At 51.8% G+C, this 288,358-nt stretch overlaps 1 protein-coding gene across 1 annotated transcript; it reads right to left on the reverse strand.

The window, feature by feature from the left end:
- Positions 1 to 31,073: 31,073 nt before the first annotated feature.
- Positions 31,074 to 38,894, reverse strand: LOC115331057. Its single transcript, XM_029993117.4, has 5 exons — positions 38,781 to 38,894; positions 38,243 to 38,400; positions 37,363 to 37,436; positions 33,643 to 33,720; positions 31,074 to 31,204 (listed from the first exon to the last, which is right to left on the reverse strand). The coding sequence occupies exons 1-5, from the start codon at positions 38,892 to 38,894 to the stop codon at positions 31,074 to 31,076; spliced, it is 555 nt and encodes a 184-aa protein (XP_029848977.2).
- Between the last annotated feature and the right edge of the window lie 249,464 nt (positions 38,895 to 288,358).

Raw genomic sequence — 288,358 nt, forward strand, 5'->3', positions numbered from 1 at the left:
CATAATGAGCCGTGCTCCCTGCTGCGCATGCGCGAGGAGCAGTAACGTGACACGGTGCAGAGCTGGCACGCCGGAGCCGACGCCGCCGCGCGCTCCGCCGCCGCCGCGGCCGCCTCGCCGGTCTGTGCATTCCACAGGAGGGACGTCACAGACGTGTCAGACGCACTGTGGTCACCGCGTGCCCAGCTGTGCGCCTCCGTTGCGCAGTAAGCAAGTCTGACGCTGCACCGGAGCCGCTTGATAGCGCCTCTCATTTTGAGCCCATAAGCTCACGCTGCGCATATCCTGGCATAGCCGAGCTAAGCCACCGCAATTTTTTCAAACAGTTTTGCTCATTTTGACGCCCAAGTTTGCTGGTGATATCGTCGACAATAAATAATTCAATCGCACGGCAATGTACTGTCGTTAGTTGTTAAAAGAAAAAAAAAAAGAAAGTGTGTGCGGCAACCGTGTGTTTAACCCATGCTGCAGTGTAAAGCCACAGCATTGAGCCTGCGGCATGTTACTGCTTCACCGGTTTCCACTCGATGAAGGCCTTCATCGGAAATAATCTGTGAATTTAACTCATAACGTACAACTTCTCGCCTGCATGCTCCAGCCGCGTGTTTCCATGAGATTTTATTCACGGCGATGAACCCCGCAGAATCGGTGCCCATGGTATACACTTTGAACACGCAAGACAATCAAAGTCATCTTATCTTACCGGTTCTGTCAATGCATCTGTAACCGACGCATCTCCCGCTTTTTTTTTTTTGGGGGGGGGGGGGGGGGGAAGGGTACGTTTTACGCTTAGGTGGTAATTACGAAACGGCGAGTACTACGGAACCTCACCGGGGCCGCCACATACCAGGCAGTTCATAACTTTAACCTATGGATATCTTTTTCCAAATAACTTTTCCTCTTTCCCTGATACTTCAAAAAAGGCCAGACAACGCAGCCAACATCGACGCGAAGGCATCCCCTCTAACTACCCAATCTCTTCAGAGATTAGTGTAGTTAATTAGTAGTGACTACTGCTAACTTTGTTTTTAGCAATCACACAACAGAAGCAGCACTCGGGACAATGACTTGAGTGCGGTCCCGTCGCCGCAAGCGTGCGTTTTTTTTATTGGTTCTCCACCAGCTTTTAAATAATGCCATGCAATGTCCAACCCTTTTCCTTTATGTAGTGTTTTGTTTTCATAAAACGCTACCTATTACAGCCTTTTTACATGCGTGCTGTTTTGTCGCTGGTCTGTTTTGACGCCGTGCTGTTTTGGCACGTGCTCTTCTGTCGCTGTGCCGTTTTGACGCCGTGCTGTCTTGTCGCGTGCTGTTTTGTCGCGTGCTGTTTTGTCGTGAGCTATTCTGTCGCGTTCCCAGCTATAGTATCAAGTAGACTTCGCAATGTATTCCATCCGCGTATGCTCATTATTCAACAACCTGCACACATCACTTTTATGGCATGATCATCATATAAACATTGTCGGTCAACCGGAAATTTTTATCGGCAACATCTTAGTATCGATTAAACATGCCTAAATGAGAGGGTACCAATAATATGCACGAATTCGGAACCGCGCTGTTCGTCTTTTATGTGATGTCTTTCTTTATGAACACTAGTGCAAATGCATAGTCTGGTAAAATCGGCAAGTATTTTTGGAGGAAGCTAGAAAGCTCAGAGTGCGTACCTCTCATTCTCGAGCAATAGTTTTGAAATTACTAACACCATTCCTAGTTGCGAAACAAAAGGAGAGAGTAAAAAGAAGATAAACAACACTAGTTCAGATTAGGCTAACAGGTTTATTTAAAATAAAAACAAGGTTCATAGCAAGTAACCGGAGGCGCCAAAAATAATTTCTAGCTATATATACATTCTTCTTTTGCAACCGAATGGCTGTCAGCAATTTCACCACTCTGGTGAAACTTTATCATGGAGGGCAGCAGGAAGTCGGTAAAAATGTTTTATTATAATTTCTCTCGGCCATGTGTTGAAATCTATGTATATATATAATCTATAACGCTGAAGACATAGGCAACAATTCCGCATATGAATTAACAATCAACTACAGGGAAAAGGAGTGAAAGCCTGTGAAATTTCCAGCAAAGCCGGGTCGTCTGGTTGACGAAAGTTACTACCGGTAAAATTCCAGCGAATTCTGGTAACTGAGAGTAGCTGCCGGCAAATCTTCCAGCAAAAACTGGTCAACTGCGCTGGTTTCGGATGAAAACGGGTGAAACTTGATCAGTTTTCACCGGAGGTCACTGGAAGTTTTTGGCGGATTTTTGAATAATGTACACACTGACTAATTCGTGGAAGCCAAAGACCAACCAAACCAAACCCACATCTTTCACTTTCACCCGCATGCCAAATTCTCCAACAAAAACACAACAAATTACAAAACAAAAGGTCTCAGTTGCAAAGAAGTCCTCATTTGTTTGTTCAATACCATAGAAAGAACATTAACATATTTTCTGTGCATTTGATTCTAATTGTCTTCTTCACTACGCGTTCGAACGGGTTCCATTTTTCGGAGACAATGACTCTTAAGGTCCACTCGGGAAAACAATTGTCGCATTCATCCAGATGGTTCACAATTTCTGAGTTATGCGCCCTTACAACACTACCCTTTTGTTTTTACTATTATCTTCTTGGCTCAACTGCCAGTCTGCCCGATATACAAAAAAAAAAAAAAAAAACACTATCCAGGGCAATGTCATAAAGAACGCCTTTTTGGCAATTAACGGCCGGATTTCTGCTTTTTTGCCAGATTCCTCATTTACTCCCGTTAATGGTGACGGACAGCGGAACTTAAAGTAATTTTTGAGAACTACTCTTACGCCATACCTCGCCGCCAAGCCCTTCATATTGAGAGATCATAAAAAAAAAAAAAAAATTATGCATGCCCAATTTTCTGTTTTTTTCTTTCCTTCCCTCATGCCCAGGCTGACCAATAGTTGCTTTGCTACACTTACCAGAACTTACGTGGGGTAACTCAATCAAATTAACCAATAAAACTGGTATAAAAACGCGTCACTTGAGAAATGTCTGCAGGGCTAATCTAATGCGTTTTGAAGGGGAGACAGCACCGCAGCTCTTTGACCACCTTCGATGTGGTGAGACCGGTTTTGGCGAGTCTTTCCCATAGCGCCAGCGCAGCCATACTTCTGAAAAAAAAAAGAAAAAAACCCCTTCAAATCGAGACAGGATTGAGAACCACTCGCAGTCTTCTTATCAATAAAGGAAAGTTGGGGAGTTTTGCCTTTTATGAAAGCAACCCACCGATCAAAATATACCCCCTCAAGTACACAGATGAAAAGGTCTTCAAAATACCTTCATATGACCGCGCACCCAGGCAACATTAGGGAGTTTTAGAATAACGTACGCAATTTAGCAAATAATCTATTAAGGACCTTGTGAATGATCTCAAATAGTGGACTTTTATAATGGGCCAGCGGCGCGGCGTACCCCTAAATAGAAAGTTTAAGTAGATCGTTCTGATACCTGCGATAGCGTTACCCGATAGGATTACAATCGATTCTTAAAGCAGTGGATATAGTAGCGGATGCCGCTGTCTTCCCTGGTTCAATGCCTCTCGAGCGCCCGTCAACAGCAGCAAGAAGATATTGTAAAGGAGCAAGAAACTTGCTCATGTCGGAGTATAGCAGAAAGCTTTTTTCGATTTTCTTCGCTTTTAAAATAATACTCAAGGAGCATGGGCGTACCAACCGAAAGGGGGGGGGGGGGGGGTGCAAGGAGGTCACTTGCCCCCCCCCCCCCCCCCTCTAGTTCTCAGAGTGCGGGGGGGTAAGGGCATGTGTTCTCACCCCGTTCAGTCCTAAACTGACAGTGTTGTGGAAGCTACGTGCTCCTTCACTCTTAAAAAAAGAAGGAGTTCAAAGGGAGTCACTACTTCCATGACTCTCTTCGCTGCCTCGATGACTCCCTTTGACACCTCACGACCCTCTAACGCGCAGACGGCGTAGCGAGTTTTTCTACACGTGAAAACGCGACGCGCTATGAACGCTCGCGCGGAAGCTGACGCGGGGGCACCCGCATGCAGACATAGCCAAGCACCGCCGGCCGCGCGTTATCAGCGTTGCCGGATAACAGAATTCTCAGCACGCGATCTAAATGTTGACGGAAATACTACAAAATGAGAATTAAATGAACAAATAAGTAAATAAAACGGGTTTGTGTGTCAAAAGAAACACCTTTTGAATTTTTATATGGAAAATAAAAATGCTTTTGAACACTTTGAAATGTACTGAATAAGAAACAGCGTACTGTGCAGGATCACGTGATAGTTCGACCGACCCTCATTGGGCGAGAGCCGCTTCGACGCCTCGGCGCGCGCGTCTTGTTCTGGGTCGGCTAGAAACCAACGCTCCCGCGAAAACGGGCGCCCGCGCGCAGGAAATGACGTCCGTTTGACGCCGACGCGCCTGAATCGCGAGCAAAAACGCGCCATGCGGTCTGCGCTTTAGAGAGTCAATGATTCGTGTGACTTTGTTTTGACTCTTCCACTTCTCAACGGGAGTCACAGGTCAGCAGCATTTGGCGCATAGTATTCGTTTTCTAATTTATTTTCCAGATATTCAATGGCTAATAAATTCTGTAAATAGATCGTTCCACTAAGTAGCCATCAACACGTACACGCCCAACTAATGCTACCCAATTTCTATATTTTATTTCTAAAATTGTCACTTACATTTAGCAATTAGTGGGCGAATATAAATACTACGAGCAAAGCACGAAAAGGCTAGTGAATATTATAGTAGTGCATAGAAACCAGATGTCACAAAAAATAAAAAAAGCCATAAGGTATCATATCAGTAATACCTTTACTTTCACCGGGTAGTTTTGGTTTGGCCGGAATCTGGATCAGTCGTCGGCCATCGTCTCCGCGCAGCCATTGCTCAAGTCGTCGTCGTAAATTGCTCCACGCTTGCGTACCATGCAGTGATTACCCTTTTCTTCTGGTGGCTACTTATCGGACACAACTGATAACGAAAGAGCTAAGATTTTGATGGCACAGGAAGTGAACGAAAAAGCCGCCCCTACGAAGTCAAGTGAACGCAGGTCGACGTACGCCGAACGCCTCGCAAGATCAATGCGTGCATTTGTTTGTAAGCTGCAGAACAGCCACTAAGACTAGTACTCAAAATTTATAAAACCATTTCGTCGCCGTTCGCTATTTTCAATGAGGCTAACGCGGTACATGACAACCCTCGCTGTCCGAGAAGGCGTTCAGGCGCAAACATGCACCTCTTGCTACGGCGCTGTGACTAAATTGACCAAGGGAACGAGGGTGTTATAGAAGTGCAGTACTATTAGTGTAAATAGTTGTTCTAGCTAGAGGTTGCGAACTAGTGCACGCAGTGAGCTGGCACGGCGTTCGGCGTACGTCGACCTGCGTTCACTTCGCCTCTGCTGGGTTTTTGCCCGTTCCCCTGACAGCAAAATCGCGATGATTAGTTTAAAAAGAAAAATTTTGATAACTTACTGAAAGCAGTAAGTTATTCTGATCTCAATATACAGCCCAAAAGGGAGCAAAAAAGACTGGTGGAGCCATCTAAAAAAAAAAAAAAAAAAAAACAAACAAATTACGTCAATGAAAAAAAAAAATTGACGCAGTTAATATTATTGTTTTTTTGAGTGCTTTCTCCATGATCAAAATATATCGTCTGCTATTTACCGCCATCACTGCTAGGGGTGTCGCGAACCGGCCGAGGTTCGAGTTCGACCTGGTTCGACTTTTTCGAACTTTTCTTGGAAATTTCGACGAACCTTGTATTGAGGTTCGACTGGTGTGCGCATGCGCGACAGGCTGGCCAGTTGGCTTCGGATTGGATGGTAATGGCTAATGGATGAATTCAGGGCACCGCTGGTTGGTTATTTTAGTTAATACAGTACAAAAAAAAATTAAGTTATTAACGTCTTTAGTGATTAGAAGTGGTTTCTTTTAATTCCAACTGTTCATAAAATAAAAAAAAACATTTGCATAAAAATAAATTCTCCAAACCTAGATATGCGTTTATTAAGGTCTGGCCACACTGTCCGCAAAGTCGAACCGGTCGAATCTGGTGAGAAGTTTCGAAGGTTCGTCGAACCGGTTCGACCCAGTCGAATCCCGAAAGTTCGACCCAGTCGAATCCCGAAAGTTCGACCTAAAAATCCGGTTCGACAAAAGTTCGCGACACCCCTAATCACTGCTATGTTTTCTTTGTGCCGTAGCCCAAGACAAAGCCAATCTGCATAGTCTGCAGGCCCCTCCAAAATCGAGTACTGGGTACACGAATACTTTTCACTCCGTTTACTCGCGATTTCAAGTGGTATTTTCCGCGCACGTAGGAGGCATGTTACTCGGGTAAGATCTGGAACATAGCCTAAGGGTATTATGCTTGACTAATAACCTCATATAGATATGGCAAATCTCGCTTGACGAGAAAAAGTGGTATCTTGCAGCATACCCATGACCGCCACGACTATCAGGAGGGTTGAGTTTTAGCGCCGCCTGGTGAGAGGCGCACGGACTACACCGGGAGAAGGAGCTCGCACATGGAACGCTCATATGACGTGTTCGTTAGGAAAGAGGGGGTCGTGCTCCCGTCCTTCGTCGTGTTCGTCGTGTGCGTCGTTGGCGTGTGCCAGGGAAAAGGTTCCGTTTCAAAGTTGTTTTCATGGTCTCAGACGTGCTTCAGATGGAAGAGGAACTCACCAAGTCACAAGCCATAAGCCCAGTGGAACGTATAAAGGTACGTTGAAGCAGTTAGCAAGACTGTCTATAATATGTGCGTTTTCTCGTCCTAGTATACTTTCTGTTCGCGCGTGTTCTCTACGCTCTTGTATGCGCCCGCATTGACCTCTTCGGCCTTCGACAACTTTTTTGCGCCATGAGTGCTTATTTTGTTCTATTGCGTAGGTGGCGTGAGCTTCGCCCTCGTGCAGTATACATCTCTAGGCAGTTGCGTTGCCCAGACGCCCTTCGTTTGCAGACGGCCGCTGTAAGTAGTGAATTGACGCTGTTATTTTGTTACTCCATTTTTTAAAGGCTGTCTACGGCACTCCACTCGCGCCTTCAAGTGCCGTCCGAAAGAAAGTCGGATGGCGCCTGTATCACTGGGCGACAGTGATGTACCGACCAGACGGAAGAGAGACTAGCCACTGAAGCGGCGTGCAGCATAAACGAGTTCATCCATATGCTCCACCCTTGATTCATTTCCGGAGTGCCAACGTCAAATGTCCGTGTGTTATTTTTAATGTAGTGTTCTTGAAGTCAAATACGCTTGTCCCAGCAATACTATAGCATTTCTACTGCTTCCTGGAAAAAAAGTTTCTCGACCCTCTGCAAACAACGCATCTGCAGGCCTCTATTACCTCACCATATACCGATAAAAAATCTCCCATGCAGGTGTTCCTTTGTTTTTGTTGTTGAAGAGTTTGTAGTCAATGGAAGTAAGATACAGTAAATAGGGTCATATCATTTCCAGCTTTTTTAGGAATGGCAAGCTCTTTTAGGAATGCCAACCATTGTGATCCAAGACCTGAGGCCGCGGGTGCTTTGTCGTAATGAAGGAGCACTCCCTGTCTCAACGTTCAAAGGCGTTTTGTCCTTGACTGCGGCGAATCATTTAGTAATTGGGTTTACATAGTCATAACCTGGTATTGCTGCTCCACCTCATAAATAATGGCAAGAATAAAAAGCACCCTTGGCATCACAAAATAGTTGACCGAGAGGTTGTTATTGTTAGTCGAACTTCGACGAAAAGAAACAATCCTTTCTGCTCAGGCTTTGGGACGGGGCCCAACAAGGCTTGCTGTCGTTCCCACTGTACTGAACTCTACAGGGCCTGCTATCGTTCCGTCTGGACAGAACTCTAGTGCACATGTTATCAGTCCGTTTATACAAAACTCTAGATACTTTTTTTTTAACTTGGAGTGTTTTGAGTTTTGTTGGTCTCTTTCAACGCTTTGTAACAACGCGGAGTTAGTAAAGTGGTGTTACACAGATGTTTACCGCTATGGGACAACCAGAGGGGCCGAGATTTTTTTTTCTTTTAAAGTGAGAGCGTATTAACCACCCGACGACTGGTCCAAGGAGATGTAACAGGTGCAGGAGGCATGCAAGTACCTCGGCAAGCCCGCTTGCTATTGCTCTATATTGTTTCATATAAGTAAAAAGAAACCAAAATTTTGTTTCTTATTTCTTTGAAATTGTACATGTTCAAGACCAGCTAAGTCGAAGTTTACATGAAAACAAAATCATTTACAACAAAAATAAACAATAGCGTGATTTAAAAATAATCAAACAACGATATAACAAATGTGGGTGGTGCATACAGGGGCGACGACACTGTGCACTTAGGACCCGGTGACGTCGTGAGACGACTACGTGTCAAGAAGGGCTTGGCAGGCCGAAAGATTGAACCGCAGTATGTGTGCGTCCAGAGGTTTCCAAAGTCAACGGCAGAAGCTTCCGAGTGTGTCCCAAGCATGCACCAGCAACTTCGGGAGGATACATGGGCACTGCTATCTTGGAAGCACTTTCCGAGATTCAAAGCAAATGAACACAGTTGGCAAAAACTTGAGTCTTAAGGCCCGTTCACACTCTTGCAACCGAGTACGACCGAGAGAGACGAGATCTGTTAAAACTTTTAAAAATTCTTAGGACGATTGAACACACTGGCATTCTGGCGCCATCTATGCGGTGACCCTGGAACTGCATTTCACAAGAGCGAAGGTTTCGCTGGATTTCCGAGGTCAAACGTGCGTAATACCTTTAGGAAAGGCTCGTTTATAACATTGAGAAAAGTTTTTCAAGCCAAGAAAGAAAGGATAATGCGCAAGAGAAATAGTAAATATGCCGGACCGCCAAGTTTGCACTACTACCCAATAGATGGCGCCAGAGTGTCCTCTCGTAAGAGGTTTTAAGGAACTCAGTTTTAAGAGGTTGCAAGAGTGTGAACGGGCTTTTACAGAACCATGCAGTGAACGGAAAACTTAACAGTTTATGTGTTCTTGGCATTCAATACACTGCTCATCAGGTTGTCGGCGGGCCTCTTCACGATATATAATTCGTGCATTACTTTGGTATTTGTTGATTTTTGTGGAAACGGGCCAGCAGGTACGGGCATAGACAATAATAATTATATTCGTGCATTGGCACAACGTTTTTTGTTACTTTATTTTAAAGCTTGCAATTTAATTTTGAAAGAACTTTGTGGTTCCCATGGCGAAGTTGCAAACATTATATTGGTGCGCTCAAAACCAGTCCAAAGTCAGAACTAGTGCCAAGGCATCTAAAAAAACAAGTAATGTGACCAGAAACAATGTCATTTATTATGTTGTCAAGCTAGGCCCTGCAAATGTTAGCCGAATCGGGTCCACTAATACTCACCCATGCAGGAGGTTGTCTTTAGCGCCCATGATTCTTGTTTAATTAGACCTTGAACATGATTCATTACTACAGAGGACTTGCATTACGAATGAGTTTTCTAGTTAACAGTGGTGTTCCTGTTAACAAACCACTGTATTAGGTGGGTAGAAATTAAGAGTGAAGAAATGAACTTTGGTCTTTAATGGCAAGTATATAGGCTCATATGGAATCATTTTTGCTTCAGTGGAGGCTCAAGTATGATCGACACTGAATGGATTCTCCTTTCAGCTGACGGAGACAAGGGTACCACACGAGCCAGTGAGGAAAAGGGAACGGGACCTCTTGGTGTCAACGCCCTGCCGCCTTCGTGGCTGTGCCCCGAACCGTGCAGTTTTTGCCGACGTAAACAATTGGGCCATTTGAAAGTTTTGCGGATAAAAAAAACATGACTCACTTGCATGCCTTGCTGTAAACAATCCAATGCAGCACTGAAGTTTGCGAGTTGCAGATAATGTCACAGGTAGGATAGATGACCTCTACTTTCTCAGAGTTCTGTGGACTAAGGGGCTGTCCAAAGATTACACAGCTGGATGGCGCCCCGCTACAGAGCACCAGCATATGTCGTACCATATCCATCTTTATACTGACAAAGCCCGGCAGATTGCCACGAGAAGCGGTCGCCGAAATAGAAAAGATGGAGTGGCATACAACGCAGAAGTGCCTCGCCGCAGCGGACGCGAAACATGAAAGAAGTATGTTTCGGGTCCTCGCCACCGCAGAAGCTGTGCGCTGACGTCCAGGTTCCCTGAGGAATGGCTCTTTGATGCTCTGTGCTACCAAATCCTCACGCTGCAAATCTGTGACCAGGCAGTCTATGTCTCCGTCGTCGAACTGGCAGGCTTTGTAAGTAGAGAGGTGCTATGGTCATACACTAATCCACTTTACCCTTTTTTTTTTGCAGGGGGAAAGCATATTTTTGTTTGCATTCTTAAAAAAAGAGGGTTGGACTGTTATGATTAAATTAGTGCGGACAACCGCTAAAGCTCTGTTTGCTGTCGTTGAGGCCTATGCTGTTCTTATGGATGCCGATCTTCGCAAAAGAAAACAAGGTGGGGAAAGGGACAAGAGCGGAAAAAAGCCGTGCCGCTTGCGTGGTCGATGTAACTACTCATGTTAAAGATAAATCACGTGTAACTATGGTTGTTTAAGATAAATCAGTTTGAAAGGGTGTCTTCGCTATGCCAATCTGTAAACGTATTTTTTTTAAAGCTGGAGACCAAGTGAGATAAGTACAATCCGCGGTCTTCTCAACTGGTTATTTCAATATTTTATTAGGAGTACTTGGCCATGACTTAAAACAAACCAAAGACCAGATTCGGGCTCATATTCGAAGGCGGTTCATTTCCTGCCAAACTTCAGTAACATTTATCTAAGCAAAGATGATAAAAATATTACTATTAGTTATAGTGTCCCGCCATTTCTGCTTGCAAAAGATGCCTATATCGGTAGAGCACACGAAAAGTTATAGGATACTTTGTAATGCAAAGACGCATTATTTTGTTACTCAGATGAAAAATTGTGATGATCACTACCTTGTAGTAGGCCTTGTATATGAAGCGTTCCCTCACATGCACACAGATGTTAAAGCAAGCTTTTAGCCCTTTCTAAATACTATCGTGGCTTGCTTTCGTTACAACTAAAAAGGGAGCACAATAAGACGGGGACGAGAAAGGAGGAAACAAGTGCTCACTACCAACTAGTTTATTCAGAAAAAAACGTCTTTCCTTCCTTCCTTGTCCCTGTCTTAATGCACTCTTTTTCCATTGCAGCCACGAAGCAGCTTTTCCAGTAAAGAATTTTATAATGCTTTCTTTGACTGTACAAGACACTCTCAGTAGATAAGCCCCAGTCTTGCCTAGCACTTAGCTTATGCAGGGTGCTGCAGAGCAGGTAGAGCTAAACTTTGTACCCTCCCGTGTTTCCTCAGTAAGGACCGTGCCCCTTATGCTTCAAGTGCTCTCAGTGCACTTACTGATGTACTACTTACGTTTCCTATGAGCCTTAAATTTATATTATTTTAAAAGAAAAAGTAGACAATAGCAGCAGCAGCCTCCCCCGCCCCTCCGCTTTCTGTCTCTCTCCATGGGAATATTTTAGATTCCTCCTGATGGCTAAAATAATTTTGACCGCAATGGCCTGCATTTTGTGGTCTCCATCTGTAACCTGATACAACATCAGGGTGTCTAACAACCTGAAATTCTCAGGGAAATCGTCAAAAAGTTGGCTTCATCAGGAAAAATGACCAGTGAAAGTGGAACGGCTATGCGGAACAAGGCTTGACGGTTGCGCATGGGCACGACTATTCTGAATAACGTTTCCAAAATATGATCCTTCGACCCAGAAGTGCTCAGGAAGCTTTTATCAAAATAGTCAAGGGAAATTCTAGAAAAGTCAGGGAATTTGAAATCAGTAATTTGGTAGACACCTTGATGCACTGGTTCCACCGTACGAAACACTTCACAATCACGTGAGAATTGGGGAAAGCGAAATATAGAAATGCAGCAACGGGCGTCTGCCTCACTTGTCTTCACTCTGCGGCATGGGCTTTCCATCTATGACACTGTGAGCACTTAACACGTCCTCGACAATTTTACTTTGCTCACCTACAACTTCGTCTGACTTCCAGAACTTATTTCTTATCATTGGCTTTTTTTCCCAGGGCCCAGGAAATACTTTCGGGAACCCGACGTTACTTTTCACTGGAAAGCACCCATGGAAGTCTGGCAGCATGTGCGTTGTCTGCGATGACCTAAGAATCGACGTCCTGGACTTTTCATCAGGAATCTCTCTGGTATTAGCCATGTACTGAGCGTAGAAAGGTCAGTATATGGGGGGAATCGACGAAGCACACGTTTTGTGCTTGAGCACCCTCATGGGTAAAAAAATACAAAGAAAGATCAACTTGAGCACAAGTATGGCTTTTTTTCTGACCCCGTTGAAGCGTCATCAGAAAGGGAATGGGCGTCAGAGGTTAAGAAGAAAGTCCGTGACAACGAGACCCAACAACGGCTCCGATACGCACAAACAAAGTCGACGCTCCAAGTGTACCTGACCCACAAAACAACCATCGCATCGGAAGCACTGCTGTACGACAACAGCCTGGGCAGCCGTTTGTTGTCTGAGGCGCGCGCCGGGCCCTCCGGACACTAGTTTACAGACGCCGGTTTGATGCTACGGTGACCTCGAGCGCATGTCGGGTCTGCGGAGGCTACGATGAAACGGCGGAGCACGCTGTGCTAGATTGTGCGGGACTTCAGCCGTCCCGGTGCCCACGCCTGCAGAGCCCTTTAGTGCTCGCTGAGGCGTTGGGCTTCACAATAACTGACATCGGGCGCAACCAAGCAGACTCCTCTGATGCACAAAGCTCTGCAGCTACGCAGATAAAGGGGCCTTCTAGCGGCCTGCACAGGCTTGTAATGGCCACTAAACGTAGACTTGAAGATTGGTGGAATAAGATCCATCTCAGGGGGATTAAGATCTCCTCGCTCTCAGGCTTGGGCACTAACTTAGTTCCCGCTCGCCCGTTTCAAAGGGAACAAGCCGCATCCTCCTCATCATCATCATCATAAGAGCTGTGAAAGTTCTGACAGCACTCGGAGCACATTCCTAGCAACAGGAAAAAAGAATAACCAATAACGGTTACTGTTTTAATGTTTCCATATGTATTTGTTGAATATTCCAGCTATAATACAAAGGTTTGTTCTATTGTGTATCCAAACTTCTGCTAGATTTTTTTTTGTGCATCTGTTGATCTGAGGATTCAAACCATAAAAGAAGAAACCGCAGAAAGAAAACAAAGCTTTGAAAAAACAGCAAGTAGGCAAACCAAGTCTTTAGGAAACTTATTAAATTTATTTTTACTCTAATTTAATCCTGCAACACCAAGCAGGCAAAGCAAGCCTTCACAAAACTTGTCATTGTAATTTATTTTCATTCTTGTCTAATAATAAACCATTTTTGTGTATTAGTATTATTTCTTATGATGTTATTTGTTTAGTTATTTTGATAAAACACCTGTGATAAGCCGAAGCAGGCTTTTGAGCCAATATGCATCACATTAGTTTCTAATAAAGTAATTGTTTTAAATACTTGTGGTTTGTTTTGCAGTACCTGCATGGTAGGACTCATGAAGTTCCATGTGCACAATTGGCAGTGATATGAGCTGAGACAAAACAGCTATGTTTATTGTTAAATATGAATATTTCTGCAATTTATTGCCACCCACCTGTCCACTCAAAGCAGGCATGAAGCAACAGAACATGCTCGTTCACACCAGCTCTTGCCAATAGTCCAGACTTGTGATAAAAAAGATATACAACCTATTGTGAATGTCAAATGTAATCAAATCTGCCGATTAAAAAAAAACTTTCACGTTTTTTTGTTGTGTGCAAATTCCAATGTAACAATAATGCTGTCCTGAAAGCTTCTGTTGTGTTCCATGACAAATTTTAGAGCAGCATTCAGTTCAGTATTGTTAAGACCATCATCATTCATTTTTTCATGTTTCATTAAAGGAAATTGCAGCATATTAGTCCCGCATTTCGACGTTTACACTTGCAGACAATTGATGTTACCACGTCTTTTAGGTGTAATAGAAGTTTCCATTTCAACTTTTATACTTTCACACAGTTGATGTCACTACTCTTTTTTTAGGAAAATTCAAGTTGAACCTCGCAGGTGGCAAGAAGTCTCCTAACGATCACAATGCCTCCCTTTGTTCAACAAACTGACACTTGACTAGGGCTGCTATACTCCAGACAAAGTGAGAGTCAGCACTGACTATCATTCGGAGAGTCGCTCATACACTTACATGACTCTTTTGAGATAGGATTCGGGGGACTCTTCATAAAAGGATTGTCCTCACAACTCTTGTTACAGTGTCACGGGGATTACCAGGAAGTGCCTTGTGACTCTTTTTCTCCGTTGTATAAGAGTCGTTAAAGAGTCGTAGTTGACTGCGTCACCTGGAGTCGCCCATACACTACCATGACTCCAGTGTGATGAGAGTCGTAGGACTCTTTTTAAATAAGAGTCAAGTGACTCTACAAACTGGAGTCGTGGAGGATATATGTAGCGCGCAAATACCCCCCAAAGGGTGTCATAGTGACTTTTTTTTAAGAGTGTTGGGCCAGCCACACGCTCGTCACCCCACGGGTCGAACGGCTCGGTTGTAACGCGCTGACGCTATTGACACCACCACAACGCTGACAACCCCACCAAGGGCAAAGCTCATAACCACGCCAGCCTTGCTACGTCACGAGTGCGGGGAATCTTTTCTTGCTGTTTTTGTTTGCGCCGGATATCCCATGACGCATCGCGCTCGCCATTCGCTTCTCTTCGAGCGCTTGCTTGAGTGCACCGTTTGGAACGAAAAATATAGCCAGTCGTTCAAAATACAAACGTGCGATTATCATTTACGGTTATTATTTGTCATGCTTGACTGATTTCTGAACGAAATTTCAATATTTAAATTTTTGTTTCCGTACCCCTTTAAGGTTTACATAATTTTTTCTTTTATATGTTTGCGGATCTTTTCCGCGTAGGGGAAAGATAGTTTAAAAAGGTCGTGGAAGCTACACTTGCGCAAGTGAGTTATACGCCCAGGGGCACGTAATATAGGGGCGTAATCGTAACGATCGGTCGGATAGTTAAATACGATTTGTTAATTAACTTCTTAATTAGTAAAAATGAACATATGGTTTCAATTAAAAACTTGCTGAGAGTCATCAGAAACTACTAAATCAACTCTTTTTAGAAGGATATAACGCAGGGGTAGCATTTTACGCGTTCTGTAAAAACGCTTCATTTGGATGCGTTTCTAGGTTTCGGTTCCTTATCGGAGCGCATCTCTGCACGCATGGTCCTGTTCCCTAGGGGCTTACACGCGCAACACACGCGCACCCTACTTCCCTCCATCCTGCGAGGAGGGCGAAGGGGTGGCTTCGCACCGCAGCCACCGGGCAGCAGGATCGCAGGCGCAAACATGCTCTCTGATGAGAAACCGAAGTCTGGAAACGCGTACAAATTGTGAATTTTTTTTAGAGCGCCGTAAAATGCTGCTTCTGTGTTATATCTTCACAAAGAAGTTGATTTAGCGTTTTTCGATGATGCTTAGCAAGTTTCTAATTGGAACCATGGGTCTGCTTCACTAGTTAAAAATTTAAGGAACATATGATACTTAAAGGAAAGCTAAAGCGGTTTTGTATTCGAGGAAGCACATTTAAATCTTCTTCATTTGACCTCCATAATTTCAAATATCAAAATTATTTCGTAATTGGGTGAATCGAGGCTGCTTAGAATCATTTTCAAAGTACCGCTGAAGGCACTCTTTCTCGTAGAGTGACGTCACAAAAGGAGCTTTTGAAATCTCCGCTCACGCATCTTCAGCGCCTCTCATAGCTATGCTCGCACACGCTATTTTTAAAAAGGGGAGAAAAAGACGTGATTGGACGCACGGCCTTCAAGCGACACACGCTTGGCAGCTGAAAGATCTTCCTACGACGTCACTACTGGTCGGATGTTTTTTTTGTGTTTTTTTTCTCGCATTTAGTGATATCTTTGTAAAAAAACGAACGTGGTATTCAGATACACGGGATAAAACGACGCTAGAATCAACCTCCATCTAGTCTTTTGAAAGAAGTCCTGCACTTCCCTTTAATAAGCCGGCTCATCATTACAATTAGCCCTTTATACCATGCCCCCCTGGCCATATAACAACTAACGTGCACAGACCGCGTAAGTGTAGCTTTTACGGCTCTTTTACAAAAATCTGTAAAGCATACACAAAGTACCATGTAGAATGTCCCCTGATATGATATGATTGTATGGTTCCTTCCCTGCTTGCATCGTTGGGCAGAGACTCGTAGACATCCAGCGTTCCATTCGAATGCTGGATGTCAGCGAGTCTCTATAGATCAGCGATTGCTTTGAAAGAAGCATGATGTTTGTACACGAATAATTTATTGTGCGAGGTCCCCGAAGAGCACTACTAGCAGTGACGAAATGTAGTGACGTGGTAAATTTGGTAGCAAGTACTTATTTCTAAAACAATTGCATGCAGCAAAGCTTAACTTTGCTCAAAAGATGATAATTATAAATTCAATACTAAACAAAGGTGTCCCTTGAGCTGTCAAACCAAACTCCCACTCTTGCCGCTCAGGAGTTCCTAACTTGTCCGTAGAGGATCAGCACAACCCAGGTTTGTGCTGCGAGCGCACCTGCGATATAAAAATTTAATAAATATGAGATAAGAAATGAAAGACGTTTACAATTCTCTGTAATGCGAAATTAGAGCGCAGCTCTCGAGGAGGAGGATCAGAGGATATGGAGGGGAGGGCATACCGCTCCTCCTTGTCCTTTCCTCCTCTTCTGCTCCCTCCCATTTAGCGGGAAATTCCCTCAATTTAGCAGGAACCTTTCCCCACTAAATTTAGCGGGGAAATTGATGTCACGTGACCTCAACACCAATTCAGTTTTCACGCTAAATGTAGTTGGGAAAATGACGTCACATGAATTTGTGTCACATCATCCATAAACAAATTCAGTTTCTCCACTACATTTAGCGGAAAAATTAATGACACATGACTTCAACATTAACTCAATTTTCTGCCAAGTTTAGCGGGGCAGTTATGCCAACGATGCCGCCGCGAAACGGGCACCTAAGAGCTGCGCTCTAAAAACTAAATTTCTCACATGAAATAAAGTGAAAATAAGAGGTAAGACAAAGAAAAGAGAATCTAAGATACCGCTTTAATCTCATTCCTTTTGTCTGTTCTCAAATATTTTGATTTCAACAAATGTTTATAACTTTATTCATACTCGGAGAACCCCTCCCAGTTTCAGCATGAATGCAATAAACCAGTGCAGGCTAGATCTTGTAAACCATACATGAAAAAGAATGTTTGCCACATAGTCATGCATGAGTCGGTGGCTCAAATCTCTGAATATATTTGTAGTGAGGAACGGTCTTGAACAAAACTTTTAGGCTTGGAATTCGACAGTTTAAACATCCATAAGGAACACTGCATGCCACTGATATTTTGTGACATATCAGAAATTGTGCAGCACTGTCATCCTTGCATACCTAAAAGATTTTGCATTTTTTTAGCATGGCAGGTGCTATTCTGATGCCCATACAGACCTGTTTAACAAAATTTCCTCTATAGAGCTTTTTCTTGGTTCTTTACTCACACGACAGATTCGGTACCGTGAATTCTCACTCGGCTTTAACACTTTTATACATTGATGTAATAGTAAAATACAAGATGTCTGGGCTTGATTACGGCTCAACAAGCACAGATGTGACGAAAAGTACTGCCGAAAACTCAAATGTCAAAATAGAAATTATTGGGCAGGATGCGGATACAATTATGAATATTCTCATGGATACAGTTAGGCCATTCAATATGAAAAAATATCTGTTAGACGCACACTCAAAAAAACCTGTTGCATCCACGTTCATGCAAATTTCTTCGGAGAACCAAGCGCTGCAGTCTCGGGAAGGAGTTAAGTGAATGTGTCTACCGAAAATGTGCAGACAGAAAAAACAGTTTGATCTGCAACAATGCGCATTACATAAGCAAGTAACATGTCATTATTACTGTTGCAGTGCCGAGTGTTTCTTATAGATTGAAACAAACTGTCAGCCGCGTCATTCGGTGAGTTCCCTCTGTACATTAAAGGGTTCGGCTCTCTTGAATCCTTTACGAAAAAGTTGATAAACTGAAAATATTTAGCTTATTTCTAGGAAAACTATTTCCAGAATCTTATCTCAGCATCGTGAAGAATATCAGAAGTTTCTAGAGACAATTTTAGTGCAGGAGTGCTGTATATTTGCAGGAAAATCTGTAAATTTACAAGAACTATTAAGACTACTGGTAAAAAAGAGAAATGGCAAAACCAACAATCGAATTTGCTTGCTCTCCAGTAGCACGGCGTCTATGACACGCAGATTTGCAGAATTAGCAAGCAGTCTAAAAACAGGGTATGTCCTATGTATATATATTTTTTCGTGCTGCAGAGCAAGTGCTGCAAGGAGGTTTCACGGCATCTATTTTTCACAACCAAATTTCTTGCAATCAGTTGAGAACAAGTTTGAGCAATGCACTTGTCCTCGCCACTGGCATAACGGTTTAGTGCTGCGCGTGGAGACTCAAATAAAATTTTAAATATAAGCAAGGAAGACCAACCTTCATAAAAGCATTTGTAACTTTGGCAAAGAAAAGTTACCTTGACAAAAATATGTGGGATACAGTTTTACAGCGTCTATCCATGCGCTTAACCAATTTTGAAGCAAATCGGCGACATTGAAAAGCAAACGCCTGAGTACGATTAAGGGAAAGACAGATAGAATGCATACCTACAACAGAAAATATTTGAACGACCGAGAGCCTCACCAGGAAACTCTGGTTAGGCTCTCGGAGTGACTTCCTGGAATGGGCCTGCGCAGGCCACAGAACAAGATCCGGTCAGAGCTTGAAAACATAATCTGCTTCATACCATAAAGTTCCAGAAGCAGCTGCAATTGGAAGCCAAGTGCATTTAATATCTCTGCAGACAGGAGAGTTTAATAGCTAGCATGCATTCATTAGGTGATACTGTCATGAATGCGCCGACTTTTGAATGCACCACTATATCACCGAATTGTTAACCGTGCCGGACAACACTAAAACCAGAAGCATTATTCCAAACTATCTCAGCTTAAAGTTAATCACGGAAGAAGTTTAAAGCTATCCTTGCGAATTCAGTGCGGAAAGCAAGCCACGTGACCTTGTAGTTAAACGCCATGGTACGTCAAGCTTATAATCACGTGTCACGCTATTTTTGCTGCAATGGCTTGTTGTGTCAAAAGTGGTCCAGCTTAAAGAGGTAAAGTATAGACGTTTGTGATTGGGGCACTGGCCTAGTCTTCAGCTACATTGCGAGATAGACGTTCCAACCGGAATGTTTGCTGCCTGTAACCACACGACCAGCTTGTGCCCAGCAATTGTTTGAGCTGAGTACATGACCTCGACAGTGCCTTATTTGACAAGCAGTTTTATGAATGTTAAAAATGACTGACTTACAGAGAGACTGCTTCTCAACCTCTAGTGTCTTGGGATACCTAACTGAATTCTGATATATTAACAAAATGCAAAACAATTATCTTGCAGGCATTATATTTTTCAACAGGCTGGGTCGATTCCTCATTTAGTCGAACGAGTCTATGCGTAATAGGAAAATACAAGCAAAAATATGAAGGTGAACATTTCGGCAGACGTCTGCCTGGTTGTCGAGGTGATCCTTGTTTGTAAATAACCAACTTTGAAGAAAATGAAGGTACCGCACCTGGTTTGAAAACTAACCGCCGTAAAAAACTAGGTTACTGCCCTACATTCACCGCAGAAGAAAAGAAAGAAGCTGCTTCTGTTTTAAATAGCCCCCCTGAAGAAGGTGCCGAGCCGGCACCGAAACGTTGGGAGCCTACGATATTTTACGAATTGGTTGGCGTTCGCCCTTTATTTATAAAACAAAAATATGTCTTAAAACACCTTTCGCACCCGCCTATAATGTGTTGTTGAAGGCAAGACACAATGTACTTGATTTAGAAAGTGCCTCAGCTGTACAAATGCATACGCAGTAAGGGCACTCGCCAAGCCTATTATCCTCAGCTCTGCCCAGGTTAAGCCTAGTTAGAGTATGGAAGTACACGCTCACTGACAGAATGAGAAAGGCACGGAGAAGTGTCAGTTGTTCCGCCACCAGCCCGCTTACTACCTTCGATGACGCATCAGCGTCTCAGGAGCATGGAATGAGCACATCAGTCCAAAGCGAGGTGAAAAGTACAAGCGCGTGCTGGAGGACGCCCAGCCATTCTCTTTTTGTCGTCGGCTATACTACATATTTTCAGTAGGACATCTTTTTAAGTAAGAAAAAAATATATTCAAAATATGCAGTCCACCTCTGACCCTAATACAGAATTCTGATAAAGATAACAATGTATGCATATTGCCATCCACCATCTTCCAAATAAGTGCTCCCGCCTATCTGAACATGTACACATGTGGTGCGTGAGTGGGTTCAGAACTGAAAGGCTAGAAAGCAAAGCGCTCACAAGGCTTGTCTGGCCCTTTCAACCATGTGGTTACATTCGCCGCAAATCCGTGATTTCTAGCAAACATTTTTTAGAATGAACAAATCTTGTCCACGCTCGTGGTAAACCACTGAATTGTGATTCCCCCATATTGTGCGAATCCTCCTTCAAACTGGGGCAAAATCTGAAAATGAACTCTGTTGTGCTGCGGCACGCGTCCATGATGCCTGCTTCAGAGGAAAACCACTGTTTGTGTTGAAGACGACATCCTACAACGTACAGGCACTAACCTTTAACGGACAACTAAAATAAAGTTCCTATCATTTAATAGACACAGATAGGCTCACAAAGTGACGACACCATGACTGTTGTTTGTTTTACTCTTGCATACGAACAAAAAAGACCGCTTTTCTCCGATGTACAGTAAAACCCCTTATTTTCGTGGCCCCTATTTCTTCTCGCATTGGTCACAGAGTACATAATCACGGCCACTAAATTATGCAAAATTAAAGGCCCGCAAGAATTTAGGGCTCGCCAACATTAAGGTGTTTACAGTGCTTCTGTTTGTCACATGATGCTAACATTTTAAAGAGGCTGAAGGTATTGGTTTAAAAGAAAAAAAATTGGCGTATGCAAAAAAAAAAAAAACAAAAAAAAAACAAGAAAAAACAAAGAAACGCCATTCTCCAGGTTAGGCACGCGAGGTACTTTTGCACTGCTTATATGGTGGCAGATTTGTTTCGACAGAGCTTTTGCTAAAACGTTGTAGTGTTGCATAAAATTTCACTGGTCTAGAGGAACTAGCGCTGACGCGTTGGAGCACTCCGGAATAATAACACGCCAACTATAGACGCACTGAGAGATGTGCACATGCGAACTGTGCATTTCTTAAAAGAAGTGGATTCGAGCAAAGGTAAAGACAATATGTGTACTCACGGCGGCCATACTTGCCATATTTGCCTTTCTCTAGCATGATCATTTGTCCCTCGGTAGTACCAGCCAGTAAGAAGCACCAGCCACACGCCCATGAGGCACCGCCCACTCCAGGATTGAATGACGACCCGCCTCAGGTCTTGGAAGGAGATCCGAAACACTACTTTAGGCCAGATGTTGTATCGGCGGGGCAAGGTGCTATAAAAAGGAATTAACAAATTTATCTGAAGCGATACATTCATATAGCATAAACTCTTGGATAGCAGGATTTCTTAGGTCAGTGATGTGTTTTAATTAAAAACAGAAATTGTTGGTCTATATGATACACCAGCAGCCCCCGTTTTGCATAAATGTAATCGATACGGTGGAAACTATCGCTAGTATGCGTTGGTCAAGAGAACGCTCGCTGTGTATAAAAGCTTCGTTCAATTTACATGCACCTCCTTCACCGGTGGAAAAAGTGTAGTGCGGTGTACCTCATGTAAGCGATTTGGCGAGTGCCGAGAAAGCGAAAGCGACGAAGGACCCGCTGTCGCTCCGTCAGCCGCGCGACGAGAGACAACTTATGAAAGCGATTGGTGCAAGCGACCAAGTCGATGAGCGACGTTTTATAGAAACCTTAAAACCGAGCGACGCAAGCATCGACAGTGAGAAATCTTCGTCGCTCGTCGCCGTCGCTCGTCTCGTTGATCGCTATATTGCTTACATGCGGTTCAGAAAGACGCTCTAAGTGCTTACCATTGCATTGGGACCAGCCTCGCATCCAGCTTTAACCAGTTTCTTTTCTTCTTTTTTTTTTTTAAGCCGCCCAAGTAGAAGTTAATATCGTACATCGTTTTCAAGCATGGCTCATGGGCTCATTTACATTTTCGGTAAATGGAAAACCACGATCAAGCACAATTGTTCTAGCTCAAAATTGTCACGAACACTTGGCACATATGTTTACACTGAAGCGCACCTGACATGATTTAAAAGTAGAACAAAAAGGGGGCGACATTCGCTTACGGCCCTGTCACACTGAGGCAACACGACGGCAACAGCAACACTACAGGTTGTCCAACAGTCGGGCAACTTGTTGCTCGCACCCCATGTTGTGCGAAAAACCTGTCACATCGCGGCAACAGCACGACAGCATGGAAGACAACTAAAATGTTGCCTCGGTATGACAGCTTTCGGCGACCAAAACAGCAGCAACTTGTGCTGGACAACGTGTGTTGCCCTGATCGCTGGCTGAGCGAATTTCAGGCCGGCAACAAGACAACACAGACAGCTTCGATGGTAGAGCGAGTCCACTATCAGTAACGTCTTACTCAAATAAAGGCTTGGAACACGCGTGCTATTTAACAATATTTAGGGCTGGCGTGCAGCTAAGATATTTGCGATTAATGTTTTTGCTGCGTAGTTACGGAAAGCAATTTTCGAAATGGTCACAGCTACGGTCGTGAACGTTCAGACTAGTTTTGAAATTAGAACTTCCGAGAGATCAGCCCACATCACTGATAGTAAAATAAAATGCCATGCCTACTGACCCGCTGATGAAGTATGATAAAAATAATCCAGAAAGCCAAAAGTTCAAAAATCGAAGCATTAAAACGACCATTCTGATCATGATTGTTGATGCTTGGAACTTGGAACAGCCACTACCAGACACCTGATTTGTTTTCAAAATACCCAAAATGTTTTGGGGTGTGAAGCGATCATATACCAGGCGGTAGGCAAGTAGACAGCGTTGAGAAATACTTATTCCGCCGATTGTTATGAAGGCCGATCGTGTCGGTGTCACAGTTTTGAAGCACTGTCAGTTCAGCTCAACACCACGCTACAAAGGACGCTTTGGGGTACTGCCGGTGCTAACTCAATTTTACAGTTGACATAGGAATTGCATGAAAGAACCGGACAGAAACACCTCATACGGTGGCGTAAATCCCGAAAATATATCAGCGATGTCACTTTCCTCGGTTAGGGCTATCTGCTTTGTCAACGAATGAAGAACATTTCGATAAAATAAAGAGCGGAAAATACTCCCCATGTCAAGTCTTCTCATTGCAGTCACTGGTTGATGTCCTACCGTGGTAATTCCCGGCCCTTCGAACGCACTAGCACTTTGTAGAGTCACATTTCCAGCGATTCCGCGCCGCACACGAACGAAGGTAAACAATCAAGGCCGCGGAGTGTTCCCCGTGTTGTCCTCACCGTCAGCGCGGTGTGACAGGGTTGTCGGACAACAAATCCGGCAACACGGCTGCCGGGCGGCAGCAACATGTTGCCCGACTGTTGTTGTTGCCGCGATGTGACAGGGTCGCCGGCAACACGACTTTCTCGTGTTGCCGGATAGAGTTGTCCAACTGTTGCCTCAGTGTGACAGGGCCTTTATCGCTTCACGGAAAGACAGACTTCGGATCCTAGTCCTAACGGCCGAACTGGCCGAACTTCGAAGTTGTCGGCGGTCCGGCGATTGGACAAGGCAAGCCGGCCGCGCTGCGCTGACCTAGGCTGAGCACGCCTGGTTGAACTATGAGAAGCGCCGACCAGTTGAGAGCCAAAGTCGCAGTAAACCAGACTTCCAAACATCCGTCCCGTAAAACGTAGAAAGAGCCGACGACACCCATGCCGCTCGCTACGTCTCCGCCATCTCCGCGACGACGGAAAGCGGGGAACAGTGTTGCCAAATCAAAAATTGAAAACCCGCTGTCGGAATCCCGAAAACCGCTAAATATAAAACACAGCACAAAAATGACTTTTCCATTTTTCTGCTTTTATTTTTGTTTCAAGGTTTAATAAGAGTATAGATCATATCAATGTCATCTGAAAGTATCTGTCACGTCATGCCACTGTTCGCCCAGATGATCCAAAGCCGAAACTGCGGAGTGAGCACATACCAACACAGCAAGGGACCCTCCAGCAGTGCGTGACTGGTCAGACTTCCGTTCAACTCGTGGTGTCGTCTGCCTGCTAGAGGAGAATGGTGCAGCGGCCGAAACATGCTTCTTCGTTGCAGTGTGGGCGACCGAATCCACCTGCTTGGCAGATAGTTCCGTTCTGCAATAAGTAGTATTCATTTGGCGCCATATTTGTGGGTGCTGTTTAGAGCGCATGCTCAGAACGAGCCCACATTAATAGGCTGCTAAGAGCGGAAATCTTTAGGGTGCGGAATGCACGTTGCAAAAGAACTCCGGAAGCTCGCCATCAGCACGCGCTCAACAGTCGCACATACAGCTATGGCCGCCAGTGAATACTTCCTATAGCGGCACCTGGCTCGTCTGCTATCACCAGGAACCTCCAGCAGCCAGTCTCGAAAATTGGAGTCTTGTAGCCAGTCTTTTCTAAACTTTTGAGCCTACTTCACCGGGCCGATTTCACAAAGCAGTGTCAAAAACGCTAAAAGAACATTGGAACATTCATGCTGTTGAAACGTACGCTCACAAACCAGGAAGGCATCTTACGATATTCGACGCCTCAATGTTTTAATGGCTCACAGGCGTTACTCTCACAAACCAGAACATTACTGAGAGTAAGTAAAGACGACTGTGGCTGATTATGGATATGACAGGTGCATAGTTGAGAGTAAATTGATAGAAAACTTCTGTAAAAACTTTCACTAAGATTTCATAAAACCGCAAAACAATAATTTATTCCGCTAAATAAAACCAAAAACAGCTACGTTTAGCGGAAAAACCGCTAAATTCGCAACACTGGCGAGGAAGCCGGTAAGGAGCCGGGGAGGCGCGGCGGAAGTCACTTAGCAGAAGCTTTATGATTCGCTTTTCGCCGACGCAGGCTATGGGTTGCGGGGTGTTAGGTTTGCGGCTGGTTGCGACGACGAAAAGACGCCGAGTTGGCCCAGTACGAGTGTGTGGCTCAGGGTACGAGCAACGGGCCGTTGGCCGCTGTCTACCGGTGATGAGGTATCCTCGGCTTGGTGTCACGATCGGTTTGTTGCCGTGCACATTGGCTTTGCTATGCGGTATGGCTAGTGCGGCTGTCGAATACTTGTGGTGCACATTATTCGAGACAGTCGCCCCAAGAAGTCGCCGTGAATAGTTGACCGAGGAATTTGTGCGAGCTCAACGTCGGTCTATGTTCCGTTTCGACATGTATGGTAAATGTAACGATACCGGTAGTAAATGATGCACGTTTTTTTTGGAAGATGGCGGTCGCCTTGCTGCGTGTATGATTTGGTGATACCGGCAGTTCTGTGGTATAAACGTTTGGTTGGAAAAATAACGGTCGCCTCCGGCGTCGGATGCAAAATCATACCAGCCACTTTTTTTTTTTTTTTTCAATGAGAAAATGGAGCCCATTTTTGCCCGTTTTTGGTTTCAGGTGTCATAGAGCCCCATGTATTCGAAAACTCCGTCGGCCGTCATTTTCCCATTGAAATTTTTAGAAAATCACTTATAACTAGGGTTCGGAGTTTTCGGTTTAAACCGATAAAAACCGATAAAGGTACGCCGAATCCATTTTCGTAAATTCGGTTTTAACCGAAAAAGCTCAGTTTTTAGGTTCGGAATTTTCGGTTTAAACCGATAAAAGTATGTCGAATTCATTTTCCAAAATTCAGTTTTAAGCGGAAAAGGTCACTTAGACCTTCCCGTCGTACCGCAGAGCCGCGGCGAAAAAGTGGAACGACAGTGTCTATCGAATCGTGTCCGAATGTATGGGATACACGGGTGCCATCACGACGTTTTGGTTTAATGCGATCATCGATCGGACCGTGAAGTCCGAAATGCCCCATTACTTCGCCATGTACGAGCGTGTTTTCGAACTCGTTGTAAGGAAGGCTGACTTGGTGGAAGCACTGCATGTTGTGTTGTGCTTCAAAACGTCGCAGCGTGTCTCTTTTGGCGGTCACAGTTGGTTTATTGGCCGATTTTTGCTCAAGCAGCGCTTCATCTCCTCAGCCTGCCAGTGTCCAGTGTTAGCGTTGAGAGGGCATTCTCGAAGCTCAGGGTCATATTAACAGGAAAGAAACAGTGCGGATCAACGAGGAGAACCTGGAAAAGTACATATGTGTGCACTATAATAAGATCACATAATCTTGATGCACAGAAGGTGAAGTTCCATGTTTTTTCGGCTTAGGCTTCGTATCTGACTTGTTCGTGCTTTTGAGTTTTTTGTTTCTTTTTTTTTTTCTTGTTTCTTTTACAGTTGCACACATTTTTCAAATAAAGTATCCATTTATTTTTCGGTGTATCTGTGCCGTTATTCTTTGAGTGATCACAAATATCAGAGCTAGAAGGATCTATATCTGATCCAGTGTCCGTTGGTGTTTATTTTATATTCACCGAAAAAAGCCGATAAACTTTTGTGGGCATAAATATACGCCGAAAAAAACCGAAAATTGATTTTTGAAATAAACACCGAAAAAAGTACGCCGAATTTTGAAAAATAGAAACCGAAAACGCGGAACCCTACTTATAACTTTTGATTAAGGTATCGGATCGGGCTGAAACTTTGCATCTGGTTGTGACCTCTAGCGCTGGGCGGAGAATGAGCGTTAGGCGGTGCCTAGTTTATTTTTCCGGTTAAAAAAAACTTCTAAATTTTATTTTGGGACACCCTGTACACCATTTTTTTCGCAAAGCCAATGAAGTTGTGTCGTTTACGAGAACGTTTTAATGCGAAATCACTCATTATCCTAACATCTTCGGAATTGAGCGGAGTTTCCCTTTAACAAACATATAGGGTGGTCCAAGTCACCAGGCCCGATCTAAAACGGACCGTAAAAATCGACGCCTGCACTTAGCAACCTAAACTTTTCGTCAAAGGTGTATTTCACAGGTCATTTTTTTTTGTAAAATTACAAAGTATAGCTCTCTGTCTGTAAAAAATAAGGCCAAGAAACTTGCCAGGGTCCACGGCGGGCGACGACCCAGATGCCCAAGTCCAGTAGCGGGGTGTGCTTGGCGTTCGCATTGATAGATGGCGTCGGAAGTAGCGTCCGAAGGTGCAGCCGACCAGCGAAAGAGAGCAGACGACACGCAGACGAAATCCATTGGCAGCAAAAGCGCCGCAAATATGCAGACGTGTTTTTTTATCTTTATTTTTGTTTTTATTTTCCGCATTTATTTTTTTTAACCGAAGGTACAGTCGTCCTTAATATGAGCGTGAACACGCCGCCGTCGACCGATTGGTACTGCCAGCTCCAGCTAGCGGCGCTTCCACGAGTTAATGTGAGAATAAGCGCCTGCGCAGAAAGGACGGATCGGCTGTTACGAGAACGCATGCCAGCCCCTTTTGTATATTAGTTTGGATAAGGCAGTGAGTGCTGCTTTATATATTTATAAAAATTGCGCGGTCAGTGTAGATGCGACCTTCCAAGCGCGCTCCGTTTTTCTGATCTCGCTTCGTGCGCTATCTTTTGTTAACGCGCAACTGATTTTTTTTTTCTAAGGAGGCGCGCACGTATTTTGTTTTTGTGAACTCACGAATTGTTTTGATCGGTCTTTCAAGAACGACACCATTTCAAAGGAATATGTTTATTTCTTTTGAAAGAGCTTTTTTCAAAAAAGAAGAACAAACAACCATGCTGATTCTTGTTAATAATGACCTAGTTTTAAGACATTTAGCACTTAACTTTCTAGATTGTCTTTTGTGCGTCTTAGCAGCGGGTCATGCAACCGTGCGCCCTGAGGACGCACGCTATTCTCGAAGGCAGAGACTGAAAAAGCGCTTCGACGATATCGGTGCGTCCCCTCAGTCGGTTCCACTCGGCTTCCACGGCATTCCAGAGGTCGTCGGTGCGTGCACTGTGGAGGGATTGCTTCGCCAGGTTCCGCTTCATAAGCCCCCAGATGTGCTCGATAATGTTCATATCAGCACCTTTTGGAGGCCAAGACAGCTGTCTGACTTAACGCTCCTCCAGGAGCGTCCGCACTTTGCCGGCGGTGTGGACTGGGGAGAGGTCTTGCTGGATAAAAAAATCCCCGTCAGGAAATGGGCCACCGAGAACATAGGGAAGCATGACGTCGCCCAAGATGTTGCAGTAGTTCTCAGAGGTCAGCCTTCCTTCAAATCTGTGCAGTGGTCCAAGCCCTTGGTAGGAGACAGCTCCCCAGACGTTCACAACCGACCGACCACTTGCTGCCACTTCCTGCAGGAACTCGGGGTCATATCTGGAGCATTCCGGCCGCCATACGCGTCGCTTTTGATCCCAACGAGTCGTAAATGTGGACTCATCAGAAAAAATGACGCTCCTCCAGTCTTCCAGTCTGCAATGGTCCAAGAGCTGTGGTCTCTGGCGAATGCCAACCGCTGCCTCTTGTTGTCTTCGCTGAGCCGAGGCTTTTGGTCAGCTATCCGGCTTTTGAGCCCAGCCTCCGAAAACCTTCTGTAAATTGTCGATGTGCTCGCCTGAAGGTTGCAGGCACTGCGGACATCTGGGGCCGACAGAAACGGGTCGACTGCCACGGCCGCCACAATCGTCTGATCCTGGTCGGCTGTTGTCACACGTGGACGTCGATTGTGTGGCGCGTCCGCAATGCGGCCTTCGCTCTTGTATGCTTGTATTATGTGATTAACGGTTTGTCAATGGGCGCTGCACCAAATCGGCGATGGCTCTTTGGCTATACTCCTTAAAGCACAGGTCTATAATGCGGCGACGCTCATCTTCGGGTACGCGCGACATCTCAACATCAGCTTTCATAATGAATAAATTTCGCGTAGGCGCCCCGTTTTGTGGAATTCAAACACGCCTGCATTTTTAAAACGATAACAATACCTATTTCATCATACTACGTGTCAGCCGGCGCTACAAGCTATTCGGTCCAATCAAACAGCGCCAAAACGCCAATCACTGGGTCTTTTTCTGTGTGCGATTGGTTCAGCAATCATAAAACCCGCACAAAACGTGACGAACAAGCATGATGGCGCATTTTGGACGCTGTCTCATTGGTACGATTAGCTCGTAGCATCGGCTGCGTCTGAATTTAAGGTGAAACAAAGTATAGATAAAACGTCTTCACTGATGCCAACTTCAAGACCCAATCATAACGCCCCCGATTCCTACTTTCTTGTCAAACAGATTTGTTTTATACCATCAAGAGTGACTATCGACTATACCGACACGCGCAAGCGACACAGCAGGATTTATCGTTTAAAAAGCGCAGTCCGTGGCCGATTGCTTATCACAATCAGCGCTTCCAACTATCAGTAAACCAAAACAGACTGGCCGCGGGTGGTTTTCAGATTCCAGAACAAGGGTGATACACGCTATCGCAACAGCGCATCCGTCCCTTCTGCGCAGGCGCTTATTCTCGTAGTGACTCGTGGAAGCGCCGCTAGCTGGAGCTGGCAGCAACAATCGGTCAACGGCGGCGTGTTCACGCTCATATTGAGGACGACTGTACTTTTCAAAGATTATGTTAATTTTAATAAACCACGGTGGTCGCGAGCCGTCGCGATAAGGAGGGAGCGCCATCTATCAATACGAACGCCAAGCACACCCCTGTCGTCTGCGTCGCCGCCCGCCGTAGACCCTGGCAAGTTTCTTGGCCTTATTACTTACAGGAAGAGAGCTACGCTTTGTAAATTTACAAGAAAAAAACGACCTTTGAAGTACACCTTTGACGAAAAATTTAGATTGCTATGTGCTCGTGTCAATTTTTACAGCCCATTTTAAATCGAGCCTGGTGACTTGGACCACCTTATATTAAAAAAAAATGTGCCGGAAAACTCTCTTTTCATACTTATTTTTACTCTCGCAACTTGGTACCATTTCCGCGCGATGGCTGAAGATGATAAGGGCAAGACAGTTGCGGGTAAACAAATCACGCCACAATTTATTCGGTTCTGGTATTTGTTCGGTGTTAAAAATTAAAAAAATAAATAAAAAAAGAGAAGGTCTGGTATTTTTAGAGAGCGTGCGCAACAATTACAAAAATTTGCTCTTGCATCGTAGCTAGTGTGTGTTGATAAATACGATGCATTGCCTAAACAGATGTCTCGAAGGTTCAGGACGCTAGCAACTCCAGTCTTTGCGCTGCCTTATTTGCAGTGGGAATATTTATTCAGTTGCTTATCATTGAGGCGAAAGATTAGATAACCTCCGCCGATAAGTGTTTTCACCTGCGTAGGTAACACAAAAAGTCAGCGAAGCAATAACAAGCACTTTATAATCGTTTAAACATGAACTTCGTGTCGCGGGAATCATAGCTTGATTCCTATGACTGTGATATTCTAAGGACATTCATGCTGTGTGAGATTCTAAAATATAACGTTTCTCTATTTAAATGTCTTCATGAGATGCTCCACAACCTTGCTAATTGTTTTAGTGTCGCTGAAACAGTAATAAATATATTTATTTTGACGTGTTTAAACACCAATACTAGGCCTTTGTGTGGAATACAACAAACATCAAACCACTCTAATAAGAAACACAAATACATCTACGCATGTGAGATATATCGAAATCACGGCTAAATATTGTTCCGTATTTTTTACTTCAGACGCAAAGTGTTTGAAGACCAAGGACAAAATAAGTCGAAATGGTCTTCCAATTGGGCCCTACCGCCTGATAACAGTGCGCAGCAAAAAAAAAAAAAAAAGGAGAAAAAAATATTGTTCTTTAACATCCAATGCACGTGAGATACCTTTAGCCATTTCAAACTTTATAAAGCTTATAAGCATTTTTACATGGACCAATATTTTCTTTAATCTTCATTTTGACAACTGGCGTCAGAAGTTTGATACTTCTTGGGACCACACAGCAGGTCGTAAACGAAATCGCAGGTTGTACTTTGCCCAAGTTGACTCTTCGGAGCGACGACGGTGCAGGCATCTTCTGCATTGTTTTAAGATTTGCGTTAGACAATGTCCATACATGTGCCTAAGAGCTGGGCATTGTATATTCGCGTACTTTCTCATATATACCATATCTTTCCCTTCCGTCGTATTGCCTTTAAAGTCCAGTTCTATTCCGAAGAAATCAAAGTTGTAATAAACAATCATTATATATGCAGTGTTATCACAGAGCTCTTGGACGTCTGCATTGTCTGCTGCCCATTTATGCATCCAAGCGAACAAGCGCCTGCTCAGATAGTACAAACCTCTGGGACAAAATGTGCCTCTTCTCTGGGAGTTTAGGGCTTTAAGAACCCCGAAGAAGTCAAAGTTCGTAATGCAAAATGTGACCTTTTTTTTTGCTAAGAGTCGGCATATCTTTCCCTTAATTCGACAAAAAAATGTCTGAGTTAGGCTTCTCTGTCGGGTTTTTTAGCTTTCATCTGGCATCTTTTGGGTGAAAATCGCCAAATAAGTGTCAAAGTTAGGCTTTCTGCCTGCTTGTTCGGCTGCAATTTGGGATCTTTGACACCAAATCGCCAAATAAGTGCCATAGTTAGGCTTCACTTCCTGATAGTTAGCCTGACATCTGGCATCTTTGGGCACTAATCGCCGCATAAGAGCCAGACTTAGGCTTAGTGCTTGGAAGTTCGTCTGTCATTTGACTTTTTTTGGATATCGATCGTCAAAGAAGTGCCTAAGTAAGGCTCCTATTCCTGCAAGTTCGGCTGTCATCGAGCATATGTGGGCCTAAAGCGCTAACTTATGCCAGAGTTAGGCTTCGTGTCTTGAAATTCGGTGGAAGTCTAGCACCTTTGCTCCCAAACCGCCAAGCAATTCCTCGACATCCAAATCCTCAGTGACATCCTCTTTGCCCATTGAGCCGCTGTGAGCTAGACACGGCTCATTTAAACTTCGCCTTTGTCTACAATGTAGGATATCCTGGACCCCAAAATTGATAAAGGGAACCATTTTCCATTTTCCTTTTTGCTTGTACAGAGCGAAGAGAAAGACGTACAAAGTCGAGATACTCTCGAACTGATTTTTCTGAAATGCTAGAGTAATGCAATCAGGGTACTCCCGTTGGCACCGGCTCATTTATGTTTGGGGATAAAGGATCGATGAGTTACTGGTAAGGTGCGGGTGATTGCGTCTTGATTAAATATAGACTGAGTTGAATTCTGCTCCCAACTCTTTATTTTATTTTGGGTTTCTCGTGATTACCATAACTCTAAGGTGGTCGGAATGTATTGCCGCGGTGTGACGAGACAACGCTGATTTTGCAAACGCAGCAGCGGGTTTTTGTGCTCGCGGGTGGGTGCACACGCCAATGTCCGGTTCGAGGGTTACACATTTTTTAACCGAGGTGCCGTGAGATTGGTTCGACGTTATCGGAGCTGCTGATATCGAGATAGTGCTGCGCGGGACGGAATCCGCAGGTCTCCTCAACATATTTCATTATCAGCCGTGGTGTTGCAGACACGAGCGTAGCTGTGCGACTGTTTTGCATTTATCAAAGCTGAATGCTGGGCTAGTTGGTATTGGTCTTGGGGTGCCAAAGGCATGATAGCGCTTTTTTTGGACGAGGACTAAAGAAAGAAAGACAAGACAGACACGAGCGCTGTGATTGATTGTGATTGATGAGTGTTTAAGGCTGCCATTAGAAAAAACGAAACAACAATAAACAAACACGCGCTTGGGGCTTTGTAGTCTCGAAACGAAGTAGTGGCGGAAGTCCGGTTTCTCTGTCTTTTTTAATGCTAGCTTTCGTTTTTCGTTTGTGTGTGTGTGTGTGGGGGGGGGGGGGGGGGGGAGGGTCATTTGGCTATATCAACAAGGGTGACGACATTTAACAATCGCGCTTCGATCACTTCTTTTCTTTGTGTCCTGGAGCGAACGAAATAGCACTCTCGTGGAAAACCAGAGAAAAGCTAAACTTCGGCTCGCTTTGGAGCTTTCTTTGGCAATTTTGGCACATATCTGACAATCCAGTCGCTGACCAGAAAAATGCCAAACCTTGGCAAGCACCAGAATCGTTACGACATTACAATTTTTTTCGCAGTTATGACTCACGTATGGCGCTCACTTTGACACTCATGTGGTGGACCAGAGAAAACTAAACTTTGGCATGGACCAGGATCGCCAACTAACCAACTAACCAACAGTGCCAAGTACTTTGGCACTGACATGCGTTATGAATCAAAACCTAACTAAGGGTATGTTAAACCCCTACGTTTGTCACAGTTTTGCCCCTGAATTGTGAAATTATAAATAAATATTTTTTTATGTCATTCGTTTTATCGAACTATTTAACACTATATACCCTTCGAGGTGGTCTGTCAGCTTCATCATATTAGTTTTGGAACTCGTCATTTAGCACTAGAGCACTATTTGTTTAATATCACCAATCAAATTAATATGTTAAAAAGGTAGTCATACCCTTAACGTAGATGCTTCTGTAGACAGTGCATTTTCCAACATCCATAAACGACAAGTATAGGGGTAGTGAATCTTCTTCTGAAATGTAGCAAGTGTGGAAAACAGTGCGTACTGTAATATATTTTAAAACAAAGTAACATTTATGATGTGTGGGCCATCAGTCTGTTGTTCGAGAACTTTTATGGACACTTAAGGGTTGATGAACACATTGCAGTCTCAACGCCGACCTTAACTTTTTTCTGTACTGTATTGTTGTTATGAAAACTTTCGCAGACTAAGTACATGTCCAAAACAGTGTTTTAACAATGTTGCTGCTGGTGATTACGGCATAATAATATTAAGCAAAACATGATACGATTGCCCTGGTGCACCATCTGACTACTTTCACAACGAAGAGACTGTTCTGTAGGGACAGCTATGATGAAAGCATGTCCATGAACTTTGAAAGGGGTGCACTTATTGTTCTTAAGAGAGATCGTGCTTGCTGTCTCCTCATTTGACCTTGGATTTATAAAGGGTTCTGTCTGAATAGAAATACCTTATAATAAGTTCAGCTTGCTCATTGGCGTGATTGGTTTACCATCATACCTGGAGTTCACCAGGTTTTTGAAAAAAAATAAGCCTATTTTGTGATAAACTCGATCTTGCTAGGTACCGGAATCATTAGTCTTGGAGATTTTAATGTACGCCTATAAAATGTTATTTACAATAATTTTCATCGTGGTCTATTTGAATCACAAGTAGGACGAATGCTTTACTCAATTGTATTACCTCTATGGATTGAAGCAATATATAATTTTAAAAATCCAGCATGATATGTGTTTGATCCCGCGTTAGTAAACTTAAAGTTCACAGTCTCATCCAGACTTCCAACCCAGTAGTTACACCTGATGTTTGGCACATTTCGTTTTTAAGTTTATTGTGTTTCGTGTAAGAATACAAATGTTACAGGCTAAGACTCATTCGCTTTTAACAAGGGTGACTCTTAGCCTTTTCAAAACTTTAGACAGTGAGTAGCGCACGAAAATGTAAACCAACATACGTAACTCTAGGCTACTTGCTAAATTTAGCATATAAATGGGTTTCAATTGGAAACGAGCGTGTTGGTTAATAGATACAAAACTTGAAAGTATAAAATAGAGAGGACGAGGACGTCCTGTTCCCGTCCTCGTCCTCTCTATTTTATACTTTCAAGTTTTGTATAAATGGGTTTCGCGTAGACTATATACATCAATTTAGCTTCCCCGTTATATCTGACGGTGAATTTAAACTCACATACCTTGTACATCAATTCAGCTTCCCCTCTATATTGTCACGAATGACAATTGACAAGGCGACGAATGACTGAAGGAAACAAACGTTTAGTTGGGCGAACGTGCGCCAAGAATAAAAGAGTAGGCTAGCGTTGCAGGCGTCGATGGCGACGTAACAGCAGGACCCACAACTGGGGCGAGAGTGACTCCATATGGAGTGGCGCGGCTTCTTAGAGCCTAAGATATTATGCCTCGACCTGGACCTCGAACTATACATTCTCGACCTCAACCTCGAACTATACATCCTAAAAGTAAACATGCTGGCCAGTTGTTCAATCTTCCCGAATGTTCGATTTACATAAAAAGGGGTGAAAGATCATGCGATGCAGGATATCAAACCCGGGGCACCTCCATGTGATTCCAGCGCGCTGTCGTCTCGACTATCTAATCTCACGGCAATATGGTCACGGATCAAGGCGACGAGAGGGAGTACAATGGACTGAAAATAAAGGCTTAATCGGCGAAATTGTGCCAACACAATTAAGAACCAGCGTCGGGGCGGCAGGAAAACAGGCCGCGATTTGGCGGCCTGTGAAAGTTTGACTCAATGCTATTGGCTGCTGTAGTGGTCGCCATTTCGGACCCTCTTAAAGCTTTGAAGCTTTAAACGGGTCGTCAAAACAAGTTGCACCAAGATCACTATGGAGCATAATCGTACTGAAAGCGTTTCTCGGCCAAAAGGAGTGTCTTTGGCACTTTGCATGCAACGAAGGCATCACTCTTGCTTATTTCCCCGGATCTCGTATAATTATGTTGCTCTTCTTGCGTGCTTCAAGACGGTAAAATTATTTTTCAATGCCTCCAGCCATTGACGTTGCGTGTGATGGCGGTACAAAGATGTACGTCATCACACGCGGCGTCGGTGCTTGGCCGCATTGAAAATTAATTTTTACTGTTGAAACGCGCAAGAAGAGCCACATAATTATAAGAGATCTGGGGAAATAAGCATGAGTGATACGTTTATTGAATGCGTAGTGCCATGGACACTCCTATTAGCCGTGGAACGCTTCGAGTACGATGATGCTCTATAGCGGTTTTGGTGCGACTGGTTTAATGACCCTTTCGAAGCTTCAAAATTTTGAAAGGGTCCGAAATGGCGATCACCATGGAAACCAGCAGCGAAAAGCTAATCACTTCGAGAGGTCTTGTCGTCCGTATGTCGGTATTTGTTTGTGTTCGGCTAGCAGATGGGAAGGCGTTGGCGCTACTTTCCCAGATCCAGTGACTTTCATGCTGACGCGGTGCCTCAAACCACGACTTCGCTTTCCCACACATTATAGTCAGTTGAACTTCCGGCTGTTTTTTGCGACTAGGTTTATGTTCGGGCAACGGGGGAAAAATGCTGATCGTTGATCATATCGAGACCCGCTGTAGTTTCGAAAAGTGCTTGAATTAGTTTAGCTTCTAGTTATGGTTGGCTTTAAAGTTTTAAATGGTCCTATTTAACCACACCTGCTTTGGCTTTCGGATATAAGACACAGTATTCTTTAAATATCTTCTCACATGATTTACATAGCTTTTCATAAAATATCGCTCGCTCCTTATATTTATTTAATCTACAGTCACGTTATCATCCTATCTAGGATGATAACGTGCATATACATTTATAACGGCATTCATTTGACTCACAACATTTTCCTTAAAGCTCTGCGTGAGTTTAAGGCAACGTTACTAAAACACTCAGTTGGGAAACTCCCATAGAGACAGCTTTGAAAAACAGGACCCAATCTGTCTCCGAGCACCGAGCTAATGACGAACACAACGCCACCATTTCTCCCGCAGCGGTCACTCGAGGAACTGCACGTGACTTCTATTTTGGCTTTAAGAACAGATACAGCGGAAGAGGTTACAGGGGTGCCACCCCCGTCTCCTCGGCGGACGCGCCGCGTCGACCTACCGATGTTAAAATGCACCTAGGTCGGGACGCGCTACCTGAAAGCCCCGTTGAGGCATGGTTGTATAAAAACAATATTAATTGCGCCGCAAAACCCTGCAAACTAAAGATTTTAAAAACATAACGCGCCCCTCTTTTTGTACTAAACTCCAATAAATTTCATACAAAAAGAGTCTTTTCCGTCTGTTTTTGCACAAAAACAGGCTTTCAAAAAGCTCAAGGTGACTGCAGTACAAACAAACGATAAGGAGTGGCGCTGTTGTCGCATTTAGCTCGGTCTCGGTGGACGCCAGCGGCCCAGATTTCGACGGCGAGTTTCCCAACTGAGTGTTTTAGTAACGTTGGTTTAAGGCAATCATGCCCGGTGTATTAATTATTATGCGTATTGGCTGAAAGCGATTTATATCTACTGAAATATTAAAAATTACGTTTTTATTGTGAATGCAAAGAGTATCACATTTTGGTTTTACTTGAGGATACTGCAACCTTCTTAGTTAATAGAAGTATACTTACGGCCCTCAGGGACAAAGTTTAACTGATTCTTGGAAGTATATCCTTCAGTTGACGCAAGCGTGAATAGCGCATTCCTAGTGACCAAGATAAATAGGATTAGAGTATTATTATTTAAAGAAGCAGAACATTTAGGAGCAAAACAAGTAATTTATTTTAATAAACAGCAAATAGCTCCAGCAGTAAATATGTGCGTGTTCAGTAAATCTAATGTAAAAAAGGGACCTCGAAAGTGAAAGCTTAGGTAAATCTAAGATTTATCACTCTAACAAATTCATTTATCATAAAACAATACGATACGTATTACAATTATACAACTATCCCTCACTGCTGCTAGAGGTAGTTGATTTTTGTTTTAAGGTATGCATCACAGTAACTATACTCTTCATCTAGTGAGAGTTGGATATCTGCACTCTTACCTTCAATTCTTGCTTTATTGAGCGAGCGAAAGAGACATAGCCATCCCTTTGTTTTACCTTTTGCCGGACGAATTTACCCACAATATATTTCTTACGCTTTGCGGATGGATATTGAGAAATACAGGCATCCGAATTTCCCTCGCTGCTGAATTCACGAAAACGAATTAAGTCTTTGAATACCCATTGACCAAACTAATATTTGTATCTCTGTTCATTTGTGTTAAATTTACTCGTCCACCAAAGAAAAACACACATTCTAAAAAAATGAGAATGGAATTCTGTATTAGAAAACATGTGTAAGGTATTTAGTTAGATAAACCTAGATTTTGGTGTAAATAGGCTTTATGTGCGTAGCGTAATGCTATTATATTTCGACGAAATGCCATTTGTAATCAATAGGTTGATCGAATCATTCATAGTTTTCAAAGGTTTTCAGCGATTAATGCGTCTCAAGCTTTACTTACGCCGACTGTGGCTCCTCTCCATACTCAATTAAAATATGGTATCCACCCTCCTCTTCAGGTCCCACCTGGGAAAATCTTACGCATTTAGAAGTCCCGAAGTTTGGGTCTTCCTCGTAGTTTCTGTACAGCATGTACCAAGTCTCGGTAAGTGGGAACCCCTGCAGGCATTAATTCCGGAAAATTGAATTAATATCTGAGTACTAGTTATATTAGTTAAGGTATGTTAGAATTCGCTTTTTCTTGTGCTCGGATGTAACAAGATGATAGTGTCACGTACGCAAGCCACATTATGTTTTCGATTCTCTGAACTTGATTTTTTAAGATGACCGAGACCTAACCATATTTGGGCATGAGTAAATATGTCCATCAGAAACAGCAGCCTGTTAAATGAAGTGATCTGAAAATAATACACTTGACGATTTTAATTAAAAAGAAACAATCTGGTACGCGGAAATAAATATTACACAAGTTATATATCAGATAAATTGTATAAAATGATTTTTCGTTACTAATTTTAGACAGGTTGACCAGTAAATACCTTGGGTATATCCTGGTACATTTCAAGATCTGGATTGAGCTCGGGGTAATTCGAAGTTGATCCACCGCCATGAAGAATCAGGATAGTTGCAAATGTAATGACGGTCTTTGACATAGTTGGTGCGATTTATAGCTGAAGTATTTGAACACTTCACATTTACCTGTATAACGCGAATGCAGTAGTGTTTATGCGAGGTTTTATAGCTGATCTCGACAGGGATCGTGTACTCTAATTTGTACTTGGTTTCTTATCCGAAATGTACGAAGTCGCGGAACATGCGTCATTATAATTAAACCCACCCCTGAACAAATGCCAGTAAAGATGCAAGTGATTTATTTTTGACTTTTGCGTCCACCTAAAAATATAGTGAAATTAAAAGGTGGAGGCGTCGTTCCCCTAACTGCCTGAGTAGTTAGAAAAATACTTCAGCTATACATATTATTAAAACTCAAGTTTCCCTTAGTGGAAACGTTAAGAACAATAAACGGTGTAAAGAATATGCCACTTTTGTACATTGTGACGCTAATGATTACAAATGACTCAGTCTTAATGAGTTTTTAGCTTTTCCATTTTGTGCATACCGCATGTACATGCTCTATTTTGCCGTTAAGTGTCTTCATGCTACATTATTTACATTTAATGAGCGATGCCTCAGCCATGATAATTGTTGGAAATATTGCAGGATGTGCGGAGAACACCCATGGAACATGCATGACTGATGCGAAGAGATATACATTGGTCGTAGTTCACTTCTAGCTTGTTTAAGCTATATAGGGAAACATTTGTTTATAAACTTGTTTCTTTAGCTCAGCAGGTATATTTAACCTAAAGCTGAGGAATTATAGTTCATTTATTTTATGACCCTATTAAAAAAAAAAAAACAGCTTAAGCTGGTTTCAGCTTCAAGATCGCTTATTGCTCCAGCATGGCCAGATTGGCATGCTGGTTGATCTGGTCCCGGCATCAAGCTCGGTTATTGCTCCAGCATGCCCAGTTTATCATGCTGGTCATGGTGGTTGATCTGGTCCCAGCTTCACGCTGGGTTATTGCCCCAGCATGCCCAGTTTGGCATGCTGGTCATGCTAGTGGACTTCCCAACCAGTTTAACCTGTTTAAATTAATACACAAAATAAACAAGCCAAGTTCTTCAGAAAAGCCAAATCGGCCTCCAATTTATTATTTTCGTACTTGAGGCCTGCTCACAAAAGCTCAGATGCTACACATCCTCGGCGCTGACACAGTACATTCCCGACGCACAGACAGCAGTTTTCGGTGCAAAACAATGTTTTTTAAAACTAGACTGCTTATCTCTCAACACGAAAAATACTAGACACATGCTAAAATCAGGCAAGAACAATAAAAATACTACACGGATGAGAGAAGCGAACCTGGGCCGCGGCAGTGATGGGGGCGAAGCGGCGTCTTGCGTAGTCGGCAGAGGCGAGGAAATCCCTGTGGCTTGGATTGCATTGACGATACTCCTCGGCACCACCGTCATTCACGAGCGCGCACACGTTCGAAGACACGAAGCGACGCCTCAGTCGGGGCGTCCGACTTGTTCCCCTGCTGAACGGACTGCCGCTCGCTGTCTCCTCGATTGCCGCTTCGCTTGCACCGCCGTTCAAGTAGTCTCCAAACAACGCGCAGACAGCCGTCCCTTCGAAAATCTGCTCAAGACCCTTCGTGGGAAACATACTTGCGTGTGAAAGTGTCAAAAGAAACCAGTGACACTAAAATGGGGTTATTGCATTTAGAACAAAAAGACCCTGCAAAAAAAAAAAAGCGTGTGACGCCATTAGCGAGGGAGCCGGGGTCTGGTCATGAGGAGAGTGCAACAGTAGATGGCTCCGTTTTTTAGCTGGATGCACTAGCGACGGAAGCGCGCCGTGACGAAGCATTCCTTTTTTGAGCCAACACGCTGAGGAGGACCTGCAGTGGCGTACCAACTTGTTTTTGAGTGGGGGGGCAAACCAGACCCTCTCCCCCCCCCCCCCAAATCGAAAATTCGGCGCAACTTTTGTCCAACTTTTCTAAAGATTTGGCAATGATTCGGCAAAATTACAACGTATACCAGGCTTAACATTGATATTTTGTTTTTTCTCACGAAAAAAATTTTGCTTCTTCTTCTTAAAATAAATACAACTTGTAGTGCCTATTGAAAGAGTTATGACTAAATAAGGTGATATTCTAGAAGATAATTGTATCGATGTCGCTTTTGTGTGTTTACTTGTAATTTTGGTGTATGCTTCCAGAAAGTGGCGTGACAACGAGGTTGGGTAGTAGCCGGCACAGTCACGAATCACACTACGAGAGCTTTGATTTTGAGGCTTCATCAGCGCACGCCTGCAAGTGTGTTTACATTGTTAAAATAAAGGCAATCACTGCGTTCTTACTTTCTCTGGTAGTCGCCGTTTCGTGCGCGAAAACGGATGCAACGGTTGCTGAGCCTTCACCAGAAGAGATAACAATATTGTAAATATGCATGTTTTTCGATTTGAGTCACTTGACGTCAGCTTTGCATGAAAGTGCGCGTTCCATATTCGCAACGTGCCGCTTTTAACCTTTAAAATTCCGGTTTCTGGTGTTCGGACACACACGGACGTTTAGGAAGATGGGGAGAGTTAGGAATGGTCGGATGTGCAACGTCGACCATGATAGTTTTGTGTTTAACGAATATTTTTCATCAGTGTTTACTAACGAGTGCTTGGACTCCGTCCCCACTCTCCCTGAAGAGCTTTACGAGCGCATGCATCCTATTAACGTTAACTCCGCCGGTATTATAACATTGATTGATAAACTAAAACTTACTTCGTCCGCTGGAACCGATAACATCAACTCTAAAATTTAAAAGAAACACCAGTGTTATTTCGAGTGAGTATTTAAAACTTATCTTTATTCAGTCCTTATCTCAAAGGTGCCTTCCATCTGACCAAAAGGTGGGAAGGGTAATTCCCAGTCTTTAAACAGGGCAGCCGCTCTTCCGCATCTAATTATCGCCCTAATTCATTGACTTCAATTTCTTGCAAACTACTTGAGCATATCCTCTACTCCAATATCATGAGGCACCTATCATCCCATTTCTTTTCTTTAAACAGCAGCACGGTTTTCAAAAAGGTACACTCTCCGGCAATATGAAAGACCCACTGGGAGCGCGTGGCCGAGGCGGTGGCTGGCGGGGGCGCTGCGAGCCCTCCGGGCAATTCCATTCTGCTTCGAGGGGAGGACGCTCACTCGGGCTCAGATAAAGCGAAACGCGCTTATCAGTTTGTGCCGAGTGCCGAATGAGCGTCCTCCCCTCGAAGCAGAATGGAACTGCCCGGAGCGCTCGCAGCGCCCCCACCAGCCACCGCCTCGGCCACGCGCTCCCAGTGGGTCTTTCATATCGCCGGAGACTGTACTTTCCTGCGAAACACAACTCTGCGACTTCATCCATGACTTGCACACTAACCTTGAACCTTGAAATGAAAAAACTGACGCAGTTTTTTTTTTTTTTTCCAAAGCGTTCGGCCGTGTTTTTTATCAACGCCTTCTTTCTAAGCTATCATCTTTTTGCCTCGACCGAATAACCGTTTGCATAGATTCGTGACTTTCTCTTTTCCCGTGTACAGGTCACGTCCATGATGATCATGAATCTTCCTTAATAAATGTATCTCCCGGTGTTCCCCTGGGGTTCGTACTTGGGCCCTTACTCTTTTTAATATTTGTTAATGACATCCCCATTGGGATTTCTTCAAAAAACCACTTTTTCGCCGACGACTGCGTCATCCATAACAAAGTAACTTGTGTGCAAAATAATAACCAGCTTCAGGAAGATCTAGAGAAAATTAACAATTGGTGCAAAGAGTGGATTATGTCATTAAACAAGTATAAACGCAAACTAATCCACTTCACCAAGAAGAAAAACAAACACTGTCATTTAATTACTTCTTGTACTCCGATCTGATTGAGACCGCTACTGTGTATAAATACCTTGGTGTAAGACTAACATCTGACCTTCCCTAAAATAACCACATTGAAGTCATTACTGCCGATTCATCTGGAACTCTTGGACTAAGCAGACGTAACTTAAAAAGGGCTCCACCCTTTGCTCGTAAGCTAACCTTGGACACGTACGTCAGACCAAAAATAGAATATGCTTCAACCATCTGGAATACCCATCGACTGTACCTCATCAATACCCTGTAGAGGCAGTTCAGAACAGAGCTGCTCGCTTCATTTCATCTACTTATGACTTTTTTTTTCAGTGTCTCAGCGCTAAAAACTGAACTAACCATGTCCTCTTTGCAGCTTCGCAGAAAAGTCTCTCAGCTGTGCTTTATTCACAAAATCTACTACCACATTCCCGACCTCAAAACCACTTTGTTATTACCCCCCGACCGAACATCTTCTCGCCTCAACAACGTCTGCACCATCAAGCACATTTCTGACTCTACTAACGCTTTCAATTGGTCATTCCTTTCTCAAGCCATCAGCCACTGGAACAGTCCCCCATCCTCCATTGTCACCATCTTGGACCCTGCTGATTTCTCCTCTGCAGTAAAACTACACTTTTCTTGGCCCATGTGATGGTGTGCGGGGCTAGGCAGATAGGTGAAAACCCTTACGCAGAGCGCCTGCCGGGCCAGACTTGTACGTAGTTCAACTACTTTACTCAAGTTACTGTAGTTTAACTACTTTTCTGGGTAGTTTAGTAACTTTTAATTACATTTATATTCTAGTAATTCGTAGTTTACTTTAACTACTTTTCCGAGTGACTTCCACTCAAATTACAAATTACTTTCTAATTTTAGTGGTTGTTTTGCCTATCAACACAGACAAGATGTCGGAAGGTCAGCTGATATTTGCAGAGGGGGAAGCATGCGGAGTAGAAAAGGGGGGGATGGGAAGGAAGAAAGTGATTTAGATAGTCCAAAAAACCCAAAATTTTAACGAGCCCCCCCACTGCAACAAAACTGCTACGAGGCGCGGGGAGCGAACAAACACGACGCAAGAGAGGTCGAGTAACTGTGGGATTAGCTCCGAATAGTGGCGTTTCTTTGTATTCAGAAGCTCAAGGAGACTTGACGCATTTGAAGAAAGGGCTTGTCCCCGCTTCTCTCCAATGTAGGAATTCTTGCCCACTACAGGAGGTGCACACACTGCTCCTTTTACGGTGCAGGCGATAGAACCCCTAACAACGACGCTCACGCCGGATGGGCTGCGCGTGTATCACTCGAAGCGCGTTAACCCACCCCCGCGCCTGCGTTCACGCCGCTTCGCGGTGACGGTGTGCGGCTGCTAATTACAAATCTATTAACCCACCTAGCCCCCCCACCCCCCGTACACGCCGCTTTGCGGCGTCCGGTCGGCAACCCAAGCCCCGCTGCCCCCCATGCACTTCCATAAATAGAGTCCATACGATTTAGTTTAGCGATGTTTCGTCAACAACATTCGTTTTTTTAGTGTTAATGGTAAAAAAGAAATGTAAATATCGCCAAATGCCTCGACAAAACAAAATGTTCGAGAAAAAAAAATAAAAAGAAGTAAGCCGGCCCACACCATAAATAGAACCCGGGTCTGACACGTATGAGGCAGACATCTCACCACTAAGTTACGCTACCTCTTCGGAAACTCGCATTGCATCCGCTGCCTATGTTGACGGCGGCAGCGCCTATCTCCAAGCAAGCAAGCAAAACTTTATTTTGTGTAAGGGCCTACGTCCTCGTCTGGACGGCCCGTCCGGCCCATGTCTCGCGGATGGATTCCGTTAGGTTACCGTGTAGCCTTGTTCGTGGGGCAAGGCTCCACAAACCAGCCAATCCGGCGTGCGTGAGCACCGTTGCTAGGGTTTGTATCGCCTGCGCGTTAAAAATATGCCCGCGCGGGTCGGGGGGCAGTGCCCTTGGTATTCCTTGGGCGCCGCCGGCCTGTGTCTGCTCTGCCCAGTGGCGGCCGTTTCAGGGGGGGGGGGCAAAACGCATGCGTTGCCCCCCCACTCTGAGAACTGGGGGGGCAAGTGCCCCCCTTGCCCCCCCGGTTGGTACGCCCATGGGAGGACGTTGAGGTATGGGGCATAATATCAAAAGCTGATTCAACTGTTCTCCAATTTGTATATCTAACAAACACGGAATATTCTGTCAACCCCGACAAATCTTCCACCATAATGCAGACTGGCTTCTGGCGAGAAACATTCCCGACATCTGTACGTTTGAAACCGTACTTTTTTAGGAAACCATAAATATCAATACTAGCTTGAAATTAGTCTTCAAAGCATGCAATAATGCTCTGCAGCAATGTTGCCTTATTTTTGAACAAGAAACAATGCCGGTGCATGGTCTGTACTCCATTGACCCTTCAGCTGAGACTAGAAGCTCCGCCTACAACGCAAGCATTCCGCCCTTGATAACACAACTGTAAACGCGCAGGCATGCGTAACCAAAGCACTGCGGAAGCCACCGAGCTCGCGCTGAGGGCGGAGCTTCTAGTATCAGCTTAAGATGGTTTCGCAGCTGAATTAGAACTAAAACAGGGATCTTTTACGATTCCAGGAGGCACCACCGTTAGGACTCCGCGAGTTGCGAAAGACCGATGAAGAGATAAAGAAAACGACCCTGTCTTTTGCTCAATTCATCTTGAGACGCTTCACCTGGAAACAAAGGGGCTGGGTTTGGGGTTGTCCCGTTTTTTTTCGGATCAGGCAGAAAACAGGCGAACACTGCTGGAGGGGGAGGCATTGTGGGATATCGTCTGTTCTGTTTGTGTTTGCTGAGTTTGGGGAATGCTTGGAAACATAAATGTTGTCATAACACATGTTTTGAATGTCCCGCGCCCCGAAACTCCACGGAACGTATATTTTCCCAGCAAAGATTATACTTCGAAGTCAAATAAAATCAGATTTCAATTTATATTACCCAAAATGTATGATGTACGGAAAAACGAAAAGCCAAAAAGATATGGCGCTATTGTAAGAGCATATCATTTATAAAAAAAAAAAAAACCTTAGTTGCGTCATCTAAATTATTTCATATAGCACCGAAATTCTATTTTATTTCCACGTTCGACTACAGAGCAGATGATACAGCAAACGTGTCCTCAGTTAATCGCTGTTGCCTCAATATAAGTGGCTTCGAGCGCTGATTGAGGACATTTTCTCATATTACATCAGGGCGCATAAGCCAGAAATAGATTCAGTCTCGCACCATCATAACTAAAGTCAAATACCGATGGGGAATAAACGATACAAAAAACAATCCCTGACATAAGGAGCTTATAAGTGTAAGTACCTCTTCTTATGAGTGTACAACATTTTCTCGTTGTTGGGGACTAGTTGCACTTGCGATTTTCCTGCGTTCTCATTCTTCATTGAGTTCAGCAGTATCGCGACTGTATTTTTTGAATTGGGTATATTCGAATTTGTTTTGTTTTTTTACATCTCCTGAACGCTGAAGCGCTTTGCGAAAGATTTATTTTACCGTTGGCAGCAACACCCCACGTAAGCTGGATTTTTCCAGCTTCGTTATTAATTTTAGCTGCGACTGCGAGCTGCGTCGACCGTGGCAGGGTTAGCGACTTTTTTCAAATGCTGCGAGTCTGCACCAATTGCCACCGCATTTTAGTTGAGTGTCCGACAAAGCGTCATAAAGGCAGAAAGATCGCGCTCGAAGTGGAGCCTGTTTTCAGTTTCATAACTTTCGATGGCATTTGAGAAGTGAAGACTACGTGTGCACAACTTTGATGGGTGCTCAAGATGTACAACCGCACGGCCACCTAAAACTTTGACCACATACCCGAAGAAAGTTGTCTGCAAGTATGTGCGGTTACGCTACAGAGTAGCTTCATGGTGCTCAAACTCCACACGGCTGCAAGAGCGCGTGACGTGTTTTTTTGTGCCTCATCCGTAAGGGTATACGCCACTCTTGGCAAAGTAGAACCTACACACATTTTGTGTACAGCGGGAGCCAGTGTCGCCTTACAGGGGCAAACTGAGGTCGCACTCTGTAGACACTTGCATCTACTTTGAATCTTGCTCGCAGACCGCCGGTTGCTTTGCGTGCACACTGCGCGCCATTTTTAGCACGAACAAAGGTACCCGCAAATTTTCGGATTTTATTCCGAACGAGCAGTGAGAGGTGTTCATTTTCACCACTCGTGTAAGTCATCCAGAAGAGCACTTCACGTCGCACTAATAAGTTCTATTGAAAAAATATTTAATTAAAAAAAGGCAATCGTTTTTTGTTTTGTTTTTTCGCTAAGAGAGCAATGCTATGTACTCGGATTGAGTCACACCACCGGAACCTTTCTTCGAGCAAAACTGCAAAATCGCAAGACGGTCCTAAATCTTTGAACGCATTATAATGTAGTATTTGACCCAAAATACGGAAATATCGCACTAAAACAAATGCTGAAAAACTTAATGCGATGCGCGCTTGCGTGAGTGCTCGTTAAATGGTCGTTATCAGTGAAAGTTTTAGTCACGAATCCGGATGGCGTGGGAAATCGAAAGACTATTCTAACCTTTTTTTTTTCCTAAATATTAAACTCGTTGGCACCGATAATTTTGCGAGGCGAAGTGCATGAGTTTGTCAAAGATTACTACATTTTAATGTTGCCGAAACATTTCTATGTCCACGACTGGGTTTGCGCTGTAAATGCGGCGTGCTTGTGCAATCTCTTTTCTTATCTTTTTCTTTTTTTGAAAAACATTAATTCCTTGATTCTGCCAGCCAAGATAGGATCGTGTGAAAGATTACCGCCGTTCAATGTTCTCGGATAATTTCAAATTTCACGGCTGTTTTTGCACTGAAAATGTGTCGTACTTGTGGTGCGGTATATTTTTCATGATATATTTCGCTCGATTATTATTATTCTCGACAGTGTGGTGAACCGAGGTGACGCTTTCACACTGCGCTTTTTTCGACTCGAAAGGTGTTTCCACGCTGCTTGTTTTCTGAAGAATGCTCCAAGGTGACGCTAATCCCCTGCGCTTTGGCGAGGGCACCGTGGTGCTTGGAAACGTTTGCTAAGTCCCCCAAAAAGAAAATTCAAAGAGGGAAAGGAGGTTGACCGTGAAATGGGAAAGAGAGAAACTCTCATCTCTGGTTTCACTTTACGATGTAAAGTAGCGCACGCTACGAGCCATTTTAGCCAATCGAGTGATCCGGAGAGACAAGGGACTTCACGCTTCGCGCGTCGCTCCTCAAAACCGAAAGGGCACGTGACACACTCTGACCTTTGGATTGGCTGTGGTGGGTCGTAGAGTACGTTGCGGTCCATTGAATGGTTAAACGGAGTATAGCTCGCAGGCAAAGAACCCGCTCGTATTTGGGCGAGGATGTTACACTGTAGAAGCTGTTAGGCGTGGCCGCATATTAATGCGAAAGCATTAGCTGTCCCATGGAACGGAGCCGGCGGCGTCTGTAACCGCAAAATTAACCGCGAAAGAACGCGAAAGGAATTCCCAGGACTCGGCGGCGTGTGTAACCGCTGTAACCGCGAGAAGCATGAAAGTCCCACCAAAAGGGCTCCTAGACAGCCTTGGCTGGGAAGACACGTATAGTTCCAAGGAAGGCCAACCTACAGAGAAGCCCTCTTCCTGGCGCTCCGGCCCGCACGCCAGGAAAGCCTGGTGCGCGGGCCGGAGACCCGGGATAGCGTGCGGCCCTGAGATGAGAGCCGCCGCTCTCATGTAAGGCGTTGCCGGAAGGAGGGGGGGGGGGGGGGGGGGGGGAGCTGTGTCCGTTTCAGTTATTTCCGCCGCCGAGGAGCATGGCGGTGCCTGAGGGATGCATCTATATCGTCGGCGGCCGCAATCTCGGAATTAGCGAAGCGTGGCAGCCCACGCCAGTACACCGCAGACGAACTAAGGCAGCGGAAAAACGACATTCTCAAGCAGCACATATTTGGTCAATCATTGGCGAATGGCTGGCAATGGTCCTTTGGTAAATGGTCAAAAAGTGGCCAGCCATTGGCCGATGCCTGGCCTTTCTCTGGCCATTGGCCAGTGACCATCGGCCATCAGCCATCGGTCAAGCATTGGCCGATAAATCGCCACTCTTTGGCCATTTGCCGGAAGACCATCGCCAGCCGTTGGAAAATGCTTGGCCAAAATCCGTGCTGTTTGGACGGCAGGAAGTGGCGGAGTGGGCTAACGCGTCTCAGCTCGAAGCGTGGAGCGAAGGCTTGCGCTGGGAACCTTTTGGGTTCGATCCTCACCGCTCGCGCCCGTTTTGATCTGGATGAGTTTCGTCCCGGCACGCGTTCATGTGATCACTACTGCGTGGTTAAAGACCCCAGGTTAGCGGTTGTACTGCACTGGCCAAATTTCTCATCTACAGCTGAGAGACCGGTCACCCGTTGAGGCGTATCCCATCAAGGCTGTTTGAACATACAAAGCGAGCCATTTTTTGTGCTGCTTGGGTTCATGCATTTGCATTTACAAATAGTAAGTGCCTATGTGTCCTCGGAACTTTTTCACGTAGAGCGCAAGCGTCCGTTAAGACGGTACTGCATCGGCTGTCCTTGGACTATTTCTCTAGCTGACTGTGCGCTCGAGTGATATAACCTTGTGCGGAGAAGTGGACTACCCACAGGGACGGGTTCTTCAGGAGAAGTGTCTGCGATAAAGGCTGACATGGTGACGTGTCTCAGGTTTGTGAATTGATTTTGCTGGCAAAGTCTTTGTCATATTTAAGTATTCGCCTAATATGTTCCATCAAACTCTGTTTTTTTTTTCAATATTGTGATAATATAAATAAGGTTCGCTAGCAATTTATACTACACTCTAAGAAAAAAAGAAGGAGAAAGGTAGCAACAGCGACTGTTCCTCCTTGTTGCGGACAAGTTGCCCAGAGAAGGGAGGAACGGCAGTTCAGATGAATAGAGGAGGACGAGTTCCTCCTTGTTCAGTTGGCGCAGGGGTAAAACATCGCGCTACTGACCAAGTGGTCGTAAGTTCGATCCTCAAAAGAGCGGGTTTTTTTTTTTTCGTCAATTTTTTTTTAAATTTTTATTTACCAAAACACACATAAACAAGCCCAGACCGATGAAAGGAAAATTAAAGTCCTTATTATTCACCGAGACGTTTTCCTCCTTCTCCAGGCAGACCGGAGAAAGCTTTCGCCCTCCGGACTCATCTTCTTTCGGTTTCGTTTTTCGAGCACATCTCGCACGTTGTTTAATAAATTAATGTTGAGTTGATTGAGCTTCAGCGGCAGCGAAGGCCGCCTGTAATTCCGTCTTCTAGTCCAAACTTGCAGAACATTTCGGTTGCATTGACGTTTTTACCACTAATTTTATCAAACGAGCTAACGAAGCCGCTAGAAACAGCGAAGTTCCGGAGCAGTGCCAGCAGCGCTACATACACTGGGTAAGACGGCCGTCTCCGATTTGCGGGACACGCGCGGAACTACAGCAGCGAAACCACGAGGAACTGTGTCGACGTTTTCGACGTTATGGAAATCGCGGGAACTGCGTCCAAGGCAGGCAGGTTTTCCTGCCGGCTGCCTGGGTGCCTTCCGTGCTGAGTTCGGTTATGTTGTCCCGTGCCGAGTGCCAACCGGCATTCAACGTGATTCTGTATTTGTGCGTGTCAGCAACATCGTCAACGTGGTTCTGTATTTCTGCGTGTCAGCGACACCGTGATGGCAGTGTTGTGGGTTGTGAACAGAAGACTGGAATTATCGCCGATGTGACCGTGTGTTCGCGTATCAGTGGTGTAACAACAAGATGAGATGACGTAAACTGTCGGGCATTGATGCCGCTGGTCGGGCCGTGATCGGAGGGAGCGGGGTGTCGCAGGATGACATTCCGCTTTACATTAAAGAGTTTAAAACCACTTGAGGGATTAGGTGCAGTCGATCGACGTGTGGATAGTCATGTTGTAACGCTGGTCTGAACGGTAAGCTCCTATCGTACAGTGGCCAATGTGACTGTCGGTCCCCGAGAGCGATTGCGCTCTGGAGAAAAGACTACAGTACGAAAGTACCGTATTTTCCGGGCTATAGTCCCCGGACTATACATGTTTAAAAGTTGAAATTTCTGGCTGTGCGGACTATCTACGCGTGCGGACTATACAGGAATTATATTTTTCAATATCGTTGATTATGACGAGACGGGACGGATTTTGTGAATAAAAGAGTATGTTATTGATAATTTATGTATATTATAGACTTTTTTGTGAGCTAAGAAAACATACATATGTCAAGGTGTGCCGCGTATGAGAAGAATTTCGTGTCGACTTAGCACCAGGTGCGGACTATGCAGTGGGTGCGGACTATGCAGCGGGTGCGGACTATCTAAGCAAAAACTTTCATTTTTGACCCCAAATTTGCCTCTGCGGACTATACACCGGGTGCGGACTATAGTTCGGAAAATACGGTATGACGGAAAGTACGTATATTTACAATAAAAGTTTAGCATAAAAAAAAAGTAAAATCGAAAAAAAAGCTATCCTTTATTTTACTGTTTAAATATATTACGGTTCCTGTAGAAACTGCCCTCCAAGTGGCGTGCTGGGATGAGCGCTAGACGTTTTCGAGCTCGCAACGGCGTAGCTCGGTACACTTAACAGTTGCCGCAAGTCGCGGCTTTGACTGCATTCAAGTTGATCGAAGAGCGATTTCTCTGCCCGTGAAGCATCACTTCCAGCTGAGTGAATATCTGATCTACAAAGATTAATTCAAGACGGCAATTGCAGCCGTGCGCGAACAGCACAAATAGAAAAACAAGCACTACAATATAAATACTGGCTACGAAGGGCCGTGCGGGAAAACAAACTCATGGCTTTAAAACACATTGGAGCGGCTCGATTTATTGGCTTTCAAATAATTACGGCATGATCGAGCGTTTTCTTTTTAATAAGAGATTCATCCCCTGAGCCATTAAAAGTAGTCTCAGATGTATGGCATTGCTGGAAAAAAAGTAACATGTTCGGAATATTTTTTATTGCTTAGGGAGTCACCGAAAAATTCCGTACGTTCAAAACGACCAGTATAAAAGACGGAAACGCAGGGCTTGGGAGTAGTGATCGGTGTAGTGTGCTGTTGTATTTATGTTTGTATGTGCGATGCCTGTATATGCGATCAATATATGTTCACCTGATGCTTGTTGTGTGCGTAACGTGTCTACATGTGTTAGAGATTCCCGAAGAAAAGGAAGCGCAATTGTGGCGTAAGAAAATAAGAAAATTTTTTTTGTAAAACATGAATTGGGCGGTACCTAGCGCCACCTAGCCTAGCTACTCGCGATTACTCTGCTTGACCCTGCCATCTGGTGGCGAGCGATTTAACATCCTTTTACGCTACGCGGCTACGCCATAATTTCGTGTTACCGTGCTGAGATAAGCCAAGCGGTTGCTTCGGATTTGCTTTTTTTTTTTTGAGAGCGGCTTTCGGTTTTGCGGGCGAATGGTTTTCACTCCTCCGTGATGTGCGGTTGACGCTACGGTTGACGAAAGAATTGTGGCTCGAGGAAGAGCAAAGGTAAGACATAAAGTGCGCGAACTGGGTGCCGGTTGTCTCCGTTGAACATCGCAGTGCAGACGATGAGAAGACTGAGTGACTGCATGCATTCGAAACATAAGTTTCTTTACCTGCAGGGGTAAAGAAACTTCGGAAATAAATACAGTTCGCGGAAAGCTCGTGTTACGTTTTTATTTGGTGCTCACCTCGCTTCGTACAATAGACTTAGTGTTCTCGTTAAGCCTTATCGAGCTCGATTTGCTCGATGCGTGGCCGCCATAATGAGATGCAGTCGACGCAGGAACCTTTGCTCCACTGCTTAAAGGACGAAAGTTTCTCCCTTTCTGAAGGAACATATGTGTCAAGAGCGTTCCTCCCTTTAGGGAGGACTATACTGACCCTTTTTTCTAAGAGTGTAGTCTAGAAGTGTGCGCTTGTCAGCTCAAACCAAGCATTCGCGCTCGCGACATACGCGATCGCAATTACTTTGCCTTAAAAAATTTATAAATAAAAGAAGCGCCCAAAAACTGGTTAAAGGTCTCTTTAAAAAAATAATCGCTGAAGCAAAAATTGTGTATTTTTTTTGTTTTTATGAAAGTTAACAGGTGTTTAGGCATGCAAAACAAGACACACTGGATTCACAGTGCTTATACTCCCTCTCACGAAACTCTAGAACGCACAAGATGGCACGAGCCCGTGATCCTGTCGTATATTGAATATTTTTGTTGTACGGACACTTGCGCATGCATGCACGTGTTACTCTTTAGGACCGCGAACTCACGCGTGTGCTCAATCTGACGGTGACTAATTGTGGAGAAGGCGCCCTATAAATCAAGCTTTCGGTTGCACGTCAGAAGATTACCAGGTGTTCGAAATGCATCACTAGTCCTTGCCTAGGGCGTGCCAGATACCCCTCGTGGATTTGGCACGTAAAAACTTTGAAATTCAGTTTGACAGCTCTGTTTTAATTTTATCAGAATCCTCTAGGCGCTAATAACTAGAGACCGGATTTTAGGCAAATGCCTATTTTTTTCCTTGCATTCCTATCGCCCCATTTCGATATATGAGCACGAATTGGAGGTCAAGGATGGCTTTTACGGTGGTTTTATAGTGCCTATAAATGCCTATTTTGGGTGTTGGTGCCTAAACTCCGATAAATGCCTATAAATGCCTTTTTTTCTCAAATTGGCGCCTAAGTAAGCACTATGTAGCGTCAAGTTTCGCATTCGAGTGCAATTTGATACCTTTATTTATTCTACCTGGAAATATTTACTGTTCTGAATTCTATGGGTTTGAACCTGGTCCTCTTTTTAACACTCCCCCCCCCCCTCCCTTTGCGCCGGTGCAACCGGAGCGGCGGCTTCCCTATTGAAAATTCCATCAAGGTACGTAATTTGGGACACTGACTGCCAGTCAGCAGCCTTGGTGGAACGTGATGGACCATCAGACGTCATCTGATGGTCCATCAGATGACGTCTGACTGCCACTGCCAAGGGAATTTCATCAACAAGGGCAGCATTTATATAAGAGTAAAGCTATACGCACTCATAAATATCGCCAATTGCCTCAATAAAACAAAATGTTCGAAAAAAAAAAGAAAAAAAAAAAAAAAAAAGCAGGACCACCGAGGATCAAACCCGCGACCACTTGTGTACAAATCGGACACCGTAACCGCTATGCTACGCGGTTTCTTAGAGAACTCGATTTCACCATCCGTTTTATACGAGATGCTTCGGTTGCAAATGCAGTTAAGACTTCAGCATATTATGCAAAGCACTCGTACATCACTCGCCGTACGTCAGTTCTACTCACCTGCCATGTAGAGTACTTTCGTGCCGTAGAACGATCCTTTTGTTCGCGCGTCTCCGGCCCAGTAGACCCGGTACACCTTGTCGTCTTCAACTACACCGCTAAAGTCCCTTACATCGTCGCAACTCACAACAGGCTGGGTCTTGTCGAGTAGAAATTCTACTAAAACATAAAATACTGTAGAGCCCGGGCAGGATCGACAGGTTGGAGCAAGCGGGCAAACAAAACGAGTCGAGAGCGATCGTTCATGAAACCTCGGCGAAGCCTCTACGGGCGAACCGAAGTCAGCGAAGTGGCGTTTTCGGAGTTTCGGCGGGCTTCTGATCAAGGTTGTCGGTCGGCTGCGTGTCATATCTCTAACATCAGCGGTTTTATGGGCTCACGTCCCGAAATCGTTTTCTTGTGCATAGACTATTTTTCGTATTCATAGATTTGACGAAATAGTGGTATCCGAACGAACTTTACGTCCTTTGACCGTATGTCTGTCTGCACGTCAAAGCTTTTTGACGTACAGTCAGAGCCAATCGATGTACAATCAGAATCCCACCAAGACATCTTGATGGCATTTCGCGGCGGCCGACTGCCACCAGGAAACCATCAGAAAGCCGGCAAGTGGAGTCTGACTGGAGTTTGACTGTCGGTCAGAGTAACTTGTTTTCCAATCAGACATGTTTGACGTACAGTTAGGCACAGTCAGCGGTCCACTAGAAAACATTGACTGCCAAGCAGGGTTACATTGATGGATTTTTCCTTCGGGTTCTGCATGCTTTACGGGTGGCTTTCCCGCAGGACTTGGCGGTGGACGCACAACTCTACTCCCTAGGGTAACTATGATACCGTCAGGGGCAAAGAAAGTGATGGGGAAGAAAAAAAAAAAGAAAAAGAAAGTGATGGGGAAGACCAGGGGAGAAATTGGCTGTAGGCGATTGGACCCGACCAATAGGAGGCACCCTTCCCTTCTGGTCTGGTCTTTCAGCGTGCACGGTCTGACTTTCTCCGCTGCCCTTTTCAGCCACTTCGAAACGGAAGACGGCCAGAAGTGCGTTGATCTGACAGTGGACACTTAACTCACCATGTTACAGAATAGACGGAGTGACCGTGTTCTGCCAACCGTTCCCGAAGGACCCGTCGGCGAAAAGGCACGTGCGAAGCTGCAATCGGTCTTGGCCAAAAACAAGGGGTTTTCTGTCCTTAAAGAAGCTTCACAAGTCCTTGCTGGTGAGCACTGTAGGATCCCAGTGTCAACTAACCCATTGAATTTTCCCAAGTATAAGTACGCACCAATCACATCTGTCTACGTCGAGCGTTCGTTCTCCGCGTACAAACTCACTCTCAGCGACAAGAGGCACAACTTTGAACCCGAAAATCTGGAGATGCTGGTTGTTACCTATTGTTTCTATAATTTTCATAGTGATTCTTAAACTAGGTTCCGCGTTCTGTCCAAACACAATTCTTAATATTTATATTTCGAATGAGCGTATGTGTATTTGGCAGTGGTGAGAGGTCTTGCCTGTATAATTAAGGTACCTGTAGAAAATTGCTAAAGTTTGTACGTAAGTTCTCACGTAACAGCGTGTTAATTTCTTAACATACCTTGTCTATCTTGCAATTATTATTTTCTTGCTTTATTGTAATTTAACTGCGTCAGGCAAGCATAACTTTGCGCTTTTATAAATCAGTATTACCATATTTCAAGTATTGTTTCTCCTGCCTGTTTCACAATATGCGACGCTTAAGTGGCTTTCGCACCTGAACGTGTATGTAAGCAATGCGCTTGTGAAATTAAGCCAATTGATCGCCATTAGCCCAGAGGTATTACGGGGCAATTCCACGTCTAATGTCAATATATAGAACTTGTTATGAGATAAAAATAAAGAATTGAAGTGAATTGAATTGAACTGTTACTGCCATTGTGGCCTCAGAGCAATGACATTTTCGGATCTCCTGTCGTGTTTACAGTTCGCTCACGTCTTCACTTGCCTTATTAGCACTTGCCTTATTAGCATTCATCTAAAAATTTATTGCGCCCATTTTATTCCTTTTAGTGCCTAAAACGTTGTTTTTGCGGCGTATTTTTGGCGCCTAAAACGTGCTTTTTTAGTGCCTAAAAATCCGGCCTCTACTAATAACTTCCAAGTCGAACCCTTTCGAAATGGTGTGGTAGGAGTAGCGTCGGTTATCTTGTCTTGTTTTAGTTTGTTTTCGAACAAAAATCACGTGGCCACGCACTTGTGTACACATTTTTGTTACTTCGAATTTCTAAGGTTATTTGTGTTTTCTTCTAATCTCTTTAACTAATGATTGGCCACATATGTATGTTTTTGTCGGATCACATTATTGTCTTTTTGGCATATCCCTGACGGAACGAAATAAATAATTAAACACCGTCAAATATGTGGTGTTAATTTTAAAGATAAAAGACTTCTTAAAAAAGAAAACAGGGAATCATGTAAGTCATTTTAATTTGTGATTTATTGTCTATTAAATTCATATAATCTTCTCACACAACTTTGAATTGATTGTACGATATCTCGGCTAATACAAGCTGACGGTGTGCTAATTCGAAGAATAAAGCAGTGCTTCTCTATTGGCCAAAGTTAACTAATCAAGTATGCATTGAAATGTATAACTTATATACGAATGCGTATGATTGAGAAAAATTAATTCGCCTTTAATCAATCGTTATTGAACCGATACCCAGCCCGTCCTATTTCTTTTCCTGGAAGACTCGTGTCTTGTTTTTTTTTTTTTTTTCAGAAGTAAATTGAAGGCAATGAGCTGCCAGTTTCTAAGGTATTTTATCTCTGTAATGTCTGAAATGTTCGTTTGCCAAATGAAAAACAAGAATATTATTGCGTGAACCTATAATTTAATTGCCTGTTGTTTTCTTTGTTCACAGGACATGACATTCGCCGTGCGTCAACCACCTGCACAATCTAAATTGCTGAGAAAATCAAAGCAAGTACACCTGCTTGGTTTTAGCAGGTAATCACCTTTTCTTATTTTGTTTCACGTTTTTCAGATTGTATAAAACCTTTTCATAAATTTTGACGCAAGCTAAGGCGTTTAACTGTTTTTCGCAAATCTTTCATTTCGCGAATAAAAGACATCATCGAGCTGGGAATCCTGCTGAGACAGCTCACGTTTCGGTAACGAAGATATCTAAGGCAGCCATATATCTAAGAATCAGTGTTTATATTTAAATAAGTTTAATGTTGATGCTTCAAAGGGACACTAATTTGTCGTCCCTGTTACTTTGGCGGACTTGCAATTGACAAAAAGGGCCTGCATACAATAGTTTTTTGCACGGGCAGATGTCACAAGTACTATAAATGAGAAACAGTAAACCATTTGTTGTGTTTGTTGTATTTTAGTATAATGCGAACATAGATGACTTCACTTTCATTTTATCTGCATTGAACTGTCTTATAACCAAATACATATGATACGATAAAAATATATCTTATTGGTTGTCAATATTAGTGAAACTGGTCTGATACTGGATAACTACATTAAAGAAATTGGCTTGTGAATGGATTACAGTATTGACACTGCCGAAATATGATTGGTTCACATTGTTGCAGAAAAATCGCGTATCATTTGATACCAGTATCGAAAATCGTGGCAAAATACTGGATCAAAATATCGGAAATAGTGGCATAATATTGGATACCAATATCGGAAATCTCGGCCTGGCATTGGACGAAATATTTGAAATCCTGAAGTATAATAGGGAAACAATATTTGAAGTCATGACGAAATGCTGGTTAGCTATATGGTGTTAAATTAAAATGCCAATATTGGAATAATAATTGCAGTAGACCCGGATCACCATTGGTCCACTATCGGAAATATAATGGGTCCAACGTTGGAGCGGGTTGCGCTCCAACGTTACACCAATATTGTGCCAACGTCGGGCCAACACTGGTGAGCTGCTTGGGTTGTTCTTATGCTGTTCGCTACTCTGCGGTATTTGGCTCCATTTGTATATCCAATCTTCAAAACCTCTACTGCGTTTATTTCAAATTGTTGTGCTGTTTGTTTCATATATCTCTAGGTATAGCGAAGATGCCAACCATTATGTTTGTGCTTGTAACTCTCACTTGAATTCCTTTTTTTCATTTTGTACACATAATAGAGGGTTTTAGAATAGCGGACGCTAAAGCTTTGCGTCAACAAAGAATAGCGTCGTCGCCACTACGCATGCGTCGAACCCTAACCAACTCGGAAATTGCGTGCGTACGCAAAGAGTCTTTGCGCTCCTCCAGGAAGGATTCGTGACGAGAAGTTGGCTAAAGCCAAAACGAGCGCAGTTAAAAAATGTCGGCTCTGAGGACCATGTCTGCAATTGCTTTGACGGTATCGTGAGCGCGACGTCGGTGGCATCCTCGCGACTGCGATCTTCAATACGGGACGACGTTGCATTCGGTTTGGCAACGATTACCGGCAACTTGATGCTTGCGACGCGCGAACATTTCTCGGCGAAGGCAGCGAAGGTTAGTACACGAGACCTGTCTTGCCGAGGCGACGCAGGCGGACACGGCCAGTCGACCGCTGGCGTCGCATTCTCATGTTTAAAGAAATCTAGTTCGTTGAAAATAATTTCGTGCATTAAAATTAACTATTTTCCTTTTGGTGATATTACGCCTGAAAATATAAGCGACCTATTCGTCGAATAACTCATCGATTGCAGGGCGTCGATTAATCGCGTTAAAAAAATTAATAGACGCCCAGTCCTAATTTTGCCGTATGTGTAATTGTTCCTTATTAAGCTTCCACGACTCAACTAAATAAAGATTTGACAAGATTCGCCTATTAGTTCCCCGCTGTACGGTGTAAATAGGAAAACATCATAATAATGCCAGCGGCTTCAGTTATTTTTGTTGCATTTTAATGCCATTAATAATTCAGAAAAAATAGCGGACACTGCAAGTGAACTGTGCCGCGCCTTCAACCAGATATTATGCCAACACTGTGTTCAGTCTCAACGGCAGAGGTTGACGCTGACGACTGAGTTAACTGAGGCTCGTATTAGTTGCGCCATCTCCCAAAAGACGCTTGAAGCATGAGACTGTATTATCTGGTTTCAACCAAGTGCCTATTGGGCGGGGCAATTACAAATACAAACTTCAGTTATCACGGTCATCTTCGTCAACGCTAAAAATGTCACGAGTGTTTATAAAATGTTTCAAGTAAGCGAACCGGTGCTTTGAATTTCAGAAGAAAAATGCACCACTAATATGCACATGTGATTATGTTGTAACTACTCAATTTTCATATGAGGGAAGGCCGTAATTATCTCGCAAGCTTTCGGTTTAGCGGAGTTATTTATTTACTTCCGTTAGTTTGCAAACACCTCGGTGAACCTTTGTCGTCATTGCCCTCATTTTTATTATTTCACGTATACCTGATTTAGACACCTTTATGTTTTTACGTTGCTTAGAAGCGAATCCCAAGCAAGTGGTTCCCTGGACAACATGACCGATGTTTTTTTGTTTTTTTTCGATTGTTACCAGGATGTAGGTACAGCTAAACAAAACGCGGGATTCGCTTTTTTACGAATATAAAGCGAATTTACTGCTGAACGTCACTAGATTCTTTGTAGACTAATTTCAGGCTACCGTTGCTTTTTCCGATTTCGTAAAAATAGCACTGGTTTGACCGTACGTATATCGATAACGTTCCTAGCCATAAAACAGTCTGCATCAGGTTTGAATATTTATCGGGACTGACCGAAAATTTAGTTTAGTTCGTTAGATATAAAAAAAGAAACGAAAAGCTGTTGGATCAGTTTTCGGAGATCGTCCCCACAACTGACCGTCACCCTCATCGTGTCGGCTCAAAAAAAAAAAAAAAAAAATGTATCGTCCCGGCGTTTTTATTGCAAGTGCTGAACTCGCCTCATGGTCGGACTCCAGCTCCCTCGCCAGTGGCGCTAAGCGCGTTGTTTGCATCATCTTTTGTGATTACCAGAACGAGCCAATAATAGTGTCACGGTTTTATTTCGCATCATTATTACTTAAGAATGTTTCACACAAAGGGTCATAACATAAAGCAACGCTGCTACCTTAGCTCTGGATTAAATAAATTTGCTCAGCATTCGCACGAAAGGAACGTAGTTATAATAGGAACGCTTCTCAATATAGTGTGGGTTTCTGATTTAAAGGAGAGGGGGTACCATGTAAGAACACAAGTATGTCTGCGGGTCCGTATAACGATGTGTATATATATTGACTTCAATGTCAACACGTTTGGCTGAAGGTGCGAGATTACTGCGCTCCCTCTATTGGCAGGATCACCACTCAGAGTCTCGGTTGCCTCTACTTGCAGGATCACGGAAAGGGAAAGAGAGGGGGGGGGGGGGGCTTGCGAAAAGAAAGCAAGGCTCGGTCGAGGAGAGCAAACCCCGAGCAAGAGCTCTACGGCCGTTGTATTGGGCCGGCTTATATGGCCTCTGGGCATCGACTCGCACGGGATGTCGGAGGGAGGTTCGCTCCGCGGAGGGGCGGACGCGTCCATATATGCATGGTCCCGAAGGGTCTGCCGGTGGCAAGTCACCCGAGAAGGGCAAGGGAGAGCCACCCACAAAGAAATGCGGCATCGCCTCGCATCAGGGGTGCACTCCGACAGGGAGAGGCACCACGGCCTGCCTGAGATAGTCTAAGATTTGGATCCGTGGAACACGTGGTTGCCACCATAGCTAAAATGAGTTATACATGAACTTTGACCACTGTATATCAGTTCATATCGGTTATGCCCGTCCAATAGTTGTACTGCGCACATCCTGCGAAATCCAAAACACTATCATGGTTGACTTGCGACTCATTAAAAGTGACTAATGTGCCATTAAGACACTAAATACTATAATATAGCATGTACACACGGTAATTGCACCGCGAAAAATAAACACTCATTACACGCTGCCATACATTTGTAATTATTAGCGTAACAATATAAAAAAAAGTGAAAGCCGTTTTCAACTCCCTGTAACGCCGAATTGGAGCGCAGCTCTTGAGGAGGAGGAGGGAAGGGTACTGAGGAGAGGGTAGACCTCTCCTCCTCCTCCTCTCCTCATTCTTTAATATGCTCCGGGGGGTCACCTGACCTTGGGGGAGGGGGTCACGTGACCTCGGGGGGAGGGGGGTGTCGCGTGACTTCGGGGGGGGGGGAGGAGGGGGCCACGTGACCTCGGGGGGGTCACGTGGGGGGCACGTGACCTTGAGGTGACCTTGGAAGGGGTCACGTGACCTTGGGAGGGGTCACGTGACCTTGGTGTGACCTTGGGAAGGGTCACGTGACCTTGGGGTGACCTTGGGGGTCGCGTGACCTTGGGGTGACCTTGTTTAGGCGACGGCGACGGCGACGCCTCTCAAGCCGGGAACAGGCGCCTAAGAGCTGCGCTCTAAAACATCAAATCCGTGTCGTTTATTCTTATTACAAATTTCTACTTAAAGCGACTTATTTCACTTTTACTAGTTAACACCAAGCCATTGTTTAGCAACAACTCAGGTACAGTGTCACTACATTAGACGCAAGGACTGAAAGCAATACTAACTTGCGCAGTTCTTCACTCTAAGAAATAGGGGGAGTACAAGGGTACTCCCCTTGTCCCATATGTAACTCCCCAAAACCAAATTTCGTCGTCCTGTCCAGTGACGTCGAGCTAGCGATACCAAGTATTACGAGCGGCTTGATAGTCGCGCGATACCACTTATAAAATTACCTAATGTACTCATCAAAGCCTACATTAAGACAATCAAGGATTTTTCGGCCCTGCTGCAAAACCTCAGTAATTGTTTTTTGTAGTCTTCGATGCGCAGATTAGCTATTTAGTACGTTATATCCAACAGGTATCAAGCCGCTTGCAAAAGTTGGTATCGTCAGCTCGACGTCAGTGCACGGAACGACGAAATGTAGTTTTGGGGAGTTACATATGGAACAAGGGGAGTACCCCTGTATTCCCCTTATTTTTTAGAGTGTTGCTGCGTGTTTACGTGTTAAGGTTTTTGTATTTAATAGACGCACGAACTCCGATGTATGGAGCTACAAATGCTCCACAAGATACAAAACCGACAGCAAGTTATCTGAATAGATCACACATAAAAAAACTTGTGCAAGCGCTGATAAAAATAAGTTATGCATCTTATGGTGTATAACACGTTGACTGCTAATCAGAATAAGTATGTCGCAAGGCATCGTTGCGGTTTCCGAGCTCTCGATTTTTCAGGATTGCGGCGCAACTCTGAACTACACAGAGCTTATTCAAAGGCTTGAAATGCACCACGATATATCTCATGCCTGTTGTGGTCCAACGTGCACAAATCAGCTAGTCCAAATCAACACAATTTTAAAATCATAAGACAAATTGCAAGGCGAATTATCTCCATTTTAAGGATCGTAATTTTTGAATATTGATTGTCTATTTTTTATCCTTTACACCTCAAAATGAAGTAATTGCGTTTAAAAGGCTGTTTTGTTTAAGTTAATGTTTTTAGATATTTCAATAGTCTTTCGGTGTGATCATTTTCATAATAAGTTTTAAACATTGAGAAAATACTTATAATGCCTTTGACGTTGCGCCTTTGTTTCGGGAAACAAAACTCTAATGGCTCCTAACCAATCTACACCACGGAAATCGGAATTCTGACTCAATGGCATGTTTCTTGGAATGTATACCTTAGGGGCTACCACTGACAGAGCCGCGGTACGTTCCGTACAGGAACTACGAGGACGACCCAGTATTTATAACATCTCGGTACTTAATTTCCACCGAGGCAGCTGGAAATGGTAAAAACAAAATGTAAATATCCAACCTTGGCTCAATCCGTAGACGAAAGCATGTTCTTGTAAACGCAATCTCTAACTCAGAGGCTAATTCTCTAAACGTCGTTGACGAATACTGCCTCCTGACAACAAATCACATCGTATTTTCTTGTTGAATAGTTTTAGAATCTACTACTCTTTTTTATTTTTTTTATTTAGTCTTTTGGCAGCTGTCTTGAAGACTAAAGTTACAGCGCCATCTAGTGAAAAAAATCGCAAATAGATGAAGAAAAAAAAAAGTCTGGTGCGCAAATACGTTGCTACCGTGAACGGCGTTTCCCCAGATTTTCGCGCCAAAAATAAGGAAAAGTGTTTTTCTCATATCACTACTATTTTCCTATAGGTTACCATTTTCCTTTAGATTATCTTACGCGAAGTTATTATTTACATTCTAAGCAGATCTGTAGAGGTTTTGCAACACAGACACCTTCGGAATTTAGCCTGGTGTTGCCTCAGGCAACAAAGCCATAACGTGCAAGTTTAACTAATGATTTTTTTTTAAAATTTTAGCTCTCCCTGTTTTCATTTTGTTAAAAATTAATAGCTTAGAAATAAATGTTTTAAGCAATTTTTGTATCTCTCGTCAATAAAGGGTTACATAAGGTTGCCCAAAAATATTTATTGCACAAATAACGGAGCGATATTTTACTGTAACGAATTCATCTAGACCTTAGGGGAGATATACTTAAATGGACGTAACTCATATATTTGAATACAAAACTGTATTTCAATTTGGTTTGAAGTTGTTTTTATATCGACGAATTTAAAGAGAGTAGGAAAAATATACTAGACTAAATTCGTTAAATTGTGCTCTCGTTATCTTGTTGTATTCACCATAAATTATAAGTCGGAAGCTTCCAGTTTTATCGATGCAGCAACAACACGTCAGAGAACGACTATTTGTGCATATCCCGCAGCTTGTAATGCATATGGTTAACAACCTCTTACTCAATAGTTGAACACAGTAAAAAGTGAAGGTGGGAAAGCGAGAGATATATCTTTTATTCGATAGGGAATGTATTTATTCTAGTGCAGTCGTAAATTCGACCCAAACAATGGTTTTATATTCACATAACTGTATAGCACTTATAGAGGAAATAATAGTTTAGAGCCATACAGCTTTGTCCAAATGACAAGCGATTAAAATTGAGATACGCTATAATTATCGGTTACTAAGATTTACGTACCCAATACTTGAAATGCCCCGTTTCTAATGTTAATTTGCAGTATTGGCTAAGATTTATATTGTGGTATTTATTCACAAATGCATTCATCCAGGGGACTCAGACCGAATAACATAACGTTTTGGTTACGGTTACGGTTACCGTTTCCTGTTGATATCGGTTTTGTTTCGGTCTTTTACGGCTTTAATATTTACGGTTTCGGTTACCGGTTACACGTTCCTAAAAAGCGTTTTTTCTCGGTTTCTCTAATAATTTGTTTTATTGAAATGCTAATGCTAGACAGTCGTTTTATAATAAACGGTTTAAAGTAGACCGAGATATCCAAAGACGGGACATTCACGATAGCAAGAACTCAAAAACTTCTTTGTGCTTCTAATTGATCAAAGGTTGCACTCGTTTCTAGATCCGACACATGTTCACTACATCTATTTGCATTCATTCATTTATTCATTCATTCATTCATTTATTCATTCATTCATTTGTTAATTTTTTGTGATCATGGACAGCTTGAAGCCTTGATAACGATGCACAATTAACATACAGCAAAAAGAAGAATAATTCTACAAATTGACAATAGAAAACTTGAACGCTAGAAAATATGGTTATAGATTTGTAAGAGAAAACTTGAACGCTGCAAAAGATGGGTTAAAAATGTCAATGCAAGAATCATTGAAAGTATTATACAAGGTCTGAATACGTGTCATGGGGCAGGTTCGGAAGAATTCATTAACATAAAATGGAAGAGAAATTCGGAAAAATCTTCTCGGAACATTAATATTTATCGATGAAGTTAGGTGAGGGCAATCAATGACTCCGTGAAGGTATTTGAACAAAAATATGAAATCTCTGTCGCGTCGTCTGGCACTCAAAGTAGAACAATTGTATCGCTCTAAAAGTCTTCTATATTCAAAGTAAGCAGTGCAGCCAACATAGCGGTCGTAAAAAATTCGAATTCGAAAAAAACGTTTCTATTTCAATCGACTCTTGGTGCGTACGCCCAATAGAATTCCACACAACTGAGGAAACCTCTAGCTTAGACCTAATTAATGAAAAGTATAGCTGCATAATACAGGCCGACATGGAAAACTCACGTGTAATTCTGAATATGACACCTAACGTACGGAAAGACGCGTTGACATTGTTATTGACATGTGTATTAAATGACAGAGTCTATATAAACTACAAGATCACGAGTGCAATCCACCCTTTGCAATGGGGCATTGCCGAGTTGGTGACAGAAATGAAAAGGCTTTAGCTTCTTAGCTAATAACGTAACAACAGTCTTAGTGGGATTAAGTGTCAGCCTGTTGAGACTACACCAATTACTCACTGATTTTACATCATCCATTAGTTTCACACAGTCCTCTACAGATACTATCTGCCTAAATAACTTGATGTCATCGGCGTATTGCAGGATTTCTGAGTGTAGAACACATGAGCGAATTTCGTTTTCTGAAAACATTAAAAAGAATTGGCCCAAGAATGGACCCCTGCGGAACACCAGACAGGGTGACAAAAGGCCGGGAGAGATGACCGAGGATCCGTACAAAGTTCTGTCTATCGGACAAATTATTGTGAAGCAATGCGCATAGTGTAGTACTCATACCGTACGATTTCAGCATTTGTAAAAGTAGCGAGTGGTCAACCAAATCAAATGCCTTAGACATGTCAAAATATACAGCGTCAACCTGACCCCGCTGATACACAATAGGCGAAACGAAATTAAGAAAAGACACCAAGTTTGATTCCACTGATCTTCCGCGCACAAAACTATGTTGTGAGGGCAAATCTTTTGTTTAAAAAAGATCGAAATATGTTCCGAAAGTACTATTTTGTAAACCTTTGCAAATGGACATAATAATGAAATGGGTCTATAATTTTTTGGATCATCTGTTCTTCCTTTCTTATGTATCGGCACGATTATCGCGTATTTCCAAATCGAAGGAAAAGTGCAAGTCGATAATGAAAGGTTAAAAATATGCGTTAGAATGGGTGTGAAAATGGAAGAGCATCCTTTGACAATAAAACTCGGGATACCGTCAAATGCGACCGATAACTTAGGTTTTAGTTTTTGGATTGCAAGTTTAATGTCAGTGTTTTCAAATAATGGAGTTGATAGGCAATCGCTACTACTGTCACCAACGTCAGGCGCAGACAAACCATTCCGGCTGCAAGAATATACAGGGTGTCACAAATGAAAATTTACACGGTCTTTTTTACCGCAAAAATAAACTAGGCGTCGCCGAACGCTTATTCTCCGCCCATAGGCAGAGCTAGAGGTCACAACCAGATGCCAAAGTTTCAGCCCGATCCGATAACTTAATCAGAAGTTATAAGTGATTTTCTGAAATTTTCAATGGGAAAATGGCGGCCGACGGAGTTTTCACACACATGGGGCTCTATGGCACCAGAAACCGAAAACGGGCAAAAATGGGCTCCATTTTTCCATTAAAATTTTCAGAAAATCACTTATAACTTTTGATTGAGTTATCGGATCGGGCTGAAACTTTGGAATTTGGTTGTGACCTCTATACTCCGTTTCAAACATCGCGTGCAACGCTGGGAAAGCTACTGAAGTAGTGCGCATGAAAAAACACACAAAATTGTGTTACTCCGCGAGATTTCGTGGACGAGCGGTACAAGGCGCTGCTCTTGCGATGCCGACATCTCGGTGGCGGTGGTTCGAATCCCCTTAGGGCGCAAAGTTTTTTTTTTTTTTTTTTTTTTTTTTTCTTTCTCGACCGATTTTTTGTGCAAGATTGTGCGTATTGCGGAAGTGCATATTTCAATTCCTCTTTTCTTGTTGATTTTATTTATAAGAAGGTAGACTAGGGGCTGGTGTTCCGCTCGAACTTGCGCCGGCCTCGTCAAAACGGAAGAACGGTCGAGATCCAGGGCGTCTCTATTTAAAGCCGTTTATTTACATGGTAGCGTGAAAATCAGAGAGTACCTTGAGAGTGTGGTGGACGGTCCTTTATATAACGAATATTGTGATGAGGGGACCGCACTGCCATTGTTCAGACGGCTTGGCATTCCCTCACGTGATGTGACTTCATGGAAGTTTCCTTCAGAGTCAGAATACTCGCCGGTGTATGGAAGAAGTCATCCAGACGGCAGTATCTCGGTGCCCTGGTGCCGGCGCCCCCATGAACCGGGAGTGATTCACAATAGACGCGTACACAACACACGGCACTCGAGATCAGGATCGCGTGTTGTTTCCTTTTCGAGGAAAGCAGGGGCCTCGGAATACAGCCACGGTCATGTGCGTCGTTTACTTAGCCGACCAAGGTTAAGGTGCCTCAGGCAGACGGAGTCGACCATGGTTACGGTCCCGCAGGCAGAAGAACCCAGACGCTTCGGAATGCAATCACGGGCACCGCCTGCTGTAAGGTCCCCCAAGCAGACGGAGCCGTAGGCACGATTCATCACCGACACAGTTCCTTCTTGACGCTTGTTTCACTTTGAAGCCATAAGGCCGATTTCAACACCAGAAACAACAGGTGACAGTTCACAATACTGTCCGCGTGCTCGGAACTTTCACGTTGCGAGGTCTTCGCTTCGGGGCCGCCACCTTGCCAGACACTCCGGTGTCGTTACTGACCGTCTCCAGGACCTCACGGACCGACGTCTCCGGGAAACACGTTCTTGAACTCGCGTACACGTTGGCGATCACCTGCTTGCACTTTTGCGAGATCTTCACACAACGAATCTTCGAAAATATCTGAGCAGGAAAAGAAAGCTTCCCGCGTAAGACGCCATCTTCACGAAACCGGCGAGGCAGGGGCAGCCGCACAACCCGAAAACCCGAAGCGAGTGCGAGTGCCGCACGAACGAAAACGGAAAATAATTTGGAGTGGTTTACATTATCTTTTCCTTTTTATTGAAAAATAATCGGTGTTCCCTCGAAATCATAACGCCACTATTAGTTACCAGCTACAAAGATGTACACTTTTCGACTTTTTTTTTTTTTTTCAGGGGCCGCACTATTTTGTGGAGCGAACGTAGTCGCGGTCGGCTGTGCAAACCGGCGCGCTAGCTTTGACTACGTTGCACGCTATGTTTGAAACAGAGTATAGCTCTACCTTTGGGCGGAGAATGAGCGTTCGGCGATGCCTAGTTTATTTTTGCGGTGAAAAAGACCGCGTAAATTTTCTTTTGTGACACCCTCCACAGAGGCAAAATAGCTCGCAAAAACGTTCGCTACATCTTCGGGTTCACTTATCGGAATTCCAGATGAGTCAGCGATGTTTGTTGTCGATGAAGTTGTGGCTGTACGGTTCTTGACGTACCTCCAGAACTGCAATGGGTCACGATATAAACTGCGCTCTGCAGACTCATGGTGCACTCTCTTATCGCTCTGCAACAACGACTTTGTCTGCGCAAGTGATTCGGCAAATTTGGCGTACCAGAACGCTGAGTCAGAAGCCTTATATTTTCTATGATAATGCAATTTGGGTCTTAAAGCTGATCTCAGTGTGATACCCAAGAATACATGATACCCCCGCTACTCGGGAATCATCGCATTCTATATAATAAAATTAAAATAAACATCACTGTTTTGTTTCTTAGCAGTGTTTGTAAACAACCCTCAGAACGTCCCCACGTTGTGCTGGAAGAACCAGTCACACATTCTCGTCGCTATAGTTTGTTGCAACGTAAGACATGCAAAAGAAACTTCGCCCACACTGAAGAAAGAAGCAGAACAATAGCCCTCCTTTAGTAAAATACTGCTAAGTGGAAGAAAGTAACAAAATGGACAGCTGCACTAGCTGGTCAAGTCAAAGATAATGTAGATTCAACAGCGGAAAACAAGGAACACTAAGGAGAGGAACGAACAAAACAGCAATCTGCAAATATATGTCACGTGTTGTTCGTTCTTTTCCCTAGTCTTTGTTGTTATGCGCCGTTACACCCACGTCATGTTTTCTATATCCAAGCAAATGCACGGCAAGAAGATTCTGAAGCAGTCTGTTGACTTCGCAGTTTATAATACACGGTTTGCCCACTCTAGAATGAGACTGTTTTATTTGGAACACCTAGTGGTGAGGCTATATTCTAGATACATTTTATTTAACACAATTTTTACAATATAAAATTACTTGAAATAAACAAATTATACCCCTTTCTAGGTAAGAAAAGGAAAGGCTGGTTTTCTAGATTAAATATTTTATCACGTTATAGCAGGGACTCAAACCGAATAATATAACGTTTCGGCTACGGTTACGGTTACCGCTCCCTGTTGATAACGGTTTCGTTTCGGTTTTTTACGGTTTTAATTTTTACGGTGTCGGTTACCGGTTACACGTTCCTAAAAACCGGTTTATTTCGGTTTTTCCAATAATTTGTTTAATTGAAATGCTACACAGTTGTTTTATAATAAACTGTTTGTCGTTACCTCTTCTACCCGTCCCTCGTTTATTTTCGCGCTGTTCCCTTTCCATGATGTTTTAATTAGACCCAGATATCCAAAAACGTAAAATTCAAGGAAGTTAGAAACGTCTTAATACTTCTAATTGGTCAAAACTTGCATAGGTTTCTAGCTCCAACGCTTGTTCACTACACCTACTTACATCACATAGTTAGATACCCGAGCATGGATGTTATTTTCGCTACTCGGGGATCATCGCATCCTATATAATAACAATGAAAATAAACACTCCTACTTGTAGTTTGGCAGTGTTTGTAAACAACCCTTAGAAAATTCCCACTGGGAGCTGGAAGAATCATTCGCACCTTCTCGTCGCTATATTTTATTTCAATTTAATATATGCAAACGAGTCTTCGCCCACAATGAAGGAGCAAAACTATAGCCATCCTTTCGTAAAATACTGCTAAGTGCAATAAAGCAATTAAATTGAGAGCTGGGCCAGTTGGTGAAAGTCAAAGATAATGTAAATGCAATAGCCCAAAACAAGAAAGACTAAGGAGAGGAAAGAACAACACAGTAATAACAGAAAAAGTTGTCAAAATATGTAATGTGTTGTTCGTTCGTTTCCCTATAGTCTTCGTTGTTGTGCATTGTTACACCTACGTCACGTTTGCTGTCGCCAAGACATTGCCTATGGTTATCGAAGCGCACTTCTCTCGCTGGCAGATTCTGTGATGCTAGAAAAATGGTGTATTTATATATAATAAAAAATAAAAAAGGTGCGGACGCACAAAATGAAAATAAAGTGGGACGTGCCTTATATATACTAGGTGTTTCACGAAAGGTGGACAAATTCGGTATTGCGAAAACTACGCGTCGCAACAAACAAAGCCTTCTGTCGTTTTGGTCCTGGGCCAGGGGCCTATTCAGAAAAATTATTAAAGTCCGGGATAATTAGATTGTGAATTATTTTTGCGTAATTAACTTTTTTAACATTGGGTTTAAGGGCATGGTTTCAATTAGAAAATTGTTCAGTATCATGAAAAAGCCCAAATCAACAAATTATAGAACGATAGAAGGCACGTGAAGCATTTTACGGCTTTCTGAAAAACCGCGCAAATTCGACGGGTTTTTAAATTTAGGTTTCCTATCGGAGCACATCTCAGCCATCTCGGCCCCGGCGGCACCGCGCCCGGTGGAGAAATAGCACAACCAACCTCTGCTGCGCTGTCATCGCGTGACGCAGCAGAGGTTGGTTGCACTATTTCTCCATGGGGCGCGGTGCCGCCGGCGCCGAGATGCGCTCCGATTACAAACTAAACTTAAAAACCCGTAAAATTTGCGTGGTTTTTCAGAAAGCCGTAAAATGCTTCACGTGCCTCCAATCGTTCTGCAATTTGTTGGTTTAGGGTTGTTTAATGATGCTGAGCAATTTTCTAATTAAAACCATGCCCTTAAACCCAACAATAAAACAGTTAATTACGGAAAATAATTAATTATCCAAATATCCCAGACTTTAATCATTTTCCTAAATAGGCTCCTAGCCCAGGACCAAAACTACACAAGCTTTTTTTTTGTTGCGACGCGTAGTTTTCGCAATATAGAATTTGTCCACCTTTATAAAACACCCCCTATTAAAAATATTTTTTTACGGAATGTAATTTTTTCACTTCCAGTAAAGCCGTAGTTTACCGGAATGTAACCGGTTATTTCCAGTAAAGATATTTTTTTCTGGAATATGGGACTCTTTTCAGTTCCAGTAAAGCCATAATTTACCAATAGATCAGCAGATTGGTCGGAATTTACCGTGTTTTATCTTTCCTTTTTCGGACGTCAACGGAAGGCACTTAGAGGAAGTCTTTGAACCTTGGTTGATTATGTTTACCAGATGCTGGACGATTCGGTAACAATTAAAGTAGTTAGTCCATATAGACCTGAAGGTTCTATGTATTTATTTAACAGGGTTGATACCAGTGAAACCATTTCCACAGCTGTAGACAAAAGCAATCAGACCAAATAGGAACGGCCAAGTTCTTTGCCGCAAAAGATATCTTTCAAGGTACTCACAATGCCGCTGGGTAAATTCCTTGACGCACGGTAGTTCAACTAATAAAACCGCGCAGCTAGGTCACCACACGGACACACGCACGTATACTGTCAGCAGCACGTTTAGCGACAACCACGAACGCGCGGAGCGAACATCCGCCGCCGTTGAGAAATCCCGGGCACACGATGTCGTTCCTGATGCCGTCGCCACGGGTGCACCAGGCGTCAGTAGCACGCTTAGCGAAAACCACGAAAACGCGGAACGAACATCCGCCGCCGTTGAGAAATCCCGGGCACACTCACGATCTCGTCCCTGATGCCGTCGCCGCGGGTGCACCAGGCGTCACTAGCACGCTTAGCGAAAACCACGACCGCGCAGAGCGAAGATCCGCCACCGTTGAAAAATCACGGGCACACTCACGATATCGTTCTTGATGCCGTCGCCGCGGGTGCACCAGGTGACAGTAGCACGCTTAGCGAAAACCACGACCGCGCAGAGCGAACATCCGAAACCGTTGAAAAATCACGGGCACACTCACGATATCGTTCCTGATGCCGTCGCCGCGGGTGCACCAGGTGACAGTAGCACGCTTAGCGAAAACCACGACCGCGCAGAGCGAACATCTGCGCCGTTCAGAAATCCCGGGCACACGCACAATGTCGTTCCTGATGCCGTCGCCGCGGGTGCACCAGGCGTCAGTAGCACGCTTAGCGAAAACCACGACCACGCGGAACGAACATCCGCCGCCGTTGAGAAATCCCGGGCACACTCAGGATGTCGTTTCTGATGCCGTCGCCGCGGGTGCACCAGGCGTCAGTAGCAGGCTTAATGAAAACCGCGACCACGCAGAGCGAACATCCGCCGCCGTTGAGAAATCCCGGGCACACGATGTCGTTCCTGATGCCGTCGCCGCGGGTGCACCAGGCGTCAGTAGCACGCTTAGCGAAAACCACGACCACGCGGAACGAACATCCGCCGCCCTTGAGAAATCCCGGGCGCACTCAGGATGTCGTTTCTGATGCCGTCGCCGCGGGTGCACCAGGTGACAGTAGCACGCTTAGCGAAAACCACGACCGCGCAGAGCGAACATCCGCCACCGTTGAAAAATCACGGGCACACTCACGATATCGTTCCTGATGCCGTCGCCGCGGGTGCACCAGGTGACAGTAGCACGCTTAGCGAAAACCACGACCGCGCAGAGCGAACATCTGCGCCGTTCAGAAATCCCGGGCACACGCACAATGTCGTTCCTGATGCCGTCGCCGCGGGTGCACCAGGCGTCAGTAGCAGGCTTAATGAAAACCGCGACCACGCAGAGCGAACATCCGCCGCCGTTGAGAAATCCCGGGCACACGATGTCGTTCCTGATGCCGTCGCCGCGGGTGCACCAGGCGTCAGTAGCACGCTTAGCGAAAACCACGACCACGCGGAACGAACATCCGCCGCCCTTGAGAAATCCCGGGCACACTCAGGATGTCGTTTCTGATGCCGTCGCCGCGGGTGCACCAGGTGACAGTAGCACGCTTAGTGAGAACCACGACCGCGCCGAGCGAACATCCGCCGCCGTTGAGAAATCCCGGGCACACTCACGATGTCGTTTCTGATGCCGTCGCCGCGGGTGCACCAGGCGTCAGTAGCACGCTTAGCGAAAAAAACGACCACGCGGAACGAACATCCGCCGCCCTTGAGAGATCCCGGGCACACTCACGATGTCGTTCTTGATGCCGTCGCCGCGGGTGCACCAGGCGTCAGTAGCACGCTTAGTGAAAACCACGACCGCGCAGAGCGAACATCCGCCGCCGTTGAGAAATCCCGGGCACACTCACGATGTCGTTCTTGATGCCGTCGCCGCGGGTGCACCAGGCGTCAGTAGCACGCTTAGCGAAAACCACGACCACGCGGAACGAACATCCGCCGCCCTTGAGAGATCCCGGGCACACTCACGATGTCGTTCTTGATGCCTTCGCCGCGGGTGCACCAGGCGTCAGTAGCACGCTTAGCGAAAACCACGAAAACGCGGAACGAACATCCGCCGCCGTTGAGAAATCCCGGGCACACTCACGATCTCCTCCCTGATGCCGTCGCCGCGGGTGCACCAGGCGTCACTAGCACGCTTAGCGAAAACCACGACCCCGCAGAGCGAACATCCGCCGCCGTTGAGAAATCCCGGGCACACTCACGATGTCGTTTCTGATGCCGTCGCTGCGGGTGCACCAGGCGTCAGTAGCACGCTTAGCGAAAACCACGACCACGCGGAACGAACATCCGCCGCCCTTGAGAGATCCTGGGCACACTCAGGATGTCGTTTCTGATGCCGTCGCCGCGGGTGCACCAGGCGTCAGTAGCACGCTTAGTGAAAACCACGACCGCGCAGAGCGAACATCCGCCGCAGTTGAGAAATCCCAGGCACACTCACGATGTCGTTCTTGATGCCGTCGCCGCGGGTGCACCAGGCGTCAGTAGCACGCTTAGCGAAAACCACGACCACGCGGAACGAACATCCGCCGCCCTTGAGAGATCCCGGGCACACTCACGATGTCGTTCTTGATGCCGTCGCCGCGGGTACACCAGGCGTCAGTAGCACGCTTAGCGAAAACCACGACCACGCGGAACGAACATCCGCCGCCCTTGAGAGATCCCGGGCACACTCATGATGTCGTTCTTGATGCCGTCGCCGCGGGTGCACCAGGCGTCAGTAGCACGCTTAGCGAAAACCACGACCACGCGGAACGAACATCCGCCGCCCTTGAGAGATCCCGGGCACACTCACGATGTCGTTTCTGATGCCGTCGCCGCGGGTGCACCAGGCGTCAGTAGCACGCTTAGCGAAAACCACGACCACGCGGAACGAACATCCGCCGCCCTTGAGAGATCCCGGGCACACTCACGATGTCGTTTCTGATGCCGTCGCCGCGGGCGCACCAGGTGACAGTAGCACGCTTAGCGAAAACCACGACCACGCGGAACGAACATCCGCCGCCCTTGAGAGATCCCGGGCACACTCAGGATGTCGTTTCTGATGCCGTCGCCGCGGGTGCACCAGGCGTCAGTAGCACGCTTAGTGAAAACCACGACCACGCGGAACGAACATCCGCCGCCCTTGAGAGATCCCGGGCACACTCACGATGTCGTTTCTGATGCCGTCGCCGCGGGTGCACCAGGCGTCAGTAGCACGCTTAGCGAAAACCACGACCACGCGGAACGAACATCCGCCGCCCTTGAGAGATCCCGGGCACACTCACGATGTCGTTTCTGATGCCGTCGCCGCGGGTGCACCAGGCGTCAGTAGCACGCTTAGCGAAAACCACGACCACGCGGAACGAACATCCGCCGCAGTTGAGAAATCCCGGGTACACTCACGATGTCGTTTCTAATGCCGTCGCCGCGGGTGCACCAGGTGACAGTAGCACGCTTAGCGAAAACCACGACTGCGCGGAGCGAACATCCGCGCCGTTCAGAAATCCCGGGCACACGCACGATGTCGTTCCTGATGCCGTCGCCGCGGGTGCACCAGGCGTCAGTAGCACGCTTAGTGAAAACCACGACCACGCGGAACGAACATCCGCGCCGTTGAGAAATCCCGGGTACACTCACGATGTCGTTCCTGATGCCGTCGCCGCGGGTGCACCAGGTGACAGTAGCACGCTTAGCGACGACCGCGCAGAGCGAAAATCCGCGCCGTTCTGAAATCCCGGGCACACTCACGATGTCGTTCCTGATGCCGTCGCCGCGGGTGCACCAGGCGTCAGTATCACGCTTAGCGAAAACCACGACCACGCGGAACGAACATCCGCGCCGTTGAGAAATCCCGGGTACACTCACGATGTCGTTCCTGATGCCGTCGCCGCGGGTGCACCAGGTGTCAGTAGCACGCTTAGCGACGACCGCGCAGAGGGAAAATCCGCGCCGTTCTGAAATCCCGGGCACACTCACGATGTCGTTCCTGATGCCGTCGCCGCGGGTGCACCAGGCGTCAGCATCACGCTTAGCGAAAACCACGACCACGCGGAACGAACATCCGCCGCAGTTGAGAAATCCCGGGCACACTCACGATCTCGTCCCTGATGCCGTTGCCGCGGGTGCACCACGCGTCACTAGCGTGCTTAGCGAAAACCACGACCGCGCAGAGCGAACATCCGCCACCGCTGAGAAATCCCGGGCACACTCACGATATCGCTCCTGATGCCGTCGCCGCGGGTGCACCAGGTGACAGTAGCACGCTTAGCGAAAACCACGACCGCGCAGAGCGAACATCCGCGCCGTTCAGAAATCCCGGGCACACTCACGATGTCGTCCCTGATGCCGTCGCCGCGGGTGCATCAGGTGACAGTAGCTCGCTTAGTGAAAACCACGACCACGTGGAACGAACATCCGCCACCGTTGAGAAATCCGGGGCACACTCACGATGTCGTTCCTGATGCCGTCGCCGCGGGTGCACCAGGTGAGAGTAGCACGCTTAGCGAAAACCACGACCGCGCAGAGCGAACATCCGTGCCGTTTAGAAATCCCGGGCACACTCACGATGTCGTCCCTGATGATGTAGCCGCGGGTGCACCAGGTGACAGTAGCACGCTTAGCGAAAACCACGACCACGCGGAACGAACATCCGCCACCGTTGAGAAATCCGGGGCACACTCACGATGTCGTTCCTGATGCCGTCGCCGCGGGTGCACCAGGTGAGAGTAGCACGCTTAGCGAAAACCACGACCGCGCAGAGCGAACATCCGTGCCGTTCAGAAATCCCGGGCACACTCACGATGTCGTCCCTGATGATGTAGCCGCGGGTGCACCAGGTGACAGTAGCACGCTTAGCGAAAACCACGACCACGCGGAACGAACATCCGCCACCGTTGAGAAATCCCGGGCACACTCACGATGTCGTCCCTGATGCCGTCGCCGCGAGTGCGCCAGGTGACAGTAGCACGCTTAGCGAAAACCACGAGCGCGCAGAGCGAACATCCGCGCCGTTGAGAAATCCCGTGCACACTCACAATATCGTCCCTGATGCCGTCGCCGCGAGTGCGCCAGGTGACAGTAGCACGCTTAGTGAAAACCACGACCGCGCAGAGCGAACATCCGCGCCGTTCAGAAATCCCGGGCACACTCACGATGTCGTCCCTGATGCCGTCGCCGCGAGTGCGCCAGGTGACAGTAGCACGCTTAGCGAAAACCACGACCGCGCAGAGCGAACATCCGCGCCGTTCAGAAATCCCGGGCACACTCACGATGTCGTCCCTGATGCCGTCGCCGCGGGTGCACCAGGTGACAGTAGCTCGCTTAGTGAAAACCACGACCACGTGGAACGAACATCCGCCACCGTTGAGAAATCCGGGGCACACTCACGATGTCGTTCCTGATGCCGTCGCCGCGGGTGCACCAGGTGACAGTAGCACGCTTAGCGAAAACCACGACCGCGCAGAGCGAACATCCGCGCCGTTCAGAAATCCCGGGCACACTCACGATGTCGTCCCTGATGCCGTCGCCGCGGGTGCACCAGGTGACAGTAGCTCGCTTAGTGAAAACCACGACCACGTGGAACGAACATCCGCCACCGTTGAGAAATCCGGGGCACACTCACGATGTCGTTCCTGATGCCGTCGCCGCGGGTGCACCAGGTGAGAGTAGCACGCTTAGTGAAAACCACGACCGCGCAGAGCGAACATCCGTGCCGTTCAGAAATCCCGGGCACACTCACGATGTCGTCCCTGATGCCGTCGCCGCGGGTGCACCAGGTGACAGTAGCTCGCTTAGTGAAAACCACGACCACGTGGAACGAACATCCGCCACCGTTGAGAAATCCGGGGCACACTCACGATGTCGTTCCTGATGCCGTCGCCGCGGGTGCACCAGGTGAGAGTAGCACGCTTAGCGAAAACCACGACCGCGCAGAGCGAACATCCGTGCCGTTCAGAAATCCCGGGCACACTCACGATGTCGTTCCTGATGCCGTCGCCGCGGGTGCACCAGGTGACAGTAGCACGCTTAGTGAAAACCACGACCGCGCAGAGCGAACATCCGCGCCGTTGAGAAATCCCGTGCACACTCACAATGTCGTCCCTGATGCCGTCGCCGCGAGTGCGCCAGGTGACAGTAGCACGCTTAGTGAAAACCACGACCGCGCAGAGCGAACATCCGCGCCGTTGAGAAATCCCGTGCACACTCACAATGTCGTCCCTGATGCCGTCGCCGCGGGTGCACCAGGTGACAGTAGCACGCTTAGCGAAAACCACGACCGCGCAGAGCGAACATCCGCGCCGTTGAGAAATCCCGTGCACACTCACAATGTCGTCCCTGATGCCGTCGCCGCGAGTGCGCCAGGTGACAGTAGCACGCTTAGTGAAAACCACGACCGCGCAGAGCGAACATCCGCGCCGTTGAGAAATCCCGTGCACACTCACAATGTCGTCCCTGATGCCGTCGCCGCGGGTGCACCAGGTGACAGTAGCACGCTTAGCGAAAACCACGACCGCGCAGAGCGAACATCCGCGCCGTTGAGAAATCCCGTGCACACTCACAATGTCGTCCCTGATGCCGTCGCCGCGAGTGCGCCAGGTGACAGTAGCACGCTTAGTGAAAACCACGACCGCGCAGAGCGAACATCCGCGCCGTTCAGAAATCCCGTGCACACTCACAATGTCGTCCCTGATGCCGTCGCCGCGAGTGCACCAGGTGACAGTAGCACGCTTAGTGAAAACCACGACCGCGCAGAGCGAACATCCGCGCCGTTCAGAAATCCCGTGCACACTCACAATGTCGTCCCTGATGCCGTCGCCGCGAGTGCGCCAGGTGACAGTAGCACGCTTAGTGAAAACCACGACCGCGCAGAGCGAACATCCGCGCCGTTGAGAAATCCCGTGCACACTCACAATGTCGTCCCTGATGCCGTCGCCGCGGGTGCACCAGGTGACAGTAGCACGCTTAGCGAAAACCACGACCGCGCAGAGCGAACATCCGTGCCGTTGAGAAATCCCGTGCACACTCACAATGTCGTCCCTGATGCCGTCGCCGCGAGTGCACCAGGTGACAGTAGCACGCTTAGTGAAAACCACGACCGCGCAGAGCGAACATCCGCGCCGTTGAGAAATCCCGTGCACACTCACAATGTCGTCCCTGATGCCGTCGCCGCGAGTGCGCCAGGTGACAGTAGCACGCTTAGTGAAAACCACGACCGCGCAGAGCGAACATCCGCGCCGTTGAGAAATCCCGTGCACACTCACAATGTCGTCCCTGATGCCGTCGCCGCGAGTGCACCAGGTGACAGTAGCACGCTTAGCGAAAACCACGACCGCGCAGAGCGAACATCCGCGCCGTTCAGAAATCCCGTGCACACTCACAATGTCGTCCCTGATGCCGTCGCCGCGAGTGCGCCAGGTGACAGTAGCACGCTTAGTGAAAACCACGACCGCGCAGAGCGAACATCCGCGCCGTTGAGAAATCCCGTGCACACTCACAATGTCGTCCCTGATGCCGTCGCCGCGGGTGCACCAGGTGACAGTAGCACGCTTAGCGAAAACCACGACCGCGCAGAGCGAACATCCGTGCCGTTGAGAAATCCCGTGCACACTCACAATGTCGTCCCTGATGCCGTCGCCGCGAGTGCACCAGGTGACAGTAGCACGCTTAGTGAAAACCACGACCGCGCAGAGCGAACATCCGCGCCGTTGAGAAATCCCGTGCACACTCACAATGTCGTCCCTGATGCCGTCGCCGCGAGTGCGCCAGGTGACAGTAGCACGCTTAGTGAAAACCACGACCGCGCAGAGCGAACATCCGCGCCGTTGAGAAATCCCGTGCACACTCACAATGTCGTCCCTGATGCCGTCGCCGCGAGTGCACCAGGTGACAGTAGCACGCTTAGTGAAAACCACGACCGCGCAGAGCGAACATCCGCGCCGTTCAGAAATCCCGTGCACACTCACAATGTCGTCCCTGATGCCGTCGCCGCGAGTGCGCCAGGTGACAGTAGCACGCTTAGTGAAAACCACGACCGCGCAGAGCGAACATCCGCGCCGTTGAGAAATCCCGTGCACACTCACAATGTCGTCCCTGATGCCGTCGCCGCGAGTGCACCAGGTGACAGTAGCACGCTTAGCGAAAACCACGACCGCGCAGAGCGAACATCCGCGCCGTTGAGAAATCCCGTGCACACTCACAATGTCGTCCCTGATGCCGTCGCCGCGAGTGCGCCAGGTGACAGTAGCACGCTTAGTGAAAACCACGACCGCGCAGAGCGAACATCCGCGCCGTTGAGAAATCCCGTGCACACTCACAATGTCGTCCCTGATGCCGTCGCCGCGAGTGCACCAGGTGACAGTAGCACGCTTAGCGAAAACCACGACCGCGCAGAGCGAACATCCGTGCCGTTGAGAAATCCCGTGCACACTCACAATGTCGTCCCTGATGCCGTCGCCGCGAGTGCACCAGGTGACAGTAGCACGCTTAGTGAAAACCACGACCGCGCAGAGCGAACATCCGCGCCGTTCAGAAATCCCGGGCACACTCACGATGTCGTTCCTGATGCCGTCGCCGCGGGTGCACCAGGTGACAGTAGCACGCTTAGTGAAAACCACGACCGCGCAGAGCGAACATCCGCGCCGTTGAGAAATCCCGTGCACACTCACAATGTCGTCCCTGATGCCGTCGCCGCGAGTGCGCCAGGTGACAGTAGCACGCTTAGTGAAAACCACGACCGCGCAGAGCGAACATCCGCGCCGTTGAGAAATCCCGTGCACACTCACAATGTCGTCCCTGATGCCGTCGCCGCGGGTGCACCAGGTGACAGTAGCACGCTTAGCGAAAACCACGACCGCGCAGAGCGAACATCCGCGCCGTTGAGAAATCCCGTGCACACTCACAATGTCGTCCCTGATGCCGTCGCCGCGAGTGCGCCAGGTGACAGTAGCACGCTTAGTGAAAACCACGACCGCGCAGAGCGAACATCCGCGCCGTTGAGAAATCCCGTGCACACTCACAATGTCGTCCCTGATGCCGTCGCCGCGGGTGCACCAGGTGACAGTAGCACGCTTAGCGAAAACCACGACCGCGCAGAGCGAACATCCGCGCCGTTGAGAAATCCCGTGCACACTCACAATGTCGTCCCTGATGCCGTCGCCGCGAGTGCGCCAGGTGACAGTAGCACGCTTAGTGAAAACCACGACCGCGCAGAGCGAACATCCGCGCCGTTCAGAAATCCCGTGCACACTCACAATGTCGTCCCTGATGCCGTCGCCGCGAGTGCGCCAGGTGACAGTAGCACGCTTAGCGAAAACCACGACCGCGCAGAGCGAACATCCGTGCCGTTCAGAAATCCCGGGCACACTCACGATGTCGTCCCTGATGATGTAGCCGCGGGTGCACCAGGTGACAGTAGCACGCTTAGCGAAAACCACGACCACGCGGAACGAACATCCGCCACCGTTGAGAAATCCCGGGCACACTCACGATGTCGTCCCTGATGCCGTCGCCGCGGGTGCACCAGGTGAGAGTAGCACGCTTAGTGAAAACCACGGCCGCGCAGAGCGAACATCCGCCACCGTTGAGAAATCCCGGGCACACTCACGATGTCGTCCCTGATGCCGTCGCCGCGGGTGCGCCAGGTGACAGTAGCACGCTTAGCGAAAACCACGACCGCGCAGAGCGAACATACGCGCCGTTGAGAAATCCCGTGCACACTCACAATGTCGTCCCTGATGCCGTCGCCGCGAGTGCGCCAGGTGACAGTAGCACGCTTAGTGAAAACCACGACCGCGCAGAGCGAACATCCGCCACCGTTGTGAAATCCCGGGCACACTCACGATGTCGTTCCTGATGCCGTCGCCGCGGGTGCACCAGGTGACAGTAGCACGCTTAGTGAAAACCACGGCCGCGCAGAGCGAACATCCGCCACCGTTGAGAAATCCCGGGCACACTCACGATATCGTTCCTGATGCCGTCGCCGCGGGTGCACCAGGTGACAGTAGCACGCTTACTGAAAACCACGGCCGCGCAGAGCGAACATCCGCCACCGTTGAGAAATCCCGGGCATACTCACGATGTCGTCCCTGATGCCGTCGCCGCGGGTGCACCAGGTGACAGTAGCACGCTTAGTGAAAACCACGGCCGCGCAGAGCGAACATCCGCCACCGTTGAGAAATCCCGGGCACACTCACGATGTCGTCCCTGATGCCGTCGCCGCGGGTGCACCAGGTGACAGTAGCACGCTTAGTGAAAACCACGGCCGCGCAGAGCGAACATCCGCCACCGTTGAGAAATCCCGGGCACACTCACGATGTCGTCCCTGATGCCGTCGCCGCGGATGCACCAGGTGACAGTAGCACGCTTAGTGAAAACCACGACCGCGCAGAGCGAACATCCGCCACCGTTGAGAAATCCCGGGCACACTCACGATGTCGTCCCTGATGCCGTCGCCGCGGGTGCGCCAGGTGACAGTAGCACGCTTAGTGAAAACCACGACCGCGCAGAGCGAACATCCGCCACCGTTGAGAAATCCCGGGCACACTCACGATGTCGTCCCTGATGCCGTCGCCGCGGGTGCGCCAGGTGACAGTAGCACGCTTAGTGAAAACCACGGCCGCGCAGAGCGAACATCCGACACCGTTGTGAAATCCCGGGCACACTCACGATGTCGTCCCTGATGCCGTCGCCGCGGGTGCACCAGGTGACAGTAGCACGCTTAGTGAAAACCACGACAGCGCAGAGCGAACATCCGCCACCGTTGAGAAATCCCGGGCACACTCACGATGTCGTCCCTGATGCCGTCGCCGCGGGTGCGTTAGGTGACAGTAGCACGCTTAGTGAAAACCACGGCCGCGCAGAGCGAACATCCGCCACCGTTGAGAAATCCCGGGCACACTCACGATGTCGTCCCTGATGCCGTCGCCGCGGGTGCACCAGGTGACAGTAGCACGCTTAGTGAAAACCACGGCCGCGCAGAGCGAACATCCGCCACCGTTGAGAAATCCCGGGCACACTCACGATGTCGTCCCTGATGCCGTCGCCGCGGGTACGCCAGGTGACAGTAGCACGCTTAGTGAAAACCACGACCGCGCAGAGCGAACATCCGCCACCGTTGTGAAATCCCGGGCACACTCACGATGTCGTCCCTGATGCCGTCGCCGCGGGTGCGCCAGGTGACAGTAGCACGCTTAGTGAAAACCACGACCGCGCAGAGCGAACATCCGCCACCGTTGAGAAATCCCGGGCACACTCACGATGTCGTCCCTGATGCCGTCGCCGCGGGTGCGCCAGGTGACAGTAGCACGCTTAGTGAAAACCACGGCCGCGCAGAGCGAACATCCGACACCGTTGTGAAATCCCGGGCACACTCACGATGTCGTCCCTGATGCCGTCGCCGCGGGTGCGCCAGGTGACAGTAGTACGCTTAGTGAAAACCACGACCGCGCAGAGCGAACATCCGCCACCGTTGTGAAATCCCGGGCACACTCACGATGTCGTCCCTGATGCCGTCGCCGCGGGTGCACCAGGTGACAGTAGCACGCTTAGTGAAAACCACGACCGCGCAGAGCGAACATCCGCCACCAATGTGAAATCCCGGGCACACTCACGATGTCGTCCCTGATGCCGTCGCCGCGGGTGCGCCAGGTGACAGTAGCACGCTTAGTGAAAACCACGGCCGCGCAGAGCGAACATCCGCCACGGTTGTGAAATCCCGGGCACACTCACGATGTCGTCCCTGATGCCGTCGCCGCGGGTGCAGCAGGTGACAGTAGCACGCTTAGTGAAAACCACGACCGCGCAGAGCGAACATCCGCCACCGTTGAGAAATCCCGGGCACACTCACGATGTCGTCCCTGATGCCGTCGCCGCGGGTGCGCCAGGTGACAGTAGCACGCTTAGTGAAAACCACGACCGCGCAGAGCGAACATCCGCCACCGTTGAGAAATCCCGGGCACACTCACGATGTCGTCCCTGATGCCGTCGCCGCGGGTGCGCCAGGTGACAGTAGCACGCTTAGTGAAAACCACGACCGCGCAGAGCGAACATCCGCCACCGTTGAGAAATCCCGGGCACACTCACGATGTCGTTCCTGATGCCGGCGCCGCGGGTGCATCAGCTGACACTAGCACGCTTAGCGAAAACCACGACCACGCAGTACGAACATCCGCGACCGTTGTGAAATCCCGGGCACACTCACGATGTCGTCCCTGATGCCGTCGCCGCGGGTGCACCAGACGTCAGTAGCACGCCTAGCGAAAACCACCACCGCGCGGAACGAACATCCGCCGCCGTTGAGAAATCCCGGGCACACTCACGATGTCGTTCCTGATGCCGTCGCCGCGGGTGCACCAGGTGACAGTAGCACGCCTAGCAAAAACCACGACCGCACGGAACGAACATCCGCTGCCGTTGTGAAATCCCGGGCACACTCACGATGTCGTTCCTGATGCCGTCGCCGCGGGTGCACCAGGTGACAGTAGCACGCCTAGCAAAAACCACGACCGCACGGAACGAACATCCGCTGCCGTTGTGAAATCCCTTGCACACTCACGATGTCGTCCCTGATGCCGTCGCCGCGGGTGCACCAGGTGACAGTAGCACGCCTAGCAAAACCCACGACGCGCAGAGCGAACATCCGCCACCGTTGTGAAATCCCGGGCACACTCACGATGTCGTTCCTGATGCCGTCCCCGCGGGTGCACCAGGCATCAGTAGCACTCCTAGCAAAAACCACGACCGCACGGAACGAACATCCGCCGCCGTTGAGAAATCCCGGGCACACTCACGATGTCGTTCCTGATGCCGTCGCCGCGGGTGCACCAGACGTCAGTAGCACGCCTAGCGAAAACCACCACCGCGCGGAACGAACATCCGCCGCCGTTGAGAAATCCCGGGCACACTGACGATGTCGTTCCTGATGCCGTCGCCGCGGGTGCACCAGGTGACAGTAGCACGCTTAGCGAAAACCACGACCACGCGGAACAAACATCCACCACCGTTGAGAAATCCCGGGCACACTCACGATGTCGTCCCTGATGCCGTCGCCGCGGGTGCACCAGACGTCAGTAGCACGCCTAGCGAAAACCACCACCGCGCGGAACGAACATCCGCCGCCGTTGAGAAATCCCGGGCACACTCACGATGTCGTTCCTGATGCCGTCGCCGCGGGTGCACCAGGTGACAGTAGCACGCTTAGCGAAAACCACGACCACGCGGAACAAACATCCGCCACCGTTGAGAAATCCCGGGCACACTCACGATGTCGTCCCTGATGCCGTCGCCGCGGGTGCACCAGGTGACAGTAGCACGCTTAGCGAAAACCACGACCGCGCAGAGCGAACATCCGCGCTGTTGAGAAATCCCGGGCACACTCACGATGTTGTTCCTGATGCCGTCGCCGCGGGTGCACCAGGTGACAGTAGCACGCTTAGTGAAAACCACGACCGCGCAGAACGAACATCCGCCACCGTTGAGAAATCCCGGGCACACTCACGATGTCGTCCCTGATGCCGTCGCCGCGGGTGCACCAGGTGACAGTAGCACGCTTAGTGAAAACCACGACCGCGCAGAGCGAACATCCGCCACCGTTGACAAATCCCGGGCACACTCACGATGTCGTCCCTGATGCCGTCGCCGCGGGTGCACCAGGTGACAGTAGCACGCTTAGCGAAAACCACGACCACGCGGAACGAACATCCGCCACCGTTGATTAATTCCGGGCACACTCACGATGTCGTTCCTGATGCCGTCGCCGCGGGTGCAAGAGGCGTCAGTAGCACGCTGAGCGAAAACCACGACCGCGCGGAACGAACATCTGCCGCCGTTGAGAAATCCCGGGCACACTCACGATCTCGTCCCTGATGCCGTTGCCGCGGGTGCACCACGCGTCACTAGCACGCTTAGCGAAAACCACGACCGCGCGGAACGAACACCCGCTGCCGTTAAGAAATCCCGGGCACACTCCCGACGTCGTCCTTGATGCCGTCGCCGCGGGTACAACAGACATCAGTAGCACGCCTAGCGAAAACCACGACCGCGCGGAACGAACATCCGCTGCTGTTAAGAAATCCCGGGCACACTCACGATGTCGTCCCTGATGCCGTCGCCGCGGGTGCACCACACGTCAGTAGCACGCCTAGCGAAAACTACGACCGCGCGGAACGAACATCCGCTGCCGTTAAGATATCCCGGGCACACTCACGATGTCGTCCCTGATGCCGTCGCCGCGGGTGCACCACACGTCAGTAGCACGCCTAGCGAAAACTACGACCGCGCGGAACGAACATCCGCTGCCGTTAAGATATCCCGGGCACACTCACGATGTCGTCCCTGATGCCGTCGCCGCTGGTGCACCACGCGTCACTAGCACGCTTAGCGAAAACCACCACCGCGCAGAGCGAACATCCGGCGCCGTTGAGAAATCCCGGGCACACTCACGATGTCGTCCCTGATGCCGTCGCCGCGGGTGCACCAGACGCCAGTAGCACGGCTAGCGAAAACCACAACCGCGTGGAACGAACATCCGCTGCCGTTAAGAAATCTCGGGCACACTCACGATGTCGTCCCTGATGCCGTCGCCGCGGGTGCACCAGACGTCAGTAGCACGCTTAGCGAAAACTACGACCGCGCGGAACGAACATCCGCTGCCGTTAAGATATCCCGGGCACACTCACGATGTCGTCCCTGATGCCGTCGCCGCGGGTGCACCACTCGTCACTAGCACGCTTAGCGAAAACCACGACCGCACGGACCGAACATCCGCTGCCGTTGAGAAATCTCGGGCACACTCACGATGTCGTACCTGATGCCGTCGCCGCGGGTGCACCAGACGCCAGTAGCACGGCTAGCGAAAACCACAACCGCGTGGAACGAACATCCGCTGCCGTTAAGAAATCCCGGGCACACTCACGATGTCGTCCCTGATGCCGTCGCCGCGGGTGCACCAGGCATCAGTAGCACGCCTAGCAAAAACCACGACCGCGCAGCGAACATCCGCCGCCGTTAAGAAATCCCGGGCACTCTCACGATGTCCTTCCTGATGCCGTCGCGGCGGGTGCACCAGACGTCAGTAGCACGCCTATCGAAAACCACGACCGCGCGGAACGAACATCCGCTGCCGTTGAGAAATCCCGGGCACTCTCACGATGTCGTCCCTGATGCCGTCGCCGCGGGTGCACCAGACGTCAGTAGCACGCCTAGCGAAAACCACCACCGCGCGGAACGAACATCCGCCGCCGTTGAGAAATCCCGGGCACACTCACGATGTCGTCCTTGATGCCGTCGCCGCGGGTACACCAGGCATCAGTAGCACGCCTAGCAAAAACCACGACCGCGCGGAACGAACATCCGCTGCCGTTGAGAAATCCCGGGCACACTCACGATGTCGTCCCTGATGCCGTCGCCGCGGGTGCACCAGACGTCAGTAGCACGCTTAGCGAAAACTACGACCGCGCGGAACGAACATCCGCTGCCGTTAAGATATCCCGGGCACACTCACGATGTCGTCCCTGATGCCGTCGCCGCGGGTGCACCACACGTCACTAGCACGCTTAGCGAAAACCACGACCGCGCGGAACGAACATCCGCCGCCGTTGAGAAATCCCGGGCACACTCACGATGTCGTCCTTGATGCCGTCGCCGCGGGTGCACCAGGCATCAGTAGCACGCCTAGCAAAAACCACGACCGCGCAGCGAACATCCGCCGCCGTTGAGAAATCCCGGGCACTCTCACGATGTCCTTCCTGATGCCGTCGCCGCGGGTGCACCAGACGTCAGTAGCACGCCTATCGAAAACCACAACCGCGTGGAACGAACATCCGCTGCCGTTAAGAAATCCCGGGCACACTCACGATGTCGTCCCTGATGCCGTCGCCGCGGGTGCACCAGACGTCAGTAGCACGCCTAGCGAAAACCACCACCACGCGGAACGAACATCCGCCGCCGTTGAGAAATCCCGGGCACACTCAGGATGTCGTCCTTGATGCCGTCGCCGCGGGTGCACCAGACGTCAGTAGCACGGCTAGCGAAAACCACCACCGCGCGGAACGAACATCCGCCGCCGTTGAGAAATCCCGGGCACACTCACGATGTCGTCCTTGATGCCGTCGCCGCGGGTGCACCAGACGTCAGTAGCACGCTTAGCGAAAACTACGACCGCGCGGAACGAACATCCGCTGCCGTTAAGATATCCCGGGCACACTCACGATGTCGTCCCTGATGCCGTCGCCGCGGGTGCACCACACGTCACTAGCACGCTTAGCGAAAACCACGACCGCGCGGAACGAACATCCGCCGCCGTTGAGAAATCCCGGGCACACTCACGATGTCGTCCTTGATGCCGTCGCCGCGGGTGCACCAGGCATCAGTAGCACGCCTAGCAAAAACCACGACCGCGCAGCGAACATCCGCCGCCGTTGAGAAATCCCGGGCACTCTCACGATGTCCTTCCTGATGCCGTCGCCGCGGGTGCACCAGACGTCAGTAGCACGCCTAGCAAAAACCACGACCGCGCGGAACGAACATCCGCTGCCGTTGAGAAATCCCGGGCACACTCACGATGTCGTCCCTCATGCCGTCGCCGCGGGTGCACCAGGCATCAGTAGCACGCCTAGCAAGAACAACGACCGCGCAGCGAACATCCGCCGCCGTTGAGAAATCCCGGACACTCTCACGATGTCCTTCCTGATGCCGTCGCCGCGGGTGCACCAGACGTCAGTAGCACGCCTAGCAAAAACCACGACCGCGCGGAACGAACATCCGCTGCCGTTGAGAAATCCCGGGCACACTCACGATGTCGTCCCTGATGCCGTCGCCGCGGGTGCACCAGACGTCAGTAGCACGCCTAGCGAAAACCACCACCGCGCGGAACGAACATCCGCCGCCGTTGAGAAATCCCGGGCACACTCACGATGTCGTCCTTGATGCCGTCGCCGCGGGTGCACCAGGCATCAAAAGCACGCTTAGCGAAAACCACGACCGCGCGGAACGAACATCCGCTGCCGTTGAGAAATCTCGGGCACACTCACGATGTCGTCCCTGATGCCGTCGCCGCGGGTGCACCACGCGTCACTAGCACGCTTAGCGAAAACCACCACCGCGCAGCGAACATCCGCCGCCGTTGAGAAATCCCGGGCACTCTCACGACGTCCTTCCTGATGCCGTCGCCGCGGGTGCACCAGACGTCAGTAGCACGCCTAGCAAAAACCACGACCGCGCGGAACGAACATCCGCTGCCGTTGAGAAATCCCGGGCACACTCACGATGTCGTCCCTGATGCCGTCGCCGCGGGTGCACCAGGCATCAGTAGCACGCCTAGCAAAAACCACGACCGCGCAGCGAACATCCTCCGCCGTTGAGAAATCCCGGGCACTCTCACGATGTCGTTCCTGATGCCGTCGCCGCGGGTGCACCAGACGTCAGTAGCACGCCTAGCGAAAACCACCACCGCGCGGAGCGAACATCCGCCGCCGTTGAGAAATCCCGGGCACACTCACGATGTCGTTCCTGATGCCGTCGCCGCGGGTGCACCAGGTGACAGTAGCACGCTTAGCGAAAACCACGACCACGCGGAACAAACATCCGCCACCGTTGAGAAATCCCGGGCACACTCACGATGTCGTCCCTGATGCCGTCGCCGCGGGTGCACCAGACGTCAGTAGCACGCCTAGCGAAAACCACCACCGCGCGGAACGAACATCCGCCGCCGTTGAGAAATCCCGGGCACACTCACGATGTCGTTCCTGATGCCGTCGCCGCGGGTGCACCAGGTGACAGTAGCACGCTTAGCGAAAACCACGACCACGCGGAACAAACATCCGCCACCGTTGAGAAATCCCGGGCACACTCACGATGTCGTCCCTGATGCCGTCGCCGCGGGTGCACCAGGTGACAGTAGCACGCTTAGCGAAAACCACGACCGCGCAGAGCGAACATCCGCGCTGTTGAGAAATCCCGGGCACACTCACGATGTTGTTCCTGAGGCCGTCGCCGCGGGTGCACCAGGTGACAGTAGCACGCTTAGTGAAAACCACGACCGCGCAGAACGAACATCCGCCACCGTTGAGAAATCCCGGGCACACTCACGATGTCGTCCCTGATGCCGTCGCCGCGGGTGCACCAGGTGACAGTAGCACGCTTAGTGAAAACCACGATCGCGCGGAGCGAACATCCGCCACCGTTGACAAATCCCGGGCACACTCACGATGTCGTCCCTGATGCCGTCGCCGCGGGTGCACCAGGTGACAGTAGCACGCTTAGCGAAAACCACGACCACGCGGAACGAACATCCGCCACCGTTGATTAATTCCGGGCACACTCACGATGTCGTTCCTGATGCCGTCGCCGCGGGTGCAAGAGGCGTCAGTAGCACGCTGAGCGAAAACCACGACCGCGCGGAACGAACATCTGCCGCCGTTGAGAAATCCCGGGCACACTCACGATCTCGTCCCTGATGCCGTTGCCGCGGGTGCACCACGCGTCACTAGCACGCTTAGCGAAAACCACGACCGCGCGGAACGAACACCCGCTGCCGTTAAGAAATCCCGGGCACACTCCCGACGTCGTCCTTGATGCCGTCGCCGCGGGTACAACAGACATCAGTAGCACGCCTAGCGAAAACCACGACCGCGCGGAACGAACATCCGCTGCTGTTAAGAAATCCCGGGCACACTCACGATGTCGCCCCTGATGCCGTCGCCGCGGGTGCACCACACGTCAGTAGCACGCCTAGCGAAAACTACGACCGCGCGGAACGAACATCCGCTGCCGTTAAGATATCCCGGGCACACTCACGATGTCGTCCCTGATGCCGTCGCCGCGGGTGCACCACACGTCAGTAGCACGCCTAGCGAAAACTACGACCGCGCGGAACGAACATCCGCTGCCGTTAAGATATCCCGGGCACACTCACGATGTCGTCCCTGATGCCGTCGCCGCTGGTGCACCACGCGTCACTAGCACGCTTAGCGAAAACCACCACCGCGCAGAGCGAACATCCGGCGCCGTTGAGAAATCCCGGGCACACTCACGATGTCGTCCCTGATGCCGTCGCCGCGGGTGCACCAGACGCCAGTAGCACGGCTAGCGAAAACCACAACCGCGTGGAACGAACATCCGCTGCCGTTAAGAAATCCCGGGCACACTCACGATGTCGTCCCTGATGCCGTCGCCGCGGGTGCACCAGACGTCAGTAGCACGCTTAGCGAAAACTACGACCGCGCGGAACGAACATCCGCTGCCGTTAAGATATCCCGGGCACACTCACGATGTCGTCCCTGATGCCGTCGCCGCGGGTGCACCACGCGTCACTAGCACGCTTAGCGAAAACCACGACCGCACGGACCGAACATCCGCTGCCGTTGAGAAATCTCGGGCACACTCACGATGTCGTACCTGATGCCGTCGCCGCGGGTGCACCAGACGCCAGTAGCACGGCTAGCGAAAACCACAACCGCGTGGAACGAACATCCGCTGCCGTTAAGAAATCCCGGGCACACTCACGATGTCGTCCCTGATGCCGTCGCCGCGGGTGCACCAGGCATCAGTAGCACGCCTAGCAAAAACCACGACCGCGCAGCGAACATCCGCCGCCGTTGAGAAATCCCGGGCACTCTCACGATGTCCTTCCTGATGCCGTCGCCGCGGGTGCACCAGACGTCAGTAGCACGCCTATCGAAAACCACGACCGCGCGGAACGAACATCCGCTGCCGTTGAGAAATCCCGGGCACTCTCACGATGTCGTCCCTGATGCCGTCGCCGCGGGTGCACCAGACGTCAGTAGCACGCCTAGCGAAAACCACCACCGCGCGGAACGAACATCCGCCGCCGTTGAGAAATCCCGGGCACACTCACGATGTCGTCCTTGATGCCGTCGCCGCGGGTACACCAGGCATCAGTAGCACGCCTAGCAAAAACCACGACCGCGCGGAACGAACATCCGCTGCCGTTGAGAAATCCCGGGCACACTCACGATGTCGTCCCTGATGCCGTCGCCGCGGGTGCACCAGACGTCAGTAGCACGCCTAGCGAAAACCACCACCACGCGGAACGAACATCCGCCGCCGTTGAGAAATCCCGGGCACACTCACGATGTCGTCCTTGATGCCGTCGCCGCGGGTGCACCAGACGTCAGTAGCACGGCTAGCGAAAACCACCACCGCGCGGAACGAACATCCGCCGCCGTTGAGAAATCCCGGGCACACTCACGATGTCGTCCTTGATGCCGTCGCCGCGGGTGCACCAGACGTCAGTAGCACGCTTAGCGAAAACTACGACCGCGCGGAACGAACATCCGCTGCCGTTAAGATATCCCGGGCACACTCACGATGTCGTCCCTGATGCCGTCGCCGCGGGTGCACCACACGTCACTAGCACGCTTAGCGAAAACCACGACCGCGCGGAACGAACATCCGCCGCCGTTGAGAAATCCCGGGCACACTCACGATGTCGTCCTTGATGCCGTCGCCGCGGGTGCACCAGGCATCAGTAGCACGCCTAGCAAAAACCACGACCGCGCAGCGAACATCCGCCGCCGTTGAGAAATCCCGGGCACTCTCACGATGTCCTTCCTGATGCCGTCGCCGCGGGTGCACCAGACGTCAGTAGCACGCCTAGCAAAAACCACGACCGCGCGGAACGAACATCCGCTGCCGTTGAGAAATCCCGGGCACACTCACGATGTCGTCCCTGATGCCGTCGCCGTGGGTGCACCAGACGCCAGTAGCACGGCTAGCGAAAACCACAACCGCGTGGAACGAACATCCGCTGCCGTTAAGAAATCTCGGGCACACTCACGATGTCGTCCCTGATGCCGTCGCCGCGGGTGCACCAGACGTCAGTAGCACGCTTAGCGAAAACTACGACCGCGCGGAACGAACATCCGCTGCCGTTAAGATATCCCGGGCACACTCACGATGTCGTCCCTGATGCCGTCGCCGCGGGTGCACCACTCGTCACTAGCACGCTTAGCGAAAACCACGACCGCACGGACCGAACATCCGCTGCCGTTGAGAAATCTCGGGCACACTCACGGTGTCGTACCTGATGCCGTCGCCGCGGGTGCACCAGACGCCAGTAGCACGGCTAGCGAAAACCACAACCGCGTGGAACGAACATCCGCTGCCGTTAAGAAATCCCGGGCACACTCACGATGTCGTCCCTGATGCCGTCGCCGCGGGTGCACCAGGCATCAGTAGCACGCCTAGCAAAAACCACGACCGCGCAGCGAACATCCGCCGCCGTTAAGAAATCCCGGGCACTCTCACGATGTCCTTCCTGATGCCGTCGCGGCGGGTGCACCAGACGTCAGTAGCACGCCTATCGAAAACCACGACCGCGCGGAACGAACATCCGCTGCCGTTGAGAAATCCCGGGCACTCTCACGATGTCGTCCCTGATGCCGTCGCCGCGGGTGCACCAGACGTCAGTAGCACGCCTAGCGAAAACCACCACCGCGCGGAACGAACATCCGCCGCCGTTGAGAAATCCCGGGCACACTCACGATGTCGTCCTTGATGCCGTCGCCGCGGGTACACCAGGCATCAGTAGCACGCCTAGCAAAAACCACGACCGCGCGGAACGAACATCCGCTGCCGTTGAGAAATCCCGGGCACACTCACGATGTCGTCCCTGATGCCGTCGCCGCGGGTGCACCAGACGTCATAGCACGCTTAGCGAAAACTACGACCGCGCGGAACGAACATCCGCTGCCGTTAAGATATCCCGGGCACACTCACGATGTCGTCCCTGATGCCGTCGCCGCGGGTGCACCACACGTCACTAGCACGCTTAGCGAAAACCACGACCGCGCGGAACGAACATCCGCCGCCGTTGAGAAATCCCGGGCACACTCACGATGTCGTCCTTGATGCCGTCGCCGCGGGTGCACCAGGCATCAGTAGCACGCCTAGCAAAAACCACGACCGCGCAGCGAACATCCGCCGCCGTTGAGAAATCCCGGGCACTCTCACGATGTCCTTCCTGATGCCGTCGCCGCGGGTGCACCAGACGTCAGTAGCACGCCTATCGAAAACCACAACCGCGTGGAACGAACATCCGCTGCCGTTAAGAAATCCCGGGCACACTCACGATGTCGTCCCTGATGCCGTCGCCGCGGGTGCACCAGACGTCAGTAGCACGCCTAGCGAAAACCACCACCACGCGGAACGAACATCCGCCGCCGTTGAGAAATCCCGGGCACACTCAGGATGTCGTCCTTGATGCCGTCGCCGCGGGTGCACCAGACGTCAGTAGCACGGCTAGCGAAAACCACCACCGCGCGGAACGAACATCCGCCGCCGTTGAGAAATCCCGGGCACACTCACGATGTCGTCCTTGATGCCGTCGCCGCGGGTGCACCAGACGTCAGTAGCACGCTTAGCGAAAACTACGACCGCGCGGAACGAACATCCGCTGCCGTTAAGATATCCCGGGCACACTCACGATGTCGTCCCTGATGCCGTCGCCGCGGGTGCACCACACGTCACTAGCACGCTTAGCGAAAACCACGACCGCGCGGAACGAACATCCGCCGCCGTTGAGAAATCCCGGGCACACTCACGATGTCGTCCTTGATGCCGTCGCCGCGGGTGCACCAGGCATCAGTAGCACGCCTAGCAAAAACCACGACCGCGCAGCGAACATCCGCCGCCGTTGAGAAATCCCGGGCACTCTCACGATGTCCTTCCTGATGCCGTCGCCGCGGGTGCACCAGACGTCAGTAGCACGCCTAGCAAAAACCACGACCGCGCGGAACGAACATCCGCTGCCGTTGAGAAATCCCGGGCACACTCACGATGTCGTCCCTGATGCCGTCGCCGCGGGTGCACCAGACGTCAGTAGCACGCCTAGCGAAAACCACCACCGCGCGGAACGAACATCCGCCGCCGTTGAGAAATCCCGGGCACACTCACGATGTCGTCCTTGATGCCGTCGCCGCGGGTGCACCAGGCATCAAAAGCACGCTTAGCGAAAACCACGACCGCGCGGAACGAACATCCGCTGCCGTTGAGAAATCTCGGGCACACTCACGATGTCGTCCCTGATGCCGTCGCCGCGGGTGCACCACGCGTCACTAGCACGCTTAGCGAAAACCACCACCGCGCAGCGAACATCCGCCGCCGTTGAGAAATCCCGGGCACTCTCACGACGTCCTTCCTGATGCCGTCGCCGCGGGTGCACCAGACGTCAGTAGCACGCCTAGCAAAAACCACGACCGCGCGGAACGAACATCCGCTGCCGTTGAGAAATCCCGGGCACACTCACGATGTCGTCCCTGATGCCGTCGCCGCGGGTGCACCAGGCATCAGTAGCACGCCTAGCAAAAACCACGACCGCGCAGCGAACATCCTCCGCCGTTGAGAAATCCCGGGCACTCTCACGATGTCGTTCCTGATGCCGTCGCCGCGGGTGCACCAGACGTCAGTAGCACGCCTAGCGAAAACCACCACCGCGCGGAGCGAACATCCGCCGCCGTTGAGAAATCCCGGGCACACTCACGATGTCGTTCCTGATGCCGTCGCCGCGGGTGCACCAGGTGACAGTAGCACGCTTAGCGAAAACCACGACCACGCGGAACAAACATCCGCCACCGTTGAGAAATCCCGGGCACACTCACGATGTCGTCCCTGATGCCGTCGCCGCGGGTGCACCAGACGTCAGTAGCACGCCTAGCGAAAACCACCACCGCGCGGAACGAACATCCGCCGCCGTTGAGAAATCCCGGGCACACTCACGATGTCGTTCCTGATGCCGTCGCCGCGGGTGCACCAGGTGACAGTAGCACGCTTAGCGAAAACCACGACCACGCGGAACAAACATCCGCCACCGTTGAGAAATCCCGGGCACACTCACGATGTCGTCCCTGATGCCGTCGCCGCGGGTGCACCAGGTGACAGTAGCACGCTTAGCGAAAACCACGACCGCGCAGAGCGAACATCCGCGCTGTTGAGAAATCCCGGGCACACTCACGATGTTGTTCCTGATGCCGTCGCCGCGGGTGCACCAGGTGACAGTAGCACGCTTAGTGAAAACCACGACCGCGCAGAACGAACATCCGCCACCGTTGAGAAATCCCGGGCACACTCACGATGTCGTCCCTGATGCCGTCGCCGCGGGTGCACCAGGTGACAGTAGCACGCTTAGTGAAAACCACGACCGCGCGGAGCGAACATCCGCCACCGTTGACAAATCCCGGGCACACTCACGATGTCGTCCCTGATGCCGTCGCCGCGGGTGCACCAGGTGACAGTAGCACGCTTAGCGAAAACCACGACCACGCGGAACGAACATCCGCCACCGTTGATTAATTCCGGGCACACTCACGATGTCGTTCCTGATGCCGTCGCCGCGGGTGCAAGAGGCGTCAGTAGCACGCTGAGCGAAAACCACGACCGCGCGGAACGAACATCTGCCGCCGTTGAGAAATCCCGGGCACACTCACGATCTCGTCCCTGATGCCGTTGCCGCGGGTGCACCACGCGTCACTAGCACGCTTAGCGAAAACCACGACCGCGCGGAACGAACACCCGCTGCCGTTAAGAAATCCCGGGCACACTCCCGACGTCGTCCTTGATGCCGTCGCCGCGGGTACAACAGACATCAGTAGCACGCCTAGCGAAAACCACGACCGCGCGGAACGAACATCCGCTGCTGTTAAGAAATCCCGGGCACACTCACGATGTCGCCCCTGATGCCGTCGCCGCGGGTGCACCACACGTCAGTAGCACGCCTAGCGAAAACTACGACCGCGCGGAACGAACATCCGCTGCCGTTAAGATATCCCGGGCACACTCACGATGTCGTCCCTGATGCCGTCGCCGCGGGTGCACCACACGTCAGTAGCACGCCTAGCGAAAACTACGACCGCGCGGAACGAACATCCGCTGCCGTTAAGATATCCCGGGCACACTCACGATGTCGTCCCTGATGCCGTCGCCGCTGGTGCACCACGCGTCACTAGCACGCTTAGCGAAAACCACCACCGCGCAGAGCGAACATCCGGCGCCGTTGAGAAATCCCGGGCACACTCACGATGTCGTCCCTGATGCCGTCGCCGCGGGTGCACCAGACGCCAGTAGCACGGCTAGCGAAAACCACAACCGCGTGGAACGAACATCCGCTGCCGTTAAGAAATCCCGGGCACACTCACGATGTCGTCCCTGATGCCGTCGCCGCGGGTGCACCAGACGTCAGTAGCACGCTTAGCGAAAACTACGACCGCGCGGAACGAACATCCGCTGCCGTTAAGATATCCCGGGCACACTCACGATGTCGTCCCTGATGCCGTCGCCGCGGGTGCACCACGCGTCACTAGCACGCTTAGCGAAAACCACGACCGCACGGACCGAACATCCGCTGCCGTTGAGAAATCTCGGGCACACTCACGATGTCGTACCTGATGCCGTCGCCGCGGGTGCACCAGACGCCAGTAGCACGGCTAGCGAAAACCACAACCGCGTGGAACGAACATCCGCTGCCGTTAAGAAATCCCGGGCACACTCACGATGTCGTCCCTGATGCCGTCGCCGCGGGTGCACCAGGCATCAGTAGCACGCCTAGCAAAAACCACGACCGCGCAGCGAACATCCGCCGCCGTTGAGAAATCCCGGGCACTCTCACGATGTCCTTCCTGATGCCGTCGCCGCGGGTGCACCAGACGTCAGTAGCACGCCTATCGAAAACCACGACCGCGCGGAACGAACATCCGCTGCCGTTGAGAAATCCCGGGCACTCTCACGATGTCGTCCCTGATGCCGTCGCCGCGGGTGCACCAGACGTCAGTAGCACGCCTAGCGAAAACCACCACCGCGCGGAACGAACATCCGCCGCCGTTGAGAAATCCCGGGCACACTCACGATGTCGTCCTTGATGCCGTCGCCGCGGGTACACCAGGCATCAGTAGCACGCCTAGCAAAAACCACGACCGCGCGGAACGAACATCCGCTGCCGTTGAGAAATCCCGGGCACACTCACGATGTCGTCCCTGATGCCGTCGCCGCGGGTGCACCAGACGTCAGTAGCACGCCTAGCGAAAACCACCACCACGCGGAACGAACATCCGCCGCCGTTGAGAAATCCCGGGCACACTCACGATGTCGTCCTTGATGCCGTCGCCGCGGGTGCACCAGACGTCAGTAGGACGGCTAGCGAAAACCACCACCGCGCGGAACGAACATCCGCCGCCGTTGAGAAATCCCGGGCACACTCACGATGTCGTCCTTGATGCCGTCGCCGCGGGTGCACCAGACGTCAGTAGCACGCTTAGCGAAAACTACGACCGCGCGGAACGAACATCCGCTGCCGTTAAGATATCCCGGGCACACTCACGATGTCGTCCCTGATGCCGTCGCCGCGGGTGCACCACACGTCACTAGCACGCTTAGCGAAAACCACGACCGCGCGGAACGAACATCCGCCGCCGTTGAGAAATCCCGGGCACACTCACGATGTCGTCCTTGATGCCGTCGCCGCGGGTGCACCAGGCATCAGTAGCACGCCTAGCAAAAACCACGACCGCGCAGCGAACATCCGCCGCCGTTGAGAAATCCCGGGCACTCTCACGATGTCCTTCCTGATGCCGTCGCCGCGGGTGCACCAGACGTCAGTAGCACGCCTAGCAAAAACCACGACCGCGCGGAACGAACATCCGCTGCCGTTGAGAAATCCCGGGCACACTCACGATGTCGTCCCTCATGCCGTCGCCGCGGGTGCACCAGGCATCAGTAGCACGCCTAGCAAGAACAACGACCGCGCAGCGAACATCCGCCGCCGTTGAGAAATCCCGGACACTCTCACGATGTCCTTCCTGATGCCGTCGCCGCGGGTGCACCAGACGTCAGTAGCACGCCTAGCAAAAACCACGACCGCGCGGAACGAACATCCGCTGCCGTTGAGAAATCCCGGGCACACTCACGATGTCGTCCCTGATGCCGTCGCCGCGGGTGCACCAGACGTCAGTAGCACGCCTAGCGAAAACCACCACCGCGCGGAACGAACATCCGCCGCCGTTGAGAAATCCCGGGCACACTCACGATGTCGTCCTTGATGCCGTCGCCGCGGGTGCACCAGGCATCAAAAGCACGCTTAGCGAAAACCACGACCGCGCGGAACGAACATCCGCTGCCGTTGAGAAATCTCGGGCACACTCACGATGTCGTCCCTGATGCCGTCGCCGCGGGTGCACCACGCGTCACTAGCACGCTTAGCGAAAACCACCACCGCGCAGCGAACATCCGCCGCCGTTGAGAAATCCCGGGCACTCTCACGACGTCCTTCCTGATGCCGTCGCCGCGGGTGCACCAGACGTCAGTAGCACGCCTAGCAAAAACCACGACCGCGCGGAACGAACATCCGCTGCCGTTGAGAAATCCCGGGCACACTCACGATGTCGTCCCTGATGCCGTCGCCGCGGGTGCACCAGGCATCAGTAGCACGCCTAGCAAAAACCAGGACCGCGCAGCGAACATCCTCCGCCGTTGAGAAATCCCGGGCACTCTCACGATGTCCTTCCTGATGCCGTCGCCGCGGGTGCACCAGACGTCAGTAGCACGCCTAGCGAAAACCACCACCGCGCAGCGAACATCCGCCGCCGTTGAGAAATCCCGGGCACTCTCACGACGTCCTTCCTGATGCCGTCGCCGCGGGTGCACCAGATGTCAGTAGCACGCCTAGCGAAAACCACCACCGCGCGGAACGAACATCCGCCGCCGTTGAGAAATCCCGGGCACACTCACGATGTCGTCCCTGATGCCGTCGCCGCGGGTGCACCACGCGTCACTAGCACGCTTAGCGAAAACCACCACCGCGAAGCGAACATCCGCCGCCGTTGAGAAATCCCGGTCACTCTCACGACGTCCTTCCTGATGCCGTCGCGGCGGGTGCACCAGACGTCAGTAGCACGCCTAGCAAAAACCACGACCGCGCGGAACGAACATCCGCTGCCGTTTAGAAATCCCGGGCACACTCACGATGTCGTCCATGATGCCGTCGCCGCGGGTGCACCACGCGTCACTAGCACGCTTAGCGAAAACCACCACCGCGCAGCGAACATCCGCCGCCGTTGAGAAATCCCGGGCACTCTCACGACGTCCTTCCTGATGCCGTCGCCGCGGGTGCACCAGACGTCAGTAGCACGCCTAGCGAAAACCACCACCGCGCGGAACGAACATCCGCCGCCGTTGAGAAATCCCGGGCACTCTCACGATGTCCTTCCTGATGCCGTCGCCGCGGGTGCACCAGACGTCAGTAGCACGCCTAGCAAAAACCACGACCGCGCGGAACGAACATCCGCTGCCGTTGAGAAATCTCGGGCACACTCACGATGTCGTCCCTGATGCCGTCGCCGCGGGTGCACCACGCGTCACTAGCACGCTTAGCGAAAACCACCACCGCGCAGCGAACATCCGCCGCCGTTGAGAAATCCCGGGCACTCTCACGATGTCGTCCCTGATGCCGTCGCCGCGGGTGCACCAGACGTCAGTAGCACGCCTAGCAAAAACCACGACCGGCCGGAACGAACATCCGCTGCCGTTGAGAAATCCCGGACACACTCACGATGTCGTCCCTGATGCCGTCGCCGCTGGTGCACCACGCGTCACTAGCACGCTTAGCGAAAACCACCACCGCGCAGCGAACATCCGCCGCCGTTGAGAAATCCCGGGCTCTCTCACGATGTCGTCCCTGATGCCGTCGCGGCGGGTGCACCAGACGTCAGTAGCACGCCTAGCAAAAACCACGACCGCGCGGAACGAACATCCGCTGCCGTTGAGAAATCCCGGGCACACTCACGATGTCGTCCCTGATGCCGTCGCCGCTGGTGCACCACGCGTCACTAGCACGCTTAGCGAAAACCACCACCGCACAGCGAACATTTGCCGCCGTTGAGAAATCCCGGGCACTCTCACGACGTCCTTCCTGATGCCGTCGCCGCGGGTGCACCAGACGTCAGTAGCACGCCTAGCGAAAACCACCACCGCGCGGAACGAACATCCGCCGCCGTTGAGAAATCCCGGGCACACTCACGATGTCGTCCTTGATGCCGTCGCCGCGGGTGCACCAGGCATCAAAAGCACGCTTAGCGAAAACCACGACCGCGCGGAACGAACATCCGCTGCCGTTGAGAAATCTCGGGCACACTCACGATGTCGTCCCTGATGCCGTCGCCGCGGGTGCACCACGCGTCACTAGCACGCTTAGCGAAAACCACCACCGCGCAGCGAACATCCGCCGCCGTTGAGAAATCCCGGGCACTCTCACGACGTCCTTCCTGATGCCGTCGCCGCGGGTGCACCAGACGTCAGTAGCACGCCTAGCAAAAACCACGACCGCGCGGAACGAACATCCGCTGCCGTTGAGAAATCCCGGGCACACTCACGATGTCGTCCCTGATGCCGTCGCCGCGGGTGCACCAGGCATCAGTAGCACGCCTAGCAAAAACCAGGACCGCGCAGCGAACATCCTCCGCCGTTGAGAAATCCCGGGCACTCTCACGATGTCCTTCCTGATGCCGTCGCCGCGGGTGCACCAGACGTCAGTAGCACGCCTAGCGAAAACCACCACCGCGCAGCGAACATCCGCCGCCGTTGAGAAATCCCGGGCACTCTCACGACGTCCTTCCTGATGCCGTCGCCGCGGGTGCACCAGATGTCAGTAGCACGCCTAGCGAAAACCACCACCGCGCGGAACGAACATCCGCCGCCGTTGAGAAATCCCGGGCACACTCACGATGTCGTCCCTGATGCCGTCGCCGCGGGTGCACCACGCGTCACTAGCACGCTTAGCGAAAACCACCACCGCGAAGCGAACATCCGCCGCCGTTGAGAAATCCCGGTCACTCTCACGACGTCCTTCCTGATGCCGTCGCGGCGGGTGCACCAGACGTCAGTAGCACGCCTAGCAAAAACCACGACCGCGCGGAACGAACATCCGCTGCCGTTTAGAAATCCCGGGCACACTCACGATGTCGTCCATGATGCCGTCGCCGCGGGTGCACCACGCGTCACTAGCACGCTTAGCGAAAACCACCACCGCGCAGCGAACATCCGCCGCCGTTGAGAAATCCCGGGCACTCTCACGACGTCCTTCCTGATGCCGTCGCCGCGGGTGCACCAGACGTCAGTAGCACGCCTAGCGAAAACCACCACCGCGCGGAACGAACATCCGCCGCCGTTGAGAAATCCCGGGCACTCTCACGATGTCCTTCCTGATGCCGTCGCCGCGGGTGCACCAGACGTCAGTAGCACGCCTAGCAAAAACCACGACCGCGCGGAACGAACATCCGCTGCCGTTGAGAAATCTCGGGCACACTCACGATGTCGTCCCTGATGCCGTCGCCGCGGGTGCACCACGCGTCACTAGCACGCTTAGCGAAAACCACCACCGCGCAGCGAACATCCGCCGCCGTTGAGAAATCCCGGGCACTCTCACGATGTCGTCCCTGATGCCGTCGCCGCGGGTGCACCAGACGTCAGTAGCACGCCTAGCAAAAACCACGACCGGCCGGAACGAACATCCGCTGCCGTTGAGAAATCCCGGACACACTCACGATGTCGTCCCTGATGCCGTCGCCGCTGGTGCACCACGCGTCACTAGCACGCTTAGCGAAAACCACCACCGCGCAGCGAACATCCGCCGCCGTTGAGAAATCCCGGGCTCTCTCACGATGTCGTCCCTGATGCCGTCGCGGCGGGTGCACCAGACGTCAGTAGCACGCCTAGCAAAAACCACGACCGCGCGGAACGAACATCCGCTGCCGTTGAGAAATCCCGGGCACACTCACGATGTCGTCCCTGATGCCGTCGCCGCTGGTGCACCACGCGTCACTAGCACGCTTAGCGAAAACCACCACCGCACAGCGAACATTTGCCGCCGTTGAGAAATCCCGGGCACTCTCACGACGTCCTTCCTGATGCCGTCGCCGCGGGTGCACCAGACGTCAGTAGCACGCCTAGCGAAAACCACCACCGCGCGGAACGAACATCCGCCGCCGTTGAGAAATCCCGGGCACACTCACGATGTCGTCCTTGATGCCGTCGCCGCGGGTGCACCAGGCATCAAAAGCACGCTTAGCGAAAACCACGACCGCGCGGAACGAACATCCGCTGCCGTTGAGAAATCTCGGGCACACTCACGATGTCGTCCCTGATGCCGTCGCCGCGGGTGCACCACGCGTCACTAGCACGCTTAGCGAAAACCACCACCGCGCAGCGAACATCCGCCGCCGTTGAGACATCCCGGGCACTCTCATGACGTCCTTCCTGATGCCGTCGCCGCGGGTGCACCAGACGTCAGTAGCACGTCTAGCAAAAACCACGACCGCGCGGAACGAACATCCGCTGCCGTTGAGAAATCCCGGGCACACTCACGATGTCGTCCCTGATGCCGTCGCCGCGGGTGCACCAGGCATCAGTAGCACGCCTAGCAAAAACCACGACCGCGCAGCGAACATCCGCCGCCGTTGAGAAATCCCGGGCACTCTCACGATGTCCTTCCTGATGCCGTCGCCGCGGGTGCACCAGACGTCAGTAGCACGCCTAGCGAAAACCACCACCGCGCAGCGAACATCCGCCGCCGTTGAGAAATCCCGGGCACTCTCACGACGTCCTTCCTGATGCGTCGCCGCGGGTGCACCAGAGGTCAGTAGCACGCCTAGCGAAAACCACCACCGCGCGGAACGAACATCCGCCGCCGTTGAGAAATCCCGGGCACACTCACGATGTCGTCCCTGATGCCGTCGCCGCGGGTGCACCACGCGTCACTAGCACGCTTAGCGAAAACCACCACCGCGCAGCGAACATCCGCCGCCGTTGAGAAATCCCGGTCACTCTCACGACGTCCTTCCTGATGCCGTCGCGGCGGGTGCACCAGACGTCAGTAGCACGCCTAGCAAAAACCACGACCGCGCGGAACGAACATCCGCTGCCGTTGAGAAATCCCGGGCACACTCACGATGTCGTCCATGATGCCGTCGCCGCGGGTGCACCACGCGTCACTAGCACGCTTAGCGAAAACCACCACCGCGCAGCGAACATCCGCCGCCGTTGAGAAATCCCGGGCACTCTCACGACGTCCTTCCTGATGCCGTCGCCGCGGGTGCACCAGACGTCAGTAGCACGCCTAGCGAAAACCACCACCGCGCGGAACGAACATCCGCCGCCGTTGAGAAATCCCGGGCACTCTCACGACGTCCTTCCTGATGCCGTCGCCGCGGGTGCACCAGACGTCAGTAGCACGCTTAGCGAAAACCACCACCGCGCGGAACGAACATCCGCTGCCGTTGAGAAATCCCGGGCACACTCACGATGTCGTCCCTGATGCCGTCGCCGCGGGTGCACCAGACGTCAGTAGCACGCCTAGCGAAAACCACCACCGCGCGGAACGAACATCCGCCGCCGTTGAGAAATCCCGGGCACACTCACGATGTCGTCCTTGATGCCGTCGCCGCGGGTGCACCAGGCATCAAAAGCACGCTTAGCGAAAACCACGACCGCGCGGAACGAACATCCGCTGCCGTTGAGAAATCTCGGGCAAACTCACGATGTCGTCCCTGATGCCGTCGCCGCGGGTGCACCACGCGTCACTAGCACGCTTAGCGAAAACCACCACCGCGCAGCGAACATCCGCCGCCGTTGAGAAATCCCGGGCACTCTCACGACGTCCTTCCTGATGCCGTCGCGGCGGGTGCACCAGACGTCAGTAGCACGCCTAGCAAAAACCACGACCGCGCGGAACGAACATCCGCTGCCGTTGAGAAATCCCGGGCACACTCACGATGTCGTCCCTGATGCCGTCGCCGCGGGTGCACCACGCGTCACTAGCACGCTTAGCGAAAACCACCACCGCGCAGCGAACATCCGCCGCCGTTGAGAAATCCCGGGCACTCTCACGATGTCCTTCCTGATGCCGTCGCCGCGGGTGCACCAGACGTCAGTAGCACGCCTAGCAAAAACCACGACCGCGCGGAACGAACATCCGCTGGCGTTGAGAAATCTCGGGCACACTCACGATGTCGTCCCTGATGCCGTCGCCGCGGGTGCACCACGCGTCACTAGCACGCTTAGCGAAAACCACCACCGCGCAGCGAACATCCGCCGCCGTTGAGAAATCCCGGGCACTCTCACGATGTCGTCCCTGATGCCGTCGCCGCGGGTGCACCAGACGTCAGTAGCACGCCTAGCAAAAACCACGACCGGGCGGAACGAACATCCGCTGCCGTTGAGAAATCCCGGACACACTCACGATGTCGTCCCTGATGCCGTCGCCGCGGGTGCACCCGACGTAAGTAGCACGCCTAGCGAAAACCACGACCGCGCGGAACGAACATCCGCTGCCGTTGAGAAATCCCGGGCACACTCACGATGTCGTCCCTGATGCCGTCGCCGCGGGTGCACCACGCGTCACTAGCACGCTTAGCGAAAACCACCACCGCGCAGCGAACATCCGCCGCCGTTGAGAAATCCCGGGCACTCTCACGACGTCCTTCCTGATGCCGTCGCCGCGGGTGCACCAGACGTCAGTAGCACGCCTAGCAAAAACCACGACCGCGCGGAACGAACATCCGCTGCCGTTGAGAAATCCCGGGCACACTCACGATGTCGTCCCTGATGCCGTCGCCGCGGGTGCACCACGCCTCACTAGCACGCTTAGCGAAAACCACCACCGCGCAGCGAACATCCGCCGCCGTTGAAAAATCCCGGGCACTCTCACGACGTCCTTCCTGATGCCGTCGCCGCGGGTGCACCAGACGTCAGTAGCACGCCTAGCAAAAGCCACGACCGCGCGGAACGAACATCCGCTGCCGTTGAGAAATCTCGGGCACACTCACGATGTCGTCCCTGATGCCGTCGCCGCGGGTGCACCACGCGTCACTAGCACGCTTAGCGAAAACCACCACCGCGCAGCGAACATCCGCCGCCGTTGAGAAATCCCGGGCACTCTCACGATGTCGTCCCTGATGCCGTCGCCGCGGGTGCACCAGACGTCAGTAGCACGCCTAGCGAAAACCACGACCGCGCGGAACGAACATCCGCTGCCGTTGAGAAATCCCGGGCACACTCACGATGTCGTCCCTGATGCCGTCGCCGCGGGTGCACCAGACGTCAGTGGCACGCCTAGCGAAAACCACCACCGCGCAGAGCGAACATCTGCCGCCGTTGAGAAATCCCGGGCACACTCACGATGTCGTCCCTGATGCCGTCGCCGCGGGTGCACCACGCGTCACTAGCACGCTTAGCGAAAACCACCACCGCGCAGAGCGAACATCCGCCGCCGTTGAGAAATCCCGGGCACACTCACGATGTCGTCCCTGATGCCGTCGCCGCGGGTGCACCAGACGTCAGTGGCACGCCTAGCGAAAACCACCACCGCGCAGAGCGAACATCCGCCGCCGTTGAGAAATCCCGGGCACACTCACGATGTCGTCCTTGATGCCGTCGCCGCGGGTGCACAACGCGTCACTAGCACGCTTAGCGAAAACCACCACCGCGCAGAGCGAATATCCGCCGCCGTTGAGAAATCCCGGGCACACTCACGATATCGTCCCTGATGCCGTCGCCGCGGGTGCACCAGACGTCAGTAGCACGCCTAGCAAAAACCACGACCGCGCGGAACGAACATCCGCTGCCGTTGAGAAATCCCGGGCACACTCACGATGTCGTCCCTGATGCCGTCGCCGCGGGTGCACCACGCGTCACTAGCACGCTTAGCGAAAACCACCACCGCGCAGAGCGAACATCCGCCGCCGTTGAGAAATCTCGGGCACACTCACGATGTCGTCCCTGATGCCGTCGCCCCGGGTGCACCACGCGTCACTAGCACGCTTAGCGAAAACCACCACCGCGCAGAGCGAACATCCGCCGCCGTTGAGAAATCCCGGGCACACTCACGATGTCGTCCTTGATGCCGTCGCCGCGGGTGCACCACGCGTCACTAGCACGCTTAGCGAAAACCACCACCGCGCAGAGCGAACATCCGCCGCCGTTGAGAAATCCCGGGCACACTCACGATGTCGTCCTTGATGCCGTCGCCCCGGGTGCACCACGCGTCACTAGCACGCTTAGCGAAAACCACCACCGCGCAGAGCGAACATACGCCGCCGTTGAGAAATCTCGGCCACACTCACGATGTCGTCCCTGATGCCGTCGCCGCGTGTGCACCACGCGTCACTAGCACGCTTAGCGAAAACCACCACCGCGCAGCGAACATCCGCCGCCGTTGAGAAATCCCGGGCACACTCACGATGTCGTCCTTGATGCCGTCGCCGCGGGTGCACCACGCGTCACTAGCACGCTTAGCGAAAACCACCACCGCGCAGAGCGAACATCCGCCGCCGTTGAGAAATCCCGGGCACACTCACGATGTCGTCCTTGATGCCGTCGCCGCGGGTGCACCACGCGTCACTAGCACGCTTAGCGAAAACCACCACCGCGCAGAGCGAACATCCGCCGCCGTTGAGAAATCCCGGGCACACTCACGATGTCGTCCTTGATGCCGTCGCCGCGGGTGCACCAGACGTCAGTAGCACGCCTAGCAAAAACCACGACCGCGTGGAACGAACATCCGCTGCCGTTGAGAAATCCCGGGCACACTCACGATGTCGTCCCTGATGCCGTCGCCGCGGGTGTACCACGCGTCACTAGCACGCTTAGCGAAAAGCACCACCGCGCAGAGCGAACTTCCGCCGCCGTTGAGAAATCCCGGGCACACTCACGATGTCGTCCCTGATGCCGTCGCCGCGGGTGCACCAGACGTCAGTAGCACGCCTAGCAAAAACCACGACCGCGTGGAACGAACATCCGCTGCCGTTGAGAAATCCCGGGCACACTCACGATGTCGTCCCTGATGCCGTCGCCGCGGGTGCACCACGCGTCACTAGCACGCTTAGCGAAAACCACCACCGCGCAGAGCGAACATCCGCCGCCGTTGAGAAATCTTGGGCACACTCACGATGTCGTCCCTGATGCCGTCGCCCCGGGTGCACCACGCGTCACTAGCACGCTTAGCGAAAACCACCACCGCGCAGAGCGAACATCCGCCGCCGTTGAGAAATCCCGTGCACACTCACGATGTCGTCCTTGATGCCGTCGCCGCTGGTGCACCACGCGTCACTAGCACGCTTAGCGAAAACCACCACCGCGCAGAGCGAACATCCGCCGCCGTTGAGAAATCTCGGGCACACTCACGATGTCGTCCCTGATGCCGTCGCCGCGGGTGCACCACGCGTCACTAGCACGCTTAGCGAAAACCACCACCGCGCAGAGCGAACATCCGCCGCCGTTGAGAAATCTTGGGCACACTCACGATGTCGTCCCTGATGCCGTCGCCGCGGGTGCACCAGACGTAAGTAGCACGCCTAGCGAAAACCACGACCGCGCGGAACGAACATCCGCTGCCGTTGAGAAATCCCGGGCACACTCACGATGTCGTCCCTGATGCCGTCGCCGCGGGTGCACCACGCGTCACTAGCATGCTTAGCGAAAACCACCACCGCGCAGAGCGAACATCCGCCGCCGTTGAGAAATCTCGGGCACACTCACGATGTCGTCCCTGATGCCGTCGCCGCGGGTGCACCACGCGTCACTAGCACGCTTAGCGAAAACCACCACCGCGCAGAGCGAACATCCGCCGCCGTTGAGAAATCTCGGGCACACTCACGATGTCGTCCCTGATGCCGTCGGCGCGGGTGCACCACGCGTCACTAGCACGCTTAGCGAAAACCACCACCGCGCAGAGCGAACATCCGCCGCCGTTGAGAAATCCCGGGCACACTCACGATGTCGTCCTTGATGCCGTCGCCGCGGGTGCACCACGCGTCACTAGCACGCTTAGCGAAAACCACCACCGCGCAGAGCGAACATCCGCCGCCGTTGAGAAATCTCGGGCACACTCACGATGTCGTCCGTGATGCCGTCGCCGCGGGTGCACCACGCGTGACTAGCACGCTTAGCGAAAACCACCACCGCGCAGCGAACATCCGCCGCCGTTGAGAAATCCCGGGCACACTCACGATGTCGTCCCTGATGCCGTCGCCGCGGGTGCACCAGACGTAAGTAGCACGCCTAGCGAAAACCACGACCGCGCGGAACGAACATCCGCTGCCGTTGAGAAATCCCGGGCACACTCACGATGTCGTCCTTGATGTCGTCGCCGCGGGTGCACCACGCGTCACTAGCACGCTTAGCGAAAACCACCACCGCGCAGCGAACATCCGCCGCCGTTGAGAAATCCCGGGCACACTCACGATGTCGTCCCTGATGCCGTCGCCGCGGGTGCACCAGACGTAAGTAGCACGCCTAGCAAAAACCACGACCGCGCGGAACGAACATCCGCTGCCGTTGAGAAATCCCGGGCACACTCACGATGTCGTCCCTGATGCCGTCGCCGCGGGTGCACCAGGCATCAGTAGCACGCCTAGCGAAAACCACGACCGCGCGGAACGAACATCCGCTGCCGTTGAGAAATCCCGGGCACACTCACGATGTCGTCCCTGATGCCGTCGCCGCGGGTGCACCAGACGTCAGTGGCACGCCTAGCGAAAACCACCACCGCGCAGAGCGAACATCCGCCGCCGTTGAGAAATCCCGGGCACACTCACGATGTCGTCCTTGATGCCGTCGCCGTGGGTGCACCAGCCATCAATAGCACGCTTAGCGAAAACCACGACCGCGCGGAACGAACATCCGCTGCCGTTTAGAAATCCCGGGCACACTCACGATGTCGTCCCTGATGCCGTCGCCGCGGGTGCACCAGACGTAAGTAGCACGCCTAGCGAAAACCACGACCGCGCGGAACGAACATCCGCTGCCGTTGAGAAATCCCGGGCACACTCACGATGTCGTCCCTGATGCCGTCGCCGCGGGTGCACCAGGCATCAGTAGCACGCCTAGCGAAAACCACGACCGCGCGGAACGAACATCCGCTGCCGTTGAGAAATCCCGGGCGCACTCACGATGTCGTCCCTGATGCCGTCGCCGCGGGTGCACCAGACGTCAGTGGCACGCCTAGCGAAAACCACCACCGCGCAGAGCGAACATCCGCCGCCGTTGAGAAATCCCGGGCACACTCACGATGTCGTCCTTGATGCCGTCGCCGTGGGTGCACCAGGCATCAATAGCACGCTTAGCGAAAACCACGACCGCGCGGAACGAACATCCGCTGCCGTTGAGAAATCCCGGGCACACTCACGATGTCGTCCCTGATGCCGTCGCCGCGGGTGCACCAGGCATCAGTAGCACGCCTAGCGAAAACCACGACCGCGCGGAACGAACATCCGCTGCCGTTGAGAAATCCCGGGCACAGTCACGATGTCGTCCCTGATGCCGTCGCCGTGGGTGCACCAGACGTCAGTGGCACGCCTAGCGAAAACCACCACCGCGCAGAGCGAACATCCGCCGCCGTTGAGAAATCCCGGGCACACTCACGATGTCGTTCTTGATGCCGTCGCCGTGAGTGCACCAGACGTCAGTGGCACGCCTAGCGAAAACCACCACCGCGCAGAGCGAACATCCGCCGCCGTTGAGAAATCCCGGGCACACTCACGATGTCGTCCTTGATGCCGTCGCCGTGGGTGCACCAGACGTCAGTGGCACGCCTAGCGAAAACCACCACCGCGCAGAGCGAACATCCGCCGTCGTTGAGAAATCCCGGGCACACTCACGATGACGTCCTTGATGCCGTCGCCGTGGGTGCACCAGACGTCAGTGGCACGCCTAGCGAAAACCACCACCGCGCAGAGCGAACATCCGCTGCCGTTGAGAAATCTCGGGCACACTCACAATGTCGTCCCTGATGCCGTCGCCGCGGGTGCAGCACGCGTCACTAGCACGCTTAGCGAAAACCACCACCGCGCAGAGCGAACATCCTCCGCCGTTGAGAAATCCCGGGCACTCTCACGATGTCCTTCCTGATGCCGTCGCCGCGGGTGCACCAGACGTCAGTAGCACGCCTAGCGAAAACCACGACCGCGCGGAACGAACATCCGCTGCCGTTGAGAAATCCCGGGCACACTCACGATGTCGTCCTTGATGCCGTCGCCGTGGGTGCACCAGACGTCAGTGGCACGCCTAGCGAAAACCACCACCGCGCAGAGCGAACATCCTCCGCCGTTGAGAAATCCCGGGCACACTCACGATGTCGTCCCTGATGCCGTCGCCGCGAGTGCACCAGACGTCAGTAGCACGCCTAGCGAAAACCACGACCGCGCGGAACGAACATCCGCTGCCGTTGAGAAATCCCGGGCACACTCACGATGTCGTCCCTGATGCCGTCGCCGCGGGTGCACCAGGCATCAGTAGCACGCCTAGCAAAAAACACGACCGGGCGGAACGAACATCCGCTGCCGTTGAGAAATCCCTTGCACTCTCACGATGTCCTTCCTGATGCCATCGCCGCGGGTGCACCAGACGTCAGTAGCACGCCTAGCGAAAACCACGTCCGCGCGGAACGAACATCCGCCGCCGTTGAGAAATCCCTTGCACTCTCACGATGTCCTTCCTGATGCCGTCGCCGCGGGTGCACCAGGCATCAATAGCACGCTTAGCGAAAACCACGACCGCGCGGAACGAACATCCGCTGCCGTTGAGAAATCCCGGGCACACTCACGATGTCGTCCCTGATGCCGTCGCCGCGGGTGCACCAGGCATCAGTAGCACGCCTAGCGAAAACCACGACCGCGCGGAACGAACATCCGCTGCCGTTGAGAAATCCCGGGCACACTCACGATGTTCTTCCTGATGCCGTCGCCGCGGGTGCACCAGGCATCAATAGCACGCTTAGCGAAAACCACGACCGCGCGGAACGAACATCCGCTGCCGTTGAGAAATCCCGGGCACTCACGATGTCCTTCCTGATGCCGTCGCCGCGGGTGCACCAGGCATCAATAGCACGCCTAGCGAAAACCACGACCGCGCGGAACGAACATCCGCTGCCGTTGAGAAATCCCGGGCACACTCACGATGTCGTCCCTGATGCCGTCGCCGCGGGTGCACCAGGCATCAGTAGCACGCCTAGCGAAAACCACGACCGCGCGGAACGAACATCCGCTGCCGTTGAGAAATCCCGGGCACACTCACGATGTCGTCCCTAATGCCGTCGCCGCGGGTGCACCAGGCATCAATAGCAGGCTTAGCGAAAACCACGACCGCGCGGAACGAACATCCGCTGCCGTTGAGAAATCCCGGGCACACTCACGATGTCCTTCCTGATGCCGTCGCCGCGGCTGCACCAGGCATCAGTAGCACGCCTATCGAAAACCACGACCGCGCGGAACGAACATCCGCTGCCGTTGAGAAATCCCGGGCACACTCACGATGTCCTTCCTGATGCCGTCGCCGCGGGTGCACCAGGCATCAGTAGCACGCCTAGCGAAAACCACGACCGCGCGGAACGAACATCCGCTGCCGTTGAGAAATCCCGGGCACTCTCCGATGTCTTTCCTGATGCCGTCGCCGCGGGTGCACCAGACGTCAGTAGCACGCCTAGCGAAAACCACGACCGCGCAGCGAACATCCGCCGCCGTTGAGAAATCCCGGGCACACTCACGATGTCCTTCCTGATGCCGTTGCCGCGGGTGCACCAGACGTCAGTAGCACGCCTATCGAAAACCACGACCGCGCGGAACGAACATCCGCTGCCGTTGAGAAATCCCGGGCACACTCACGATGTCCTTCCTGATGCCGTCGCCGCGGGTGCACCAGACGTCAGTAGCACGCCTATCGAAAACCACGACCGCGCAGCGAACATCCGCCGCCGTTGAGAAATCCCGGGCACACTCACGATGTCGTCCCTGATGCCGTCGCCGCGGGTGCACCAGACGTCAGTAGCACGCCTATCGAAAACCACGACCGCGCAGCGAACATCCGCCGCCGTTGAGAAATCCCGGGCAGACTCACGATGTCCTTCCTGATGCCGTTGCCGCGGGTGCACCAGACGTCAGTAGCACGCCTATCGAAAACCACGACCGCGCAGCGAACATCCGCCGCCGTTGAGAAATCCCGGGCACACTCACGATGTCCTTCCTGATGCCGTTGCCGCGGGTGCACCAGACGTCAGTAGCACGCCTATCGAAAACCACGACCGCGCGGAACGAACATCCGCTGCCGTTGAGAAATCCCGGGCACACTCACGATGTCGTTCCTGATGCCGTTGCCGCGGGTGCACCAGACTTCAGTAGCACGCCTATCGAAAACCACGACGGCGCGGAACGAACATCCGCTGCCGTTGAGAAATCCCGGGCACACTCACGATGTCGTCCCTGATGCCGTCGCCGCGGGTGCACCAGACGTCAGTAGCACGCCTAGCGAAAACCACGACCGCGCAGCGAACATCCGCCGCCGTTGAGAAATCCCGGGCACACTCACGATGTCCTTCCTGATGCCGTCGCCACGGGTGCACCAGGCATCAGTAGCACGCCTAGCGAAAACCACGACCGCGCGGAACGAACATCCGCTGCCGTTGAGAAATCCCGGGGACACTCACGATGTCCTTCCTGATGCCGTAGCCGCGGGTGCACCAGACGTCAGTAGCACGCCTATCGAAAACCACGACCGCGCGGAACGAACATCCGCTGCCGTTGAGAAATCCCGGGAACACTCACGATGTCGTCCCTGATGCCGTCGCCGCGGGTGCACCTGTCATCAGTAGCACGCCTAGCAAAAACCACGACCGCGCGGAACGAACATCCGCTGCCGTTGAGAAATCCCGGGCACACTCACGATGTCGTCCCTGCTGCCGTCGCCGCGGGTGCACCAGGCATCAATAGCACGCTTAGCGAAAACCACGACCGCGCGGAACGAACATCCGCTGCCGTTGAGAAATCCCGGGCACTCTCACGATGTCCTTCCTGATGCCGTCGCCGCGGGTGCACCAGGCATCAATAGCACGCTTTGCGAAAACCACGACCGCGCGGAACGAACATCCGCTGCCGTTGAGAAATCTCGGGCACACTCACGATGTCGTCCCTGATGCCGTCGCCGCGGGTGCACCAGGCATCAATAGCACGCTTAGCGAAAACCACGACCGCGCGGAACGAACATCCGCTGCCGTTGAGAAATCCCGGGCACTCTCACGATGTCCTTCCTGATGCCGTCGCCGCGGGTGCACCAGGCATCAATAGCACGCTTAGCGAAAACCACGACCGCGCGGAACGAACATCCGCTGCCGTTGAGAAATCCCGGGCACACTCACGATGTCATCCCTGATGCCGTCGCCGCGGGTGCACCAGGCCTCAATAGCACGCTTAGCGAAAACCACGACCGCGCGGAACGAACATCCGCTGCCGTTGAGTAATCCCGGGCACACTCACGATGTCGTCCCTGATGCCGTCGCCGCGGGTGCACCAGGCATCAATAGCACGCTTAGCGAAAACCACGACCGCGCGGAACGAACATCCGCTGCCGTTGAGAAATCTCGGGCACACTCACGATGTCGTCCCTGATGCCGTCGCCGCGGGTGCACCAGGCATCAATAGCACGCTTAGCGAAAACCACGACCGGGCGGAACGAACATCCGCCGCCGTTGAGAAATCCCGGGCACTCTCACGATGTCGTCCTTGATGCCGTCGCCGCGGGTGCACCAGGCATCAATAGCACGCTTAGCGAAAACCATGACCGCGCGGAACGAACATCCGCTGCCGTTGAGAAATCTCGGGCACACTCACGATGTCGTCCCTGATGCCGTCGCCGCGGGTGCACCAGGCATCAGTAGCACGCCTAGCAAAAACCACGACCGCGCGGAACGAACATCCGCTGCCGTTGAGAAATCCCGGGCACACTCACGATGTCGTCCCTGATGCCGTCGCCGCGGGTGCACCAGACGTGAGTAGCACGCCTAGCGAAAACCACGACCGCGCGGAACGAACATCCGCTGCCGTTGAGAAATCCCGGGCACACTCACGATGTCGTCCCTGATGCCGTCGCCGTGGGTGCACCAGGCATCAGTAGCACGCCTAGCAAAAACCACGACCGCGCGGAACGAACATCCGCTGCCGTTGAGAAATCCCGGGCACACTCACGATGTCGTCCCTGCTGCCGTCGCCGCGGGTGCACCAGGCATCAGTAGCTCGCCTAGCGAAAACCACCACCGCGCAGAGCGAACATCCGCCGCCGTTGAGAAATCCCGGGCACTCTCACGATGTCCTTCCTCATGCCGTCGGCGCGGGTGCACCAGGCATCAATAGCACGCTTAGCGAAAACCACGACCGCGCGGAACGAACATCCGCTGCCGTTGAGAAATCCCGGGCACACTCACGATGTCGTCCCTGATGCCGTCGCCGCGGGTGCACCAGGCATCAATAGCACGCTTAGCGAAAACCACGACCGGGCGGAACGAACATCCGCCGCCGTTGAGAAATCCCGGGCACTCTCACGATGTCGTCCTTGATGCCGTCGCCGCGGGTGCACCAGGCATCAATAGCACGCTTAGCGAAAACCACGACCGCGCGGAATGAACATCCGCTGCCGTTGAGAAATCCCGGGCACACTCACGATGTCGTCCCTGATGCCGTCGCCGCGGGTGCACCAGGCATCAGTTGCACGCCTAGCAAAAACCACGACCGCGCGGAACGAACATCCGCTGCCGTTGAGAAATCCCGGGCACACTCACGATGTCGTCCCTGATGCCGTCGCCGCGGGTGCATCAGACGTGAGTAGCACGCCTAGCGAAAACCACGACCGCGCGGAACGAACATCCGCTGCCGTTGAGAAATCCCGGGCACACTCACGATGTCGTCCCTGATGCCGTCGCCGCGGGTGCACCAGGCATCAGTAGCACGCCTAGCAAAAACCACGACCGCGCGGAACGAACATCCGCTGCCGTTGAGAAATCCCGGGCACACTCACGATGTCGTCCCTGCTGCCGTCGCCGCGGGTGCACCAGGCATCAGTAGCTCGCCTAGCAAAAACCACGACCGCGCGGAACGAACATCCGCTGCCGTTGAGAAATCCCGGGCACTCTCACGATGTCGTCCTTGATGCCGTCGCCGCGGGTGCACCAGGCATCAATAGCACGCTTAGCGAAAACCACGACCGCGCGGAACGAACATCCGCTGCCGTTGAGAAATCTCGGGCACACTCACGATGTCGTCCCTGATGCCGTCGCCGCGGGTGCACCAGACGTCAGTAGCACGCCTATCGAAAACCACGACCGCGCGGAACGAACATCCGCTGCCGTTGAGAAACCCCGGGCACACTCACGATGTCGTCCCTGATGCCGTCGCCGCGGGTGCACCAGGCATCAGTAGCACGCCTAGCAAAAACCACGACCGCGCGGAACGAACATCCGCTGCCGTTGAGAAATCCCGAGAACACTCACGATGTCGTCCCTGATGCCGTCGCCGCGGGTGCACCAGACGTCAGTAGCACGCCTAGCGAAAACCACGACCGCGCGGAACGAACATCCGCTGCCGTTGAGAAATCCCGGGCACACTCACGATGTCGTCCCTGATGCCGTCGCCGCGGGTGCACCAGGCATCAGTAGCACGCCTAGCGAAAACCACGACCGCGCGGAACGAACATCCGCTGCCGTTGAGAAATCCCGGGCACACTCACGATGTCGTCCCTGATGCCGTCGCCGCGGGTGCACCAGGCATCAATAGCACGCTTAGCGAAAACCACGACCGCGCGGAACGAACATCCGCTGCCGTTGAGAAATCCCGGGCACACTCACGATGTCCTTCCTGATGCCGTCGCCGCGGGTGCACCAGGCATCAATAGCACGCTTAGCGAAAACCACGACCGCGTGGAACGAACATCCGCTGCCGTTGAGAAATCCCGGGCACACTCACGATGTCGTCCCTGCTGCCGTCGCCGCGGGTGCATCAGGCATCAATAGCACGCTTAGCGAAAACCACGACCGCGCGGAACGAACATCCGCTGCCGTTGAGAAATCCCGGGCACTCTCACGATGTCCTTCCTGATGCCGTCGCCGCGGGTGCACCAGGCATCAATAGCACGCTTAGCGAAAACCACGACCGCGCGGAACGAACATCCGCTGCCGTTGAGAAATCTCGGGCACACTCACGATGTCGTCCCTGATGCCGTCGCCGCGGGTGCACCAGGCATCAATAGCACGCTTAGCGAAAACCACGAGCGCGCGGAACGAACATCCGCTGCCGTTGAGAAATCCCGGGCACTCTCACGATGTCCTTCCTGATGCCGTCGCCGCGGGTGCACCAGGCATCAATAGCACGCTTAGCGAAAACCACGACCGCGCGGAACGAACATCCGCTGCCGTTGAGAAATCCCGGGCACACTCACGATGTCGTCCCTGATGCCGTCGCCGCGGGTGCACCAGGCATCAGTAGCACGCCCAGCAAAAACCACGACCGCGCGGACCGAACATCCGCTGCCGTTGAGAAATCCCGGGCACACTCACGATGTCGTCCCTGCTGCCGTCGCCGCGGGTGCACCAGGCATCAATAGCACGCCTAGCAAAAACCACGACCGCGCGGAACGAACGTCCGCTGCCGTTGAGAAATCCCCGGCACACTCACGATGTCGTCCCTGCTGCCGTCGCCGCGGGTGCACCAGGCATCAGTAGCACGCCTAGCAAAAACCACGACAGCGCGGACCGAACATCCGCTGCCGTTGAGAAATCCCGGGCACACTCACGATGTCGTCCCTGATGCCGTCGCCGCGGGTGCACCAGGCATCAGTAGCACGCCCAGCAAAAACCACGACCGCGCGGACCGAACATCCGCTGCCGTTGAGAAATCCCGGGCACACTCACGATGTCGTCCCTGATGCCGTCGCCGCGGGTGCACCAGACGTCAGTAGCACGCCTAGCGAAAACCACGACCGCGCAGCGAACATCCGCCGCCGTTGAGAAATCCCGGGCACACTCACGATGTCCTTCCTGATGCCGTCGCCACGGGTGCACCAGGCATCAGTAGCACGCCTAGCGAAAACCACGACCGCGCGGAACGAACATCCGCTGCCGTTGAGAAATCCCGGGCACACTCACGATGTCCTTCCTGATGCCGTAGCCGCGGGTGCACCAGACGTCAGTAGCACGCCTATCGAAAACCACGACCGCGCGGAACGAACATCCGCTGCCGTTGAGAAATCCCGGGAACACTCACGATGTCGTCCCTGATGCCGTCGCCGCGGGTGCACCTGTCATCAGTAGCACGCCTAGCAAAAACCACGACCGCGCGGAACGAACATCCGCTGCCGTTGAGAAATCCCGGGCACACTCACGATGTCGTCCCTGCTGCCGTCGCCGCGGGTGCACCAGGCATCAATAGCACGCTTAGCGAAAACCACGACCGCGCGGAACGAACATCCGCTGCCGTTGAGAAATCCCGGGCACTCTCACGATGTCCTTCCTGATGCCGTCGCCGCGGGTGCACCAGGCATCAATAGCACGCTTAGCGAAAACCACGACCGCGCGGAACGAACATCCGCTGCCGTTGAGAAATCTCGGGCACACTCACGATGTCGTCCCTGATGCCGTCGCCGCGGGTGCACCAGGCATCAATAGCACGCTTAGCGAAAACCACGACCGCGCGGAACGAACATCCGCTGCCGTTGAGAAATCCCGGGCACTCTCACGATGTCCTTCCTGATGCCGTCGCCGCGGGTGCACCAGGCATCAATAGCACGCTTAGCGAAAACCACGACCGCGCGGAACGAACATCCGCTGCCGTTGAGAAATCCCGGGCACACTCACGATGTCATCCCTGATGCCGTCGCCGCGGGTGCACCAGGTATCAATAGCACGCTCAGCGAAAACCACGACCGCGCGGAACGAACATCCGCTGCCGTTGAGTAATCCCGGGCACACTCACGATGTCGTCCCTGATGCCGTCGCCGCGGGTGCACCAGGCATCAATAGCACGCTTAGCGAAAACCACGACCGCGCGGAACGAACATCCGCTGCCGTTGAGAAATCTCGGGCACACTCACGATGTCGTCCTTGATGCCGTCGCCGCGGGTGCACCAGACGTCAGTAGCACGCTTAGCGAAAACCACCACCGCGCAGAGCGAACATCCGCCGCCGTTGAGAAATCCCGGGCACTCTCACGATGTCCTTCCTGATGCCGTCGGCGCGGGTGCACCAGGCATCAATAGCACGCTTAGCGAAAACCAAGACCGCGCGGAACGAACATCCGCTGCCGTTGAGAAATCCCGGGCACACTCACGATGTCGTCCCTGATGCCGTCGCCGCGGGTGCACCAGGCATCAATAGCACGCTTAGCGAAAACCACGACCGGGCGGAACGAACATCCGCCGCCGTTGAGAAATCCCGGGCACTCTCACGATGTCGTCCTTGATGCCGTCGCCGCGGGTGCACCAGGCATCAATAGCACGCTTAGCGAAAACCACGACCGCGCGGAACGAACATCCGCTGCCGTTGAGAAATCTCGGGCACACTCACGATGTCGTCCCTGATGCCGTCGCCGCGGGTGCACCAGGCATCAGTAGCACGCCTAGCAAAAACCACGACCGCGCGGAACGAACATCCGCTGCCGTTGAGAAATCCCGGGCACACTCACGATGTCGTCCCTGATGCCGTCGCCGCGGGTGCACCAGACGTGAGTAGCACGCCTAGCGAAAACCACGACCGCGCGGAACGAACATCCGCTGCCGTTGAGAAATCCCGGGCACACTCACGATGTCGTCCCTGCTGCCGTCGCCGCGGGTGCACCAGGCATCAGTAGCTCGCCTAGCGAAAACCACCACCGCGCAGAGCGAACATCCGCCGCCGTTGAGAAATCCCGGGCACTCTCACGATGTCCTTCCTGATGCCGTCGGCGCGGGTGCACCAGGCATCAATAGCACGCTTAGCGAAAACCACGACCGCGCGGAACGAACATCCGCTGCCGTTGAGAAATCCCGGGCACACTCACGATGTCGTCCCTGATGCCGTCGCCGCGGGTGCACCAGGCATCAATAGCACGCTTAGCGAAAACCACGACCAGGCGGAACGAACATCCGCCGCCGTTGAGAAATCCCGGGCACTCTCACGATGTCGTCCTTGATGCCGTCGCCGCGGGTGCACCAGGCATCAATAGCACGCTTAGCGAAAACCACGACCGCGCGGAATGAACATCCGCTGCCGTTGAGAAATCCCGGGCACACTCACGATGTCGTCCCTGATGCCGTCGCCGCGGGTGCACCAGGCATCAGTAGCAGGCCTAGCAAAAACCACGACCGCGCGGAACGAACATCCGCTGCCGTTGAGAAATCCCGGGCACACTCACGATGTCGTCCCTGATGCCGTCGCCGCGGGTGCACCAGACGTGAGTAGCACGCCTAGCGAAAACCACGACCGCGCGGAACGAACATCCGCTGCCGTTGAGAAATCCCGGGCACACTCACGATGTCGTCCCTGATGCCGTCGCCGCGGGTGCACCAGGCATCAGTAGCACGCCTAGCAAAAACCACGACCGCGCGGAACGAACATCCGCTGCCGTTGAGAAATCCCGGGCACACTGACGATGTCGTCCCTGCTGCCGTCGCCGCGGGTGCACCAGGCATCAGTAGCTCGCCTAGCAAAAACCACGACCGCGCGGAAAGAACATCCGCTGCCGTTGAGAAATCCCGGGCACTCTCACGATGTCGTCCTTGATGCCGTCGCCGCGGGTGCACCAGGCATCAATAGCACGCTTAGCGAAAACCACGACCGCGCGGAACGAACATCCGCTGCCGTTGAGAAATCTCGGGCACACTCACGATGTCGTCCCTGATGCCGTCGCCGCGGGTGCACCAGACGTCAGTAGCACGCCTATCGAAAACCACGACCGCGCGGAACGAACATCCGCTGCCGTTGAGAAATCCCGGGCACACTCACGATGTCGTCCCTGATGCCGTCGCCGCGGGTGCACCAGGCATCAGTAGCACGCCTAGCAAAAACCACGACCGCGCGGAACGAACATCCGCTGCCGTTGAGAAATCCCGGGCACACTCACGATGTCGTCCCTGATGCCGTCGCCGCGGGTGCACCAGACGTCAGTAGCACGCCTAGCGAAAACCACGACCGCGCGGAACGAACATCCGCTGCCGTTGAGAAATCCCGGGCACACTCACGATGTCGTCCCTGATGCCGTCGCCGCGGGTGCACCAGGCATCAGTAGCACGCCTAGCGAAAACCACGACCGCGCGGAACGAACATCCGCTGCCGTTGAGAAATCCCGGGCACACTCACGATGTCGTCCCTGATGCCGTCGCCGCGGGTGCACCAGACATCAATAGCACGCTTAGCGAAAACCACGACCGCGCGGAACGAACATCCGCTGCCGTTGAGAAATCCCGGGCACACTCACGATGTCCTTCCTGATGCCGTCGCCGCGGGTGCACCAGGCATCAGTAGCACGCCTATCGAAAACCACGACCGCGCGGAACGAACATCCGCTGCCGTTGAGAAATCCCGGGCACACTCACGATGTCCTTCCTGATGCCGTCGCCGCGGGTGCACCAGGCATCAATAGCACGCTTAGCGAAAACCACGACCGCGTGGAACGAACATCCGCTGCCGTTGAGAAATCCCGGGCACACTCACGATGTCGTCCCTGCTGCCGTCGCCGCGGGTGCACCAGGCATCAATAGCACGCTTAGCGAAAACCACGACCGCGCGGAACGAACATCCGCTGCCGTTGAGAAATCCCGGGCACTCTCACGATGTCCTTCCTGATGCCGTCGCCGCGGGTGCACCAGGCATCAATAGCACGCTTAGCGAAAACCACGACCGCGCGGAACGAACATCCGCTGCCGTTGAGAAATCTCGGGCACACTCACGATGTCGTCCCTGATGCCGTCGCCGCGGGTGCACCAGGCATCAATAGCACGCTTAGCGAAAACCACGAGCGCGCGGAACGAACATCCGCTGCCGTTGAGAAATCCCGGGCACTCTCACGATGTCCTTCCTGATGCCGTCGCCGCGGGTGCACCAGGCATCAATAGCACGCTTAGCGAAAACCACGACCGCGCGGAACGAACATCCGCTGCCGTTGAGAAATCCCGGGCACACTCACGATGTCGTCCCTGATGCCGTCGCCGCGGTGCACCAGGCATCAGTAGCACGCCCAGCAAAAACCACGACCGCGCGGACCGAATATCCGCTGCCGTTGAGAAATCCCGGGCACACTCACGATGTCGTCCCTGCTGCCGTCGCCGCGGGTGCACCAGGCATCAATAGCACGCCTAGCAAAAACCACGACCGCGCGGAACGAACGTCCGCTGCCGTTGAGAAATCCCGGGCACACTCACGATGTCGTCCCTGCTGCCGTCGCCGCGGGTGCACCAGGCATCAGTAACACGCCTAGCAAAAACCACGACCGCGCGGACCGAACATCCGCTGCCGTTGAGAAATCCCGGGCACACTCACGATGTCGTCCCTGATGCCGTCGCCGCGGGTGCACCAGGCATCAGTAGCACGCCCAGCAAAAACCACGACCGCGCGGACCGAACATCCGCTGCTGTTGAGAAATCCCGGGCACACTCACGATGTCGTCCCTGATGCCGTCGCCGCGGGTGCACCAGGCATCAGTAGCACGCGCAGCAAAAACCACGACCGCGCGGACCGAACATCCGCTGCCGTCGAGAAATCCCGGGCACACTCACGATGTCGTCCCTGATGCCGTCGCCGCGGGTGCACCAGGCATCAATAGCACGCCTAGCAAAAACCACGACCGCGCGGACCGAACATCCGCTGCCGTTGAGAAATCCCGGGCACACTCACGATGTCGTCCCTGCTGCCGTCGCCGCGGGTGCACCAGGCATCAGTAGCACGCCCAGCAAAAACCACGACCGCGCGGAACGAACGTCCGCTGCCGTTGAGAAATCCCGGGCACTCTCACGATGTCGTCCTTGATGCCGTCGCCGCGGGTGCACCAGGCATCAATAGCACGCTTAGCGAAAACCACGACCGCGCGGAACGAACATCCGCTGCCGTTGAGAAATCTCGGGCACACTCACGATGTCGTCCCTCATGCCGTCGCCGCGGGTGCACCAGAGGTCAGTAGCACGCCTATCGAAAACCACGACCGCGCGGAACGAACATCCGCTGCCGTTGAGAAATCCCGGGCACACTCACGATGTCGTCCCTGATGCCGTCGCCGCGGGTGCACCAGGCATCAGTAGCACGCCTAGCAAAAACCACGACCGCGCGGAACGAACATCCGCTGCCGTTGAGAAATCCCGGGCACACTCACGATGTCGTCCCTGATGCCGTCGCCGCGGGTGCACCAGACGTCAGTAGCACGCCTAGCGAAAACCACGACCGCGCGGAACGAACATCCGCTGCCGTTGAGAAATCCCGGGCACACTCACGATGTCGTCCCTGATGCCGTCGCCGCGGGTGCACCAGGCATCAGTAGCACGCCTAGCGAAAACCACGACCGCGCGTAACGAACATCCGCTGCCGTTGAGAAATCCCGGGCACACTCACGATGTCCTTCCTGATGCCGTCGCCGCGGGTGCACCAGGCATCAATAGCACGCCTAGCGAGAACCACGACCGCGCGGAACCAACATCCGCTGCCGTTGAGAAATCCCGGGCACACTCACGATGTCGTCCCTGATGCCGTCGCCGCGGGTGCACCAGGCATCAGTAGCACGCCTAGCGAAAACCACGACCGCGCGGAACGAACATCCGCTGCCGTTGAGAAATCCCGGGCACACTCACGATGTCGTCCCTGATGCCGTCGCCGCGGGTGCACCAGGCATCAATAGCACGCTTAGCGAAAACCACGACCGCGCGGAACGAACATCCGCTGCCGTTGAGAAATCCCGGGCACACTCACGATGTCCTTCCTGATGCCGTCGCCGCGGGTGCACCAGGCATCAGTAGCACGCCTATCGAAAACCACGACCGCGCGGAACGAACATCCGCTGCCGTTGAGAAATCCCGGGCACACTCACGATGTCCTTCCTGATGCCGTCGCCGCGGGTGCACCAGGCATCAATAGCACGCTTAGCGAAAACCACGACCGCGTGGAACGAACATCCGCTGCCGTTGAGAAATCCCGGGCACACTCACGATGTCGTCCCTGATGCCGTCGCCGCGGGTGCACCAGGCATCAGTAGCACGCCTAGCGAAAACCACGACCGCGCGGAACGAACATCCGCTGCCGTTGAGAAATCCCGGGCACTCTCACGATGTCTTTCCTGATGCCGTCGCCGCGGGTGCTCCAGACGTCAGTAGCACGCCTAGCGAAAACCACGACCGCGCAGCGAACATCCGCCGCCGTTGAGAAATCCCGGGCACTCTCACGATGTCTTTCCTGATGCCGTCGCCGCGGGTGCACCAGACGTCAGTAGCACGCCTATCGAAAACCACGACCGCGCGGAACGAACATCCGCTGCCGTTGAGAAATCCCGGGCACACTCACGATGTCCTTCCTGATGCCGTCGCCGCGGGTGCACCAGACGTCAGTAGCACGCCTATCGAAAACCACGACCGCGCGGAACGAACATCCGCTGCCGTTGAGAAATCCCGGGCACACTCACGATGTCGTCCCTGATGCCGTCGCCGCGGGTGCACCAGACGTCAGTAGCACGCTTAGCGAAAACCACGACCGCGCAGCGAACATCCGCCGCCGTTGAGAAATCCCGGGCACACTCACGATGTCCTTCCTGATGCCGTCGCCGCGGGTGCACCAGGCATCAGTAGCACGCCTAGCGAAAACCACGACCGCGCGGAACGAACATCCGCTGCCGTTGAGAAATCTCGGGCACACTCACGATGTCGTCCCTGATGCCGTCGCCGCGGGTGCACCAGACGTCAGTAGCACGCCTAGCGAAAATCACGACCGCGCAGAACGAACATCCGCTGCCGTTGAGAAATCTCGGGCACACTCACGATGTCGTCCTTGATGCCGTCGCCGCGGGTGCACTAGACGTCAGTAGCACGCTTAGCGAAAACCACCACCGCGCAGAGCGAACATCCGCCGCCGTTGAGAAATCCCGGGCACTCTCACGATGTCCTTCCTGATGCCGTCGCCGCGGGTGCACAAGGCATCAATAGCACGCTTAGCGAAAACCACGACCGCGCGGAACGAACATCCGCTGCCGTTGAGAAATCCCGGGCACTCACGATGTCGTCCCTGATGCCGTCGCCGCGGGTGCACCAGGCATCAATAGCACGCTTAGCGAAAACCACGACCGCGCGGAACGAACATCCGCCGCCGTTGAGAAATCCCGGGCACTCTCACGATGTCGTCCTTGATGCCGTCGCCGCGGGTGCACCAGGCATCAATAGCACGCTTAGCGAAAACCACGACCGCGCGGAACGAACATCCGCTGCCGTTGAGAAATCTCGGGCACACTCACGATGTCGTCCCTGATGCCGTCGCCGCGGGTGCACCAGACGTCAGTAGCACGCCTAGCGAAAATCACGACCGCGCGGAACGAACATCCGCTGCCGTTGAGAAATCCCGGGCACACTCACGATGTCGTCCCTGCTGCCGTCGCCGCGGGTGCACCAGGCATCAGTAGCACGCCTAGTAAAAACCACGACCGCGCGGAACGAACATCCGCTGCCGTTGAGAAATCCCGGGCACTCTCACGATGTCGTCCTTGATGCCGTCGCCGCGGGTGCACCAGGCATCAATAGCACGCTTAGCGAAAACCACGACCGCGCGGAACGAACATCCGCCTCCGTTGAGAAATCCCGGGCACTCTCACGATGTCGTCCTTGATGCCGTCGCCGCGGGTGCACCAGGCATCAATAGCACGCTTAGCGAAAACCACGACCGCGCGGAACGAACATCCGCTGCCGTTGAGAAATCTCGGGCACACTCACGATGTCGTCCCTGATGCCGTCGCCGCGGGTGCACCAGACGTCAGTAGCACGCCTAGCGAAAACCACGACCGCGCGGAACGAACATCCGCTGCCGTTGAGAAATCCCGGGCACACTCACGATGTCGTCCCTGATGCCGTCGCCGCGGGTGCACCAGGCATCAGTAGCACGCCTAGCAAAAACCACGACCGCGCGGAACGAACATCCGCTGCCGTTGAGAAATCCCGGGCACACTCACGATGTCGTCCCTGCTGCCGTCGCCGCGGGTGCACCAGGCATCAGTAGCACGCCTAGCAAAAACCACGACCGCGCGGAACGAACATCCGCTGCCGTTGAGAAATCCCGGGCACTCTCACGATGTCGTCCTTGATGCCGTCGCCGCGGGTGCACCAGGCATCAATAGCACGCTTAGCGAAAACCACGACCGCGCGGAACGAACATCCGCTGCCGTTGAGAAATCTCGGGCACACTCACGATGTCGTCCCTGATGCCGTCGCCGCGGGTGCACCAGGCATCAATAGCACGCTTAGCGAAAACCACGACCGCGCGGAACGAACATCCGCTGCCGTTGAGAAATCTCGGGCACACTCACGATGTCGTCCCTGATGCCGTCGCCGCGGGTGCACCAGGCATCAGTAGCACGCTTAGCGAAAACCACGACCGCGCTAAACGAACATCCGCTGCCGTTGAATAATCTCGGGCACACTCACGATGTCGTCCCTGATGCCGTCGCCGCGGGTGCACCAGGCATCAGTAGCACGCCTATCGAAAACCACGACCGCGCGGAACGAACATCCGCTGCCGTTGAGAAATCTCGGGCACACTCACGATGTCGTCCCTGATGCCGTCGCCGCGGGTGCACCAGGCATCAGTAGCACGCCTAGCGAAAACCACGACCGCGCGGAACGAACATCCGCTGCTGTTGAGAAATCCCGGGCACACTCACGATGTCGTCCCTGATGCCGTCGCCGCGGGTGCACCAGACGTCAGTAGCACGCCTATCGAAAACCACGACCGCGCGGAACGAACATCCGCTGCCGTTGAGAAATCTCGGGCACACTCACGATGTCGTCCCTGATGCCGTCGCCGCGGGTGCACCAGGCATCAATAGCACGCTTAGCGAAAACCACGACCGCGCGGAACGAACATCCGCTGCCGTTGAGAAATCCCAGGCACTCTCACGATGTCCTTCCTGATGCCGTCGCCGCGGGTGCACCAGGCATCAATAGCACGCTTAGCGAAAACCACGACCGCGCGGAACGAACATCCGCTGCCGTTGAGAAATCCCGGGCACACTCACGATGTCGTCCCTGATGCCGTCGCCGCGGGTGCACCAGGCATCAATAGCACGCTTAGCGAAAACCACGACCGCGCGGAACGAACATCCGCTGCCGTTGAGTAATCCCGGGCACACTCACGATGTCGTCCCTGATGCCGTCGCCGCGGGTGCACCAGGCAGCAATAGCACGCTTAGCGAAAACCACGACCGCGCGGAACGAACATCCGCTGCCGTTGAGAAATCTCGGGCACACTCACGATGTCGTCCTTGATGACGTCGCCGCGGGTGCACCAGACGTCAGTAGCACGCTTAGCGAAAACCACCACCGCGCAGAGCGAACATCCGCCGCCGTTGAGAAATCCCGGGCACTCTCACGATGTCCTTCCTGATGCCGTCGGCGCGGGTGCACCAGGCATCAATAGCACGCTTAGCGAAAACCACGACCGCGCGGAACGAACATCCGCTGCCGTTGAGAAATCCCGGGCACACTCACGATGTCGTCCCTGATGCCGTCGCCGCGGGTGACCAGGCATCAATAGCACGCTTAGCGAAAACCACGACCGCGCGGAACGAACATCCGCCGCCGTTGAGAAATCCCGGGCACTCTCACGATGTCGTCCTTGATGCCGTCGCCGCGGGGGCACCAGGCATCAATAGCACGCTTAGCGAAAACCACGACCGCGCGGAACGAACATCCGCTGCCGTTGAGAAATCTCGGGCACACTCACGATGTCGTCCCTGATGCCGTCGCCGCGGGTGCACCAGACGTCAGTAGCACGCCTAGCGAAAACCACGACCGCGCGGAACGAACATCCGCTGCCGTTGAGAAATCCCGGGCACACTCACGATGTCGTCCCTGATGCCGTCGCCGCGGGTGCACCAGGCATCAGTAGCACGCCTAGCAAAAACCACGACCGCGCGGAACGAACATCCGCTGCCGTTGAGAAATCCCGGGCACACTCACGATGTCGTCCCTGATGCCGTCGCCGCGGGTGCACCAGACGTCAGTAGCACGCCTAGCGAAAACCACGACCGCGCGGAACGAACATCCGCTGCCGTTGAGAAATCCCGGGCACACTCACGATGTCGTCCCTGATGCCGTCGCCGCGGGTGCACCAGGCATCAGTAGCACGCCTAGCAAAAACCACGACCGCGCGGACCGAACATCCGCTGCCGTTGAGAAATCCCGGGCACACTCACGATGTCGTCCCTGCTGCCGTCGCCGCGGGTGCACCAGGCATCAGTAGCACGCCTAGCAAAAACCACGACCGCGCGGAACGAACATCCGCTGCCGTTGAGAAATCCCGGGCACTCTCACGATGTCGTCCTTGATGCCGTCGCCGCGGGTGCACCAGGCATCAATAGCACGCTTAGCGAAAACCACGACCGCGCGGAACGAACATCCGCTGCCGTTGAGAAATCTCGGGCACACTCACGATGTCGTCCCTCATGCCGTCGCCGCGGGTGCACCAGACGTCAGTAGCACGCCTATCGAAAACCACGACCGCGCGGAACGAACATCCGCTGCCGTTGAGAAATCCCGGGCACACTCACGATGTCGTCCCTGATGCCGTCGCCGCGGGTGCACCAGGCATCAGTAGCACGCCTAGCAAAAACCACGACCGCGCGGAACGAACATCCGCTGCCGTTGAGAAATCCCGGGCACACTCACGATGTCGTCCCTGATGCCGTCGCCGCGGGTGCACCAGACGTCAGTAGCACGCCTAGCGAAAACCACGACCGCGCGGAACGAACATCCGCTGCCGTTGAGAAATCCCGGGCACACTCACGATGTCGTCCCTGATGCCGTCGCCGCGGGTGCACCAGGCATCAGTAGCACGCCTAGCGAAAACCACGACCGCGCGGAACGAACATCCGCTGCCGTTGAGAAATCCCGGGCACACTCACGATGTCCTTCCTGATGCCGTCGCCGCGGGTGCACCAGGCATCGATAGCACGCTTAGCGAAAACCACGACCGCGCGTAACGAACATCCGCTGCCGTTGAGAAATCCCGGGCACACTCACGATGTCCTCCTGATGCCGTCGCCGCGGGTGCACCAGGCATCAATAGCACGCCTAGCGAAAACCACGACCGCGCGGAACGAACATCCGCTGCCGTTGAGAAATCCCGGGCACACTCACGATGTCGTCCCTGATGCCGTCGCCGCGGGTGCACCAGGCATCAGTAGCACGCCTAGCGAAAACCACGACCGCGCGGAACGAACATCCGCTGCCGTTGAGAAATCCCGGGCACACTCACGATGTCGTCCCTGATGCCGTCGCCGCGGGTGCACCAGGCATCAATAGCACGCTTAGCGAAAACCACGACAGCGCGGAACGAACATCCGCTGCCGTTGAGAAATCCCGGGCACACTCACGATGTCCTTCCTGATGCCGTCGCGGCGGGTGCACCAGGCATCAGTAGCACGCCTATCGAAAACCACGACCGCGCGGAACGAACATCCGCTGCCGTTGAGAAATCCCGGGCACACTCACGATGTCCTTCCTGATGCCGTCGCCGCGGGTGCACCAGGCATCAATAGCACGCTTAGCGAAAACCACGACCGCGTGGAACGAACATCCGCTGCCGTTGAGAAATCCCGGGCACACTCACGATGTCGTCCCTGATGCCGTCGCCGCGGGTGCACCAGGCATCAGTAGCACGCCTAGCGAAAACCACGACCGCGCGGAACGAACATCCGCTGCCGTTGAGAAATCCCGGGCACTCTCACGATGTCTTTCCTGATGCCGTCGCCGCGGGTGCTCCAGACGTCAGTAGCACGCCTAGCGAAAACCACGACCGCGCAGCGAACATCCGCCGCCGTTGAGAAATCCCGGGCACTCTCACGATGTCTTTCCTGATGCCGTCGCCGCGGGTGCACCAGACGTCAGTAGCACGCCTATCGAAAACCACGACCGCGCGGAACGAACATCCGCTGCCGTTGAGAAATCCCGGGCACACTCACGATGTCGTCCCTGATGCCGTCGCCGCGGGTGCACCAGGCATCAGTAGCACGCCTAGCAAAAACAACGACCGCGCGGAACGAACATCCGCTGCCGTTGAGAAATCCCGGGCACACTCACGATGTCGTCCCTGCTGCCGTCGCCGCGGATGCACCAGACGTCAGTAGCACGCCTATCGAAAACCACCACCGCGCAGACCGAACATCCGCCGCCGTTGAGAAATCCCGGGCACTCTCACGATGTCGTCCTTGATGCCGTCGCCGCGGGTGCACCAGGCATCAATAGCACGCTTAGCGAAAACCACGACCGCGCGGAACGAACATCCGCTGCCGTTGAGAAATCCCAGGCACTCTCACGATGTCCTTCCTGATGCCGTCGCCGCGGGTGCACCAGGCATCAATAGCACGCTTAGCGAAAACCACGACCGCGCGGAACGAACATCCGCTGCCGTTGAGAAATCCCGGGCACTCTCACGATGTCCTTCCTGATGCCGTCGCCGCGGGTGCACCAGGCATCAATAGCACGCTTAGCGAAAACCACGACCGCGCGGAACGAACATCCGCTGCCGTTGAGAAATCCCGGGCACTCTCACGATGTCCTTCCTGATGCCGTCGCCGCGGGTGCACCAGGCATCAATAGCACGCTTAGCGAAAACCACGACCGCGCGGAACGAACATCCGCTGCCGTTGAGAAATCCCGGGCACACTCACGATGTCGTCCTTGATGCCGTCGCCGCGGGTGCACCAGACGTCAGTAGCACGCTTAGCGAAAACCACCACCGCGCAGCGCGAACATCCGCCGCCGTTGAGAAATCCCGGGCACTCTCACGATGTCCTTCCTGATGCCGTCGCCGCGGGTGCACCAGGCATCAATAGCACGCTTAGCGAAAACCACGACCGCGCGGAACGAACATCCACTGCCGTTGAGAAATCCCGGGCACACTCACGATGTCGTCCCTGATGCCGTCGCCGCGGGTGCACCAGGCATCAATAGCACGCTTAGCGAAAACCACGACCGCGCGGAACGAACATCCGCTGCCGTTGAGAAATCCCGGGCACTCTCACGATGTCCTTCCTGATGCCGTCGCCGCGGGTGCACCAGGCATCAATAGCACGCTTAGCGAAAACCACGACCGCGCGGAACGAACATCCGCTGCCGTTGAGAAATCTCGGGCACACTCACGATGTCGTCCCTGATGCCGTCGCCGCGGGTGCACCAGACGTCAGTAGCACGCCTAGCGAAAACCACCACCGCGCAGAGCGAACATCCGCCGCCGTTGAGAAATCCCGGGCACTCTCACGATGTCCTTCCTGATGCCGTCGCCGCGGGTGCACCAGGCATCAATAGCACGCTTAGCGAAAACCACGACCGCGCGGAACGAACATCCGCTGCCGTTGAGAAATCCCGGGCACTCTCACGATGTCCTTCCTGATGCCGTCGCCGCGGGTGCACCAGGCATCAATAGCACGCTTAGCGAAAACCACGTCCGCGCGGAACGAACATCCGCTGCCGTTGAGAAATCTCGGGCACACTCACGATGTCGTCCCTGATGCCGTCGCCGCGGGTGCACCAGACGTCAGTAGCACGCCTAGCGAAAACCACCACCGCGCAGAGCGAACATCCGCCGCCGTTGAGAAATCCCGGGCACTCTCACGATGTCCTTCCTGATGCCGTCGCCGCGGGTGCACCAGGCATCAATAGCACGCTTAGCGAAAACCACGACCGCGCGGAACGAACAGCCGCTGCCGTTGAGAAATCCCGGGCACTCTCACGATGTCCTTCCTGATGCCGTCGCCGCGGGTGCACCAGGCATCAATAGCACGCTTAGCGAAAACCACGACCGCGCGGAACGAACATCCGCTGCCGTTGAGAAATCCCGGGCACTCTCACGATGTCCTTCCTGATGCCGTCGCGCGGGTGCACCAGGCATCAATAGCACGCTTAGCGAAAACCACGACCGCGCGGAACGAACATCCGCTGCCGTTGAGAAATCTCGGGCACACTCACGATGTCGTCCCTGATGCCGTCGCCGCGGGTGCACCAGACGTCAGTAGCACGCCTAGCGAAAACCACCACCGCGCAGAGCGAACATCCGCCGCCGTTGAGAAATCCCGGGCACTCTCACGATGTCCTTCCTGATGCCGTCGCCGCGGGTGCACCAGGCATCAGTAGCACGCCTAGCGAAAACCACGACCGCGCGGAACGAACATCCGCTGCCGTTGAGAAATCCCGGGCACACTCACGATGTCGTCCCTGATGCCGTCGCCGCGGGTGCACCAGGCATCAATAGCACGCTTAGCGAAAACCACGACAGCGCGGAACGAACATCCGCTGCCGTTGAGAAATCCCGGGCACACTCACGATGTCCTTCCTGATGCCGTCGCCGCGGGTGCACCAGGCATCAGTAGCACGCCTATCGAAAACCACGACCGCGCGGAACGAACATCCGCTGCCGTTGAGAAATCCCGGGCACACTCACGATGTCCTTCCTGATGCCGTCGCCGCGGGTGCACCAGGCATCAATAGCACGCTTAGCGAAAACCACGACCGCGTGGAACGAACATCCGCTGCCGTTGAGAAATCCCGGGCACACTCACGATGTCGTCCCTGATGCCGTCGCCGCGGGTGCACCAGGCATCAGTAGCACGCCTAGCGAAAACCACGACCGCGCGGAACGAACATCCGCTGCCGTTGAGAAATCCTGGGCACTCTCACGATGTCTTTCCTGATGCCGTCGCCGCGGGTGCTCCAGACGTCAGTAGCACGCCTAGCGAAAACCACGACCGCGCAGCGAACATCCGCCGCCTTTGAGAAATCCCGGGCACTCTCACGATGTCTTTCCTGATGCCGTCGCCGCGGGTGCACCAGACGTCAGTAGCACGCCTATCGAAAACCACGACCGCGCGGAACGAACATCCGCTGCCGTTGAGAAATCCCGGGCACACTCACGATGTCGTCCCTGATGCCGTCGCCGCGGGTGCACCAGGCATCAGTAGCACGCCTAGCAAAAACAACGACCGCGCGGAACGAACATCCGCTGCCGTTGAGAAATCCCGGGCACACTCACGATGTCGTCCCTGCTGCCGTCGCCGCGGATGCACCAGACGTCAGTAGCACGCCTATCGAAAACCACCACCGCGCAGACCGAACATCCGCCGCCGTTGAGAAATCCCGGGCACTCTCACGATGTCGTCCTTGATGCCGTCGCCGCGGGTGCACCAGGCATCAATAGCACGCTTAGCGAAAACCACGACCGCGCGGAACGAACATCCGCTGCCGTTGAGAAATCCCAGGCACTCTCACGATGTCCTTCCTGATGCCGTCGCCGCGGGTGCACCAGGCATCAATAGCACGCTTAGCGAAAACCACGACCGCGCGGAACGAACATCCGCTGCCGTTGAGAAATCCCGGGCACTCTCACGATGTCCTTCCTGATGCCGTCGCCGCGGGTGCACCAGGCATCAATAGCACGCTTAGCGAAAACCACGACCGCGCGGAACGAACATCCGCTGCCGTTGAGAAATCCCGGGCACTCTCACGATGTCCTTCCTGATGCCGTCGCCGCGGGTGCACCAGGCATCAATAGCACGCTTAGCGAAAACCACGACCGCGCGGAACGAACATCCGCTGCCGTTGAGAAATCCCGGGCACACTCACGATGTCGTCCTTGATGCCGTCGCCGCGGGTGCCCCAGACGTCAGTAGCACGCTTAGCGAAAACCACCACCGCGCAGCGCGAACATCCGCCGCCGTTGAGAAATCCCGGGCACTCTCACGATGTCCTTCCTGATGCCGTCGCCGCGGGTGCACCAGGCATCAATAGCACGCTTAGCGAAAACCACGACCGCGCGGAACGAACATCCGCTGCCGTTGAGAAATCCCGGGCACACTCACGATGTCGTCCCTGATGCCGTCGCCGCGGGTGCACCAGGCATCAATAGCACGCTTAGCGAAAACCACGACCGCGCGGAACGAACATCCGCTGCCGTTGAGAAATCCCGGGCACTCTCACGATGTCCTTCCTGATGCCGTCGCCGCGGGTGCACCAGGCATCAATAGCACGCTTAGCGAAAACCACGACCGCGCGGAACGAACATCCGCTGCCGTTGAGAAATCTCGGGCACACTCACGATGTCGTCCCTGATGCCGTCGCCGCGGGTGCACCAGACGTCAGTAGCACGCCTAGCGAAAACCACCACCGCGCAGAGCGAACATCCGCCGCCGTTGAGAAATCCCGGGCACTCTCACGATGTCCTTCCTGATGCCGTCGCCGCGGGTGCACCAGGCATCAATAGCACGCTTAGCGAAAACCACGACCGCGCGGAACGAACATCCGCTGCCGTTGAGAAATCCCGGGCACTCTCACGATGTCCTTCCTGATGCCGTCGCCGCGGGTGCACCAGGCATCAATAGCACGCTTAGCGAAAACCACGACCGCGCGGAACGAACATCCGCTGCCGTTGAGAAATCTCGGGCACACTCACGATGTCGTCCCTGATGCCGTCGCCGCGGGTGCACCAGACGTCAGTAGCACGCCTAGCGAAAACCACCACCGCGCAGAGCGAACATCCGCCGCCGTTGAGAAATCCCGGGCACTCTCACGATGTCCTTCCTGATGCCGTCGCCGCGGGTGCACCAGGCATCAATAGCACGCTTAGCGAAAACCACGACCGCGCGGAACGAACATCCGCTGCCGTTGAGAAATCCCGGGCACTCTCACGATGTCCTTCCTGATGCCGTCGCGCGGGTGCACCAGGCATCAATAGCACGCTTAGCGAAAACCACGACCGCGCGGAACGAACATCCGCTGCCGTTGAGAAATCTCGGGCACACTCACGATGTCGTCCCTGATGCCGTCGCCGCGGGTGCACCAGACGTCAGTAGCACGCCTAGCGAAAACCATCACCGCGCAGAGCGAACATCCGCCGCCGTTGAGAAATCCCGGGCACTCTCACGATGTCCTTCCTGATGCCGTCGCCGCGGGTGCACCAGGCATCAATAGCACGCTTAGCGAAAACCACGACCGCGCGGAACGAACATCCGCTGCCGTTGAGAAATCCCGGGCACTCTCACGATGTCCTTCCTGATGCCGTCGCCGCGGGTGCACCAGGCATCAATAGCACGCTTAGCGAAAACCACGACCGCGCGGAACGAACATCCGCTGCCGTTGAGAAATCCCGGGCACTCTCACGATGTCGTCCTTGATGCCGTCGCCGCGGGTGCACCAGGCATCAATAGCACGCTTAGCGAAAACCACGACCGCGCGAAACGAACATCCGCTGCCGTTGAGAAATCCCGGGCACTCTCACGATGTCCTTCCTGATGCCGTCGCCGCGGGTGCACCAGGCATCAATAGCACGCTTAGCGAAAACCACGACCGCGCGGAACGAACATCCGCTGCCGTTGAGAAATCTCGGGCACACTCACGATGTCGTCCCTGATGCCGTCGCCGCGGGTGCACCAGACGTCAGTAGCACGCCTAGCGAAAATCACCACCGCGCAGAGCGAACATCCGCCGCCGTTGAGAAATCCCGGGCACTCTCACGATGTCCTTCCTGATGCCGTCGCCGCGGGTGCACCAGGCATCAATAGCACGCTTAGCGAAAACCACGACCGCGCGGAACGAACATCCGCTGCCGTTGAGAAATCCCGGGCACACTCACGATGTCGTCCTTGATGCCGTCGCCGCGGGTGCACCAGGCATCAATAGCACGCTCAGCGAAAACCACGACCGCGCGGAACGAACATCCGCTGCCGTTGAGAAATCCCGGGCACACTCACGATGTCGTCCTTGATGCCGTCGCCGCGGGTGCACCAGACGTCAGTAGCACGCCTAGCGAAAACCACCACCGCGCAGAGCGAACATCCGCTGCCGTTGAGAAATCCCGGGCACACTCACGATGTCCTTCCTGATGCCGTCGCCGCGGGTGCACCAGGCATCAATAGCACGCTTAGCGAAAACCACGACCGCGCGGAACGAACATCCGCTGCCGTTGAGAAATCCCGGGCACACTCACGATGTCGTCCTTGATGCCGTCGCCGCGGGTGCACCAGGCATCAATAGCACGCTTAGAGAAAACCACGACCGCGCGGAACGAACATCCGCTGCCGTTGAGAAATCCCGGGCACACTCACGATGTCCTTCCTGATGCCGTCGCCGCGGGTGCACCAGGCATCAATAGCACGCTTAGCGAAAACCACGACCGCGCGGAACGAACATCCGCTGCCGTTGAGAAATCCCGGGCACACTCACGATGTCGTCCTTGATGCCGTCGCCGCGGGTGCACCAGGCATCAATAGCACGCTCAGCGAAAACCACGACCGCGCGGAACGAACATCCGCTGCCGTTGAGAAATCCCGGGCACACTCACGATGTCGTCCTGGATGCCGTCGCCGCGGGTGCACCAGGCATCAATAGCACGCTTAGCGAAAACCACGACCGCGCGGAACGAACATCCGCTGCCGTTGAGAAATCCCGGGCACACTCACGATGTCGTCCTTGATGCCGTCGCCGCGGGTGCACCAGGCATCAATAGCACGCTTAGCGAAAACCACGACCGCGGGGAACGAACATCCGCTGCCGTTGAGAAATCCCGGGCACACTCACGATGTCGTCCTTGATGCCGTCGCCGCGGGTGCACCAGGCATCAATAGCACGCTTAGCGAAAACCACGACCGCGCGGAACGAACATCCGCTGCCGTTGAGAAATCCCGGGCACACTCACGATGTCGTCCCTGATGCCGTCGCCGCGGGTGCACCAGACGTCAGTAGCACGCCTAGCAAAACCACGACCGCGCGGAACGACCATCCGCCGCCGTTGAGAAATCCCGGGCACTCTCACGATGTCGTCCTTGATGCCGTCGCCGCGGGTGCACCAGGCATCAATAGCACGCTTAGCGAAAACCACGACCGCGCGGAACGAACATCCGCTGCCGTTGAGAAATGCCGGGCACACTCACGATGTCGTCCTTGATGCCGTCGCCGCGTGTGCACCAGGCATTAATAGCACGCTTAGCGAAAACCACGACCGCGCGGAACGAACATCCGCTGCCGTTGAGAAATCTCGGGCACACTCACGATGTCGTCCCTGATGCCGTCGCCGCGGGTGCACCAGGCATCAATAGCACGCTTAGCGAAAACCACGACCGCGCGGAACGAACATCCGCCGCCGTTGAGAAATCCCGGGCACTCTCACGATGTCGTCCTTGATGCCGTCGCCGCGGGTGCACCAGGCATCAATAGCACGCTTAGCGAAAACCACGACCGCGCGGAACGAACATCCGCTGCCGTTGAGAAATCCCGGGCACACTCACGATGTCGTCCTTGATGCCGTCGCCGCGGGTGCACCAGACGTCAATAGCACGCTTAGCGAAAACCACGACCGCGCGGAACGAACATCCGCTGCCGTTGAGAAATCCCGGGCACTCTCACGATGTCCTTCCTGATGCCGTCGCCGCGGGTGCACCAGGCATCAATAGCACGCTTAGCGAAAACCACGACCGCGCGGAACGAACATCCGCTGCCGTTGAGAAATCCCGGGCACACTCACGATGTCCTTCCTGATGCCGTCGCCGCGGGTGCACCAGGCATCAATAGCACGCTTAGCGAAAACCACGACCGCGCGGAACGAACATCCGCCGCCGTTGAGAAATCCCGGGCACTCTCACGATGTCGTCCTTGATGCCGTCGCCGGGGGTGCACCAGGCATCAATAGCACGCTTAGCGAAAACCACGACCGCGCGGAACGAAGATCCGCTGCCGTTGAGAAATCCCGGGCACACTCACGATGTCGTCCTTGATGCCGTCGCCGCGGGTGCACCAGGCATCGATAGCACGCTTAGCGAAAACCACGACCGCGCGGAAAGAACATCCGCTGCCGTTGAGAAATCTCGGGCACACTCACGATGTCGTCCCTGATGCCGTCGCCGCGGGTGCACCAGACGTCAGTAGCACGCCTAGCGAAAACCACGACCGCGCGGAAAGAGCATCCGCTTCCGCTAAGAAATCCCGGGCACTCTCACGATGTCGTCCCTGATGCCGTCGCCGCGGGTGCACCAGACGTCAGTAGCACGCTTAGCGAAAACCACGACCGCACGGAACGAACATCCGCTGCCGTTAAGAAATCCCGGGCACTCTCACGATGTCGTCCCTGATGCCGTCGCCGCGGGTGCACCAGACGTCAGTAGCACGCCTAGCGAAAACCACGACCGCGCGGAACGAACATCCGCTGCCGTTAAGAAATCCCGGGCACTCTCACGATGTCGTCCCTGATGCCGTCGCCGCGGGTGCACCAGACGTCAGTAGCACGCCTAGCGAAAACCACGACCGCGCGGAACAAACATCCGCTTCCGTTAAGAAATCCCGGGCACTCTCACGATGTCGTCCCTGATGCCGTCGCCGCGGGTGCACCAGACGTCAGTAGCACGCCTAGCGAAAACCACGACCGCGCGGAACGAACATCCGCTGCCGTTAAGAAATCCCGGGCACTCTCACGATGTCGTCCCTAATGCCGTCGCCGCGGGTGCACCAGACGTCAGTAGCACGCCTAGCGAAAACCACGACCGCGCGGAACGAACATCCGCTGCCGTTAAGAAATCCCGGGCACTCTCACGATGTCGTCCCTGATGCCGTCGCCGCGGGTGCACCAGACGTCAGTAGCACGCCTAGCGAAAACCACGACCGCGCGGAACGAACATCCGCTTCCGTTAAGAAATCCCGGGTACTCTCACGAAGTCGTCCCTGATGCCGTCGCCGCGGGTGCACCAGACGTCAGTAGCACGCCTAGCGAAAACCACGACCGCGCGGAACGAACATCCGCTGCCGTCAAGAAATCCCGGGCACTCTCACGATGTCGTCCCTGATGCCGTCGCCGCGGGTGCACCAGACGTCAGTAGCACGCCTAGCGAAAACCACGACCGCGCGGAACGAACATCCGCTTCCGTTAAGAAATCCCGGGTACTCTCACGATGTCGTCCCTGATGGCGTCGCCGCGGGTGCACCAGACGTCAGTAGCACGCCTAGCGAAAACCACGACCGCGCGGAACGAACATCCGCTGCCGTTAAGAAATCCCGGGCACTCTCACGATGTCGTCCCTGATGCCGTCGCCGCGGGTGCACCAGACGTCAGTAGCACACCTAGCGAAAACCACGACCGCGCGGAACGAACATCCGCTGCCGTGAAGAAATCCCGGGCACTCTCACGATGTCGTCCATGATGCCGTCGCCGCGGGTGCACCAGACGTCAGTAGCACGCCTAGCGAAAACCACGACCGCGCGGAACGAACATCCGCTGCCGTTAAGAAATCCCGGGCACTCTCACGATGTCGTCCCTGATGCCGTCGCCGCGGGTGCACCAGACGTCAGTAGCACGCCTAGCGAAAACCACGACCGCGCGGAACGAACATCCGCTGCCGTTGAGAAATCCCGGGCACACTCACGATGTCGTCCCTGATGCCGTCGCCGCGGGTGCACCACGCGTCACTAGCATGCTTAGCGAAAACCACCACCGCGCAGAGCGAACATCCGCCGCCGTTGAGAAATCTCGGGCACACTCACGATGTCGTCCCTGATGCCGTCGCCGCGGGTGCACCACGCGTCACTAGCACGCTTAGCGAAAACCACCACCGCGCAGAGCGAACATTCGCCGCCGTTGAGAAATCTCGGGCACACTCACGATGTCGTCCCTGATGCCGTCGGCGCGGGTGCACCACGCGTCACTAGCACGCTTAGCGAAAACCACCACCGCGCAGAGCGAACATCCGCCGCCGTTGAGAAATCCCGGGCACACTCACGATGTCGTCCTTGATGCCGTCGCCGCGGGTGCACCACGCGTCACTAGCACGCTTAGCGAAAACCACCACCGCGCAGAGCAAACATCCGCCGCCGTTGAGAAATCTCGGGCACACTCACGATGTCGTCCGTGATGCCGTCGCCGCGGGTGCACCACGCGTGACTAGCACGCTTAGCGAAAACCACCACCGCGCAGCGAACATCCGTCGCCGTTGAGAAATCCCGGGCACACTCACGACGTCGTCCCTGATGCCGTCGCCGCGGGTGCACCAGACGTAAGTAGCACGCCTAGCGAAAACCACGACCGCGCGGAACGAACATCCGCTGCCGTTGAGAAATCCCGGGCACACTCACGATGTCGTCCTTGATGTCGTCGCCGCGGGTGCACCACGCGTCACTAGCACGCTTAGCGAAAACCACCACCGCGCAGCGAACATCCGCCGCCGTTGAGAAATCCCGGGCACACTCACGATGTCGTCCCTGATGCCGTCGCCGCGGGTGCACCAGACGTAAGTAGCACGCCTAGCAAAAACCACGACCGCGCGGAACGAACATCCGCTGCCGTTGAGAAATCCCGGGCACACTCACGATGTCGTCCCTGATGCCGTCGCCGCGGGTGCACCAGGCATCAGTAGCACGCCTAGCGAAAACCACGACCGCGCGGAACGAACATCCGCTGCCGTTGAGAAATCCCGGGCACACTCACGATGTCGTCCCTGATGCCGTCGCCGCGGGTGCACCAGACGTCAGTGGCACGCCTAGCGAAAACCACCACCGCGCAGAGCGAACATCCGCCGCCGTTGAGAAATCCCGGGCACACTCACGATGTCGTCCTTGATGCCGTCGCCGTGGGTGCACCAGCCATCAATAGCACGCTTAGCGAAAACCACGACCGCGCGGAACGAACATCCGCTGCCGTTTAGAAATCCCGGGCACACTCACGATGTCGTCCCTGATGCCGTCGCCGCGGGTACACCAGACGTAAGTAGCACGCCTAGCGAAAACCACGACCGCGCGGAACGAACATCCGCTGCCGTTGAGAAATCCCGGGCACACTCACGATGTCGTCCCTGATGCCGTCGCCGCGGGTGCACCAGGCATCAGTAGCACGCCTAGCGAAAACCACGACCGCGCGGAACGAACATCCGCTGCCGTTGAGAAATCCCGGGCACACTCACGATGTCGTCCCTGATGCCGTCGCCGCGGGTGCACCAGACGTCAGTGGCACGCCTAGCGAAAACCACCACCGCGCAGAGCGAACATCCGCCGCCGTTGAGAAATCCCGGGCACACTCACGATGTCGTCCTTGATGCCGTCGCCGTGGGTGCACCAGGCATCAATAGCACGCTTAGCGAAAACCACGACCGCGCGGAACGAACATCCGCTGCCGTTGAGAAATCCCGGGCACACTCACGATGTCGTCCCTGATGCCGTCGCCGCGGGTGCACCAGGCATCAGTAGCACGCCTAGCGAAAACCACGACCGCGCGGAACGAACATCCGCTGCCGTTGAGAAATCCCGGGCACAGTCACGATGTCGTCCCTGATGCCGTCGCCGTGGGTGCACCAGACGTCAGTGGCACGCCTAGCGAAAACCACCACCGCGCAGAGCGAACATCCGCCGCCGTTGAGAAATCCCGGGCACACTCACGATGTCGTTCTTGATGCCGTCGCCGTGAGTGCACCAGACGTCAGTGGCACGCCTAGCGAAAACCACCACCGCGCAGAGCGAACATCCGCCGCCGTTGAGAAATCCCGGGCACACTCACGATGTCGTCCTTGATGCCGTCGCCGTGGGTGCACCAGACGTCAGTGGCACGCCTAGCGAAAACCACCACCGCGCAGAGCGAACATCCGCCGTCGTTGAGAAATCCCGGGCACACTCACGATGACGTCCTTGATGCCGTCGCCGTGGGTGCACCAGACGTCAGTGGCACGCCTAGCGAAAACCACCACCGCGCAGAGCGAACATCCGCTGCCGTTGAGAAATCTCGGGCACACTCACAATGTCGTCCCTGATGCCGTCGCCGCGGGTGCACCACGCGTCACTAGCACGCTTAGCGAAAACCACCACCGCGCAGAGCGAACATCCTCCGCCGTTGAGAAATCCCGGGCACTCTCACGATGTCCTTCCTGATGCCGTCGCCGCGGGTACACCAGACGTCAGTAGCACGCCTAGCGAAAACCACGACCGCGCGGAACGAACATCCGCTGCCGTTGAGAAATCCCGGGCACACTCACGATGTCGTCCTTGATGCCGTCGCCGTGGGTGCACCAGACGTCAGTGGCACGCCTAGCGAAAACCACCACCGCGCAGAGCGAACATCCTCCGCCGTTGAGAAATCCCGGGCACACTCACGATGTCGTCCCTGATGCCGTCGCCGCGAGTGCACCAGACGTCAGTAGCACGCCTAGCGAAAACCACGACCGCGCGGAACGAACATCCGCTGCCGTTGAGAAATCCCGGGCACACTCACGATGTCGTCCCTGATGCCGTCGCCGCGGGTGCACCAGGCATCAGTAGCACGCCTAGCAAAAAACACGACCGGGCGGAACGAACATCCGCTGCCGTTGAGAAATCCCTTGCACTCTCACGATGTCCTTCCTGATGCCATCGCCGCGGGTGCACCAGACGTCAGTAGCACGCCTAGCGAAAACCACGTCCGCGCGGAACGAACATCCGCCGCCGTTGAGAAATCCCTTGCACTCTCACGATGTCCTTCCTGATGCCGTCGCCGCGGGTGCACCAGGCATCAATAGCACGCTTAGCGAAAACCACGACCGCGCGGAACGAACATCCGCTGCCGTTGAGAAATCCCGGGCACACTCACGATGTCGTCCCTGATGCCGTCGCCGCGGGTGCACCAGGCATCAGTAGCACGCCTAGCGAAAACCACGACCGCGCGGAACGAACATCCGCTGCCGTTGAGAAATCCCGGGCACACTCACGATGTTCTTCCTGATGCCGTCGCCGCGGGTGCACCAGGCATCAATAGCACGCTTAGCGAAAACCACGACCGCGCGGAACGAACATCCGCTGCCGTTGAGAAATCCCGGGCACACTCACGATGTCCTTCCTGATGCCGTCGCCGCGGGTGCACCAGGCATCAATAGCACGCCTAGCGAAAACCACGACCGCGCGGAACGAACATCCGCTGCCGTTGAGAAATCCCGGGCACACTCACGATGTCGTCCCTGATGCCGTCGCCGCGGGTGCACCAGGCATCAGTAGCACGCCTAGCGAAAACCACGACCGCGCGGAACGAACATCCGCTGCCGTTGAGAAATCCCGGGCACACTCACGATGTCGTCCCTAATGCCGTCGCCGCGGGTGCACCAGGCATCAATAGCAGGCTTAGCGAAAACCACGACCGCGCGGAACGAACATCCGCTGCCGTTGAGAAATCCCGGGCACACTCACGATGTCCTTCCTGATGCCGTCGCCGCGGCTGCACCAGGCATCAGTAGCACGCCTATCGAAAACCACGACCGCGCGGAACGAACATCCGCTGCCGTTGAGAAATCCCGGGCACACTCACGATGTCCTTCCTGATGCCGTCGCCGCGGGTGCACCAGGCATCAATAGCACGCTTAGCGAAAACCACGACCGCGCGGAACGAACATCCGCTGCCGTTGAGAAATCCCGGGCACACTCACGATGTCGTCCCTGATGCCGTCGCCGCGGGTGCACCAGGCATCAGTAGCACGCCTAGCGAAAACCACGACCGCGCGGAACGAACATCCGCTGCCGTTGAGAAATCCCGGGCACTCTCCGATGTCTTTCCTGATGCCGTCGCCGCGGGTGCACCAGACGTCAGTAGCACGCCTAGCGAAAACCACGACCGCGCAGCGAACATCCGCCGCCGTTGAGAAATCCCGGGCACACTCACGATGTCCTTCCTGATGCCGTTGCCGCGGGTGCACCAGACGTCAGTAGCACGCCTATCGAAAACCACGACCGCGCGGAACGAACATCCGCTGCCGTTGAGAAATCCCGGGCACACTCACGATGTCCTTCCTGATGCCGTCGCCGCGGGTGCACCAGACGTCAGTAGCACGCCTATCGAAAACCACGACCGCGCAGCGAACATCCGCCGCCGTTGAGAAATCCCGGGCACACTCACGATGTCGTCCCTGATGCCGTCGCCGCGGGTGCACCAGACGTCAGTAGCACGCCTATCGAAAACCACGACCGCGCAGCGAACATCCGCCGCCGTTGAGAAATCCCGGGCAGACTCACGATGTCCTTCCTGATGCCGTTGCCGCGGGTGCACCAGACGTCAGTAGCACGCCTATCGAAAACCACGACCGCGCAGCGAACATCCGCCGCCGTTGAGAAATCCCGGGCACACTCACGATGTCCTTCCTGATGCCGTTGCCGCGGGTGCACCAGACGTCAGTAGCACGCCTATCGAAAACCACGACCGCGCGGAACGAACATCCGCTGCCGTTGAGAAATCCCGGGCACACTCACGATGTCGTTCCTGATGCCGTTGCCGCGGGTGCACCAGACTTCAGTAGCACGCCTATCGAAAACCACGACCGCGCGGAACGAACATCCGCTGCCGTTGAGAAATCCCGGGCACACTCACGATGTCGTCCCTGATGCCGTCGCCGCGGGTGCACCAGACGTCAGTAGCACGCCTAGCGAAAACCACGACCGCGCTGCGAACATCCGCCGCCGTTGAGAAATCCCGGGCACACTCACGATGTCCTTCCTGATGCCGTCGCCACGGGTGCACCAGGCATCAGTAGCACGCCTAGCGAAAACCACGACTGCGCGGAACGAACATCCGCTGCCGTTGAGAAATCCCGGGCACACTCACGATGTCCTTCCTGATGCCGTAGCCGCGGGTGCACCAGACGTCAGTAGCACGCCTATCGAAAACCACGACCGCGCGGAACGAACATCCGCTGCCGTTGAGAAATCCCGGGAACACTCACGATGTCGTCCCTGATGCCGTCGCCGCGGGTGCACCTGTCATCAGTAGCACGCCTAGCAAAAACCACGACCGCGCGGAACGAACATCCGCTGCCGTTGAGAAATCCCGGGCACACTCACGATGTCGTCCCTGCTGCCGTCGCCGCGGGTGCACCAGGCATCAATAGCACGCTTAGCGAAAACCACGACCGCGCGGAACGAACATCCGCTGCCGTTGAGAAATCCCGGGCACTCTCACGATGTCCTTCCTGATGCCGTCGCCGCGGGTGCACCAGGCATCAATAGCACGCTTAGCGAAAACCACGACCGCGCGGAACGAACATCCGCTGCCGTTGAGAAATCTCGGGCACACTCACGATGTCGTCCCTGATGCCGTCGCCGCGGGTGCACCAGGCATCAATAGCACGCTTAGCGAAAACCACGACCGCGCGGAACGAACATCCGCTGCCGTTGAGAAATCCCGGGCACTCTCACGATGTCCTTCCTGATGCCGTCGCCGCGGGTGCACCAGGCATCAATAGCACGCTTAGCGAAAACCACGACCGCGCGGAACGAACATCCGCTGCCGTTGAGAAATCCCGGGCACACTCACGATGTCATCCCTGATGCCGTCGCCGCGGGTGCACCAGGCATCAATAGCACGCTTAGCGAAAACCACGACCGCGCGGAACGAACATCCGCTGCCGTTGAGTAATCCCGGGCACACTCACGATGTCGTCCCTGATGCCGTCGCCGCGGGTGCACCAGGCATCAATAGCACGCTTAGCGAAAACCACGACCGCGCGGAACGAACATCCGCTGCCGTTGAGAAATCTCGGGCACACTCACGATGTCGTCCTTGATGCCGTCGCCGCGGGTGCACCAGACGTCAGTAGCACGCTTAGCGAAAACCACCACCGCGCAGAGCGAACATCCGCCGCCGTTGAGAAATCCCGGGCACTCTCACGATGTCCTTCCTGATGCCGTCGGCGCGGGTGCACCAGGCATCAATAGCACGCTTAGCGAAAACCACGACCGCGCGGAACGAACATCCGCTGCCGTTGAGAAATCCCGGGCACACTCACGATGTCGTCCCTGATGCCGTCGCCGCGGGTGCACCAGGCATCAATAGCACGCTTAGCGAAAACCACGACCGGGCGGAACGAACATCCGCCGCCGTTGAGAAATCCCGGGCACTCTCACGATGTCGTCCTTGATGCCGTCGCCGCGGGTGCACCAGGCATCAATAGCACGCTTAGCGAAAACCATGACCGCGCGGAACGAATATCCGCTGCCGTTGAGAAATCTCGGGCACACTCACGATGTCGTCCCTGATGCCGTCGCCGCGGGTGCACCAGGCATCAGTAGCACGCCTAGCAAAAACCACGACCGCGCGGAACGAACATCCGCTGCCGTTGAGAAATCCCGGGCACACTCACGATGTCGTCCCTGATGCCGTCGCCGCGGGTGCACCAGACGTGAGTAGCACGCCTAGCGAAAACCACGACCGCGCGGAACGAACATCCGCTGCCGTTGAGAAATCCCGGGCACACTCACGATGTCGTCCCTGATGCCGTCGCCGTGGGTGCACCAGGCATCAGTAGCACGCCTAGCAAAAACCACGACCGCGCGGAACGAACATCCGCTGCCGTTGAGAAATCCCGGGCACACTCACGATGTCGTCCCTGCTGCCGTCGCCGCGGGTGCACCAGGCATCAGTAGCTCGCCTAGCGAAAACCACCACCGCGCAGAGCGAACATCCGCCGCCGTTGAGAAATCCCGGGCACTCTCACGATGTCCTTCCTCATGCCGTCGGCGCGGGTGCACCAGGCATCAATAGCACGCTTAGCGAAAACCACGACCGCGCGGAACGAACATCCGCTGCCGTTGAGAAATCCCGGGCACACTCACGATGTCGTCCCTGATGCCGTCGCCGCGGGTGCACCAGGCATCAATAGCACGCTTAGCGAAAACCACGACCGGGCGGAACGAACATCCGCCGCCGTTGAGAAATCCCGGGCACTCTCACGATGTCGTCCTTGATGCCGTCGCCGCGGGTGCACCAGGCATCAATAGCACGCTTAGCGAAAACCACGACCGCGCGGAATGAACATCCGCTGCCGTTGAGAAATCCCGGGCACACTCACGATGTCGTCCCTGATGCCGTCGCCGCGGGTGCACCAGGCATCAGTTGCACGCCTAGCAAAAACCACGACCGCGCGGAACGAACATCCGCTGCCGTTGAGAAATCCCGGGCACACTCACGATGTCGTCCCTGATGCCGTCGCCGCGGGTGCACCAGACGTGAGTAGCACGCCTAGCGAAAACCACGACCGCGCGGAACGAACATCCGCTGCCGTTGAGAAATCCCGGGCACACTCACGATGTCGTCCCTGATGCCGTCGCCGCGGGTGCACCAGGCATCAGTAGCACGCCTAGCAAAAACCACGACCGCGCGGAACGAACATCCGCTGCCGTTGAGAAATCCCGGGCACACTCACGATGTCGTCCCTGCTGCCGTCGCCGCGGGTGCACCAGGCATCAGTAGCTCGCCTAGCAAAAACCACGACCGCGCTGAACGAACATCCGCTGCCGTTGAGAAATCCCGGGCACTCTCACGATGTCGTCCTTGATGCCGTCGCCGCGGGTGCACCAGGCATCAATAGCACGCTTAGCGAAAACCACGACCGCGCGGAACGAACATCCGCTGCCGTTGAGAAATCTCGGGCACACTCACGATGTCGTCCCTGATGCCGTCGCCGCGGGTGCACCAGACGTCAGTAGCACGCCTATCGAAAACCACGACCGCGCGGAACGAACATCCGCTGCCGTTGAGAAATCCCGGGCACACTCACGATGTCGTCCCTGATGCCGTCGCCGCGGGTGCACCAGGCATCAGTAGCACGCCTAGCAAAAACCACGACCGCGCGGAACGAACATCCGCTGCCGTTGAGAAATCCCGAGAACACTCACGATGTCGTCCCTGATGCCGTCGCCGCGGGTGCACCAGACGTCAGTAGCACGCCTAGCGAAAACCACGACCGCGGGGAACGAACATCCGCTGCCGTTGAGAAATCCCGGGCACACTCACGATGTCGTCCCTGATGCCGTCGCCGCGGGTGCACCAGGCATCAGTAGCACGCCTAGCGAAAACCACGACCGCGCGGAACGAACATCCGCTGCCGTTGAGAAATCCCGGGCACACTCACGATGTCGTCCCTGATGCCGTCGCCGCGGGTGCACCAGGCATCAATAGCACGCTTAGCGAAAACCACGACCGCGCGGAACGAACATCCGCTGCCGTTGAGAAATCCCGGGCACACTCACGATGTCCTTCCTGATGCCGTCGCCGCGGGTGCACCAGGCATCAGTAGCACGCCTATCGAAAACCACGACCGCGCGGAACGAACATCCGCTGCCGTTGAGAAATCCCGGGCACACTCACGATGTCCTTCCTGATGCCGTCGCCGCGGGTGCACCAGGCATCAATAGCACGCTTAGCGAAAACCACGACCGCGCGGAACGAACATCCGCTGACGTTGAGAAATCTCGGGCACACTCACGATGTCGTCCCTGATGCCGTCGCCGCGGGTGCACCAGGCATCAATAGCACGCTTAGCGAAAACCACGAGCGCGCGGAACGAACATCCGCTGCCGTTGAGAAATCCCGGGCACTCTCACGATGTCCTTCCTGATGCCGTCGCCGCGGGTGCACCAGGCATCAATAGCACGCTTAGCGAAAACCACGACCGCGCGGAACGAACATCCGCTGCCGTTGAGAAATCCCGGGCACACTCACGATGTCGTCCCTGATGCCGTCGCCGCGGGTGCACCAGGCATCAGTAGCACGCCCAGCAAAAACCACGACCGCGCGGACCGAACATCCGCTGCCGTTGAGAAATCCCGGGCACACTCACGATGTCGTCCCTGCTGCCGTCGCCGCGGGTGCACCAGGCATCAATAGCACGCCTAGCAAAAACCACGACCGCGCGGAACGAACGTCCGCTGCCGTTGAGAAATCCCCGGCACACTCACGATGTCGTCCCTGCTGCCGTCGCCGCGGGTGCACCAGGCATCAGTAGCACGCCTAGCAAAAACCACGACAGCGCGGACCGAACATCCGCTGCCGTTGAGAAATCCCGGGCACACTCACGATGTCGTCCCTGATGCCGTCGCCGCGGGTGCACCAGGCATCAGCAGCACGCCCAGCAAAAACCACGACCGCGCGGACCGAACATCCGCTGCCGTTGAGAAATCCCGGGCACACTCACGATGTCGTCCCTGATGCCGTCGCCGCGGGTGCACCAGACGTCAGTAGCACGCCTAGCGAAAACCACGACCGCGCAGCGAACATCCGCCGCCGTTGAGAAATCCCGGGCACACTCACGATGTCCTTCCTGATGCCGTCGCCACGGGTGCACCAGGCATCAGTAGCACGCCTAGCGAAAACCACGACCGCGCGGAACGAACATCCGCTGCCGTTGAGAAATCCCGGGCACACTCACGATGTCCTTCCTGATGCCGTAGCCGCGGGTGCACCAGACGTCAGTAGCACGCCTATCGAAAACCACGACCGCGCGGAACGAACATCCGCTGCCGTTGAGAAATCCCGGGAACACTCACGATGTCGTCCCTGATGCCGTCGCCGCGGGTGCACCTGTCATCAGTAGCACGCCTAGCAAAAACCACGACCACGCGGAACGAACATCCGCTGCCGTTGAGAAATCCCGGGCACACTCACGATGTCGTCCCTGCTGCCGTCGCCGCGGGTGCACCAGGCATCAATAGCACGCTTAGCGAAAACCACGACCGCGCGGAACGAACATCCGCTGCCGTTGAGAAATCCCGGGCACTCTCACGATGTCCTTCCTGATGCCGTCGCCGCGGGTGCACCAGGCATCAATAGCACGCTTAGCGAAAACCACGACCGCGCGGAACGAACATCCGCTGCCGTTGAGAAATCTCGGGCACACTCACGATGTCGTCCCTGATGCCGTCGCCGCGGGTGCACCAGGCATCAATAGCACGCTTAGCGAAAACCACGACCGCGCGGAACGAACATCCGCTGCCGTTGAGTAATCCCGGGCACACTCACGATGTCGTCCCTGATGCCGTCGCCGCGGGTGCACCAGGCATCAATAGCACGCTTAGCGAAAACCACGACCGCGCGGAACGAACATCCGCTGCCGTTGAGAAATCTCGGGCACACTCACGATGTCGTCCTTGATGCCGTCGCCGCGGGTGCACCAGACGTCAGTAGCACGCTTAGCGAAAACCACCACCGCGCAGAGCGAACATCCGCCGCCGTTGAGAAATCCCGGGCACTCTCACGATGTCCTTCCTGATGCCGTCGGCGCGGGTGCACCAGGCATCAATAGCACGCTTAGCGAAAACCACGACCGCGCGGAACGAATATCCGCTGCCGTTGAGAAATCCCGGGCACACTCACGATGTCGTCCCTGATGCCGTCGCCGCGGGTGCACCAGGCATCAATAGCACGCTTAGCGAAACCACGACCGGGCGGAACGAACATCCGCCGCCGTTGAGAAATCCCGGGCACTCTCACGATGTCGTCCTTGATGCCGTCGCCGCGGGTGCACCAGGCATCAATAGCACGCTTAGCGAAAACCACGACCGCGCGGAACGAACATCCGGTGCCGTTGAGAAATCTCGGGCACACTCACGATGTCGTCCCTGATGCCGTCGCCGCGGGTGCACCAGGCATCAGTAGCACGCCTAGCAAAAACCACGACCGCGCGGAACGAACATCCGCTGCCGTTGAGAAATCCCGGGCACACTCACGATGTCGTCCCTGATGCCGTCGCCGCGGGTGCACCAGACGTGAGTAGCACGCCTAGCGAAAACCACGACCGCGCGGAACGAACATCCGCTGCCGTTGAGAAATCCCGGGCACACTCACGATGTCGTCCCTGATGCCGTCGCCGTGGGTGCACCAGGCATCAGTAGCACGCCTAGCAAAAACCTCGACCGCGCGGAACGAACATCCGCTGCCGTTGAGAAATCCCGGGCACACTCACGATGTCGTCCCTGCTGCCGTCGCCGCGGGTGCACCAGGCATCAGTAGCTCGCCTAGCGAAAACCACCACCGCGCAGAGCGAACATCCGCCGCCGTTGAGAAATCCCGGGCACTCTCACGATGTCCTTCCTGATGCCGTCGGCGCGGGTGCACCAGGCATCAATAGCACGCTTAGCGAAAACCACGACCGCGCGGAACGAACATCCGCTGCCGTTGAGAAATCCCGGGCACACTCACGATGTCGTCCCTGATGCCGTCGCCGCGGGTGCACCAGGCATCAATAGCACGCTTAGCGAAAACCACGACCGGGCGGAACGAACATCCGCCGCCGTTGAGAAATCCCGGGCACTCTCACGATGTCGTCCTTGATGCCGTCGCCGCGGGTGCACCAGGCATCAATAGCACGCTTAGCGAAAACCACGACCGCGCGGAATGAACATCCGCTGCCGTTGAGAAATCCCGGGCACACTCACGATGTCGTCCCTGATGCCGTCGCCGCGGGTGCACCAGGCATCAGTAGCACGCCCAGCAAAAACCACGACCGCGCGGACCGAACATCCGCTGCTGTTGAGAAATCCCGGGCACACTCACGATGTCGTCCCTGATGCCGTCGCCGCGGGTGCACCAGGCATCAGTAGCACGCCCAGCAAAAACCACGACCGCGCGGACCGAACATCCGCTGCCGTTGAGAAATCCCGGGCACACTCACGATGTCGTCCCTGATGCCGTCGCCGCGGGTGCACCAGGCATCAATAGCACGCCTAGCAAAAACCACGACCGCGCGGACCGAACATCCGCTGCCGTTGAGAAATCCCGGGCACACTCACGATGTCGTCCCTGCTGCCGTCGCCGCGGGTGCACCAGGCATCAGTAGCACGCCCAGCAAAAACCACGACCGCGCGGAACGAACGTCCGCTGCCGTTGAGAAATCCCGGGCACTCTCACGATGTCGTCCTTGATGCCGTCGCCGCGGGTGCACCAGGCATCAATAGCACGCTTAGCGAAAACCACGACCGCGCGGAACGAACATCCGCTGCCGTTCAGAAATCTCGGGCACACTCACGATGTCGTCCCTCATGCCGTCGCCGCGGGTGCACCAGAGGTCAGTAGCACGCCTATCGAAAACCACGACCGCGCGGAACGAACATCCGCTGCCGTTGAGAAATCCCGGGCACACTCACGATGTCGTCCCTGATGCCGTCGCCGCGGGTGCACCAGGCATCAGTAGCACGCCTAGCAAAAACCACGACCGCGCGGAACGAACATCCGCTGCCGTTGAGAAATCCCGGGCACACTCACGATGTCGTCCCTGATGCCGTCGCCGCGGGTGCACCAGACGTCAGTAGCACGCCTAGCGAAAACCACGACCGCGCGGAACGAACATCCGCTGCCGTTGAGAAATCCCGGGCACACTCACGATGTCGTCCCTGATGCCGTCGCCGCGGGTGCACCAGGCATCAGTAGCACGCCTAGCGAAAACCACGACCGCGCGGAACGAACATCCGCTGCCGTTGAGAAATCCCGGGCACACTCACGATGTCCTTCCTGATGCCGTCGCCGCGGGTGCACCAGGCATCAATAGCACGCTTAGCGAAAACCACGACCGCGCGTAACGAACATCCGCTGCCGTTGAGAAATCCCGGGCACACTCACGATGTCCTTCCTGATGCCGTCGCCGCGGGTGCACCAGGCATCAATAGCACGCCTAGCGAAAACCACGACCGCGCGGAACCAACATCCGCTGCCGTTGAGAAATCCCGGGCACACTCACGATGTCGTCCCTGATGCCGTCGCCGCGGGTGCACCAGGCATCAGTAGCACGCCTAGCGAAAACCACGACCGCGCGGAACGAACATCCGCTGCCGTTGAGAAATCCAGGGCACACTCACGATGTCGTCCCTGATGCCGTCGCCGCGGGTGCACCAGGCATCAATAGCACGCTTAGCGAAAACCACGACCGCGCGGAACGAACATCCGCTGCCGTTGAGAAATCCCGGGCACACTCACGATGTCCTTCCTGATGCCGTCGCCGCGGGTGCACCAGGCATCAGTAGCACGCCTATCGAAAACCACGACCGCGCGGAACGAACATCCGCTGCCGTTGAGAAATCCCGGGCACACTCACGATGTCCTTCCTGATGCCGTCGCCGCGGGTGCACCAGGCATCAATAGCACGCTTAGCGAAAACCACGACCGCGTGGAACGAACATCCGCTGCCGTTGAGAAATCCCGGGCACACTCACGATGTCGTCCCTGATGCCGTCGCCGCGGGTGCACCAGGCATCAGTAGCACGCCTAGCGAAAACCACGACCGCGCGGAACGAACATCCGCTGCCGTTGAGAAATCCCGGGCACTCTCACGATGTCTTTCCTGATGCCGTCGCCGCGGGTGCTCCAGACGTCAGTAGCACGCCTAGCGAAAACCACGACCGCGCAGCGAACATCCGCCGCCGTTGAGAAATCCCGGGCACTCTCACGATGTCTTTCCTGATGCCGTCGCCGCGGGTGCACCAGACGTCAGTAGCACGCCTATCGAAAACCACGACCGCGCGGAACGAACATCCGCTGCCGTTGAGAAATCCCGGGCACACTCACGATGTCCTTCCTGATGCCGTCGCCGCGGGTGCACCAGACGTCAGTAGCACGCCTATCGAAAACCACGACCGCGCGGAACGAACATCCGCTGCCGTTGAGAAATCCCGGGCACACTCACGATGTCGTCCCTGATGCCGTCGCCGCGGGTGCACCAGACGTCAGTAGCACGCTTAGCGAAAACCACGACCGCGCAGCGAACATCCGCCGCCGTTGAGAAATCCCGGGCACACTCACGATGTCCTTCCTGATACCGTCGCCGCGGGTGCACCAGGCATCAGTAGCACGCCTAGCGAAAACCACGACCGCGCGGAACGAACATCCGCTGCCGTTGAGAAATCTCGGGCACACTCACGATGTCGTCCCTGATGCCGTCGCCGCGGGTGCACCAGACGTCAGTAGCACGCCTAGCGAAAATCACGACCGCGCGGAACGAACATCCGCTGCCGTTGAGAAATCTCGGGCACACTCACGATGTCGTCCTTGATGCCGTCGCCGCGGGTGCACTAGACGTCAGTAGCACGCTTAGCGAAAACCACCACCGCGCAGAGCGAACATCCGCCGCCGTTGAGAAATCCCGGGCACTCTCACGATGTCCTTCCTGATGCCGTCGCCGCGGGTGCACAAGGCATCAATAGCACGCTTAGCGAAAACCACGACCGCGCGGAACGAACACCCGCTGCCGTTGAGAAATCCCGGGCACTCACGATGTCGTCCCTGATGCCGTCGCCGCGGGTGCACCAGGCATCAATAGCACGCTTAGCGAAAACCACGACCGCGCGGAACGAACATCCGCCGCCGTTGAGAAATCCCGGGCACGCTCACGATGTCGTCCTTGATGCCGTCGCCGCGGGTGCACCAGGCATCAATAGCACGCTTAGCGAAAACCACGACCGCGCGGAACGAACATCCGCTGCCGTTCAGAAATCTCGGGCACACTCACGATGTCGTCCCTGATGCCGTCGCCGCGGGTGCACCAGACGTCAGTAGCACGCCTAGCGAAAATCACGACCGCGCGGAACGAACATCCGCTGCCGTTGAGAAATCCCGGGCACACTCACGATGTCGTCCCTGATGCCGTCGCCGCGGGTGCACCAGGCATCAGTAGCACGCCTAGCAAAAACCACGACCGCGCGGAACGAACATCCGCTGCCGTTGAGAAATCCCGGGCACACTCACGATGTCGTCCCTGCTGCCGTCGCCGCGGGTGCACCAGGCATCAGTAGCACGCCTAGTAAAAACCACGACCGCGCGGAACGAACATCCGCTGCCGTTGAGAAATCCCGGGCACTCTCACGATGTCGTCCTTGATGCCGTCGCCGCGGGTGCACCAGGCATCAATAGCACGCTTAGCGAAAACCACGACCGCGCGGAACGAACATCCGCCTCCGTTGAGAAATCCCGGGCACTCTCACGATGTCGTCCTTGATGCCGTCGCCGCGGGTGCACCAGGCATCAATAGCACGCTTAGCGAAAACCACGACCGCGCGGAACGAACATCCGCTGCCGTTGAGAAATCTCGGGCACACTCACGATGTCGTCCCTGATGCCGTCGCCGCGGGTGCACCAGACGTCAGTAGCACGCCTAGCGAAAACCACGACCGCGCGGAACGAACATCCGCTGCCGTTGAGAAATCCCGGGCACACTCACGATGTCGTCCCTGATGCCGTCGCCGCGGGTGCACCAGGCATCAGTAGCACGCCTAGCAAAAACCACGACCGCGCGGAACGAACATCCGCTGCCGTTGAGAAATCCCGGGCACACTCACGATGTCGTCCCTGCTGCCGTCGCCGCGGGTGCACCAGGCATCAGTAGCACGCCTAGCAAAAACCACGACCGCGCGGAACGAACATCCGCTGCCGTTGAGAAATCCCGGGCACTCTCACGATGTCGTCCTTGATGCCGTCGCCGCGGGTGCACCAGGCATCAGTAGCACGCCTAGCAAAAACCACGACCGCGCGGAACGAACATCCGCTGCCGTTGAGAAATCCCGGGCACACTCACGATGTCGTCCCTGCTGCCGTCGCCGCGGGTGCACCAGGCATCAGTAGCACGCCTAGCAAAAACCACGACCGCGCGGAACGAACATCCGCTGCCGTTGAGAAATCCCGGGCACTCTCACGATGTCGTCCTTGATGCCGTCGCCGCGGGTGCACCAGGCATCAATAGCACGCTTAGCGAAAACCACGACCGCGCGGAACGAACATCCGCTGCCGTTGAGAAATCTCGGGCACACTCACGATGTCGTCCCTGATGCCGTCGCCGCGGGTGCACCAGGCATCAATAGCACGCTTAGCGAAAACCACGACCGCGCGGAACGAACATCCGCTGCCGTTGAGAAATCTCGGGCACACTCACGATGTCGTCCCTGATGCCGTCGCCGCGGGTGCACCAGGCATCAGTAGCACGCTTAGCGAAAACCACGACCGCGCGGAACGAACATCCGCTGCCGTTGAATAATCTCGGGCACACTCACGATGTCGTCCCTGATGCCGTCGCCGCGGGTGCACCAGGCATCAGTAGCACGCCTATCGAAAACCACGACCGCGCGGAACGAACATCCGCTGCCGTTGAGAAATCTCGGGCACACTCACGATGTCGTCCCTGATGCCGTCGCCGCGGGTGCACCAGGCATCAGTAGCACGCCTAGCGAAAACCACGACCGCGCGGAACGAACATCCGCTGCTGTTGAGAAATCCCGGGCACACTCACGATGTCGTCCCTGATGCCGTCGCCGCGGGTGCACCAGACGTCAGTAGCACGCCTATCGAAAACCACGACCGCGCGGAACGAACATCCGCTGCCGTTGAGAAATCTCGGGCACACTCACGATGTCGTCCCTGATGCCGTCGCCGCGGGTGCACCAGGCATCAATAGCACGCTTAGCGAAAACCACGACCGCGCGGAACGAACATCCGCTGCCGTTGAGAAGTCCCAGGCACTCTCACGATGTCCTTCCTGATGCCGTCGCCGCGGGTGCACCAGGCATCAATAGCACGCTTAGCGAAAACCACGACCGCGCGGAACGAACATCCGCTGCCGTTGAGAAATCCCGGGCACACTCACGATGTCGTCCCTGATGCCGTCGCCGCGGGTGCACCAGGCATCAATAGCACGCTTAGCGAAAACCACGACCGCGCGGAACGAACATCCGCTGCCGTTGAGTAATCCCGGGCACACTCACGATGTCGTCCCTGATGCCGTCGCCGCGGGTGCACCAGACGTCAGTAGCACGCTTAGCGAAAACCACCACCGCGCAGAGCGAACATCCGCCGCCGTTGAGAAATCCCGGGCACTCTCACGATGTCCTTCCTGATGCCGTCGGCGCGGGTGCACCAGGCATCAATAGCACGCTTAGCGAAAACCACGACCGCGCGGAACGAACATCCGCTGCCGTTGAGAAATCCCGGGCACACTCACGATGTCGTCCCTGATGCCGTCGCCGCGGGTGCACCAGGCATCAATAGCACGCTTAGCGAAAACCACGACCGCGCGGAACGAACATCCGCCGCCGTTGAGAAATCCCGGGCACTCTCACGATGTCGTCCTTGATGCCGTCGCCGCGGGGGCACCAGGCATCAATAGCACGCTTAGCGAAAACCACGACCGCGCGGAACGAACATCCGCTGCCGTTGAGAAATCTCGGGCACACTCACGATGTCGTCCCTGATGCCGTCGCCGCGGGTGCACCAGACGTCAGTAGCACGCCTAGCGAAAACCACGACCGCGCGGAACGAACATCCGCTGCCGTTGAGAAATCCCGGGCACACTCACGATGTCGTCCCTGATGCCGTCGCCGCGGGTGCACCAGGCATCAGTAGCACGCCTAGCAAAAACCACGACCGCGCGGAACGAACATCCGCTGCCGTTGAGAAATCCCGGGCACACTCACGATGTCGTCCCTGATGCCGTCGCCGCGGGTGCACCAGACGTCAGTAGCACGCCTAGCGAAAACCACGACCGCGCGGAACGAACATCCGCTGCCGTTGAGAAATCCCGGGCACACTCACGATGTCGTCCCTGATGCCGTCGCCGCGGGTGCACCAGGCATCAGTAGCACGCCTAGCAAAAACCACGACCGCGCGGACCGAACATCCGCTGCCGTTGAGAAATCCCGGGCACACTCACGATGTCGTCCCTGCTGCCGTCGCCGCGGGTGCACCAGGCATCAGTAGCACGCCTAGCAAAAACCACGACTGCGCGGAACGAACATCCGCTGCCGTTGAGAAATCCCGGGCACTCTCACGATGTCGTCCTTGATGCCGTCGCCGCGGGTGCACCAGGCATCAATAGCACGCTTAGCGAAAACCACGACCGCGCGGAACGAACATCCGCTGCCGTTGAGAAATCTCGGGCACACTCACGATGTCGTCCCTCATGCCGTCGCCGCGGGTGCACCAGACGTCAGTAGCACGCCTATCGAAAACCACGACCGCGCGGAACGAACATCCGCTGCCGTTGAGAAATCCCGGGCACACTCACGATGTCGTCCCTGATGCCGTCGCCGCGGGTGCACCAGGCATCAGTAGCACGCCTAGCAAAAACCACGACCGCGCGGAACGAACATCCGCTGCCGTTGAGAAATCCCGGGCACACTCACGATGTCGTCCCTGATGCCGTCGCCGCGGGTGCACCAGACGTCAGTAGCACGCCTAGCGAAAACCACGACCGCGCGGAACGAACATCCGCTGCCGTTGAGAAATCCCGGGCACACTCACGATGTCGTCCCTGATGCCGTCGCCGCGGGTGCACCAGGCATCAGTAGCACGCCTAGCGAAAACCACGACCGCGCGGAACGAACATCCGCTGCCGTTGAGAAATCCCGGGCACACTCACGATGTCCTTCCTGATGCCGTCGCCGCGGGTGCACCAGGCATCGATAGCACGCTTAGCGAAAACCACGACCGCGCGTAACGAACATCCGCTGCCGTTGAGAAATCCCGGGCACACTCACGATGTCCTCCTGATGCCGTCGCCGCGGGTGCACCAGGCATCAATAGCACGCCTAGCGAAAACCACGACCGCGCGGAACGAACATCCGCTGCCGTTGAGAAATCCCGGGCACACTCACGATGTCGTCCCTGATGCCGTCGCCGCGGGTGCACCAGGCATCAGTAGCACGCCTAGCGAAAACCACGACCGCGCGGAACGAACATCCGCTGCCGTTGAGAAATCCCGGGCACACTCACGATGTCGTCCCTGATGCCGTCGCCGCGGGTGCACCAGGCATCAATAGCACGCTTAGCGAAAACCACGACAGCGCGGAACGAACATCCGCTGCCGTTGAGAAATCCCGGGCACACTCACGATGTCCTTCCTGATGCCGTCGCGGCGGGTGCACCAGGCATCAGTAGCACGCCTATCGAAAACCACGACCGCGCGGAACGAACATCCGCTGCCGTTGAGAAATCCCGGGCACACTCACGATGTCCTTCCTGATGCCGTCGCCGCGGGTGCACCAGGCATCAATAGCACGCTTAGCGAAAACCACGACCGCGTGGAACGAACATCCGCTGCCGTTGAGAAATCCCGGGCACACTCACGATGTCGTCCCTGATGCCGTCGCCGCGGGTGCACCAGGCATCAGTAGCACGCCTAGCGAAAACCACGACCGCGCGGAACGAGCATCCGCTGCCGTTGAGAAATCCCGGGCACTCTCACGATGTCTTTCCTGATGCCGTCGCCGCGGGTGCTCCAGACGTCAGTAGCACGCCTAGCGAAAACCACGACCGCGCAGCGAACATCCGCCGCCGTTGAGAAATCCCGGGCACTCTCACGATGTCTTTCCTGATGCCGTCGCCGCGGGTGCACCAGACGTCAGTAGCACGCCTATCGAAAACCACGACCGCGCGGAACGAACATCCGCTGCCGTTGAGAAATCCCGGGCACACTCACGATGTCGTCCCTGATGCCGTCGCCGCGGGTGCACCAGGCATCAGTAGCACGCCTAGCAAAAACAACGACCGCGCGGAACGAACATCCGCTGCCGTTGAGAAATCCCGGGCACACTCACGATGTCGTCCCTGCTGCCGTCGCCGCGGATGCACCAGACGTCAGTAGCACGCCTATCGAAAACCACCACCGCGCAGACCGAACATCCGCCGCCGTTGAGAAATCCCGGGCACTCTCACGATGTCGTCCTTGATGCCGTCGCCGCGGGTGCACCAGGCATCAATAGCACGCTTAGCGAAAACCACGACCGCGCGGAACGAACATCCGCTGCCGTTGAGAAATCCCAGGCACTCTCACGATGTCCTTCCTGATGCCGTCGCCGCGGGTGCACCAGGCATCAATAGCACGCTTAGCGAAAACCACGACCGCGCGGAACGAACATCCGCTGCCGTTGAGAAATCCCGGGCACTCTCACGATGTCCTTCCTGATGCCGTCGCCGCAGGTGCACCAGGCATCAATAGCACGCTTAGCGAAAACCACGACCGCGCGGAACGAACATCCGCTGCCGTTGAGAAATCCCGGGCACTCTCACGATGTCCTTCCTGATGCCGTCGCCGCGGGTGCACCAGGCATCAATAGCACGCTTAGCGAAAACCACGACCGCGCGGAACGAACATCCGCTGCCGTTGAGAAATCCCGGGCACACTCACGATGTCGTCCTTGATGCCGTCGCCGCGGGTGCACCAGACGTCAGTAGCACGCTTAGCGAAAACCACCACCGCGCAGCGCGAACATCCGCCGCCGTTGAGAAATCCCGGGCACTCTCACGATGTCCTTCCTGATGCCGTCGCCGCGGGTGCACCAGGCATCAATAGCACGCTTAGCGAAAACCACGACCGCGCGGAACGAACATCCGCTGCCGTTGAGAAATCCCGGGCACACTCACGATGTCGTCCCTGATGCCGTCGCCGCGGGTGCACCAGGCATCAATAGCACGCTTAGCGAAAACCACGACCGCGCGGAACGAACATCCGCTGCCGTTGAGAAATCCCGGGCACTCTGACGATGTCCTTCCTGATGCCGTCGCCGCGGGTACACCAGGCATCAATAGCACGCTTAGCGAAAACCACGACCGCGCGGAACGAACATCCGCTGCCGTTGAGAAATCTCGGGCACACTCACGATGTCGTCCCTGATGCCGTCGCCGCGGGTGCACCAGACGTCAGTAGCACGCCTAGCGAAAACCACCACCGCGCAGAGCGAACATCCGCCGCCGTTGAGAAATCCCGGGCACTCTCACGATGTCCTTCCTGATGCCGTCGCCGCGGGTGCACCAGGCATCAATAGCACGCTTAGCGAAAACCACGACCGCGCGGAACGAACATCCGCTGCCGTTGAGAAATCCCGGGCACTCTCACGATGTCCTTCCTGATGCCGTCGCCGCGGGTGCACCAGGCATCAATAGCACGCTTAGCGAAAACCACGACCGCGCGGAACGAACATCCGCTGCCGTTGAGAAATCCCGGGCACACTCACGATGTCGTCCTTGATGCCGTCGCCGCGGGTGCACCAGACGTCAGTAGCACGCTTAGCGAAAACCACCACCGCGCAGCGCGAACATCCGCCGCCGTTGAGAAATCCCGGGCACTCTCACGATGTCCTTCCTGATGCCGTCGCCGCGGGTGCACCAGGCATCAATAGCACGCTTAGCGAAAACCACGACCGCGCGGAACGAACATCCGCTGCCGTTGAGAAATCCCGGGCACACTCACGATGTCGTCCCTGATGCCGTCGCCGCGGGTGCACCAGGCATCAATAGCACGCTTAGCGAAAACCACGACCGCGCGGAACGAACATCCGCTGCCGTTGAGAAATCCCGGGCACACTCACGATGTCGTCCCTGATGCCGTCGCCGCGGGTGCACCAGGCATCAATAGCACGCTTAGCGAAAACCACGACCGCGCGGAACGAACATCCGCTGCCGTTGAGAAATCCCGGGCACTCTCACGATGTCCTTCCTGATGCCGTCGCCGCGGGTGCACCAGGCATCAATAGCACGCTTAGCGAAAACCACGACCGCGCGGAACGAACATCCGCTGCCGTTGAGAAATCTCGGGCACACTCACGATGTCGTCCCTGATGCCGTCGCCGCGGGTGCACCAGACGTCAGTAGCACGCCTAGCGAAAACCACCACCGCGCAGAGCGAACATCCGCCGCCGTTGAGAAATCCCGGGCACTCTCACGATGTCCTTCCTGATGCCGTCGCCGCGGGTGCACCAGGCATCAATAGCACGCTTAGCGAAAACCACGACCGCGCGGAACGAACATCCGCTGCCGTTGAGAAATCCCGGGCACTCTCACGATGTCCTTCCTGATGCCGTCGCCGCGGGTGCACCAGGCATCAATAGCACGCTTAGCGAAAACCACGACCGCGCGGAACGAACATCCGCTGCCGTTGAGAAATCTCGGGCACACTCACGATGTCGTCCCTGATGCCGTCGCCGCGGGTGCACCAGACGTCAGTAGCACGCCTAGCGAAAACCACCACCGCGCAGAGCGAACATCCGCCGCCGTTGAGAAATCCCGGGCACTCTCACGATGTCCTTCCTGATGCCGTCGCCGCGGGTGCACCAGGCATCAATAGCACGCTTAGCGAAAACCACGACCGCGCGGAACGAACATCCGCTGCCGTTGAGAAATCCCGGGCACTCTCACGATGTCCTTCCTGATGCCGTCGCCGCGGGTGCACCAGGCATCAATAGCACGCTTAGCGAAAACCACGACCGCGCGGAACGAACATCCGCTGCCGTTGAGAAATCCCGGGCACTCTCACGATGTCCTTCCTGATGCCGTCGCGCGGGTGCACCAGGCATCAATAGCACGCTTAGCGAAAACCACGACCGCGCGGAACGAACATCCGCTGCCGTTGAGAAATCTCGGGCACACTCACGATGTCGTCCCTGATGCCGTCGCCGCGGGTGCACCAGACGTCAGTAGCACGCCTAGCGAAAACCACCACCGCGCAGAGCGAACATCCGCCGCCGTTGAGAAATCCCGGGCACTCTCACGATGTCCTTCCTGATGCCGTCGCCGCGGGTGCACCAGGCATCAGTAGCACGCCTAGCGAAAACCACGACCGCGCGGAACGAACATCCGCTGCCGTTGAGAAATCCCGGGCACACTCACGATGTCGTCCCTGATGCCGTCGCCGCGGGTGCACCAGGCATCAATAGCACGCTTAGCGAAAACCACGACAGCGCGGAACGAACATCCGCTGCCGTTGAGAAATCCCGGGCACACTCACGATGTCCTTCCTGATGCCGTCGCCGCGGGTGCACCAGGCATCAGTAGCACGCCTATCGAAAACCACGACCGCGCGGAACGAACATCCGCTGCCGTTGAGAAATCCCGGGCACACTCACGATGTCCTTCCTGATGCCGTCGCCGCGGGTGCACCAGGCATCAATAGCACGCTTAGCGAAAACCACGACCGCGTGGAACGAACATCCGCTGCCGTTGAGAAATCCCGGGCACACTCACGATGTCGTCTCTGATGCCGTCGCCGCGGGTGCACCAGGCATCAGTAGCACGCCTAGCGAAAACCACGACCGCGCGGAACGAACATCCGCTGCCGTTGAGAAATCCTGGGCACTCTCACGATGTCTTTCCTGATGCCGTCGCCGCGGGTGCTCCAGACGTCAGTAGCACGCCTAGCGAAAACCACGACCGCGCAGCGAACATCCGCCGCCGTTGAGAAATCCCGGGCACTCTCACGATGTCTTTCCTGATGCCGTCGCCGCGGGTGCACCAGACGTCAGTAGCACGCCTATCGAAAACCACGACCGCGCGGAACGAACATCCGCTGCCGTTGAGAAATCCCGGGCACACTCACGATGTCGTCCCTGATGCCGTCGCCGCGGGTGCACCAGGCATCAGTAGCACGCCTAGCAAAAACAACGACCGCGCGGAACGAACATCCGCTGCCGTTGAGAAATCCGGGGCACACTCACGATGTCGTCCCTGCTGCCGTCGCCGCGGATGCACCAGACGTCAGTAGCACGCCTATCGAAAACCACCACCGCGCAGACCGAACATCCGCCGCCGTTGAGAAATCCCGGGCACTCTCACGATGTCGTCCTTGATGCCGTCGCCGCGGGTGCACCAGGCATCAATAGCACGCTTAGCGAAAACCACGACCGCGCGGAACGAACATCCGCTGCCGTTGAGAAATCCCAGGCACTCTCACGATGTCCTTCCTGATGCCGTCGCCGCGGGTGCACCAGGCATCAATAGCACGCTTAGCGAAAACCACGACCGCGCGGAACGAACATCCGCTGCCGTTGAGAAATCCCGGGCACTCTCACGATGTCCTTCCTGATGCCGTCGCCGCGGGTGCACCAGGCATCAATAGCACGCTTAGCGAAAACCACGACCGCGCGGAACGAACATCCGCTGCCGTTGAGAAATCCCGGGCACTCTCACGATGTCCTTCCTGATGCCGTCGCCGCGGGTGCACCAGGCATCAATAGCACGCTTAGCGAAAACCACGACCGCGCGGAACGAACATCCGCTGCCGTTGAGAAATCCCGGGCACACTCACGATGTCGTCCTTGATGCCGTCGCCGCGGGTGCACCAGACGTCAGTAGCACGCTTAGCGAAAACCACCACCGCGCAGCGCGAACATCCGCCGCCGTTGAGAAATCCCGGGCACTCTCACGATGTCCTTCCTGATGCCGTCGCCGCGGGTGCACCAGGCATCAATAGCACGCTTAGCGAAAACCACGACCGCGCGGAACGAACATCCGCTGCCGTTGAGAAATCCCGGGCACACTCACGATGTCGTCCTTGATGCCGTCGCCGCGGGTGCACCAGACGTCAGTAGCACGCTTAGCGAAAACCACCACCGCGCAGCGCGAACATCCGCCGCCGTTGAGAAATCCCGGGCACTCTCACGATGTCCTTCCTGATGCCGTCGCCGCGGGTGCACCAGGCATCAATAGCACGCTTAGCGAAAACCACGACCGCGCGGAACGAACATCCGCTGCCGTTGAGAAATCCCGGGCACACTCACGATGTCGTCCCTGATGCCGTCGCCGCGGGTGCACCAGGCATCAATAGCACGCTTAGCGAAAACCACGACCGCGCGGAACGAACATCCGCTGCCGTTGAGAAATCCCGGGCACTCTCACGATGTCCTTCCTGATGCCGTCGCCGCGGGTGCACCAGGCATCAATAGCACGCTTAGCGAAAACCACGACCGCGCGGAACGAACATCCGCTGCCGTTGAGAAATCTCGGGCACACTCACGATGTCGTCCCTGATGCCGTCGCCGCGGGTGCACCAGACGTCAGTAGCACGCCTAGCGAAAACCACCACCGCGCAGAGCGAACATCCGCCGCCGTTGAGAAATCCCGGGCACTCTCACGATGTCCTTCCTGATGCCGTCGCCGCGGGTGCACCAGGCATCAATAGCACGCTTAGCGAAAACCACGACCGCGCGGAACGAACATCCGCTGCCGTTGAGAAATCCCGGGCACTCTCACGATGTCCTTCCTGATGCCGTCGCCGCGGGTGCACCAGGCATCAATAGCACGCTTAGCGAAAACCACGACCGCGCGGAACGAACATCCGCTGCCGTTGAGAAATCTCGGGCACACTCACGATGTCGTCCCTGATGCCGTCGCCGCGGGTGCACCAGACGTCAGTAGCACGCCTAGCGAAAACCACCACCGCGCAGAGCGAACATCCGCCGCCGTTGAGAAATCCCGGGCACTCTCACGATGTCCTTCCTGATGCCGTCGCCGCGGGTGCACCAGGCATCAATAGCACGCTTAGCGAAAACCACGACCGCGCGGAACGAACATCCGCTGCCGTTGAGAAATCCCGGGCACTCTCACGATGTCCTTCCTGATGCCGTCGCCGCGGGTGCACCAGGCATCAATAGCACGCTTAGCGAAAACCACGACCGCGCGGAACGAACATCCGCTGCCGTTGAGAAATCCCGGGCACTCTCACGATGTCCTTCCTGATGCCGTCGCGCGGGTGCACCAGGCATCAATAGCACGCTTAGCGAAAACCACGACCGCGCGGAACGAACATCCGCTGCCGTTGAGAAATCTCGGGCACACTCACGATGTCGTCCCTGATGCCGTCGCCGCGGGTGCACCAGACGTCAGTAGCACGCCTAGCGAAAACCACCACCGCGCAGAGCGAACATCCGCCGCCGTTGAGAAATCCCGGGCACTCTCACGATGTCCTTCCTGATGCCGTCGCCGCGGGTGCACCAGGCATCAATAGCACGCTTAGCGAAAACCACGACCGCGCGGAACGAACATCCGCTGCCGTTGAGAAATCCCGGGCACTCTCACGATGTCCTTCCTGATGCCGTCGCCGCGGGTGCACCAGGCATCAATAGCACGCTTAGCGAAAACCACGACCGCGCGGAACGAACATCCGCTGCCGTTGAGAAATCCCGGGCACTCTCACGATGTCGTCCTTGATGCCGTCGCCGCGGGTGCACCAGGCATCAATAGCACGCTTAGCGAAAACCACGACCGCGCGAAACGAACATCCGCTGCCGTTGAGAAATCCCGGGCACTCTCACGATGTCCTTCCTGATGCCGTCGCCGCGGGTGCACCAGGCATCAATAGCACGCTTAGCGAAAACCACGACCGCGCGGAACGAACATCCGCTGCCGTTGAGAAATCTCGGGCACACTCACGATGTCGTCCCTGATGCCGTCGCCGCGGGTGCACCAGACGTCAGTAGCACGCCTAGCGAAAACCACCACCGCGCAGAGCGAACATCCGCCGCCGTTGAGAAATCCCGGGCACTCTCACGATGTCCTTCCTGATGCCGTCGCCGCGGGTGCACCAGGCATCAATAGCACTCTTAGCGAAAAACACGACCGCGCGGAACGAACATCCGCTGCCGTTGAGAAATCCCGGGCACACTCACGATGTCGTCCCTGATGCCGTCGCCGCGGGTGCACCAGACGTCAGTAGCAGGCCTAGCGAAAACCACCACCGCGCAGAGCGAACATCCGCCGCCGTTGAGAAATCCCGGGCACTCTCACGATGTCCTTCCTGATGCCGTCGCCGCGGGTGCACCAGGCATCAATAGCACGCTTAGCGAAAACCACGACCGCGCGGAACGAACATCCGCTGCCGTTGAGAAATCCCGGGCACTCTCACGATGTCCTTCCTGATGCCGTCGCCGCGGGTGCACCAGGCATCAATAGCACGCTTAGCGAAAACCACGACCGCGCGGAACGAACATCCGCTGCCGTTGAGAAATCCCGGGCACTCTCACGATGTCCTTCCTGATGCCGTCGCGCGGGTGCACCAGGCATCAATAGCACGCTTAGCGAAAACCACGACCGCGCGGAACGAACATCCGCTGCCGTTGAGAAATCTCGGGCACACTCACGATGTCGTCCCTGATGCCGTCGCCGCGGGTGCACCAGACGTCAGTAGCACGCCTAGCGAAAACCACCACCGCGCAGAGCGAACATCCGCCGCCGTTGAGAAATCCCGGGCACTCTCACGATGTCCTTCCTGATGCCGTCGCCGCGGGTGCACCAGGCATCAGTAGCACGCCTAGCGAAAACCACGACCGCGCGGAACGAACATCCGCTGCCGTTGAGAAATCCCGGGCACACTCACGATGTCGTCCCTGATGCCGTCGCCGCGGGTGCACCAGGCATCAATAGCACGCTTAGCGAAAACCACGACAGCGCGGAACGAACATCCGCTGCCGTTGAGAAATCCCGGGCACACTCACGATGTCCTTCCTGATGCCGTCGCCGCGGGTGCACCAGGCATCAGTAGCACGCCTATCGAAAACCACGACCGCGCGGAACGAACATCCGCTGCCGTTGAGAAATCCCGGGCACACTCACGATGTCCTTCCTGATGCCGTCGCCGCGGGTGCACCAGGCATCAATAGCACGCTTAGCGAAAACCACGACCGCGTGGAACGAACATCCGCTGCCGTTGAGAAATCCCGGGCACACTCACGATGTCGTCTCTGATGCCGTCGCCGCGGGTGCACCAGGCATCAGTAGCACGCCTAGCGAAAACCACGACCGCGCGGAACGAACATCCGCTGCCGTTGAGAAATCCTGGGCACTCTCACGATGTCTTTCCTGATGCCGTCGCCGCGGGTGCTCCAGACGTCAGTAGCACGCCTAGCGAAAACCACGACCGCGCAGCGAACATCCGCCGCCGTTGAGAAATCCCGGGCACTCTCACGATGTCTTTCCTGATGCCGTCGCCGCGGGTGCACCAGACGTCAGTAGCACGCCTATCGAAAACCACGACCGCGCGGAACGAACATCCGCTGCCGTTGAGAAATCCCGGGCACACTCACGATGTCGTCCCTGATGCCGTCGCCGCGGGTGCACCAGGCATCAGTAGCACGCCTAGCAAAAACAACGACCGCGCGGAACGAACATCCGCTGCCGTTGAGAAATCCGGGGCACACTCACGATGTCGTCCCTGCTGCCGTCGCCGCGGATGCACCAGACGTCAGTAGCACGCCTATCGAAAACCACCACCGCGCAGACCGAACATCCGCCGCCGTTGAGAAATCCCGGGCACTCTCACGATGTCGTCCTTGATGCCGTCGCCGCGGGTGCACCAGGCATCAATAGCACGCTTAGCGAAAACCACGACCGCGCGGAACGAACATCCGCTGCCGTTGAGAAATCCCAGGCACTCTCACGATGTCCTTCCTGATGCCGTCGCCGCGGGTGCACCAGGCATCAATAGCACGCTTAGCGAAAACCACGACCGCGCGGAACGAACATCCGCTGCCGTTGAGAAATCCCGGGCACTCTCACGATGTCCTTCCTGATGCCGTCGCCGCGGGTGCACCAGGCATCAATAGCACGCTTAGCGAAAACCACGACCGCGCGGAACGAACATCCGCTGCCGTTGAGAAATCCCGGGCACTCTCACGATGTCCTTCCTGATGCCGTCGCCGCGGGTGCACCAGGCATCAATAGCACGCTTAGCGAAAACCACGACCGCGCGGAACGAACATCCGCTGCCGTTGAGAAATCCCGGGCACACTCACGATGTCGTCCTTGATGCCGTCGCCGCGGGTGCACCAGACGTCAGTAGCACGCTTAGCGAAAACCACCACCGCGCAGCGCGAACATCCGCCGCCGTTGAGAAATCCCGGGCACTCTCACGATGTCCTTCCTGATGCCGTCGCCGCGGGTGCACCAGGCATCAATAGCACGCTTAGCGAAAACCACGACCGCGCGGAACGAACATCCGCTGCCGTTGAGAAATCCCGGGCACACTCACGATGTCGTCCTTGATGCCGTCGCCGCGGGTGCACCAGACGTCAGTAGCACGCTTAGCGAAAACCACCACCGCGCAGCGCGAACATCCGCCGCCGTTGAGAAATCCCGGGCACTCTCACGATGTCCTTCCTGATGCCGTCGCCGCGGGTGCACCAGGCATCAATAGCACGCTTAGCGAAAACCACGACCGCGCGGAACGAACATCCGCTGCCGTTGAGAAATCCCGGGCACACTCACGATGTCGTCCCTGATGCCGTCGCCGCGGGTGCACCAGGCATCAATAGCACGCTTAGCGAAAACCACGACCGCGCGGAACGAACATCCGCTGCCGTTGAGAAATCCCGGGCACTCTCACGATGTCCTTCCTGATGCCGTCGCCGCGGGTGCACCAGGCATCAATAGCACGCTTAGCGAAAACCACGACCGCGCGGAACGAACATCCGCTGCCGTTGAGAAATCTCGGGCACACTCACGATGTCGTCCCTGATGCCGTCGCCGCGGGTGCACCAGACGTCAGTAGCACGCCTAGCGAAAACCACCACCGCGCAGAGCGAACATCCGCCGCCGTTGAGAAATCCCGGGCACTCTCACGATGTCCTTCCTGATGCCGTCGCCGCGGGTGCACCAGGCATCAATAGCACGCTTAGCGAAAACCACGACCGCGCGGAACGAACATCCGCTGCCGTTGAGAAATCCCGGGCACTCTCACGATGTCCTTCCTGATGCCGTCGCCGCGGGTGCACCAGGCATCAATAGCACGCTTAGCGAAAACCACGACCGCGCGGAACGAACATCCGCTGCCGTTGAGAAATCTCGGGCACACTCACGATGTCGTCCCTGATGCCGTCGCCGCGGGTGCACCAGACGTCAGTAGCACGCCTAGCGAAAACCACCACCGCGCAGAGCGAACATCCGCCGCCGTTGAGAAATCCCGGGCACTCTCACGATGTCCTTCCTGATGCCGTCGCCGCGGGTGCACCAGGCATCAATAGCACGCTTAGCGAAAACCACGACCGCGCGGAACGAACATCCGCTGCCGTTGAGAAATCCCGGGCACTCTCACGATGTCCTTCCTGATGCCGTCGCCGCGGGTGCACCAGGCATCAATAGCACGCTTAGCGAAAACCACGACCGCGCGGAACGAACATCCGCTGCCGTTGAGAAATCCCGGGCACTCTCACGATGTCCTTCCTGATGCCGTCGCGCGGGTGCACCAGGCATCAATAGCACGCTTAGCGAAAACCACGACCGCGCGGAACGAACATCCGCTGCCGTTGAGAAATCTCGGGCACACTCACGATGTCGTCCCTGATGCCGTCGCCGCGGGTGCACCAGACGTCAGTAGCACGCCTAGCGAAAACCACCACCGCGCAGAGCGAACATCCGCCGCCGTTGAGAAATCCCGGGCACTCTCACGATGTCCTTCCTGATGCCGTCGCCGCGGGTGCACCAGGCATCAATAGCACGCTTAGCGAAAACCACGACCGCGCGGAACGAACATCCGCTGCCGTTGAGAAATCCCGGGCACTCTCACGATGTCCTTCCTGATGCCGTCGCCGCGGGTGCACCAGGCATCAATAGCACGCTTAGCGAAAACCACGACCGCGCGGAACGAACATCCGCTGCCGTTGAGAAATCCCGGGCACTCTCACGATGTCGTCCTTGATGCCGTCGCCGCGGGTGCACCAGGCATCAATAGCACGCTTAGCGAAAACCACGACCGCGCGAAACGAACATCCGCTGCCGTTGAGAAATCCCGGGCACTCTCACGATGTCCTTCCTGATGCCGTCGCCGCGGGTGCACCAGGCATCAATAGCACGCTTAGCGAAAACCACGACCGCGCGGAACGAACATCCGCTGCCGTTGAGAAATCTCGGGCACACTCACGATGTCGTCCCTGATGCCGTCGCCGCGGGTGCACCAGACGTCAGTAGCACGCCTAGCGAAAACCACCACCGCGCAGAGCGAACATCCGCCGCCGTTGAGAAATCCCGGGCACTCTCACGATGTCCTTCCTGATGCCGTCGCCGCGGGTGCACCAGGCATCAATAGCACGCTTAGCGAAAAACACGACCGCGCGGAACGAACATCCGCTGCCGTTGAGAAATCCCGGGCACACTCACGATGTCGTCCTTGATGCCGTCGCCGCGGGTGCACCAGGCATCAATAGCACGCTCAGCGAAAACCACGACCGCGCGGAACGAACATCCGCTGCCGTTGAGAAATCCCGGGCACACTCACGATGTCGTCCTTGATGCCGTCGCCGCGGGTGCACCAGACGTCAGTAGCACGCCTAGCGAAAACCACCACCGCGCAGAGCGAACATCCGCTGCCGTTGAGAAATCCCGGGCACACTCACGATGTCCTTCCTGATGCCGTCGCCGCGGGTGCACCAGGCATCAATAGCACGCTTAGCGAAAACCACGACCGCGCGGAACGAACATCCGCTGCCGTTGAGAAATCCCGGGCACACTCACGATGTCGTCCTTGATGCCGTCGCCGCGGGTGCACCAGGCATCAATAGCACGCTTAGCGAAAACCACGACCGCGCGGAACGAACATCCGCTGCCGTTGAGAAATCCCGGGCACACTCACGATGTCCTTCCTGATGCCGTCGCCGCGGGTGCACCAGGCATCAATAGCATGCTTAGCGAAAACCACGACCGCGCGGAACGAACATCCGCTGCCGTTGAGAAATCCCGGGCACACTCACGATGTCGTCCTTGATGCCGTCGCCGCGGGTGCACCAGGCATCAATAGCACGCTTAGCGAAAACCACGACCGCGCGGAACGAACATCCGCTGCCGTTGAGAAATCCCGGGCACACTCACGATGTCGTCCTGGATGCCGTCGCCGCGGGTGCACCAGGCATCAATAGCACGCTTAGCGAAAACCACGACCGCGCGGAACGAACATCCGCTGCCGTTGAGAAATCCCGGGCACACTCACGATGTCGTCCTTGATGCCGTCGCCGCGGGTGCACCAGGCATCAATAGCACGCTTAGCGAAAACCACGACCGCGGGGAACGAACATCCGCTGCCGTTGAGAAATCCCGGGCACACTCACGATGTCGTCCTTGATGCCGTCGCCGCGGGTGCACCAGGCATCAATAGCACGCTTAGCGAAAACCACGACCGCGCGGAACGAACATCCGCTGCCGTTGAGAAATCCCGGGCACACTCACGATGTCGTCCCTGATGCCGTCGCCGCGGGTGCACCAGACGTCAGTAGCACGCCTAGCAAAACCACGACCGCGCGGAACGATCATCCGCCGCCGTTGAGAAATCCCGGGCACTCTCACGATGTCGTCCTTGATGCCGTCGCCGCGGGTGCACCAGGCATCAATAGCACGCTTAGCGAAAACCACGACCGCGCGGAACGAACATCCGCTGCCGTTGAGAAATGCCGGGCACACTCACGATGTCGTCCTTGATGCCGTCGCCGCGTGTGCACCAGGCATTAATAGCACGCTTAGCGAAAACCACGACCGCGCGGAACGAACATCCGCTGCCGTTGAGAAATCTCGGGCACACTCACGATGTCGTCCCTGATGCCGTCGCCGCGGGTGCACCAGGCATCAATAGCACGCTTAGCGAAAACCACGACCGCGCGGAACGAACATCCGCCGCCGTTGAGAAATCCCGGGCACTCTCACGATGTCGTCCTTGATGCCGTCGCCGCGGGTGCACCAGGCATCAATAGCACGCTTAGCGAAAACCACGACCGCGCGGAACGAACATCCGCTGCCGTTGAGAAATCCCGGGCACACTCACGATGTCGTCCTTGATGCCGTCGCCGCGGGTGCACCAGACGTCAGTAGCACGCTTAGCGAAAACCACGACCGCGCGGAACGAACATCCGCCGCCGTTGAGAAATCCCGGGCACTCTCACGATGTCGTCCTTGATGCCGTCGCCGCGGGTGCACCAGGCATCAATAGCACGCCTAGCGAAAACCACGACCGCGCGGAACGAACATCCGCTGCCGTTGAGAAATCCCGGGCACTCTCACGATGTCCTTCCTGATGCCGTCGCCGCGGGTGCACCAGGCATCAATAGCACGCTTAGCGAAAACCACGACCGCGCGGAACGAACATCCGCTGCCGTTGAGAAATCCCGGGCACACTCACGATGTCGTCCTTGATGCCGTCGCCGCGGGTGCACCAGGCATCAATAGCACGCTTAGCGAAAACCACGACCGCGCGGAACGAACATCCGCTGCCGTTGAGAAATCCCGGGCACACTCACGATGTCGTCCTGGATGCCGTCGCCGCGGGTGCACCAGGCATCAATAGCACGCTTAGCGAAAACCACGACCGCGCGGAACGAACATCCGCTGCCGTTGAGAAATCCCGGGCACACTCACGATGTCGTCCTTGATGCCGTCGCCGCGGGTGCACCAGGCATCAATAGCACGCTTAGCGAAATCCACGACCGCGGGGAACGAACATCCGCTGCCGTTGAGAAATCCCGGGCACACTCACGATGTCGTCCTTGATGCCGTCGCCGCGGGTGCACCAGGCATCAATAGCACGCTTAGCGAAAACCACGACCGCGCGGAACGAACATCCGCTGCCGTTGAGAAATCCCGGGCACACTCACGATGTCGTCCCTGATGCCGTCGCCGCGGGTGCACCAGACGTCAGTAGCACGCCTAGCAAAACCACGACCGCGCGGAACGATCATCCGCCGCCGTTGAGAAATCCCGGGCACTCTCACGATGTCGTCCTTGATGCCGTCGCCGCGGGTGCACCAGGCATCAATAGCACGCTTAGCGAAAACCACGACCGCGCGGAACGAACATCCGCTGCCGTTGAGAAATGCCGGGCACACTCACGATGTCGTCCTTGATGCCGTCGCCGCGTGTGCACCAGGCATTAATAGCACGCTTAGCGAAAACCACGACCGCGCGGAACGAACATCCGCTGCCGTTGAGAAATCTCGGGCACACTCACGATGTCGTCCCTGATGCCGTCGCCGCGGGTGCACCAGGCATCAATAGCACGCTTAGCGAAAACCACGACCGCGCGGAACGAACATCCGCCGCCGTTGAGAAATCCCGGGCACTCTCACGATGTCGTCCTTGATGCCGTCGCCGCGGGTGCACCAGGCATCAATAGCACGCTTAGCGAAAACCACGACCGCGCGGAACGAACATCCTCTGCCGTTGAGAAATCCCGGGCACACTCACGATGTCGTCCTTGATGCCGTCGCCGCGGGTGCACCAGACGTCAGTAGCACGCTTAGCGAAAACCACGACCGCGCGGAACGAACATCCGCCGCCGTTGAGAAATCCCGGGCACTCTCACGATGTCGTCCTTGATGCCGTCGCCGCGGGTGCACCAGGCATCAATAGCACGCCTAGCGAAAACCACGACCGCGCGGAACGAACATCCGCTGCCGTTGAGAAATCCCGGGCACTCTCACGATGTCCTTCCTGATGCCGTCGCCGCGGGTGCACCAGGCATCAATAGCACGCTTAGCGAAAACCACGACCGCGCGGAACGAACATCCGCTGCCGTTGAGAAATCCCGGGCACACTCACGATGTCCTTCCTGATGCCGTCGCCGCGGGTGCACCAGGCATCAATAGCACGCTTAGCGAAAACCACGACCGCGCGGAACGAACATCCGCCGCCGTTGAGAAATCCCGGGCACTCTCACGATGTCGTCCTTGATGCCGTCGCCGGGGGTGCACCAGGCATCAATAGCACGCTTAGCGAAAACCACGACCGTGCGGAACGAAGATCCGCTGCCGTTGAGAAATCCCGGGCACACTCACGATGTCGTCCTTGATGCCGTCGCCGCGGGTGCACCAGGCATCGATAGCACGCTTAGCGAAAACCACGACCGCGCGGAAAGAACATCCGCTGCCGTTGAGAAATCTCGGGCACACTCACGATGTCGTCCCTGATGCCGTCGCCGCGGGTGCACCAGACGTCAGTAGCACGCCTAGCGAAAACCACGACCGCGCGGAAAGAACATCCGCTTCCGCTAAGAAATCCCGGGCACTCTCACGATGTCGTCCCTGATGCCGTCGCCGCGGGTGCACCAGACGTCAGTAGCACGCTTAGCGAAAACCACGACCGCACGGAACGAACATCCGCTGCCGTTAAGAAATCCCGGGCACTCTCACGATGTCGTCCCTGATGCCGTCGCCGCGGGTGCACCAGACGTCAGTAGCACGCCTAGCGAAAACCACGACCGCGCGGAACGAACATCCGCTGCCGTTAAGAAATCCCGGGCACTCTCACGATGTCGTCCCTGATGCCGTCGCCGCGGGTGCACCAGACGTCAGTAGCACGCCTAGCGAAAACCACGACCGCGCGGAACAAACATCCGCTTCCGTTAAGAAATCCCGGGCACTCTCACGATGTCGTCCCTGATGCCGTCGCCGCGGGTGCACCAGACGTCAGTAGCACGCCTAGCGAAAACCACGACCGCGCGGAACGAACATCCGCTGCCGTTAAGAAATCCCGGGCACTCTCACGATGTCGTCCCTAATGCCGTCGCCGCGGGTGCACCAGACGTCAGTAGCACGCCTAGCGAAAACCACGACCGCGCGGAACGAACATCCGCTGCCGTTAAGAAATCCCGGGCACTCTCACGATGTCGTCCCTGATGCCGTCGCCGCGGGTGCACCAGACGTCACTAGCACGCCTAGCGAAAACCACGACCGCGCGGAACGAACATCCGCTTCCGTTAAGAAATCCCGGGTACTCTCACGATGTCGTCCCTGATGCCGTCGCCGCGGGTGCACCAGACGTCAGTAGCACGCCTAGCGAAAACCACGACCGCGCGGAACGAACATCCGCTGCCGTTAAGAAATCCCGGGCACTCTCACGATGTCGTCCCTGATGCCGTCGCCGCGGGTGCACCAGACGTCAGTAGCACGCCTAGCGAAAACCACGACCGCGCGGAACGAACATCCGCTTCCGTTAAGAAATCCCGGGTACTCTCACGATGTCGTCCCTGATGGCGTCGCCGCGGGTGCACCAGACGTCAGTAGCACGCCTAGCGAAAACCACGACCGCGCGGAACGAACATCCGCTGCCGTTAAGAAATCCCGGGCACTCTCACGATGTCGTCCCTGATGCCGTCGCCGCGGGTGCACCAGACGTCAGTAGCACGCCTAGCGAAAACCACGACCGCGCGGAACGAACATCCGCTGCCGTGAAGAAATCCCGGGCACTCTCACGATGTCGTCCCTGATGCCGTCGCCGCGGGTGCACCAGACGTCAGTAGCACGCCTAGCGAAAACCACGACCGCGCGGAACGAACATCCGCTGCCGTTAAGAAATCCCGGGCACTCTCACGATGTCGTCCCTGATGCCGTCGCCGCGGGTGCACCAGACGTCAGTAGCACGCCTAGCGAAAACCACGACCGCGCGGAACGAACATCCGCTGCCGTGAAGAAATCCCGGGCACTCTCACGATGTCGTCCCTGATGCCGTCGCCGCGGGTGCACCAGACGTCAGTAGCACGCCTAGCGAAAACCACGACCGCGCGGAACGAACATCCGCTGCCGTTAAGAAATCCCGGGCACTCTCACGATGTCGTCCCTGATGCCGTCGCCGCGGGTGCACCAGACGTCAGTAGCACGCCTAGCGAAAACCACGACCGCGCGGAACGAACATCCGCTGCCGTGAAGAAATCCCGGGCACTCTCACGATGTCGTCCCTGATGCCGTCGCCGCGGGTGCACCAGACGTCAGTAGCACGCCTAGCGAAAACCACGACCGCGCGGAACGAACATCCGCTGCCGTTAAGAAATCCCGGGCACTCTCACGATGTCGTCCCTGATGCCGTCGCCGCGGGTGCACCAGACGTCAGTAGCACGCCTAGCGAAAACCACGACCGCGCGGAACGAACATCCGCTGCCGTTAAGAAATCCCGGGCACTCTCACGATGTCGTCCCTGATGCCGTCGCCGCGGGTGCACCAGACGTCAGTAGCACGCCTAGCGAAAACCACGACCGCGCGGAACGAACATCCGCTGCCGTTAAGAAATCCCGGGCACTCTCACGATGTCGTCCCTGATGCCGTCGCCGCGGGTGCACCAGACGTCAGTAGCACGCCTAGCGAAAACCACGACCGCGCGGAACGAACATCCGCTGCCGTTAAGAAATCCCGGGCACTCTCACGATGTCGTCCCTGATGCCGTCGCCGCGGGTGCACCAGACGTCAGTAGCACGCTTAGCGAAAACCACTACCGCACGGAACGAACATCCGCTGCCGTTAAGAAATCCCGGGCACTCTCACGATGTCGTCCCTGATGCCGTCGCCGCGGGTGCACCAGACGTCAGTAGCACGCCTAGCGAAAACCACGACCGCGCGGAACGAACATCCGCTTCCGTTAAGAAATCCCGGGCACTCTCACGATGTCGTCCCTGATGCCGTCGCCGCGGGTGCACCAGACGTCAGTAGCACGCCTAGCGAAAACCACGACCGCGCGGAACGAACATCCGCTGCCGTTAAGAAATCCCGGGCACTCTCACGATGTCGTCCCTAATGCCGTCGCCGCGGGTGCACCAGACGTCAGTAGCACGCCTAGCGAAAACCACGACCGCGCGGAACGAACATCCGCTGCCGTTAAGAAATCCCGGGCACTCTCACGATGTCGTCCCTGATGCCGTCGCCGCGGGTGCACCAGACGTCAGTAGCACGCCTAGCGAAAACCACGACCGCCGGGAACGAACATCCGCTGCCGTTAAGAAATCCCGGGCACTCTCCCGATGTCGTCCCTGATGCCGTCGCCGCGGGTGCACCAGACGTCAGTAGCACGCCTAGCGAAAACCACGACCGCGCGGAACGAACATCCGCTGCCGTTAAGAAATCCCGGGCACTCTCACGATGTCGTCCCTAATGCCGTCGCCGCGGGTGCACCAGACGTCAGTAGCACGCCTAGCGAAAACCACGACCGCGCGGAACGAACATCCGCTGCCGTTAAGAAATCCCGGGCACTCTCACGATGTCGTCCCTGATGCCGTCGCCGCGGGTGCACCAGACGTCAGTAGCACGCCTAGCGAAAACCACGACCGCGCGGAACGAACATCCGCTTCCGTTAAGAAATCCCGGGTACTCTCACGATGTCGTCCCTGATGCCGTCGCCGCGGGTGCACCAGACGTCAGTAGCACGCCTAGCGAAAACCACGACCGCGCGGAACGAACATCCGCTGCCGTTAAGAAATCCCGGGAACTCTCACGATGTCGTCCCTGATGCCGTCGCCGCGGGTGCACCAGACGTCAGTAGCACGCCTAGCGAAAACCACGACCGCGCGGAATGAACATCCGCTGCCGTGAAGAAATCCCGGGCACTCTCACGATGTCGTCCCTGATGCCGTCGCCGCGGGTGCACCAGACGTCAGTAGCACGCTTAGCGAAAACCACGACCGCGCGGAACGAACATCCGCTGCCGTTAAGAAATCCCGGGCACTCTCACGATGTCGTCCCTGATGCCGTCGCCGCGGGTGCACCAGACGTCAGTAGCACGCTTAGCGAAAACCACGACCGCGCGGAACGAACATCCGCTGCCGTTAAGAAATCCCGGGCACTCTCACGATGTCGTCCCTGATGCCGTCGCCGCGGGTGCACCAGACGTCAGTAGCACGCCTAGCGAAAACCACGACCGCGCGGAACGAACATCCGCTGCCGTTAAGAAATCCCGGGCACTCTCACGATGTCGTCCCTGATGCCGTCGCCGCGGGTGCACCAGACGTCAGTAGCACGCCTAGCGAAAACCACGACCGCACGGAACGAACATCCGCTGCCGTTAAGAAATCCCGGGCACACTCACGATGTCGTCCTTGATGCCGTCGCCGCGGGTGCACCAGACGTCAGTAGCACGCCTAGCGAAAACCACGACCGCGCGGAACGAACATCCGCTGCCGTTAAGAAATCCCGGGCACTCTCACGATGTCGTCCCTAATGCCGTCGCCGCGGGTGCACCAGACGTCAGTAGCACGCCTAGCGAAAACCACGACCGCGCGGAACGAACATCCGCTGCCGTTAAGAAATCCCGGGCACTCTCACGATGTCGTCCCTGATGCCGTCGCCGCGGGTGCACCAGACGTCAGTAGCACGCCTAGCGAAAACCACGACCGCGCGGAACGAACATCCGCTTCCGTTAAGAAATCCCGGGTACTCTCACGATGTCGTCCCTGATGCCGTCGCCGCGGGTGCACCAGACGTCAGTAGCACGCCTAGCGAAAACCACGACCGCGCGGAACGAACATCCGCTGCCGTTAAGAAATCCCGGGAACTCTCACGATGTCGTCCCTGATGCCGTCGCCGCGGGTGCACCAGACGTCAGTAGCACGCCTAGCGAAAACCACGACCGCGCGGAATGAACATCCGCTGCCGTGAAGAAATCCCGGGCACTCTCACGATGTCGTCCCTGATGCCGTCGCCGCGGGTGCACCAGACGTCAGTAGCACGCTTAGCGAAAACCACGACCGCGCGGAACGAACATCCGCTGCCGTTAAGAAATCCCGGGCACTCTCACGATGTCGTCCCTGATGCCGTCGCCGCGGGTGCACCAGACGTCAGTAGCACGCTTAGCGAAAACCACGACCGCGCGGAACGAACATCCGCTGCCGTTAAGAAATCCCGGGCACTCTCACGATGTCGTCCCTGATGCCGTCGCCGCGGGTGCACCAGACGTCAGTAGCACGCCTAGCGAAAACCACGACCGCGCGGAACGAACATCCGCTGCCGTTAAGAAATCCCGGGCACTCTCACGATGTCGTCCCTGATGCCGTCGCCGCGGGTGCACCAGACGTCAGTAGCACGCCTAGCGAAAACCACGACCGCACGGAACGAACATCCGCTGCCGTTAAGAAATCCCGGGCACACTCACGATGTCGTCCTTGATGCCGTCGCCGCGGGTGCACCAGACGTCAGTAGCACGCCTAGCGAAAACCACGACCGCGCAGAGCGAACATCCGCTGCCGTTAAGAAATCACGGGCACTCTCACGATGTCGTCCCTGATGCCGTCGCCGCGGGTGCACCATACGTCAGTAGCACGCCTAGCGAAAACCACGACCGCACGGAACGAACATCCGCTGCCGTTAAGAAATCCCGGGCACTCTCACGATGTCGTCCCTGATGCCGTCGCCGCGGGTGCACCAGACGTCAGTAGCACGCCTAGCGAAAACCACGACCGCACGGAACGAACATCCGCTGCCGTTAAGAAATCCCGGGCACTCTCACGATGTCGTCCCTGATGCCGTCGCCGCGGGTGCACCAGACGTCAGTAGCACGCCTAGCGAAAACCACGACCGCACGGAACGAACATCCGCTGCCGTTAAGAAATCCCGGGCACACTCACGATGTCGTCCTTGATGCCGTCGCCGCGGGTGCACCAGACGTCAGTAGCACGCCTAGCGAAAACCACGACCGCGCAGAGCGAACATCCGCTGCCGTTAAGAAATCACGGGCACTCTCACGATGTCGTCCCTGATGCCGTCGCCGCGGGTGCACCAGACGTCAGTAGCACGCCTAGCGAAAACCACGACCGCACGGAACGAACATCCGCTGCCGTTAAGAAATCCCGGGCACACTCACGATGTCGTCCCTGATGCCGTCGCCGCGGGTGCACCAGACGTCAGTAGCACGCCTAGCGAAAACCACGACCGCGCGGAACGAACATCCGCTGCCGTTAAGAAATCCCGGGCACTCTCACACGTCAGTAGCACGCCTAGCGAAAACCACGACCGCACGGAACGAACATCCGCTGCCGTTGAGAAATTCCGGGCACTCTCACGATGTCGTCCCTGATGCCGTCGCCGCGGGTGCACCAGACGTCAGTAGCACGCCTAGCGAAAACCACGACCGCACGGAACGAACATCCGCTGCCGTTGAGAAATCCCGGGCACACTCACGATGTCGTCCCTGATGCCGTCGCCGCGGGTGCACCATACGTCAGTAGCACGCCTAGCGAAAACGACGACCGCACGGAACGAACATCCGCTACCGTTAAGAAATCCCGGGCACTCTCACGATGTCGTCCCTGATGCCGTCGCCGCGGGTGCACCAGACGTCAGTAGCACGCCTAGCGAAAACCACGACCGCACGGAACGAACATCCGCTGCCGTTAAGAAATCCCGGGCACACTCACGATGTCGTCCTTGATGCCGTCGCGCGGGTGCACCAGACGTCAGTAGCACGCCTAGCGAAAACCACGACCGCGCAGAGCGAACATCTGCTGCCGTTAAGAAATCCCGGGCACTCTCACGATGTCGTCCCTGATGCCGTCGCCGCGGGTGCACCAGACGTCTGTAGCACGCCTAGCGAAAACCACGACCGCACGGAACGAACATCCGCTGCCGTTAAGAAATCCCGGGCACACTCACGATGTCGTCCCTGATGCCGTCGCCGCGGGTGCACCAGACGTCAGTAGCACGCCTAGCGAAAACCACGACCGCGCGGAACGAACATCCGCTGCCGTTAAGAAATCCCGGGCACTCTCACGATGTCGTCCCTGATGCCGTCGCCGCGGGTGCACCAGACGTCAGTAGCACGCCTAGCGAAAACCACGACCGCGCGGAACGAACATCCGCTGCCGTTAAGAAATCCCGGGCACTCTCACGATGTCGTCCCTGATGCCGTCGCCGCGGGTGCACCAGACGTCAGTAGCACGCTTAGCGAAAACCACGACCGCGCGGAACGAACATCCGCTGCCGTTAAGAAATCCCGGGCACTCTCACGATGTCGTCCCTGATGCCGTCGCCGCGGGTGCACCAGACGTCAGTAGCACTGCTAGCGAAAACCACGACCGCGCGGAACGAACATCCGCCGCCGTTAAGAAATCCCGGGCACTCTCACGATGTCGTCCCTGATGCCATCGCCGCGGGTGCACCAGACGTCAGTAGCACGCTTAGCGAAAACCACGACCGCGCGGAACGAACATCCGCTGCCGTTAAGAAATCACGGACACACTCACGATGTCGTCCCTGATGCCGTCGCCGCGGGTGCACCAGACGTCAGTAGCACGCCTAGCGAAAACCATGACCGCGCGGAAGGAACATCCGCTGCCGTTAAGAAATCCCGGGCACTCTCACGATGTCGTCCCTGATGCCGTCGCCGCGGGTGCACCAGACGTCAGTAGCACGCTTAGCGAAAACCACGACCGCGCGGAACGAACATCCGCTGCCGTTGAGAAATCCCGGGCACACTCACGATGTCGTCCCTGATGCCGTCGCCGCGGGTGCACCAGACGTCAGTAGCACGCCTAGCGAAAACCACGACCGCACGGAACGAACATCCGCTGCCGTTAAGAAATCCCGGGCACTCTCACGATGTCGTCCCTGATGCCGTCGCCGCGGGTGCACCATACGTCAGTAGCACGCCTAGCGAAAACCACGACCGCACGGAACGAACATCCGCTGCCGTTAAGAAATCCCGGGCACTCTCACGATGTCGTCCCTGATGCCGTCGCCGCGGGTGCACCAGACGTCAGTAGCACGCCTAGCGAAAACCACGACCGCACGGAACGAACATCCGCTGCCGTTAAGAAATCCCGGGCACTCTCACGATGTCGTCCCTGATGCCGTCGCCGCGGGTGCACCAGACGTCAGTAGCACGCCTAGCGAAAACCACGACCGCACGGAACGAACATCCGCTGCCGTTGAGAAATCCCGGGCACTCTCACGATGTCGTCCCTGATGCCGTCGCCGCGGGTGCACCAGACGTCAGTAGCACGCCTAGCGAAAACCACGACCGCACGGAACGAACATCCGCTGCCGTTGAGAAATCCCGGGCACTCTCACGATGTCGTCCCTGATGCCGTCGCCGCGGGTGCACCAGACGTCAGTAGCACGCCTAGCGAAAACCACGACCGCGCGGAACGAACATCCGCTTCCGTTAAGAAATCCCGGGCACTCTCACGATGTCGTCCCTGATGCCGTCGCCGCGGGTGCACCAGACGTCAGTAGCACGCTTAGCGAAAACCACTACCGCACGGAACGAACATCCGCTGCCGTTAAGAAATCCCGGGCACTCTCACGATGTCGTCCCTGATGTCGTCGCCGCGGGTGCACCAGACGTCAGTAGCACGCCTAGCGAAAACCACGACCGCGCGGAACGAACATCCGCTTCCGTTAAGAAATCCCGGGCACTCTCACGATGTCGTCCCTGATGCCGTCGCCGCGGGTGCACCAGACGTCAGTAGCACGCCTAGCGAAAACCACGACCGCGCGGAACGAACATCCGCTGCCGTTAAGAAATCCCGGGCACTCTCACGATGTCGTCCCTAATGCCGTCGCCGCGGGTGCACCAGACGTCAGTAGCACGCCTAGCGAAAACCACGACCGCGCGGAACGAACATCCGCTGCCGTTAAGAAATCCCGGGCACTCTCACGATGTCGTCCCTGATGCCGTCGCCGCGGGTGCACCAGACGTCAGTAGCACGCCTAGCGAAAACCACGACCGCGGGGAACGAACATCCGCTGCCGTTAAGAAATCCCGGGCACTCTCACGATGTCGTCCCTGATGCCGTCGCCGCGGGTGCACCAGACGTCAGTAGCACGCCTAGAGAAAACCACGACCGCGCGGAACGAACATCCGCTGCCGTTAAGAAATCCCGGGCACTCTCACGATGTCGTCCCTAATGCCGTCGCCGCGGGTGCACCAGACGTCAGTAGCACGCCTAGCGAAAACCACGACCGCACGGAACGAACATCCGCTGCCGTTAAGAAATCCCGGGCACTCTCACGATGTCGTCCCTGATGCCGTCGCCGCGGGTGCACCAGACGTCAGTAGCACGCCTAGCGAAAACCACGACCGCACGGAACGAACATCCGCTGCCGTTGAGAAATCCCGGGCACACTCACGATGTCGTCCCTGATGCCGTCGCCGCGGGTGCACCAGACGTCAGTAGCACGCTTAGCGAAAACCACGACCGCGCGGAACGAACATCCGCTGCCGTTGAGAACTCCCGGGCACACTCACGATGTCGTCCTTGATGCCGTCGCCGCGGGTGCACCAGACGTCAGTAGCACGCTTAGCGAAAACCACGACCGCGCGGAACGAACATCCGCTGCCGTTAAGAAATCCCGGGCACTCTCACGATGTCGTCCCTGATGCCGTCGCCGCGGGTGCACCAGACGTCAGTAGCACGCTTAGCGAAAACCACGACCGCGCGGAACGAACATCCGCTGCCGTTAAGAAATCCCGGGCACACTCACGATGTCGTCCCTGATGCCGTCGCCGCGGGTGCACCAGACGTCAGTAGCACGCCTAGCGAAAACCACGACCGCACGGAACGAACATCCGCTGCCGTTAAGAAATCCCGGGCACTCTCACGAAGTCGTCCCTGATGCCGTCGCCGCGGGTGCACCAGACGTCAGTAGCACGCCTAGCGAAAACCACGACCGCACGGAACGAACATCCGCTGCCGTTGAGAAATTCCGGGCAATCTCACGATGTCGTCCCTGATGCCGTCGCCGCGGGTGCACCAGACGTCAGTAGCACGCCTAGCGAAAACCACGACCGCACGGAACGAACATCCGCTGCCGTTGAGAAATCCCGGGCACACTCACGATGTCGTCCCTGATGCCGTCGCCGCGGGTGCACCATACGTCAGTAGCACGCCTAGCGAAAACCACGACCGCACGGAACGAACATCCGCTGCCGTTAAGAAATCCCGGGCACACTCACGATGTCGTCCCTGATGCCGTCGCCGCGGGTGCACCAGACGTCAGTAGCACGCTTAGCGAAAACCACGACCGCGCGGAACGAACATCCGCTGCCGTTAAGAAATCCCGGGCACTCTCACGATGTCGTCCCTGATGCCGTCGCCGCGGGTGCACCAGACGTCAGTAGCACGCCTAGCGAAAACCACGACCGCACGGAACGAACATCCGCTGCCGTTAAGAAATCCCGGGCACTCTCACGATGTCGTCCCTGATGCCGTCGCCGCGGGTGCACCAGACGTCAGTAGCACGCCTAGCGAAAACCACGACCGCGCGGAACGAACATCCGCTGCCGTTAAGAAATCCCGGGCACACTCACGATGTCGTCCCTGATGCCGTCGCCGCGGGTGCACCAGACGTCAGTAGCACGCTTAGCGAAAACCACGACCGCGCGGAACGAACATCCGCTGCCGTTAAGAAATCCCGGGCACACTCACGATGTCGTCCCTGATGCCGTCGCCGCGGGTGCACCAGACGTCAGTAGCACGCCTAGCGAAAACCATGACCGCGCGGAACGAACATCCGCTGCCGTTAAGAAATCCCGGGCACTCTCACGATGTCGTCCCTGATGCCGTCGCCGCGGGTGCACCAGACGTCAGTAGCACGCCTAGCGAAAACCACGACCGCACGGAACGAACATCCGCTGCCGTTAAGAAATCCCGGGCACTCTCACGATGTCGTCCCTGATGCCGTCGCCGCGGGTGCACCAGACGTCAGTAGCACGCCTAGCGAAAACCACGACCGCGCGGAACGAACATCCGCTGCCGTTAAGAAATCCCGGGCACACTCACGATGTCGTCCCTGATGCCGTCGCCGCGGGTGCACCAGACGTCAGTAGCACGCTTAGCGAAAACCACAACCGCGCGGAACGAACATCCGCTGCCGTTAAGAAATCCCGGGCACTCTCACGATGTCGTCCCTGATGCCGTCGCCGCGGGTGCACCAGACGTCAGTAGCACGCCTAGCGAAAACCACGACCGCGCGGAACGAACATCCGCTTCCGTTAAGAAATCCCGGGCACTCTCACGATGTCGTCCCTGATGCCGTCGCCGCGGGTGCACCAGACGTCAGTAGCACGCTTAGCGAAAACCACGACCGCGCGGAACGAACATCCGCTGCCGTTGAGAAATCCCGGGCACACTCACGATGTCGTCCTTGATGCCGTCGCCGCGGGTGCACCAGGCATCAGTAGCACGCCTAGCGAAAACCACGACCGCGCGGAACGAACATCCGCTGCCGTTAAGAAATCCCGGGCACTCTCACGATGTCGTCCCTGATGCCGTCGCCGCGGGTGCACCAGACGTCAGTAGCACGCTTAGCGAAAACCACGACCGCGCGGAACGAACATCCGCTGCCGTTAAGAAATCCCGGGCACTCTCACGATGTCGTCCCTGATGCCGTCGCCGCGGGTGCACCAGACGTCAGTAGCACGCTTAGCGAAAACCACGACCGCGCGGAACGAACATCCGCTGCCGTTGAGAAATCCCGGGCACACTCACGATGTCGTCCATGATGCCGTCGCCGCGGGTACACCAGACGTCAGTAGCACGCTTAGCGAAAACCACGACCGCGCGGAACGAACATCCGCTGCCGTTAAGAAATCCCGGGCACTCTCACGATGTCGTCCCTGATGCCGTCGCCGCGGGTGCACCAGACGTCAGTAGCACGCTTAGCGAAAACCACGACCGCGCGGAACGAACATCCGCTGCCGTTAAGAAATCCCGGGCACTCTCACGATGTCGTCCCTGATGCCGTCGCCGCGGGTGCACCAGACGTCAGTAGCACGCTTAGCGAAAACCACGACCGCGCGGAACGAACATCCGCTGCCGTTAAGAAATCCCGGGCACTCTCACGATGTCGTCCCTGATGCCGTCGCCGCGGGTGCACCAGACGTCAGTAGCACGCTTAGCGAAAACCACGACCGCGCGGAACGAACATCCGCTGCCGTTAAGAAATCCCGGGCACTCTCACGATGTCGTCCCTGATGCCGTCGCCGCGGGTGCACCAGACGTCAGTAGCACGCTTAGCGAAAACCACGACCGCGCGGAACGAACATCCGCTGCCGTTAAGAAATCCCGGGCACTCTCACGATGTCGTCCCTGATGCCGTCGCCGCGGGTGCACCAGACGTCAGTAGCACGCCTAGCGAAAACCACGACCGCGCGGAACGAACACCCGCTGCCGTTAAGAAATCCCGGACACTCTCACGATGTCGTCCCTGATGCCGTCGCCGCGGGTGCACCAGACGTCAGTAGCACGCTTAGCGAAAACCACGACCGCGCGGAACGAACATCCGCTGCCGTTAAGAAATCCCGGGCACTCTCACGATGTCGTCCCTGATGCCGTCGCCGCGGGTGCACCAGACGTCAGTAGCACGCTTAGCGAAAACCACGACCGCGCGGAACGAACATCCGCTGCCGTTAAGAAATCCCGGGCACTCTCACGATGTCGTCCCTGATGCCGTCGCCGCGGGTGCACCAGACGTCAGTAGCACGCCTAGCGAAAACCACGACCGCGCGGAACGAACACCCGCTGCCGTTAAGAAATCCCGGGCACTCTCACGATGTCGTCCCTGATGCCGTCGCCGCGGGTGCACCAGACGTCAGTAGCACGCTTAGCGAAAACCACGACCGCGCGGAACGAACTTCCGCTGCCGTTAAGAAATCCCGGGCACTCTCACGATGTCGTCCCTGATGCCGTCGCCGCGGGTGCACCAGACGTCAGTAGCACGCATAGCGAAAACCACGACCGCGCGGAACGAACATCCGGTGCCGTTGAGAAATCCCGGGCACTCTCACGATGTCGTCCCTGATGCCGTCGCCGCGGGTGCACCAGACGTCAGTAGCACGCTTAGCGAAAACCACGACCGCGCGGAACGAACATCCGCTGCCGTTAAGAAATCCCGGGCACTCTCACGATGTCGTCCCTGATGCCGTCGCCGCGGGTGCACCAGACGTCAGTAGCACGCTTAGCGAAAACCACGACCGCGCGGAACGAACATCCGCTGCCGTTAAGAAATCCCGGGCACTCTCACGATGTCGTCCCTGATGCCGTCGCCGCGGGTGCACCAGACGTCAGTAGCACGCTTAGCGAAAACCACGACCGCGCGGAACGAACATCCGCTGCCGTTAAGAAATCCCGGGCACTCTCACGATGTCGTCCCTGATGCCGTCGCCGCGGGTGCACCAGACGTCAGTAGCACGCTTAGCGAAAACCACGACCGCGCGGAACGAACATCCGCTGCCGTTAAGAAATCCCGGGCACTCTCACGATGTCGTCCCTGATGCCGTCGCCGCGGGTGCACCAGACGTCAGTAGCACGCTTAGCGAAAATCACGACCGCGCGGAACGAACATCCGCTGCCGTTGAGAAATCCCGGGCACTCTCACGATGTCGTCCCTGATGCCGTCGCCGCGGGTGCACCAGACGTCAGTAGCACGCTTAGCGAAAACCACGACCGCGCGGAACGAACATCCGCTGCCGTTAAGAAATCCCGGGCACTCTCACGATGTCGTCCCTGATGCCGTCGCCGCGGGTGCACCAGACGTCAGTAGCACGCTTAGCGAAAACCACGACCGCGCGGAACGAACATCCGCTGCCGTTAAGAAATCCCGGGCACTCTCACGATGTCGTCCCTGATGCCGTCGCCGCGGGTGCACCAGACGTCCGTAGCACGCCTAGCGAAAACCACGACCGCGCGGAACGAACATCCGCTGCCGTTAAGAAATCCCGGGCACTCTCACGATGTCGTCCCTGATGCCGTCGCCGCGGGTGCACCAGACGTCAGTAGCACGCTTAGCGAAAACCACGACCGCGCGGAACGAACATCCGCTGCCGTTAAGAAATCCCGGGCACTCTCACGATGTCGTCCCTGATGCCGTCGCCGCGGGTGCACCAGACGTCAGTAGCACGCTTAGCGAAAACCACGACCGCGCGGAACGAACATCCGCTGCCGTTAAGAAATCCCGGGCACTCTCACGATGTCGTCCCTGATGCCGTCGCCGCGGGTGCACCAGACGTCAGTAGCACGCTTAGCGAAAACCACGACCGCGCGGAACGAACATCCGCTGCCGTGAAGAAATCCCGGGCACTCTCACGATGTCGTCCCTGATGCCGTCGCCGCGGGTGCACCAGACGTCAGTAGCACGCTTAGCGAAAACCACGACCGCGCGGAACGAACATCCGCTGCCGTTAAGAAATCCCGAGCACTCTCACGATGTCGTCCCTGATGCCGTCGCCGCGGGTGCACGAGACGTCAGTAGCACGCTTAGCGAAAACCACGACCGCGCGGAACGAACATCCGCTGCCGTTAAGAAATCCCGGGCACTCTCACGATGTCGTCCCTGATGCCGTCGCCGCGGGTGCACCAGACGTCAGTAGCACGCTTAGCGAAAACCACGACCGCGCGGAACGAACATCCGCTGCCGTTAAGAAATCCCGAGCACTCTCACGATGTCGTCCCTGATGCCGTCGCCGCGGGTGCACGAGACGTCAGTAGCACGCTTAGCGAAAACCACGACCGCGCGGAACGAACATCCGCTGCCGTGAAGAAATCCCGGGCACTCTCACGATGTCGTCCCTGATGCCGTCGCCGCGGGTGCACCAGACGTCAGTAGCACGCTTAGCGAAAACCACGACCGCGCGGAACGAACATCCGCTGCCGTTAAGAAATCCCGAGCACTCTCACGATGTCGTCCCTGATGCCGTCGCCGCGGGTGCACGAGACGTCAGTAGCACGCCTAGCGAAAACCACGACCGCGCGGAACGAACATCCGCTGCCGTTAAGAAATCCCGGGCACTCTCACGATGTCGTCCCTGATGCCGTCGCCGCGGGTGCACCACGCGTCACTAGCACGCTTAGCGAAAACCACGAACGCGCGAAACAAACATCCGCCGACGTTGAGAAATCTTGGGCACAGTCTTTTTCGCTCGCTGGATGCTTCTGAAGACGGACGGACAAAGAGGCGTAAGAAACAGGTCACCGAAAAATATATTCTTTTCATCTGCGCACCCAGCTACTTTGGGAGATACGGGTCGCACACATGGAACGAGAAGCCGAGACTGAGTGAGCGTTCGTTCCTGGCCGGCCGTTGCTCGTTGACAAACAAAGAAACCGGTTGTCTTGAAAAAAAAATAATTCAGCAAAACGACCCTCTCGCATTTTCCCCACGAACCCAGTGCGAGGAAGAGAGGGTGCGTGGGCACTCGTCCTTGGTGCGAGGCACCATAATTACACACCCAGTCCACGGCTCGTCTCGGCTTCCACCTCCCCTCGCGTCAGCTTCAAGTGAAGGTCGGTAAACAGGGAAGCGAGCAGTGTTGTACACGTTCCTCAAAAAAGGAACGAAAACTCGTTCCTCGTTCCTTCTGATTTTTGGAACGCGTTCCCGTTACAAGTTTCATATGTGAAAAAGGAACTCGTTCCCGTTACAGTTTAAAAAAATGGAACGTATCGTTACAGATACGTTACATTTGTATTTTTTGCTAATTACCATATTTAGTTAAATCAAGCAGAGTTTTTTTTATTTATCCCATTAATAGTCAACATACGAGTTTGTATGTCGTGATGGAAGGGCACCAGGAGTAGAAAACACGCGGAAGTAGGGTTTCTTTTGTTGATATACTTATTTTAAAAATCTCAGCTATTAACCACGTCCATGTTTCTAGTGGACAATTCAGACGAGCCAGATTTAATGTAATTTTACCCAAGATTGCACGAGCGTTTTATAACAACCTCACACGCTTCAATTTAGCAGAGCCCCGTGTTAGATCTTTACAAAAGTTGCTTCTCGATGTTGCAGTCCGCAAGACAAGCAAGTGAAGGAGAGGGTAGGGCTTTTGGAAAGTCAGTCTGAAAAGCTACAAATACTTCGTCGTGAAGGTTGGATTTGTTGTTCAGATTGAAGGTGGGGGACAAGAGAAGGAATAAAGGCTATTTTTTGTGTATATTTTAAGTGAATAATGTTCGGGATACAAGGGTGAGTCCGATATCTGGCAATCTGTGATCTTGCTGTAATTGTAGGTCTCGTTATCGAAGTTCAAAAATGGCTGTAGTCAGAATAAGATTTCTGGGTGTATGAGGATTCGTGGAACCAAAGAAAGTTGCTGAGTTTGAAACAACCCTCTTTCTTTGTCTTTTCCTACGACTAAAAGTTTTGCTTTTTGTACCGCAGTTTCGGTCACTCAAAAAAATATCAATGAACACCAGCTCTCCTGCACCCGAAACTGTTAGCAAGCGAGGACCACACAAAATAATCCATAAGATTTGTAGCCAAAAACTTGACGAGATCCTGCACGTCGTAAAGATATTGTTTTTGTACTTTCATACTTTCCCTGTTAGAAATAAAATAAAATTTCCCCACTGGACGAAAAAAAAAGGAACGCCGTTACTATATCCGTTTCAATAAAGATGTAATGCGTTCCCGTTCCAGTTCCAGCGATGGAAAATGGAACGGCGGCGTTCCTTCGTTCCTTCTAAAAGGAACGCGTTCCAGGAACGCCGTTCTTTGGAACGCCGTTCCGTACAACACTGTAAGCGAGTCACCCGTTTCGGGTAAGATTTCTAGGAAAACCGGGTCGTCTGGTGTACGAAAGGGGCTGCCGGTGACATTCCAGTGAAATCTTTTTGCGGGCAAATAATCTACCAAAGACTGGTAAACTGGTTTCGGATGAAAACGGGTGAAAGTACCCACCTTTTTGGATCGTCAAAACAGTTCGCTGCACGCACTTCTTGAGGATTGCAACGTCGTCCCGAGTTAAAACTCGCACTCACGAGAATGCTGCTCGAGTAGTCTCATACCTGCTCTGGCCCAGACTTTCGCCTGTCGCAAATATCACGCTGCCGGTTACCGCTGCCCACCTTTTTGGATCGTCAAAACAGTTCGCTGCACGCACTTTTTGCAGAATTGCAACGTCGTTTCTATCTAAAACAATCACTGACGAGAATGCCGCTGCATTTGCGGCCGCCATTACAAACACAGCCCCCCTGATCGTCTTGGCTTCCTTGACTTTAGCCGTTCCCCTTGCGTCGGCTTCCAGTGATGTTCGGTGTTCGGCAAACGAGAGTGACTTCCGGAAGGATTCCAGCGGCGGGTAATCGAAAGTGGTTCTGGTATAACTTCCTGCGAAAGAGACTACGCTGGTTTCTGGTGAAAATGAGTGGAAAATAACCCGTTTCCGCCGAATGCCACAGGACGTTTTTGACGGATTTTAACCGTAAGTGGCTCCCGTAAAAGGTCCTGCGAAATCTGGTTACTGGAAGTGGCGGCCGGTAATATTTCCACCAAAGACTGGCAAACTACGCTGGTTTCTGGTGAAAATGAGTGGAAATTCACCCGTTTCCACCAAATGTCACTGGAAGATTTTGCCGGATTTTTCAATAGGGCCTGAATATATATATATATATATATATATATATATATATGGACGGTTTCATCTCAAAACGTGCAGGCAAAAAGGGTCGAATTTTTAATTTCTATATGTCATGGCGCCGTTTCTAAAAACGCAGTCGCCACAAACCGCAAGTTCGTCGGATTTTTTGTTCTCGACTTATGAATTTTTAAAGAGGCCGCGGCGAAAAGCAGTGTTTTTCACACCCGTCGTGGGTCAGATGTTTCGGTTGATCTCCCGCCGTGGATTTTCAGTCTACATTATATTAACCTTTTTTCAAGAACTCTGTGGACACATTTAAAAGGCTCCAATACCATAAAATAATTTTAGGCGTTTTGCTTTTTTTCTGTAAAAATGTCGTTCACTTGTTGACGAACTTTTAGAATTAATTACTGGCGATCTACTTCGGTTACATCGACATTTTTTATGTCCACGGAGAGCCCAAAACACACTCTTTATAAATATTATAATATGACTCGGGCTGCATGATATCCTTTGCGGTACGTTTACGTTAATGTTATGTGAAAACCAAAAAGTACCATTTTTGAAATTGATTTTCTAAAAAAAAACGTTTTTTTATTTTTTATTTTTTGTTAAAATGTAGATGTGATAGTGTTCTACACGAAAATCAAGTCGAGAAAGTGTGTATTTTGTTTGTATGTTCTATATTTAAGCATCAATATCGTACAAAAACGTGTTTTTACAGCTCGAAATGGACTTGCGAATTGCGCGTCTTCACAAACTTGGAAATATTTTTGCCTTTTCCAACCTTCCCACATAACAATCAAATATAGTAGTTCCACCCTGTTATATTTATTGATTATTTAAATTTTATTATAGGCGGCAAGCTACATCGGAGGAGTTCAAAAGAGAAAGCAACACTTCTTAACAGACCAGCAGGTGTCGTAAATTTTTAACGTGTAGGAGTCGGCGGACGTCGTATTGATTCGGGGCCCCCATTGGCCTGCATGAACGTCCCACCCTTTCGGATCCAGCAGATGACCACGACCTTTCGCGCTCGTTGTGTTAGATAGGACGGCCCGCGACAGTAAAGCGAGCAGCGCACCCTGTGTCACGGGGAGTGAAATGGTACGAATGTGTCGTTGACGCGTCGAATAGTGGCAGCCACCCAGAAGTCAGTCAGAGTATTGCACAAGGAAAAGCAAAGGAATCGTTGCCTGAAAGGATGAGGACACCACGGCCTTACAATATCGACGGTCAACAACTGTTCTGCCAGCCAAAATTACGCCGCGTGCGCGCTAAAACCGGCGGCGCGGGGCACAAATCGAGCAGACGCACACACGAAGATGGGCCGGTCTCGTTAGGGATGTGAGGAAATTTGAAACCAGCCATCCGTGCATGCGTGAAACGATACTGCCTGTTTGCCCTAGCTTCGAGCGCCCTATCCTTACCTTGAAATGGCCGTGCTCTATATCTCTCCTGGGAGATCCGATAGCACCGAAGGGTTATCTATCAAGCTTGAAGAAGAAAACGAGAAGGGTCTGTTTAAGTTTCATTATTCCCACCAACCCGCTCGTTCTGTCCTTACAAAGGGTTATCTATTTTGGAAAAAGCAAAGCCCGGAGACTGACATTAAAACGAGCGTGTTGGTAAATATACTTGTGTTTGTATTCCGCCCCGAGACTAGTTCGGTCGAAGTCAGCCTCCTTGTCAACTATAACCGTTTGTGAAGAGTGGCCTTCTCCCGAGATGAAAAGTTAGCGCCGGCTGACGTGTTCTTTTGAAAAAGGGAAGGGGAAAGAGAAACTTTGAGTAACTGCAGAAACTACCTCGAAAGCTCTTCTCCCGATATGAAGCTTGAGGCATAGTCTCGGTTACCTTCTCGCGCATCGCTGCTCGAATCTATTCTTCACTTTCCTATTTATTTATTTTTATTTCCTACCCCCCTCCGTGACACACTCTCTGCGTGTTTCGGACCGTTTCTGTGTCATCACTTTTGTGTATTACGGAAGTGAAAGGACATTCCCTGGTGACCTGAGCGATGTGCGGTGAACAAACCCCAGTGTTTGGTTTCGGAAAGAATTGTATATAATATATCGACGGATGTGGTGACTTTATTTGTCTTAGCAATATGACAGCTAATAGCTAGTCGTGCTAGTTTACTGTGAAAGGTTTATAAATCAAAACAATACAACGTCTGTGCCTTTTGGTTAGTGAAAATCTACTAGGCCTGCTGATTTGGTTAGATATGTATCTCGTGGTTCCCGCTCTTATGAAAACATAAATAAATATTCACTACCACAAAATCCGTTTATAATTGATTACAAAATGCAGAAGAAAATTCAAGAAAATTTTTTCACAATTCATAGAGACGCATGGGTCGCTATGTCTGACTTAGGTCTTGCAAAACGAATATGTCTTTTCCGATATTGAGGCCTAAGTATAAAGCATACAGACAAAATAACATTTTCTCGGCTTGATTTTCGCGTAGACAACTATTATATCTACATTTGAACAAAAAATAAAAAAAAATAAAAAATGAGTTTTTTTGAGAAAATCAATTTCAAAAATGGTACTTTTTGGATTTCGCATAATATTAGCGTAACCGTACCGCAAAGGATATTTTATACGGCCAAGTCATTTTATAGCACATCTAAAGAGCGTGTTTTGGGCTCTCCGTGGACATAAAAAATATCAATGTAACCCAAGTAGATCGCCAGTAATTAATTGTCAAAGTTCGTCTACAATTGACCGAGGGGGCGTTTTTGACATTTGTACAGAAAAAAAAGGAAAACGCCTAAAATTATTTTATGGCATTGGAGCCTTTTAAATGTGTCCACAGAGTGCTTGAAAGAAGATAATATAATGTGGACTGAAAATCCACGGCGGGAGATCAAGCGAAACATCCGACCCACGACGGGTGTGAAAAACACTGATTTTCGCCGCGGCCTCTTTAAAAATTCACAAGTCGAGAACAAATAATCCGGCGAACTTGCGGTTTGTGGCGATGCGGTTTCAGAAACGCCGCCATAACATATATTTTTTTCAATGAAATTAAAAATTCAACCCTTTTTGCCTGCACGATTTGAGATGAAACCACCCATATATATATATATATATATATATATATATATTTTTTTTTTTGCCAACTCTCTTTCACTAACTTTAATGCAATAAATTCAATAATCACCTTCTCCCCTCTTCGTTCGCTATATTTATATATATATATATATATATATATACAGGGTGGTTCAAGTCACCAGGCTCGATCTAAAATAGACCGTAAGACTCGACGCCTGCACGTAGCCATCTAAACTTTTCGTCAAAGGTGTATTTCACAGGTCGGTTTTTCTCTTGTAAAACTGCAAAGCGTAGCTCTCTTTCCGTAAACAATAAGGCCAAGAAACTTGCCAGGGTCTACGGCGGGCAGCAACGCAGACGACAGGGGTCCAGTAGCGGGGTGTGTTTGGCGTTCGTATTGATAGATGGCGCTTCCTCCTTATCGCGACGGCTCGTGACCACCGTGGTTAATTAAAATTAATATAATCTTTTTGAAATGTACCTTCGGTTAAAAAATAAATGCGAACAATAAAAACGAAACTTAAAGTAAAAAAAAAAAAAAAAACGCGTCTGCATATTTGCGGCGCTTTTGCTGCCAATGGATTTCGTCTGCGTGTCGTCTGCTCTCTTTCGCTGGTCGGCTGCACCTTCAGACGCTGCTCCCGACGCCATCTATCAATACGAACGCCAAACAAACCCCGCTACTGGACTTGGTCGTCGGGGTCGCCGCCCGCCGTAGACCCTGGCAAGTTTCTTGGCCCTATTTTTTACCAAAAAATAACTACGCTTTGTATTGTTACCAGAAAAAACCGACCTGTGAAATACACCTTTGACGACAAGTTTAGATGGCTACGTGCAGGTGTCGATTTTTACGGTCCATTTTAGATCGAGCCTGGTGACTTGAACCAGCCTATATATGTAAATATATATTAGGACCGTGGGCGCGAATATGCGCTCCGTTAAGAAAGCGAAACCTAGAAACGCGTCAAAATTTAGCTTTTTTATGGAACGCCGTAATATACTGCCGCTGCGTTATATCAGTTTAAAAGGAGTTGATTTAGTGGTTTTCAACGACGCTGAGCAAGTTTCTAATTGAAACCATACGTCTATTATCATTAATTCAAAAGTCAATTAACGCATTTTAATGGGCCGACTGATCGTTATGATTAGTCCCCTATACTATGTCCCCCTGGCCGTATAGCCCACCTGCACAAACTGCATTAGTGTAACTTTCACGGCTTTTCTTAAAACAAATGTGGTATGTTACAAAAAAACACCCTGTATACATATATATTGCAGATATATCATACAAAACGCCAATGTCAAACCTCTGACATTTTCTTTGTGTCTGTGTTGTTTCAAAATTGTCACTCGCGACACGTTTCAGACTTAATGAATACCAGGGTTTTTTTTCGCCAGCTCTGCACGATGGTCAATTTACCTCGTTTCTTCATACTGACTACTGCATGTCAGGAACATCGGTCGTTTTGATAGAACTGAGTTGGATGGACATGTCTGAGAATTGTAACCTATTAGTTAATACCCTGAAGGCGACACGTGCTGAATACATTTAGCAATATAGGAGTGTGGCAGATTTTGAAATAGATACTTTTTTTATTATAAGCTTGACCACTGATTCCAACTAAGTATTCTTAATCATAAAGTTAGATCGAACGGAACTGTGTTACCAGATGCACCACTCGCTGACAGTAACTCTGTCAAATGTCCACGACATTTTAATATCCCTCCTCTATGTCCACATCAAGATAATGAGTACATTGTGGCTACAATCACTGACGGCAAGTGTAACTTCACCGTCATTGCTGGATACATCCCACCGAAAGCTAAATTTGACGAAGATTACCTCACTGACGTTCTCAGCAAGTACCCGTTGCCATTTGGCTTAAAGGGGGATTTTAACGCCAGTAATTTTATATGGGGCAGTATACACGCCAACCCTCGAGGTAGGAAGTTGGCCGATATTGCTGCATGTCACGATCTCTGTTTAATGAATGACGGTAGCTAGCCCTACGTACATACAGAACCTTAAGAGTACCAGCTGGCTAGATATCACGTTCGTTTCGCGATCGCGAGCATCTCGAGCAGCATTGTTTGCAGACATTGAATTTAGAGGTAGTGATCGCGTGCCCACCTATACGGAGCTTGGAAATTAAAAAAAAAGATATTAAAACTCATCATAAGGTTACCCATATCAATTGGACAAACCTTCAAGAAAAAATGACCGAGGGATGCAACCAACAGATGAACTTACCATCATTCACAGAAGCCATCACTCGTTCGTTAAACCAGCCGAGGGAACAAACAACCTTACCGATTAACCAGACTACATTCAATGCCGAATATGAGCGACTTCGGGCTATTCGCCGGCGTGCTGAGAGGCGTGTTAGAAAGCATAAAAGGCCTGAGGACTTATGTGAGTTCCGACGAGTAACTAAAAAAATCAAACGTCATTTGAACAAACTTGCATAACATCGTTGGCGGAAAATGTGCTCAGAACTTGATCCGAGGAAGCGTACTACTAGAATATGGCAAATATCAAGAAATCTCCGAGCAACGCCGCAACAACGCTATCCATTTCGGGCATTAGCTCTTTCGATGCAGTGCTCAAATATAGAGGCCGCGAACCAGTTCTGTATACCAATTACGCAGGCGCAGTCTACACACACGAGCACACCGAAAGCGCCGCGGCCAACACCACCGTCAACTCTGTCATGCATGGACGTTGATTTCTCTCTGAACGAACTCGAATCTGGTCTTACATCACGTAGACAAACAAACCTGGATCAGATGGTGTTGCTTACTCGGCAGACCAATCTCACCAGCCAGTTTGAATACGCTACCGCTGCCGCAATGCATCGAGGGAAGTTTAGTCTTTTTGCACGTGCAACAACCTCGCTGGAGCTCTGCGCGTGTAAAGCACGAGAGGGCACGAGCCCTTCCGTGCACGGCCGTCTGCCTCCTGAGAACTAAAGTTATGGCGTCGTCACGCATGCGCCAAATGCTTAGTGAAATCGGTCTATTGGACGACTCGGACCAAGTACAATCAAATGACTTAGTCTCTTCAACCAATTCTGGAACCAAGGCGAGGCTCCTACAGCATGGAAAGTCTCTCAGGTTATACCGTTACTAAAGCCATATAAATCACCCCTTACCATCACTTCCTATCGACTCATTGCACTTTCACGTTGTATAGGCAAACTCATGGAACGTATGATCTTGGCGCGAATGGAATGGTATTTTGAACATCATGGTTTATATTCAAATGAGTCGTAAGGCTTTCGCCTCGGCCGGTCCTCGGTAGACGGGGTGATTTATTTAATTACATCGCTTGAACATGAAAGATTCTAACGGCGAATGATCACAGCCGTATTCTTGGACATCAAGAGTGCCTTTGATTCTGTGACGCATGATGCTATACTTGACGCACTAGAAGAACTAGAAGTAGGAGGACGACTCTACAAGTGCATCTCCAGTTACTTAACTAACAGGGAACTTTTTGTTGCTACGGCAGAAGGAAAAACTCCCCTTTATAATGTCACAATGGGCGTACCACAGGGTGGCGTGCTAATTCCGACACTATTAATGATATGCCTTAATGCTCTCAGAGTGGAACTGAGTCCGAAAACAGTTCAATCATCGGTATATGCAGATGACACCTGCATATGGGCCTCCGGAGTTACCAGAACACAAATTAGAGCTCGTCTTCAAAAAAAGCATTAGGCACGATTGATAGATATCTTCTCCATCGTGGATTGACCATGTCTCCATCAAAATCAGCCACGATAGCTTTTACTAGACGTTGCATAGATAAATACCCCCTCAAGGTATCCGGCCAAGCCATTCCATATGTAAAACGCCACAGATTTTTAAGCATATCGATCGATCGAGGAGTTACATGGACAGATCACATTATGCACCTTAGAAAAAAAAAATGATCAGCTTTATACATCTCATAAGTTTTATATGTGGCACAAGTTTGGGTGCGAAATTGACAATCGGTGCTACGTCTCAAAAAGGCTGTATTTGAGGGTCTCTTGAGGTACAGCCTGCCAGTTTTTCATGGATGTGCGCCACGAATTTGAAGCAGCTACAAAGTATGCAGGGCTCTCCTCTTCGTGCTTGCTTGGGTGCTCCGCACTCAACGTCCACCTTAGGTGCTATAGCAGAAGCTCGGTGCGTATCCATTGAAGCTCTTCGTGCAAAAGAAACACTACGTGTACACCTACGACACCTGACAAGACACGAATCCCACCACCTTGCTCGGATACAATCATTCAGGAAAGATTCAAGCTATGCTAAACCCTTGATACAACAAGAACCAAATATCCCAAAGCAGTTTGAAACACAAAAGCTGGCGGATGTACCACCTTGGACACTTGCATGCCCTACAATATCACTCAATATAGATGGCGTACAGAAAAAAGTGAAAGCCGTTTACAACTCCCTGTAACATCGAATTAGAGCGCAGCTCTTGAGGAGGAGGAGGGAAGGGTACTGGGGGGTGAAGTGACCTGGGGGGGGTCACGTGACCTTGGGGAGTCACGTGACCATGCCGATGATGTCAGTGACGTCACTGATGACGTCATCAGTGACGATGACGATGCGGACTCCGATGACGTCATCAGCGATGATGACGATGGCGATGCGGATGTCGGTGACGTCATCAGTGACGTCACTGATGACGTCATTTGTGACGATGACGATGCGGATGCCCCCGAAGTCACGTGACACCCCCAGGTCACGTGACTCCCGCCGAGGTCACGTGACCTCCCCGATGACGTCATCGTCACTGATGACGTCACCGGCACCCGCATCGTTATCATCACTGATGACGTCATCAGTGGCGTCACTGATGACCTCACCGGCATTAACATCATCATCGTCATCATCACTGATGACGTCATCAGTGATGATGACGATGACGATGCGGATGCCGGTGACGTCATCGGGGAGGTCACGTGGACCTGGGGGTGGTCACGTGACCTGGGGGGTGTCACGTGACTTCGGGGGGGGGGGTCACGTGACTTCAGGGGGGTCACGTGACTTTGGGTGTCACGTGACCTTGGGGGTCACGTGACCTTGGGATGGCCTTGGGGGCCACGTGACCTTGGGATGACCTTGGTTACGCCGACGGCGACGCCGACGCCGCTCAAGCCGGGAACGGGCCCCTAAGAGCTGCGCTCTAAAGGCGTCAACTGCACAAACAGTATTGAGGCAGCTGACCCCCTCATTAATTCATGTCAACCATTGGGTCAGAACTTACATTTACACTGACCGATCGACGGCTCATCAAAGCTCAGCTGTAGGAGTTATACCCATGGAAAAAGTCGTGCTTAAATTCAGACTAGACCCCCGCACCTCATCAACTGCCTCAGAGCCAGTGACCATTAGGGAAAGCATCAAACATATAATACGCACCCAACCACGGGCATGGTTCCTTTTCACTGACTCAAAAGCTGCACTCCCGAGCATGCAGCACTATCTACGACGTGGTGCAAATGAACAGCTGACATTCACCATAGTCAGCCTCTGCCAACAGGCCCAAAACGCTGGCCACCAGATTCACTTCCAATGGATCTCGAGCCATTGTGGCGTCCCTGGTCATGAAGCTGCTGACCGAGCAGCAAAGAGCGGGCACGACAGCATATCTAGCATTTCTGTTCCATATACAAGAACGGACGTTGGTGCCACAGTCTTCTGAATCGGAAAAAAGTTATGCGCAGCCCTCTGGGCAAGCCCTTCTCATCACTATCCACGACTTTATAATCCATATCCTGAACTGAAGTTCAGACCGCCCAGAAACCTTCCAAGAAAGACTAAATCAGTACCTCGCCGAATCAGGCTGGGCGTTGCATTTAAATATAAATATCTTCACTGTATTGAGAGAATACCTTCTGCAAACTGTTTGATATGTGAAGAAGCGGAATCACTGGAGCACCTGGTATGCAATTGCACAATGTATGGCGTGGAAAGAAAGGTGCTAATCGAAGACCTCTTCCAACTGGACTCCCGACCGTTCTCTCTCCAGAAGATCTTAGGAGCATGGCAGAGCCCAGAAAAGCTGACTGATGCGACCGAACGCCTACTACTTTTTTACGTGATACCCAACTTATTTTTCGTCTTTAAGGAGCAGATATGGAGCTCCACGTTAGTTTGATGTTTTTTTTATTAATTTCATCTTCTTGCCCCTCTTTGGCATCCCCTTTTCATCTTCCCGAGCACAGAAAAACCGGTTAAGGCAAACTGCCTGGAGCGACCTCTCTGTTTTTCTAAACCTCTTCTTCTCCTCCAGGTCACACTTGAGAAAAACTAATATTTTTTTTTCAGGTTAATATCGGTTAAAACCAGGTACCGGTAAATAATTTACGGTTACGGTTACGGTTTTTATAAATTTGAAATAATGGTTTCGTTCCGGTTACGGTTACTGGAAAAATTTCGTTCCTAAACGGTCTTCGGTTTCGGTTACGGTTACGGTTTGAGTCCCTGCGTTAAAGCGCCCTCCCACCAAAGACGTTGGAACTAATCACCTTTTGTCTTTGTGTGTTGTTGTTTTCGTATTCAAAATGGCAGCCCCCATGGAATTTTCTTTTTTCGTTCGCTCGTATAGCGCCTTCGCCTTAATTTGCAAGCACAACAGGACTTTTTTCACATAGTAAAAAGTTGACAGTTATTCCGCGTGATCTATTTGCAACGAGATGGGATACAGATGGAACGTGCAGAGTGCCACGCAAGAGGATAACGAAATCGAATACCTAAAGTTCTATCGCGAAAGGCACATCGAAAAACACGAACAATTTGACACAAGTAAAAAAACCGACGTTCAAGCATTCCAGCTTGACCGCGTAGTATACAATGGCAAGTGTCGTACGAAGGATACGTATACATACGGTTCACGTAGCTAAAGAAATGAAGAATTATACGTAATACCATCACGAAATTTTAAAACACAATGGTAGTGGAGTGCACCACGCTTAATGCAGAAAACAATATACAAGAGGTTTTGGGAAGCATAATGGAACACTGTAGACGGTAATACGACAAATACATAGTCTATGCAACAACAGCTTTAAGCTCGTGTGGCTACCTGCAAAGAATAAATTAAGGTAATTCAAATATGCCCTTTTACACATATAAGCACAGAGGGTAAAATGGGAAGGTTCCATATAAAACATGTTACAAATCAACAAAGGCAAATCACCTGTAAGGGCTTGTGCAACTTTGGTGACACAGTATCATTAAATTTGACACCAACTTGCCAAGAGAGGTTGGGTTCTTACAATGCTTTCGTATGATGGCGTTGAAGCTTGGGGCCGACGTGCCCTTCCACCGACTGATATCGAACTGAAGTAAGGTCACCTCCCCATCTATTTGTATGTTCGAGCAAAACCGATAAATAACCACACTGACCCTGGCAACCACCTACCTGTACGCATGCTTTGCACGTCACATCATATGGCACCGTACTAGCCGCCATTGCCCCACATCATGCTCCTGTGGCCGTACCTTCTGCGGCATACATTTCGCACCATTGAACTTATCTGCTCGGCAAAGCTTGCGAGGATAAAAATGTATGTTGCAGCAGGTACGGGCACAGGAGCATGGTAAGGAGCAATGGCGGCTGATGCGACGTCAATACAAACCATGTATAGCTGTACACCTTTGCTATACTCCAAACCTCCCAAACGCCATCGACCTTGGTTTCATAGATAGAATTGATATAGGAGTTGAAAAATACTGCGAGATCGTATGCTCTTTGCAGTGGTTGATGGCGGACTGATATTCAAAGCGATGTGCCCCAGAACAAAATAGTGAATGAGATGGACAAACAAACAAGGCAGAGTGACGAATGAATTTCTCTTTGCAGAAGAGAAAATGTGAGTTGAAATTCACACACACACAAGATTATGTATAAATACATTACTGTGGATTCGGTATGATTAACTGCTCGGGGATAAGGGTTCAAGAAGCTGAAACGATGAACGAGCGTCGGATAAATGAAAGCTGAGTTTTTATACATTGTTCTGGCGATCCCCCGATACACACTGCTACCAATTGCTCTCCCCTGAACTACACTCCCCTGTTATTTCCGTACCATAAAAACTGGCACGATGTCGACCGCTGCAATCGAAACCAAGACGAGCACGGCTGACATTTTCGACTACTGAACCGCCCACCGACCAGCTGACAACGAAACGAGGAAAAACGTAGTAGATGAGAACCGGTTCTATGACTGCATTGCTGGAAGCAATAGAGAAGCGAATGAAAGAACGCCAGTAATTCAATTCAGTGCACTTTGAAAACAAAATCAACATTCTTGAGGAAATATCGCAGGACCATTTATCGACGTAATGCCACAGTGTCTGCGAAACGTTTGTCGCAGGAAGTTGTGCATTGAAACGAATTTTCACAAAACATGCTTTGACGGAACAATACTGACCCCTATTTTTATATCTCCGCCTTTATATTAATGATATTTTGTATATGCGGGGTTTCTTCGACACATGTACTACCTGTGTCCGGTAATACTTCAGTGATCCAGGAATAAATTGTACCTCTTGTGGCCCCGGACATCGAAAATCAGTTCTCTCGCTTTAGCCGTTGGGCTTCTGATGAGCACTGTCTTGGGGTATCTGTCATGCTGCAATGAGAAGGTGACACAATACAGTGTATAAACAAACTTACACACTTCTTCCACTAAATGTAAAAGTGAATCTTACTGCAAATGGGAAGGACAATCTATCCTGACGTTCCTGCCCGAAATAGACGGGCTCCGAACGGTCGATATTCACGATGAAGAGCGGGAAGCAATGATCATGTCTCGAAACGAGATATCCCAGCCGTTACAGAATAAAGTTAGATAGTGTCTTGCCACTCTGAGGAAGACAGCTTGAGCATGCGCTGAAAATACCTCTCGCAGCAACTGTCATTAATTAATTCTATTTCGCTAATAGCGATTATAGTCCTAAGTGGACTCGCCTGTTATATGAACTGGATCGTAATTGCATCAGGTAAAGCGCCTTGCCAGCACCTGGAGGCTTTTTTCTCGGGTATTGTGGGTAATTTGCAAGAGCGCACAAACTTTAAACGATTTGCGAGCCTGAAACCAAAGACAGAACCACCTAGAAATGGTTATGACAGCCGGGAAGACGCACAACAAGGCCGGAAATGTTAGAAATATTAGCGACCCAGTACTCGGCCTACATGGCAACGGTAACGGCAGTAATGGCCCTCTGCGTAGTACCACTAACTTGTGCTGCTTGTGCAACGTGTAGACAAGTTCGCATCTTCAACACGGGAGGGAGCCACCTCACCGACGGAGAGCACGAGTATCGCGCAAGCGGCTTGGGACCGTTGACCAATGAGAGGCACACACACGGCAAGCACAGTTGCCTGCCATGTCTAGGCAAGCTCGTCGAACTCGAACTCAGTACTCGGTCTTCTCAGTTGTATTAACTAGTCGTTAATAAACGCTTTCATAGCATGGTGTCAGAAACGGAACACGAAAACGCTCGCACGTGAAGTCAAGACCGATGTGAGTCGCCCGGCGCAAGAGTGAAGGCAAGCGAAGACCGGCAGCGCAGAAAATGGCGGAAGAAAGCGGCACCGCTACTACGCAGCAGTCGGGCGGGAGTTCGAACGTCCAACTTCCCATGCCGGGAGGGGTCTTCGCAAGTTTGCTGCCTCCTCCGAAGCCACTCGACATGTCCGGAGACCTGGAGACATCCTGGAGAACATGGTGGGACGAATTTAAGTTGTTCTCAACCGCCACTGCTCTGAAGTCGCAAGACGCCGAAGTACAGGCCGCGACGTTCCTAGTCGTCGTAGGGGAAGACGCCAGGCGCGTCTACAAAACGTTCACGTTCGAAAACCCAGGTGACGAACTGCGCGTTGAGAAGATAGCGGAGCTTTTTGAAAAGCATTGCAAGCCAGCTATCAATGTGAGCTATAGGGACTTTGTATTCGGCACACGGAACCAGCATGACGGCGAACGATTCGATGACTGGCTTACCGAGCTGCGCACGCTGGCGAAGCAGTGCGATTTTGGCGAGCTACACGACCGCATGTTGCGAAGTCGAATCATTCTTGGAATGACCAACAAGCGACTGCAACAACGCCTCATCAACGACGATCCGACTTTGGAACAAGTGATTGAAGAGTGCCGCACGGAGGAACGTGGAGCCCTACAGTTCAAAGATATCCAAGCTGGAGCATCGCCTGCCGTTGTACATGGACTCAAGTCCGAGACATGCCCTCAATGTAGATACTCTACGCACACAAGCGGAACATGTCCTGCCAAAGGTACGAAGTGTAAAGACTGTGGTTGGAGGGGACATTTCGCTCGAGTGTGTCGCGCGAAGAACGACCCACCGAAAAATAGAGCATCACCACGGAAGAATGTTCGCAATGTTGAACGATGCAAATCTCCAAGTTCCAGCTCCGAAGAAGAGAACTTGGTTTGTGGTCTATCCAACAGTGTTGGTTATGAACAGTTCTGGAGAGCTGAAGTCAGAGTTGCAGGAAAGGCAGTTGACTGCAGGGTGGACACAGGAGCAAACTGTTCTGTTATGTCTGCAACGCAACTGCGACGAGTCACGAACCAGAAACCGCAAGCAGTCACTACGAAAATAGGTTCGTTCTTTGGCCATGTCAGCAAAGCGGAAGGCCGCATTATGCTGCCAGTCGCCCATGGCAACCAGAGTACCGACGTACAGTTCTACATCGTGAAACGGGAAGTACCCACAACGATAAGCGGTACCATTGCGGAACGACTGAACCTGATCAAGCGAGTGGCGTCAGCGGAAAAGCACTGCAACCAGACAGTAAAAGAACACGAGGACGTCTTCCATGGACTTGGTGAAATCAAGGGTGTCAAGTATCACATGAAGCTCAAGCCAGATGCTCAGGGTGTTACGCAGCAGCCACGTACAGTCCCAGTAGCCATCCGAGACCAGCTGAAAAGCCACCTAGATGACCTCGTGCAACAGAAACTGATTGCACAGGTGACGGAACCAACAGAGTGGGTCCACCCAATCGTGGTTGTGAAAAAGAAGGACAAACTCCGTCTGTGCATAGATCCACATGAGCTCAACAAGGTTCTCATGCGAGAGAACTACTGCATGCCTACACTGGAGGACATAGCAGCACGACTGGAGGGAGCCAAGTTCTTCTCGACACTCGACGCAGCCACGGGGTTTTGGCAGATCAAGCTAGACACACCAAGTTCGTACCTCTGCACATTTGCAACACCGTTCGGGAGATACAGATTTCTCCGAATGCCTTTTGGCATATCGTCAGCTCCCGAGGTGTTCCAAAAGACTATGCACGTGGTGTTTGAAGGTCTCGACGGAGTTGAAATCATGGTCGACGACATTCTTATCTGGGGAAGGACGGAAGAGGAGCATGACCGTCGACTGCAAGCCGTGCTGCAGAGGTGTCGTGAGGTCAACCTCAGACTGAACAAAGAGAAATGCAAGTTCTCTCAAAGCCAGGTCAAGTACTTGGGACATATCTTGTCACCTGAGGGACTCTCGATTGACCCGACGAGGGTACAAGACATCCTTGCGCTCCCAAGACCATCAAATGTGGGGGAACTGAAGAGCTTTCTAGGAGTCGTGAACTACCTTGGCAAGTTCATCCCGCACATGTCCGACACAAGTGCACCGTTAAGGCAACTCTTGAAGAAAGAGGCGGCCTGGTCCTGGACAGAGGAGCACGATAAAAGCTTCACAGCACTTCGAACAGCGTTGACTGTTGCACCAACTCTGCGGTTCTACGACAAGAACAAACCAGTAACTCTGTCAGTGGATGCAAGTTCCAGAGGAACGGGTGCAGTGTTGCTTCAGGAGGGTCAGCCAGTAGCCTACTCATCGAAGTCGTTAAATGACGCCCAAAAGAACTATGCCCAGATCGAGAAGGAGCTGTTGGCGATTGTCCATGGATGCAGCCGATTTCACGACTACATTTTCGGGCAAACCGTTACCGTGGAGTCGGACCACAAGCCACTAGAGGCGATCTTCAGAAAACCCCTGAATCAATGTCCTCTCAGATTGCAAAGGATGAGATTGACCCTACAAAAATATGACCTGCTGGTGAAGTACACTCCTGGTAAAGAGCTGTACATTGCAGACATGCTGTCAAGAAACCCTTCGAAGGAGGAAGAGTCAGAAGTCTTCGAGGTGAATGTCTTGGAGTGTCTCCCTGTAAGAGATGAAACACTGGAAGAATGTCGTCAAGCAATCAGCAGGGACAAGGATCTGAGTACCATGCTGCAGTATGCAAAGAGCCAGTGGCCGAGCAACAAAGAAGACATTCCAGGCCCGTTAAAGACATATTGGCCGTACAGGGATGAAATCCATGAGGAGGAGGGCTTACTCTTCAGGTCGAATAGACTCGTCATTCCAGAAGAGATGAAGAGCACCATCTTGGCAAGGCTTCACAAAGCTCACAGCGGAGTAGAGAAGACGCTCCATCGTGCTAAAGAAGCTCTCTACTGGCCTGCAATGCAGAATGACATCAAGCAGGTGGTAGAAAATTGCAGTGTGTGCAAGGAACACAAGCCGAGGCAACAGAAGGAGCCACTTGTGAACCATCCAGTGCCAACCGCATCCTGGCAGATTGTTGGAGTGGACTTGTTTCAGCACTCGGGACACCACTACATTGTGTTGGTGGAGTATTACTCTTTTTTCTATGAAGTGCACCAGCTTCAAAGGACCACTGCCAAGACGATAATCAAATGTTGCCTGGCAACGTTTGCCGTGCATGGTCTACCTGTCAGGTTGGTTACTGACAATGGACCACCATTCAACAGCGCTGACTTCAAAGAGTTCTTGCAGCAGCGAGGAATTTCACATGTGACATCCAGCCCGTATTATCCTCAGTCAAACGGGATGGCAGAGAGAGCGGTGCAGGAGTCGAAAAAACTCATGACCAAGTGCAGTTACGGAACGCCAGACTACTACGACGCCCTACTCGAATGGCGAAACACTCCCAGGGATGGAGTTCTAGGATCACCAGTTGAAAGGCTCATGAACAGACATACCAGGACGGAAATCCCTACACATCCATCTCTACTGCAAGGGACAAGCACAGACCCAAGCAAGGTACAACAGCGGCTGAGAGACAAACAACGAACTCAGCAACGGTACTACAACAAAGGCGCCAAACCTCTACCTGAATTACACGCGGGAGAAGACGTCTACCTTCAAGATCAAGAACGAGGAACCTGGAAACCGGCTGTCATACTCGCTAGAGCCCCGCAGCCAAGGTCATACATTGTTCAAGACGACGAGGGCATACAGCGCAGAAGGAACAGCATCGCTCTTCGCAGGAGCCAGAGAGCGAAACAAAACCAGCCCGCTACCGAGACACAAATTTCATTTATGAGTGAAAAAGGGACATGTAGACAAGTTCGCATCTTCAACACGGGAGGGAGCCACCTCACCGACGGAGAGCACGAGTATCGCGCAAGCGGCTTGGGACCGTTGACCAATGAGAGGCACACACACGGCAAGCACAGTTACGTGCCATGTCTAGGCAAGCTCGTCGAACTCGAACTCAGTACTCGGTCTTCTCAGTTGTATTAACTAGTCGTTAATAAACGCTTTCATAACACAACGGTCGTTAGACGATTACGTCGTTACTATGTCTTGTCTTGCCAGCTTTGTTTGCTCTAATGGGTCGATCGATTGTAGTTTTGAAAAAAGTAAGATACTGACGTGAAAGTTGGATTTTATTGACAGACCTTAACCTTAGCTAATGCGTCGATGGAACGGCGCCCCTCGCGCGCGATTACCGGAAGTAGGTTTGAGTAGGACCACTGTATGCTATTTCACTGTGATCGACTCCACGATTGTGCGACTAGACTCACACCGACAACCACCAGCCTTCGGCTAGCCGTTCTGTCGTTTACTCAGCTCTCGTTTAATTCCTAAAAGAAAAAAAAAAAAAAAAAAAAAAAAAAAACGAAGATTGAGCGTGTGCGTGGTGGGGAGAGGGGAGGAGGAAGTTTTCTTATTTTTCTTGAAATCAGAGCGTGACGAATGCAACACGGCACCGGTTCGTCACGGGCATCTGTCGACCTTAGCTCCGTCGCGCCACACCTGCCGGTGCAGCCAGCAACACCGTTTAAAAATATTTTGGCGCATTTTAGGTAGACGAAACAAAATGAATAAGGTTATGCATTGCTTGGAGCAAGTCAGGGTATTTTTGTTTTGTGTTTTGCTTAATTGCCTAAATAATTAAGATTAATTGTCTAACTTTTAAAAATATTCAATTTAGAACAAACGTTCCAATGGCAAAGTTGTAGAGTGTCCTCAGACACATCTAATTCAGAGATTTTTATCAAGAAACCTCTAACACGGCTCGCTTTTCGGGGCTTCAAAAAAAAATGCCCGAACTATACCCCCCCAAATACACAAATTTGTCCACAGCGTCCTGTCAACACTGCGTTATTCAGCATGGAGACCTTGTTTCTTTAAGCTAACGCTGAGAACGCTGCAATACAAGGTGCACATGCGCAGTCAGACGTTTTTTTCGTAATTCGCGAACTTTTTTCAAAGCCCTTAAAAAAATGTTCAGGTTTCTTTCTAAAACCACTCACTTTGACGTTTCTTATAACGTTCTACAACTTTGTTATTCGAAGTTTTGCTCTAAATTGATAATTTCAAAAGTAAATTAATTGATCTTAAATAATTAGTTAATTAGCCAAAACGCAAAACAAAAAATACCCTGACCGCTCCAAACAATAAACAAGCTTATTTGCTTAGTTCCGTCGTCCTAAAATGCACGAAATATTTTTAAAATCTGGCTCAATTTACGTGGAATAATATATATATATATATATATATACAACGGGCATGGTGGCGGGGGGCCGAAGGCGTGGGTATAGAAGAAGAAAAGAACCCTTAGTGAAAACAGCAACAACGGATGATTCTTCGACGTTTCGGCCGGAGTCCGGCCTTCGTCAGGAAGAACTTTTACAGATGAACGCGGGTGTTATTTATACAATGCTACGGTCGAGTCCATATTTCGGCGGGGTGACGGTTGGAGCTCTTGTGAGAGAGAAGCGTAGGGCAGTTCTTATCCGGGTGAAGAAGCTTGACGGTCGGGGCCAAGTTTCAAGGACGCCGGGATTGACGGTTGTAGCTTCTTGAGTGGGCGCAGGGTCACTTTGTGTCCGGGCAGGCAGGGGTGACCTGGACGATAGCGTGCAATAGATGAAAGTTACACGCGCAAACTAAAGTGTTGTCCCCCAAAAAAATGAAAAAAATAACGGCACGGTCATTTGTGTTATTTTCTCGGGCATACATGAGTCAGACCTGGAAATAAAAGAGAAAAGTTGATGGTCCAGTTCCGGCCACAAACACAGAACCACTTTTAACAATGAAGTCAAAAACCTAAAGAATATATATATATATATATATATATATATATATATATATATATATATATATATATATATATATATATATATATATATATATATAACGGGCATGGTGGCGGGAGGCCGAAGGCGTGGGTATAAAACTGAGAAGAAAAAAGGAAGACGAAGGCCGGACTCCGACCGAAACGTCGAAGATTAAATCGTCCGTTGTTGCTGTTTTTCACTAAGGGTTTTTTTCTTCTCAGTTTTATATATATATATATATATATATATATATATATATAACGGGCATGGTGGCGGGAGGCCGAAGGCGTGGGTATATAACTGAGAAGAAAAAACCCTTAGTGAAAACAGCAACTAGGGGCGATTTACTCTTCGACGTTTCGGCCGGAGCCCGGTCTTCGTCAGGGCGAAAGCCGAACTCTGGCCGAAACGTCGAAGAATAAATCGCCCGTTGTTCCTCTTTTCACTAAGGGTTTTTTCTTCTCAGTTATATATATAGGCGGTTTCATTTGGGCTCAGGCAAGGGGGTGCAGTCGTATTTTTTTATTTTGCCTAAAATTTTATTATTTCGTGGCGCTTGTTCCAAGAACAGTTTCTGTATTTTAATTTCCTGACATGTTTAGTTTCTGAGAAAACAAATATCAAAGAAGCGGGGAACGACGAGGTTTTGGCGATTGTCGTGTGTGGCGTTTTTGAATCACTCTCAATCTCAAAGTATTCAAAAGAGAGCGTCTATATTTTCTTAGTGTGACATATATACAAATAGGTAAGTCGTCATTATAACTACTATTTATTATTCGTCACTAATCTTTGTAAAAAAACCCAAAACATGCCTCCGCGAACAAGTGTGACCTAAACTGCGGATTTTTTTTTAGTCGGCTATGTTTAGTTTTGTTTTTAAAATAATACGACGTGTAGAACCTTTCATTGCCTTCCCCATTATGTAAACTTTGTGTCTTAATCAGGTGAGAGTACTGAGAAAAAAATTATGAAACAGAAAAGGTTTAAATTTTTGTTCAATTTTAGCACGCTTTAAAAAAAAAGTCTTTTTTTTAAGTGTGTTTTGCGTGGAGATTTTTTTTTACACTCTTATTTTAGCCAGCATACATTCCGTAAAGGTATATGCACTAGTTTTATAGTTTAAAGCCTCTAAATAGCCATTTAAGCCATTCAAAAACGGCTGATGATGGGTTTATGGGTTATAGTTGTATATTTTGTTCTTTATTATAATAATCTAAGGAACGTCGAATACATAATCATATGAAAGGCAATATTGTCGTTAGGTGTATAATAACAAGTTTGCAATTCCAAACGTCTAAACACTATGAAATCGGAACTGCCGAAAGCGAGTTTTCAGACAATTTCCGCCGCTGCCATGATTGGAGAGGCATCAAGCCTGAACACTGTACGCTACATAATCTACACTACGTTAGAAATATCAAAGTATAATATTGTAAAACATTAGAGTAAAATACACTTCCTATTGGAAACCTTGACTTTTAAATGCGAAATTTTATTTTTTAATGCGAAATTCATGTTGATAACAGAACAGAATATTTTTAAGCATATTTAGAGGCTTGATACTCAAACTAGTGCATATTCTTCTAACGGAATGTATTTTGGGTGGAAGAAGGGTATGAAGAAAATGCGACGCAAAAAGATAAAAAAATAAATAAAAATGTTATTTTTTTACAGCTTGCTGATATTGAACAAAGAGTGAAAACCTTCTCTGTTTCATCATTTATTTGTCAGTACTCGTACGTGATAAAAACACAATCTTTGCTTAATTTGGAAGGCAATGAAAGGTTATACACGTGGTATTATTTTAAGAACAAAACTAAACATAGTCGACTAAAAAAAAAACCCACAGTTTAGGTCACAGTTGTTCGTGGAGGCATGTTTGGGGATTTTTACAGATTGCATCGACGAATAATAAGTAGTAATTGGAATGTCGTTTTACCGACTTGCATATATATTGTCAAGAAGGACAAGTGATGAGGCGGTGAATAACGGAGTAAACTGAACGTTTAATCGGGCGAACTTGTGCCCAAAAAGTAAAAGAAGAAAGAAAGATAACAACAGAGCGTCGCGGGCGTCGAAGGCGGCGAAGCAGCAAGTTCAAACGCTGGGGCGAAACTGACTCGACAAGGTTGCGGGCGGCCTCTTATCTTGAGTGCGTCGCTATCTCGAAGATTCGGCGAAAGCGGCTCGAGCGTCGCGTAATCGGGGCGAGAATGAACACGCACTTTCTAGAAAACAAAAGCAGTAATAAATGATAGAAGTTACGTGCGGTACATGAATAAACGAGAACTTTCTGGAGGTTCAGGACCGAGCGTTGCTTTCTCAGCCCTGCGCGCGGCATTATCCCCGCCTTTAAAAGTGCATCGTCCCGATGCAGCACAAAAACGGAAAACAAAAAACAAAAGGACAGCAGAATTGGCCGGAGTTCACAGTCCACAGTTCACTCCTCGACGAGAGTGGAGAGTCCTATCGTTCGTAATACGGCTTCAGCCGGACGACAGGCACCACCTCGGGTCGCGGCTGACGTCTTGCAGATGGGCGCGTTCCGTCGGGTAGAACTTCGTAGTTCAAATCGCCGAGGCGTCGGATGATCTTGTAGGGTCCGAAATAGCGTTTCAGGAGTTTTTCGCTGAGACCGCGACGACGAATCGGCGTCCACACCCAAACTCTGTCTCCGGGCTGGAAGTGGACGTCGCGGCGACGAAGATTATACCGGCGAGCGTCGACATGTTGCTGGTCTTGAATTCGTAGTCTGGCTAGCTGGCGGACCTCTTCTGCACGTTGAGCAACCACCTGAGCGTCATCGCTCCCGTCGTCAACTGACTCGTGCGGCAACATAGAGTCTAGCATAGTCGTCACCGCCCGGCCATACACCAGCTGGAAGGGCGTCACTCCTGTGGTCTCTTGCACTGCTGTGCTGTAGGCGAACGTGACGTAGGGCAGCACTTCGTCCCAGGTCTTGTGCTCCACGGCGACGTACATAGAGACCATGTCGGCGATTGCTTTGTTGAGCCGCTCCGTCAACCCGTTGGTCTGCGGATGGTATGCCGTTGTTCGACGGTGTTCCGTGTGGCTTAGAAGCAGGATCTCTTGGGTCAACTGTGCCATGAACGATGACCCTCGGTCTGTGATCAGTACTTCGGGGGCGCCATGCCGGAGGACGATGGACTCGATGAAGAACTTGGCGACTTCGACAGCAGTCCCCGAAGGAAGGGCTTTCGTCTCGGCGTAACGAGTAAGATAATCGGTGGCGACTATTATCCAGCGGTTCCCCATCGTCGACGGTGGAAAAGGACCCAGCAAATCCATTCCAATTTGCTGGAAGGGCTTGGTTGGCGGGGTAATCGGCTGAAGGAGACCTGCTGGCTTTGACGGTGGTTTCTTGCGTCGCTGGCACTCATGACACGATCGTGTGTAGAGATGGACGGTCTTCGGAAGGTTTGGCCAGTAGTACTTGTCACGAATCCGGGCAAGGGTCCTGCTGTAGCCGAGATGTCCGGCCGTTGGGTCGTCGTGGCACGCTTGAAACATTTCTTCTCGGAGGCTGGCGGGGACAACCAGTAGCCAGGGGGTTTCGCTGGTTCCGAAATTCTTTCTGAAGAGCACGCCTCGCCGCAGGACAAAGCTCGGTAGGTCCCGAGAAAAGACCCGTGGGACAGAGCCTCCTCGACCTTCGAGGTTGTCGATTACGGAGCTAAGTTCCGCGTCGTCGCGTTGTAGTGCCCTCATGTCGGTAGCGTTAACTGCGCCTAGAAAACGGGCGTCGTCATCGTCGTCATCGTCGTCCGCGCCGGAGATCGGAGGTTCGACTGGAGCCCTAGACAAACAGTCAGCGTCATTATGCTTGCGGCCGGACTTATGCACAATGGTTACGTCGAATTCCTGCAGTCGAAGGCTCCAGCGGGCGAGGCGTCCGGACGGATCCTTGAGGTTTGCGAGTCAGCAGAGGGCGTGGTGGTCTGTGACCACGCGAAACGGGATCCCGTACAAGTACGGACGGAACTTGGTTATCGCCCAGACGACAGCAAGACATTCTTTGTCGGTCGTTGAATAATTTTGTTCTGCCTTAGACAGCGCCCGGCTTGCGTAAGCGATTACTCTCTCTGCCCCTTCTTGTCGCTGAACGAGTACCGCACCGAGACCGGTATTGCTGGAGTCCGTGTGGATTTCAGTCTCCGCCGACTGGTCAAAATGTCCGAGGATAGGGGGCGACTGGAGCCTTCGCTTGAGTTCGTCGAACGCTTGCTCTTGCTCCTCTCCCCACTGGAACTGCACGTTGTCTTTCGTCAGATGCGTCAGCGGTGCAGAAATTTGCGCAAAGTCACGAACGAAACGTCTCTAATAGGCGCGCAGCCCAAGGAATCTTCGAACGGTCTTCTTGTCTGATGGCTTCGGGAACTCGGCGACAGCGGACGTCTTGGCGGGATCAGGGCTTACACCCTGAGCACTCACGACGTGGCCCAAGAATTTCAGCTCACCATAGGCGAACCGACACTTGGAAGGCTTGAGGGTCAGCCCAGCAGCTTTGAAGGCCTGTAGCACGGCTCGCAGTCGTCTCAGGTGCTCGTCGAATTCGCTTGCGAAGACCACAACATCGTCGAGGTAGACAAGACAGCTTTGCCATTTCAAGCCGGCAAGGACGGTGTCCATAACGCGCTGGAAGGTTGCCGGCGCTGTGCACAGCCCGAACGGCATCACTTTAAACTCATACAGTCCGTCCGGCGTGACGAAGGCCGTCTTCTCACGATCTCGTTCGTCGACCTCAATCTGCCAGTACCCGCTCTTCAAGTCCATCGACGAAAAGTATCGGGCGTGGCGTAGCCGGTCCAGGGTGTCGTCGATGCGTGGCAGCGGGTAGACGTCCTTTTTTGTTACGGCGTTCAGTCGGCGATAGTCCACGCAGAACCGAAGAGTCCCGTCTTTCTTTTTCACCAGGACTACTGGTGAAGCCCACGGACTGCTTGAGGGCTGGACAATGTCGTCGTCAAGCATTTCTTGTACCTGCTGCTGGATGGCTTCCCTTTCTTTCACGGAGACCCTGTACGGCGGCCGATGCACAGGGAGTGCATCGTCATCAGTAATTATCCGATGTTTCGCAACCGTCGTTTGGCGCACCTTCGACGACGCGGAGAAGCACTCATTGAACTCGGCGAGAAGGCCACGAAGTTGTCGTCGTTGTGGGGCTGGGAGGGATAGGTCGATGTCGAGCTCTGAGGACGTGATTGTCTTGTTCCGCGTCGGAGAGGCGTCTTCTGAGATCACGGCGATCGCGGCTGAGTCTTGAATTTCCTCGACGTAGCCCACAGCTGTACCCTTTGCAAGGTGCTGCGACCTTTGCCGGAAGTTAGTGACAAGGGCTACGGTACTCCCGTCCTGGAGCTCGGTTACGCCTCTTGCAATACCAATCCCTCGTCCGAGGAAAAGTTGGACGCTTCCTTCCAGCAGCGCTACACCGCAGGTGGCTCCTTCGTCCCGACGGGCACGAAGACACTCGACAGCGGCGGCAGGTTTACGTGGCTGGCGAGGACTCGCACTGCAGCTAACGTCGGTTTGGTATTTTCCACCGATGGGACAGGCTTCCGAAGCGTCAGCTTGTTCTCCGCAAGGTCGATGATGGCGCCGTATTCACACAGGAAGTCCATTCCGAGAATGACGTCCCTCGAACAGTCTTGCAGAACGACGAATTTCACAGGGCATGTTTCGCCGTGAATCTCGACGCGAGCGGTGCATCTCCCGACTGGTGTAATCAGGTGTCCTCCGGCGGTTCTTATTTGTGGTCCATCCCACGGCGTCATGACTTTTCGAAGGCGGCGGGAGAGCCTCCCACTCAAGACCGAGTAGTCTGCTCCGGTGTCCACGAGTGCTGATGCGTCGTGGCCGTCAATGACGACGTTTAGGTTATTGGACATCGCTGCAGGGGCGTCGTTTCGGTCTCTGGTAGCGTTCGAGTGGGGGCCCTCCGACGTTCGTGGAGGATCTTGGCGTCGGTCGTCTTCGGCAACTCCACCTCCAGGGGTTGCCGCGCCTAGTTTCCCCGGCGTGGAGCGAGGGGCGACAGGCTTTCACGCCGGGGTCGGTGCATCGGCGAAGCTGGACGTCGTGGCGAAGGCGACCGGAACACTCGGCGGGACGCAGGCTCGGGGGACTGGGGTCGTCGCAGGTACTCGTCGATCTCCCGAGGGCGTTCACCATACCGGGGGCGCGGGTCGTTTGGGTGGAACCCCCGCAGCCCGAGTCGTCGGTATGGGCATTGGCGGTAGGTGTGGTTTGCTTCTCCGCAGTGGAAACAGAGTGGGCGTCGGTAGGGCGTTCGCCACACGTCGGTCTTCCGAGGTGCGCGGGGCTCTTGGGCGGCGTACTGCACCTGGTCGTCGCGGCGGTGGTCGTGCTGCGGCGCAGGAGAACGACGTCGGGGCGGCGCAACATAGGCTGGAGGAGGAGGCGGTGGCCGTCGGGCCACTGCGGCGTAGGTCAGGGCGGGCTCTTCGGGTGGTGCTACGCAGGCAGGAGCCTCCGGTTGAATTGCCCGCTGGACTTCTTCGCGCACCACTTCGGCTATCGACAGCTCAGCCGGCTGGTTGGCAGCAGGCAGCAGCTTCCGGAGCTCCTCCCGTACGATGTCGCGGACGATTTCCCGAAGGCCGTCGACACCGGTGGCGTTCAGGTCTAGTCGGCAAGACGCGGCGGTTCGAGGAGCAGGCACGCCGGCGAGTCGGTGGTAATGACTTGCTCGGGCCAACAGCGCTCGCTCGATGTTAGTGGCTTCAGCCACAAAACCGTCGACGGTTGTCGGGGGATGTCGGACAAGGCCCCCAAAAATTTCGGCCATCACGCCACGCATGAGGACGCGAAGCTTCTTCTCATCGGCTGCCTCCGGATCGGCTCGGGCACATAGGCCCATGACATCCTCTACGAAGCTGGTCACGCTTTCGTTGAGGCCCTGCACCCTTGTTTGGAGAAGGTCCTCCGCTCGCTGCCGACGATGGTGGTTGAGGAACGTTCGCTTCAACTCCGCGGCGCAGGAATCCCACGTAGTGAAGGACGCTTCGTGGTTTTCAAACCAATGCCTCGCAGTTCCTTCAAGCGCGAAGTAGAGATTGTGGAGGCATTGTTCAGTCCTCCATCCGTTGTGGCGGGCTACAGGTTCATAGTGTTGCAGCCAGTCTTCAACGTCCTCGTGGACGTCTCCGTGGAAAGGCGTTGGAGTCCTGGGTGCGATCGGCAGGTACACAACGGCAGAAGCGGCCGGGGTCTGCGCCTGGTTGGCCATCGTCGTCTTCGGCTTGGTCGTGGGTGGCAGAAGTCCGTGTTCCGGGGGTAGACCTCGGATGCGGCGACTTGACCGGGTCTCGATCTGGTCTTCGTCGGGTCCTCTGGAGCTTGGGTTTGGACTTGTACTGCGGGAACTTGGAGGGGAGCGCTGCACGGACATGCGGTACCCCGGACCTCCACCAAAATGTCACGAAGGACAAGTGATGAGGCGGCGAATAACGGAGTAAACTGAACGTTTAATCGGGCGAACTTGTGCCCAAAAAGTAAAAGAAGAAAGAAAGATAACAACAGAGCGTCGCGGGCGTCGAAGGCGGCGAAGCAGCAAGTTCAAACGCTGGGGCGAAACTGACTCGACAAGGTCGCGGGCGGCCTCTTATCTTGAGTGCGTCGCTATCTCGAAGATTCATATTAAAAATAGCGCAAAAGAGACGAGACAAAAAGACGAAGAAGCACACAGGACAAACGCTAGCGTTTGTCCTGTGCGCTTCTTCGTCTTTTTGTCCCGTCTCTTTTGCGCTATTTTTAATATGAATGTCCACTACCAACTTGCCCAGCAGACCAAGCTCGAAGATTCGGCGAAAGCGGCTGGAGCGTCGCGTGATCGGGGCGAGAATGAACACGCACTTTCTAGAAAACAAAAGCAGGAATAAATGATAGAAGTTACGTGCGGTACATGAATAAACGAGAACTTTCTGGAGGTTCAGGACCGAGCGTTGCTTTCTCAGCCCTGCGGGCGGCAATATCACAATAAAAAAAAAATATAGAAGCTCACTTTTGAATATTTTGCGATTGAGAGGGGATAAAAAACGCCACACACGAAAATCGTCAAAAACCCACCATCGGCATTTGCTCTTTCTTAGCATATTTAGAGGCTTAAAACTCAAAACCAATGCAAATACCTCTAACGGAGTGTATTCTGGCTAAAAGTAAAGTGTGAAAAAAAGGCGACGTAAAAAGAATATATTTATATATATATTACAGCTTGCTGAAATTGAACGAAAAGTGAAAACTCTTTCTGTTTCATAATTTATTTCGCAGTACTCGTACACGATAAAAATACAAACTTTGCTTAAGGTTCTGCACGTGGTATTAATTTAAAAGCGATAATAAACATAGTCGACTAAAAAAAAAAAATCCGCAATTTAGGTTACAATTGATCGCGGAGGCATGTTCGGAGATTTTTTACAAAGATTGGAGCGACAAATAATAAATAGTAGTTATAATGTCGTTTTACCTACTTTTATATATTTCGCACTAAAAAAAATATAGATGCTCTAGCGCTTTAGAATACTTTGAGATTGAGGGTGTTTCAAAAACGTCACTATCGTCGAAACCTCGTCGTTCTTTACCGCTTCTTTGAGATTTTTTTTAATCAGAAACTAAACATGTCCGGGCATTAAAATAGAAAAAGATTGTTCTTGTAACATGCTCCACAAAATATAAAAATGTGAAAGAAAATAAAAAAAATACGACTGCCACTCGTTGCCTGAATCCATGTGAAACCGCCCATATATATATATATATATATATATATATATATTGTAGCAGTGAGCAAGACAAGAAAAAGAGAAAGTGAAGCGTGCTCTCGAGCTAGTCAGCAAAAGGAAGAACGTCAATCGGTCGCAAAATGAACCGTTACAATTTGGTGGCAGCGGTGGGTTGCCGACTCAAACACGTCAAGGACTTCTGCCGTCAAGAGGGGAACTTTCCGGTGAGCCGTCTCCCTCGAGTCAGCTACGAGATGACACCGGTTCGCAATCGAATGTGGCACCAATAGATACTCAGACGACACTGGTGACACTCGGCGTTCTGGAAGGACTACTGCAACGACAAACGCAAGCAATCATGGCCGCTACGCAGAAACGGTCAGATGACTCGATTGCAAAATATGCCGTCATCTGTCAACGAGTAGCTGCTCTGGAAGCACTTGGGCAACCGCCACAACCGACAGTCGCCGCTATTGAGCAGACTCCTACCCCACACCAGGCCCCATCTGCAGAGCACCGTTTCAAGTCGAAGCCGTTTGATAGGGAAACCCCCTTGGATCTTTACCTACAGCAGGTCGACATAATTGCCGATGCAAACCATTGGACCAAAAATGACAAGGCACGCGCTGTCATCGCCCAACTTGATGGTCCGGCACTCAACGTACTCCATGCACTTCAAGGCGCTCGGATCATGTACACAGCATTAGTCGGAACCGTACGTGATCGTTTTGGTGATGACCACCTACAACAAGCATACTACGCAGAGCTCCGGTCACGACGTCAAGAATCAAGTCAGAGTTTACCGGAACTTGAGTCAAGTGTAGAACGCCTAACCTACAAATCATTTCCGGGAACAACGCCCGATACCTAAATCGTGTCGGCACGGCCGCGTTCATGGGTGCTAAAAGTGACCCCGAGGTTCAAAAGTTTGTTCGCCTGGCAAGACCGGACACAATACGCGCAGCTCTCGACCACGCCATGGAAATGAGCGCTGCTCAGTGGGCCACCAATTTCGCGCAGCCGTCAACACCCCATGGAATCCAAGTACAAGCATCGTCAATCCCACAAGGAACACGCCCGCATGCTGCGTCTGCCCATTCAAGGAGAAATGCCAATGGGTCGTGCTACCGATGCAGATGTCGCGGCCATTTTGCATTCGAATGCCCGACTGCTTCTACCTCGTCGGGAAACGGCACGCCCTGTCCCCTGGGGAAGGGCCGGATGTGAATAATGCTCAAAGACCCCTTGTATCAGTTGAAAGCCAGCTAACATCAGTTCCTTTGCATCCTCTACTGGTCGAACACTTGGGGATTGTGGACGCACTTCTTGACACTGGGGCAGCTGTCAATGCTGTCGATAAGTCTTTACTTACTTCAAACGTTGAGTTCTCTTCTGACTGCCCAGCAATATTCACGGCCCATGGTACTACCATACCAACTCCGGAAAAAAATCGATTTAGCATCACAGTATTCGGTCGCACATCCGTTGAAGTCTTTGTCGTAATCCCAAATTTTGTCTGTCCCGTGATTCTTGGGTAGGGTTGGTGTGCTAAAGCCGGCTTGTTTTCTTTTAAACGATTCTGCCGGTATTCAGGAGAGCCCGCTTACTACTCAAAAACCGCATGCTGATGGTGCATGACATAGCTTTGCGCCATTTCGGTGGTTTTGGAATTATTTTATAAGCCTTTGGGCATTTTTTCTTTATTCTCTGCATAGGCGGTTTTGTCGCAACTCCATGAACGTTTGGTAGTTATGTGCGTCTTGTGCGGTTAATGGAATGAAAACCTTACCACATGTCTTTCAACAATCTACTTCTGTCCTTGAAAAAGAGGCTTGGGATGTACGCATTGCTGCTACAACGGTGATTCAGCCAGAAACAGCCATATTGGTCAACGTGAAAGCAAACTCGCCTCATCTTAACGGAGACATTGTCTATGAGGCATCACGGATTTGGAGGGCTAGTTGCGAAGTAGCAGTATCTCGAATGTTGACTACGTGTACTGATGGTTGTTTCAACATCCTGATGATGAACCTCGGGCGTACCCCCGCCAAGCTTAAACAAGGACACCGCGTCGGCGAGTCGCTTCTCTTTCGTTCGCCAGAGTTTTTGACAGCAACGGTCGATCAAGCACGACCACCAGCACAAGCTTCAAATCAGAGTGACCAGGTACCTTGGGAGGTGTTTAATTTTGGTTCATCCCTCAACAAACATGAGGTTGACTTACTCAAGAGACTCATTACGACTTACCGCACATGTGTGGCCCTTGCTCCCGACGAACTGGGATGCACGCATCTTGTGGAACACAAGATTGACACAGGTGAGCATGCTCCCATTCACCAGCTCTTACGTCGACTGGCTCCCGCCGAATACGAGGTTATTCGAACACAGGTCGCTGACATGCTTGGTCCAGGAGTTGTCACACCTCCAACATCCCGTGGTCGTCACCGGTTGTCCTGGTTCGTAAAAAAGATGGATCTATCCGTTTTTGTGTTGATTATAGAAAGATCAACAGCATCACAAAATAAGACGTTTACCCCTTACCCCATCTTGATAATTCGCTCGACAAATTACAAGGGGCCAGATACTTTACGACTCTTGACCTGTTATCCGGGTACTGGCAAGTTCCGTTGAACCCAGAGGATGCTGAAAAATCTGCGCTTGTAACTCCCGCTGGACTATATCAATTCACACGATTGCCATTTGTCCTTTGTAACGCTCCAGCTACATTCCAATGACTTATGGATAAGGTTCGAGGTCACCTCAAATGGACCATGGCACTAGTTTACCTGGACGGCATTATTGTCTATGCTAAAACGTTCGGAGAACAGAACCGAAGGCTTGAACTTGTTCTCGACGCACTCCATTAAGCGAGCTTGCGTATCAAAACTCAAAAGTTTTTTTTTTTTTTTGTATTTGAAGAGGTTCTTTGCTTTGGTCACGTCATCGACAAAGACGGCATCAAATCCGACCCCGCGAATCTAGAAGCGGTATCAAAGCACCCAAAGCCGACCCGCCTCTCCGAAGTAAAAAGCTTCCTCGGCTTTGCGTCTTACTTTTGGCGGTTCCTTTTAGTATTCCCCAGCCGCGCAACACCCCTTACACGTTTTCTTCGTACAAATAGCCCTTGGTAATGGACCATAAGCGAAGAACGAGCTTTCAACGATCTCAAAGAAAGTCTTCTTCGGGCACCAATCTTGGCCCATTTTGATCCGGAATTTCCATCTTTCCTGCACTCTGACGGCACTGGAAATGGTCTGGGAGCTTTGCTACTTCAAAAGCACCTCTCGACAAAAACTCAGCGAGTCATCGCGTACGCCAGCCGTCGTCTCGCAGATACGGAAGAACGGTGTCATTCGTCAGAACTGGAATGCCTTGCTCTCATCTGGGCTGTCCTACACTTTCGGCCTTCTTTATATGGTCACCATTTCGCGGCCATTACAGAAAATTCAGAGTTACTGTGGCTTCAAACAAAAGGTGACCTTACTCCTAAACTCGCTCGCTGGACTTTACTTCAATTTTAGAATATCAGTTCGAAATCCGTCACCGTAGCGGGAAATACCACACAGATGCCGATTTCCTCTCTCGTAACCCCGGCCGAAGAATTAAACAAAGAAGATGTTAACTTTTTCACTCCTGTGTTAAACCTTACTGAAAACCAAAGACAAGACCCAGAAGTTCATGGCATTGTGTCGCGACTTAAGTCACCTCCATCGCATACACCAGAGCGACGACAACGCCGTGCCTATCGTATCCACCACGGCCTACTCTGCCATCGTGGATCACAAGGCTGGGTGCCCTTTGTACTTGTGAAATTACGTACAGCTGTACTTCATCTCTGTCACGATGACCTGACCGCTGGACACCTTGGAAGACATAAAACTGCTACGAAGATCTCAGAGCGTTACTGGTGGCCAGGGGTTCGCATGGACTTCGCCAAGTACACCGCGTCCTGCGTCAAATGTCAGTCTCGAAAAACTACGAACCCCACCATCAGCTGTGGCGTCCAACCTGTTCCAGTTCCCGAAACACCATTCGAAATTATTGGCATTGACCACGTCGGCCCATTTCCTTGTACGGCAGATGGCAACAAATACGTTCTGGTCACCATTGACTACCTTAGCAAATGGGTAGAGTTCTGACCAGTTTCAAATACCGCGGTCAACCATGTTGTTCAATTCCTGCAACAACAAGTTATTGTTCGACATGGAGTCCCTCTGGACATGGAGTCCCTTTCTCGTCAATATGTGAATGAAATAGAACTGCGCGGTATCCATCACGCTCGGGCGGCTGCGTACAATACGCAAACAAATGGTCTCGTTGAACGTGCCAACCGTACTATCAGAAGCATACTTGCAAGCTACGTCAGCAACCAACACAATAATTGGGACCAGCTTAAGCCTTACGCTGCCTTTGCCATGAACACTGCGGAGCAGTCAACGACCGCGTTCACTCCTTTTAAAATTGTGTACGGACGCACGCCAGTTCTTCCAGGCGAAGCTGGTACCAATGCTGCTTGGCGACTGAGAGCCGAAGAATTCTCAAGCAGCTCTGAGCATCGTTTGCGAGACGTGAGAAGGCAAGCCCAAGACCCATTGTTGCGGGCTCAGCACCGTGCTCAAAAACGCACTGCCCCAGCCTCACCACCAACTCGTATACAGTCTGGAGAATGGGTTCTGGTGCGTTGACCGCTTAGAAAGAAAGGTCGCCCAGAGATGTTTCTACCACGCCTTATAGGGCCTTGTGAAGTCCTTCAGCAACTAGGTCCTGTGACATTTCGTGTACGAGACTGCACTCGCAGTTTTAATAGTACAAAGGCCACATTCACGGTGCATCGTAGCCACCTTAGGCACTACATCCCTCGTTCATCGGAATTTTAGACACAAGAGTTCGACCCGTGACAATACCGTCAGTTCACTAGGGGACGGGGAGGGCGAGTGTAGCAGTAAGCAAGACAGGAAGAAGAGAAGAAAGTGAAGCGGACTCTCCACCTAGTCAGGAAAAGGAAGAACGTCGATCGGTCGCTGAAAAAACCGTTACAAAATATATACATAACCGAAAGAATATCGAGATTTATTGACACTGCAATTGAGGAAATCCCCCCAACCTTTCCGTCATCCTTCAGGGACACGAACCATTTCATTCAGGATATACCAGCTAACCATACCCACAGTTTCATTTCTGGTAACAATGGACGCAACTGCGCTGTACACCACAATTCCGCACGATGACGGCATCGCAGCGGTAATTGGAGCCTATGTGAACACCCGAAACTCTTCAATCCTCGATTGTCAGTCCCTAACAAAATATTACGACTCGTGCTTGAATGCAACTATTTTGAATTCGAAGATGAACATTACCTCCCAATTAGCGAAACCGGCATGGGCACAAAAATGGCCCCAAATTATGCCAAGATTTTCATCGCGGAATTGGAGGGTTGGTTCCTCGCAGATCGTCCGATTCAGCCATATTTCTATAAAATGTATATTGACAATATTTTTATGATATGGGCAGGCACAGAGGATGAACTCAACACATTTATTTCGGAATACAATTCGGCTCATTCCTTTATTCGGTTCACCCACAACCTATCGCAGCGGACGATTAGTTTCTTGACGTAACCGTCGAGATTCAGGATAACAAACTTTCCACTAAATCTACAGAAAAGCCACGGGCAGGCAACAACATCTGACTACAATAACTGCCACCCCGCCACTGCAAAAATAATTTTCCCTATTCTCAGGCGCATAGGTAAAAACGAATATGCAGCAGCGAGTAAGACTTCAAACAGAACGCAGATAATCTAACGACAGCACTCATAAGGCAAAATTATCCGCCAGGCGTCACCAACAGTGCTATAGAAAAGGCTGGTAGACTAAACCGCACGACAGCCATCAACAAATTAAGCGTTCGAAACTAAGAGAATAATCAATATAATTTAGTGCTAACCTACGCAAGTAACCTTCCCAACATCAACAACATCCTACGCAAAAATTTTAATATTCTCTCACAAAACCAGCGCCTTCAATCTGTCTTTCCGCAGGCTCCACGCGTCGTCTACCGTTGAGGAAAAAGCCTTAAAGACATGCTAGTACGATCCAAAACCACACATGAGGAGTTTCTGAAATCTCGGCCATGCCGGGTGCTGCGGTGCAAAGTGTGTAGCCACATGACGGAATCCGTGGAGGCAAAAAGTAGAAATTCGGACTTCACCTTTAGGATAAACGGATATTATAACTGTAACTCAGCTAATGTTGTCTATCTGTTGCACTGCCGGGTATGAAACATGCAGTATAGTGGACAGACCGATCCCTCCTTCCGTCGAAGATTTAACAATCACAAGTCCCACCTTAATACACTCCGCAAACTACCCGCTCTCCAAACATATGCGTCTCGATCAACTCCATATAAACAAAATGTTTGTAACTATACTTCAATCGAGATTCAGTACAGCACGCGAAAGGGAGCAAAGGGAATTGTACCTAATTAAACAGTTTAACACGCTTCGAGCGGGCGTTAATGGGAGCGCCGGCCTGCTTAGCTGCTTACATCTTGAACGGTTCAAGTCCTCGGAACCCCCGCGTTGACGGGAACACCAACAGACGGAGTCCCCTGCCTACAGTTCTCCCTGCACTGGACATCATTACGACTAGGGTTGCCGCGAACCACCCTAGGTTCGAATTTAAAAGGTTTCGATATCTTCGAACCGAACTGATGTTCGAAATCGAAAGGTTTCGATATTTTCGACCGTACGGAGGTTCGATTTTGAAAAATTCGCAACTTTCCAAAATCGTGGGGTTTCGAATTCGAAAAGTTCGATGCGTTCAGGGTTTCTAAAAGGTCGGGTTCGATTATTTCGAATATTTGTTTACCTGAGGTCCGATAAATTCGAAGATTTCGAACTTCCCTATTTTGAAATTCGAGAGATTCGAATGTTTCGAATTTCTTTGGATCTAAAATTGGAAAAATCGAACGTTTCGATTTCTTAGACATAAAGTTCGATAAAATCGAAGGTTTCAAATTTCTTTCAACATAAAGTTCGAAAAGGTTGAAGGTTTCGATTCTCTATTAGAGCTCAATTCCCCCCCCCCCCCCCCCCCCAAAAAAAAAAAAAAAAACCTTTGAAGGTTTTTAATTTTTTTGAAGTCCAAGTGCGCAAAGCTCGAAGTCCGGTTTTCATGTTCCGCCACAGTTTCAGTTTCAAATAACGTTTTCACGCCTCACTGGTTTTCCCGAAATCAGGCTTAGAAAAGTTCGGGTGTGATATTTAGACTGCGCGAAGTTGGTCAGGCAATTAAATGAGGCGACGATTGTCCCGGATGTGCTGGAATATTTGCCAGTGCAGAGTGACGTGTGACAATAGATCAGTAATTGTGACTGTCAGCCCGGGGTGCTCATTAACGTGCATCACGAAGTACTGATCCTACGAACGAACTGTTTAACGATACTCATCCAGTTCGAAACGGCCAGGGGCAGGCAGATGGTTGAGGCTCAGAAAAACCTTGAAGCGATCTGGCAAACTGCCCCCCTACCCCCTTGCACGCTGGTAGTAATCTGATCGAACGCCGCCCGAGTGACGCTGGCATATAGTAAGTTTAGTTTGTACATGATGCAAAAACCTGAGACTGGGAATGAAATTTGGAAGAAAAACTGTAAGAAGACAGAAAGGGGACAGGACAACGCCTCAAACTCAGCTCTGGGAATGAAATATGAAAAAAAAAAAAAAAGTGTGAGAAGACAGAAAAAAGGGGAGAGGACAACGTCTCAAGCTCAGCTCAGGACAACGTCTCAAACTCAACTCAGCTTGAAACTCAGCTCAGGACAACGTCTCAAACTCAACTCAGCTGAGTTTGAGACGTTGCCCTGTCCCCTTTTTTCTTTCTTCTTACGCTATTTCTTGCGAATTTCATTCCCAGTCTCGGGATTTTGCATCATGATCAACATGCACCAGCTCGCCAGCACCTTGACAATTTTTTTGTTTGTAATTGCTTTGGAGGTTTATTTTCTAGGCCGGAAGAAACGCCGAGCAAAAATCACAGAAGCTTACGCAACATGAGGTCGAGGAGCGTTCTACCATACCAGTGGCGTCGGAAGAGGAAAAACGGGGGGCAAGGGGGGGGGGGGGGGGGGGGGGGGGCTCCAGTCTTCCCCCCCCCTCCCAGATATTTCGAACTGTTAAAGAAAACAATACGGGGAAAGAGGGCATGGTCGAGCTTATCTTAATCTGAAATTATTTATGCTTATGTATAGCTACTGTCGCTCTTTACTGCATAAAAGGTCGCGCAGATGGTCATTGTTAAAACTTGTTGTCACAAGGCACTACTCGTCACATGCTCGGTGGCTCGGAAGTTCAAAGCTATGTCTTTTTGACCTAAATAACTGTGCCATTGGTAAAAAAAATATTCAATAAATAAACATAACAATAAAGGCAAAAATAAAAAGCTGGAGAAAAAAAACTATCAAGAACCCGTCGGAAGTGTTGTATTCGTGCATATTCAGAACCTCAGAACTACGAAACAAGTTTCTCCTACCAAAATGTGTACAGGCCAAAAGAAACACGTCCCAAAAACGTAGAGTAAGAAAAAAAAAATTTCTTGTTTTTTTAGGACGTGCTGAACCTGAACAATTTTAGAAATTTTCCCCCATGAGTTAATTTATTCCTCAACGTGAAAAAAAACAATAAATACATTATTTTGTATTCTGCAGATGGTAATGATATGTACTGTCTCTGGTGTTAATTTAAATACGATTCCTCAAAACAATGTAGGCGAAAAAAAAGTACCAAGTTTAGGGCATAATTGCCCGCAGGTACATGTTTGGATATTTCTTCGAAACTCGTTTTGAAGAACAATAATCATATCTTAAGACGACACTTACCTAGGCTATACATAGATCATTCATTAAAAGTTAAAAAAAAAATTGGGTTGTGTGTGTGTTTATATAGCCTAGAACTTGGTCTGCCTCACAGGGGCGACGAGTCTCCCAGCTGTAGATGAGAAATTTAGCCAGTGCGGCACAGCCGCTAGCCTGGGGTCTTTAGCGTGCATCACGCAGTAGTGATACACGACCGCACGCCGGTACGATGCTCATCCAGATCGAAACGGGCAGGGGTGGGGCTCGAACCCAGGATCCCTGGGTTCTGCAGCGCGAGCTTTCGCTCCACGTGCTCCGAGCTGGTGTGCGCTAGACCACTCGGCCACCGATCCCCCTTTAAAAGTTTAACATCTCTACATAAATAGCTTCGGCCATAGCGCGATTCAAATATGGCACAAACGACAATTGTCAAAAACCCGTCGTCCTTCCTCGCTCCTTCGGGAATCTATTTCTTTAAAACCAAGCATGCCAGATGATTGAAATAAACGGCATTGACTTTCGCAAGGAATGCGGCACCACATGTAAAATTGCGAGAAAAAAAAACGAATGTACTATCGTGGACACTGTTAGCTATAACACGGCAGCGGCGGCCGTCCCGTACCCCCAGCGCCCCATAGCAGGCGCCGTCCGAAACTCCGCGCATGCGCCGCGCGGCGGATTCGCTCTTCCCTTTTGCGAGCACACCCTCGCTTTACCGCCTGCTAGGCGCAGAGCAGGCGATGCTACAGTGCTGCTCGTCTGGTACCCTCGCTATAGCGAACTGGTCTCAAACTCATTTTCAACCGGCGATTTGTATTGGGGCAGAGTGCAGAGTCATTAGGGCATAACCCCTGTTTAAGATTTTTTTTTTTGCTCTGTGAGAAACAGCATTTTTACCGATATGCGTTCGCAACCAGTATGAGCGCAGCAGGTGTGATACAGAAATAGACTGTTATACTCCATTTCACCTTAAGTCCGACCGCAGCGTAGGCTTCAAAACGACAGAGCCAATCAAATAGCGGCAAAGGTGCAACGTCACGGAGTGCATCCCCGGGAGACCCAATAAAGTGCAAAAAGTGCTTTTGTCGCTGCTTGATGGGTCATATCGTCTCGTAGCGTCCGCAGCACTTACACCTAAAGTGAAACGGATGATGACTGCAAGTTTGTCTCATAAAAAAATTTAATCTACCGTGATGTTACATTTAGTATACGATGATTATCCTTAGCCAGCGGAGTCAGGGAATCAGCCGTGGACACCTCATACGCGGTGGTTGGCGAGCGCTGTGGCGTCGTCTGCTCTGCGCCTAGCAGACGACAAAGCGAGGGTGTGCTCGCAGGCGGGAAGAGCGACTACGCCACACGGCGCATGCGCGCAGTTTCGGACGGCGCCTGCTATGGGGCGCTGGGGGTACGGGGCGGCCGCCGCTGCCGTGTTATAGCTAACAGTGTCCACGATAGTACCTCACTGCTTGATTCCAAACGAAACCACCCGCCGGTCTTGCGAAGGTCGATGAACTTCGAACATTTACCCTAAAAGTTCCAAGTTCGTCGAACTTTTGAATTTTCAGGAATCGAAAGTTCGACAATTTTTGAAATCTTTAGATTAATAAGTTTGGAAGTTCGAATATAATCGAATTTCTTAGCGTAGGAAGGTCGAAAGTTCGAAAAGCTTCGATTTTTTAGTGTAAGAAGTTCGAAAGTTCGAAAATCATTGAAATTTTTAGTCTATCAAGTTCGAAAGTTCGACAAGCATCGAATTTTGCACTGTAAGAAGTTCTAAATTTCTAAAAGTGTCGAACTTTTAGTTTCTTAAGGTCGAAAATTCGACTTCCGTCGAATTTCTCGATTTGGAAAGTTTGAAAATTCGATATTTTTCGAACCTTTCGAACCGCTAATTCGATCATCAAAACTTCGGTCGAAAAAAGTTCGCGGCATCCCTAATTACGACCTCGAGGAATGTCTTCGCTCTCGGGTGCGAGATGGGGATGCGGGCGGTGAGAAAAATAAAAATAAGAAAAATGGAAAAAGAAAACAAAAAAGGGGAAGGGCATGCTTGCACGTGAGTGTGTGGGTGTGTGGGTGTGCGGGGGGGGGGGGGGGGGGGGATGGGTGTTTGGATGTGTAACATGAACCATCGCGCGTCTCGGTTCACGCCCGAGCTGCTCCTGTGTCTCTGCTGGCTCTTCTTGGCCAACCGGGCGCGCTTTTGGGCCCACTTGATTTTGTTTTCTTCCCTTGTTTCGTTCTGGACACTGCCGAGCCCCAACGGCACCTAGCGGGAGGTTGTTTGGGGATGCATGCGGGGCCCCTTCCCTGGCCGCGGCCTTCGTCCACCCATGGTCGGTTCTGAAAAGTTGTTTTTCGTCTATCCTCAATATATTTTTCTTTCTTTGCCGCCGTGTCAATGTGGCGGGCTTCCAGCTTTCACTGCAACATTAGGACCTGATGAAGTGCCGTCCCCGCTCGGAACGTCGTCCAATAAATACGTTTTAAAACATTTACCACCTTTTTACGATATATATATATATATATATATATATATATATATATATCAGGGTGTCGAACCGGAACCGAACCGAACCGGTATTTTTTCCGGAACTGAACCCGAACCCGAACCGTCATATTGTTATCGCGATGAACCCGAACCGGAACTGAACCGGAAAAAAAATAGCGGTTACCGGCTCATGTCAAAACGGTTCGGCCACGCGCTGTTGACAATGAATGTGCTATCAATGCCATTTGTTTTTTTAAGTGCCGTCAACTGACACACACCTCGCTTACATATTTTTCTTCTCCACTCAGTCTTAGGAATATAAACGCTGCATTCATGAATCTTGACAAACGCTGCATCCATGAATCTTGACATAGGAACCAGTATTGCGCTGGTCGCGGCTTGCACGGAAAAAAGAAAATTGAAAAGCTGTGCAAAAAAAAAAAAAAGAAAAAAAGAAATCGCGTCACGGGATTTTATTTTTCTACAATCTCGTAAATCCTAAATGCTGCTGTGTGCTCATTTCATAACACGTTTCTAGAACGCGCGAGTTCTTGAAGCTTGCTTCCATCGGAGTGAGAAAAGAAAAGGCTGTGGAGTTTGATAATAATGCATCCGGTTTCGTATAGGCACTTAGAAGCTAACATATTTGTGAGACAGCGAACTCTTCTATTTTAATATTTATCCTATTACGTCGTTCTGGCGTTGCGTTCGGTGAACTGTTTTTCATATTCCGTATCTTGTTTAATGAAAACTTCTTTAAGGGCTAGTTCAAATAAAGAAAGCTGTATTTTCTCCCCACTTTTCCTTTAATTGCTTACACGCCGAGGTGGCGGGATAGTTAGCGAGTTCTCCTTGTAAGTGGGTTTGTAAGGAGGTCGCGGATTTTACAGCTACTGCGTCGGACCCAATTAGATGAAGTCCGAATGCGTAAACGTCGGTGAGGTAACCTTTGAGTGCACATAAAGAAACCATTCCTGGTAGAAATCCCTGAGCCTTACACTACGATGTATCCCGTTTCGTATGTGCTGATTTCAGATGTTTTATTTGTAATTTATTTTGATGTTGCAATTTGTCATTTACAATTTCCGAACCGGTTCGCGGATCGAATTAATCGAACCGGAACTGAACCGGAACAAAATAAATTTACCTGAACCTGAACCGTAACCGAACCCGTATTTTTTTCGGTTCGACACACTGATATATATATATATATATATATATATACGTATTGGATATTGGTAAATTCCAGGAAGGGCCTTTAATTTACCGACGTTTGCAGCGGGGACCGCTTTTCTTCAGTACAATGCTGTGTAAAATGTCCTCTTCTTGTTGACGTTCGTGAGGAAGAGGAAGTGTGGCTATGGAGAATACTAAGAACATCCGGAAGAGGAGCAACAGATGACTAGTAAATCAACGAAAATAGTAATTATAAACAATAATCATTACATAATAATTAAAACCAAAGAAGTTGATTCGCAGTATTTGTCACAGACTTCGTCACAGTCTATAGGCACAATCACCCCCGAGCAACAGGAGCGAACAAAAAATAGCAATGAGGATGTATTTACGATTCACGCTGCTTAGAAAGAGGAGATCTACAGCGTGCAAGAGTTGTGTGGTGGTTTTTTAGGAAGTATTTATGTCATATTTGCTTATGCCTATGCCAAGACATATCACGTAAGACCGTAGGTCGGCCATATTTGCTTATGCCAAGGCATTTCAACACCGTAGGTCGGCCATAAAAAGGTTTACCCAATTAGGGGCCCTCTTTTACACATTGTAGTTGCCCGAGTCTTTAGAAAGTGCCTTCCCTGATATGCGAAGTTGTTGTCCTTTAAACGTAACCAGATAAGTGCTGCGAGGACGTCGTTGCTCACATGAATTGTGAGAGGGTAATTGCTGTACGCTTTGATTCCTGCTCGATAACATCCTTGTAAGGAATGTTTGTATATAAGAAAGCAAAACCCATGGTAACAGGATTGCATCAGGGGGAATTACAAGTTCTGATATTTTTCCAAGGAAGTGATTTGCGTTGTTTATGTATGGTGGCATTGTAGGAGGAAGGTTAATTTTAAAAAAATGTACGCAGCTAGAAATTCTCTGTCACCGTTTTTAATTACTCTCTGCATGATAGCGAATATACCGTGTTCATACTGGCTGTTGTAGAAAATGAACAACGGTAGTTTTGAAAGAACTAAGATGGTTGGACATCTCAGAATTTTCCCTCTTAGTTATTACGCTGAAGCCGACACAGACTGGATACAAGTAGCGTTTGTAGGAGTGTGGCGGATTTAGATATGGACAATTTTTATTATAAGTTTTGCCAACTAAGAATGTTTAATCCTAAATGTATACTGAACGGAAATGTATAACGAGATGCACCACTCGCTCACGATAACTATGCCAAATGGCCACGACATCTCCAGATCTGTCCTTGAGGTCATTCTTCAGAAACACTACGCTTTCTATTTTTAGGTTAATATCGGTTAAATTCCACTACCGGTAAAGAATTTACTGTTACGGTTTTCATAAATTTCCGGTTAGGGTTACTGAGAAAAATTCGTTCCTAAATGGTTTTTCGTTTCAGTGATGGTTAGGGTTCAAGTCCCTGCTTTGATATCACCTGACTTGCTCCGCATTAGCGGAAAGATAACGCGCCGATCAACTGAAACATATACCGCCAAGAATAAGTTACACTATTTTCCTAAGTGGGGCAATTATGCTTTTCACAATAATGAATATCATCATTGTATTAGGGTACATCCAGAATGTGATTAGGTTTTCATCATTATCAGAGCTGCCTTTTCAATTTGGGCAGGAATATTTAGCTTACTGTACACATAATCCTGAAACAGAAAAGAATAAAACAAATAAATACAGACACACACAGACACGACAGTTATTTCATGAAAGGACTGCCCTGTCTCTGTGTGTCCGTCCCTATGTGTTTTATTCTTTCGTGTTTCAAGTAATTTGCGCCAACCTGCTCTGCGTTCATGTACACAGTACACATAATCTCTTGTACGCAAGCCGCTTTTATTTTATATCTGAGATGTGTTAGAAACAGGTGGGGGTTATATTGATGAATTCTAGTGTAAGTTAGCGACAATCGGTGGATTTTAGAAGCTCTTATAATCGACGCCGCAGTTCGGACAATTATCTAAAGTCTTCAAAGCCACTCTTTTATGAAAGGTTTCGTAGGTAATGTTGCAACAGAATACTAAAACGAGGAATTATTAGCAGCAAACGCAATGTAACCAATTTGCGAAATGTCAAAGGGTCTTGATGAACATAACAGCCAGTTTTCGCATTTTCTCGCATATTTGCGTGATACATCGAGAATGGCCCACACTAATACTTGTAAGATTGACATTTTGTTTTAGGGAACTTGTCATTATTTTAGTTGCGTATTTTGTTTTCATTGTTGGAACACATGACCGGCACACAATGACAACGTGCTCAAGCGCATTTTTTTTGTTTTATTAAACTGGTTCTTAAACCGCAGCCTTCTGTCACACCATCCATTATATAACTAAAAATTTACAAATAGAGCCGTATTTTACAGATGTAAACTGATATTTACAATATCTATACCCGAAGGAACCTCACCCAGGGTTTCACACCGGGGTCATTTCAGACGTTGATGAGCCCACTGAAGGAACGCAGACTCGTCTTAGCTCCAAGTAAAGCGGACACACATAAAAGCAAGTACCGGCCGATGCTTCTTTCAGTCTTTGACTTCTGTTGTTGACGCTGTCTTTCACAATACAAACGAGCAGGGAAAGAAGCAAATAAACACAAACCCAGAAGAAAGCATTGAGTGAAGGTACCCATCGCGGATTCCGGATAGCTTTCGAGCGCGATGCCTACAACGACCAATGGTCATATAGGATTGGAGATATATTGTTTTGAGGAGAGCCCTCAGCATGTAATACACGTTGTTAGGACGCCATCCCCTAAGGTGCGAGCTTCACTTTTTTTCGCTCGTTATAATATATTCTGCAGCTATGTCAAGAAAAATAACTTTTAAAGTGTTAATGACGGAACCGCATTTGTATGAGCATGTATATATTTCTGGAACTTTGACTTCCAATGTGGTGACATGGAGTCGCCGGTAACTCTGCGCTCATGGTACGAAGGTTCTTAGAACCCATACAAATATACTTATTTTCTTTTTATAAAGACTCCGAATATATTACTATGGTTCCTCTTGACCCCCAAATACGGTGTCTCACAAAATGAGTTCCACACGCGCGCTCGATATTTCCAAGCGCCATAACAAATACTGCCGATACTGGACTGTGGTTGGCTACAACAAATATTGGAAATAATTATCAAGAAAAAAAAAGAGTACCATAGCATATATGTTTTCAGTTCCTAATCAAAATTCGCGACAGTTATTATGGGTGAAGAACACAGTGTTATCGAATAAGTGCGGTGTTATATTCATGCGGTAAACAACATTACCTACTACATGTCATATTAGATTGGGCACGACGCCGCTGCGGAAGCCATGACGCAAATTCGGTTGTTCCTTCAGGTGCAGGCGCAAAATCAGGCGCGTAGTCAGGGGGGGTGTTCAGGTGTCAGAACACTCCCCGAAAGATTACTTTACTATATATATATACATTTTTTTTCTCTTTTTTCGTATGCGAATGTACCAGCTCCTTGAAACACCTACCGAAAATATTTTCTAACTATGCCTTTGAGGTGCATCCATAGATTACGCTCCCGATGCCCATGGTACCGCTGATGACGCTGTTCTTCTGTCTGCGAAGCAAGATTGCACATCTTGACCGGTTCCACTGCCGTGCCACGTCTGGGTACTTTCCCCAACCTCGGCTGACAACCAGGGACGTGGATGGAAGAGTGTCTACTTAAGCAGCTTCAACAGTCAGGCCAGTTGGGAAACTACGCCGCTGCGGAAGCCATGACGCAAATTCGTTTGTTCATTCAGATTGGTTACCTCAACCACGCCAAATGTTATCGCAGCTATGACATTTGTCTGTTTTCTGGTGTCGTGCCCCAACGACTACGTGTTCTCTTGGGGGAAAGTGATTTGTTATCACTGTTTTCAGAACTCATTCGTTTTATCAGTCTCTCAGCTCCTTTTAATAATGTCGGAAGATGTAATGAATACCGGCCCTGATACCGGCATTACCCACGTAGGTAGCCGAGGCCCCGATACTGACAGCGCCAACATAAAGAGTATTCCAGCTGCTGTTCAGAGAATCGAGGCTGCGCAGGCAGGCATGTTGGGTAATGTTGTGTCTCTGGAGAGAGTTGAAAAAGCTACCGATATATGAGTTGAGCCACTGTTTTCTAGTATAAGTGATGTGGAAACTACGTTGGCTGCGACCGACGCAGCATCTGAAAATCCGTTTAAAATTTCCCAAGGCATGCCTGTCGTTACGGCCTTATGCTGAGCAAGTTGATTCATTGCTTGTGAATCGGACCAGCTGAACATGAAAAACACTCAAAGGAAAAAAATATAATATTCGCACCGCTGGACTAGCAACATTCAATTATGCCTCTTTTTCCTTTTCTCCTAATCCTTGATTCCGGTTTTCTTTTCCTTTACATTAAATTATATTTTTTTTTATTCTTTAAACTTAATTTATGTTTTCTTTTTCTTTACACTTAATTCGGGATTTATTTGCTTGTACCGCGTTGACCTTTCGGCTGTCTGAAGGCATGTCTGTCGTTTTTTTTTCTGCGTGTTTTTCATGTTCAGCTGGCCCCATTCACAAACGTGTCTGTCGAGCAAGCGAATATGCAGAAACTGTTTGAAGACAACGAAAATCGCCTTGAAAGGTCAAATTTGTTTCTCAGTTGCCCTGATGACCTAGCCGAAACGTGGATGTAATCGAAAAAAAAAATCATTCCGGTTTGCGCGTAGAGCTTGGGCATTGCACTCGACGCCTCAAATCTTGAAAGATCGCACCGGCTGAGAAAATTCAATTCCGATAAAACTAGACAAAACATTGTCAAGTTTTGTGCGACTTGCTCGCAGCGAACGTTTAAAATACGTAAAAGACCTGGGCGTACCGTTTAAAGTACGTTTCAACAGGTTGCATATTAACAGCAAACGATTCGTATTTAGCAATTAGTCTTAATCTGCCATTGAACTCTGATAACTAGTTCGGCGGTATAAAAAGAAAACTTTACCGTAATCACATTAAACTACAACACGCGATAAAATCCAAAATGTTTCTGTCCTCTTCGCAAACATTCCCGATGTCATTCCAAAACGAGACGAGCTTCACTAGTACTCGAAAAGACCGCATCAAATATAGCCATTGTCACAAAAACGTGGTTGAAACCCGATATTTAAGATAAAGAAATCTTGCCTGTACACTTTAATTATAACGTATTTCACCGTGCATGACCGGCGTGGACAGTGGGGTGGTTGTGTGCTCATTGTGATAAAAAGGCACATTTCTTCTTTTGGCCTCTTTGTATTGAAAAAAACATCTCGGAATCTTTTTGCATATGCGTTTGTATTTTCTGGAGTAAGATTATTATTGAATAAAAACGCCGGTTAAACAAGGACGAAGAAGGGGACAGAGGCGAAGCGCACTCTCAACTGAAGGTTTATTGAAACAAACATTGATTATTAATACCGTCTATCTGGGTGTTGGCTCTAAAAGAAAAACTCTTTATCTGTTAAGCGCACTGGCGGCGCACTAATACAAAGACTCTCACCTTGCTCTTTTATGCGGAATGTCTCATGTATTTCTCGCGCTGTTTTGTTTGCGTACCTGCTCAGAACTGTTTTGTTTTTTTTCAGTTCCGGGCCACATGGGCACCTATCACAGTGCACCGCAAAATTGCCCGACGGGGACTGTTTCACTGACCAGGCATGCTCCCTGGCCCTCTCATTTATGCAACGCCCCGTTGGGCCCACATATAATTTCCCGCAACTCATTGGTACGCTATAGACCACTGACGTTGCAAACTCCATGTATTTCTTAGCGTGTCTCTTTTGACACACTTTACCCTCTCGCTTTTCGTTGTTTATTTTTGAACATAAATGGGACAGCTTGTGTGGCGCTGAAAACACCACTTGCACTTCAAAATGAGCCGCCACTTTTTTTTAGACTGTGAGATAGATTGTGAATGTAAGGAATCACCGCCGGTCTTGTTAGTTGTCCGGAAGGAATATGATCGTCATCATTTTCTTCATCTTGGAAACAAGGTCATCCGCTACTTTCCCCAAGAAGTGATCGGGGTACCCTCCACGTTTTAGACGATTCACCTGCGTGAGGAAGCTTTCATCCGCGACATGATGGCATGATTTTGCCAGCGAGGCAAGGGAGAGAGCAAGGGGAGAGTTTGTGTATTAGTGCGCCGCCAATGCACTTAACAGATAAAGAGTTTTTCTTTTTGAGCCAGCACCCAGATAGACGGTATTAATAGTCAATGTTTATTTCAATAAACCTTCAGTTGAGAGTGCACTTCGTCTCTGTCCCCTTCTTCGTTCTTGTCACTAATGGGTATGGGTGGGCAGTGGCTTGAATTGAATAGCACGGTGTGACTCATCAATTTTGCATCGCAAAGAAAGCCACGACATACAGACTGTTTGCAGTGTCGAAGCTATAAAAATGATTCTGCGCTTTTTGATTCATAGCATTATTCGTCCACCACTATTCAATGTTAAGCACGTCATAGTTTAGCGTGTAACGTGATTGGAGCCGGCGGCCCGTGGCTTTGGCCTTTAGTGCATCGTAGGATGAGACAAAGTATAGCCAATTTATCTATTCTACTAAAGAATATTATAGGAGTGTGTTATAAGCAACCTCACTGTGCTTCATTCTTTCGTACCGATTTGTGCCCTCTTCCCGTAAATATTAAAGGTCGTTTCTCTAAAGCCGAAATGCTGTTATTCGGCGATTTGAATTTTTCTTTCATTTACTGGTCAAACATATCCTCTGGTGGTACAGCAGCATCTAAGAAAATCCTCGAAATGTGTCTGACTTTAAACTTCACAGAGTTAGTTGATCAACCAGCCCGTGCTGATAATATCCTAGACTTGATACTGACCACGTCACCAGACATTTTGAAATGTATTCACTATTGTGAAGGGCTACGCGATCACAAGATACTGCATATTACCTTGACATAGCCCGTTAGCGTAAATCATTCTATTTCTAAGATCATTCATGATTATAATAAGGCAGGTTATGAACTAATAAACCGGAAGTTGACAACTTTTTTACTCTTACGTTGATACCTTTTACCCTAGATTGGTGCAGGAGAACTTGATGCTATTTAAAAAAAATATAGGGTACTTGTGAAAATATTTGCACTTACAATCCGTATTCATACGGATTTGGCAAACCCGTGGTTTACAAAAACTGTGCTTTCCTAGCGAAATACAAAAAGGGAATCTTTGCGATGGCCAAAGGTGTCCACACGACCGAAGCCTTAAAATTCTTGCCTCAGATCGAGCGTACACCAGGAGCCTGAAGCTGTCCAAAAATAAATTATTCTACCATGACTTACCGACCATCCTGCGCACTAACCCAAGAAAGTTCTAAAAATTAGTATCACCAAAAACTAATAACTTTATCGTACATCTTACCCATGAAAATGTCTACCTCAACTCTGAGAGCGAGTACCCTGAAGTACTAAACGACTACTTTTTCTCGATTTTCACTGTAGAGTGCTTAGCCACGTCCCTATTTTCACCGAAGGGCTTTACGAGCGAATGCCCCCAACCCGTATAGACACAGCTGGTTTCGTAAACTTAATAGAAACATTGAAACTCACATCGTCCGCTGGTGTTGACAATATAAATACTGAAATGTTAAAAATCACCAGCATTATTTCTAGTGAATTTTTGCACTCGTATATAATCAGGTATTATTTGAAAGCCGCCTTCCTTCAGACTGAAAAATAGGCAAGGTTTGTTCCAGTTTCGAAACAGGCGATTCGCTCTACTCTCTCTCTAAATATCGCCCATATCCTTAACATCTGTCTGATCCAAACTGCTTGCTCGCATACTTTACTCTGACATCTTGAATCACTTAACAAGAAACAGCTTTGTTCTTTATGCATGAACATGAATTTCAAAAACGACTATCTTGTAAGTGAATATACTTGACTTCCTTTCCTCTCGCGTGCAGATCACGGTCATCAATGATCACGGGTCTACCTTAACAATTGTCTCGTGTGGTCCTCCACAAGGGTCCATTTTCGGGCCTTTGCTTTGTTAAATAGTTATCAACGACCTTGCTTCCACCAGTTTCTCTAATATACGCCTCTTTGCAGACGACTGCGTCGTCTACTGCAAAGTAACATTTGTCCATGATCACAACCAGCTACAAGATGACCTCCTAAAAGTTAACCAATCGTGCAACACCTGGTCGATGTCACTAAACAAACCCAAATGGAAATTAATTCGCTCGCGAAAAAGAAATTCATCCTATATCATAGTACTTCATGGACTCTGACGTAATCAAAACCGTTTCAACGTATAAATCTCTTGGTGTAAGACTGGCATCAGATATCTCATGGAATAACCAAATTGAAGCCATATATGCTGACTCATCGAGAAATCTAGTCTTCATCCAACGTAAAATGTGCATTGCTCCTCCACTCGTCCGCAAAATGGCGTACGACACGTTCGCAAAACCAAGATTAGAGCATGCAGCTTCCATCTGGAGTCCCCCATCAGGCCTACCTCAACAACCACCTGGACGTAGTAAAAAACCGGGCCGCTAGTTTCATCTTCTCCACATATGATTTTTACATCACTGTGTCCGCATTAAAAAACGAACTAACCCTGTCTTCTTTGCATCCCCGTAAAAACATCTCTTGACTCTTTCTTTTTCATAAAGTCTACTACCACGGCCCCGACCTCAAAGACTCTTCGTTATCACCTACTCCTGCAGCTCCTGCAAAATCAAACGTATTTCAGGTTCCACAAACGCATTCAATCAGTCTTTCCTCCCTCAAGCCCCCTGCGCCTGGAACAGCCTACCACCCTCCATAATCACCATCGTAGACCCAGAATTATTTCTGTCAAGCCCACGGATTAATTTTATAGTTATTAGTATTTTGTTTCCATAATGTATGATTAATGAGCTTGACCTGAATGTATTAATTAGCCCGTGTTTTTTTTTTTTGCTTTCCCTGTTTGTCTTGACTTCTATAACATGCATTTATATTCTCCTTTATGTAATGCCCTAAACGGGCACTCTAGGTGAAAATAAATTAAATGAAGTTAAACAAAATAAGAGGGTTAAGGGACATGATGCAACATGTGCGTTTATGGTATTCATGTGACCCTCAAAAACATTTATTACATGCTGGGATAATATGTAATTATTAGCGTCACAATGTACAAAAGTGGCGTAACCTTTATTCCCAGTGGGTGCAATTTGAGTCTTAATAATGTGTATTTTTCACGTCTTTTTCCTAGCAACCCAGGTATACATATCGCTATTTTTTAGATTGACGCAAAAGGCAAACATAAATCATTTAAATGGTTCCTGCTATTTGACTACGAAATGCATTCATTATAATGACGCCTACACCTCAACTTAAACACAAAAGTGCAAGTACAAAGCCAAGCGCAAAATAGAGTACATGTCCTCTGTCGAGATCAGTTATATAAACCTAGTACAAGCACTTCTGCATTTAAGATGCAGGTATTGGCGTCCTAACACGTTGACTACTGATCACACGAGCTATGTCGAAGGGCGTCTTTACTTTTGTCGCTTTCATGATTCTTCATGGCGGTTCACCAAATTCGAATTACTCCAAGCTCAATCCAGGGCTTCAAATGTACCAGGATATAGCTAAGGTATGTGGTGGCAAACCTTGTAAAAAATTAGTGATAGAAATATTTGTTTTTGTAATTTATTTAATATATATTTTGCATAATAGTTATTTCGCACACTAGATTGTTTCTGGTCTATTAGAAACTTTATGTGTATTACTTTCATGTCATTTCTCTTAGCAGTCATCTTTTTCGGAGAGACACATCTTTGGATGCCCATACTGGGTTACACTGAGGTCATCTTAAACTACAAGTTCAAAAATGAGAAACGTAACAAGTTGGCGTTAAAATTAAAATTGTCAACGTGTTTTATCTGAGCTAAAATAAAAATGGAATTCTAACATGACTCATCAAGACTATGTCAGATAATTTCCCAGATATTGATTCAGTTTTCCGCAACAAATACCTACAGGGTTCCCACTCACCGAGGCCTGGTACATGGTGTACAGGAACGACGAGGAAGACCCAGCATGAGGTCTGCGCGGTTCAGTTGTTTGGCTTTTCTGATTGCACCGTCGATTATACGGGGTGGATACTTTTGTTTCTCTAGCACTGACTTTAAATTTTGACTGCTCGCATCAAAATCGCATCAAAATGAACCTCATCGAATGATTCAATGATTTTCGAAAGCGCCGAAACCCAGAATAAACGGAGGAGCCAGAATTTGAATTCTGGGCCTCCGAATGTCCGGTCGGGTGTGCTTATATCATATTATATTATATTATATAGGCTGTGGGCTACTTGGCATTTTAGATTTCTCTTTATGACTAGATTTTCTCTTCTTCGTTCACCTGTTTGACACAGCTTCAGACCAAATTCCCCTTTCACCCAATTGACTTCCCTTTCCTCTGCTCGTTTGATCGACTTTGATGCACTGCTTACCACTCCAACTTCCCCGCTACCCGACAGCGCATAGGCAGATGCCTCCGGAGTTGGTTTTGGAGTGCTTGTAGGGAACTGTGCGCAGGCAATCCTCGCCCCTCCGCCGAGGCCTTAATAACTCTGGGAAAAACTCGTCGTGTTCTGGTGCGCGTACATTGGCGAGAAATGGACTCTTCTATACACATGGACAACACAGCTTTGGCTCTAGCGCTGCACCGCGGCTATGGACCAGCTTTGCCTTACGCTACAGCCAGTGCCGTCTCGCTTCTTTTTCTTGATAGAGATATGTCAATAAAATGGGTACCGTCGGTCGTGAGCCCCGCCGACTTGCCGTTGCGCGTTTGACACGCTATGGCGAGCCGGCGGGCCATCGAGTCCTCGCGCTCTCGTCACGAGACATCTTTTGCTTTTCGCGCTCAGGGCGGCGGAAGGATCGAGGAAACGTCCGAAGGGTTTCTCGGGTTATATCACTAAATGTCAATAAATAAATAAAGAAAGAAAAATGGCACAGGCAATGGCTCAAGGCAAAGCTCGTTCGGGGCCGCGGCCCAGCGTGAGAGCCAAAGCTCTGTTCTCCGTGTGTAGAGGAGTCCCTTTCTCGGCAATATACGCGCTCCATAACAGGGCGAGTCCTTCCCGAAGGCATATTGGCCTCGACAGAGGGGCGATGATTGCCTGCTCACAGTCCCCAACATCTACGCCGTAACAGGCTGTAGTTAAGCCTTGTTGGTGCATAATACTAAAAAATGCCAGCTGAAAAGGTCAAGCAAAGGATTTCTTCCGTTTGATTCAGGACATTCCAAGACCATAAAACGAAGTGTTGCAAAAACCGCTCTTCTATCGGCCTTAAACAAATCGTGTTACCATAACACTAAGTCCAGTTTTAGAAGACAAATTTCCCGTTTACGAGACTCTGGATATTCAATTGTTCTCTTGGTCAGCGTGTGTGAAAAGATCTCCGCTAAACTTAAGTGCAAGACATCGGGCACAGGTGGAACAAAGCAAACAAAAGATAAAAAAAGATTGCAACATTACCCTATATTCATGGAATAACACACACGTTAAAAAAGATAGCTGCGAGGCAGGACATCTAGGTTGTGTGTTCTGCGCCGAACAAAGCCTACTCAATGTGCCGTAAGGTAAACCAGGACACCAACCACATGAAAACCTGCAACATCGCTCACAGGACACGATACGCCCCATGTGAAAAGGGGGTTGTTTATCACATTCCCGTATCGTGTGGCAAGTGTTATATTTGCCAAACTGGTAGATGCCTCAACGACAGGACGAGAGAACTCGCAGCATCGTTAAAAGGCACAAATGCAGGTCATCTACCGGCACATTGCCGCAACTGTGCGTGCAGTGCAAAGTTCAACAGCGTCACCATATTCGGAAAACAAAAGAACCAGTATGCACGAGAGGTGTTCGAGACCTTGGCCATCGAGGAAAACGAAGCCACGTGCGTCAGCGAGCCCTCAATAAAGCTCAATACCAAAGTAAAACAATATTTGCGGTGTTTTATGACCCGGTTATGTGCGGGTGATTCACAATTTTAGTTTAGTTAGGTTTCTGATATAAAAAGTGTCTTTTATGTGTGTTTTTTAAGACAAAAAAGAAAAAAAAAAAAAAGAAAAAAAAGAACAAAGTTAAGGTTCAGAAAGAGGAGGAAGTATTAAACCGCATTTGATAGTCCAGCGGTATGCCTGTCTCTTTCTCTCTTTATATACTATTTTCCTAAGTTCAGCTGACCCTTTTTTAGTATCTACGCCGTAAACGGCTCATGCGCTATTGGGTAGCGGGGAAAAGGGGAGCGGTTGGCAGTGCGGCAAAATCTGCCGAACACGCTGAAGAAAGGGAAGCCAGTTGAGTGAAAGAGGAATTTTGTCTAAAACTTTGTCAAACAGGGGACGAAGAAGAAAAAAACCCAGAGCCATAGACAGAGAAGTAAAATGCCAAGTAGCCCACCGCCCCCTGGAGCGCCTTGAGGGAAAGAGGGTGCTCCAGCGAGCGAAGGACTCGAGGAATCACTCGGAGCCTTTCTGGCGTGAGCGAAATGGTGTCATCGGCTGTGCCGAGCCTGAACCCAAGAAAAGCCATGCGTTGCGTGGGCTATGTTAGTGTCGCTTAGGTTTAAGCGAAATCCCGACCGCAGAAGGACCTCCATGAGGAGGCGCACCGTAGACGACAAACTTGTCTGGGTCGGGATGGGGCACAAGAAGTTCACTATGTGCGACAAAGCCCAGAGTATACGCGCGCGGATATCCCTGGCAATGGTTGTTGCCAAGAGATGCATGTAAAACGGCGCTGGGTGTGTCACGAAGGTCATGCTGCTAAATCGGCAGTAACGGTGGCCTTCTCTAGATGCGGTCAAGTTACGGGAGGAAAGATGCAGCGTGATATGGTAAAAGGTCTCGGCAATGTCGAGCTTCACCATAAATGCTTGGAGCGGGAGGGTGTTTACTTTGATGGCCTGGGGTAGCGGAGTAATGCGGAACTGAGGTGCCTGGAGGTAAGGAGTAAGTGCGGCTTAGTTTAAAACAAAGCGGTACTCGGTGGCTGACTTGGATAAGAGGAACACGGGGTTGAAGTAGAGACCACATGCGTTCGATGGTGCCGCCAACGTTGGTTATGGCGGCATCGATCGTGGGGACCTAGACAGGGAGAAGTGGGCGTGATGTGAAGCAAGAAGCCTTCTTGCAGCGAATGGAAAGTGCGCCGAAGGCGGGCGGCCCGTGAAAACTACATGCCTCACTAAATACTGCCCAGTTGACTTGAGGTACCTGCTGGGTCGGGTAGACTGGCCGCGGAGGTCCCGTCGCTCTCGACTTGTAGGCAGTGCTACCCAGGTCCGAATCAGAGTCTTCGACGTCGCTTTGTTTGTCTGTAGTGTGTTCCTTTTTGACGGTGTGGTTTTCCTCCACGCTATCGTACGTGTCGAAGGAATCGTCATCGGCGTGGGGCTCGATGAGACTCTCTGTCCTGCTGAGCCACTCCAGGATTCGTTCGACGGCGGTGGCCGTCAAGTCCGGATCCAATGAGTCGTTCTCTTCGGTCCAAGATCAAGCACGGGCAAAGTCAGCCGAGACGTCAGCCTTGCAAAATGCATGGGCGAGAACGTCCTCAACCGGTAAAACGTCCAGGAGCGTCGAGGAGACGACAGTGCCGTCTATGACGGCACTGGTTGGTCTCGTAGACCCAGGGTAGCTGCCGGACTCACTTAGGGTTAGGGGGGCCTCTTGAACTCGGTACCTGGCCGGTAGCCGGTGTTCACGGCAGCGCGAGACGTGCGGCGTCCGCGTCGAGGCTGGTTGGTTAGCTGGTCAAGGAGCTCTCTGAAAACCTCGTACTCGAGCCTGTACGTCTGGGATAGGATAGCCGTCCTCCAATTCCCTCTCGTGACAACGTGGAAGTTCTATTGTATTGAAAATGAGGTGCTGGTGTTCGGTGAGCAAGGCATCCCAGTAGAACCGATACGGGTGGAGATGCCGGATCTCGCGGACATCTCTCGTGGACAAACTACTGGTTTTCTGGGCGAGGTCGTGCAAAATGTCGTAGGCCTGACGGACCCTCGCCCCTGGAAAGGGCGGCGGGGGCTTCACCGGAGGTAGCCGGATCGCGACGGTGGCTCTGGTAGAAATGATTCCCGTAGAAGCCATATTTCGGGCGGAAGCAGGGGAAGGGCTCCGGCGATGCTAGAAGCGACCTCTTGGCACGGCTGTGGATTTTCGAGATCACCGTGCTGACGTTCAAATAGCTCGCGCTCAGAGTTCTGGGACAGGGACAGTTGAGACTGCTGGCCGTGTGGGGCGAGACCGACCTTGGCATCGACGTTTGGAAGCAGGGCAGCTCCCAAGGTTGAGGTGAAGGAGGCGAAAATGGCATCCCCTTTCTGTTGGACGAGGGCGGCTCTGTCATCGGCGACCAAGTGCGTTGGCGTGTTCGACGACGAGACATCCTTCTCCTTGGCTTTTTCTCTTTTCTTACTGAGATCCGTGGCAGTGCCGGCGGCTGTAACTCGGTTCGAAAAAGGGTCTTGGCAGAAAAAGAAAAAGATAAAAAGGAAAGAAAAAAAAACTCGGAAACCTTTTGGTCGTTCCCTCGTTCCTTCCGCCGATCCCAGTTACATTAATACGGGGCGTTTTTTTAATTTTTTTTTTTTAATTATTTTTACAGATTTGTTAAAAAAAAAAAAGCCATGAAAGCAACACCTATGCGGTTTGAGCAAATGATTTCGGAATTAAAAACAGCGCGGAAAGACGAGGACCAGACAAAGAAGTGACACGGACGTAGCGCTGTGTCACTTCTTTGTCGCTACGTCGCTACGTCCGTGTCACTTCTTTGTCTGGTCCTCGTCTTTCCGCGCTGTTTTTAATTCCGAAGTATGTACCCACTCGCCCAAGCCTCAACTTGAGCAAATGAGTTATACGCCCAGGGGGACATTATGGGGGTGGCTAATATTCGCGATAAGTCGGCAAATTAATTAAAATGTGTTAATTAACTGTGTAATTAGTGAAAATAGTCGTATGGTTCTAATTAGAAATTTTGCTGAGCGTCGATCCAAACCACTAAATCAGTCATTTTCAGAAAGACTTTCAGCGCGTGAGAAGCGTAGTAGAGCACTAAAGTAACCACTCGTGGAGCAGGTACAAGGCTACAAGGCCGGGGCTAGATAAGAGACGGAAAAATCGCGCGGGCGCCTTACCGCACCGCTAGCCTTGTACGTGCTCCACGAGTGGTAAAATTAATGCACTACTACGTTTCTCACGCGCTGAAAGTCTTTCTGAAAATGACTGATTTAGTGGTTTTCGATAACGCTCAGCAAGTTTCTAATTGAAACCATATGTCTATTTTCACTAATTAAAAAGTTAATTAACGAATTTTAATTAATGAACAGACTTGTCACAACGATTAGCCACCCACATAATGTCCCCCTGGGCGTATAATCCACTCGCAAAAATCGCATAAGTGTAGGTTTCATGGCTTTTTTAAACAAATATGTAAGAATAAAAGAAACACCCCGTATACATATGTATATATATCATAAAAAACGCCAATGTCAAACCTCTATTTTTTCCTCTATGTCTTGTATCAAAATCGTCACTCGCGACACGTTTCAGACTAAATGAATACCAGGTTTTATTTTCCGCCAGCTCTGCATGATGGTCAATTTAGCTCGTTTTTTCATATTGGCTACTGCATGTCAGGAACATCAGTGGTTTTGATAGAACCGAGTTGGATAGATATCTGAGAATTCTAACGTATTAATTAATACACTGAAGGCGACACCTACTGAAAACAGGTAGCGATGTAGGAGTGCGGCAGATTTAGAAACAGTGACTTTTTTATTATAAGCTCAACCACTGATTCCAACTTAACACTAACGTTAGTTTGAATGGAAATATATTACCAGATGCAACACTCGTCGAAAGTAACTCTGTCAAATGGCCACATTTCAAGACCTCTCCCCAAGTCATATTAAAGATAAAATAATATATATATATATTTTTTTTTAATTTTCGGTTAATATCGGTCGAAACCGGTTACCGGCAAAAGTGTCCAAGCAACACTAACGTGGCGGCTCCGCCCACTTTGTCGCCGCTACGTTATCGTAAACTTGACACTTGTCACCCGTTTGAGCGACGTCCAGGGCCAACCCCCGGCGAGCAAAAGGAGCTACCCAGTGCCCGTGGGCCGTGGCGTCCCTACGCGCGGAATAGGGGGTAGGATTTACTACGACGCGGGGAGCAGTTTCCGCGTTTAGTTAAGGAACGGCAACCAATCTTGTGTGCCGCTGGCCGTCGCATCTGTTCTGGTACTGGTAAAAGTATTGAAAAACAGTAAGAACCTATTGGGCGACAGTTAGGTACAGGCATATTATTCATTCTTTTTTTTTGGTCGGTTTGGGTCAAAGCGCAGCTGCGGCGTCAGAAGGATCACCCCGGGCGGCTGGGGAAGACGGCGGCCTGGCCAGGAATTGGAAGCGAGCAAGCCGGCCGTGTCGCGGCGGTCGCCTATTGTTCGCCGCGACCTAGCGGTAGCCGCCGCAGGAGCATCGGGGAGCAATGGCGACGAACAGCACGGCGGACAGTGTCCCCGTCGTGATTACGACGGAATTTAAGGCAGTTACGAATTCGGAAAATTCCTTCGGTAGCCAGTGCCGCCGCCGCAGAATCATCGGGAAAGAATAGCAATGAACGGCACAGAGGACAGTGGGCGATTACGAATTCGGAAAATTCCTTCGGTAGCCGGTGCCGCCGGCGCAGATTCATCGGGAAATAATAGCAATGAACGGCACAGAGGACAGTGGGCGATTACGAATACGGAAAGCTTCTTCGGTAGCTGGTGCAGAATCATCGGGGGGAAGCGATGGCGATGAGCAGCACAGCAGAAGTGTTCACGTGGTGATTACGACGGGGTTCAGGGCGGTTACGAATCCAGAAAGCTTCTTCCGTGGTGCCAATATGACGAAGGGAAAACTCCTTCATGAATCTGGCCGCGTGTACGACGTGAAGGAGGTCCGTTTCGACGGACAAGTGGATGTCACGGAGCGCCGTACTCCGAAAACGAAATTAAGCGCGCCCGCAAAAAATGTAGTTGGCGTTGAGTGGACTGCGGTAATTATGTACGTTTATTTCTGAATCAGTTTGACAATAACTGGCCGATTTTGTTTTGCGCCGTTCCGCGATTACCACTACTATCTTCCTTCTCGAACCCTCGGATACATTAAGCGTAACCTCAAGGCAGCACATCCTCAACTCCGTAAACTAGCCTACGAAACTTACGTTCGCCCAAAACTTGATTATGCTTCACCAATCTGGAACCCCCATCAAGTCTACTTAACCAAACGTATTGAAGCCGTCCAAAATCGAGCGGCACGTTTTATAACATCGAGTTATTCATATAACATAAGTGTCTCTACTCTAAAAGATCAGTGTTCTCTCCCTCTACTCGAAAACCGCCGTAAAATTGCTCTTCTGTGCCTCATCCATAAGCTCTACTATCACGATAATAATATACCTTTTCTTGAGCCCCCTAACAGATCTTCCCATCGAACCACTAACAGCAAAAGTTTCAAGCACCTAACCGGTAAAACTAATGCGTTTATTAACTCCGCTGTCCCGCGAGGCATCCGCGATTGGAACGACCTTCCCAACACCATAGTCGACATTAGTGACGCCGGCCTGTTCCGTGAGGCGATTTCTACATTATTTTCATAGTTGGCTACCTTATTTTTATACTTTATTATATATTTCTTATTTTGTTTTATTCTTTTTTTTCTTTTTTTTTTTTTTTGTCGAGTGCTTACATAGACGATATGTTGGTGATTTTTGACCTCATTTGTTTCTGTGTGGATTTTCCCTGCTATTTTTATAGCGTTTACAAATGTATAATTGATGTGTTTTTTTGTTGTTTTTTTTTCGCTTCGTGCGGTGTTCTGTATTTTTGATTTTATATTCCTTGCCCCCCCTTATGTAATGCCCATTGGGCCTTTAAGGGTTGAATAAATGAATAAATGAATAGGCTGATGGAGAGCACCTTTGGAGGGTGCAAACGAGCACCCCTGTGTCAAAGCACCCTATAGGGGTGTGAAGTGTATAGGGTGCTAGGTCCAATGCACCCCAATCCAAGGGTGCTGATGCTGATTTTAATGGGTGCTCGAGGATGATTCATTCTAATCGAAATAGACTTTTGTAAAACAAAACTTTCTTTATTTACACAGATGATCTCGTTACAGATGAGCACCTAGCCAAGCCGACACTTTGTACAGGCAGGCTGGCACTAAAAATAGATTATTATCTAAAAGTAGTTGATTAACTTTTTCAGTTATTGGTCCGACAGCTGCTGCGCAATTGAAGACAATCACCTCCTTAAACCAGTCAATTTCTTATAAATCCTGAAATGAGCACACAGGCCAAAAAAAAAAAAAGAGAGAATATCATTTCACCAAAGGCAGCGGTATTGTAGTGGTCCAGAAAGTATTTTATCCCACAACCCGTTTTGTGTGCAAGAATCTTTCTCAATCGTTTTTCTGAGGTTAGTGCTCATTTCACGAAAAATAAGCTGTTCTAAGAAGGTGACTGCCCCCATTTTCACAATATGTGCTGGTGCAATCAAACCAGTAACTAAAAAGCTAATTCATGGATTTTATCCAATAAGTCCACTTTTAGCTGTTATGTTGCCTGTATAAAGTGTCTTCCAGTACAACTATAACTCAACTGTAAAAAGATAATTTGCATAAAACAGAAGTTTTATTTTACAAGAATCTGTTCCGATGAGAATGAAATACCCTGTATCTCAGCACCTGTCAAACTGGGTTCAGTATACCAGGTATGGCAACCAGAAAACCACGAAGTATGTAGACCAGATAAGTGATTAAATAAGGACATGCAAAAGTACAGTGCCAACATAGGACCTTGTTACAGAAACTGGATTCATTATTTAATGTGTGCAATGCATCGGCACACATGCTACTTGAAGCAGCTGTGCATATATGCACTGTCTGATAATGAAGGCAAGATGTGCATGGCAGAAAAGGTAATATTTCAATGTGAAGCATAACTTATGTGCAAACGGAAGTTACAGGAAAATCTTGCGGGATTTAAGTTTTAGTTCCCACAAAATTTGGAAGGAAAATAATAAATAAATATCACAGAATTTGTTCCATGGCTAAAGTTTCTGAATTTATTAACTGCTCGATGGTCTTAGTACTCGTATACTAGAATAGATCAGTGGGGGATATTCTCAAACATCACTTTAAAGAAGGAGTCTGCCACCAATCTCAATGCGTCATTAAATGTGTCCAAGTTTCAAACTGCCAACACTGAAGTGTGATATGCATACGTGCATAATCAGCACTTACTCATGCAAACTATGCAATGTGAGCAAGTGTATGGTACAAACATAAACAACAAGGAGCTTAGCTTGTTCAATCTCGATACTTGGTCCTTGCATTCTGCTCTTGCTCGTCGGTCATTTGCCTTGCATATGAGGTAGTTACGAGTGGTCATTCTTGGTATGCCGTAGTACCTTCACACATTCGCCCAAGGCATGGTGAGTGGCATCAGCTGCATACAAACAGCATGTGATTAAGCTGCAAGTAAATAAAAGCTGTTATAAAATGAAAAAAAAACTGATAGGAAAACTAAATTAATAATTATTTATTGAGCTATTATATGCGGCCACAAAAAAATAATGAGGTATGTCCTCCACACACATATCAAAATACAAAACTTGAGGCATTCTATCAAATATCACACCATATATAGGTATACATGCTAGTAAAAATCGAGAAAAATTGGGGGGTTTGAGTGAATAAAAGCCAAACTAAATGAATAATCATTTATTGAACTATTATGCGAGCACAACAAAATAACCAGCTATGTCCTCCATACAAATAACCAAATATATTTTCTTTGAATATCACAGCTTAGGTCTAAGATACTAGCCGAAATAAGGAAAAAAAACAAAAACCAATACAGATTACCTCAGTACATCACAATGGTTCTTGATAAAAATGACTAGAACACAAGAACAATTTAGATGCCTTCCGTTTCGAGTGTATACTTTTTGTTCCATTGCACATGCGACTTTCATTTAGGACCCTAAAGTTGCATAAAAATCAAGCTACACTTCTTTTAGTTTAGGGGATAAAACATTAAAACAAGCTACCATATTATCAAGACTATATATAGTCCACAATCCGGTGTATAATGTGCAAGGGTAAATTTCGGCTAAAAAGAAAAAGTATTTTCTCAGATAGTCCGCACTCGGTGTATAGTCCTCGGGGAAAACTTTAGGCTGGAGAACTCTATATAAGCGATATCTGCGGATGAGTGTCAGGGGCGTTCTGTGATCCGCAAGTCAGCCAATCGCGGAGCTCCTCAAGATTAAGCTTGACCCAAGGTAGTTGCTTGCGGGCTCCCAAGCAAACAACATGTCAGATGCGAGCTATCGAAAGCCTGGGAAAAAGACTGACGGTAAGAGGTTGTCTTGCTTACTTTATCCCAGCATAAAATATCCAAAACACGGCAATCTGGCCTAACCAGTTTTGTAATAATGAACAATCTTGAAACAAATATTGTAGAGTCCACACCTGTAGATAGACCGTACGGTGTAAAATATCAACTTTTAGACATGTATAGTTTGTGCACTTCAGTCTGGAAAGTATGGTACATTTATTTTAGTTTAGAGTTAGAAAGTTAAATGGGTGCTGTACTGAAATTTGACTTCACAAAACAAGGCACCAGAAGCACACAGTGGGATGCTACAGACCGCAAAACATCACTCATGCAACAGTATCTCAACTGGATGGTAATATTTTCGAAAAAGAAGGGAAGAGGAGAATACAGATGTCGCAAACTTCGTTCAATCATGCTCATATTTTCCAAAAAGTACTGCCATCCGTAAAAGATACCGTCATATGAGTCATGTTCTAAGGTTTGCAACATCCCACATAGTGCTCCTGCCTGGTTTTGTGCCATCCAAATCTCGGTTCAGCATCCCTTACGTACTAGAACGGTTGTTTGTCGGCCTCATTGATTTTACTCTCTTGCGACCCTGTTCAGGAATTTCGTCACAACTGGCCTCGGAGTAGTGCTGCTGAGGCCGACAAACAACCGTTCTAGTACAGCAACTGTGTTTGCTGCCTTTTTCGAGCACTTTATATTAAAAAGCCAGTAAGCCACGATGATGGCAGCGATTCCGTCCTCTGCATTCTTCACGGACAAAAACTGCTGCCTATCGACAGCGAGGTACAAAAGTCAGCCCCCTCGGCGTCATTGCCAGAGTACACGACGCACGGCATTGCCGGGATGTCTTGCTCCTGTGTTACCAAACAAAAGCAATGCAATGTAATGCAGGAACCATGTGTGATAGTCTTCTCTAAATCATCGCAGTTAACATATCACTATCTACCAGCGAGCTGGTTCAGTGTTGTTTGCTATAGTTACTTGATCTATGTTAAATATGTAGTACCCCCACCCCCTGCAGGCCTGATTACAGTTGTACAGAACGCAACTTAGACAAGTGGCAGTAAATCATGCTTTCCCAGCACTGAAAAATATGCAAGATCATCAGTGCAACAGGGACACCTGAATTATCTCTGCGATTAGTAAAAGTTCGGCAATGCTAGCCAGAAGTCTGGTTCCACATAGAGACGTAAACATTGCGTTGGCTTGCTCATTGCAAAAAAACCGGAATCAGTCAACAGTAGCCCACATTCTCCTTGTGTGATCTCCTGATCTGCAATTACTTCACCTCCCATGTACATCTGGGCGAATTGTGAATTAGATGGTTAGAAATCCTGTGGAAACTACTTTTGGCCATGATATTCCCAATTATCAGTGTGCCAGAAAAGACAGCCACTGGATCGTTTATACCTTTCTAGAAAAGTGTGCCGTGCAGAGAATAAAAAGCTTGCTTGTCGAAGTTGCAGTCAAACATATGAAGCAGTGCCATTAGCACCGTACTGGCTCCCCTGAGACCATGCGACTCCTAAACATCACCTCCAACTGCATAACTTGGTTAAACTCTGATCTTGATGAAGGCTAAACTAGGTACAAGCATGGAACGTAGCTCTATCTGTTGTGCAAAAAAGGTGCTAGTTTGTAATGTACCGCATGTTTGGCTGCCATTAAAAAAAAGAAAATGAAAAACTTCAATAAGATGGATACATTCACAATTGCATATGTGCACCAATGTTGCCTGAACATTTGCTTAGAAAGATTGTGCGCAAGGGAATTCATAAAAGTGCTAGGTTACATTCTGCAACCTATGCTAGAATTAAAGATAGTTGAGAGCTTACCTCCTCTCCAAAAAACAGATGTGACAGTGCCATGGTTTTCTTGACATTGTAAACCACAATCATCGTAGCCGCTACTGCCAAGAAGTCTGAAAAATAGTAGCACCGTTCCAGTATAAGGTTAGTAGAAATTCTCTGCAGCGTTTATGCCCTCGGCGCTTGCCCACATGATTTTGCAAGGTCCATCGAAGTTGGAGCTTCGGGTACTAAAAGGAGTGTGGAGCTGGATGTAGTGCTGTAGAAGCATACTTCTTGTAAGCGTCTAAAGCGCACTGGTGAAGACTCTTGGCTCCAACCGGTATCAGGGGCAGCAGAAGACGACCAAGACCACGCTAATGTTCCGAGCATGCCTACTTACAGCGCCCAGCGAATCGAAAGCACAGATTGGTGAGCGTTTGTTGCCGTTAGTCCCATAACCACCTGTTGCACAAAATTAAGGAGCTTCGTTCTAAGCAATGTTTCCTGCACTCACACAGGTGTAATTGCAGCCACTGCACAGCTGGGACAACTGCTCAAGAGTGCTTTTACTGCTGAGAGCTACTGCCACCAGCCGTGCACTGGTGCGCCCCCTGTTCCACCGCTTCATGGCGGGTGTGTTGATATGTGATGTTTTCGTTGCTTAATGATTCCATACTTTATAATCATAACTTCAGATGCTCCTTATTTATCTGCGATATTAAATAAAACTACCTTAATAAACAACTGGTGCAGCTCCCTGATTATAATATTCATTTTGCTTTAAAAAAGACTTAGCGTGTCTGACCCATCGTGGTTGCTTCATGAGGCATCGCAAATGTGTCGCAAGTCACATGCATTCGGCATCATGTGACGCCACGGCAGCACAAGCTGTTTCTGCCTTGTTCAATTAAAACATAATGCATAGTAACATGATTCTCTCCTTATTGCTTAGGTTGCCCAAAACACCAATACAGGGATTCTAAGGATTCCTTTTATCTGAAGAAGCTGAAATGGAAGGTCATAAAATGCAACAAAAAAAAAATGGTCCTTCATCGTCTTTTGCCCAGTACAAACTGACATGTCTAGCTAATTGCTTCAGGGAGCTCAACGACGTCACAATGCGCAAAATGAAGGCAACTGCATGGAAACTCCATGGGGAGTGGATTATTCTTTCCGTCCTGTTTTTCTGTATTATTGTTCTGTCGTGTGTGCATTCAATTTCGTTATCCTCTGCCTTCATTCCTCCAGGGCTGTTTCTTGGCCACTAATACATATTTACAGCTTTTTGGATCCAATTAATTTGAAGGATATGAACCTCAGCTTTCCCAGTGGCACAAAGGCATTGCCAGAGCCTGTCCTACTCAACAGATAGCGAAAGCCCATCCCCCTCTCTGCTCCCCACTTCCCTTTCCTTCCTTCCCCCCCTCAAAAGTCTTCCATTTTGCTGGGGCCTCCTCTCCCCCATCCCCCTCATACAGCATTTTGTTATGGGCGGCGCCGAATCGAAATTTTGGCTACGTGCTTGGCTTGCACCCATTTTTTTGTTTGTTAATTACTGTAGGATTCAACTGTAAGCACAGTGTTAATGCAGAGTAAAAAATAGCAGCATACTCTTGTTGGCTAGCGCTGATGATTGGACCAGTTGGTAGACAATTAAAAAGAAATTTTGAATATGGGAACAGAGGATACGGGCACGACACAGCACTGTGTTCATCTTCTCCTCCTTGTCTGTGCAACTCCCATTCTTTGTTTCTAATAATATTTCATTTTTAATGATATTCTGTATAATATTATCTGTATGGGGGTTCACTGTAACGAACCACCTGCCATTGCATTCACTTTGGGGGCAGCTCCCCCTTCCTTATGGTGTCACCGTTGAGGAAGTGAAGGGTGGGCGTCACTCTCACTCTTGTGGTGCAGTTCTCCAGGTTCCCATAGGTTGGAAGCTGCCAGCCAAACGGAGTCAGGCCTGCCAGCCCCGTGGGAAATGTCAATTCCCCTCTTTTAGACGTAGGCAGCCACGTTTTGCGAGTACCTGAAAAAAGCTCTAACAGAGAGGAAATGCAATAATTGGCCCTTTTTGAATGCATTTTTTTTTCTTTGCTGGGAGCATACATAAAAGTCACAAGCTATTGTACATTCAGGGGTGCGGCTTAATTTATGATGGGCATTATTTATATAACTGCGAGAATTTAGAGAAAACATACAGTAAAATGGGTCGGACATAAATTGTTCTTGTGAACTATCCTATACATTTACACATTACCTGATATCATGAAAGCAACTGAGCAGGGAGGGCTGTACTGCATGAATTACAAATTTATAACCAATTAAAAGTTGGCATTTCTTTCATTTATTACTATAGGCTATTATTCTTTGACGGAAAGAATAACTGGGCGAGTCGGTACGTTGGAAGTCTTTCAACACCATCGAATCTTCATGATATTTTCGCATTTTTTCATACTTTTGCTTTTTCTAGTTGCTCTGCTTTTTGTAGCGGCTTTCGCTGCCCCTCAAAAACGCGACATCCAAACTCACTTTATTTACGTCACACAATCGTAAACTTCGAAAGCGTGCCGCTTCGGCAAACGCGAAGAGACCGCGCGTCTCTGCGGCACAGGCATAAGCATAGGCAAGAAATCGTGCTGCTCGCTCTTGTAACGTTTTTTCTGGCTCCCACTTTACGAAACGAATCGGTGGCGAGCGGCTGTTGAGACCACACGGAAGAACTAGCATGACCTGTGATTGCTTGAACTGCCGTCAAACTGCCCTTGAACGCTCCGCAAAAGCGTCGTCGGACGAGCGTCGTAGAACCGCGCCCAGAACAGTCCCTCGGCTCCGCCGCGCACGAATCTTTCTCTCTGCAGAGCGAGCCATAGGTTTTGAAGAACGTACGCTCTTTTCAAATAACGAAATGACACCAGCCAGAAGCATTGTTAGAATCAAGCATAGCTTAGCAAGCACAGGATACACGACAAAGTTTTAAACAGCGACGCACTTCGCAGAAACAAAATAGCTCACCGGCGCTTGCAGCGGTGTTGATGGACTGTCCGCAACCTGCGTTGGTAAAACGCAGCGTCTCCCAGCTCTCAATCATCGCTTGCTATTCTTGAACACGGTATTCGTAAGGAAGGTATCTAAAATATCTGCTAAAACGGCTAAAACGTAAAAAGGAAGCAATTCTCGAAGCCTTCGTAAACCCCACGGTCAGTGCCAACCGTACCAACCATAGAGATCATATACTAAATCTAGAGGAAAAGGTCCGCCATTTTCCCATACATTCTGGCTGCCGCAAGCGGCGGACCATGCAGGCAGACCCTCGGGGTCCCAAACACGGTTACATCATCAGAGCAGTTTCGTGAACTTCAACAATCCACGAACTTACCGGTGGAAAGATACTCGCGTTCCTTTCGAAGGTTTCTTTTTGCATAGCGCGCAGATGTACGGCCTCGCGTTAACGCTTAACTAAACCATATATCATGGATGAAGAAAGAATAAAACAATTAAAAAAGGGACAACACAACCACATCTTTCAACTAGCAACAGACGAGTAAACTTTCAAACAGCGAGCAGCCGACTATACCCAGTATAGTCGGCTGCTTTTGGAGATAAGGTGAACGCCGCCCTTTCAAAGAATTTTCTCAAACTGAAATCCCGTCCGTCTGGGACCCTCAGGTCAAGAGCCAAACAACTCTGCTCGTCTTTGAACCTGTCGTCCTTAAAAACCGCCATTAGTAGTCCAGCGAAGCAGTACCTTTCAGTTTTCTTCACTGCAAAAACACATAAGACTGGAGTTCCCCTCCGAAGTATAGTGTCAGAGAAGGGTTGTTGGCAGAAGCAGCTCGGGCTCTTTCTACAAAAGCATCTGTCCTGCATCCACCTCCCTCAACCCTTTAGAGTGTCTAACTCAATAGAACTCATCTCTGTCATCAGTTCCCAACATTCCTTCTCCTTGCTCCACTCTATTTTTTCACTTGACATAGACGACATGTATTTCAATCTAGATCCTACCACTTTGCTTGCCTCAATCTCCGACGCCATCTTTGAGCACGGAGCTGTGGATTTTCAGAATTCCTCCGGTGTCTCCGTTTCTGGATTCGTGGACGTGATTCATCTATATCTCCAGTCCACCTTAGTCGAACATGAAAGAGGGATCTACCGCCAAAAAAAGGGCGTTTGCATCGGTTCATGTCTCGCCCCTGTTCTCAGCGAATTGTTCCATTTATTCGTTGACAGAGCTATAAAAGCACAACTGGACATCTCCACCCCTGGCTGCCATGTTTTCAGATATGTAGACGATTACCTAATCATTCATCCTGCTCGAACTTCTTCAGATAGCATTACAGCGGTTTTTTCCGCTTGTTCTTCAGGCCTTACATTCACGAAAGAAGAACCATCGAATGAAGGTCTTCAGTACCTGGATTTGCGGCTTCATGTCAGTGCCACTGGACTCTGCTGGGCTTTTCAACAAAGGTCTGCCAAACCTGTCTTACCGTTTTCTAGCGCCCATTCGAAATCGGTAAAACACGGTATCATCAAATCGTTGTTTTCTTCATCCTTCACGAAGTCTTGCTGTCATCTTTCAGAAGATAGCTTCAAATTGCAGCACATGAGGCTCGTCAGGGCAGGGTTTCCCGTCGACCTTCTCCGATCTGTATTGGAAAGGATGATTCGCGGGCCTGATCGCCACTCACCATCCACAAAAAAGAAAGCCCGATTCGCCGTCATTCCTTACGTACACAATTCAGCCCACCGGATAAAATCCATTGCCTCAAAGTTCGACACGAATGTTGTCTTCTCGTGCCGCATGCGTCTTAAACAACTATGTCAACAAGTGAACAACAACCGGATTCCGATTGGCTGCACCGTCAAACACGAAAAGAAATTCATTCCATGCAAAGAGAAGAAAGTTTACTCCATCCCCTTGAGCTGCGGCCATCAATACATAGGACAGACCGGCAGATGCACCAATCACAGACTCCGCGAACACCACAACGAAGTTTCTAAGGCCTCTCCAGATTCTTATCATCCCATAGTCATACATGCCCGTTCGTGTTTGCGTTGTCATCCCCTTTTTGATGACACAAAAATCCTGGGGGGACATGACAGCAGATTCGGCAGGGAAATCATAGAATCATTCGCGATGACCACAGCAAAAAACAACGTGTCTAACCCTTCCCTCCTGCTGACGAAAACTGAGGTTGAATTTTTAAAATCCGAGATAACCCTACCACCCTGACTTGCACTTCGCGTTTCTTTTCTTTCCTTTCCTTCTCTCCCCCTTCTTTCCCTACTCCTACTGGGTATAGTCGGCTGCTCGCTGTTTGAAAGTTTACTCGTCTGTTGCTAGTTGAAAGCTGTGGTTGTGTTGTCCCTGTTTTAATTGTTTTAATCTTTCTTCATCCATGACCAAAACCAACACGCTCTTCTCCCAAGTAAACCATATACCCGGCTTCGCCGGTGGGGCGCGGCTGGGCGCGGTTGAGCGTGGTTGCGCGAAACTGCGCATCCACCAGATTTCCGAGATTTCGACAGAAGGGAAGTTAATGCAGCGTAATGACTTTATTGCTTTTTATAAGCGTTAGAATAGCTCAGAATTTAGTTTACAACGTTAAATTATCACTGTTTATATTGCTGGGAGTTTTCACTCTTCGTGTTTACCATGGCAACGTTGATTTCTTTCTCTCGTGTTCTGTCGCTCTCTTTTGCGATCGTTCACTCGGGACCCAGGATGTCGGCGCACGGGATCTGCCACTCCTCCTCACCCACCTTTACCCCCCTGGTACCAACGGCAGCTGATTGCAATAGCGATGGCCCTTGCGCAGTCTTCAAATAGCTCTTTTTTTTTTGAAAACGAAATTCAGCAAATTAGCACTATATTACTATTATTAGTGTCGCTATAATGTTGTAGAAAGTTAACAAAAAGTTAGTCTATCTTAGGTTTTATCTAAACTTTAGGTTTTCTTTTTCAAGACGAAACCGAAACTATAGCTCAAGCACGTTTCGTTCGTCGTATTCGTTTAAGTGCGCGTGTGCGTGCATGCGCCCGTGTTCGTGTGCGCGTGCGGATACGTCCGCGTCGGTGTTTCTGTTTATGCGTTCCATTGAACTACGCCAGCAAGAAGACCAATTGGATGTCCCTGGACACTGTAAAAAACAGTAAATGATTTTATATTGTTATTATTGAAATATGCCAGCGTAAAGTCCACTGGTTCTTCCTTAACTCTGCAGTAAACAATAGTTGATTGATTGATTGACTGATTAAGCTTTATTTTTGCTGGTCGTAATTTGAAACAGATGCCAATCGGCCACTTCCGCGAATAGAGCGAACATCCGTGGCCCTTGTAAATATCGCGCTTCAAACGTACCTCGAGAAGTCTGACGCCTTGATTGTCGCCATTTCAGCAGTTTAATTGCCAATATGATGAGTTCCCTTACAGCATGTACAGTTCAAATTCTGCTACAACCAGATTTTTTTTTTTAAATATGGTATGACGATTTGCGCCCGTATAGCAGGCGACATACAACTTATATGATTTTCAATAAAAATCTTTAGCACTTAAAGTGGAGAGCTGAAGTACTGTTTTAGACAGAGGAGGGACTCGTACATGAGTCCAAGTCTTTAACAAAGTGGTAAATTTTGAAAAAACGAACGCTTCCTTCTTTTCTGGTGTGTTCCTCCGCAACTCACCACATAGGTAAAACAAAGTCGCATATTAATAAAAAAAAAGGCTGCGAAAAGTTTAAGTGGAACAAGCTTTTAGTAACTGGAACAAGTTTAGGCGGAACAGGTGATAAGCCTGCTCTAAATGCACGTCTTCCATGTAAAAAAAAAAGAATTATAAAAAAAAAAGCGTTCCACTTAAAACCGTTTGTTCCGCTAAAGATTTGCCAGGACTTAGTCGAAATTAGTGGAACGTCAGCCTTGTGCAAAATTTAACTGGAACCTAAGTGGAACAAGATTAAGAATGTATAGATGCCTCATGCTTTGAAAGTGCGTTGAAGACGCTCTTTCAAAGCATCAGTGCGCCACTTCTATGAGAAGTGACGAACCGGGGGTGCGCCACTTCTATAATTCTTAATAATACTAATGGCGCGCCTAAATTATACTTGAAGTGTCTACGGTTGTTTAGAGCGTACTTGGAGTAGGCTAGTAGTTATATGATCTAAACATACTTGGCAAGTATACTTGGATCATGGAACGGCTCCTGCATGCCATTTACTGCTACTCTACTTTTTGTAATATTCTATTTCACTCCCTGCCATACAGTACACTACAAGTATGTCGAGTATACTTTTATTCCGCTCTTTTTCACTAAGAGCATTACGGTGAGACAGAAACGACTACGTCACATATATCAGCACAACATCAGATCCTCCAGTTTTTGAATTGTGATGGAAAGGCCGATGGCTATATCCAAACTTGTTGCATTTTCACGCATTGTTTCAAATGAGTTAGACTTTAAGAATGGCTCCATTTGAAGCTGCCATTGCAATATCGGCCAGTAAACTAATAAAAAATAATAGATTTTGGTAATTAGTCATAAAATAAATGAAATAAAATAAATAAAAATATACTGTGGCGTTTATCAATTCATCTCATGTACGCTGAGCCCGCTTATATACCGACATACACATATCTATCGCTTCCTTTTTTTCTAAATAATGCTGTTGAAAATAAAGGACACCCTTGTCAGAATAATTGAGCACCCTTCCAACCCCCCCGGGTTGGTACGCCCATGGTCGTAACCATAGGATACAATGACCAAAAACCTGACCCCCCCCCCCCCCCCCCCACCCTTCCTCTCTAGAAATACCTGCGTCCGCCCCTGGCCGGAGCACACAAGCCCGCACCTCTTATTTATAAAATGGCATATCCACACCGTACCGGCGTTACGCTGTACTCTTTTCGACACACATGAACCTGAGTTTGGGTACGTAATACGAGCGTACTTACTATCATCACGTTGAGGGCGTAGAATGCTTCCGGCACAGTACACCGCCTTCCTGGTGGTGGGATCGTTCTTGGACGGGCCAACGATGGCGATCATCGTTTCTTTAACGCAACCAGTGACGCCGAATATCCTACCGAGCAGCCTGAGGCCCGTCTCCACGTTGTACATCTCGCTCGGCGTATCAGGGAAGCGGAACCAGCCGCGTCGAACCCCGACTCAACGCACGATAGCGACGTACACGACGCGGACAGAGACGCCGACTGTCCTCAGTTCCACGCTGCGTGCTCGTCGCTCGCCACCAAACTTTTGAAGCACTCCGTGTCGGAGAAACGAAGTGTACAACACTTGAAGCTCCACAGTCGTGAACGTCCACGAACTTCCTTTCGCAGTCTCTTCACCTCCGGTTCCTCGCGCCAACGTTGTCTCGCGCTGCCGGCCCTGCGTCGCACAGTTGCAATCCTCCGGGAGCATAATGGAACGCGTTGTTGCCGATAAGTCTTTTTGGCGAAAACAATATTTAAATTAGGTGAAAAGTGGTAAAATCCCCCTACGACGACTCGGTTTAGAAAAAAATGACCAACGGAAGACACCTACTCAGGAGCTAGTACCTTTTGAAACGCACTCGGTACAAAACGAAACGTCAATATGTTGTCACGTCCGGTAGCCGACTCCGCCCAATTTAGTCGACTCCGCCCACATTTTTCTAGGGAAATTACATCACTCTTGTTTCCAACCAATCAGACGTGAAGACGTCACTTCCGTGTACTTTTAAAAGGAACATGTACAATGTCGAACCTAGCTGGTCTTTGTATAAAGCGTGGAATGGAATTGTTTCTTGGCTCGCGACAAACGAAGAAGGGATGTCCTGCGTGCTCACAGTCGCAACGCAGTGAAACGCTCTCAAACGAAACTGTGCGTAGGGACCTTGAAGGGACACTGACAGGGTATTTATGCTCGCCGAGGTTTTTAATTGTACGTGACATATGAGAGCCCAACTACCCAGAACAGAATTTGCGGCTCGAAATTCGGTCTCTTTCCACCCGAAAACCGCCGATCGAGAACTGGCCGGTTTGAGTAGCGCTCATTCGCTTCACGTGGTCACGGGCCGTTTTCTAAGGTTACGACGCGACCACCAAAATTATTCAAGGTCGTGGGTCCTTGAAGGCACACAGTCAATATTAAAAATAGAAAGAAACATGAAACACATTTGTTTGTGGTTCCAAAAAGCTGCAAATACGTTGATTAAAAAAAAACAAAAAACGGTAGCACAGACAACCGGAAGCATTCTGTGCGTTCACTGCATAATTCTCAACATGGCGTCGTTTCGCGTATCGTGGGACTAGCGGATGGCGTCGGACGACGGGCGTTGGACCTCTACTTCAGAACTGTCGTTCACGGTACCGGCGAATTCTGTCTTCCTTAGAAAGACAAATTTTGGAACTGTCAAGAGAACTGATATTCATCTCGTACGACATGCCCGACCAGCAAGCCGATTGCACGAAAACGCCGCCGAGCCTTTGTCCCTTCTCGTGAGTGAAGACATAGCTCCCTCAAACGTCAAGCACGAAGTGCGTACTTCGAGTTGAATACGCACGCGTACGGTTTTTTTACGAGGTGCGATTGTGGCCTACGCGTTGTGCTGCCCGACTTCAAACCGGGAGTGCATGTAGTGAAGGGAAATCGGCAGCAAACTTCCGCATTACTACTCAGGAAAGTGCTCCTTCGTAGCTCAGTGGAAAGACGTCCGATTCACGCGGAGCGGGCACGGGTTGGATCCCCGGTGTGGGTGTACAATTTTTTTTTTGTCAAGCATTTTGCTATGTTTACATTTCTTTTTTTAACAATTATCACTGAAAAAAACAACAACATATGTTGTGGACGATACGTCGTTGAACTAAATGTAATGGGATTCCATTTTAGACACCTGCGAACTCAATGTACTGACTTTCCACAAGAAGCAACGAGCATATAAATCGGGTAGCGTCCGCTTTCCGAGCTTCGCGTAACTGTTCTACAGGAATTGCAGCCAGCCATTGATCCCGACCCGTTGATCTTTCGGAAACTTGTGCACTCTGCCGCACAATGCCACCTTCAGATGCAGGACATGTGAGGCAACTCTTCACGCAACATCGTGGGAGTATTATTTTCGGAGCCGATCACGGGAATTACCACGGGCACTCACTACTCATTTCCAACCCTTAAATGTACAAAACAACTTATTTTGAAGCACAGAACAACGAGCGGAACAAACATAACTGCAAAGGAATCGCGTGGCGAACAAATCCCCCAACGCATTTCGCCTGTTACGTGCCAAAAAAATAAAAACAAAAAAACAACCCCGCACGGTTGGGTGTAGCCACGTGACTTCCGCAACTCACTCTTTCCTCTCCACTTCCCGTGCGGTGCGGAAGGTTTGGTTTCGGTTTCGAGCGGTTGCGTTTTTTTGGCTTTATAAAAAAAAAATACGTGATTCTGTAGCAAAATATTAATTGGGTAGCATTCCGACACCATAATAAATCGCCTGACAAAAAACAAAAAAAATAACAGCCGTTTACAAGTCCCTGTAACGCCGAATTGGAGCGCAACTCTTGAGGAGAAGGGGGGAAGGGTACTGAGGGTAGGGTATATTCCTCCTCCCTCGTGATCTTGTGTGCTACTCCTCCTGCCCTGCTTCCCTCATCCTACTCCTCCACTCCCTCCTTCTCTTTCACCTCCTCCTCATCCTTCAACCTCTTCCCTCGCCTCCTCCTCTTCCTCTCTCCTCCCCCTCCTCCTCCACCTCCCTCCTACTGCTGTCCTCCTTGACGCCCAAGCCAGAAACGGTTGTCTTAGAGCTGTGCTCTGAAATATAGAATCGGAACAAATATTTTGGGCAGGTTGACATTTTACTGATTGGAAAAAACCGTGGTGTATATTGGAAACTGCGTTGCATATCCAGCCAAGCTTTACGCCAATAACGTGAAAAACCAACGTACGCACTTGTTATACCAATGTACCTTAAAGTTTGCTATGCGAGTTTCCAATTTACGTCCTGGATGAAAACCCCATTATTAATTTAACTGAAACACCATGATCAGCCGCCGTGGTATGGTGTTCAGCAGCCTCTCCAGTGTAGCAGCGAACCAGAAAATGAAAGAAAAAGCATGTAGTTAAGCAGTGGGCAAATTTTCTCAGGGTTCGTGCTTGACAGCCATGCTTAGACAGTGAGAAGTTAAAATGCTGCCCACATTTTTTGTGCTGTGCATGAGTAGCAAAGAGTTTTCACTTCTAAGCTTACAAGGGTTTAAAGCTGACGTGATCGCCAAACTAAAACTAGGACGGTTTTCGTCGCCCTAGCAGATGGGCACTCTGCGGAGTATAATACCAAAAAGCACTTACAGTAAGTGAAACAAGCGTGAAGAAAGAAACTTTCGAGATGCTACAGGCAGGCATACCATCTTAAACTTGATGAGGAACTTACCCCAAACATGGTATTGTGATTTGTCTAGATCTGACGCAAGATAAACTTCAATACTTGATGATGGAACTGGGTCATGAAAGTCGTCACATGCTTGGAACATACCTACAATAAATGTACCGAAGCCAGTCTGAAACGTGTTAATGATGTTTCAGACTGGGGGAGGGGGGGGGGGGGCAGGCTGAGAAGTTCTCCGGGGGGGGGGGGGGGGCACGTGCTTTTCCGCGCAATTTTTTTTACACCGGCAATTATCAGTAGTTTATTTTCAGGGCTTACATTTTACAGCGTATGTATATCGCCATGTGTCCGTCGCTGTGTGCGTTATTTTGTTTACATGCCACTACTAGAAGCTCGTTACATGGCACGTAAACAGCGTCTCGGTAAGAATCATCGAACGAAGGGGGGGAAGGCTGTGCCTCCCCTGGATCTCACCAGGGGGGGCACGAACCCCGATGTCCCCTTTGGTGCATCGGGGCAGTCATGATTTTTAACATTAATGAAGTTGAGAGGCTGAAAATACAGAATATTACAGTTGAGATAGCTAGTAAATACAAGTATCTAGGAGTATGGATATGTGGCGGCGCAGAATATCTCAGTGAGCATGAAAAGTATATAATAGGTAAGGGCAACAGAAATGCAGCTGCAATGAAAAATAGAGCACTTTGGAATTACAACTGGTATGAGGTGGTGAGAGAGATTTGGAAAGGGGGTCATGATCCCTGGCTTGACTTTTGGAAACACAGTGCTATGCATGAAATCCGAAGTGCATGCAAGGCTAGAAATAAAACAGCGCGGAGTAGGTAGGCTGGCTTTGGGGGCACATTGCAAAACGCCAAACCACGGAGTACAAGGAGACATGGGATGGGCGTCTTTTCAGAGCAGGGAAGCGGTGAGCAAGATAGAATTTGAGGATCGGTTGAGGCAAATGGATAGGGACCAATGGGCACGAAAGGTTTTCAGCTGTTTATACATGAGGAGCATAGACACAAAGTGGAGACACTGCACTAGGAAATTAAGAGAAAAGTTTTTAGGCTATAGTAGAGATACGGAACAGCAGGTCTCAGTTAAGAAGAAAGTTAAGGCCACAGAAAAAGATCGGTGGCTAGACGGAATGCAGACAAAGACGGCTCTGGAAAGCTATAGATTAAACAAAACAGTTATTGCCAAAGAAAGCATTTATGACAATTCTAGGGGAAGCTCATTGTTGTTTGAGGCGAGGACGGGTGTTCTGCGAACCAGAACATGCAGAGCGAGGTACCAGGAAATGGATACAGTGTGCACTGCTTGTGGAGAGGAGGACGAGACGGCTGAGCACTTGATAATCTACTGTAAAGGGCTTCACCTTATGCCTACCGAAGACAACATGTATTTAATAAAGTCATTGGGTTTTAGAGACAGTGAAGGGAGAGTGGATTTCAAGACTGTAGAGATTACAAAGCAAAAATTAAGTGAATGGTGGCAGAAAGCGAGGGAAAACTAGGTATTTTTTATTAAGTGATGGCAAGGGGGTTTTATAGCCCCACTTTCTTTGCAGTGCGGAGTGAATGTAGATTTCACATTCAAATATTCTAAGCTTAAATGGTAAAACAAAATGGCTAGGTGGCATAAGCTACCGCCCGATCCAAAGGGCTCAGCCGCATTCATCCATTCATCCATCCATCCCCCCCCCCCCCCTCCCCCTGTAGTCTACGCCTATGACCGTACCTATGTCTAGGAGATCGGAGTCGTCGTTTGCCATGGCCACCGGGGGCAGTCTCACACCTGGAAGATCAGAAGTGGCAGAATGTTCCCCGTCATTTGACTGGAGCATGAAATTACAAACGGCACAAATTTGCTCAATGTCTACGTCACTGTGGTAGCGTGCTTTGTTTTATAGAATGACGTCGATGTTTTGCTCATACAAACGCTCGAAACAGTTTTGGTCTCAGGTGTTCACTTCTTTGCGGAATGGATAGAAGAGCAGGACATGTTCTCGCTTGAAGTTGACTGAATTGTCCACGGAGTAACCGCGGTAGCGAAGTATCCGTCGTTGATTCCTCTTTCTGCAGGTAAATATGTTGTACTCGGTAGCGAACTCTGCCAGAGTAGCGGCTTCCAATTCGGAAACGCGGTCTTCGTAGCGCTCGGTCCATCGTCCGTTTCCAAACATCCGTGCTTGATTCTACTAAGCCTTCCTGCGCCATCTGAGCGTTAGACTTCCGAATGCGCGTCCTCTCCTCGGGCCATGCAGAGTTCACGAAGACAACTTTGCGACTCGCCTCCGACATATCCTGTTTCAGCAAACACCAGGTGGCCTCCTGTACGGGCATTTTCGATGGCATTCAGCATCTTGACAGCTAGATGTCTCAGTGCCTGAGAATAGGCCATGTCCCCTTTCTCTTTGACAATATCTTGCACTGCCCTATTGAGGTTCGAGATACCTGGGTTGGCCTTGTTTACATACTCCACCACGTAGGCAGCACACGCGTACGTGTCGAGGACGATCTTAAGATCCATGTTAGAATCGAGAATTGATGCAACCCATGAGTTAAAGTAATTCACCCACTTTTGCTGCTCAGAACGGGGTAGCATGATGGTGGCACGAGGAGTGCCTGCTCGGAGAACAGAAATTTACTCCGCCTTGTCCGTGACACCGTGATGTTCCCAAAACTGCTTCCTGGAGTCATAATTTGTCGTTTCCAGGTCCTGATGCATGGCCTCGTACTTGTTTAGGAGGCTCTCGGTTTGCTTCTTCTGCGCTTCATTGTCCACAGTGGAAAAAGGCACTACGACCATACATTCATCGATGGGCATAAAGAGCGCATTAAAGCGGCATCTGGTCGTGTTGTGCTTGTAGCAGGTATGCGTGTGTTGGTGCACCTGAGTCCGCTCCCGCTTCAAGCATCCGTTGTCGATGGAAAGCAGAACGTTGGCCATTTCAAGAGTCTGGGGCATGAGCACCGAGAGCTCCTCGTTGGGCGCGTTATCAAGCCAGAGGAGAATGTGCGCGTGTGCCGACCCGCGGTGCTGAAATTCGATCCGCTTAAAGTAGTCGACAACTATTTACGGCCTAAAAGGCGATACACGGCTGTTGCGGAGAATGTTGAGACTGACACGCACCAATCGGTCGAAATATATGGCACAGACCACGGGTTCGTCATTCACCAGCTAGCTGAGCTCGATACATGCTGTTCATTTGCTCCAGTGGTACTCCGATCTCGCCGGGCTTCAACCGAAGGCGTTGAAGCAACTGCACAAGGTCGGGCCAGTGCATTTCCGAGGCAGAAAAAGTGAGGATCGCGACCGGCTTACCCAACTGCCGTATTATAGCGAAGAGGTCGTCCTTGCGTTTTGTCCAGTACTGCACGGTGTTGGGTATGCCATGCATGAAAGCCATGTCGTGCTCGATCGCTTGCTTCACAAACTCCTTGTCGAGCAACTGTTGCTTCGATAGTGTTTCCAGTTCCTTTATGTTACGGAAGGCTACACACATGTGACCGGGTACTCGGTGCCTAAACACTTTCATGGCCACGTACAGTACGTGCTGCGGGGTGGCCCCTTGACGGTCTGATCTGCGGATCTCACTCATCGGGTGCGTGAAGACTGTCGGTTTTGCGCTGGCACCTACTTGGCGCGGCTCACCGAGATAAATCTGTGGGAACGAGAGCTTCTCTGCATGTTCGTCGTAAAGGATGCTCACGGGCCTTTTTCCCTCACCTGGCGCAATCGCTAGAAACTTGTCTTCGTCCCATACGAGAGTGTGCTGAGCCAGCGTCATGGCTGTAGCCACTTGGATCGGATCGTTCTGGTCTGAGCAATGCGGAAACAACTCAATCTCGTCGTGCTCGTCCACTTCCACGATATCACCCAAACGGGCAAAATCGCCCTTTATATTATAATGCTTGTACAACGTGCTATCACACAGCAGCTTAAGCCATGGCAGCAGATCACATTTCCTTACTGCCCTGTCAGGTACGTCGCCTTCGCAAGCATACGCCTCTTGAAATGTACATTGAGGTCTCGATCTTGTTCGATGGCACGAGGCAACACTGTCACCATGTCATCCACATCAACACAGACATCAACACTACTGGTCCCTTAATGCCGTGTTGACCTCCACCGTGTATCAGCCGTCGCAGTTGCATGAAAGGCATTCGTGGAGATATGAGTCTCTCACTCACCGCGTTGAGTTGTTGGAGGTGGGCTGGCTTCGGGGGATATACATAACCGTTACTTACAGAAAGGTGAGGAACATGACCCTTGTGTACTGATTTCATGCAGGTCGAGCACAGCTTGAATTGGGTTAGGTCCAAATTTGGAAATGATTTTTCTTGGGTCTCGTGACATCTGTCCGGTAGCGGTTGCACGTCGTTTTGGAACCAGAGCCGATCAAAGACTGAACATACACTCCCAAACGGGTTGTCTCTAAACAGCCGTTGGAAAATTTTTGTTGCACCGTCAGGCTTAGCGATCCTTGCCCATTGATTGGTTTCCGCTTCGGCGGCGCTCACTCTTGGCTGCTCTCGGCGGCGGCGATGAGCCTCTGCTTCGACGTCGCGCACTTCCGGGTCCTCTCGATAGCGGCTCCAGGCTTCCGCTACGGCGGCGCTCACTCCTGGCTGCTCTCGGCGGCGGCGATGAGCCTCTGCTTCGGCGTCGCGCACTTCAGGGTCCTCTCGATAGCGGCTCCAGGCTTCCGCTTGGGCGGCGCTCACTCCTGGCTGCTCTCGGCGGCGGCGATGAGCCTCTGCTTCGGCGTCGCGCACTTCCGGGTCTTCTCGATAGCGGCTCCAGGCTTCCGCTACAGTGGCGCTCACTCCTGGCTGCTCTCGGCGGCGGCGATGAGCCTCTGCTTCGGGGTCGCGCACTTCCGGGTCCTCTCGATAGCGGCTCCAGGCTTCCGCTTCGGCGGCGCTCACTCCTGGCTGCTCTTGGCGGCGGCGATGAGCCTCTGCTTCGGCGTCGCGCACTTCCGGGTCCTCCTGGTAGCGGTTCCTGGCTTCCGCTTCGGCGGCGCTCACTCCTGGCTGCTCTAGGCGGCGGCGATGAACCTCTGCTTCGGTGTCGCGCACTTCCGGGTCCTCTCGATAGCGGCTCCTGGCTTCCGCTTCGGTGTCGCTCACTCTCGGCGGCGGCGATGAGCCTCTGCTTCGACGTCGCGCACTTCTGGGTCTTTTCGACGACGCCGTTTAGCTTCAGCTTCGGCGGCACGCACTGCAGGATCTTGGCGCCCGCGGCGCTGCGCCTCTGCTCGGGCAGTGCGTTTAGCAGTAGCTGCTTCATCTGACTCGCTCATTAGCGAAAAAGAACTGCCTGATTCCATCTCGTCGTCGTCGTTGTGACATCACTCATTCTGGATTTTGGCGCCGGCGGCGCTGAGCCTCTGCTGGGGCAGCACGTTCAGCAGGAGCTGCTAAAGCCCCTCTATCCTGCGAAAATTGGCGGCATTGAGTGCTGTGGAAATGCTCGAGACACGTGCTGTGCGCCAATTCTCGGAAGAACATGGCATCTGAAATGTAGCGTGAATCTGCGCTGTGCCGCCATGATCTTTCCAAAGTCTGCACGATGCACGTGCCTTGTGCATCGACGCAACGTGCGCTACTTTTAAGACATGAAGGGGCTTTAGCAGCTTTTAGTTTCTTTTTGTTGTTTTGTTTTCCTGCTGCAGGGTTTTTCAATTATTTCATTTTGGCGGAGAGGTACTGCGTGGGGCTACTGAACGAAAGGGCTCTGGTCCGAAGCCGGCCGAGGGACGAGAGATAAAAGTCTTTTAAAATCATTTTTCGGAATAATGAGAATTCGGATTCGTCCCCCCTGCTCATCCTCTTTGCTCTCCTCCTTTCTCCTCCTCCCCTCACGGGGGTCACGTGATCTCGAGGGGGGGGGGGGAGGGGGTCACGTGACCTGAAGGTTTAGGGGTTAAAAGCGCTAAAAATGACGGACGAGTAGGAGAGACACACACCACAGAGCGTTACTTGCAACTGGTTTATTATTGAGAAAACACGTACCGCGAAACCAACAAGACACTCATCCGATTTATTTGCAACTGAATCGGATGTGTTTCTTGTTGGTTTCGCGGTACGTGTTTTTTAAATAATAAACCAGTTGCTAGTAGCGCTCTGTGGTGTGTGTCTCTCCTACTCGTCCGTCGTTTTTAACGCTTTTAACGCCTAAACATGTTCAACCAACTAGCCCAAATCCAAACCCTTCTGCAAGACCTGGGGGGGTCACGATACCTGGGGGTCATGTCGCCTGGGGGGTCACGTGACCTGGGGGGGCCACGTGACCTCACGGTTACGGCGACGCCACTCCAGCCGGAAACGGGCGCCTAAGACCTGCGCTCTAAAAGGAAAAAAAGAAAGAAATCGGGGGGGGGGGGGGGGTGTCAGTGTCCCTTTAAGTCATTCAAAACGGCCTGCTCGTGCTTGTGGCATCGGGGTCGCTCCCAATTACGGCTGCGGGCGGAGTACGCGCTCTCGTCAAGTGTTGCGTACGTACTCGGGTACCATACTTCGTTTCACACACATAGCTTGCAACGCTGCCGCGGCTGCGAACCTGAACATGTGAATATTCAGGTCCGAAGTCATACTGAAACAGAAACGCAAAGAAATAAAACATTTGAGATCAACCCCAAACTTGCGCCAGCAGCTTTGACAGCGCAAACTTCACGTGCGGGTCTTCGGCAGACTAACCTAGGATTTGCGGACACGGGCGTTTGATGTGGCGTTACATAATGTGCTCTCGACTAAAATCCGATCGCTTCAATCTAATTACAGGACCACTTCTGTACCGACCAATTCAAAATACAAATCATGCAAAACAAAGGAGAGCAAACAATTTAGGAAAGATGCTCTCCCAAACATGTCTTTTTTCGTTACCTCCAACCAATAGACTAAACCACCACTGCAAGAGAACTGGAATTGTAAATGGTATGTACAACATCTCACAAACCAGATTTTTTTTTTTCAGTAAGAGCCGTGGTATCAGTTTTACAATACAAATTCGATACACAAATTGATGATTTTGAATGCCTCCTTTACAAAATGCTGTTGCATTTGTTTGTTTTAGTTAGCTCCCTAAAGTGTCCAAGGAACCTCTAGCAAAACCTGAATAGTACACCGCAAGGCATTGCCCACAGTACTGAAACATCCAAAGGACAGACTGCTGCAACAGCCGCAGCTGCTCTGTAGTTTGGCTTTCCGATACTGTTTTGTGGTCGTCCGAGGCACACCTACCGCTAGTGCCATCTGTATCCATTATAGGGGTATGTTTCCTCTCAAGGGTCACCAGCAAGGTCCGAGTGCATGGAGCTTTCTTGTCGGGGAAATCTGCCGCAGTGACCGGAGGTGTTGGTGATTTTGGCAGCCCGATACTATTTCCAGGTCAACTGAGGCTCACCTACCCCTATTGCCGTCTTTGTCAATTCTAGCAGTGTGTCCTCCTGAGTCCCCCCAGCAAGTTCCAAGCGGTGCTGTACAGAACCCAACTTTGCCAGCTTCCTCAGAGCAGCATGGTTTGGCAACTCCACCAGCTGCTGGTAAGTTTAGCACAGTGACACTGTTTCCATGTCGACCGAGGCACACCTACAACGACTGTTGTCTTCGTTTATTTATTCTAGAAGTGTGTGCCGTTCCATAACTGCCCGAGCAAGGTCTGAGGAGCGCCCTACAGGCCCTTGCTGCTTCAGCTTGTCCTGGACAGATTGCCACAGCAACAACTCATGAGTTTTCATTTTCAACTGCGGTTTATTTCCTGGTAGAGTTCACACAGTTACACATTGTTACTAACATTCGATCTTATTGCCTCACTGTTAGCCACTTATCAAGGCAAAATAATAATCTTTTTTTTTTCTTTTAAGGAACACTCTTTACACTTGGCATCAGGCAGTATCATCAGAATGCCAGTCTCTCTGATATGCTGATGAATAACAAAGAGCTACAAAGACAACGATGTTCAATGCAGGTAAAGCGAATATTGGCGAAACGACAGGGGTATCAGTTGCAACGCGAAGAGACAATTTATATTTTGGACTTCAGCGATTTCTCGGTGCTGGTGAACTTAAGTGTCGCGAAAAGTCCACTATAAAGAGGACTGCATAGAGTAAAGCCACCCTCAAGAAAGTGTATAGAAACGAAGCGCCCAACTAAATGGCGCTTCGAAATTGCGGCGGTGGTGCCGTCTATGGAGGAAAAAGCAAAATTGGATCGCGTTAGTCGCGTCAGTCAGCATCGGTAAACAGAGGAGTAGTGGGCAGTTATCCTGTATCGGTTGCGGTGCGGTTTTGAAAAGATAGAAAACCTAGGCGAATTCTTTCGGGGGTCAAATCAAAAGAAGGGCGAAAAGCTACGGCAGCACGTGTTCTCCATTGAAGAGGTAATGGACGGCTCTACTAACGAAGTAAAGGCCAAATGTGTGTCCTAATCGCGAAAGAACGTCGTTTACGACATCACTTTGCAGGTGAGACGTGTTTGTTTACATTTTGCGTCAGCATAACATTTTATTTTCTACTCTTTACGAGGGCAATTTGTAGTCACAGTGGTTCATTTTTGTTTTTGTCAGGTAATAGGTCAGCCTCGAGTGCAAAAAACGTGCTGCGGACAGTACGGCCCCTGCTTGAGCTCTAGTTCGGCTATAGTAGTGTTTACACGTTGCGGATGACATTTGCGTGCTAAGTTTGGTTGCTGAATGAAGCTACAAGGTCCTTCCGTTGTCCTTCTCTAGCTTTCAATGTCCGCGCGGGCTGTTTCGACTGCCACCTGCACCTGCCGGGCTGGTGTCGAGAGCCGGTGCAAGCACTGCGTTGCAGTATGTTTGTTTTTTTTAATTAATACTGCCAAAGACGCCTCATGCACCAGCCAGCCTCAACAGTGGGGCAGACCAAACCACAAAGCAGTGTATGCCACGAACAAACCCCTCATGGATTTGTTCCCAGGTTATTTTTCTCGTACTTTATTCAGTATATTACTCGGGGGTGCATTACATTTAAGTTTCGAGGAGGCAGCCTGTCGTTCCGTGAGAAATAGTAATCTCCAGTAAGGTTAAAGCATGAGTAAGTAGTAAACTTCGTATGGTGGTAACAAACCAGCCTAGGTAAATTCTCTGCAATTGGTTCACAATTGCCTAGGCCGTGTATTATTCACGTGGAATATCATTTCATTTGTTGATACAATTAAATACAGCACCCATTTTAGGGCACCATTGTGTGATGTTCAGTTTGATGCCAATATGAAGCCTTTATTTTTGTTTTAGGTCCAAGAAGCACATGTCCAAATGGTCGACCTGCTTCACCTTCAATTATTTTGGAGCATTTTCCACAGGTGGAAGGTCGCCTTGTCGAAATTCTAAAACTTTCTACCAGGAGTCTTGAGGACGCCATATGCAGAGATGTCCTCAACTCCATGGTCACCCAGGTCTCTCGGGCTGTGGACAAAGAAAGGCTTGTGGGGCTCCTTTGCAGCCATAAAGGAACCTCGCCAGGTGTTCCACCACATGACAGCTTCCTTTGTGGGCCTGAGGATCTCCCTGAAAGCGCTTGACTTTTTAGCTGCGCTTAGTGACAGGCTCCAAGAGCAGTACGGCGCACATATCCTGCTTTGGTGCGACGTGGAGGATATGGCCCTGGATACCCAAGGCCAATCCCAGAACCCACGGCATGTTGTCGACTATCTGCCTTTCAAGCATGTTACAGCCAAATCCACAAATCTTTACTGCAATGGGTTCTTCAACCCCTATTATACCATTTGGAAGTTGATTCCTTGCGGTGTTTCTGATTGTACTCTATTGCTCTTTAACATTTAGTCTCATCATTGCATGCAAAGTATTTATGTGGCATGAATGCGTTCAAAGCATTCTTCCTCTTGCCTGCCCACTTGCATGCCTGCAAACGGAGCGTTCAGAGTTCCACCGTGATGCAGGCCATGCTGTGAATGACTTTTGTGGCAACTAAAGTTTCATGAATCATGCCAATAGAAACGAAGGATGATATATTGATCATTCAAATATACTGGTGCCACTGGCTTATGGTCAAATAGAACTATTGCTATATTACCCAAGCATCAAAGAGAATGCAGGGATTGGTGTTCCACGCCCCGCGCATGCTGGCGTCAGCTGTAGTAACTTTTCTAAAGGAGAAGCCTAGAACAAATGGCATCTTGCACGCTCGTTCGTCAACGCATTATGTTGGTTATTTATTTCGAATCTTTTATACCGGGAAGGCGTGCGCGTGTGGCGCACGAAACACCAATCACTGCATTCTCCTTAATGCCTTTGCAATATAGCAATTGGTCTTACTGGCCATCAAATGTAAAATTTCTGGCTGAAAATATCTGCTATTGAAGTTGCAATTTGGAAAATTTATGATGCATGTTTGCTACAAATGACAGTATTTAAAGTGCATTAAGACAGCCTTAAAGTGATGCTCTCTGCTTGGCTGTTTGCTTCCTGCCCGATTAACACCTTCAGGTGGCATGAAGAGTGCCGCATGCGCATTAGTAGCACCATGGCCAATCCCATCCGCACCAGAGGAGGCGATCATGAAGCCTTAGCCAGAAGCATGGGCCGGCCAAAGCGCTTCTCAAAGTTTGGCAGCATAGTAATATGCACATATATTCACGTTTTGGCACCGGCCACGCATGACATGACCAGGTGGCAACAAATGCATAGACCATTGTCCGAAACACTCGCTCCCTGCGATCTCATCCACGTTTCGGCCCACCTTTTTTGCTATATTGATACACACCCAAGCAGCACGTTGTGAATGGGCCATCGCTGGCAAGTGTACTATGGCCAACCAGATTTCCGATGGCCCAAGCTTGGCCAAAGTGCTCGGCAATAGAAGTGTTTTCGTCCTCGTCTGGTGACTTGCCATTCACTTTATGCCAGTCGCTGGCCATCACCATAGGCCAGTGACTGGCCATTCACTTTAGGCCAGTGGCTGGCCATTCACCTTTGTCCAGTGGCTGGCCATTCACTTTAGGCCAGAGAATGGCCATTCACCTTTGGCCAGTGACTGGCCATTCACATTTGGCCAGTGACTAGCCATTCACTTTAGGCCAGTGACTTGCCATTCACCATTGGCCAGTCACTTTCGGCCAGCCACTGGCCATTGACTTCCGGCCAGTCACTGGCCGAAAGTGGCTGTAGTTATACACTTAATACATAATTTATCACAGACTGCCTCAGTGTTCCTCAAAAGACTGTCAAGAGTTTCGGGAGGTCAAGTTTTAGAACTCAACCCCAGAAACTCTTACATAGTAATGACACGCGAAGCTGCTGCAAGGCTGCTCAATATTTATTGGACTTTTTGAGTACTAAGTCTTACGACGCTGGTTGCGACCACCATTCCAGTCGTTGTAGGTTCAGGGATGGTATGTTGTCCCACCATTAAGATCCCCCGGTAGTGCAGGAGTAAAAAAAAATAAAAAGCAGTAACTTTAGGTGAAGGGACAGTGCAACAATAGAGAGTTTTAGTAGATCGTTCCGATACCTCCGATAGCCCCGATAACGATACCATGCATGCGCAAGGGAGACGGTGGCGGAGTATCGGGTATCATTATCGGAGTCATGGGAGCGATCTACTAAAACTCTCTACTGTTCAGTTACAATATTTTTCACTTTACACAAGCTTACTGGCACTAATGGGAAAGAGAAGCCTTGAGTACACAGTAAAGGTTTTTACACACTTAAGGGTGTAAATCAGTTTGTCCCTGGGCTAACACCCTTATGGCGTTCAGGCAAGCATCCTTCACGAAGGGTGCTTGCTAACACCCTTGGTGAAGGGTGCTTGGCATGAAATGGGCACCTGCTGGGGTGGCCCAGTGGATGCTGGGCCACCCCAGCCAATCTGACGCCGGGAGACTATCATGCGACGTTTTGGTTATGTGGAGCTCAAGGTCACATGACGCTCTCTCGACGATGGATTGGCTGGTAGCGTCCGCCGCGCTCGTACGAAGGGTGAAATGAAGTATAGACCCCAGTGAACATTTCATTGGAATGTGTCCAATACACATATCAGAACTTGTAAATTGTACGAAAATTATATATGGTATCCCATATTCTTATATTAGTATTATATGATTTACAGCTTATCATGTTTACTGAACATATTTACACTTATTTCACTTAGAGGGATTGCCACATCACCACATACGAGGCACGTGATTAAGAAATAATGAGTCACACTAAACACAACTCACTTCATGAAGAAGTAATACAAAGGAGCTCCTTGCAAGCCACATCATAACCCCGTGGGCACTTGGGAAGTGTTACGGCACCCCCCTTTCTCGAACTCTAAGTGAGCAAGCAGTGGCCCCAAGCATCGCACTGCACGGCTGAACCATTGTGAACATCATGCATGGTCTGCCACAAACGAAGCATGTAAAGCTTTCCTGTTTGGAGATCAAGTGACATGTTTTGTTTGTCTCAGAGGATTGCAGGCAACACGCTTCGCTTATCACTTGTCTCCTACGCGCATCTGTTCACTAAATGGAAGCAGGGTAGAGGGGGGTGGTTTAGCCCTTGACTGAACCACAGCAGTATTTGAATAGGTGAAGCTCATTATGACATCAATTAGAATGTGTTAAATTGAACATTTATTGAACCTTGAGAAGTGGGAAATACAATATATGCCATTCCATGAAATAAAGAATGCTATCTGCAAACATGTAATGAAAGATATTACAAAATGAGCTTGCAGTCTACGGAAAAAAAGCAAACGTTACGGTAGAAGACGCTAACCTCTTGCTCACGTACAAAGAAAATTATAAAGTTCTGGAAGACGACTATGGATAAGGAACTCGTACAGCTAAATTCTAAGCACCTCGTCTACAGGAGGGCAGATTAGTTATCATAGAAAGTGCTTAACATTTAAAGAAAGGAAAAGAAAACATGCCTTCATAAAACCTATCATTCGTTCTGGAAGCAAAATAAAAATTAACCTGATAATACTGGCAAAAAAAGTGAATTATACACTTTTAAAACGGCTCACAAAACATCTCTTCAACCACATACCTTTCTGCAAACTTTGTTCAAAAATTTAATAACGACTGTCCTTGGATTGGTGTCGCTCAAGCCAAGGAAAATCCTCTCCAGAGCAATCAGTGTGTTGAAGGCCTTGCATTCGTACTGGATGCTGAAAAGCCAATATGCTGCCAACAACATGCACAGCCCCTCTTCTGCATTAAAAACGAAAAACAAGCGCTCACGATCCTCAACAAGGTGAAGAAAGTCTGCATTGTCCAGCTCTTGCTTGTTGTAGAGGACACGCGGTGCCGGTGGGGTGTTCTCGTCCTGCATTAGGTAAAAGGATAAAGCAAAACATATTTTAATGTAGAAGGCCAAAACATGTTTGCTCTTGTCAACTGCTATTATTCGCTGCAGTTAAGGCCATGAGCATCAGCCTCCACACAGGCATACAGTGCTTATGTTGAATCAAGTAGCCGGCGTCTGCAGCAATGTAAAACGAATGAAGAATTATAAGCGGGGCAACATCACAACATGCAAGCATTGCGATGTAATCTTAGGGGCACTTGTGAGTATCTCTATTTCTGTACCGAAATGCATTTACGAAATCTATTTGTGTTTCAGTAATTAAATACTTTTGCGATGTATTATGATATGCTGCTAGACCTATGTATCTTGTAACATTTATTGTTAGAAATGAGCTGACAGGTTTGGAGATAAAAATAAAAGCCACGGAAAAATCCGACGCATCACTGGTTTATTTTCGCAATGAGTGATTTTTTGCTTTGCTCTCACTTTTAACTTCTACAGCGGCCGGTTTTCTTTCTGCTGACAGCAGCCTTCCTGTGTACATTTGAGGATGTTGTATGGGTAAGAGGCCACCAAGAAATACACAGATGAGAAACAATATGTCTAAAAGAAGAAGGCAAAAAGCAGGGACGTTTGGGCAGACACGCTTTGTCAGGCGGTGTGATCGGTCGCCAGCGTTCATTAAATGCGATAATGGGTTCTTTTCGGTATCAGCGAACATAGCCAAGGGAAGTCAAGTTGCAAAAAAAAAAAAAGGCACAAACACCGACAGAAGACGGGGAGCTTAGGTGCTACAATCTATGTTTGCCACAGACTCACCCTTCTCACCTCGCCACCCTGCGTTTATGAACCGTATAGGGCTCCCGACTGACCTTAACGGTACATGCCAATATTTGTCCCTTGGCCAATGTTAATCTTTTTGCCTCCTCCTCTACACTGAAAAACCCAAAGATAAAGGTTACAAAAAACAACCAACATAAAAATGTTTCGCATGTGGCTGTAGAAATTAATTTTCAAGGGCTACATTTTAAGTACAGTCGCCGGCAATATGAACTCCCCCGTCCGAACACCAACCGGTGCAGCAAGAATCCAGCATGCAGCGTGTCGAGGTTGACGGCTGCGGTTTTCAACGGAGGAGGGGGCGATTACACATTAAAAGGTGCTCATGATAATATATTTCTACAGCTATCTATGATACATTGTTGCGTTTGCACCTCAATGCACCCCTCGAATCCGTGACAGACAAAGGTATTCTGACCAAATATACAATGAGCTGTCTGCGTCAAAAGAAGGGCAATCTCGGTGGCCCAAAAGGTAACCTGCGGCTGCTGGATGACTTCATGTAAACGGACCCAGAATTCACTGGCTTGGAGAGAGGTGCAGAAACTATGTGACATTCAACTGAAAAGTTAATAACCTCAAATTATTATCCATTTTAAGCCAAAATCCATGATTCGCACATGCCTATTATTTTCACAATGCAGCCAAAGGCGAACCAAGTAGTCGTCCGTTGATTTATTGCCGAATAGAATACCCTTTGAGTACCAAACTGGATGCTTTGCTTATGTTCGGAAAGTTGCAATGACAAATGCAATACATAATGCGGTGAAAAGCAAAGTTTTGTAACAATTATCTGCATGATTACATTCTACGAGTCGTTTTACGTGTAAACACTCTGCACAGCATTCTATTTGAAAGCTAACAAAGTTTTAAAAAAAGGCCGTGATAGTTCTGTCGATGTCTTCATTGCGTGTTCGTGGGACTCGGCGGACATCAGTAAAGGGGATAACTGTCACAGTACGTTGACTAATTGACCAAAATCTGTTAGCTTTGTAATTCATGGCTTTATGGACCATGTTGCAACTGCAGTGTTAAAAGCCAGTCAATATTAAAGGCTATCCTTATTTAAACCATTCACAAAAAGCCAAGCGGCTTGGAGGTATTCATATTCCAACTTTTGCGTTTTTAATGTCGGATGCAAAAACCGGGCTCAGCTTGAGCTCAAGATTTCGTGCCGTTAATAATGGGCAGAAGAGTCCCCTAGTCATACCGGGTACGTCGTCACGATCTCGACAGTGTGTCCTTGGCGGAAGCATCGGCGTCATACTTCCAGGATAGTGAAGGTGCGTCCGAAGCAACCAAGTCCGCACGACATCCTGAGGCCTTCTGAGCGCAACATTTTGGAATTGGGCGACGAAAAGGCAGATTTTTAGCACTGAATATTTCGAAACTTGTTACCATTCGCAAATTGTGTCAATTGTGTTAGTCTTTAATATTCACTGCCTTTGAAACTAGAATTGAAACATACCCCATAAAACCATTATTAAAAATGTTGGTTAATTAGTTTTGAATAACATACTGCTAAGGGTTTTCCCCTTATGTAATGTCCTCTGAGTCCCGCAAACACACATTGAAGCCAACATCCAAGTAACACTCACACCGTGTTTTTTTTTACTTTGTTCGAATCAAAATAGAAAGCTATGCATTTATGTATCTATAAATATAATAAATACCGGGTGCATGTGCATGCAGCCGTGCACCATCCCACTATAAAGGTCCACTTTTCTGAAGTAAAACTGGATCAAACGGCCAAGGCCAGTTTTACATAAACCCCCAGCACTGCATGTACCAAAGACTGCCAAACATGATTGCTAACCTCATAGAACACTCTGCGCGGCTTGAAGATAGCAACTTGCGGTCTTTGACGGTGAGTCTACTCGCTTGGTGCAGCTGGGACCTGCAATGAAATCAATACCGCTTGCCATATCCCAGAAAGTAAGAAAGAAAAGCCAGTAATACACAAGTCTACAGCACGACATGTCCCAAGGACCGCTAGAAATTCTCGCTCGACTCATAGAACACTTCATGCGACAAAACCCTGCATTAAGGACCGATTGAACTTAGTATAAATGTTGCAGAAAATAAGGATCTGTATTCAGCTGTGTCAAAACACGTGATCTAATGTAATAGTTGTGTGGCCTTAAAGGGGTAAGGAAACGAAATTTCAGCGATCATTTTCTAGCTTTAATGTTTTGCCTGTTGCACCCTAACCTCAAAAACACCAGTCTTTCGTTGAAAAGCACAAGAAAACTAATTTTAAAGCTAAATAAACAATCTTCAATGTGCACCTGGTGGATGCATGCGGAGCCTGTTTGGGAGGTAGTCTAGCAACATTGTGGAATCTGCTACGTAGTCGTGACGTAGCAGATTCCTTCGGAGCAGCGCCGCTCTTTGTCATTTCAACGTTTTCCTTCTTAGCTTTCCTCCTGAACTCACAAATCGCGCATTGTACCAAGCGGTCCAAGAAGACGGAACGGAAGGACTCTCCTCTTTCTCGCACCCTCGTTCGTGCAACCGGACACCGCCATTCTCCCCCTAGAAGATTAGCCCGTCGCTCAAAACTCGAACAAAAGTTGCTTTCCCCACCTCGTTCAGCACTAAGCTGACAGTGTTGTGGAAGCTACGTGCTCCTTGGGTCAGCCACACGCTCGTCACCCCACGGGTACTTCGAACGGCTCGGTTGTAACGCGCTGGCGCTATTGACACCACCGCAACGCTGACAACGCCACCAAGGGCAAAGCTCATAATCACGCCAGCCTTGCTACGTCACCAACGCGGGGTATCTTTTCTTTCTGTTTTTGTTTGCGCCGGATATCCCATGACGCATGGCGCTCCCCGTTCGCTTCTCTTCGAGCGCTTGCTGGAGTGCACCGTTTGGAACGAAAAATATAGCATATCGTTCAAAATACAAACGTGCGATTATCATTTACGGTTATTATCCGTCATGCTTGACTCACTTCCGAACCAAATTTGAATATTTCAATTTTTGTTTCCGTACCTCTTTAAAGAACACAACTGTGATGATGAATTAATGAATGATGATGATGAAATAATTTTGACTAAAGAGAGTGACCACAAGTGTATACTCAAAGAATCCCTAACAGTGATGAAACCTAGAAATCTATTAGTGCCTTCCCCGTGTTTTGCCATCGAGTGGAAGAAGTTTCTTGGCCTATATTTTTGTTAGAAACAGGTGTGATGCGTCCGTCTCTTTTTTTTAAATCTTGATGTTGTGCATATTTTTTTATTTCCTAGGTTAAAAGCTCAAGGCATTCCCTGTTGTTTGTTCAATTACATTTACTCAAATGTTAGTAGGTTGCTTTTTTATGTTTACTGTCCTTGGGTATGTCAGGGGTTGTGAACAGTAAAACGCTGTGAGGCCCAGGAAGGAATTCCCTTTGTAAAGTGGTGGCAAGCAGAAGAGAAATTGTAAAGACTGACTTCATGTCTTTCCTTACGTTTTCTTTCTTAGGTCGCCTATTCATTTTTTCCCCATTAATACTCAGCTGTGTTTGATACTTCTCTGCGTTTGTGTCATCCTTCAGAGAACCCGTCTTTAATAAATTATGTGTTTAGCCTGTTTAGCTAGCTTGCTCCCTCGTTTTGTTTATTAATAAATGACTAGGATTCAACTGCAAGCACGGTGTTAATGCATACTAATAAATAGCAGCATACTTTTATTGACTAGTGCTGATGATTGGACTAGATAGTAGCCAATTACTGAAAAGAAATCATGAAGAATATGGGAACGGAGGATATGAACACAACACAGCGCTCAGTTGATCTCCTCCTTCTTGTTCGTGCCATTCACATTCCATGTTTTTAATAACACATTTATTAATAATTTTCTGCTTGGTATCATCTGTATAGGGGTTCACTGGAACGACCCACCTGCTATTGCATTCACTTTAGGGCAGCTCCCCCTTCCCATGGTGCCATCGTTCAGGAAGTGCAAGGCGGGTGTCACTCTCACTCTTGTGGTTCAGTTCCCCAGGTTCCCATAGGTTTCAAGCTGCTAGCCAAACTGAGTCAGGCCTTCCAGCCCTGCAGGAAATGTCAATCCCACTCTTTTAGACGTAGACACCCACATTTTGCATATACGTGAAAGAAGCTCTAACAGAGAGGAAACAAAATGATTGGCCTTTTTTTAATGCATCCTTTTCTTTTGCTGAGAACATACATCAACGTTACACGCTATTGTACATACAGTGGTGCGGCTTAATTTAGGAAGAGCACTTTTTTTCATATAACTTTTATATAAAGAAAAAACTCAATATAATGGGTCGGGCATAAATGGTTGCTATGAACTGCCCTATACATCTACACATTACCTGATACATCAAAAGAGTAGAGTAGCGTAGGGCTGCACTGCGCCAATTACGACTTTGTAACCAATTAATAGTTGGCATTTATTTTTTTATTACTATTGGCTATTATTCTTTGACAGAAAGAATAACCGGGCGAGTTGGAACGGTCGTAGTCTTTGAACTCCATCAAATATTCAGGTTTGACATTAGTTAATTCTTTCCGCCTTTTTTCATGTTTTTGCTTTTTCTAGCTGCTCTGATTTTTGTAAGGGGCTTTCGCCACTACTAAAAAACGTGACATCTAAACTCCTTTTATTTTTCGCATCACACAATCGTAAACATAAAAAGTGTGCCGCTTCGGTAAACGCGAAGAGACCTAATTTCCGAGGGTAAAAGCTCTAAAAACAACGGACAAGTAAAAGAAACAAACAACACAGGGCGTTGTTTGTCCTTTTTTTTTTTTTTTAGCGCTTTTACCCTCGGAAATATGACGAAGAGACCGCGCGTCTCTACGGCACAGGCATTAGCTTTTCAGCTAATGCCTGTACAGCTTTTCGAGTTAGTAACCGATATTCACAGTAATCTAACTTACGAAAACAAACAGACGCTCTCTTTATAGACTTTTCGAAAGCTTTCAACCGTGTGCCACACTACAGACTTATAGTAAGATTACAAAACTTAAAAAATAATGCAACTGTAGTTAATTGGATAAAAAATTTTCTCACGACTAGAACACAATCCGTACGTCTAGGTGAAACATCTTCACAATCCTTACCAGTTATTTCAGGCGTACCACAGGGTACTGTATTGGGCCCATTGCTCTTCCTTATTTATATAAATGATGTCGGTTATCGCCTGAGAAGCTGTGTTCGTCTGCTTGCTGACGATCTTGTTGTTTATCACGCTATTTCCAGGGAAGATGATTACCTAACATTACAAGAAGACCTATCCCTAATTGAAACCTGGTGTGCCGAGTGGCTTATGTCCATTAATCATAATAAATGTAAATGTGTATCGTTTTCTAAATCCCGTAATCCAGTAGATTACACCTATCAACTTGTATCCCAGCCCATTGAAAAGGCTTCATCTTTTAAATACCTTGGCGTACACTTAAGCTCTGAGCTTTCATGGAGAACTCATATTGAACACATAACTTCCAGTGCTAATAAAACTTTAGGTTTTCTAAGACGCCATCTTAGTCAAGCTTCACCGAAAATCAAACAGCTGTCGTACTGCACCCTTGTTAGATCCAAGATGGAATACGCTTCTACGATTTGGAACCCCCATCAGGCTTACCTATCCGACATGTTAGAATCAATCCAAAACCGCACAACTAGATTCATTCTTGCTGACTACTCACCCACGAGCATCTCTGCCCTTAAGGCTTCTTTATCACTACCTCTCCTTAATACTAGACGCACCGGAGATAGATTATCCTTTTTTCATAACCTGTTTTACAAGCCCTGGACTGATCATGAATTCTTCTCTTCAGCCAGTCATGTCTCCCTACGCCGTGATCATTGCCAGAAGATAGAAATGCCCTTTGCCAGATCCAACATTTTAAAAAACTCTCCCCTTTTTTTGTGTATACGAATTGGAATGCGCTACCTGAAACCATTGTAACAATTACAGATCATACCTTGTTTTTAGCAGAACTTACTAAGCATATGATTGTATAATGAAGATATTGCACTGTAAAATAACAGATCTTCTTTCAACCTATTTGTCCCTACATTTGATTTCAACCCTTGAAGTGTTATATTGTGTTTTATGTTACCCCCCTTATGTAATGCCCCCAGGGGCCTTTAAGGTATAATAAATGAAATGAAATGAAATTAGCTTATGCAAAAATTCATGCTGCATGCTCGCTCTTGTAACGTTTTTCTCGCTCCCGCTTTAGGAAACAAATCGGTGGCGAGCGGCTGTTAGGACAAGACGTCAAAACTAGCATGACCTGTGATTAACACTTTGGGACGGCGACTGAATGCTTGAACTGCCGTCAGACGGCACTTGAACGCTCCACACAAGCGTCGTCGGCCGAGCGCCGCACGACGGCGCCCAGAACATGCCCACGGTTTCGCCGCACGGGAATCTTTCTCACACTGCGGAGCGAGCCACAGGTTTTGAAGAAGATACGCTCTTTTCAAATAACGAAGTAACACAGGGCAAAAGCATAGTTAGAATCAAGCATAGCTTAGCAAGCACACGGTACACGACAAAGTTCGAAACAAAAGAAAGTTGCTTACCGGCGTTTGCACGAGTCGTGCATGGGCGGTTCTGAACTTACGGGCGTTGGCAAGACGCAGCGTCTCCCAGCTCTCAGTGATCGATTGCTATTCTTGAACACGGTATTCGTAAGGAAAATATCTAAAATATCCACTAAAACGGCTAAAACGTAAAAAAAGGAGATTTCCGAAGCCTCTGGAACTTCGACGACCTTTCAACCGCACACAACGGAAGCTGATTGCAATAGCCATTGCCTTGCGCAGTCTTCGAGAGCCTCTTTTCCTTTTTATATATTGTTATTTTTTAGAGCGATACTAAGCAAATTATTATTATATTAGTAACAATAAGAATCTCCTCAAAATAATAATGTAAAACATTACAAAAAGTGAGTAAATTTTAGGTTTTATTTAAACTTTAGGTTGTTTCTTTTTGTGTAAACCGAAACCGAAGCTAACTTAAGCAACGTTTCCTTCGTCGTAATTGTTTGTGTGTGTGTGCGTGCATGCGTGTGTGCGTCTCTGGTTGTGCGTGCGTGTGCGTCTGCGCGCGGGCGTGGGTTTGCGCGTGTGCATGCCTGTGTACGTGCGTGCGCGCGTGTATGAGTGCGACTGCGAGCGCGCAAGCGTCTGTTTGTGCGTTCTATTGCACTGCGCCCGCAAGAAGAACAATTGGATGTCCCTGGACACTTTTAAAACACTAACTTATTGATTATTATTATTATTATTATTATTATTGTTGTTGTTATTCAAACATAGCCCTGAGTCTTTAGACACAGGGCCCTAAACTTTTCTATAGCTGGATGTAACTGTATCTATAAATTTCTAAGGCCGACCATGCAAAGCTACAGGGGGTGATAGCCTGCCATTGAATTTTCCATAGACGACCATAGGCCATTTTTGTATGGGATGTCTCGGACTGGTTTATTATGGGATATGCCTCTTTATGTGTGTGAGTTTTTGTGCATGTCACCATATTGTCAAATGAATATTTTACTCAGGTTGACATGGTCATGTGACAGGTTCTAGCAGCATGTCATTAATATTCGTCAAACATTTTCACTATATTTTGATTTCATGTTGCCAGATATAAGCTCGAGACCAACTGATTTTTTTACTGTACACTTCCATCAATAAATATTTGTCACAAATGCCAGTATAGAGCATTTCACCCTACTTCTCAATTTCTGAGCATGGAGTGATTTGTAAGAAAATGAAATATGAACTCATATATAAAATTTTGTTTGCAAACATAAAAATTGTATGCAAAAGAGGCACTTTATTATCAGCTATTTGCATGAATTACAACTGACATTATAAAAAACTAGACTGCTAACAACTGTTGCTTATCAAGCAGAAATCTTACCTGTACATTATGGACAGAGCCACATATAAGCTTTCCAAAACCATTTCACATTATTTATTTAGCACCCTCTTCTACACCCTTCTCACATTCTTCACTAAATGTAGGGTGTAACACGAAAGAGCACCCTTTTCGGTAAAATTACGAGGTTGTATTCCTAGTTTTTAGGGTGCTAAAAGGGTGTAGCCGAGGGTGTAAGTTGCTACAACACTCCTTTACACCCTTAAAGGTGTAAAAACTTTTTCTGTGTAGTACGGCCGAGCATCACTGGCGTCAATCACCATGATAGCGTCAATAGGGAGTTTTATAATAACGTACGCAATTTTAGCGCACGCTAGCGCTAAATTTAGCGCTTGTATTAGCGCACGCGACGCGAGAGAGTTTTAGAATAGCGTTTCTCCGTCGCGACGCAAAAGCCCAAGCATCTCGCGCTTGCGATGCCACCAAGATACAGTCAGAATTTTTATTTCACACACGAAATGCTGTAACTTAAGAAAAAAAAAGTTTTTTGGTCCAGAGTATTATTTTGGATTCGTTTAATCGTGAGAATGCGACGCGAGCGGTTGACCGGTCGTGTCCGCTTGCGTCGCCTCGGCAAGAGAGGTCTCGCTGTACTGACCTTCGCACATCGTACCTTCGCCGAAAAATGTTCGCGCGTCACAAGCATCAAGCTGTCGGTGATCGTTGCCAAACCGAGTACAATGTCGTCCCGTAATGAAAATCGCAGTCGCGAGGATGCCGCCATTTTTTTTTCAACTCTGCTCGTCTTGGCTTTAGCCAACCTTTAGCCAACTTCTCATCACAAATCCTCCTAGGAGAAGCGCAAAGACTCTTTGCGTACGCACGCTATTTCCGAGAAATAGCGCACGCTAAAATTGCGCACGCAAAGCGCAAAATCTGGTTTGCGTTCGGAGCATGCGCAGTGGCGACGACGCTATTCTTTGCGCACGCAAATCTTTAGCGTGCGCTATTCTAAAACTCCCTAATAGCGTCACGGCGTTGCCCACCACCCGCCAACAACCACGTTGTTAACAACAAAACCAGCGTTCTGCACATTTAGGTCGAGATGTTCATTTTCTTTTCCTTTTACGTGTGGTTCGATTTTGAACGTTCCCGTTTCGGTTTTAACCGAAGTTGTTAGCTTTCGTTGGCTCAGGAAATCAGTATCCTAGCACCTATGTAAAACCTTACTGAGACTAGCTTAAGTTTAATTAATATATGAGAGACGTCTTGTTTAGGCTCTTCCAAAACACAAAGCCTGAAATATCCAATCTTATCCGATTCAAGCACACGCTGATCGGGAAGCATGGCTAGCGTGGCGGTTTACTGAGCCGAGTGCATTGATACACCTATAGGTTTCTAAGGTAGAGAAGGGGGCTTATGGTCGGTGTACAAGTACACTGGCTGGGTAACGGAGGGTGCGTCTTCCAGGAAAGGGGAGCATGTGCGCCCGATGCACCCGACTACAACTTTTTTTCTTCGAGTGCAGTTGGGAAGTAAATATGTGGAGCACTAACCGAAAAATCGTGGATGTGGTATCCGCGCTAAGAGTGCCGCGCAGCGACAGAGCGGTATTGTTAGCGCGAAAATGACGTGGGCGCTGTTTTCGTATTTTATTTTCATAGAACAACGACGGGCAAAGTATTTTCCCACTTCTGGTAATGTTCCAAATGAACATATCACACGACAGTGCTAGTTAAGACAATAGCCTTTCAAGTCTAACGAAAAAAAAAACTGAATAAAACGGTGATCGTTTGCTTGCGCTAACAGTGTTCGCGCGATGCACGCACTAATATCCTGAGAACCACTCGCTCATGATGCTTCTCTCGCTGCCCGTCGTTATGCCAAAGTTTCGTCAACGCGATGAAAGTTTAGATTATGGGTGTCCCTGCGGCGAAACTGAAAATCAGCACCTTTGGCCGAACACTTGCTGGCCGTCTTTATGTCCCCGGCGGCCAAGTTGAAAATCAGCATTTCCGGCCGAACAC

This window comes from Ixodes scapularis, unplaced genomic scaffold, assembly GCF_016920785.2.
Source record: "Ixodes scapularis isolate PalLabHiFi unplaced genomic scaffold, ASM1692078v2 ptg001152l_1__unscaffolded, whole genome shotgun sequence".
Lineage (NCBI taxonomy): Eukaryota > Metazoa > Arthropoda > Arachnida > Ixodida > Ixodidae > Ixodes > Ixodes scapularis.

Excerpts from the sequence above, each read along its gene's own strand:
- LOC115331057 (XM_029993117.4), bottom strand. The coding sequence starts at position 38,894 with ATGTCAAAGACCGTCATTACATTTGCAACTATCCTGATTCTTCATGGC. Across the intron at positions 38,401-38,780 it reads TGTACCAGGATATACCCAAG|GGGTTCCCACTTACCGAGAC; the intron begins GTATTTACTGGT and ends TAATGCCTGCAG. Across the intron at positions 37,437-38,242 it reads GGAGAGGAGCCACAGTCGGC|GAATGCGCTATTCACGCTTG; the intron begins GTAAGTAAAGCT and ends CTTGGTCACTAG.